Below are 238,867 nucleotides of genomic sequence, written 5' to 3' on the forward strand. Positions count from 1 at the left end.
CAGGATATGTCACCAGAGACATGATTAAGGAAGGTAAATGAAAGATATCATCAATCTTACTTAATGAAATAATTACATATTTCCACGATACAATGTGGAGTTGATATCACAACCCAGCTGTATAAGACAGTTAATAAATCCTTCCAGTAGGGGATTACTCCTTAAACTCGTCTGCTACAGTTCAAATCTCAAGCTGAAAATCGATTCTAAGTAACCAGTCCAAAACAAAACAATATTGACTCAATAAAGGTAATTAGGACGACGAGGAAAATAAAATCAGGCAAAGAAAACATGGAAAACCACCGTAACAAAGCTCTCAACAGAACGATAATTAGTGGTTAAGTAATACTTGGACATGAACTTATCCCTCAAAAGTGGAATGACACAGAACTACGAGTGGTTTCATACAAAGTGTTAACCCTCAGAACTGAGAGCCATATAATGGTTATGGGCCACCGGTAATTATTACAACAGGGTAAGATAATGGGATTTAGGAAAATGGCCAATTACGTGCTTGAAAAGGATTTTCCTTCTCAGATAGTACATACAATCTGACATACCAGATAGAAGAAAGGAATAAAATTCTGGAATAGTCGTTGAAGAACACAAACAGATTGTGAACTAAGTAGTGTAGAATTCAAAGTGATAGCCTTCATTACAGAGAGACTGTGATAAGATTACTGGCCACCGGGAATAATTAAACCGGAACAAGGAAGCATAATAGGTTTTAGAAAGAAGTCAGTAATGGTTAATAATCACTCCGTGTTACTAGCGAGGATGACGATAATACATGAGTAAGAAGAGAAGCCACGTGCCGACCACAATAATACTAAGTATACACGCACAAGGTCAATTTACCAGTGAAAAGAACACAACCACAACGAAGAAGAAGGTAAATAAAAGCACTTACAAAATTTCTCCCCTTAAAAAATGACGGGAAATCGGGAAAAACCCAGGTAACATAGAGCCTTACATCTCACACGTGTGTATAGCTCGAAATCTAGATGAAAACTGAATCTGGCTACCACAACAAAACTCAAGGACATCCAGTCCACCCGGGTGAAAGTCTAATTGGGCTTATGGTTCCAATCTGTAGCTAGCTTCAGGTAGTTTCAGTCTCTGATTTTAGATGGCGCTGGAGGTCATTCATAACGTGTAGATAGTTATATACAGGTTCTGTAGATAGAACACAAGTAAGTATGAAATGAGCGATGTTCATTTATTTTTGGGTTGGCAACTCTCTTTTTTCTTTCCGCCAGTTTTGAATCTGGCAAATCAAAAATTTCTGTAATTTTCAACCTATCACAGGCTTCTTGTTCGCTTCTGAGTGTAACTTTGAAATTAACCAATTAAATTGAGAGGGCGTGGCCAGTTTAGTCTTGAATGATCTCGAACCTTCCCAGAGATTTTATAAACTGCAGCTTTTCATGTTTCCTGGCCAATTGATCGTCGTCTATCTCAGTGTGTGTGTTTAAGCAGGAGGCGGGCGGCCTCTTTCGTCGGCAGCATAACATCTTTAAGGTAATGGCCACATAAATTACATCTTTCTTTTGGTAGCTACCTCCGCAGCTTAATCCGAGGGGAAAGGTCCGAATCTTTAGCCATGTAAGCTACTTTTCTAAAATCCAACTTTCTTCCGACTAATGAAAAAATTTCTTAAAATCTTTAACTGTAAACCGGGGATAGAGAGTGATGTACCCTCTCGAGCTCCCCTTCATCTTGGTTTCAGGTGACTACGTTTTGTAGCTGTGTTTCTTCCCTCCGTAATGCATTAATTGAATCTTTATTCGGGTCACCTCAGTAGTTTGGGATTAGCCCCTGTATCTGTGGGCCAAGAGCGCCGTTAGGATTTTATTCTTCATTATCTAGGAGTGCAAGTGTACGCCTCCATTCATTTTGTGTTCGGGACGTTTTTTTAAACCTGTTTTTTCGTAAAGGCCCTGTAGGTTGGGTACTAGATGCCCTTGTGTTAAACCTAGTTATTTGTAATTCTGAGTGTTAATTTTGAGGTCATATCGCCTTGAGCGGCCTGTAAGAAATGGACAGCCGGGTTGCTCTTCTCAAAGTTGGTAATTGTGAAGGGTGCCTTTGGGAGGCTTGATATAGTATTTAGGGAGCAAATGCTCTTGAATGAGGGGAATTCTGTCCTTGGAAAAATGATTCCTTAGTTTGAATCAAAGGTTTTGTAAACTGGATCCGGTATCTCTGACATTGTAAACTAGGGGCATGAAGCCCAAAATTGCTACATTTTTGAACTGTGGATTTTCCTAGTCTTGTTTCGATATTGTTTTTGAATACTCAATGAAAAACTGTTAAATTTGAAATTCTAAAAGGAAAATATAACCTTTAACATTTTAATTCAATTCTTGATATTGTAGATAGACCCATTCACCCCGCTAACTTCTTTAACCTCTTTCTGCTCCACGGGTATCCCCGTAACAATTATTATTATTATTATTATTATTATTATTATTATTATTATTATTATTATTTAGCCCATATAGTCTGTCATTTATTTATTTTGGAAATAAATCTCTGTGACCAATTTTTACTACAAAGATTTCGTAAAACTGACGAACCTTATCTGACATTGATTATTATTGTTATTATCTATATTTTTACGGTGGTAACTCTTATTCAAAAACTGCTATATTTACTCCGATAGGCATCGGATATCTCAGAATATTAGTGTTACCGTGATTGCGTGGAACAGAGGGGTGAAAGAAGGTGTGGGCGTGAAGGGGTCTAACTACAACAGTCAAAAGGTTAATTGAAAACTTTAAATTTTAAGGTTATATTTGTTTTGATTTCTTTTCAGATATTAAATTTTAACAAAACAACTCGCTTGGTGACAGAACAAGACATCAGGTACAAAAGTAGCTTGTTAGCTTAGATACAAGTTAGAAGAACCCAAAAAATCAGCAAATAGACTCTTTATAAGCTGAGCTTAAAGCCCTCAACTTTACCAGTTACTTGAGCGCTAGGGTTCTAAACCTCCCAATTTCTGTTACTGGATATTCAAGAATACACCATTTTCAAGAGCACCTTTTGCTCCAAATGTTACAAGTTACGGCCTTCGAAAGGCACCATCCCATGTTTACATACACATCTACTCTATGAATAGGGAGAGTGCCTTTGCTCTAGAATTTTACCTAGGAAACTGCGTTCCAAACCTTTGTAACCTTTAACTTTTACATTTGTGACCAGAGCATCTTTGCTCAATAAGATTTACACCTTCGGCCTCTCTAGGCACAACCTACAATTTACAGGACCGTATTAGTTGTATTTTAATTTTACATGGAAGAAATAACACAGGGGTATAGAGTACCCATTCTACCGGGCCTTTGTGGAAAACAAGACGTTCAATTATTGGCCCAAAAAATCAAATATGTATGGAGGCGGAAGCATGCGCTCCTTGAAATCAAAGATAAAACCCTACTAGGGCTTGTGGCCCGACGATACAGAGGCTAATCTCAAACTACTGAGGTGGCTAGATGGACACGTTTAGTTACACATTCAATAGTGAAGACACTTACAAAATCGTAGTCACCTCAAGATTAAATTGAAGGGGTATTCGAGAGGGTAACGCACTCTATATCCCCGGTTTTTAGTTAAGTGCAATAGATTTGTTGAACTTTTGCGTGAGAAGAAAGAAAAATTTATATATTCGGAATTTTACAGTTACATTTTTAAAGACTGGAAACCTTCGCCTAGAGTTCGCTTACAAGGACTCTAACTACGTTATAGAAACATGGTGGCCATACCTTAAACTGCCGTACTGCTCGCCGACGAGTGAGGCCCCGCCTCGTCAATAAACACACACACTCAGAAAGCTTGGCGATCAATAAGACAAGTTAGCTCGAAAAAGCTTCAGGTTTTATACCCGAGAGGGTTCTGGTTAGCCCAGACGCACCCCTCTCCTTATTGGTAGATAAAATAGGTACAAGCAAAATATAATTGGCTAAAAAGTAAATACACAAAATTTCTGATTGGCCAGACTGCAAAGCTGGCGGGATGAGTGCGAAGTGTTGAAAACTTTGAAGTATCAAAATAAAGCAAAATCAATTCAGTTCAGAAAAGCTGTAAATACAAAATTTCTTTAAATTTTTAGTCGTTCCACCTTATACCAGAGTGCATGACATGAGATTATTAATAGAGACATCTGTGGAGAAAAGTCCAAACTTCTTGAAATAATTGTTGCAAACTTTGCGTTCTTCAAGGCGGTGCATTTAAATGCACGGGGTTGAGGTGTACCTCCCGGTACAATTAGAACAATAGCAAACTGAGAATGACACACGGCATCTTAAGTCATCCATCAGGCTAGATTAAAACATTGAAATTCCAACCGTTATACCTGACAGCTCCAATCACCCATATGGACTATAATCATTATTATTTTTGTTATTATAATATTAGGTATGTGAACCCCATTTCTACTTTTTATAACTAATCACATAATCCTCCACGTGGTGATTCTATTTTATTCTAACCTACCAGGACATCGCTTTACTCACCGTCACATTGATTACAAATAGTAAATTGAACATTTTCTTTACCTTGCTGGATCATCGGTTGGTTACTGCATTCAGTCAGTCCTCGTGTTAATGAGGAACTTATCCCATGACGAAAGCCGTAAGCATGTTACTGGGACCGTGAAATACTCGACTAGAATACATTTTTATTTCACTGGTCACACGCATCAATTTACCACACGTTATTCTTGAAGCTTATTCTATATTACACACTAATTACTCAAATTTTACAATTAGATTATAAACCACATTTAACTCCGGAATAGATGATTCCTCTGCTGATCGCCTCCCGTTAACTGTTTGTCTCCTTGATCCTCTATGTGAATTGCTGGCTACCGTGCACCCTCCTGCTTGTACGAAACTGTGGCTTTAATGAGTCTCTCTTTAAAACTGCCTCCCTCTCTATTTATTTCTGTCAATCCCTAGAGTATTAGTCTATTACCAGACAATAAGCTTCCTTCAATTTCAGCACTTGAGCTTGTTAAATTTATTATACGACTTCATCCCAACTTAATCGTCTAACGATGCAAGTCTGATTAAAATTTATAAATTGCAACTTACAAATGTTTGTTGAGTCGGACACGCACTGGTCCGCGGAAATTTCTCCAATTCCCTTCCTACACAAAGGTGATACCAAATGAGAGTCGCACTCTTATCTGCGTGCTCGGATTGTTTTGTAAGTTAACAGGGCCTAACCTCACTGCTGCCATCTTAACGATGTAGAGGGCGCGAAATTTAAAATCCACGTGCTTTTGACAGCTGTAAAGCTGACAGCTGCTATCTTGACAAGTCGTAACCACGTGCACTTGTTGAAAAAGTGAACGTCGGTAACCTCACTGCTGACATCTTAACGACGTAGATGTCGCGGAATTTAAAAACCACGTGGTTTTGACAGCTGCCATTTTGACAGGTCCTAACCACGAGGGCGCGGATTTTTGAACGAGTGAACGTCACTAACCTTAATGCTACTATCTTAACAGGGGCTAACCTCACTGCTGCCGTCCTAACGACGTAGAGGTGCGAAATTTGAAAATGTAACAGCTGTCAAGATAACAGGTCCTAACCACGTGCACTTGTTTTGATGCGGAACAAGCGAACGCGGCGAACCTCACTGCTATCATCTTGTCAGACCCTAACATCACTGCTACCATCTTAACCACGTAAACCGCGGAATTTGAAAATGTAACAGCTGTTAAGATGACGGCTGCCATCTTGAACCATGTGCACTTGTTTTGCGAGGAATTTTGAAGAAGTGATTGATCTCTATAACCTCTCTGGTATAATTTGATGGGACTTCGTCACGTGCTTTTGTGTACTGCAGAATTCTTCGAAGGGATCCATCCTAACCTTACTGCTATTATCTTGACGGGTCATAGCCAGGGTTCAAACTATAGGGGAATATACTTTAAGGCTAGCTGCCCTTCTCAACATGTACCTTTCCCCGACACAGGGGCCTACCGATTCTAGATTTAAGGCTAGCTGTCCTTCTCCACAGCGTAACGTTACGGAAGTCAGCTCAATCCCTCCTCCTCCTCCTTACAGTTACAGAGATCAGCTCAATCCCTCCTCCTCCTCCTTACAGTTACAGAGATCAGCTCAATTCCTCCTCCTCCTCCTTACAGTTACAGAGATCAGCTCAATTCCTCCTCCTCCCTCCTCCTCCCTCCTCCTCCCCCTTACAGTTACAGAGGTCTGCACAATCCCTCCTCCTCCTCTTCTAGACAGCGTAATGTTACGGAGTTCAGCTCAATCCGTTCTCCTCTTCCTGACAGTTACAGAGATTAGCTCAATCCCTTCTCCTGACAGTTTTACGGACAGATGTTCTTCCCATGGGAGGAAGCCTAAATACACGTTGCTAAGCCTTTTACGCCACTATCCGACCCGTGAAGAAAGTCTCTAACACGTGCAACAACAATAAATCTGTATTACAGATATAGATTCGAACTCTGATCACTCTGATTTAGTCACCGTAACAGAAAAAATCATAGATTCGAACACCCGTTCTCTTTGTTTATCGATATAATAAACATATCTAATACATGGCATCGAACAATGATTACTCCGATTAATAGTAGAATAAAAATACCAACACATACGGTAACCATCTCTTTCTATTACTGTAATGGATTCGAACACTGATCACTCTGTTGAATGTTAGATTAGAAAAAGGAAATCTCTAGAAAATATCATGGATTCAAACCGCCGTTCTCTCTGTCATGGCAGTGAACCCTGGTCACTCTGAATAATAGTAGAATAAAAATACCAACACTTAACTACTATAAAAAATCTCTTTCTATTACTGTAACGGATTCGAACACTGAACATATACGTAGTCTCTTATGAGACGGTCAAGGGCCAATTGCGCAAATTAGCGACTGTATGCAACTTCCTAAAAGTTAGGAATTTTTCTAAGTAGTCTTCTCCTCTTGGCAAATGCTGGTGCAACTTCCTAGTGCTAGAAAAATTCCTAACGTTGTTTCCGTACTCTGGCAGGGTCAGCTTTTTCTTTTGTTTCATATAATATATAAAAACTTTATCTACTTCCTCAAATTCTGTAGATGTATCAGTTAATTGATTTATAAATTCTTTAATATTATTTTCATCATGGAATTGATATTAAAAAAGCTTCAATGATTCTTTTATATTCAATTATGTTTGTTGTAATTTTATGCTCCAAATCTTCTGTATTCATTTTAGTAATTTATATACATTAAAAAAAACTATACAGCATTATTTTCTAACTGACTCACAACATTCCTTAAATTATTTAGAATTTCCATAAACGGAGAAGATTTTTTCACAAAATTTATAACCAACATTGATAAATCGAATTTTCCTGCTTTTACTAACGAATTTGTAAACTCGTTGTACTCATATTCGGTCTTGTCTTTAAATATAGTGTATTTTTGGGTTTCGGGGAGTCGATTTTGGGTAATTTTTGTTGATTTTAGTAGATTTTCGGGTAATTTTAGTGCCATGTTTTGATTATAAAACTTTTTGGAAAATATAAGTAGTCAAAAATACGTAGAAAAAATCAAAATATAAAAAAATACGTAGAAAAATAAAAAAACACAAAATGCCTTCGTAATTTTTGAGTAAATTTAGTGATTTTTCGTGATTTTTGCGATTTTTTGGTGATTTTTCGTAATTTTTCGCGATTATTTGGTGATTGTTCGTGATTTTTAGCGATTTTTGTGTGATTTTTCGGTGCAAAAACACGGTGCAAAACTGGAAATGCACTGAATGTACCACTTAGTAGTGCGGCTATACACAGACTCTCATGAGACGGCCTAGGGGCGATTGCGCAAGATAGCGACTATATGCAACTTCCTAGTAGTTAGGAATTATAACGTAAGTATATCTGCACCAAAAGGTAATAACGACAAATATTTGACTAATCTTCTTATATTTTATTCATTGCAAACTAGACTGGGAGATAGACATTAGTTAGCTCTTTAACTTTATTAATAAAAAATTATGATTTCTAGCAAGATGAGGTTAGTTCCTCCCTGAAAGATGGTGTCGGAAAGGGCAGCTAGACTTTGAACTTTAATCCTCTGAGGTTAGGTGACCCCCTAAGATGGTGTCGGGGAGGGGATGTCGAGAAGGGCTGCTAGCGTTAAAATTATAATCCTCTGTAGTTAATCCATATGGCTACGTCAACAGCAATGCGGTTTAGCCACGTTAAAAAATTTCGCACCAAAAACAAGTGCCCGTCGTTACGACCTGTCAAGACAACAGCTGTCATCTTAACAGCTGTTCAAATCCCGCGTATCTAAGTACTTAAGATGACAGCAGTGAGGTTGGGACCTGTTAGGTAGCAGTAGTGAGGTTAGGTATGTTTACTTGTGTAAAATCCATAGCAAACAAGTGCACGTGTTTAGGACCTGTCACGATAGCACCTGTCATATTATCAGCTGCTCAAATTCCGCGCCCCCTCGTCGTTAAGATGGCTGCAGTGAGGTTAGCGACGTTCACCTGTTCAAAATTCCGCGCCCACGTGGTTAGCACCCGTCAAAATGGCATCTCTCAAAAGCACGTGGATTTTAAATTCCGCGCCCTCTACGTCGTTAAGATGGCTGCAGTGAGGTTAGCGACGTTCACTTCTTCAAACTTCCGCGCCGACGTGGTTAGTACCCGTCAAGATGACAGCTATCAAAAGCTCGTGGTTTTTAAATTCCGCGCGCTGTACGTGGTTAAGTTGGCAGAAGTGAGTTTAGGGTCTGTCAAGGTGTCAGCAGCGAGGTTAGCGACGTTCACTTGTTGAACAAGTGCACATGGTTAGGACCTGTCGAGATGGCAGCTTTCACCTTGAGAGCTGTCAAAACACGTGGATTTTAAATTCCGCGCTCCACGTAGTTAAGTTGGCAGCAGTGAGGTTAGGACCCGTCAAGATGGCAGCAGAGGGGTTAGTGACATTCTCTTGGCCGAAAAAGTGAGGTTAAGGGTCCGTCAAGATGACAGATGTCAAAATGCATGTGGCTTTGTTTATAAAAAAATAGCACGTGGTCCTGACGTCATGTGGTCAATTACCTTGGCCGGGGTCAATGACCTCAGCTGCTGACTCAGCAGGAGAAACGCTGACGCCATGTTTTAGATCATACGTTGCTCTACTACTGTCCATGACTCCAAGAATTGGTGCCATTGCACTGCTGCTAAGAATTATAAGAATCATTCGTGCACATTTTTACAAAATTACAAGCGTCATTGGTGTAATTTCTCCTTGCGGATTTGTAACGACTTACGGAAATTCGCCACTTTCTCTTGGATGAATCTCACACATTTTAACGACGTAGTTGCTTATAATTTGAGCCAGGATTTCCATGCAAATGCATGTTTTTAAATGGGCTGGCTATACTACAGAAAATTTGTAAATATTATTTTTATGGTTTAACGATTCCAAATAACCGATCTTTTTCCCTGCAAGTTTGCATGTTTTAGCCTTTTATTTGAGAAAAATCAAGAATATTGCAAATTTTTAAGATATTGGATTTGATTGCGAATATTTGGACGTTTAATATTGCATAATAAGATTTTTCTTCTTACTTTGGCGCATACATAATGTTAACTTCTATAATAGTGTCTTTGTTAGTGTACAGAATTTGGGACCATTTTTCCACGTAATACAGTATGTATGTTCCTGAGAGACGGAGAGAATGTATTCCTGGCATCCAATGCTACAAACAAATTTAGTACGTACGGTAGAGGTCCTATAATCCATTTAACCAAACACTTTCTTATTTGTTATTGACGTAAGCCGGAAGTCTAATTCTTAGGAATAAAGTGCCCCAGTTATACATTGCTATATATGGAACCTTAAACTGCGCATTACTCACTGACGGCTTAAAACTCGTATCACAGTTCTGTGACGCCGCATCAATGCGATAGCAGTTTACAAACCTCGGTTTTGCACTGCACTTTCCTCCGCTGTTATCCTGGAATTTCCTACCCGGAACTCCCACTCGTCACACGTCTTTGTTATCGCAGCAGGCAATCGTTACCACTTTTTGAGGACATTCAAAAGTGTCTGTAATCATCGCGCGGAGAAGTAGCTGCGGCAGCTAGAGATAGGTTGTAATATTTCGATGATAATAATAATTAAAATCATTAATAAACATATATAAATAAAATTACTCAAAAACTTAATAAAATTAATAAGCATAATTATCCGAAATGTCCGTAGTATGGGCGCCAGTGTTCACCACAATGGATCCCTCGAATTTAGATAAGAGCATGATAAACTGTATATCCCAGGGCGTGTACATAATGCTGCGTACTGGTACATCTGCTGCAGGCCTTACCTAACATAACAAGACTACGCTCCATGAACGTTTGAAGTCCAGTCCATTGCAGCCGTGTCACTCCAGTACCGTGTATCAGCACCACTTCCTTCCCGGACAGTGCGTCAGTTGTAGTTGTAGTTGTAGTTATCTTCCTTCTCGTTCCTTTACAATCACCTCTACAATCACCCTTACAATGTTCCTGGTTGCCGCCGTATGATCAACCTTTATAGACATCAACTCCCCCCTCCTCTCAGATGATACGTCTGGATTGGTGCTTGCCAGCCAATCATGGGTGGTCCTCTTCTCAAGCCCAAGCCCTGAACTACTTCTTCCTCCCAAGACAATAACAAACTCTGGGGTATATTCCATGAGTCACCAAATTTTCCTAATACAACAACAAGCTCATCTCATCAGGCTGGAATATATACATGACTCATGAATTTCCCGACACAAGTACATCACAACAAACACTGGGGTAGCCATATGACTCATTCAAATTACCAGAGTTATTAAAGCAATGTTTTCCCACTCGTGCAAAACAAATTACTCATACCTACATATGTGGATATCTTCCAGCTTACCAATATAAATGGCAAAATATATAAATGAAATACTGATAATAATAATAATAATAATAATAATAATAAATCGAATACTGACAATAATATCTCTAACTTCTACATATAATTCTGGGGTGTGATATATGTACTATCACAAGGTCGTTCAAAGTGATTCGTTCAAATCCTGACTTTGAATTCATCAAACTTATATAAGACACATTGTGGTGAAAATGCAAAAGACGTACAATTTGACCTTACTTTGTCTTAAAAATGTCTTCATTTAACACTCAAGTGGGCGCGCGGTTTGCCATATCGCGAGTGGCTGCGCGGAGGACAGGTGTTCTCCACTTTGATTTGCCATTTTACCCTAAAAAATGTATTTTACCGATCATTATTTTTGTTTTGGATTATTTAGGAATATATTTAACACATTTTTAATAAAAAGGACTGGATTCTACAAAATATTAAGTAAGAAATATACACTGACTGACAGAGCAAATGCAACACCAAGAAGGAGTGGTCAGAACTTTATGCCAATTGCAGGGTAGACTGACGTCACTGAGGTATGCTCATGATGTGAAATGCGCCGCTGTGCTGCGCACGTAGCGAACGATAAATGGGACACGGCGTTGGCGAATGGCCCACTTCGTACCGTGATTTCTCAGCCGACAGTCATTGTAGAACGTGTTGTCGTGTGCCACAGGACACGTGTATAGCTAAGAATGCCAGGCCGCCGTCAACGGAGGCATTTCCAGCAGACAGACGACTTTACGAGGGGTGTGGTGATCGGGCTGAGAAGGGCAGGTTGGTCGCTTCGTCAAATCGCAGCCGATACCCATAGGGATGTGTCCACGGTGCAGCGCCTGTGGCGAAGATGGTTGGCGCAGGGACATGTGGCACGTGCGAAGGGTCCAGGCGCAGCCCGAGTGACGTCAGCACGCGAGGATCGGCGCATCCGCCGCCAAGCGGTGGCAGCCCCGCACGCCACGTCAACCGCCATTCTTCAGCATGTGCAAGACACCCTGGCTGTTCCAATATCGACCAGAACAATTTCCTGTCGATTGGTTGAAGGAGGCCTGCACTCCCGACGTCCGCTCAGAAGACTACTATTGACTCCACAGCATAGACGTGCACGCCTGGCATGGTGCCGGGCTAGAGCGACTTGGATGAGGGAATGGCGGAACGTCGTGTTCTCCGATGAGTCACGCTTCTGTTCTGTCAGTGATAGTCACCGCAGACGAGTGTGGCGTCGGCGTGGAGAAAGGTCAAATCCGGCAGTAACTGTGGAGAGCCCTACCGCTAGACAACGCGGCATCATGGTTTGGGGCGCTATTGCGTATGATTCCGCGTCACCTCTGGTGCGTATTCAAGGCACGTTGAATGTCCACCGCTACGTGCAGCATGTGCTGCGGCCGGTGGCACTCCCGTAGCTTCAGGGGCTGCCCAATGCTCTGTTTCAGCAGGATAATGCCCGCCCACACACTGCTCGCATCTCCCAACAGGCTCTACGAGGTGTACAGATGCTTCCGTGGCCAGCGTACTCTCCGGATCTCTCACCAATCGAACACGTGTGGGATCTCTTTGGACGCCGTTTGCAAACTCTGCCCCAGCCTCGTACGGACGACCAACTGTGGCAAATGGTTGACAGAGAATGGAGAACCATCCCTCAGGACAACATCCACACTCTTATTGACTCTGTACCTCGACGTGTTTCTGCGTGCATCGCCGCTCGCGGTGGTCCTACATCCTACTGAGTCGATGCCGTGCGCATTGTGTAACCTGCATATCGGTTTGAAATAAACATCAATTATTCATCCGTGCCGTCTCTGTTTTTTCCCCAACTTTCATCTCTTTCGAACCACTCCTTCTTGGTGTTGCATTTGCTCTGTCAGTCAGTGTACAATCATGGTAAATCAAACAAAACGTGTATACGTTTGATATGTTATGTTACGAATGTGACAAAAATCTGTATATGTGTATGTTTTATGTTATAAATGACAAACTATAAAAATTAAATATTGTTATTACTTTCTAGTTTGAAAATAAAAATTGGTTTCGTAGTATAAAAAATTAAAGTACATACCTAATTTTCCATATTGGTGAAGCATAAAAAACACAAACGGAATGCTGACACTTTGTAAACTTTAGCTTATTCAATGCACCTTGCACAAACATTTCTCATATGATCAGCACACACCCACCCATGACACTTCACACACTTTTTCCTTGAAGCCTTATTCCTGGCTCTGCCGCAGAGGTAGCACCTTCCTTTCTCAGCCACTCCTCGGGATGCTGGTTGAGGTGGAACTTCTTCCCTGTCCAGTTTCAGCAGGATCCTTCCTCTTGTCTTTATTTCCTGTGGTATCGTCTCCAAACTGATTTGTTTGAAAAAATCACTGCGGATCACAAAGCCAAATTTTTGATTTGTTTTATAGATTACAAGAGCATTTACTCCTCCTACATTCAGAATATGAAAGAAGATTGTTAGTGGCCATCTTCTTGAGTTTCTCGCAGTGTCGTATTGACGACACATTTTCTCCAGAATGTTCACGCCATACTTGGTTTCGTTGTAGGAAGTAAAGACCACGGGTTTTCGCTCATCACCTGTATCTGGAGCGATTGCCACGTTTTCATGCGTAGTTAATATTGCCAACACAGCCTTATTCTTCTTCGGTACGTAAGATACCAATGTACAGCTTGTTTGAAAACCAAACAAACTGGTTTTGACTTATATTGACTTATCAGGTAGAAAGTTTGGGGGAACTCTGCTTTGTTCTTTCTCAGTGTAGCAATCATAGTTACTTTTTCTTCTTCCCGTAGCTCTATTGCGAAGGGCACAGATGCGAACCATATTCCTATTGGTTCCTGAAATAGGCTGCACCGGTCTAAGTCTGACGTGTTGTTGCTTCTTCTGAAAGGGCCGCTTGGTTGTTTCCCTACATACACTTCAAGGTTGTTGTCGAAACCATAGCAAAGATCTTTATCCCATACTTTGCAGGTTTACTAGGCATATACACCCGGAAGGGTGCAACTAGCTGTTCATCAATGGTAAGATAGTCGGCTGGTTTGTATGCATTCTTGCAATTGAGCAGGAACATCTCAAAGATTTCTCGAAAAGCAGCCAGTTTGTCAACAGATTTCCTTTGATCTCTGTTGTGTACGTTATCAAATCTCAGACAACGTAAAAGAAATCGAAAGCTCTTTGCGCTCATGGTTACATAAACAGCCTCTACTCCCGTGCCGTGTGAATTATCCCACATTTCAAATACGTTTCTTCTTCCAGCCTTCGAAACCCCAGCAATGCATAATATACCAATCAACGCAGGAATTTCTCGGGAATCAGTGGGCCTAGCATCCCTTTCTCTGACAAACTGAGGGCGAATTTTAGCTATGTAAATGTTAGTACAGTCAACTATTTTTTCACCATTTCGTCATCAATAATACACTGTAACGCAGCTTTTCTAGAGTGACAACATTTTTCGTAGACCCTTGAGGTCCTGGGCGATGAAAAACGGGTATAATGTTATGTCTGGGTGTACGAGAAGTCTGGGCAACTTGAGGTTCTAAGTACCACCTCGATGTGCGATCTTTTCCCAAATAAAACTCTGGGTTGACGAAAGGACCGGGCCAGGAGGAGGAACTGCTTCTTCTACTACTTCCATTTCCTCAGAGTCGTCAGGAACATCAGCTGGGCTATCGCCTGCATTGATTTCATCTTCTCTACTCTGTGTCGTATTCCAAGTGGTCTTCTTCTCGTTCATCTTCATCCTCTATACCTATCCTCTGTCTCATCTAGCCAACGGCGAACCTGTTCTCGTTCACTTTCACTGGTCATTATTGTTATCACGCATAAACTATTTCAATTAAACCGTTATGACGTTCAAAACTATGAAATTAAAAAATACCACAGCAATATCCGAAAAACCTGTAACGCCAGTGGGCGCGCGGAGGACAAGTGTCCCCCACTATTGCACAGCGCAAATAAACACGAGGTCACGGCGACAATTGGCGAGCATAAAAGCTGACAATGCACTGACGGGCGGGCGGAGGGTGAGTGGCCGCTCAAGATCACGAGTGTTGCCAACCCTTGTAGTCCGCGCGCCCACTGGAGTGTTTAGTAGGCACCTGTCACTTCTTGCGATGTAGAAATATTATTTTCTGTGTTTAAGCATATGCTGACAGATAAACTTATGAGCTTAAATCAAGACAATTTGCAGAAATTGCGGTAGTTGTTGTACAATGTTTCAAAAGTAACTGATTTTTGATAGTGCATGTTTTCCAGTTTATTGTGCATGTGTTACCATATGATAGTGCTTGAATGCATGAACATTTTGAGATTTGATATTGCATGGAATTCCGCGCTCTACTTAGAACTAATTATCAAGGTTATAATTTTGCACTTAAATTATCACCAAAAATATTGCTAATTACAGGAAGACAAGAGCACTGTATTTCGTCTTTAATTCACCTCCGAGTCGCAAAAACGAACTTATTGGAATTATACTCCAGTTGCGCGATTGAAATTTTCGATATTACGATTGGTTGATATTGCCTACGACGCTTTTGACGCAGTGCAAGTTGGACCAACCACTGTGACCAGGTGTTTACGGTATCTCTTTATCCTTATTTTAAATCTTCTATCCTCGTCTTTACTGCAGGTATGGCTGCTTTGTTCCGCTGCTCCGGTTTCCCGTGGGAAATTTTCAGTTCGAGTTGTCACCATGCGGCTCATTGATTTTTATTGGAGGCTTTTATGACTTACGTGCAGCGAACATGACTCACCAAGTACGAAGGATATTCTTGAGTACTGGGGGGTCCCTTTTTTACTTTTCAGCGACATGTCTGTACTGAATTCACTGTATGTAGTTTTCATATATCCAAACATACTAAATTGATAAAATTTTCCATGAGCTTACTCGCCTTATGGGTGCAATAGGCCCACATAATTATGGGAAAGTTAATATTTCTAGATTATTAAATGTTTGTCTGCATTCCGCTCTTTAATGTGTATGCGTCATTCGTTGAGCCCCATTCAAAATGCAAACGTAACGTAACGTAAACTTAAAATTAACGTTAACTTAGAAGTTAGCGGCCATGTTATCTAACAGAACCATTCACAATGGGCCGACGTAAACTTAACTGCTAGTACGTAAAATTAAGGGATTGCAAACTCCAAGCTCTTGCGGTTAATTTAACGTTATGTTTAAAAAAGCAGCCAATCAGAGCAGACGTAAACATTGTATTTTGTGCGCGATATAATGACTTCCTTCGACGAAACACTTGCAGTTCTCTTTCAAAACAATCTTTATGTGTATGTATGACAAAAGGAAAAAAGAGTTACAAAGAGGCTGTACTGAAAAAGAATACGTGGAATTAAATATGCTGTAGCAATGAAATCTGATGATAAATGGCGGGAGACAAGCTCGCAGCGCTGGCGACCGGACGGGAGACAATTCCTGTCATAAATAAAACAGTATCCCTGTATATATATTTCTTAACATTATGACAGACTACTAGATTACGAAAACGATGTCATCCAAACATCTCATCAGAGTGTGATAACTAGGCGCATAGATGTCGGTAAAGGAGACCTTACACTTCTTTTTATTAGGAGAGGGGAATCAAATCGCAAGATAGTGTCAAACAGTTCAGACATGTACCTACAAAACGAGCTGATGAGGGTCATTTCTTACAGTGCATTACCGAAATCGCTCTCAAATAACCTTCTTTGATTCAAGGGATAAACCCATTTTCTGCACGGTTGTTTAGTTCGCCTTTCCATGTACATAAAGTAGCTCTCAGGGGTAAAGCAAGAGATGTCTGAAGTAATATGAATTCCGCTACCACGTTATTTGATTCCATAGAGGTATTAAAATATAAAACTGCGAGATAGCTTAAAACTCGACTTCCGTACTAAATAACATGACAGTGTTTCTGATTGGCTGCTGTGTACACTTTACGTCCATGTTACGTTCCTCCATTATGAACACCACAGATTTTACGTTAATTTTACGGTTACGTTTGCATTGTGAATGGGACCTTATAGTTACATAAAATCTTCCCCTGCATTTGTCGACCTGGTCTGCTCGTTCGGAATGCAGAACTGTCCAGGCACGGCAGATTCTCTGTCCGCTCTTTACCTAGTCTGTATCAAACACCCCCTTCGTAAAGCATATCTCCTCTTCCTATAAACGAGTACCGGTATTTGCCCCGATTTGCAACTTTATCTTCATATTATGATCGTGCCTAAAGTACGGTACCAACCACGACAATTTCTCCAAATAAGTAAGTTGTTGCATTTTATTCAATATGAAACTTGTTGAAAACGGACGGAAAATTAAGTTTTTCTTCTTTGCCCTTGACTTCCCTTCAAACAGCAGATAATTTCGCATAGTTGGTAGCGGCTGGTGATAACAAAGGTTCACACAAGCCTTGTACGGTTATATTTCGAGACACATAGTGCTTTTTTTCAGAAACATCGCTTTCACTTCTTCTACAGTAGTTGCTCTGATTATCAGATGTGAGCACGGATGAGACTTTAGACAGCTCTGATTTATCCTGTCATTGATGTGGGTACACGACGAATGCTATGATCTACAAAGTCTGTCAAGAAAGATGACAGGAGTTCAGACACTTGGTTACACCAAATACAGTACAGAAAATACGCGACACGTCGGATTTAGCCTTGTTAAAATGGGAGAAAATTCACAAGTGGCGCTCCTAGTTGCTTGACCTGAAAATTCGCGCTAAATTCAAATATCAATGGAAATGTATATACGGAAAGGGATAAATAAATTACGTCTAGAAAGAAGATATTAACTTCAAAGTTGCTAAAGCAATTCTGGATAAATGAATTAAGAATTATTTAACAGGTTATTATTTAAAGACTGAAATTAGACATATAATAAAGATGAGAAATGAACTGCTGTGAATGAGCTTGATCTTTCATTTATGCATTACTTTTTTAGCATTAGAATTCCTACCTGAACATGCACGGCTAGATTTTTCTTTTGTCTCATTTAAAAAATATTGTATCATATTAAAAGACTTGTCAACAAAAATATCGGCACATTTCTTACACACATGATTCAATGAATTTACATTTAAGATCTGGACAATTTTCCTTTTAACTTAAAGCCTTCTAACAGAAAGAAAATATATAAATTTAGCTCAAAAACATTCAAACTTTCCCTATAAGCAATACTTTCCATTACATTATGGTAAAGCAAATTTGCATCATCATATTGTTTCAACAAAATATGTACATTTCTTGAATCACCCATATTTTCTTCAGTGCTAGACAACGCATTACGGCATTCCAAATGGGGAACTTGGAACACAACCAGCCACACTCATATGCATATGTATGTTACTGAATTAAATCAAACCCACAGATCACACCTACAACAACACATCGGTATTGAAGGTTAACTGCTGCACTATACAATAAAATATGCGTATTATATTTTAAGCCAATTAAAATATGGGTCGAACGGGTCAGAAGATTATGAAGTACTATAAAAATCTCTTTGTCACTGGAAGAATATATATGCAAACACAATATTACTTACATTTTCTTGTCACGAGGGAGACTGAAGAAAGACTGCGCATTCTTCTCTACTTCATAGTTACTTCAGCCAAACACAGCACACACCTTTCCCCTCATGTTGATAGCAAGGAATGACACACGCTACTATTTAATTATGTCAACTCACTGAAAACTCATAAATAATACCGGTACTAAAAACTTCACACACAAATACACGTGCTCTTATGACAGAATCAGTAGTTCTCAGGTCAATCCGCTAGAGAGAGCTCTCATAGCTGTCCCTCGATATCTGCCTGAGTGTCGCGTACCGTATTGTCTCTACTGTATTTGGTTACACGCTTTCATTATAAGTTGTGTAAAACCAAGAATTTCCGTCAATCAGTCACCAGTACGTTTTACCGGTACTTGAAGGGACGAATCTCTAACAACCTTCTGCAAAAATCAAAATGTGAGTTTATTATTAATATAAGTTACATTTGGTCCTATTGTTGGAACGTCAATTGTTTCTGGAAGACAAAAGTGGATATAGGGTTAGTGTGGACATGAGGAAAGGAGGTGTTGTGCTTTTACCCCCAAAACGAACATTTAAGAATACCGGTACTTCAGCTTATTCCAGATATTTTCAGGGTACGGTAGCTGCTTCATGACGCCACGTGATTCAACCCACGATCGACTGAGATTCGAAACTCGGCCGTCTGGGTCAGCTTTTGTAAGGTTGTATTTTAATGTGATTATAATGTTATTTGCTTTACGTCCCACCAACTACTTTTACGGTCTCGGAGACACCGAGGTGCCGGAATTTAGTTCCACAGGAGTTCTTTTTACGTGCCAGTAAATCTACCGACACGAGGCTGTCGTATTTGAGCACCTTCAAATATCACCGGACTGAGCCAGGATCGAACCTGCCAAGTTGGGGTCAGAAGGCCAGCACCTTAACCGTCTGAGCCACTCAGCCCAGCTTTAATGCGATTATTAAAACATTCTGAAATACATACAATAATGACAAAACTTCTTTGCTTCGAACGTGGTTAATTCCAAGTTGATGGAACAGACAAAGTAACTTAATCGAATTATTCAAGGTATCGAATTAGACACGTTTCACTTATTTTAAGCGTCACTGTAGTGAAATAGGCAAGAAGGGGCATGCAGTTTTACAGAAAAAGCAAAATAATAAACATTCGAAGATATTTTGCAGCGTCAAAGTAGCCTAGGTACAAGTGCGTTCAATAATTAAGCAGCATCATACCTTTTTTTTTTTTTTTTTTTTAAGCAGAATCCCTCATGCCCGCAAAACGCACATATGTACAGTAAGACAGAAATTGATGTACTGTATATTTAAACCAAACTCGCGGCTTTTGGTAAGTACAACACTGTACCTATGCACCATGGTTGATCTATGACAGCAGGTACAGCACTTGGTGAAAACAAATGTAATTCTGTTGCTTGATACGTCCCACCAACTACTTTTACGAGGTGCCGGAATTTCGTCCTGCAGAAGTTCTTTTTCGTGCCAGTAAATCTACCGACACGAGCCAAGATCGAACCTGCTAAGCTGGCTCTACCGTCAGCCACTCAGCACGGCCAAAACGAATGTTCTGACGGAGAAGGTAGAATAACAGGATGCGACAGTTCCCAGAATTTAACAAATAAGCCCAACTAACTTGCATTCCTTTCAAAAGTTTTATATTCGCAATATTCCGGTAACGCGGGCAAATAAAAAAGAAAAACAACAGTTATCTAATGGAGTTTTACTTCGAATTACATGAAAAATAATCGAATTACAAATTACTTTTAGCAAAAGTTGTCTAGGAATATCAAAGTGACCTACTGTAGCGGTAAGTTCAAATATTATTCCTGACATGATTTCTAATTTAAAACGTCAAACTAATGAAGTTCGACTGTAATATGGTCGGGGTCTTGTTTTAGTTATTTATTTCAAAATGTATTTAATAAAGTTAAATTAACATTTAATAATAGAGGAACCAACTCATAAATATTCTCAAGGCCTCGTAGGACGTAATAGACTACTCTCAGATAGAAGCTGCCTCAGAGTGGAAGGGAAATTTGTTGGCACCGTATTGGAAAGTTGTGTAAATTACACATACATTTTTGTGAAATCTCTGAAGGAAGACGCCTCGCTTGAACCGGAAGTTTCGGAATTAATTTTTTCGGAAAAGTGAGGAAGAATGAGCAAATTGCTAAGAACTGTGTAGACAGCAACTGACAAGCTTGTGATTGTGCTGTTATTTTACCAGCCGAGGTAGCTACAATTGAGTAAGAGCTATGTTGGCATACCATATAACATTTTGTCGAAGTTTCCCATATTTCTTCTTGATTTAATCATCACAATTATAATATACATAATTTATTTCGTTGAATGAATTCTCTTTCTAGGTGGGCGATAAGAAGTACACCTTCCTAAGCTTAGGGGAAACACTCGACGGAAGGCACTATGATGCATGAAATTCAAGATACGGAGGTAAGCAGAAAATATATTTCAAAGTTTATTCCTTGTGTACAGATCTGCTAGTATTTTGTATTCAGAATGATTGAACTGTTCGGGTTAGGTCACACCCGTTGCATAGTAGAGTGCTGCAGTCAACCTGGTGCATTGAGTCATTAGGATATCCACATTTGGGAAGTAATTGAGTAAAAGTAATCGAAATACTTGTAATTATTCCTTTTTATAAAATATAAGTTTTACTCGTAATTTACTTCGTTACATTCCTATAATAGATATACATCACAAGGAAGCAGAAACAGAAAATAATAATGTCATTGCCTTTACGTCCCGCTAACTACATTTACGGTTTTCGGAGACGCCGATGTGCCGGAATTTAATCCCGCGGGAGGTTTTTGCGTGTCAGTAAGTGTACCGACACGACTCTGACGTATCTGAGCACCTTCAAATACCACTGGACTGAGCTAGGATCGAATCTGCCTAGTTGGGGTCAGAAGACCCGTCGTAGCCACTCAGCCCGGCCAGAAACAGAAAATAATTTAGTGTGATAAAGATATTACAGCAGCCTACAGATATTCCCGTGTAGAGGTGAGACTTTAAGAGCCAGTAAATGACAAATTATTTGAAATGCTGGAAGTCGTCAATTGAAATAATAATTATTGGAAAAAATTATTTAAGGTGTTCCAAAGTATCATGCTCGGTCTCGCTTAGTGATGATAGCCACTTCTTGTTTCTGTGCTAAAAAAACATACAAAATGAAGTAATATCTTTTCCTTTTTTTTGTTTTTTTTTGCAAACTTTGTTATCATTGCACCGCCATGTGAAACAAGGTCAATGATCTTGTTAAGGCAGCCCTTCCGTGGAGTAATTTTATTGCTTACTTGTTGAAAAAGTAACGCAGCACAGTTACCGAAGGTAATTGCACACGTGCCGTTGTTTCACAGTGATTCTGAGCAGGAATCCTGCAGTTTTCTTGTTTTGTGCTAAAGAAAGGTATGAGTTTATGTACTGATGACCATACTGTCCTACTTCGTGATTTGTTCTTAGCGACTGCATCATTTCCTTCAATAATGCTACCACTTGTCTGCAAAAGGAAGCAAAATGTCTTTGCATTAAGCGACTGGTCATAGCTTTGCATTCTGTGCTTGAAAGTGGACAAAATTTGAAATGATTAATTGTTTTCCATGCCAAGATCATCAGCCTGCTGAGGTTAGGTCCAGTGAGTTGGTTAGCCCGTTAGTCTCGACAAAGGCATTGGTCTATACAGATCACGTTTGCATGGCAAGCAAACGGGTTCTAGAGGAATAAGACCCCAGGTTAGGCCCCAAAGTGGTGTACAGGTCCCTCAACCGTTGGTCTGCTTTGCTTAGGTCCACCGAGTGTTTAGGTATGCGTATATTAGTTTATCATGTTAGATTTAGAAATGGTTGGCAGTGACAATTGAAGACCTTGGTGTTAGAAGGGAATAAGCTCACAGTTTAACATTTTTTTAAGAAGGCACAAAAAAAAAAAATTTAAAAAATCTAGACAGGGTATTTCATTCTATCATTTATACGGGTTGGATAAGAATCTGAAGTTTTGCTTGTAGGCATAAAAGCAACAAAGGTAATTAATTAATTTTGAAAAAAATCAGCAAATTTTGAAATTTACTTATATAACTTTTGCGCCAAAGTATGAAAAAATAACTATATAACCTGTTTTGGTCTACTTTAATGGAACTGTTAGTAGAAAAGTATTATGTACACACATGCTGTAAGGTATATTTTATTAAAAATACATATTTATAATTATATCAAAACTTCTGAAAAAGATATTAATATAGTTTCTTCATTCATATGTAAATGTAAATAATATATAAGAAGGAATCACTCTCGAGTTAAATGAGTCACTCTTTAAGGAGAAGAATCATCACTTTTGGAACACAAACACAAAGATTCACTGCGATGGAAGTTTCATTGTATCCTTGAGTTCAGCATACTTGATGGGCTCAGCAGTGAGTGTTACTTGCTGTCCAGGCTTCATCACTGTAAGGCATCTGATGTGCTTTAATAGTAGAAAATATAATATGTAGATATTATTTTACTCATAACATTTTTTTTTAGGAACATTACCTTTAGATGAATGCGATAGTTTTGAACATGATTCTGTTAAACATCAATAACTCTGAAATTCAATGGTGATGTTTTCTTAACCTGTATTTTAAATTCGTCAGGTAAATAAATTTTTTCTCTTTTCCTGTTCTCAGTGCAACCAAAACATCGGTCACAGGAAGCTATGGCCTGGTTCTAGAAACCAGTGTACAACATTTTCAAATCTCCCCATCCTTATGCAAGCATGAAAATATATTGAGTCTCTATATAAGGATCAAGCACATTGTCAAAATAATAAGAAATCACTTATCCTTTCTATGCTGTGCATTCATCAGACATGTAAAAATGTGCAGTTTTATGTTTTGCAGAATAAATACGAAAGTTATACCTCAAGATGTGGTGAGAATAAAAGGCAAACAAGAGTGTGTGTATTTGTTTCATCTTCTTCTGTTTTGTTATTTAATGGTTCATGGTGTGGGTTACTGTAGTCACGTCCTAGTTCGTGAACCATGGGCAACGGTTGAGTAGCATAGTAAGTGGTCCTGAGAGTCGGGATACCAGTTGCTATGGAAAGGGAGTGGGCATCTCGGACATATTCTGAGTCATGGCCCGCCTTGTGCTCAGGCGGCTAGGACTATACAATCCACAAGTGGTCCATAACCCGTTGGAGGAGAGATCCACACTTGGACTATGTGTAAGTAGGGTAGCATCCTGCTTCATGAATTTACCGAGCTCAGAACATTTTAAGCAAACCTCAGACCTATGGGAGTAACGGAGTCCAACTCCCATTTGACAGGCGAGGGACTCCTTGGAATCAGCTTGGCAAACAAAATGGAATTCGATGGGGAGCTATCAATATTAATGGGGCTTATGGAAGAAAGAAAGTAGAACTGGCTGAGTCAGCAAAGAGGATGCATCTGGATGTGCTAGGAGTAAGTGATATTTGGGTAAGGGGCGATGACCAGGTAGAGATTATAAAGTGTACTTGACGGGTGTTAGAAAGGGAAGAGCAGAGTATAGGGTAGGGCTATTTATCAGGAATACCATTGCATGCAACATAATTTCTGTTAAGCACGTAAATGAGCGAATGATGTGAGTAGATTTAGCAGTTGGGGGAATTAGTACGAGAATTGTCTCAGTGTATTCACCATGCAAGGGTGCAGATGAGGATGAAGTTGACAAGTTTTATGAAGCATTGAGTGATTGTGCTCAGGGTCAACAATGAGGGTAGGATAGTGCTAATGGGCGATTTCAATGCAAGAGTTGGAAATAGAACTGAAGGATACAAAAGGGTGATTGGTAAGTGTGGGGAAGATGTGGAAGCTAATGGGAATGGGAAGCTTTTGCTGGACTTCTGTGCTAGTATGGGTTTAGTAGTTACAAATATATTCTTCAAGCATAAAGCTATTAACTGCTACACATGGGAGGCTAGGAGTACCAGGTCTATAATAGACTATATCTTAACCAACTTCAAATGCAGGAAATCTGTTAGGAATGTACGAGTTTTCCGGGGATTTTTCGATGATACAGACCACTATCTGATCTGTAGTCAACTAAGTATCTCTAGGCCTAGGATAAAGAAAATGAAATCTGTCTGCAAATGGATAGGGGTAGAAAATCTCCAGGCTAAGGAAATTAGACAGAAGTAGGCCTACATGGATACAATTAGTGAGAAGTTTCGAACAATAGACAGTAAGCAGGTTCAGGATATAGAAAGAGAATGGGTGGCATACAGGGATGCTATAGTAGAAACAGCAAGGGAATGCCTAGGAACAACTGTGTGTAAAAATGGGAAAAGGCGAACATCTTGCTGCAATGATGAAGTGAGAGCAGCTTGTAAATGTAAAAAGAAAGCTTATCAGAAATGCCTCAAAACAAGGGCCAAGGTAGACAGGGAATTGTATGCAGGTGAAAGAAACAGAGCGATAAAATAGTACCATCATGCAAAGAACACCGTAGGTTGCATCTACTTGTGCGTAGTACCACTATGTTAGGTGCGCAATAGTTTTGTGATTAGTAGCGATTGCGTGTGAATCAGGAGGTGGATCCTACAGTATCTGTGATTCGTACCCCTATATGAGTGACACCATGGTTCTGCCTTACCTATGCTCAGTTCCCACCATGTGAGGAATTACCGTGGGGTAGTACGAGTCCCTGTAGTTAGTCCACTTATGTGAGGAATGCCATAGGTTTGCATTGCCTTTAAATAGCGCTGCAATGTGCAAAACACCATAGGTCTGTGTTACATGTGCGCATTACACTAGCTGTGAATAGTACCATAATGTGTGGAATACCGGGAGTCTCCGTTGCTTTTGATTAGTACCACAGCATTACACATAGCATGGTTCTATTTTCCTAGTGATAAATACCATTATGAGGCGCTGATAACCTCGATTTTGGTTTCGTTTCGACTATAAGCATAATCGATTCAGCATCGTGCTATAGAAGCAGTCCCTTGGTCAGTAATACTATTGTTTTGTGCCAGCTTCTGTGCATGTGTGGCACTGTGGGTCGGATCCACTGAGCATTTTAAATTCATATCCATCCATCCTTTCATTCTTCGTCCTCACGCTTTGATTTCTGGTCAGTGGTGGATTTTGGTCTTTTAAATTGTAATTTCATTTCATCTCATTTCGTACCATTAGGGGCCGATGACCTCGATGTTAGACCCCTTTAAACAACAAACATCAATCAATCACATCAATCAACCTATAGAATTGTAAGCCATAATGCTAAGCACTGGGTATATTTAAGTTTTATGTGAATTTGTATATGATGATGCTGGATTTAGAATGTTAAACTAGTAGTATTTCTTGTAATATTTTCTTTCTATGGAACTGCTTCTTGTTGCTGTTTGGTAATTATGTTTACTTTGTTATCATACTACTGTAAGTGACGAATGCCACTGGGATATTTCACAACTGTGATGTATTCGTTAAGAATAATACCTATTACCTGAGATTGTGATAATCAGGCTTTACATAATTATGCATTAAAAAATGCAAAATATGCACTAAAATGTCAGAACATGCATTCTAAGAACATAAATCTGCTATCAGTTAGCAAAAGATTAATATTATTGAAATAAATGTTACAATTTAAACATGATGAAAATGAAAAAGTTACAAGCCATGTACCCCATCTTGTAAGAACTGGTGAAGACGGGAGCAGCACATTACCAACTGTATCCAGAAACATATTCTTGCGATATGGAGTCTTCAGATATATTATTTCCACTGTAGAGGTCAAAATGCTTACTTCAGGAAAGAAAGCCAGGACTGCTTCAGCAACTTGAAGTCCATGTGCTGCACATGAGATGTGTATCATCTTGGCATATAATATCCCAAGATCTCCCATAGCTTTGCATATGTAAGTGCAGGCAACGAGAACATGATGGTAAAAATGCATGGTGGCCACATAAAACTAATTACATTACTGAAGATTGCAGAAATTGTTGACTGATTCACCTTATTGTTAGGTAACACATCCATGGTTAGTAGATATGATTTGTATGTCTCTCTCTCTCTCTCCCTTCTTCCTTTTCTAAAATTGCAAGCTCAAAGTTAATTGCAGGTTTCTTATCCACATCTCTTGTTTCATCTAGCGAGACCCAAATAAATTTTCCAACAGCCTTTTCCTTAGTTTACTAAGTACCACTTTATAATGCTCAGAAACGTAATTCTTCCTAACTTGATTCATCTGGGAGTGTTTGTTTCGGATACTACTCCGCATTGTTCAGCTTAGCCACGAGAAACACTTAACACATATAAACTAAAGTTGCTTTACGTCACACCAACACAGATAGGACGAGGCATCCGTTTTTTGCATAAAAGTGCAAAATCGCAAAATTTTTGCTAAATTTTACAAATTTGGCTCAAAATGCAAAAGTATTTACATTTAAGCAAAATTGGAAAATAACTGACAACATTATGTGGAATTACTCTTTGATTCAAGAAGCATAACGAAATGTGAATTAGAAGTGTTTGTCTGTTAGGTCATCAGCCCAGAGGCTGGTTGGATCTTCATTTAGCACCACCAAAGGTTATGTGGTTATAAGGAAACCGCAAAAACCAATGGCAGCACCAAAATGAGGCGTACTAGGCAAGACGAGGAGTGAGATAGTTTGCCATTGCTTTCCTCACTGGGTCAGAAAGTGCTACTGCAGTATGACTGACCCTATGAGCAGCACTCTTCATAACACTCGGATGCACTAGTCATGCTCTGAATATTATTACTCAGCACCACCCATACCCCAGCAGCTTCCATATTGTCACAGCCATGGATGAGACTGGGACTTCAGTGGAAGCTACACTTTACTCTGGCCTGTGCCAAGAGATAGATACAAAAGTACTGTATCCATCATAAAATGGCAGCAGGCAAAGAATTAGAAGTATCTCATCTAATTAAGCAAATTCCCGTCCTACAAGAACCTTCAACCATACACAGTGTTTAAGTGATTTAGTTGGTCATTAATGTAGAGCAGGTAAAGGTATTGATGTGACAGCCATTCTTCTTTACTTGATATAAGAATAAATGGGCATTTTGTGCTAGCTGCAGTGAAGGCTTTGTGGATCCCAGTCCGTAATATGAGATGTCATTTTCAACATAATATACTATGATATCTGACAAAAGAACAGCCCTATCTCTGTCTTTTTCAGACTGATATGTAAATGTACATAGGCTGTTAAAGTGACAGCATAACTTTTTCTGAACATTCTTGCTTTTATATAATTATGCAATATGTGTTTTCAGCACAAGCATAAATCTCTTGTTTCTTGAACATATGTAAAAATAAAATATAATGTCAGGTTGAAAATATGCTATTAACTACTTTTTGGTTTAAGTTTTATTACTGAAATGTGGAAAAATTAGCAAAATTATTGATGAAATGAAATAAAAATAGCAAAACAGGATACCAAAATAACTTTTTAAATGACAAAATTAGGCAGAAAGAAATCACCAGAAACAGGGGCCTCTACAGATAGATCTTGAGAGACCTACGAGTGGGAAAGAAGTGTCTGTGTAAGGTACAGCCCCAGCATCTGCCTGGTGTGAAAATGGAAAACCAAGGAAAACCATCTTCACGGCTGAAAACAGTGGGGTTCGAACCCACTATTTCTCAAATGCAAGCTCACAGCTGCATGCCCTTAACCACACAGCACCCCTTTATTTGACACACGAGACATGATAGTTGTGTTTTCAGTGAGTTCAAAGAAGGTGAAAGAAACTTATTTATTCTTACTTTTAACAAATTCAGAAGGAATTTCTCTTCTGTTTTTCTTGATTGAATCTACATGATATGTGATGTGATGATTTTGATATTTAGCAAATGGAATCATCACGAAACATTTATCTAGAGTTAGATTTCTTCCCTGCTTTGTGTACAGATTCAGTTAGCCTAGTTACAATGGATGCCACCTGAATGTGTCATCAGGAAGCTTCCTCGAGTTGCGGTCTGTTATAAACTTTCATATTACAGTTACACATACTAGAACAAAAGTTTATATGTCACATTTTGCTGGTTTACTATCCATAACTACGTCATCCCCTGAATGACCTTAATTTTCTCGGACAAAGTAAAACATATGTTCGCATTGAACAGCTCAAAAATTTGTCTAATTTGTTCTTGCTGAATGTGTCTGAATATCATCAAACCTAACAAATCTCAGAAGAAATAAAAATGTCTCTTAATAAATATGTCTATTCCATTGCCGTTAGTTGATCACATGTGCAGCTCTCAGCATGTCAGCATGGTAAGGCAATGTGAAAAGAGCTTCGATTGGCTTGTAATGAAGGTAATGAGAATGTCAGGCTAAAATTAAAACTGTTTCTTGCCTGCATGCAATTGTTGATTTTATATTGACTTATATTTAATTGAGTTATTGTGAGAAACAAAAGAATCATATTGATCGAGCGGTATTGCCCTATTTGTTGTGCCATGTCACTGCTTTGAGTCATGTAGAGGTACTTCTCGACGAACGTATTGTGTTGTGGGGTAGAATAAGGGAACAACATGATAGATGACAATGAGTGGTAAATCACCTGGAACTTTAAATACAAGATGTTTCAAAAGTTGAGATACCTTGAAGAGAGGATACACTTCATATAAGCCCTATCACCTAGCCCCGAGAGGAGATACATTTCAATGGCCTGTCCAGTTTTCAAACACCGAAATGAACTCTTTACATTATGAAGAATGGTTTGAAAATGTTTTGATTATTTTATATGCAAAGCGTGCTACTGTGATCGATCAGGCACTGTATCATACAATGGTTGATCCTGACAAGAAAAACCCATCGATGTCTTGGAGGAAAAATCATAGATAGAGGCATTGAACTTCCTCCAGGAATCCAGAATTTTGCAAAAGTGTCTGAAGTCGAGCTCACTGTTCACGCCAAGCTGCACTTCCGGACACCCAAAAACGAAATTCGAGCAGCTTGTTCGTCCTGACGCTGAACTCATCTTGCTGCCGGTCGCTCATTTTGTGCATAACCCCAAAGAGTTGATACGGCATATGTAAAACATAAAAGAGCTAAAGTGGATATGTCTCAGCAGGCGGAGATGCAGGATCTATATCAAGATGCCTTGAGGCCTGTTACTTCTGAGCTATGGAAAAAATGCATTTCACACTCCAATAAAATTGAGAAACATTATTGGGAAGAAGATGCGCTCATGGAACACTACTGATCCTGTTTTAATAAATTTAAACAACAGTTCATCTGATTCAACAAACAGTGATGATGCCGACAACTGAAGAACGAGTATTGTAATCTTTCAAATATTTTATTTCATGATTAATGTTTAAAGTTTGCTCTGTAAATAGGCAGTGAATACTGTGTTACTGTATAATGACAACAGCTTTTCAACTGGCACACCTTTTTTAAACCTGCCACTGGAGGTCCAAAGTCCTCATAAGAAAAGGTGATGGGAAGTGGTATTTTTCTCTAAAAATTTTAGAAAACATGATTTTTAACTTTTACTGTATTGAATGACATGCACGCTATGAGAGTTTGCTGTGGACGGAATGCTACCGTGCTCAGCTGACTGGAGTTGATAGCAACAACATATTTTGTACCCACTTAATAAAATTCATATAGGTATGAGATATTTTGAAGAAACAATGACTTCTTCTCTACTTTCAAGGAAACTAAGTTTCCTAATATTTCTGTGAAGTGCACTGATGCATTAATCACTAAAGATATGAAGAGGTCTTTTTCATAAGCCGGAACTTGCAGCAAAATACAAGATATACTTTGTAAAATCATTGATATATCAAGCGCTAGTCCAAGAAAGGTTTTAAACAACCGACGAAACTACAAACAACTGCTTATTATGCAGCAGGGAAAGCCCAACTGATGTTCAATCCCGCAACACGCTAGGGTTTCGAGGCCCAAGTGCATTGTTCTTGGTGGCTAGTAGGCTGCTTTCTTCTCACACAACGAACCATTTAAATATGAATCAATATAAAATCAACAATTGCATGCAAGCAAAAAGCAGTTTTAATTTTAACCCAACATTCTCATGAGCTTTTTAACCAGCAAAGTTGGTTACGGCTATGATCACAATATTTACAACAACCTTTCTCACAAATATCAGATGAGGCGCTGGCCTTCTGACCCCAACTTGGCAGGTTCGATCCTGGCTCAGTCCGGTGGTATTTGAAGGTGCTCAAATACATCAGCCTCGTGTCGGTAGATTTACTGGCACGTAAATGAACTCCTGCAGGACTAAATTCCGGCACCTCGGCATCTCCAAAAACCGTAAAAGAGTCGTTAGTGGGACGTAAAGCAAATAACATTATTATTATTACAATATCAGATGAAGAGAAAACTTGGTATACAGATCAACAGTAAGGTACTTTAAGATGTATTTAGGTTTGGTAATGATCAGATCAATATTATATTATTATTTGCGGATATTAGGTCTGTAATAAAGTTGCATCAAAAATGAGTTGATGGTCATTATGTATGGCATGTTCTGCCACAGCAGACTTCTCTGATCGTCACCATAAGACCTATCTGTGTTGGTGCAACGTAAAGCCCCTAGCAAAAAGAAAAAAAAAAAGAAAAAAAGACTTCTCTGGCTGGCAAAGATGTAAGTGCCTACATGTAGGCCAAACATGTAGGACAGTAGCAACAAGAGTTTAAGAACATAGTAGGCACTTATGTCATTGCCAGCCAGGGAAGTCTACTGTGGCAGAACACGCCATACATAATGACCATCAAATCATTTTTGATGCAACTTCCATAATTTTTTAAAATTCTTAGAATCATTCGTGAGGCGATAGAAATTGCTAAATGCCCAAATCATTTTAACAAAGGCGATGGCTATATACTGAGTAGATCAGGGCTACCCTCCACAGTTAACTCGTCAACATCTTTCTCCGTGACTCTGGAGGCACTGGAATAAACTATATTTCTAACAGGGTCACTCTATCATGAGTCTGGTTACTATGGAGTGACAGTTGCCATAATGCTTCGTTACTGCTCTGAAGACGATCCTGGTCACAGGATCGAAACATGTCAGCTGATAATTAATATTACATGACCTTATATCCCCAAATAATTATTATAATGTCATTTAGTGGTCGTGAAAGTCTACATATTAAGATCGGGTCAATACTTCCAAAGTAATGAATTTTCAAAGTGAGCAGTACGTTGGAAAATAGAAAATGTACAGGCACTTTTTTTGTTCAACCTGCGTTAAAATTTTAACTGGGTATGATAAAAATGTCAGCTCTACATAATTAAACGTAGAATAAAATAAGGTAAATTTTGGTGCAGTTTGTTTCTATGTAGGACAAAGGACAAACTTATTATTCATGTATAAACTTGGGTGTCTATACTTTTTTCCATGACAGTGGTGTGTATTGTTAATTAATATATGATTAAATAAGAATTAAATTCTGCAATTTCAAATTAATTTAGTAACAGGAACCTTATGATCTCAATCATTTCAAAGAGCTTGATTTTGAAAAGATTTTACATAGACAAATTACAGACGTCCTGCACAGAACATGATAATTTGAAAAAGGATTTCTGTACATGGATGAATAAGTCACAAAATCAATAAGACTGCCATCGTACTGTAACAGTGCAGTTCATCAGCATAACGTGCAGAAAGTAGCAGTCAGCACTACTAGAAATATACTGACTGTTCTCTTTTAAAGTTATACACTTCACTTAAAATCAAACTGACATTTTTACAACAAGAATGGAATTCCATACTTCACAGACCTATTTAACTAAAATATGTGAGCTGTCTGTAAACAACATTGAAAGCACAGTTATTACCACCATATGTGGATCTGTAAACATTCCGAGATCTCACTTGTTTAAACCTCCATAATTGAAGTCATTCTACCACTATTCTTCTGTATGATAAAAATTTCTGTATTCTGATAATTCTATCAATTGTGGCAACCTGTAAATGCAGGAAGTCACTGATTTTCTTTTACTAGTGGCTTTACGTAGCTCCAATACAGTTAGGTCTTATGGCGACAATTGGATAGGAAAGGTCGAGGAGTTGGAAGGAAGCGGCTGTGGTCTTAATTAAGGTACAGCCCCAGCATTTGCCTGGTGTGAAAATGGAAAACCACAGAAATCCATATTCAGGGCTGCCGACAGTGGAATTTGAACCCACTATCTCCCGGATGCAAGCTCACAGCCACACGCCTCTTAACTGCACGGCCAACTCGCCCGGTGAAGTCACTGATTCATTGAGTAATTATATAAATACAAAATATGGTGTAAGTACTTCTGTACTCTCTCAGTCTGGCCTCAAGAAAGGGACTTTACTTTTAAAGCAAAGAAAAATTAATTAAATTATACATTGTGGAAAGTAGGCAGGTGAAGGAACAGTTCAACTGCCTGAGTTATTCAGTATGGTGTAACTCACATAGTATATTACATACATTACCTACATAATTGAAAACCTCTGTGCAAGAAAGGGATAACTCCATTTTTTTTAAAATGATTCTTATAATACCAATAAAGGGTAAAAAAAAAGTAACACAGACCTATGGTGTTTCGCACATTGCAGCGCTATTTACAGGGAACACAGACCTATAAAGGCAATACAAACCTATGGCGTTCCTCACATAAGCGGACTAACCACAGGGACCCGTACTATCCCGTGGAATTCCTCACATAGTGGGAACTGAGCATAGGTAAGGCAGAACTATGGTGTCGCTCGTATAGGGGTACGAATCACAGCTACTGTAGGACCCACCTCATGATTCACACGCAGTTGCTACGAATCACAAACCTATTGCGTACCTAACATAGTGGTGCTACGCGCAAGTAAATGCGACCCATGGTGTTCCCTGCGTGATGGTACTAATTACAAGTAGTCTCATGGTTCTAACTGGATCTTCCCTTGGTCGCCCCTTTTAGTTGCCTCTTATGACAGGCAGGGGATACCGTGGATGAATTCTTCGTCTGCATCCCCCACCCACACGGGGTTGTGTGTTTGGTCCCTCAAGTATACCGACAAGCCAGTTAGGACCCCCCTAGCAGGTTCGTGGTACTATAGGTTGAGCTTACTACTTGCTTAACGCGCCACCAGCGTAACAGGTTCGTGGTACTATAGGTTGAGCTTACTACTTGCTTAACGTTATGGGCTGGTTTACACGAGTAGAGTAGCGAGGCGAGTAGAGTGGATAGTAGAGCTACTAGCATCGTGTAAACGACCGGGATAGTAGCAAATAGAGTAGAGTAGTTAGTAGGCAGTAGAGTAGAGTGGGTTTCCACTGCGGTAAAGTAACTCTACCACTATCCTTCCCCCTCCACCGGAACCGAGCTCCGAGAGCTGGCGGAGAAGTCCGAGGACGCTTGATTTTTCAGCTGCCGCGTCATTCGACTGCTGTATTTGCATGTGTGTGCAGACGGTGGTATTACGTTGAGCGTTTATTTGGCGGTAAAATGAAGTGGACGGAAGAAGAAACTTGCAAATTTGTGGAGCTCTACAGCGAAAAAGAATGTTTATGGAACATAAACAGCGTTACTTATAGAAATAAGAATATGAGACGGGCGGCGGAAGAGGACTTGATTGCGAAAATGGGTAAAGAGGGTTTTGGGTTAACGGAACTGAAACAGAAAATAAAAAAATTACGATGTACATACAATCAAGAACGCATGAAAATACGAAGATCCAAGAAGTCTGGAGGTGGTGCCGCAGACATCTACACTCGAAAATGCAACATAAAATATAAACAAGTGTCAGCTGGATTTTCACTTAATATGAAGATTTCTCAAGTTTCAATGTTACACAGCGTGTTCATCATGTGTCTCGACATGTTTAAGTTAGGCAATACAATGGTGCAGGACTGTGTACATTAATCATATTAATAACATACATAGGGATCTTTTACATATCACTTGCCACTGCCGTTAATTTTCAGCAATAACAGTAATTTCCCCAACAAATTGAATAGTTTCCATATGTTGTTTGGAATATCCAAAATAATTATTGTTTACAGTACAGTGTCAGATCTAGAAGCTTAAGCTCTACACCTAGGCCGTACAAGCAACGAACAAAAAAAAAAAAATTAAATACATCAATAATTGGGATATTTATGGCGAAGAAGCTACTGCAAATTAGGCCTACGCCAGCGGGTGAGGTGCGCGGTGACTCACTCACCAGGCCTCTCCTGAGGCCACGATACCATTAACATTAAATTTATATCAAAAGGAAAAATACGTTATATTACCTTTAAGATCACAGAAAAATGTTTTGATAATAATAATAATAATAATAATAATAATAATAATGTTGCATCCGGGAGATAGTAGGTTCGAATCCCACTGTCGGCAGCCCTGAAGATGGTTTTCCGTAGTTTCCCATTTTCACACCAGGCAAATGCTGGGGCTGTACCTTAATTAAGGCCACGGCCGCTTCCTTCCAACTCTTAGACCTTTCCTATTCCATCGTCGCCATAAGACTTATATGTGTCGGTGCGACGTAAAGCCCCTAGCGAATAATAATAATACACCTCTGTGTCATTCACCGACCATTATTTACTCCTGTGTGTTGGGGTGGCAGAGTAACATCCACAGTATCCTCTGCCTTTCGTAAGAGGTGACTAAAAGGGGCCCCAGGGGTACTTACATTTTTTAGAAAAGGCCCTTGTCTTTCTTTGCCCGAAACCTTCATTTTCTCGAAGTATGGGCCACCTACCATTTTTTCCCTCTGATTAGTATTAATAAAGGATGGCTGCCCAGTTGCACTCCCTCTTAAAACAGTAATCACCACCACCACCTTTTCCTTCATTGTTTTCAACACTTATTGATTTTTAATGAACCTTTCCACATTTTCTTGGCTGGGGAAAGAACCACCATCATAAAATATCGTCAACATCAGCGCTGTGGAGTCTTTTTTAAGTCATATAGCAACAGAACGTCAAAGATAGCGATTGGCTACTTCGCTATATTTTAGATAGAATTCTGACACATTTTAATTTATGATTTTATAAATTTGGTGACCCAAGTAGTCAATACTACGAGTGTATAACATTGCGTTTCGTGTAATCGCGTGGGGGCGTGATGTAATATATTAATCTATGCTAAGTAAGGCATCTGGGAGTACATGACTCAGTCATACGTGTGGAGCATGAGTTCATATTATTTTCGGAAAGCGTATCAGAGACCGTTCATCATACTCGCCCACTTTCTGAAGGGAATGGAGATAAGTAATTTAATTTCCCTGCGATGAGATTCATGACCAAATTCGTCTCTAATGAAACTAAATGAGTGAATTAACAGTCGTAATATTTAATATCGGTAAAATAAAGTTTCTTATATAACTAAATGCCGTCTTCTGGCCTCATAATAGAACTAAGCTCCGGTAATTACTACCAACTGAAAATTTATTTTAACTAGCAGCAGGCAATATACCTACTTTAATTTTATGTCGTCCGGCTGCATGGATACATGGTTAGCATGCTGGCCTGTGGTCCAATGGGTCCAGGGAGTCCCAGGTTCGACTCCTGGCCGGGATTTTCACTTTCATTTGTTAATTCCTACGGCTCGGGAACTGAGTGTTTGTGCCGTCTTCAGCATTGGACTTCATGGATTGCAAAAAAAGAGGCGTATTTCTATTTTTCATCTATTCACATAATTCAATTGATTATCCATCCGACACACTTACACCGAAACATTTATTCATGATGCAACCGATTATTCTACTCGTGAGTTTTGAGACTCGTGTGTTCTGAGACGACACACTGATGGCCAATGGGTATTCTTTCTATAACTTTTGAAATGAATTCTATAAAATTTCATTCGGATAAGATTTAGGTTGGCTGAAATACAAAAAAATGGAAATAGAAACATCACTACAGTCTAACTGGGGAAAGGAGTACCTCACCCCTTCACCGTGGAACAAAAACCTTCGCCAGAATTATGATCTATAATTAGACTGGATCTCGTTCATATAGTTTTATCTTAGAAATCACCACTACAGTATTCACAGACGAAGACTAGTAAAATCCTGAGGGGATGATTACACTGTCGTTACTTTTTGTACAATAATTAATAAAGTCATAAAATTCAATCGTTTGTGTTCCTGGATTAAAATACATGCTTGTACTGCCAGAAAACTGCTCCTTCATTAACAAAATGATTCCTGAGACGAACCCTCATGTTCTTGGCCAACTGTGTCGAGTTTGTCCCCCCATATTTCTCCAAATTGCCAAGTTCTCTCAGAATTAATGCCGATGCCCCGAGTGTATCTCTCCTACTAAGCCAGCCTCTAACCCATTCCCTTTTTTCCTCATTTACTTCTTCTTCTAACGCAGTAATATGTTTGTAAATGTCTTTAAACACTTCCTTACGATGTGCTTACGTCTTGACATGGTGCTACTACTGTACTCTACTCTACTGTATGACTCTACCCCGTATGAACGATACGAGTGTCAACTCTACCAGACAGCGGTAGAGTAGAGTAACGTGGCTACTCTACTAACTACTCTACTCGCTTCGCTACTCTACCCGTGTAAACCAGCCCTATGAGTGATCATAAAGTAAAAGTTAACAACATAATTACCCGATCACAACAAGCAATTCCGTGGAAAGATATATTACAAGAAATACTACTAGTTAAATGTTCTAAATCCAGCAGTAAATCGCAAATTCATTGTCCATCATTTACAAATTTTAGTAAATTAGCCCTACTGATCTTCTCAAACATCTCAATACCAGAAGTGAATCTACCAAAGACTGCTGCAGGTAATTTATTCCTATCCCTTATGGTTCTGCTTACAAAGAATAACTTGCCTCATTCTCTGAAGCCTCTGAAGTTTTCCACAGTTTCATTCACTTTCATTTCAGACGACACTGCATGCGAAGTGCCATTTCTTATAGCATTGGTGAGCATTGGTGCTCCCAAAAAAAAAAAATAAAAGATGACTTTCGAGGACTAGCAGGTGGTGAGTAGCTTTTTTGCTTAGGCTTCAGAGTTACAAGTAAGTGTTTGCAGTCTCCTTCTATTGACAACAAAAGTATACTACCAATTATGGCCACAGTATGTCTCAAATAGTATGGAAAATCCTACCGCCTTAACTTCTGTATGGGAGGCTAACTTCATAGAGGGGTTGACTCCTCCATGGTATTTAAATCTAAGAATTTCATTTTTTGTCCGTATTGAACTGAGAACGTAAGATCTTATATCCTCCATGGTAGTCAGTGTGTTAAGGAGCTCAACTTCAATATTGTAATGTGATGGCAAGTTGGTAGATAAATACATGGCTGGTAGCTTCTATTCTAAGATTTATTAATTATTGTTACGGAGTTCTCCATGGTAGTTAGAGGTGAAAGAAGGTGCTGGGATGAACAGGTCTCAACTTACGAAATTAAAGTTAATTTAAAATTCAACAAGGTTATATTTTCTTTTCAAGATCAAGAAATAACAAGTACAACAGGAACTTGGTTATATAGCAACAAAATAAGAATGTACAATTACAGTTTATTAATGTATATTGGGCTTCGAGTTCCAGAAACACAATCCCTGAGCAATGAGCCCAACTTTACTTATACACAAGGTTCAACAAAGGGGCAGAAAACCCCAATCATGCCAAGGAGCATTTGCTCCCAATAACCCAGTTAAGCCTGCTTGAGGCACACAGAAAATACCATTTAAGAAAGAGCAACCCGCTCTCAAAGTTCAAGCCGATTCAAAGGCCACTCCAAACTCCACATTCAAGCTTCCCTACGGGCACACCAGAACAGGGGTAATAATACCCAACCTACTGAGGCCTATTCAATAAAGAAACAGGACAATTACATGGCCCCAAAATACCAACTAGAGTGGAGGCGTAACTTGCACTCCTAATACACCTTTTTTTAAAAACCTATTTGGCTCTAGGCCGCTTATGCAAGGGCTAATCCCATACTACGGAGGTGACACAGTAGGAAAACTTTATTACATTATGAAGAAATGGAAAACGGTTATGAAAACGTAGTCACCTCAAAACAAAGTGAGTGGGAGCTCGAGAGGGTTAGGCACTCTCTATCCCAATTTGTAGTTAAAGAGATAGAACTTTATACCAAGTGTCTTTTACATTTTAAAGGAAGGTTACATGGTAAAAGTTTCGAACCTTCCCCGAGGGTTAAACTGCTGAGCTAGCAAGCAAAGAAGTTATTAAAAGGCCATTACCTGATGGTTGAACTGCTGCCCGAAGAAAGAGGCGCTTCCCGCCCCCTGCTACATAATCACACAAAGAAAGATGTTACTGAAGTGGTGAGGAGACCAGAAAATCAGCAGTTTATATATCCTCGCGGAACATTCGAGACCTTTGATGAATGATAACACCCCTCCACAAGCCTTTTATTGGACGGCCAAAAGATTACATGTCAAAACTGGAGAAGAAAACCAGGATTGGTGGAAAATTAATTACAGAAATTTGCGATTGGTCAATTTCAAAACTGGCGGAAAAAAAGGATTGACATTGCCAACTTAAACAATAGCTGAAAGAAATTTAATAAAAAACAAACTTCTAAACACTAAATTTCTTCAAAAAAAAAAAAAAAAAAAAAAGTTTCCTTCACTTTGCACTAGGGTGCACAATAGTAGTTCTTAAGTAATGCCATCTAGAAGAGAATGTTCACACTTCTTACTACAGAGAAAACAAAAATAAATCGAAAAAGACACAGTTCAGAACTCTTCAAAATTTATAGTAATGACATCTTCTGAGAAATCTTAGAATTAATGTGGTTGTTAAAGTTCAAGCTTCCTCCAGTAGAGGAGTTTCAACTGGCGCAATGTTTGAATTAGCAGCGCGGAGGTGTACCGCCCGGTACAGACCTCCCCCCCAAAAGTCCCTCTAAGGGGTAACCTCTCATATTGAAAATGGATTTGAGAATCGGAAGATTAGTATGGCTGTGTTCTTAGACTTATCTGCAGCCTATGATACTGTTTGGTGAGAAGGGCTTCTGCTAAAACTTATCTCTGCCATCCCCTGTGTCAAGCTTACAAATCTCATTGGCGATATGATTAGCAACAGAAACTTTCAGATCTTCTCGGATGATGCAGTAAGCAAAACCTACAAACTGAATGATGGACTTCCACAAGGATCTGTTCTGGCACCCTTACTTTTCAACCGCTATACTGCTGACTTACCAGCAACTAAGTCCATGAAATTTATTTACGCAGATGATATACTACTGGTTAGCCAAACACCAAGTTTTCCAGAAGCTGAACAAATTCTTACAGCAGATCTAGAAAAGCTAGATACATACTTCCAAAAGTGGTGTCTCCGTCCAAATCTCCAAAAGACTGTTGTATCTGTGTTTCATCTCAGAAATAAATTTGCCAACTACAAACCTTCAATAACATTCAGAAATCAATCCTTACAACACTGCCCCTTCCCAAAATATTTAGGTGTCACATTAGACAGATCCCTAACATATAAACATCATATTAACAACACAGCCGCCAAGATTAAAAGTCGGAATAATATTCTTCAAAAATTAGCCGGCACATCTTGGGGCGCAAACAACCAAGTGTTGAGATCTACTGCTCTACCTCTTTGCTATTCAGTTGCCGAATACTGCGCTTCAACTTGGCTGAACAGTGCTCATACTGCGAAGATTGATGCTTAACTAAATCAAACAATGCGCATCATAACCGGTTGTATTTGCTCTACAAACGTGGCCTGGCTGCCTACACTCAGTAATATTCCTCCGCCTTGCTTAAGAAGGTCTGAAGCTCTTTTAAAACTGTGGAAGAAGACCAGCCAGGACTCCAACCTCCCCGTTCACCAGGATATTACTCAACCTGCCCCTCCTCGACTTAAGTCTAGATCTCCACCCTGGCGCACTGCACTTACACTGGAAGAATCTGGGTTCTCCATCACGAACACCTGGTTACACCAATGGCAGTAGTCTTCTGTTCCCAATCAACATCTTGTGATTCTACCTCATGTTCAACCTCCTGGATTCCATCTACCCAGACGTCAATGGAGGACTCTAAACAGGATAAGAGTCAATCAAGGAAGATGCGGCTATACGCTTTATAAATGGGGCTGGCAGAAGTCTTCTGGGTGTGATTGTGGAGCTACCTCACAGACCATCCACCACGTAATTGCCGAGTGTCCACGGAGAGCATTTCAAGGTCCTCTGGAGGACGTTCATAACGCAACTGAGGAGGCCTTGAAATGGATCAATGGACTTGATTTGGAACTATAGGCTTCTGCTTGTATATACTGTGTATATATTGTATACTTATTTGTATACTTATTTATATAATCTATCTGTGCACATCATACGATATATAAATAACCGAAGAACACCAAATTTTGTTTTAAAACAAGGTCCAAGTTATGATGTTGAAATAGAAATTAATTGCAGAGGGATTTACAAACAAGTTTTCTTAGATTGGTTTGATCCAGTTTCAAAAATTCTTTGTGGTAACTTTTGATGTAATGTCTTTATGTTTGTAGAAGTTGAATTCAGAAGGAAAACTTTTAATTCTTGAAAGGAGCAAAAAAAAAAATTTCTAAGTCCACCAAATATTGTAGTAGAATCCAAAAATGTAGTAATTGTTGATATGAAATGTCCATGTAGCTGATTAAGTACATTCAATGTTGATTAAGTTTGACGGCCAGACCAGGCGCTGCTGCATGTGTCCAGAGGAGACCGCTCGGACCCCTCAAGTACCCTGAGATACCGCTCGCCCGCACCATGAGAGGGATAGTGGTGCTGAAGCACGCCGCACCCGCGGCGAATGTTTACAGGCCGCGGGCAACTTGCCGGTTGTGCGCCGCACATCAGCCTTGGCCGGGAGGAGGGCTCCGGCTCGCCGCACACTGGTTGACCTCCCTGAAGTAGATCGGGCCCGTGCTCTACCCCAGGAGCGGCACTGAAACATTAAGATCTCGGCGGCAGAATTTGTTGGAGCATAATGATTTTCGGGTACAGTACTTGTGGTGGAGCTGAGGGGCCAGCGGGGTGGAAATATTTATTTCATTTCAATTAGCCACTTGTGGTGGTATAGCAGGAGACGGGAGCGTGGTAATGGCCATGGCAAGGACAGGATAGCAGTTTAGGTGGTCGGGGCAGGTTGTACAATGAACATTAGGAAACAAAGAACATAATTCCAAGGGCAGAAGGCCACAAACTGAAACCCAAAATATAACCTTCAGATTTCTTTCCAAATGTAACAAAAATAAAAACCAGCTAAGTTAGTGCGACAATTACACAGGTTTCACCTGGGACAGGTGAACCCTAAATATCCTCTCGGTGGCTGGATTGCTTAATAACAACGTAACCGGCGTAAGAAAATATAGGATTATGCACGGCCCATGAAATCTGGGGGCAAGCTTGCCCCCGGGAACAAAATTTTTGACCATCACCTGGTCACCTACCTTCAAATTGGTGGGTCTCCGTCCACGATCATATCTTTCCATAACCTTTTCATGAGACACTTTAAGATTGGCTTTAGCCTTCTTCCAAATATCTTTAATATTATCAGGATCTATTGTCTCGGGTAGAATGTCACTCAGAGACCAAAGGTTAGAGAGCAGCGTGTTTGGAACAAATTTGAACATCAACGAAGCTGGAGTAAACTTACGAGATTCATGAAGCGCCGAATTCAAAGCAAAAACTAACCAATGCAGGGACGTGTCCCACCTAGAATGATCTTCATGATGATGGGCAATCAACGCGGACCTCAGATTACGATTAACCCGTTCAGCCAGAGATGGTTGAGGATAATAAGCAGAAGTTGTCACATGAGATATGGACAGATCAAAACAGAATTTACGAAAGAGATTGGAGGTGAAAGCTTTAGCATTATCAGACACAATATATTGACACGGACCAAAAGAAGCGAAAATGGAATTTAAACAAGTGATGGTGGACTGGGCAGTAGCCAGCTTAGTTGGAAATAACCAAGAAAATCTAGTAAAACCATCTACACATACAAGAATGAACTTGTTGGCATTCCCCTTTGACTGGGGGAAGGGTCCTACATAATCGATGTAGAGACGTTCCATGGGGCGCGACGCTTGATGAGAAGACAAAAGGCCTACCTTGGTGGACATGGTTGGTTTACTAAGCAAACAAGATTTACAAGCTTTAACTAGTTCATGAATTTCACCGTCCATACCCTTCCAGATAAACATTTCACGAATCTTTTCCCGGGTTTTGAAGATGCCTAAATGCCCCCCTAATGGGGTCTCATGATAGTACTTGAAGATCATTGGCACAAGTACAGCTGGAACTACAACTTTCATTTTTTGATCATGCCTCGACGGGCAAGATAAAACACCATTCCTCAATACATAAGGGACGACATGTTCTCCAGAAGAAAGGGTTTCCATAATGGGAGCCAGCACTGGATCTTCACGCTGATATTTTTCAATATTCCTAAACAACATGGGAGCATCAGTCAGAATGGCATTAACCTCAGATCGTATAGACACGGGAGGTGATGAACTGTTGACCAGTTCGTGGGTCTCGACTTCATTGGAAAACATACGGCTAAGTCCATCTGCAACAACATTTTCAGTACCTCTGATGTGCCTAACGTCAAATTGGAAGGCAGAAATTCGGATGGCCCTCTGGGCTATACGACCAGTACAACGTGGCCTACCTAAGACCCAGCTTAAGGCTTGATTATCAGTCTCCAAGTCGAATCAGACATGTTCCAGATAGAGACGGAACTTTTCTAAGGCAAATAAGACTGCCAAACCTTCAAGCTCATAGATGGAATACTTGGCTTCTTGAGCCGATAGAGTCCTAGAGGCATAGGCGATGGGTCGCCTCCCTAGTTCCGTCTCTTGAAGAAGGACTGCAGCTACCGCCGACGACGACGCGTCGGTTTGGACGATGAATTTTTTGGAGAAATCGGGCATAGCCAGAACAGGGGCATTACACACAGCTAATTTAAGATCTTCAAAAGCGGCTTGTTGAGAAGGTCCCCACTCAAATTTGATGCCTTTCCTATGGAGTAAGTTCAAGGGCGCCACTCTATTGGCGAAATTTGGAATAAATTTCCTGAAGAAATTCACCATACCAATGAATCTGGCAATACCTTTGATGTCCTTGGGAGGTTTGAAATCACGGATGGCCTGTGTTCTAGAGTGATCGACAGCCACACCATCAGGCGACACAATATGCCCTAGGAATGACATGGAGGGCTTAGCGAAGGCAACCTTGGACAACTTCACAGTTAACCCAGCCTTACGAAGGCGATTGAGAACTTCTCGCAGATGATCTAGATGTTCATCGAAAGTCTCCGAAAATACGACATCATCCAGATAGTGGTACAAGTACTCAAATTTGATGTCGGAGAAGACCCTATCTAGCAGTCTAGTGAGTACAGCTGCTCCCGTGGGGAGCCCGAAAGGAACGCGGTTGTATTCATACAAATTCCAATCCGTGGCAAACGCTGTAAGATGTTTAGATTCTTCAGCCAGAGGAATTTGATTATAGGTCTGATTCAGATCCAAGATGGTAAAGAACTTAGCTTTACGAAACCATGAAAAACAAGAATGAAGGTCAGGAAGGGGCACAGATTGTAACACCACCTTCCGATTGAGAGCCCTATAATCAATGACAGGCCTGAAGCCACCTTGGGGTTTCGGACTAGGAAAATAGGCGAAGAATACGCCGACTTAGATGGCCGAATAATCCCATCTTTTAGCATCTGATCAATGATTTCTTTCAGCGCCTTCATTTTAGGTGGACATAGCCTATAAGGTGGAAAACGGACAGGAATCGAATCCGTGATCTCAATTTTGTATTCAATAAGGTCAGTAACACCAAGAGTATCTGAGAACACCTCTGGAAACGACTGACACAGCTTATGAATACTATCAGCCTGTTCCTCAGGTAGATGTCTAAGATCTAACATCATCTCATCCTGGGTAGGCGAAACAGATGAACACGACACAGAATTACATTTCAATAAGGAGATTTTACAATTAGAAGCGAATTTGAATGTGCACGACTTACTTTGAAGATCGAGCACTAGACCAGTATGGGACATGAAGTCGGCTCCCAATATAATGGGGCAAGACAAGTGCTTGGCCACCAACAGTTTAACTTTCCAAGTAAATTTAGAAATCCAAATTTTGGCATATAAAAGACCTAAAATTTCTAATGGAGAAGAATTAGCCGAAACATATTGAACTGAAGATGAGCAATAGTCAGGAAGTTTACAAACTGTTTTCAATTTGGAATACCATTCAGCTGAAATAATAAAACACACACTGCCTGAATCTAGTAAAGCTGTTACAGGTTCATTATTTAACTCAATTTTGAGAAAAGGCACAGGTTTGGGGGTATCCGCCGCAATCCTAAGACATTCTTTGGGACCTTCAAAGGATAAATTTGAAGACAGACTTTTCCCTGAAATTTCGACATGATTGCTTGGGGCTGAGCCTCGAGAAGAAGGGTTTGCCGACTCAGCCGAAGCCACTAGTCACTTTTGATTTTTGTTGGAGGTTGCACCCGAAGCTGAGCAGGAGGGGGTGCTGTTAGCATTAGGGCAGTTCTTGGCAATATGGGAGAACGCACCGCATTTAAAACAACCCTGGGATAAACTTGCTCAATTATTTGTCCTACTAGATTTGATCAGTGGACATTTATTGCGAAGATGGTCAGGCGACCCGCAAGCGTAACATTTACGGGGTGTGATGGGTCGGCGAGGTGGAGGCCGAAAACTACCAGAGGATGGAGGGGGATCTTTCGCTACACGCAAGGTATCGGCGTATCTGACTCCTTCGGCTGAGACAGCCATAGCCTCTCACTCAGCGAAAGTTTGCGGACGCGACGCAAAACACAAGTATGAGCAATATGATGGAGAAATACCTTCCACTATGGCCTGAACAATTTGATCTTCGGGAAAGTGAAGGGCAAATACCCTAGTATAGAATTTGATGTCTTGTATGAAATCTGCCAGGTTTTCATCAAGTCGCTGCACTCTATAATAATACTTCTGAATTAGAGATGACCTAGCTCAAGCTGGAATAAAATTGGCTAACAGATCGGCATGGAAGTCTTCTATGGATGACTGCTCAGCAACTGCCCTAACTATCTTGTCGGAGAGAACACCAATTGCATAGGGATAAATTATCTGCAAAATTTGACACTAGAAAGAGGAAAAACAAGAGCATGGTCCTGAAACTCAACTAAAAACCGTAAAAATGCAATTACGTCACTGGTAGAGTTAAACGAAAACTTAGAGATACCTCTAAGCAACATAGGTAATGGATGGGGCAAACTGCTGAAACCCGGAGACGTAGTAGGAAGGGGCCTAAGTGGCGGAGAAGCTGATTCGGAAGGAGCATTATTTAACACAAAGGGTGGAATGGACTTGCGACGATCTGACATATTTTCTGATGGGGCAGATGTACGTTGGGTTGTCGCCTCAGTACTACTTCCTTCCTCTTTCGAGGAATCCTCCCCACCGACAATATTTACTACCATAGGTTGGTCGACTTTAGGGATGGCAGATCCCGATAACAACTGACTAACTTTACTAGACATTTGGGACAAGTTTTCGGCAAGGGCGCTAGCTTCCTTACCCTGAAGGTCATTTAACTTCAGAGACAATAGATCACACACCCTATTATAAAAGTGGTACAACCTAGCCTGTACACTTTTGAGTTGATTAGGAGATGGATCACTTACTTCAAAAAAACTAACTACAGATGCTAGCTCAGTAGTATTATTATTGATCGTGGAGAGAGCGTCGTCAATCTCTTTCTCTCCCAAAGTTGGGATGGTAATAGGCAAATCAAGGGAATCTTTTAGCTTGTTGGAGTCGACTGCAACCGTGCCTCCAGATTGAACGTTTCTGAGAGATAGTTCGTAAATTAATTCCTCTTTACGCAAATAGAAAGGATGAAGAATCTCGCGAGGGCCGGACATGATGACAGAACAATTTTGACAAAGGAAAAATAAAAAAAATTCCAGCAACAGAGAAAATTGTTAGAGTTCGAAACAAAGCAATGTTTAGCCGTCAAAAGGGGCTAAATTGAGACCCATTCAACCACGCTCTGCTACCACTTGTTACAGAGTTCTCTGTGGTAGTTAGAGGTGAAAGAAGGTGCTGGGATGAACAGGTCTCAACTTACGAAATTAAAGTTAATTTAAAATTCAACAAGGTTATATTTTCTTTTCAAGATCAAGAAATAACAAGTACAACAGGAACTCGGTTTTATAGCAACAAAATATGAATGTACAATTACAGTTTATTAATGTATATTGGGCTTCGAGTTCCAGAAACACAATCCCTGAGCAATGAGCCCAACTTTACTTATACACAAGGTTCAGCAAAGGGGCAGAAAACCCCAATCATGCCAAGGAGCATTTGCTCCCAATAACCCAGTTAAGCCTGCTTGAGGCACACAGAAAATACCATTTAAGAAAGAGCAACCCGCTCTCAAAGTTCAAGCCGATTCAAAGGCCACTTCAAACTCCACTTTCAAGCTGCCCTACGGGCACACCAGAACAGGGGTAATAATACCCAACTTACTGAGGCCTATTCAATAAAGAAACAGGACAATTACATGGCCCCAAAATACCAACTAGAGTGGAGGCGTAACTTGCACTCCTAATACACCTTTTTTTAAAAACCTATTTGGCTCTAGGCCGCTTATGCAAGGGCTAATCCCATACTACGGAGGTGACACGGTAGGAAAACTTTATTACATTATGAAGAAATGGAAAACGGTTATGAAAACGTAGTCACCTCAAAACAAAGTGAGTGGGAGCTCGAGAGGGTTAGGCACTCTCTATCCCAATTTGTAGTTAAAGAGATAGAACTTTATACCAAGTGTCTTTTACATTTTAAAGGAAGGTTACATGGTAAAAGTTTCGAACCTGCCCCGAGGGTTAAACTGCTGAGCTAGCAAGCAAAGAAGTTATTAAAAGGCCATTACCTGATGGTTAAACTGCTGCCCGAAGAAAGAGGCGCTTCCCGCCCCCTGCTACATAATCACACAAAGAAAGATGTTACTGAAGTGGCGAGGAGACCAGAAAATCAGCAGTTTATATATCCTCGCGGAACATTCGAGACCTTTCATGAATGATAACACCCGCCCACAAGCCTTTTATTGGACGGCCAAAAGATTACATGTCAAAACTGGAGAAGAAAACCAGGATTGGTGGAAAATTAATTACAGAAATTTGCGATTGGTCAATTTCAAAACTGGCGGAAAGAAAGGATTGACATTGCCAACTTAAACAATAGCTGAAAGAAATTTAATAAAAAACAAACTTCTAAACACTAAATTTCTTCAAAAAAAAAAAAAAAAAAAAAAAGGTTCCTTCACTTTGCACTAGGGTGCACAATAGTAGTTCTTAAGTAGTGCCATCTAGAAGAGAATGTTCACACTTCTTACTACAGAGAAAACAAAAATAAATCGAAAAAGACACAGTTCAGAACTCTTCAAAATTTATAGTAATGACATCTTCTGAGAAATCTTAGAATTAAAGTGCTTGTTAAAGTACAAGCTTCCTCCAGTAGACGAGTTTCAACTGGCGCAATGTTTGAATTAGCGGCACGGAGTGTACCGCCCGGTACAATTATAACTACTGTACTTACACACCGTTCATAATTACACCAGTTAACACTCTCTGTCAGTTTACTCGATTTTCAGTCACACAAACTCAAGTCGTCTTTGGCTGACACTTACAGTCTATGCTACACACTCCTAAAACTGCCACTCGATCCCTAAGGCAATTCACAATACGCCTCGTAGAATAACTTTATGCAGCTGCAGAAACACATATGGCAATCTTCTTTGTGTTATCCCTCATCTTCCACACATAGTGCTCCATCGGCACTGTAGCACGCTGATCCAGAGTTCAGCGGTACACACCTCACAGCACCATCTCATTGATTGCACTCTTCACTTATTATCGCTGTCTGGCTGAATCCACCACTGAACTGAACTCCCATTTGTCAGTCGTTTTTTTTTATAGGGAGATTGACCCTTGCAGATTCTTCAGACAAGGAGAAGCTGCCGGAAGTCTTTGGAGATGGAAACCTCTCGGTTCAACACCAGTGAGGTATAAGTTGGCAGCAGTATCTAGGTCATCTCGTCTCCGATAGATTGTCTGTAGTGACGGATTATGGGCAACATGCACAGCTGGTAGCCGATTGGTGACTCATCCGCCGTTGGAATCAGGCTGACTTGCTCCAGTCAGGCATTATTACATAGTGGTGTTGGGAGGCCTTCTGTGCCACATTACCTCCTTGTCCTGTCTGCATCGTGATATGGCTCCAGGCGATCGAGATGCACAGCTATCATCTTCCCTCAGAGAGATGACGTCGTTGATCTTGGTGACGATGGTATATGGCCTTCCCATGGCAACTGGAACTTTGGTGACTTCCCCTTTGATACAGTCAAACTCGGTCGGCCTCCAGGAAACCCGCAGATTTTGTCAGCATGTTGTAGTGGGCTTTAATCCTGTTGCTGGCTACCCTCAGATGTTATTGGGCATAGTCGTTAATATATAAATTTTAAACAGAAAAGTTTTCCACCTATTCGAAACATAGTTATATTTACAATGCATGTATTTTCATTACGTGGGACTAGTTTGAACCCTACTCGGAGTCATCGTCAGCCATATTAAACAATACACAATATTTGACGAAATCCCAAAACATGTTTCTAAGCAGTAAGAACATTATGAATATATAATTAACACTATGATGTGTGGTTGAATTAGGCAAAGTGCCATGGTGCTCAAAATGTTGCAATGAAAGTGAAATATTACGAGTGACATAGGTGAGCAATGTATAATACAAGTACACTAAACACGTTAAAAAGTCTGGGTATAAAAGTACAAATGAGATGCTCTATATTGTAGATCAACTTGAGACGCATGGTGTTTCAGAAAGAATTCAGTGGACCGAGTGGTATGGTACTAAGACTGAACACAGTCAGTTCAATACGGACCAACAACATGAAGTTCATAACTCTTGATGTTGTTGAACTGATCTATGAACTCCTACATTTGGACCATCCCTGGCTGCTCCTGATAATACAGTGGAGCGAGTGCTATGGTACTAAGACTGAACTCGGTCAGTTCAGTACAGACCAACAACATGAAGTTCATAACCCTTGATGCCATTGAACTGATGTACCAACTCCTACATGTGGACCATCCCTGGCTGCTCCTGGTTGAGTGTCATTCCAAACATTGGGTAGCATGGCGGGTGGAACTCCCTTCCAGAGACCGTGTTGGCAGGTGTCGTGCATTTAGTCTCATGGGTGGACTCTTGACAGGGCATCAAGATGAACTGGACTCTCTCATCCCAGCCCATCTGTTGCAGTGAAACCACCTACCTGAGGAACTCCTCGACACCATGCCATCTGACTGAGGTTCGAGAGGCATCATACGGGTCTTCCGAGTGTTGCAGAACCTCTTGCATCAAGCCTCAACTCGCAGTTCCTGCCTTGTTCAATGTGCAGTTCTCTCGGAATGCTTGACTGGCAGAAATTCTTCACCAAGACGTCGGCTACTGTCAATGCCTCTTAATTAAGGATGGCATAGACATCGAGCCACTTGGTAAAGTGGTCCATAGCCAAGAGTAGGTAATGGTTCCCAGTGTTGGATGCAGGAAATGGCCCGGTAATATTGATGGCAATCCTTTCGATAGGTGCTCCTATATTGTACTGCATCATCTGGCCCCTACTCCTGGTATGTGGGCCTCAGCTCACCACGCACATCTGACACGTCCCCTCGACATTGTTCCTCAGGTGCACCCAGTAATACCACTGTTGGACATGGTCTATCATCTGATTCACTCCCTCGTGGCCGGCAGTGGTGCCCACATATAACTCAGTCAGAACTTATTTTCTTCTGGGAATTATCAGCTGGGCAATCTGTTTCTTCCTGTCAGTAGAGTAAGCACCCCATCACCAATTGTGACAGATGACCACTGGGTGTAGTACGCCTTATGGATTGGATTGAATTCAGTAATGTCCTTCCATTCTGGCTGCTCTCATGACTCAACATCCTGTAGGATCTGTTCGATGTCATCCTTCAACTGCTCCCTTCTAAGAGTAGCTTGATCCCAACCTTCAGTGTCAGCGGCCCTTCACCGCCTGGACGACCACGGTGCCTGCCTGCCGCTCCACCTTCTTGCAGTGTGCACAATTCTCAGGGCACTGTCTTCTGGACGGAGCATCAGCATTGCAGTGCCTCCTTCCTTGTCGGTGCTCGGTGGTGAATTCGTACTCCTGGAGGCAAGTTGTCTGTCCCACCAGGTTTCAGAAATTTAGGAACCACTTCAGGTTGAAGTGGTTGGTGCACAGAAGGAATGCTTATGGAAGTGCTCCAAGCTGTTCACAATGGCCAACAATTCCCAACGCATTATGAGTAATTCCTGTCAGCCTTTGACAGCATCTTGCTGAATTGAGCGATCACCTCCTCCTGGCCATCCTGTACCTGTGCCAGCACCCTACCAATTCCAAAGTCAGTGGCGTTGGTGTCCATGATGAAATTCTCCCCAGGCGCGGGGTATCCCAGGGCTGGTGTCGTACACAGGGGCTCCTTCAGTTTGCAGAAGGCATGTAACAGGCTTCGAAATGTCTGCATAGCCAGCTATAAACCTGCAGAAGTACCTGCAAAAGCCGAAAAAACTCCTGAGCTCTCGCTTGTCCATTCACACCGGCCAGTCCGTGGCAGCTTCTAACTTCTCCCAATCCGTGGTTTCTCCCTCTGACATGATGTGAACCAAGTAATGCACCTCCTCCTGGAACAGCTGGAATTTTCCAGGGTTTAGCTTCAGATTAACCCCTCAGTCTCTAGAACACCACCTTCAAGTTCTTGATATGCTCCCTGAACATGTGCCCCATGATAATGATGTCTTCCAAATACACGAGGCAGGTGACGTGAGTTAACCCTCTCAGTACAGACTCAGTTGGTTGCTCAAAGGGTGCCGGTGCATTGCAGAGGTTTGAGGACATCACAATGAACTTGTACAGCCCTTGGCCGGTAGAGAACACTGTCTCTTCTTTGTCTTCTGGGTGGTCGGGCTGAGTGGCTCAGACGGTTGGGGCGCTGGCCTTCTGACACCAGCTTGGCAGGTTATATCCTGGCACAGTCCAGTGGTATTTGAAGGTGTTAATACATTAGCCTCATGGTGGTAGATTTATTGGCACATGAAAGAAATCCTGTGGGACTAAATTCAAGCACCTTGGCATCCTCAAAAACCATAAAAGTTTCCCTCTGTTGACACAATGTGAACCAAGTAGTGCACCTCCTCCTGGAACAGCTGGCATTTTGCAGGGTTTAGCTTTAGGTGGGACTTAAAGCCAATAGCATTATTATTATTATTATTATTATTATTATTATTATTATTATTATTATTATTATTATTATTATTATTATTATTATTCCAGGTGAAGTGCCAGCACCCAGACTTCTGGGCTCCAGACAGTGTGTCCTGGGTGTCATCTATCCAGGGTACTGGGAAACAGTCCTTCTTGCACTCCTAAAACTGCCACACGAGCCCTGGGGCAGTTCACCATACGGCTCACAGAATAATTTTATGCGGCTGCCCTATTCACAATTTATGCATGTGCGCAACAATGGGTCACAAGTCTGTATACGGCACAGAGATCGCACGCGCACGGCAGTCTTCTTTCTGTTATTCCTGATTGTCCACACACAGTGTTCCACTGACACTGTAGCATGCCGTACTCACCTCACAGCATTGTCTCGCTGACTGCACTCCTTGCTCAGTATTGCTGTCTGGCCGAGTCCATCACTGAAATTCCTCGCACTCGTCCGTCACCTTTATGCCCTTCATGATCCTTGTGACAAGAAGAAGCCACTGTAATTCTCTGAGAATGGAAAGCTTGGGGTTTAGAATTCTTGTTGCTTCCATACCAACGGGTGGGGGATATTAGTTGTCACCAGTGGCTAGTTCCTCTCGTCTCCAATGGGTTGCAAAAACTTATAACAATAAAAATCTTCCACCTTTTTGATACTTATATTTGCATTTTAGCAAATTAATTAATTACACACAGTACATGTTTCGTTCTTTTTTAGAACATCTTCAGCAGTTTACATAGCTTAGGTGATTCGCTAAGTGTTATTGTAATCAGGTACCTTGTTCTTCTTAAATACTATGTAAATATAAATTGAATTAAAATGAATTAAAAACAATGTGGTGGTTAGTGAAATGAGATGGAATGGATATACTTAGCCTATTTTAAAAACTATTTCTATTCATTTGAACAGTTGTTGTTAAAAAGTTATTGTTATGTACCTTTGGTGCTTTGCTTTCTCGTATTTCCTTCAGTTGTTTTCCTTGTTCGCCTTTTCCTCCAGCTTAAAGGTAGTACCGGCTGGTGCATTTGTGCTGACCACTAGTGTGATCATGATTGGTATCACGCTAGCCAAGTAGCACGGATCGTTTCTGGATTGGCGACATCAGGAAAGAGATCATTAATGGACCATAGACCATAGACCATAGGGTGGCCTAGGGAGTGGTAGTAAGGAAACAGGGAACTGGAAATCAACTAGGGATGACATAAAACTGTTAGTGCTCAACTGTAGAAGTATTGAAAAGAAAGGAATAGAATTAAGTAATTTAATAGATATATACTTACCAGATATTGTAATAGGAGTTAAACCATGGCTGAGAAATGATATAATGGATGCAGAAATTTTCTCACAGAGCAGGAGGGTGTATCGTAGAGATAGTGTAGGAATGCTAGGAGGTGGAGTATTCATTCTCATGAAAGAAGAATTTGTAAGCTACAAAAAAGTTAAAGATGACAAACACGAAATTCTAGGGATAAGGCTCATCTCTAAAGATAATAGGCAACTTGATGTTTTTGGAGTCTACAGACCAGGAAAGGGTAGCGCAGATGCTGATTCAGAATTATTTGATAAGATAATCAGCTATGTGGGAAAGGAACGTGATTGTAGCAGGTGATCTCAATTTACCAAATGTTAATTGGAAAGGTATTGCGAACGATGTTTTGTGTAATTTATGACAACACGAGGATACGCAATTTCTATTCCTTCATTGCCCTTACTGGATTTTCATGATACCAAATCGGAAAAGAGAATACTACAGGGTTGGGCAATCGTCTAAAAGATGGTGGAAATTTAGTTTTTATTTCATGATGAATGTGTGCGTTGTGAACAGTTTCGTTCTGTAACTGACCAGCTCTCACAGCTCATGGAAAGAGACAGCTTAACTTCCGGCGCAACTTGGTGCAACAGCTGATCAGGAACTTCACTTCCCTCAAATGTATGGGCAGGAAAAGAAGTTTACTCATCGGCTGTCAATCCTATAAATTATTTCATTCTCTTGTGAAGATACCTGGTCATGCCAAAGTGTGTGCTTTGTGTTTAGAAGTGAAAAATAGGACAGCTTCTGGGAGGGGCAAACAAACATCATTCAAATGTAAGCAATGTGCAGGATGGGATACTTTGTGGAATACCATCAGGAGCAAATTGTGGATATTAAAAATAAGGGTGGGTACACATTTATACGCACTAATCATTTAGGAATGAAATGCAGAGGAAATTACATTCATATCTTTAATCGTTTGTCAAACTAGACCAATGAAGGAAAGTAAAGTTGTGTGTTGCACATAAAACTGAAGATTTTAAGCAATATGCATTATGTGGTTGTTAAAATAGAAATTAAGAAAATGTAACGGTTGTGACGCAGGTCACACAAATGTGCTGTACATTTGTGTAAAAATCGTGGTGAAATTGTTTTGATTTTTGCATGTAATTTGTCATTCTTTCCCAGCATAGACGAACATGGAATTCTTGTTTTTGAAAAAGATTGTACCATTTGGGCTGAAAGGGATCTAACAGTACTCGAGAGAGTGAAGTGAAATTACTTTCTTTCTTTTCTGCAGATTCCAGTAAGAATGGAGGAACCAACCTTCATCAAGTGTGAACCAGATATAATAAGTGATGAGGTAAGTTACTATAACTGGGCTTCTTTTAAAAGCAATCATAACCACAGCACAGCTCTCCAAACTGACCAACTTCATGAATAAGGCTGGGGTTTCTGTGATATCTAGTTCTCTTCCTACAAACTTAAATTAGCATATTTTTAGCCTTGGAGAAAACGGTTTTGATATGACATTTAAGTGCATATCAGAGCACTTTAATTGTTGCAGACAAACTCCCTAATAAACTGCAATCAAGTCATACTTAGAAACAGAGGAACACATTATCACTATAGATGGCAGATTATAACAGTTGTGCTAATCCTCACCCCTCCAAGTAAAGTTCTCCATGTTGTCTCTGCTACTCGTATTTTAAATGTGAACTTCTATCTTATATGACCTGTATTCGCTTTTCATGATGTTAGAGATAGCACTTTACAACAAGCTACGCTGAAGCAAATAACAGCAATGTGTATAATTTAAGACAAATTATTATTTATAAATGTTTTATTACTATCCTTATTGCATACCGATTGGTTTCATTAGTGGTTACAGTACAAAACCCAGTTCACTGGTAGGCACCATCAAATGTTATTAGATATATTCATAAGAGTACAAGGAAGGAGGAGAGGTGCGTAAATACTGGGCTTTTATCTGACATCGAACAGTACTGACCAAGAGAGCACATGGTGACCATGTTTGTTTACTATCGCCCGGGCCTTTGTGTGCATAAGTGGACTGGACACAGCTGACGGCTACACTGCCATCTAAATAACAGACTTTTGACCGACTTTCAAATAGTGTATTTCATTGGCTCACAGATGGCATAATATAAGAAATAGATTGACAAGAGGGTCCACCTTTTCAATACAATATTTACTTGATGGTATTGAAAAGGTGGACCCTCTTATCAATTTATTTCTTGTAATTGCACTTCAATACAGAACAAAAATGAAATTTATAGCTTATAAGAGATGGCAGTGGGTAAATACAGTGTCCTGTCGGGCCTCGTTGGAAATCTTCGGCCTCTCCTGACAGACGAGGGGTAAGGGTTAAATATGGCCAAATTCTTTTAAGTGTATTTCACATTTAAGACATTCTAACATTGTTAAAATGTTCTGTAACCTTTTATAAGGACAAAGATATTGATAGAATTATTGGTTATCATCTAGATCTCGCAGTGCCTGTGACCTAGATGTTAGGCTCCTTTGAACACCAGATCATAGAAAAGGAAGAAAATGGTATAAAAGTACATTTTTTGTCATATAATAATAATAATAATAATAATAATAATAATAATAATAATAATAATAATAATAATAATAGGTTTAGCAAGGTAAGTTTTATTCACATATTTTATGTCAATAATATCAAGTCATTTTTTATAATCACAGCAATAGAACCAGCTTTTGGGTGGTTAGGCTGTGTGCATTATGCAGAGTTTCGTCCAGACGTGCCATTTGGACTCATCAGCTGGAATGGCACGCCCCTCCAGGACTCTGCTTAGCAGTGGCAGACCAAACTGTGTGGCCTCGCCGTGTTAGCAAATCAAGTTTGCTAACCTGCTAAAGGAGAAATGATTTCTCCGTTTAAAAAATGCTCCCCCATTGGAGATACAATATCAAAAAAGGCTTTCACGGCCTTTTTTGATATAAGTCATTTTTTGTTTGTGGGTTTATTTTTGGATTTCCTTACCTGAGAAATGTTTTGTGATTAAATGAAGTGTAACTGTTTGCCATCCCTAATGCTTCAGAGTGCTAGAGTATTATCACTCGCCTGCCATGCTGATCGCTCAAAAGCATTCATCACACTCATTTTCATTGGAAGTGTATTGAGGGAAATACTGAAGGGTCTTGTGAAACCACACTGTATTCCTAGACTCATCAAGCTGTCAGGACCTTGTGTATTTCAGAAGCAGACCTACTTTATAGACATCGTCTTTAGTTAGAGATTATTCTTGTTCAAGTTCATATCATGCCATCTAATCACGAAGTTGTGTCAAACGGTATGAAAGAATGCAAAAGTGAAGATGTGTTATAAGTTAGTGGAGATAGCAAGCTTTCTAGTTGTGGTTCAGAATTGCATTATGCTGAATGCTGAATGTAGTAGTGATAATGATTCCGAGAATCATGAGTGTGAACAAATATTGTGTGAAGGTCAAGGACAGGGCTACAAAGAAAGTGATATCTGGAGTCACAATATTCGTTTTGATGAACTGAAAATATGGGAAAACAATGCCACTCCAAATCACGATTTACCTTCCGGGAGTTCAGAAAAATATTTTTTAGAATTATTTATGGGATCGGAATTTTATGAGCTAGTAGCAGAGCAGAGAAATATTCATGCCCAATATTTACAAAGAAGAACTGCCACTATTGTTACTACCTGCTAAGACACTAACGCTGTTGAAATAAGGGCATATGTAGCAGTTCTAATTTATATGGGATTGGTTGTTCCACCTGAAATTGACAATTAGTTCCTATGGGACTTTTACGTGTGCCCGTTAGTAAGGCAGGCAATGACACTGAAATGGTTTAGAAAACTTGGGAAATATTTACATCTAAGTAGCCATGTAAACAGGCCAACACCACAAGATGAACATTATGAATTTCTGTACAAAGCAACACTAGCTCTGCAACTTACCGAAAAATTCTGAATTTTGTATGCACCTGGCCGGGAACTCGCAGTAGATGAAGCTATGATAGCTTTCAAGGGAGGATTTATCTTGAAACAGTACCTCCCAAGAAAATCCACCAAATGGGGTATTAAAGCATGGGGTATTGCTGACAGTGGAAATGGCTGCCTTCTGAAATGTGAGATTTACAAGGGGGGAAGAAAGAAACATGGGATGCAGGTGGTTTTATACCTGACATGGGGAAAGTGGCATCACTTTTACTTGGATAACTTATTCAGTTCTGCAAAACTTAAATTATTGCCAACTCATAACACCTATAGTTGTGTGACAACAAGGGTAAGTAGAAAGGGTTGGCCTGATCAGTTTAGGAAACCTGCACAGTTAAAACTCAAGCAGGGAGAATGTAGGGAAATGCAAAATGATGGTGTAATAGCAACAGCCAGGCCAGTTAAACATACTGTCAACAAATTCAGATTTTGTGAATGATGATACAGCGAAACGACAGGAAGCATGACCAACAAATGGCAAATAAGTTAATATGGGAAGGGCACCTGATTCAGAAAGTGATGGAACCAACTAGAGGGAAGAATAATCTGGATGTGGTGCTGGTAAAACCAGATGAGCTCGATAGAGAAACCGAAGTAATAGAAGGTATAAGTGATCACAAAGCTGTTTTTGTCGTAGTTAAAAATAAATATGAAAGAAAGGAAGATATTAAAATTAGGCAGTACCATATGGATGATAAAAACAGGCATGAGGGAGTTTTTAAAAATTAATTATGATCGGTGGAAAACGGTAAATAAAAATGTAAACAGACTCTGGGATGGGTTTAAAGCAATTGTTGAGGAATGTGAAAATAGGTTTGTACCTTTAAAGGTGGTAAGAAAGTAAAGATGCACTATCTTATAACAGGGAAGTAAAGGGACTAAAAAGGAGGTGCAGGTTGGAAAGAAATAGAGTTAGAAATGGTTGTGGAAGTAAGGATAAATTGAAGGAACTTACTAGGAATTTGAATCTAGCAAAGAAGTCAGCTAAGGATAACATGATGGCAAGCATAATTGGTGGCCATACAAATTTTAGTGAAAAATGGGTAGTATATATAGGTACTTTAAGGCAGAAACAGGTTCCAAGAAGGACATTCCAGGAATCATTAATGAGCAAGGGGACTGTGTATGCGAGGATCTTCAAAAGGCAGGAGTATTCAGTCAGAAGTATGTAAAGATTGTTGGTTACAAAGATAATGTCCAGATAGAGAAGATGACTAATACTAAAAAAGTATTGAAATTTACCTATGACAGCAATGACGTTTACAGTAAGATACAAGAGTTGAAAACTAGAAAAGGAGCTTGAATTGATAAGGTTTCGGGGGATATACTAAAGACAATGGGTTGGGATATAGTACCAAATCTGAAGTACTTGTTTGATTATTGTTTGCATGAAGGAACTTTACCAAATCAGTGGAGAGTTGCTATAGTAGCAAAGGAAAGTGTGATAGACATAAAGCTGAAAGTTACAGGCCAGTTAGTTTGACCTGCATTGTATGTAAGCTTTGGGAAAGCATTCTTTCTGATTATATAAGACATGTTTGTAAAATTAATAACTGGTTTGATAGAAGGCAATTAGGGTTTAGGAAATGTTATTCCACTGAAGCCCAACTTGTAGGTTTCCAGCAAGATGTAGCAGATATCCTGGATTCAGGAGGTCAATTGGACTATATCGCGATTGACCTGTCTAAGGCATTTGATAGGGTAGATCATGGGAGACTTTTGGCAAAAATGAGTGCAATTGGACTTGACAAAAGAGTGACTGAATGGGTGGCTCTGTTTCTAGAAAATAGAACTCAGAGAGCTAGAGTAGGTGAAGCTTTATCTGTCCCTGTAATAATTAAGAGGGGAATTCCTTAAGGCAGTATTTTTGGACCTTTATGTTTTCTTATATATATATATATATATATATATATATATATATCAATGATATGTGTAAAGAAGTGCAATCAGGGATAAGGCTTTTCGCAGATGATGTTATTCTGTACAGAGTAATAAATAAGTTACAAGATTGTGAGCAACTGCAAAATGACCTCAATAATTTTGTGAGATGGGCGGTAGGCAATGGTATGATGATAAGACCTAGATGGGTATTAGGTGCAGGTTTATGAATGTTACAAGTTTTGCAGGATTTGACAAGAGTACAGATTTCACCATCTATGAATTTCCAAATGAAATGTTTATGGATTTTCTCTGTAGTTTTGAAGACACCAAGATGACTACCAACTGGGGATTCATGAAAATGTTTGAAAAGAGCAGTAACCAAGTTAGATGGAACAACAATTTTGGGGCCTCTTCTACCGCAAGCAGGACAACATAGAACACCATTCTTAAGAATGAAAGATTACGTTCACCAGATTTAATCCTGTCAATAATAGCCTTCAATTCAGGATCATATTCATGATGTTTGGAAATATCTTTGAAAAGAAAAGGCGAGTTAGTTAAAATTACATTCACAAAGCTCAAAACTTGGTTAGCAGAGGGGTCTGATAACTCTGATTGAGAATCATAACTCCCGGGATAGAACATTCTACTGAGGCTAGATGACCGGTACGTCTTGGTTTAGCCAATACCCAACTCGGTGCCTGATTATTAGTTTCAAGATCGAAAGGAAGATGTTCAAGATACATTCTGTACCATTCTAAAGAAAAAACATCAGCTAAAGCCTTTAATTCATAAAGAGTATAGTTCTGCTCAGCACTGTGCAGCACAAGAAATGGCACGGTGTCCACCAGCAAATTCCTGAAGAAGAACACCAGATATACCTGTCGAAGAGGCATCTGTTTGAAGAATGAAATGTTTAAAAAAATCTGGCATCACCAGAACAGGAGCGTTACACAAGGCAGATTTCAAATCATAAAAGGTTTCAATTTGGGCATCTCCGCACATAAATTTGGCATCCTTTCTTAAGGTGTTTCACGGAGCTGCTCTTTCAGCAAAATTAGGGATGAATTTACAAAGGGTATTGACCATTCCAATGAATCTGGCAACAGCTTTGGCATCTTAAGCGGGGGAAATTTTGGATGAGGGAAGTACGAGATTGATCAAAGGAGACAAATTTCTCTGACACAATTTGCCCCAAGAATGACAGTTTGGTTTGACGAAAGTAACCTTTGCTAGCCTTAAGGGTTAGGCCTGTTTTATGCAGTCTTTCAAGTACTTTATTGAGATGAATAAGGTGCTCTTCAAATGTTTCACTGAAAATGACCAAATCAACATGGTATTTGTAAACAAACTTGAATTTAACGTCTGATAGAATATTATCAAGTAGACGAGTAAGGACAGCTGTTCCAGGACTCATTATGAATGGAAGTCTTTCAGATTCATAGAGGTTCCAATCAGTCCAAAAGCAGTGAGGTGCTTGGATTCCTCAGCAAGAGGGATCTGATAATGTGTCTGATTCAAATCTTAAGTTGTAAAAGTTTTGGTGTTAGTAAAGAAAGAAAAACAAGAGTGAAGATCAGGGTGGGAAACAGATTGAAAGACAAGTTACTGTTTAACATCCGATAATCAACAACTAGGCGGAAACTGCCTTGCGGTTTAGGGACAAGAAACATGGGAGAAGAATAAGCAGATTTGGAGGGACGTATTACACCGTCAGCAAGCATTTGGTAAATAATGGCTTTAAGGGCTTTCATTTTAGGTGCAGACAGGTGATACGGAGGAGAACGAACAGGGATGTTATCAGTTACCCGTAACTTGTCAGTAATTATGTCTAGAAGTTTATCGCAGAGATTCTTGAGTTGGTTGGCCTGGTCATCCAGCAAATTATGAAAATCAAAAACTTTGGCTTCACCAGTATCTTGAGGAATAGCGTTGACATGATGAGGAAGAATAGGGGAGCGATTACACAACTTACATATTCTTATGGAAAATTTAGAATGGATTTCATTGAACTGCAGATCCAAAATCATACCAGTTTGAGCAATAAAATTTGCACCTAAAATGAATGGACGAGATATATCTTAGGAAACTAGTACAGGTATTTTCCATGTAAAAGCACGGATTCTGATTTTGACATTTAGAAATCCTACTTTATTCAGAGGTTTAGAATTAGCAGTGTGGCAAGTTAAAGATTCTGATTTCAGGGGAGGTTACTTACAAACAGTTTTATGGAATTATACCAATTCTCATGTATCATTGTGATGCTACTTCCTGAACCTACCAATGCACATACGGGTTCATTATTTACCTCTAGGCATATGTAAAGTAACTTACAAGGGGAATATCAGAATTGCTACAAGATTATGGAAAATTTACATAAGGTTCAGACTGAGACATAACATCAGCTTTAGAATGAGATGAATCATCATTTAACATGCAATTACAATAAACAAAATTTGGAGCGGCAGTTAGTCACCTTGAATTACTGTTGCCAGGTTATCCAGGTCCAGAAGAATTACTGTACGTGGGCACTTGGTGTACACATGTCTATTTGATCCACAGTTAACAGCACAGCGACCATGATTGTAGTGAACTTGAGAAAAGATAGGGGTACGGGATCCCTGGGAAGGAATTTTAACAGCATAGCAACCTTGATTGTAGTGAACTTGAGAAAAGATAGGGGTACAGTATACCTGGGAAGGAATTTTAACAGCATAGCGACCATGATTGTAGTGAACTTGAGAAAAGATAGGGGTACAGTATACCTGGGAAGGAATTTTAACAGCATAGCGACCATGATTGTAGTGAACTTGAGAAAAGATAGGGGTACAGTATACCTGGGAAGGAATTTTAACAGCATAGCGACCATGATTGTAGTGAACTTGAGTATACCTGGGAAGGAATTACGGCAGCATAGCGACCATGATTGTAGTGAACTTGAGAAAAGATAGGGGTACAGTATACCTGGGAGGGAATTTTAACTGCATAGCGACCATGATTGTAGTGAACTTGAGAAAAGATAGTTGTACGGGATCCCTGGGAAGGAATTTTAACAGCATAGCGACCATGATTGTAGTGAACTTGAGTAAAGATAGTTGTACGGGATCCCTGGGAAGGAATTTTAACAGCATAGCGACCATGATTGTAGTGAACTTGAGAAAAAATAGGGGTATGGGATCCCTGGGAAGGAATTTTAACAGCATAGCGACCATGATTGTAGTGAACTTGAGAAAAGATATGGGTACAGTATACCTGGGAAGGAATTTTAACAGCATAGCGACCTTGATTGTAGTGAACTTGAGTAAAGATAGGGGTACAGTATACCTGGAAAGGAATTACGGCAGCATAGCGACCATGATTGTAGTGAACTTGAGAAAAGATAGGGGTACAGTATACCTGGGAAGGAATTTTAACAGCATAGCGACCTTGATTGTAGTGAACTTGAGTAAAGATAGGGGTACAGTATACCTGGAAAGGAATTACGGCAGCATAGCGACCATGATTGTAGTGAACTTGAGAAAAGATAGGGGTACGGGATCCCTGGGAAGGAATTTTAACAGCATAGCGACCATGATTGTAGTGAACTTGAGAAAAGATAGGGGTACAGTATACCTGCGAAGGAATTTTAACAGCATAGCGACCATGATTGTAGTGAACTTGAGAAAAGATCGGGGTACAGTATACCTGGGAAGGAATTTTAACAGCATAGCGACCATGATTGTAGTGAACTTGAGAAAAGATAGCAGTAGAAGATACCTGGGAAAGAATTACAGCAACAAAATGACCATGATTCAAGCGAACTTGAGATAAGTATGCAGCTCATTAGATAGTAATGTAATAGGCGCATAAACTCTCATCTGCAAAATGTTTTCACAAATTTGAAAAACTATCGGGGCATTGACTGCTTGCTTAGGGGTTTTACATCCTAAAGGAACACTTGCAGGTGGCACTTGTATACGAGAGTAGTTTTACACTTGGCCATAAGGGAATTAAAAAGGGAGCTGCAAATTAAAACAGACAGTTTAGTGCAGTATCAAAGAAGACAGTGCTTGCGTGTGTTTGGTGTGGAAGAAACTGCATTGGAAAACACAGACAATATTGTCATTGACACTGCTCGTGAAATTGGGGTGGAACTCACAGTGGATGAAACAGACTGATCACATAGGGTTGAGAAAGGTCAAAATGGCTGTCCAAGACCCATAATTGTGAAGTTTGTTTTGTACCGGAAAAGAAATGCAATGTTTGTAAAGAAAAGGAAACTCAAAGTTACAAACAAAACAATTAGAGAGCACCTAACCCCAGAGAGACTGTGACTTCTGCAGAACGCTATAAGTAAATTCAGTGTACGGAACGTGTAGTCGAAGGATGACATAGTTTATGTTAAGCAGGGAACTCATAAAATACCTGTGTCAAAGCGCGAGGATCTCAATTGTATTCGCTAACCATGAGCCGACATTCTATAAACTAAACACCGCTGTATAGAACTTTAATCAGAATTTCAACTGTAGCTATACCCTACATTTTTATCATTAATTTCAATTTTTAGTTTTGTAATTTTATCTAGTGTAGTTTTTCCTTCTATATGTACAGTTAAATTTCAAGTTGGCAGCAACAAGCAACCAGGAAACAAATGCCTCAAGTTTCAGCCTCTCTAACCCACAGTCCCAAGCAGTTCACTACTTGTATCTCCCAGTCCCCACCCTAAGTACCGCTAATCAAATTCAAGACATTCTTTCGCCTTACCCTACCTCCTTACAAATAGCTCATGTAAACACTCAGAGCATTCTCCCACATTTCCCGGAATTCTCTGAAATATTCTCAACCTGCAACCTGCAACCTGCATGTGGTTCATGGTTGTGGGTTACTGTTGTCACGTCGTAGTTCGTGAACGATGGGCAACGGCTGAGTGGCCTAGTAGTGGTCCTGAGAGTCGGGATACCAGTTGCTATGGAATGGGAGTGGGCATCTCGGACATATTCTGAGTCATGGCCCTCCTTGTGCTCAGGCAGCTAGGACTGTACAATTCACCAGTGGTCCATAACTCGTTAGAGGAGAGATCCTCACTTGGACTATGTGCAAGTAGGGCAGCATCCTGCTTCATGAATTTACCGAGCTCAGAATGTTTTAACCTGGCCTCGGACTTATGGGAGTAAAGGAGTCCCACTCCCATTCGATAGGTGAGGGACTCCTTGGAAACAACTTGGCGAACGAAATGTAATTTGATGGGGAGCTATCAATATTAATGGGGCTTATGGAAGAAAGAAAGTAGAACTGGCTGAGTAAGCAAAGAGGATGCATCTGGATGTGCTAGGAGTAAGTGATATTCCAGTAAGGGGAGATAACGAGGAAGAGATAGGAGATTATAAAGTGTACTTGACGGGTGTTGGAAAGGGAAGGGCAGAGTCTGGGGTAGGGCTGTTTATCAGGAATACCATGCACACAGCATAGTTTCTGTTAGGCACGTAAAAAAGCGAATAATGTGGGTAGATTTGTCAGTTGGAGGAATTAGGGCTAGAATTGTGTCTGTGTATTCACCATGTGAGGGTGCAGATGAGGATGAAGTTGACAAGTTTCATGAAGCATTGAGTGACATCGTGGTCAGGGTCAACAGCAAGGATAGAATAGTGCTAATGGGCGATTTCAATGCGAGAGTTGGGAATAGAACTGAAGGATACGAAAGGGTGATTGGTAAATGTGGGGAAGATACGGAAGCTAATGGGAATGGGAAGCGTTTGCTGGACTTCTGTGCTAGTATGGGTTTAGCTGTTACGAATACATTCTTCAAGCATAAGGCTATTCACCGCTACACATGGGAGGCTAGGGGTACCAGATCCATAATAGACTATATCTTAACAGACTTCGAATTCAGGAAATCTGTTAGGAATGTATGAGTTTTCCGGGGATTTTTCGATGTTACAGACCACTCTCTGATCTGTAGTGAACTAAGTATCTCGAGGCCTAGGGTAGAGAAAGTGAAATCGGTCTGCAAACGAATAAGGGTAGAAAATCTCCAGGACGAGGAAATTAGACAGAAGTACATGGATATGATTAGTGAGAAGTTTCGAACAGTAAACCGTAAGCAGGTTCAGGATATAGAAAGTGAATGGGTGGCATACAGGGATGCTGTAGTAGAAACAGCAAGGGAATGCCGAGGAACAACTGTGTGTAAAGATGGGAAAAGGCGTACATCTTGGTGGAATGATGAAGTGAGAGCTTGTAAACGTAAAGAGAAGGCTTATCAGAAATGGCTCCAAACAAGGGCTGAGGCAGACAGGGATTTGTACGTAGATGAAAGAAACAGAGCGAAACAAATAGTTGTTGAATCCAAAAAGAAGTCATGGGAAGATTTTGGTAACAACCTGGAAAGGCTAGGTCAAGCAGCAGGGAAACATTTCTGGACAGTAATAAAGAATCTTAGGAAGGGAGGGAAAAAGGAAATGAACAGTGTTTTGAGTAATTCAGGTGAACTCATAATAGATCCCAGGGAATCACTGGACAGGTGGAGGGAATATTTTGAACATCTTCTCAATGTAAAAGGAAATCATCCTGGTGGTGTTGCGAACAGGCAAGCTCATGGGGAGGAGGAAAATGATATTGGTGAAATTATGCTTAATGAAGTGGAAAGGATGATAAATAAACTCCATTTTCATAAGGCAGCAGGAATAGATGAAATTAGACCTGAAATGGTGAAGTATAGTGGGAAGGCAGGGATGAAATGGCTTCATAGAGTAGTAAAATTAGCGTGGAGTGTTGGTAAGGTACCTTCAGATTGGACAAAAGCAGTAATTGCACCTATCTGTAAGCAAGGGAACAGGAAGGATTGTAACAACTATCGAGGTATCCCACTGATTAGTATACCAGGCAAAGTATTCACTGGCATCTTGTAACGGAGGGTGCGATCAGTCGTTGGGGGGAAGTTGGATGAAAACCAGTGTGGTTTTAGACCACAGAGAGGCTGTCAGGTTCAGATTTTCAGTATGCGCCAGGTAATTGAAAAATGCTACGAAAGGAATAGGCAGTTGTGTTTATGTTGTGTAGATCTAGAGAAAGCATATGTCAGGGTACCGAGGGAAAAGATGTTCGCTATACTGGGGGACTATGGAATTAAAGGTAGATTATTAAAATAAATCAAAGGCATTTATGTTGACAATTGGGCTTCAGTGAGAATTGATAGTAGAATGAGGGGTTCAGGGTACTTACAGGGGTTAGACAAGGCTGTAATCTTTCACCTTTGCTGTTCGTAGTGTACATGGATCATCTGCTGAAAGGTATAAAATGGCAGGGAGGGATTCAGTTGGGTGGAAATGTGATAAGCAGTCTGGCCTATGCTGGCGACTTGGTCTTAATGGCAGGTTGTGCCGAAAGCCTGCAGTCTAATATCTTGGTACTTGAAAATAGGTGCAATGAGTATGGTATGAAAATTAGCCTCTCGAAGACTAAATTGATGTCAGTAGGTAAGAAATTCAACAGAATTGAATGTCAGATTGGTGATACAAAGCTAGAACAGGTCGATAATTTCAAGTGTTTAGGTTGTGTGTTCTCCCAGGATGGTAATATAGTAAGTGAGATTGAATCGAGGTGTCGTAAAGGTAATGCAGTGAGCTCGCATTTGCGGTCAACATTATTGCGTAAGAAGGAAATCAGCTCCCAAACGAAGCTATCTTTACATCGGTTTGTGTTCAGACCAACTTTGCTTTACGGGAGTGGAAGCTCGGTGGACTCAGGAAATCTTATTCATAAGTTAGAATTAACAGACATGAAAGTAGCAAGAATGATTGCTGGTACAAACATGTGGGAACAATGGCAGGAGGGTAGTCGTAATGAGGAGATAAAGGCTAATTTAGGGATGAACTCAATGGATGAAGCTGTACGCATAAACCGGCTTCAGTTGTGGGTCATGTGTGGCAAATGGAGGAAAATAGGTTACCTAAGAGAATAATGGATTCTGCTCTGGAGGGTAAGAGAAGTAGAGGTAGACCAAGACGACGATGGTTAGACTCGGTTTCTAATGATTTAAAGATAAGAGGTATAGAACTAAATGAGGCCACAACACTAGTTGCAAATCGAGGATTGTGGTGACGTTTAGTGAATTCACAGAGGCTCGCAGACTGAATGCATAACAGTCTATAATGATAATGTATGTATGTAATATATTTTCTTTTCAGACATTCACCTCCAAATTAATTAAACAATAGATCACTACATTGATAATAAGGAAAACCTGTTCAAAGTACGAATGTTCCCCATAGAGCTACATAAGTCTTGACCCATATTACTATTGAACAAACATAAATATCAGTCAAGTTGCTCGTCTACACAGAAAATGATACCAACTCCCAGATCAACTCAAAAACATTAATGGCTGTAGAAACGACAAAATAGTTTGCCATCAACTACAACATTTTTGATGTGTTATTTAATTTAAAATGTAGATATGTTATTCAGACTTCATTAATGGTTTAAATTAAGACTATAAATTATGTCATATCAGTGGTTATATCATTATTGGTTATAGATGTTGCTTATGTCTTCCAATTGGAGTGTGGCTGAAGATGACCCAATATACACTGACTGACAGAGCAAATGTAACACCAAGAAGGAGTGGTTTGAAAGGGATGAAAGTTGGGGAACAAACAGAGACGGCACGGACGAATAATTGATGTTTATTTCAAACCGATATGCAGGTTACACAATGCGCACGGCATCGACTCAGTAGGATGTAGGACCACCGCGAGCGGCGATGCACGCAGAAACACGTCGAGGTACAGAGCCAATAAGAGTGCGGATGATGTCCTGAGGGATGGTTCTCCATTCTCTGTCAACCATTTGCCACAGTTGGTCGTCCGTATGAGGCTGGGGCAGAGTTTGCAAACGCGTCCAATGAGATCCCACACATGTTCGATTGGTGAGAGATCCGGAGAGTATGCTGGCCACGGAAGCATCTGTACACCTCGTAGAGCCTGTTGGGAGATGCGAGCAGTGTGTGGGCGGGCATTATCCTGCTGAAACAGAGCATTGGGCAGCCCCTGAAGGTACGGGAGTGCCACCGGCCGCAGCACATGCTGCACGTAGCGGTGGGCATTTAACGTGCCTTGAATACGCACTAGAGGTGACGTGGAATCATACGCAATAGCGCCCCAAACCATGATGCCGCGTTGTCTAGCGGTAGGGCGCTCCACAGTTACTGCCGGATTTGACCTTTCTCCACGCCGACGCCACATTCGTCTGCGGTGACTATCACTGACAGAACAGAAGCGTGACTCATCGGAGAATACGACGTTCCGCCATTTCCTCATTCAAGTCGCTCTAGCCCGGCACCATGCCAGGCGTGCACGTCTATGCTGTGGAGTCAATGGTAGTCTTCTGAGCGGACGTCGGGAGTGCAGGCCTCCTTCAACCAATCGACGGGAAATTGTTCTGGTCGATATTGGAACAGCCAGGGTGTCTTGCACATGCTGAAGAATGGCGGTTGACGTGGCGTGCGGGGCTGCCACAGCTTGGCGGCGGATGCGCCGATCCTCGCGTGCTGATGTCACTCGGGATGCGCCTGGACCCCTCGCACGTGCCACATGTCCCTGCGCCAACCATCTTCGCCACAGGCGCTGCACCGTGGACACATCCCTATGGGTATCGGCTGCGATTTGACGAAGCGACCAACCTGCCTTTCTCAGCCCGATCACCATACCCTCGTAAAGTCGTCTGTCTGCTGGAAATGCCTCCGTTGACGGCGGCCTGGCATTCTTAGCTATACACGTGTCCTGTGGCACACGACAACACGTTCTACAATGACTGTCGGCTGAGAAATCACGGTACGAAGTGGACCATTCGCCAACGCCGTGTCCCATTTATCGTTCGCTACGTGCGCAGCACAGCGGCGCATTTCACATCATGAGCATACCTCAGTGACGTCAGTCTACCCTACAATTGGCATACAGTTCTGACCACTCCTTCTTGGTGTTGCATTTGCTCTGTCAGTCAGTGTATATGGGGTCAAAACTAGTCCCAGTTTTATAAGACATTATACAAACTAATAGTATTGAATAAGTGGACCCTTCGTACCCTTTGATAGTGATCAATGAAATTCATAACTTACGATCACGAATTTTGACAAAAAATGAAAATATTAAAATTCACAGATAAATGATAATTTTGATAAAACACATAAATAAGAGTTTCTAAAACAGAATTATTTCAAGTCCAAAGGTCTAAACAGAACAAAATCTTATACAACAACAAATTTTTAGGACAATAAATTAAGAAATTTCTGTCGATTCCCACTGCCACAGGATTTATGTTGATGCTGCTGGTTCTAAAATGGTCTGATGTCAAGGGATGCTGCTAAATGCTGAGAAATGTCTGTTGGAAACAACTGAAACCTGAAGTGGTGAACTGGATGGTGAAAAACTGTCCTCAGTATACTCTAATGGGAAACAGAAGTCAGAGTGAATCAACTTTGGGCAGTTATTATTATTATAATTATTATTATTATAATTATTATTATTATAATTTTTATTATTATTATTATTATTATTATTATTATTATTATTATTATTATTATTATTATTATTATTATTATGACATTTACAAATATAATGTAAAAAATATACAATGAGCATATAATTTAAAATATAGAGGTAATTAAACTAGAATGTCCACTGCACTTGGTGTCAATTCATCCAGAGCCTGTAAACCATCCTTAAATGCTGACAGTAGACAGCTCACAACAACATGAAGCAGAGTCTGCTTCTCAACACCACACTCACACACAGCACTTTCACAATATCGCCACTTTTTCATCATATATCGGCACCTACCGTGGCCTGTTCTGAAATGGTTTTTACCACCCAAGATCGAAACCTGGCACTTTCTTTGTTGGATCTTTAATCAGAAAGGCGTTGATGGGTGGACATTGTTCCCATCACTGTCTCCATTCTGCTGTTACACTGAATTTTTCATAGGAGTGTAAATCAGTCCAGAGTGGACTCCGGGATTTTAACCTCATCACAGGTGGATCTCGTAAAGCATTGAACAAGAGTGAGTTCCTGTGTGCTAAGATCTTCTTGAACAACTGTACTTTCGTTGCTTTTCTCCTCAGATCTGGAGGAACAATGTTTGCAGCCACTGAGTAGGAGTGGACCTCACTGTACCAGTGGCAACTCTCATGGTTTCATTGAGCTGTACATCAATCTTCTCACACAGGAGCGCAGTATGCTAGAGAAAGTGAAGCAGTGCGAAGACTGCACCCCAGTTGCTGCCGAGTTACTCTTGTACTCAGCTTCTTTGACAGATTCAATCAATGCTGTTTGAACGACAAGGATCGATCCAGTATGGCACCCAGATATTTTGAGAAGAATTTGTGGGAGACTTCTGTTCCATTAAAAACAACATGTAGCTTCCGATTAGCTTCCGTGTTATGCAAGTGGAATGCTGTTACTTCCGTTTTACTAGGATTTGGCTTGAGTCTCCATTTGTGAAAATATTTACACATGGAAGGTAGGTCCTCTGCAAGTACATCCGCACAGTGTGCCAAATCCATACTGTGAGCTATTAAAGCTAGATCGTCTGCAAACTGTATGCTCTTGCGGGTCATAGATGTAAAGATTGAATAGAATGGGAGATAATACTGACCCTTGAGGTATTTAAAGATAAAAATTTCATAATGTTCTGTATTGAACTGTATCACAGTTAAATTGAAACAAGAAATAAAGTGACACTTGAGGTAGACCATTATTTAGAGATCTCCACCTGCTTCTTTCACCATTCAGAAATACAGCACGTCGACGGTTGGATAACATGTTGTTTAATAAGCATGCTAGCTTCTGACAAGGGATGACTTGAACAAACTTGAGCAACAGTCCCTCTCTCCAGATCGTGTCATAGGCTGATATAAGGTCGACAAAAGCTGCAGCAGTCTTCAGTCTTTTCTGGAATCCTGCTTCAATCTGTGTTGTCACTACGATTCTTTCTGAAACCCCTCTTTTCAACTGGGATGACTCTATTGCTTCCTGGATATGCTTAAGTATCATTCTTTCGAGCATCGTGTAGATTACGCTAAGGAGTGAAATTGGTCGATAATGTGAAGCATCAGTTCCTTCCTTTGCTGGTTTCAAGACTGCAATTACTTTGGCTTGTTTTAACAACTTAGGTAATTTACCAGTTCATAGAATTTCATTGAAGAATTTGACAAGCCAACGTTTTGTACCAGGGCCTATGGCCTTCAGAAACTCAGGATAGATTTTATCCAGACCAGCAGCCTTTATTTATCTTTATCTTGGATGGAGCCTTGTCCAGTTCTTCAGTACTGAAATCACAGGAATACTCCGGATGGGTTGTCAACTGTGATCTTCTCGTTCTTAGTTGCTTCTTAACACTCCTTGTGTGTACCTTATCCATCTTCGCTCTAGAGATTTGTGTCAGTCTGGAGGCAATGGTGTTCGAGTTCATTGCGTTTCATGGTAGGGTCACTACCAAGTTTTCTTATGAGGTTTCAAGCTTTATGACTAGAGCGTGTGAAGTCCATCCCTGCTGTACTTCTGTGCCACTTCTCTCTCCTAGATTTATTTAGAGCCCCTAGCAACTCATCAGCTAGATAAGGCATTCAGGTGGTACACCGGCTGATTTTTCCACGAAAGCGCTGTGACACAGCAACAAGCAGATGATAGCAAGTTCTTTGGTCAGTAAGAATGCTTGTTGAGTGAAGACACTTGTATGCTATATTGAAGTTCTGATGGAGTTTTAGTTGATCTTTATATGAGTCCTGCGTCCCTTTCTTCTCTGCCTCCAGCTTGCCAGCTTGGTCAGGAACTTGCGCTTCTAGATCTTGATGTGGAAATTGTAGGATAAGAAATGTTGATTATAAAAGAGAAAGAGGCAGAGCCTATAAGATGAAAACAGGTGGTAAATATTAAGGAACACAAAGAGAAAGTGAGCAAACGGGAAGGGAATGAACAAGTTACAAATCAAGGCATATATAGAAAAAATAGGAACACAGTCAGAGTAGGAAGAAGGAGCAACAGAAAGAAGAGACAGACACAATGTCAACATCTTCATCCACTCTCATTCTCTCTCTTTTTCATTCCCATTCCTTCTTGTCCTTTGGAAGAATCATATATGTTTCTCAGCTTCAGGGAGGCAGCATTGTCTTCTACAAATAAAGAGTGGGAAAATGTAAAAATGAAGATGAAAACAAGTGATTACATACTAGGAAGGGCATGCATGTGCAGAGAGAGAAAAAGATTTCAAAGAGTCAATATGCTCACTTGTATTCCCTTCTGTCTTCCCTTTCTGTCTTTTTTCCCTCATGCTACAGGTCTTCAGTTGAGTGTTAAAACCAGTCCGTTTGGTGTGGAGACTGTGCAGGTCCTTTTGTGGTTTCATATTTTGTTTTCTCTTCTTTCTGTTGCTCTCTTTACCCACATTTACTTGCCCTTATGCTTATCTTATTATGTTCATCTTGACTTGATTCGTAATTTTATTTATTGATATATTGTGAGCTATCGTATCAACCTTCACATCCAGGGCATGCCTTTAAAAGTGAAGTGGTTGTGACAAATGCATATTTAAATGTATCATGAAGCCCAGATAGCATTGTCAGTTCCCGCAAACACCTCTTGAGAACCTTTCAGATTGTATTTGGTATGAGACCTCTCGGTGTTGCTGCTTTCGAAAATAACATCATGTCAATGTTCATTGTTTACAACTTTCAAGACTTTGTTCACTGATTTTCAGGAGTCAAATTACTTGATGAAGGATGAACCAGAACCTTCATCTTTTGGCCGAATAGAAGACATGGTAGAAGTTTTAATCAAGGAGGAATCAGAAGTTGAGGTAATTCTGTTTTATTTTTCTAATAATAAAAGTATTTTTTGTGTTCAATCTTTACTTTGAGTAATTTGAAAGATTCCTCTGTGAATACAGTGCCTGAGTGTGTAAACCATTGAACAAATTTTAATGTGCATTTATTGTGAGGATAGAGGTATAGAAAACATTGAGTGTCCAGAAGTTAAGCAGAATCACTAAACGAGGCGATATCGCGTGATAGGAATGTCAGACGAATTGCTGAACAAATGGAAGCTGAATCACACACCATATGTCACACAATTCGTCCAAGAAAACAGTGTCAGAAAGGTTCTGACATCTAAGGCACTCCTTTGACAACAACTAACAAAACTTGGCAATATCTTCCACAACAAAATATGCTGTTAATGGAGTGTATGGTTACACCTAACAGCCACACATGCTTCGCAGCGACGTGGTATGCTCTCTATCAGATGGTCCAAGAGCTCTTGTGGCAGTTGATTTCATTCCTTCGAAAGGGCAATTCAAAAGGTCTTGGAGGGTCCTTGGTGGAGGCTGACGGGATGCAATTCGCCTCCCCAATGAATCCCAGGCATGTTCTGTAGGATTCAGATCTGCAGACCTCGCTGGCCAGTCCATACGATGAATGTCTTCCCCAGCCAGAAATTCATCCACCAGAGCAGCACAGTGCGGTCGGGCATTATTATCCATTAAGAGGAAGTCTGAACTATCCGCACCTCTGAAGAGTCGAACATGTGGTCTCAGTACCTCATCCCTGCATCTCCGACCGTTCACAGCGTTCCTCAGACCACCCACGAAGATGTGCAGGTCTGTGATGCCGCCCCACACCATGTCTCCACCACCACTATCCACAATGTTCCTGTGGTTCTCAATAATACCAATCTAAGTTTTCCAGCTAACTCCTTCCTGGTTGCCAGCATTTTGCCCCAGTGTGCTAAGTTGGGCTCTTCAGTTGGTAAATAGCACACCCACCAAGACGCATGGCTAGTGCATACCGTGCAGGCCACTGCGTAGGCTACTGGCCACCAGCAGTGCCAATGCACTTTGTCTCATAACCAAAAATTGATGCCTGCTTGGCCATCAGATGATATAGATGTTGATTCCCATAGGGAACCTGAAATATTTGTCCTGAATGAGTAAATTTATAAATTGATATGCACAAAATGAATCAAACCTGTAAATATTTTTAATACTTACCTCCATATTTTTAAAAATCTTTGAGTCGTACTGCTTGCACTTGTTGGAGTGAGTTCTGCACATACATTATCATTATAGACTGTTATGCCTCTCAGCGTTCAGTCTGCAAGCCTCTGCTAAAATTATTTCAAACTTTTCTTGCTGCTAAATCTATTTGAAAGTAAAATTCCTGGCTACTGTTATCCATTGCTGATCTTTATTCTTTTATCTACTTTCCTTCCAATCTGTTAGGCTTTCTCTAAATCTCTGTTCTCTTCCAGTTTTGCTCCATGAATTTGTTTCTCTCTTGCTTCACAGTCCACAAATAGATTTTCTATAGTTTTGTCATTTTTCTCGTATACTGCAGCAATATAGAGACAGTACTGAATAGTACAGAGTTTTCAAATTTAAAATCCCATTTATAAATTTTCTATTTCTCTCATAACCATGAATCAAATAGTTTTCGTATATTGCAGACTCAGTGTTGGAAAGCACATTCGTATAAAATTGCCGAATGCAAATTTCCAGGATTGCTATTCAATTTATGTTCTGTTTCCTCTGATTTAAGAATGAGTTTCAATTAAAGTGATATCATTTAGTCATATTTAGACTGTTATAGGGATTCATGGTGTTCACGAGCTGGAAAAGAAAAGTTTTCTTGCTCTGAAGCCTACAGTTAAAATCAGTGTACTGAGAAGGAGGAGGAAGAAATGTGGTTATGGTATATTTATGTTTGTTCCTAGAGGATGGGGTTTCTTTGGCCCATCTGGTTCTTAATTCTGGCCAGCTTTCTTGTTAGCTCACTATTTTGTCTTTTCGTTCCTGTGTCAGCTGTATTTCAGGACAGCATTCTGTACGTTTCTGTGTTGTAGATCTGATTCTAGTTGTTCTTGGTCCCCTCCACAGTGTTGAAGCTAACTGTATGACCGTTGCTGTTCGGCCCCATGATCATCTGATCTGTAAGTTTCTGAGTCACACCGCTCTCCAGCTTGGTGCACCAGACCCCCCTGGTTACCCACTGCAGTAGGATCATGTTGGGGATGCACTTTAGTGCTCTTAGTGACAGAGTCGCTGTGAGTGATCCTAAAAAAAAATGAACAAAACTTGCCAGTGTTGCTCCGAGAGACGCTTTTCTTTGATGCCTAATTTTGGCACGACCATTAATGAGAGATCAAGCTACCGTGTTCTGACAACATTCTTTTATTTTCTGTCTGTCGACAACCTCGAGCAATATTTGAAGTTTCTGGACTTGATGACGCACTACTCGTAAAAACATGGCATCGAAGCGTAAGAAGAGTGGTGCAAGAGAGGTGGAAATTAAAGAACGAATGAGTCCAGGAACTGCACAGCATAGTCCTGGTCAACATTCCAGTCAGTATCAGTTATCGACATTATCACTATCGCTTGCTTGCTTATGCACAGTCACGTTCTGCATCACCAACATCGGAATCACCGTCCATGAAATCCAAGAGGACACCACTTGACTCGTCGGTCATTAGCTATTTGGCTGTTTATTTTCACCGTCATCATTTAATTATGTTTACTTGCATGGATGCCATCGTTGGTGTATATGCTACATTTTAGAATTTCAGAATTGTGAATTCCCTGCAGATATTTTTAGAACAAACAAAATGCTTTTATGGTATGTATATGTGCCCTCTTGTGTTCATTTTTACTACATTTTTAAGCCTGTGGTAGTAGGAATAGTCAAATTTTCCATCTTGTATTTTCCTGAATAAATTATTTTAATTAATTAATGATAGATAGATAGATAGATAGATAAATGTCTTTATTGGCGTAGTTAAGGCCATTAGGCCTTCTCTTACACTAAACCAATTTGTACATAGAATCAAAGTTAACACTACTGTAATTAATACTCAGTATAGCACAGTTAAAGACAATCTAAATATTTTATAACAGAAATAAAATTCTACCCCAGTGACATAAACATACTTACAACAATAATAATAGGCCTAATAATAATAATAACAGCAATAATAATATTAATAATAATAATAATAGCTAGTAGTAATAATGTACTAACACCATCAGTAAAGGACTAGAAATGCACAGTTCATTCGTATCCTGCTGTACCTCTTAACGCTCTTTTAAATGACCTGGTGGTTGGTATTCCTCTGACGTCATCCGGTAAGTGATTCCATTCTCGGGCGGCAAACACAGAAAATGAGTTGTTATATGTTGCAGTTCGATGGTGAGGAATGACGAGCAGGTTTGATGTTTCAGCCCGTGTATCTCTGTTATGCACATTTGAGAAATAATGGAAACGCAAAGAAAGGTAAGTTGGGGAAGATGTAGTAAGGACTCGGTGGAGGAGAGACAGAGTATGATGATTACGACGAACGTGGAGTCGTGACCACTCTAGTTCTAGGAAAGATGATGACACGTGGTCATATTTTCTTAGATTGCATATATACCTCACACATGTGTTTTGAGCCCGTTGTAGCCTTAGGGACAGCAGTGGCCTCACATCATTGAAAACAACATCGCAATAGTCGAAATGTGGCATTACAAGAGCCTCGATTAATTTCTGCTTAAGTTTTATTGGAAATATGTATTTATATTTATATAAAGAATGAAGAGCAGAGAAAACCTTCTGGCAGATATGTGAGATATGTCCAGACCAAGTCATGCGTTCGTCCATGATAACGCCGAGGTTCTTCACTTGTGGTACAAAAGGAATTGCAACGTTCTGAAGGATTACTCTCGGCAATGGACGTTTATTGATACTTGCCATTTGATTTTGGTGGCCAAGAAGGATTACTTGTGACTTTGTAGGGTTCAATTGCAGGCCGTGGGCAGCAGACCACTCACTAACAGTCTGTAAGTCAATGTTTAGTAAGTCTATATTTTCCTGAAGGTCTTGTGCTGTAGAGTCTGTGTAGAGTTGAAGGTCGTCAGCGTACATGTGGTATTTGCAATGTCTTAAATTCGATGAGATGTCATTCACAAAGAGTACAAAAAGAAGTGGTCCAAGTACAGAGCCTTGAGGAACTCCTCTATTCACGTGACGCCACGATGAAACAATTCCATTATTACCTTTCACACATTGTTGACGTCCGTAAAGATAGGAATGCATCCAAGCAATCGTACTTTGAGAAAAATGTAGAGCCTTCAGTTTTACAAGTAATATGTCAATGTCTACGCTGTCAAAAGCTTTACTGTAATCTAGTAGTACTAGAACTGTGACTCGTCCTCTGTCTATTTCCTGTCGAACGTCCTCAGTCACTTTGAGTAAGGCTGTAGTTGTACTATGTCCTTGTCGGAAACCGGACTGGAAAGGATTAAGGAGATTGTGCGTTTGAAGGTAGTCTGACATTTGTTTATGGACTATATATTCTAAGATTTTAGATAAAGCTGATAAAATACATATTGGACGATAGTCTCCCTCGTTTGAAGGCGTTTGACTTTTCGGAAGAGGTAGCACAATAGCCTTCTTCCAGAGAGTTGGATATGTGGAGTATAGAAGAGAGAAATTGATTATATGGGTTAAGGTTGGTAAAATAAAATCAAGAATTAGTTTCACCATGTCAGTCCCAATATCATCAATTCCTTTCGCTTTTGTGCTTATCCTAAGGACTGCTTTCCTGACTTGGAGGGGTGTCACGTGACTGAAATAGAATTTATCTCTGTCAGGGGTGGGGTGTGTATCGTAATGGTTCATAAGTTTCTGTTTGTCGACAGGTCGTACTGCGGAGGAACTAGCAATAAAGTACTCGTTAAGAGCCTCGAGAGGTACTGTAATTTCGTCTTTGTTTTTGTTCTTCGTAAGTCCAAGGTTATTAATAGATTTCCACAATGTCGTCGCTGTTCTCCCGTTCGGCGTAATTAAACTGTAAGCGTGCCGCAGTTTAGCATTCCGTATTTGTTGTGTTGTCTTGTTTCTTAACTTCCTATATTCGTCAAAATTTTGTACAGTAGGGTCATTTTTGTATTGTCTGTGGGCGCAGTCTCTTTGTTTCGTTAGTTGTCTAATGTCGTCATTTAACCACGGAGAGGGTTCTTTAGATATTCTCGCTCACCGCTTTGGGGCATGCTTGTCAAATAATTCCGTTACTTTGCTGTTAAAGAAAGTGACTTTGTCGTCTAGTTTGTTATATGTCGTTATGTTATGCCAGGGTATGTTGCTTGCGTCCTGGAAGAGTCTATCTTTATTTATATTTTTCAATGGTCGATAGGTAATAAATTTCTGGGAGCGTTTCAGTGGCCGGAGGTCATACGAGATGTATATTGCTTCATGTGCAGAAATACCAGGTACAGAGGTTTGACCAACATTGAGAACTGTATCTGAATTGCTGGTAACTATAAGATCTAACAGAGTGTGCGAATGAGATGTGTGGTGAGTAGCAGAGAGAGGCAAGATGTCCATATTATAGGATTGAAACAATGTTTTAAGTCGCGTGGTTTCGGGAGAAGTTACGTCAATTATGTCTGTATTAAAATCTCCCATAATTATTGTGTGGGGGTAGTCTGGCAGCAGTTCAGTTAAGTCAGCTTCAAAGTCTTCTAAGTGGCCTATATTCGGAGGTTTGTAAACTACTCCTACAAGTGCTTTAATCCCGTTCGCTGTTATTTCTACGAACATGTATTCTGGTTTTCTCTCATACCTGCCTGGTGAATGACCTAACATTTCAGGTTTGAGGCTGGTTAAGAAATAGCCACATACCCCTCCACCTCGCTTGTGTGTGCGGTCATTTCTCAGAAGCGAGTAGCCTTCAAGTTGACACAAAGAAGACGGGCTCTTATCTGTCAACGTGACTCAGACACTAGTAGGACATGGAAAACAACTGGGGTGAATATTTCTGTAAGCTCATCCATTCGATTGGCAGCTAATAAGCTTTGGCCGTTTATATGACAGACGTGAAGAGCTCTAGGATGTTGCGAGACGAAGTTCTTAAGAATGTTAGCGGTACTTTGGTCAGGGTTGGAACTAGAGGGTGGGGGGAGCGGGGACAGCGGAAGGAAAGGAGAGGGTACATGGCCTGGTGGCTGCTGAGATAAACAGGTGACGTCAGAGGAATGTCCATTATGACTCGTGACAGTAACCAACTTGGTAGAATGTAAATCACCAAAATAGACAAATAAACACTAGGGGCTAGGAGAAAATTATCGTTAACTGAAGTACAAGGGTGCAGGTAATGAATTAACTGTGCATAAAATTACCTAATATTTTTAAAGGGCAACTAAACTAGGGGTGTCTTGTCTTAAATTAATGAAGTATATATTACTGGTAAAGTATTGAAACTATTTAAAAATATTACATTAATAGTAATCATAAGAAATAAGAACGCAAATATACGTATTTGGTTAAATTCAAAAGTTAATTAAAATTAAAAATGAAGTGTTACGAATAGGAAATGTATATACAAATATAGCAATACTGAAATTTCAAAGTTACAGTTCAGAATAGTGGGCAACGGAATTTCATAACTATGGAAAATAATGTTATCTTAATATTTACAATGTGATGTGTTCCATCCGTGTTGCTCGGATTTTGCTGCCGTCTGGTTTCCGAATGATGACCGGTGCAGTCTTTGGTCCACACGTTACGCAGTCCGTGGAGCTCCACTGCTGCACGAAGGATGCTCAGCCGGCAGGTCGTCAGATCTTCCCGGATGGTGACCCCACTCCCTTTAAGCTTCCTCTTATTATGAAACAGTCTGCTGCGATCTCTGTATGACACAAATTTAACTATTATCGGGCGAGGTTTCTGCCCCGCCTTCGGACCAACACGGTGGCTGCGCGAAATATTGGCTAACTGAATGTCAGCTCCTATTTTTCGTGCAACATCCAGTACAAGATGGTCAGTGTCTTCCCCTTCACTCTCAGGCACACCAAACACTCGCAGATTGTCTCTCCTCTGGTACTGCTCGAGGTCATCAGTCCGAGAGATAATTTCTTCTTTAGACGATGTCCTTAGCTCCTCCAAGCTTTGCCTCAATTGTTCAATTTCACTGTCCTTTAAACTCAGTTGTTTTCTAAGTTCCTCATTCAAAGTCTTGAACTCGGACAGTGCCTCCTCCACTCTATTTAAAATTTTAGTTTCTATGCTGGCTGCAATCGCATCGACTAGCACCTTCGCTACGTCCGGCTCCTGGAGTACGCGCCGAATGGTGTCCTCCACGCTAGGGTTGGCAGCACTTCCTCTGGGCTTGGATGCAGGCATGACGCTACTTCACAAAGCAATCAATAATTTAAAGATAATTATGAGACCGTAGCTTTTTCGTATGTGGTACTTAGCTATCAGTTAAACACGCTTTACACACAGAACACAAGCACAGTTTCAATGCACACTTCACTGTTTTACCCCTCCTATTTTTACATTCTCTGGGAGCCTCACAACTCACATGTTAGCTGCGCGCGAACATAGTCGGTTTAATGAATAAGGTAAGGAAATTTTTTTGTAATGATCTGGAAGTTATCCTGAATTTAGATGACTATATATTGCACTCCCTGATTAAGTTTTGCTTTGATGAATTTAAAAAGAGATGAGTTACATTAATTTAACTTGAAAGCCTACATTTTCCATTAAAACAGCCTGGCACTTTTCGACCTCAACTCTACATTTGTGCCTGGCAGCAAAAAGGTTAAGAGAGGACAGCTGGTGTATAGCTTCCTTCTTACTTGGTGCTAGGAGTATGAGGTCATCTATGAAGGCAAGGCAGTTGGCTGTTATTTTGTCCTTGCTGTAACCAATTCTCAGTGTGGAGCCTTTCTGTTATTGTGGTCGTCCATTACGAATACGTTTCCCCATTGGGCAGTTAGCGTAACACCTGTTCTCATCTTACAGTTCTGTTAGTTCCCCTCTGAATTTATACATTTATACAGAGTCACTTTAACAAGGTTCAAGTTCTTGTTTTCTAGCCCATTTCAGTGAGAGTATGGAAGTCTATCTACCGAATTTTGAGCCTCCTGCAAATTGGTGGAGGTTTTTAAATAGATTGAGGCACTTAGGTTGTTCTAGGTGAATCTGTACCTTATGTGACTTTGGCTTACTGTACCCGGCTTGCTACTCTGCTATTCAGTAGTGTAGTTGAGTTTCTAGAGAGGATCTTTCATTGCATGTTATAAATCTCATTCTGTATTCATGGTTATCACTTTACTCACTATTCCCTTTATTGACGCTCTCGCTATGCACAGTGTTCCACTTCTTAAAGTTTTATGTCAACCAAATGAGTTTTTAGACTAGAGATTTTCTACCTCAACATGTTTTTAATATATCAATCATGATCATTGCATTTTAATTCCACCACTTTATCAGTGTTTTTATTTGATTGCATAAATGTGATATTTGAGCTTCTACTGTGGATGGCCTTTAGATAGGCTGAAACATATATATATTGTTCCATCTAATATTGATGGTATTTTGTATTGAAAAAGAGGATTATACAACACTTTTTAATTTGTAAAGGATCATGCAGGATGCAGATATTTTTCGCACAAGTTGCTTTACGTTGCACCATCTCGGATAGGTCTTACGGCGGCGATGGAATAGGAAGGGTCTAGGAGTGGGAAGGAAGCAACCATTGTCTTAATTAAGGTGCAACTCCAATATTTGCCTGGTGTGAAAATGGGAAAGGATGGAAAACCATCTTCAGGGCTGCGACAGTAGAGTTCAAACCTCTTACCTCCCAACTGCAAGCTCACACAGATGTTCTATTTTTAAACTTGAGGAAATAAGAAAGCATGTTAATATTGTTTGACCAAGATAATGGGGTCCTGCGATAGCTGTTATCTGACTCACACTAGTGTCAAATGCGTTAAAAGTAACTCGAATCAAGTTGGCTCTCTCCTTTGTGACTATGTCACTTCTTGTGTTCTTGAGACTCTACCACATGTTACAACAGTTAGAATCTTGTTTGTTTTCTAAAATGTCTTTTTTCCCTGGAATGCATTGGCAGCTATAAGCCGTAGGCACAGAAAATGCACATTGAGTTCTTTGATGTTAAGATAAAACCATAATGCATAACCTAATTCATAATTTCTTTAACAGATTCAATAAACTGTAAAACAAGTAATAATTAACAAGTTTTTAATAAAAGTGACACAGCACATCCTATACTTGAACTGTCCTTTTCCACAGAGAATTCTACCACGTACTGGTTAAAATTAGGGATCTTGCTAACAAAAGCATGCCTTCATTCATTTCAGTGTTTCAGCATTGCCAAGCACATGAGATGTACGTGTTATCGCATCACAAAAACCAGTGATCATTACTAAGGCTACCTGCACTGCGAACTAAACGTACAGTCATACTTGACTCAGTGAAATGCATATCTGGGAAAGTGCATATAATAATGTTATAATTTTAAATTTACACCTTAAAATACAATCATTCTTTATTGCCAAATTACCATACAAAATAAAATATTATGTTGAAATATATAATATTTACTTTACCTTATAAACATCATGAATTGTCAAAATCAAGTACTGTATTTTTCTTGTGAATTGATGACATAAAGGAGGAAAACTTCATCCGGCTCTTTTCCAGTGTCCTACTCTGTAAAGCTACAATGATGAACTGAACTTTGTATCACCAAAAATATGAGCAATACATTGGCCAACCTCTGATAAAATCAAGGCCATCATTACCCCATGTCCTCTTTTTGACAGCATGAAAAGTGTCTGGCTGGATTTTCAAATAACTTGACAAATATCCTCTGTTTTGGCGATTAAAATAAGACACTTTGTGCAGTGTTTAGTTTTTTTTTGCTACGGGCTTTACGTCGCACCGACACAGATAGGTCTTATGACGATGATGGGATAGGAAAGGCCTAGGAGTTGGAAGGAAGCGGCCGTGGCCTTAATTAAGGTACAGCCCCAGCATTTGCCTGGTGTGAAAATGGGAAACCACGGAAAACCATTTTCAGGGCTGCCGATAGTGGGATTCGAACCTACTATCTCCCAGATGCAAGCTCACAGCCGCACGCCTCTACGCGCATGGCCAACTCGCCCGGTCAGTGTTTAGTTATCAACCTCACTGCCACATTTAAATAAGCACCACTTGTTATTTACAACTACTATTTGCTTCCATTTTGCATTGTTTAGAGCTTATGTCTGTGCATAAATTGAGTTCTGAAAGTTTTATCAAGTATTATTTTGCCGTAAATATGAACGAACGTGCTGAAACGAAAGTGCTTGTATAGGGATCTGTTGATCGAAAAGTACAAAGCATTTAAGAAAGGTCAGAGTGACTCAGAACCTGAAGATATCAAAAATCTATTTTCACCACTAGTAATTTGACCATAATTTACTTGCAGTCCTTTCCTAGAGAGTCAGTTTCTGTTACATACTGGTAATGGTATCAATTTGGTTCTTTTTAATTGAAATTGTACTATTATTTAGTTTGTTTTCCGGGTTGAATCGTGTTGTTGTTATCTGTACCTTACATACAGTTTGCTGATGTTTCGAATACATTGCAGTATTCTCTTTCAAGATGACTGAAATACCCCTACTTGATGTGAGGTCATCACTCTCCCAGGCAGCAATCGCATACTAGAGTGGTTCCTGACCTTGGTCTGATATATCCTAGCCTTTCTGGCTGACGTAAGCCCCTGTCTCTCTCGTGAGAATTTTGGAAAGTATGTGTCACAGCCAGGTAGTGGGGCTTGCCCATGCGCTTGTGTAATTGGAGGTTTGGCCTGCGTGTTAATGTTGTGTTAAACTATGAATGATAGGCATCCAAGAATTACTGATTTTATATCCTTCCTCTAAATTCATAATCCGATGTTTCTTGATTTCGATAGCCTCACAGATTTTTCTTTCCGTGGAGATCAGACGTATGTAATGTACAGATAACAACAACACAGTTCAATCCTGAAAATATACTAAATAATTCTACACACCATGGAAGCTTCACCTGTGAAATTTTACTGTTTTTAATAATAATAATGTTATTTGCTTTACGTCCCACTAACTACTTTTATGGTTTTTGGGGGGTGCCGAGGTGCCAGAATTTAGTCCTGCAGGAGTTCTTTTACATGCCAGCAAATCTATCGACACGAGGCTGACGTATTTGAGCACCTTCAATTACCACCGGACTGAGCCAGGATCGAACCTGCCAAGTTGGAGTCAGGAGGCCAGCGCCTCAACCGTCTGAGCCACTCAGCCCAGCATTTAAAAAAAATGCACATTGCATATTCAAGGATGTAGTTCTCATTAAAGTGAAATGTCTTCTAACATGCTCTATTTGCCGTCCATGGGGCCTCTTCAGAGGCATGCACGCCTTCATCTCACAGCTGTATATGTGTTCTCCTGCACTGTGATGATATTGTATAATATCACACTCATAGGAGAAGTGCCGTGTTTCCTCGGGAAGTACTTCTGGGATTGTGAAAATAATCGCACACCTGATTGTGCAATGTAGGTGTAGAGAACATTGCAGATCTATTTAAAAGTATTGAGTTAATACATAATATCAGGAGGTATTGACAGTTGTGAGCCCCTTAGTAATATTTGTACAGGGCGAGTTGGCCATACGGTTCGGGGGCACGCAGCCGTGGGCTTGTATCCGGGAGATAGTGGGTTCGAACCCCACTGTCTGCAGCCCTGAAGATGGTTTTCTGTGGTTTCCCATTTTTACACCTTGCTTCCTTCCCACTCCTTGATCTTTTTTATCCCACCGTCGCCATAAGACCTATCTGTGTCGGTGCAACATAAAGCAAATATATATATTAGAAAAATGAAACTAAAAACATATTTCAGTATCTTTGTCAAGTTATTTTAGATATCACCCTGTATAATCTGTGTGCTTCTGGAAAGCCTGTCAAAGTTAATTTACTGTAAATGGTTGTTGAACATTATGCTCAGGCTTGCACTCAGATTTGAAAATTATTACACAGAAGCCACAGTTATTGGTATAATAACAAAAATAACAGTTGTATAGTCTCAGTTGCCATCTGACCAGCCTGTGCATCAATTTTGGTGTTGTGTTATACTTTGCTAGACGAGATATTGAAGTATGTCATGGATCTCTTCCCATCCTTCAAAAATCCAACTACTTCCGCAATCTTGTTATCCGGAGCCACCTTCATTCTCTACTCACATGTTACATGAATTGTCAGTCCACTGTATGTCAGTCCAGAACAACCTAAACATGTGACCAAGTGCAGGAATGTTTGTTACTGTGTTGGTTGGGAAGTGTAAATTCTCCCTGGCTCTTCTGACATCTGCTCGTAATCTGTTCAAAGTCCTCCACGTTATAAATTTCTTCTTGTGACCAGAAGATAGAATTTCTTTTTTTCGTTCCGTTGGTCAAGGTGTCTCAAGCATTCTCTGTTGATCCCCAGAGGGAGCTAATTACTATAACTAGACACCAGGCTGCACATGACTATGACATTGGTGGAAGCTGTCAGCTCAATTACAGTCGAGCCGCTGGCTGTCCAGCCCAGATGTTTCTCAGACATTGTTGCCAATTTTGAACCATATGATATAAACAAAGACACACACCTAAAATATTTCATGTATACATCGATCAGATTCTGTGTTAATGCGGCAGAAATGCGTACGTAAATGTGCGAAAATTACCTCTAATATATTGAAAACCAACACTAGTGTAATCATAATAATAAATCATTCCAATTAAAATTAACTGCACTCCAAGAACACCATAAATATAATAACAAAACATTCCAGTCAAAATTAAGCACAATCAGAGAATAGAATAACTGTAACTAAAAAACAGTAGACTATAGACGTAATATAAAATATCATTAAAACCAAACTGTGTGAATAGTATTAAAATAAGTTGGAACGAAAATGAAACCCTGAAGATAGTATCAACATGGCAATAAAAACATCGCTGTTACAATAAAACTTCAACATGCTCATAGAATAGTAGTGCTGAAATAATTAAATATTGTAATAAAATGAAACAAATTATGTACTCACAGGGACTAATCCAAAGGGAATACGCTACACTCTCACAAAATATCGGTGTCTTTGTCCTTGTCACTAGTGTCACTGGAGTCACTGCCGTTATCCTTACCCAGGGAAATAATAAGTTCTTCCACTCGACATTCTACAATCCCATCAGCTTCTTTTGCCTTATATAGATCTTCCCAGGTGTGACTCACAACACTTTTCCACTTATCCGCTGAAACAAGTCTGACTGCCTCGTGCACTAAGCTTTCAACATCAGTGAGACAGAAAGATTTGTTATTTTTGGCAACATATCCTTTTTCATGTGCCCAAACTAACTTGATTTTGGTTTGAAGTGGCATTCATATGGCGGAACCTGAGCCAAAGCGATGGAGTCCACGTCGTAGGTGCAAAATCTAGGCTTAGGGAGTTTTACACTTTGTAGCAGCTCCGCCCTTGTCATTTCTGCAGATATCCCCGATACATTATGTCCCACCAACCACTGAAGAATGATATATTTTCTGTCTTTCATTATCGGTACTTTGTTTACTTGCACTGACTGATAGGGGGCATTGTCCATAACGATTACAGAATTGGGACTTATGTTTGGTAGCAAAGAATTTTTAAACCATGTTGTGAAAGTAATCCCATTCATTTCTTCGTGATACTCACGAGTGCTCTTTGATCTGGAAGATAGGAAACTTAAAAGGGTCCACCTTTTCAATACAAAATTGTTATAGTTTATTACAACATATATTTACATTTGGAACTAGTTTCGACGCTGTTTGGCGTCATCTTCAGCCAAAATGTGGGAAATAGCCTAGCATGTAGACATTTATATTACACAAGGCGTTATATTAAACAATACACATCTTGCAAGGAGATAAAAACAGGGACAAATATAGAAACAAATGAATCGTTGAGAAAGCAAAAGTTATACATATTAAAAATAACCTTAACCACACATCTTGTAGTGCGAAAATATTCGCCTTGAATGATTCCTGAATACAAAACGCACGCGCACACATTTCTGAAGAGCCAGCAGGCAGGAAAAAGTAAAGTGAAACCTTAAGAGTTCTTCTAAGAAGAGTTTATCATTTTTTTGTGTTCCGACTAACTAATGAAGTTTCCCTTGAGTTCCTGATAAATACACACAACAGGAAATTCTCCTTCACTCTCAACAATAGCTATAAAGACTAACGGTAAATTTCATTTTAAATATTGTGCAGAGACGTGAAGGCATGATCTTGAACATTTCACGTCTCTGCACAATATTTAAAATGAAATTTACCGTTAGTCTTTATAGCTATTGTTGAGAGTGAAGGAGAATTTCCTGTTGTGTGTATTTATCAGGAACTCAAGGGAAACTTCATTAGTTAGTCGGAACACAAAAAAATGATAAACTCTTCTCAGAAGAACTCTTAAGGTTTCACTTTACTTTTTCCTGCCTGCTGGCTCTTCAGAAATGTGTGCGCGTGCGTTTTGTATTCAGGAACCATTCAAGGCGAATATTTTCGCACTACAAGATGTGTGGTTAAGGTTATTTTTAATATGTATAACTTTTGCTTTCTCAACGATTCATTTGTTTCTATATTTGTCCCTGTTTTTATCTCCTTGCAAGATGTGTATTGTTTAATATAACGCCTTGTGTAATATAAATGTCTACATGCTAGGCTATTTCCCACATTTTGGCTGAAGATGACGCCAAACAGCGTCGAAACTAGTTCCAAATGTAAATATATGTTGTAATAAACTATAACAATTTTGTATTGAAAAGGTGGACCCTTTTAAGTTTCCTATCTTCCATTCTCAGTTCAATACGGACAAAAATGAAATTCTTAGATTTAAATGCTCTTTGATCTGGAAAGAAGCATAGCTCCCGGAACAAACACCACCTGCATGAAGCAAAATAAGCCTACTTCACTTCCCAATAGGTGTTTTGAAAGTCCCTGCTAGAGTTTCATCTGTCCAGGCTACCGTTTAGGAATGTCCGGCATTTACCCACGTTTCATCTAACCACACCACTCTATCGGGACTAATCTTCAGAATTTCCCTCAAAAATCTACCTTGCCATGCTACAATTTCACTTCTTTTCATCACAACTTTTCTCCCTGAAAATTTCTTCCAACGAAAGGCAAGTTCTCTCAGTATTTTATTAAACTGGTCTTCCCTCCAAGAGCCAAGTAAATGATCACGCGTGATCTAGTGATGTCTTGGTCTTTGCAGCACTTCAGAGGGTGTATTAAGATCCGCTTTTCACAGTTGTCCTACCTACTTTTAAAGCATCACAAACTCGATCCACCACTTTTATAACAAGAAGAAGAGGCCCACCATTATCACGCTATTTCTCAAAATATTCACGTAACCGGTATATAAATTCATGGCTTTGGCCTTTGTAACAACTGATTTTTTCTTAGTCGTTTTCCGATGATCCACTGGCCATGTCACAATAACAAAAACAAACGGCTTACACAGACCGTGAACGCATGCACTTCATGCAGGCTAGCGAGCAACTGAGGCCACGTGTTTCTCTTCAAAGAAGTGGCATCGCCGCACTAGCAGTACAGCCGGGCTGAGTGGCTTACACGGTTGAGGCGCTGGCCTTCTGACCCCAACGTGGCAGGTTCGATCCTGGCTCAGTCCGGTGGTATTTGAAGGTGCTCAAATACATCAGCCTCGTGTCGGTAGATTTACTGGCACATAAAAGAACTGCAGGACTAAATTCTGGCACCTTGGCATCTCCAAAAACCATAAAAGAGTAGTTAGTGGGATGTAAAGCAAATAGCATTATTACTAGCAGTACAAGAAAGTCGTGACAACTTGGACGGTGATTAGTGCTTGCTGTTAAATCTTAAATGTGGTGTACCAGCGATTTCAGACATTGCAAACCGTGATGATTATTCTACCACTAGCAGAACTCTTAGTATTTTTTGTGGTAAAATAACTTTAATTAAAACAATAATATCAAATCGATGAAGGGTGTAGGTTTCAATGATTTAATATTAAAATCAGTAGTTTCAAATCGCCACAGGTTGGCAATACTCTTCTCTATTCTTATTTTTTCTTTTCGTCACAATCTGTCAGGGACAGACAGTCAACAGCTGGACTATAAGTGCCTGATGAAGCCTCTTTTGGAACAAAGACCTTCCAGGTTCTTCTATTTTGGATGGTTGTCTTCCACAATGACCTCGCTATATCTGACCACCTACACATGCTACCACGCTTTTACTACCTTTGTGCATTTCTCACAGTTATCTTGCTCCACTTCTTGGATGATATCACGTCCTTTAGTCCACCTTTATGTCTCTTATGGAGACAATCCCGCAGAGAAATGCCCATTAAGTTTCTTTCCATCATTCGCTCCTGGACTGTTTTTTTATTTCAGGGCCATGTCTCAGCACTGTATGTGAGTGTCCCTTACCTCCCTCAAGTGACCAGGCAGTCACTGTTCTTCTCACAATATCTTTATGTAGCCTGCTCTGAAATGGATGTATTCTTCAACACATTCTTCTGTCCTTTCTTGCTTTTTCACATTAACAGGGTCAATAATCCCACTTAATTACCATACTCTTACACTGTCATGCAACATAAATTGAAGCTCTGAGTGATTTTCTGAAAACAGAATATCATCGTCCTGCAATCTCAAGTTGGAAAGGTTTTTGCCAATGATGTTATGATGCTTGTTGTTTTAAGGGGCCTAACATCGAAGGTCATCGGCCCCCAATGATATTAATGACATACTTTTCATCCTAGTCCGTGTCCTGAAACACATCTCCCGATAGACTGTTGAATAGCTTAGGCTAGTGTTTTTCAAACTACTTGAAATCGCACATTCTTTTTGCAAAGATATGAGTTGAGTAAATGTATGATATTTAAGAACCTTAAATGAACTTTAAAGCTTAGGATTCTACTCCGGAAATAATGCAGAAATACTCAAATATTGATACTGCTGTGGGTCACGTACTTGTAGGCCTACACTTGAAATGTTGAAATCTGAATTACCTATGTAATTTAATGTGCCAGCATCTGGTGTAGTATATGAGTTGGAAACATCACCAATACCCAGTCTTCAGGCCCAGGAATTGAACCCGGGGTCCTCTGACACTGACTGTTCAGCCAAGGAGCCGTATGCTTTAATGTTTTCTGTTTAATTTCGATAGTACGGAGCTTTGAATTCAAGAAGTCAAATAAAGTTTTAGATAACTCAGTACAAAAGTTATTTCTGAATTTACTTCTTATATTGCAAACCATGTGACCTTGTAGGATGCTAAAAAGTTTATTATGTCACCTATTCAATGCATTAGAAATTTTAAACATTTAGGAATTTATTATTATTTTCATATGAGACATGTTTCACCCTTCTTTGAGGGCATCATAATAAATTCCTAAGTGTTTGAATGAAATTTCCAATGTATTGAATAGGTGACATAATAAACATTTTAGCGTCCTACATATAGTATCTTCTATACGGATCAATAATGATATTTATCACTTGCCATGTGACCTTGCCTTGGTGGGGAAGCTTGTTTGTCCCAATGAAGCAGTTAGCCGAGTCGTAGGTGCAGCCATATCGGGTGGGTGTCTGTCGAGAGACCAGACTAACGAATATTTCATCGAAAGGGGGTTAGCAGCCTTTCGAAAGTTGCAAGGGTGGCAGTCTAGATGATTGACTGATATGGCCTTGTAATATTACTTAACGCGGCTTGCTGAAAGCAAGAGGAAACTGCACCGTAACTAACTCCCGAGGACATGCAGCTCTCTCTGTATGAATTATATACTGATGATGGCTTCCTTCCGAGTAAACTATTCCGGAGGTAAAATAGTCCCCCATTTGGATCTCCAGGTGGGGACTACACAAGAGGGGACCATCATCAGGAAGATGGATACTGACATTCTGCGAGTTGGAGCGTGGAATGTTGGAAGTTTGAATCGTTGTAGGTTAGAGAATCTGAAAAGAGAGATGGATAGACTAAAGTTAGATGTAGTAGGTATAAGTGAAGTATGTTGGCAGGAAGAGCAGAATTTTTGGTCAGGCAACTACAGAATTATGAACACAAAATCAAACAAGGGTGTTGGTTTATTAATGAATAAGAAAATAGGGCAATGGGTAAGCTACTACAACCAGCATAGCGAAAGGATTATTGTTGTCAAGTTAGACACCAAGCCAATGCCCACCACAATAGTGCAGGTATATGTGCCTACTAGCTCAGCGGATGATGAAGAAATCAAAGGTATATACAAATAGATAGAAGATTGAATACAATACGTAAAACTTGATGAGCATCTAATTGTGATGGGAAACTGGATTGAAGTGGTAGGCCAAGGAAGAGAAGGTAACGTAATAGGAAAATTCAAATTGGGACAAAGGAATGAAAGAGGAAGCCGGCTCGATAAAATTTGCACCGATCATAATTTAGTCCTTGCTAACACTTGGTTCAAATACCACAAACGACGGCTGTATATGTGGACGAGTTCTGGAGACACTGGAAAATATGAAATAGATTTGATTATGATTAGGCAGAGATTCAGAAACCAGGTGCTGGATTGCAAGACTTTTCCAGGAGCAGATGTGGACTCTGACCACAACCTGTTGGTCATGAAATGCCATCTGAAGCTGAAGAATTTGAAGAAAGGAAGGAATGCAAGGAGATGGGATCTAGAAAAGTTGAAAGAAAAGAGTGTGTGGGATTGTTTCAAGGAACATGTTGCACAAGGACTAAATGAAAAGGCTGAAGGAAATACAGTAGAGGAGGAATGGACAGTAGTGAAGAATGAGATCAATAAGGCTGCTGAAGAAATGTTCGGGAGAGAGGAAAAATGAGCTAAGAAACAATGGATAACTCAAGAGATACTATACCTGATTGACGAAGAAGGAAAGGACAAGAATGCAGAAAATGAGGAGGGCAGGAAAGAATACAGGCAAATAAAGAATGAAGAAGATAGAAATTACAAGACAGCTAAAGAAGAATGGCTGAAAGAGAAGTGCAGGGATGTTGAATGTTGTATGATCCTAGGAAAGGTAGATGCAACATACAGGAAAATCAAGGAAACCTTTCGAGGAAGGAAAACTAAATGTATGAATATTAAAAGCTCAGATGGAAAACCACATTTAGAGAAAGAACATATCCAACAGTTGTATCAAGGTAAAGAAGTAGATGATGGGGTTCTGGAACAAGAAAAGGCTGTTGATGCTGATGAAATGGGAAACCCAATTTTGAGGTCAGAATTTGACAGAGCTTTGAGAGACCTCAGTAGGAGCAAGGCACTGGGAATTGATGATTTACCCTCAGAATTATTGACTGCCTTAGGAGAAAGCAGCATGGAGAGGTCATTCCGGTTAGTGTATAAGATGTGTGATACAGGAGAAGTGCCATCCGATTTTTGGCAGAATGTTGTTATACCTATTCCCAAGAAAGCCGGTGCTGACAAGTATAAAAACTACCGCACCATTAGTTTAATATTTTGTGCCTCCAAAATTTTAACACATATTTTTTACAGAAGAGTGCAAAGACAAGTTGAAACTGAGTTGGGAGATCAGTTTGGCTTCAGGAGAAATGTGGGAACACGTGATGCGATCTTCACTTTACGTCTGTTCTCAGAGGACCGAATTAAGAAAGACTAGGTCACGTACATGGCCTTCGTAGATATATAAAAGGCATTCAATAATGTTGATTGGACCAAGCTGTTTGAGATTCTGAAGGTGATCGGGATCAGATACCGAGAAAGGAGGATTACCTACAGTCTATACAAAAATCATTGGTAAGAATCGAGGGCTTTGAAAAAGAGGCAGCAATCTAAAAAGGATCGTCCCCTCTCCTTTTCAATGTTTACATCAAACAGGCAATAAAGGAAATCAAAGAGGAAAGGGAATCAAAGTTCTAGGAGAGAAAATCAAAACCCTCAGATTTGCCGATGATAATGTTATTTTATCTGACTCTGCAAAAGATCTGCACAAATTGCTGAATGGTATGGACAGAGTCTTGGAGAAGGAATAGGGGATGAAAATAAATAAGTCCAAAACAAAAGTAATGGAGTGCAGTCGAAAAAAGTTTGGTGATGCAGGAAATATTAGGTTACAAAATGAAGTCTTAAGGGAAATAGATGAATATTTTTACTTGGGTAGTAATGATGGTGGAAGTAAGGAGGACATAAAATACAGACGAGCACAAGCAAGGAAGGCCTTCCTTAAGAAAAGAAATTTTTTCACCTCGAGCATTGACATAGGAATTAGAAGGATGTTTTTGAAGACTTTCTTTTGGAGCATGGCATTGTATGGAAGTGAAACATTGCTAGGTCAGAAAAAAGAGAATAGATGCTTTTGAAATGTGGTGTTACAGAAGAATGCTGAAGGTGAGATGGTTAGGTAGAATCATAGAATCACGAATGAAGAGATAGAAGGTTAGGGCACATCTTAAGACACCCAGGACTTGTACAGTTGGTTTTGGAGGGACGTGTAGACGAATATGACAAACAGATTAGAGCAGATGTAGGATGTAGTAGTTATGTAGAAATGAACAGTTAGCACAGGATAGGGTGGAATGAAGAGCTGTATCAAACCAGTCTAGGTACTGATGACTCAAACAACAACAACATAGGCATAAGAAGGAAATGACCCCTTGCACAAATATATGGGTGAAAAATATAACAGGTCTGTTATAGTTTTGCATTAATAGCCATTATATTGTTACCACCTGTCTGATAAGGTGCACTACCACTTAGAGAAGCATGGCCACTCAGTGAGGCATCGATCCACCATGGTAGCGGAGAGTGTCCAAAAGAGTCACATTATTATTATTATTATTATTATTATTATTATTATTATTATCTTTTTTTCTTGTGTTTAGGCCATCTGTGGACCGTGGTGCTTGTGTTCTAGCTGTGCCTTTGTCATCGTCTGCCCCTTTTAGCGTACTGGATTGTGTTCTTAGCGGCCTCTTGAGCCTTCCTGTTGGCCCAGTATTCCTTCATTTTCTTGCTGAATTCTTTCCTGCGCTCCTCTGACCAATTCCCAGCTCCTTTGTGGCTAGCTGATGTAAGGGATGTTAGGAAAGGTGTAGTTTTGACCATTGAACGATACGCATTCTTGTCAGTTATGGTGGCTTGATTAATATTAAGCTTTGCAAGATCTTTGTCCGCTTGCTTTGTCCAGGGGAATCCAGTAGCTTTGCCTTTGTTAGCAACCTTGAAGATCTTATGGGATAATCTATTAGGATCCATTCTGTATAGGTGTCCCTAGAAAGTCAGACATTTTCTTCTGATGGCATCTATGGGTTTGTACCACCACCTTCCTTCTGGTAGGATCCTTGGCCCTATTATTCCTGTCAGGAATTTCCGTTCTTGCATTTCCAGCGCTCTCAGTGGGGTCTGTTTACTTAGGGATAGGCATTCTGCTGCGTAGAAGACTGATGGTCTGACTACTGCATTATAGTGCTTCAGTTTTACATTCTTTGATAAATGCTTTGAGGCATACAGTTTTCTGCAGGCATGGTAGGCCTTGTCTAATTTGATTTTTCTTTGTTCAAGAGCCATCGTTTCACTTAGGTCCTCCGATATCCTCTCTCCGAGGTACTTCACGTTTTTAGCTCTCTTGATATGCTTTGTATAACTGACTCCCATTGTTGTAGGGGAAACTCGGTCTTTCCAATGTTGATCAAGAGACCCGCTTTAGCTGCTATAGAATGCAGTGTTTGAAGCTGCATAGTGGCCTCATGCATGTCGTTTGCTAATGAAGTAAGGTCATCAGCAAAGGTCAGGCTTGGAATCTTCAAGTTGTCTGCTTTAAACCCCATCCGTAATCCGGTGTTCTCAGGTAATGACCTGGTCCATTCTCTTATGATCTTTTCCAGGACACAGTTAAGTAATATGCATGAAATACCATCTCCTTGCCTTACCCCTGTTTTGATTGTGAAGCTCTTCGATAATTGACCTCTAAACTTAACTTTGGAGGTGGTGCTCTACAGGGTGGCTTGCACCAACCTGTTAATTTTTTCGTTTAGTCCCAGTTCTCTTAAGGTGTTGAAGAGTGTGATTCTATCCACAGAGTCATATGCCTTCTGAAATTTGACAAAGATAGCTACCCACTGTCGGCATCTTTTCTTTCTATATTGAAGGATGGTCTTCAGATTTTGTATCTGTTCAGCATAAGACCTTGCTGTTCTGAACCCTGCTTGATATTCTCCTAATTCTTTATCCAGTTGTCTTGTTATATGCCATTCCAGAATCTTGGAAAAGACTTTATACGATACTGAAAGGTGTGATATTCCTGTATAGTTGCCGGGATCTGTTTTGCTTGCCTTCTTGTGGATTGGGTAGATAACGGCTGATGTCCAATCATCTGGGAGCCTTTCCTTAGCCCATATGTCCAGGATTGTTTTGTGTATATGCCTGAATGTTTTCTCACCAGCTTCTTTCAACATTTCTGCTACTATTCCGTCTTCTCCAGGGGCTTTGTTGCTCTTGAGAAGTTGAGTGGTCTCTTTTACTTCTTCATAGGTGGGAGGAGGGATGTCTTTGGTGTCCGGGTTAGCTGGTTCTCTAACTGGGAGGTGTTGTGCAAGTTCTTCAGCATTCAAAAGTCCTTGGGAATAATCAGCTAGGTTCTTGATGCAGTCATCATCATTGAGGCTCAGTGATCTGTCTGTTCTCTGGAGGTGTAAAGTTTGGGGTGTGAACAGGGTCGTCTGTTGTTTTAGACCTTTGTATAAGTCTCTAGAGTTGTTTCTTCCAAAATCCTCCTCGGCTTGCTTAATCAGTTCTTTGTTGTATTTTCTTTTCGCCCCTCGTATGATGCTGGATGTGTTCTTTCTTTGTTTAATAAAGGCTTGTAGGTTGGCTTCGTTTTTATGATGGTTCCATGTGAGCCATGCTGGTCGCCTGGCTTCTATAACCTCATCGCATTTGTTAGACCACCATGGGTGCTTGGTTTCTTTAGGTCTGTAGGGGATCGTCTTCTGAGCAGCGTCTGTTATAATATCCCCAATTGGGTCCCATTTTGTAGTGGTGTTAATTCTATTGATATATTGGTTCAGATTCTCTTGGTAACTTGCATTGTCTTCTTTAAGTTTGGTGATATCAAACCTACAAATCTTCTTTTTCTTCATAAGCATAGCCTTGGTCTTATACAGTGGTTTCAGATTCATCTTAATCATGGACAGGTAATGATCGGAGTCTATGTTAGCTCCTCGTAAAACCTTCACGTTCATAATGTTGCAGTGGTGCTTCTTGTCTATTGCTACGTGGTCAACTGGGAACTCGCCCATCATGCTCTTTGGGCTGCGCCATGTCATGGCCTTCCTAGGTAGGCGTTTAAAAGCCGTAGACTTCAAGAGTAATCGATACTTGGTGCACATACTGATTACCCATTTCCCATTCTTGTTGGTTCTTCCGGTATTTCTGTTCTCTCCCAATCTGAGCGTTGAAATCTCCTAGCAATATTGTCGTATGATGATGTGGGATGTGGTCTAGGGTCTCCTCAAGGGTGTCCCAATACTGATCTGTAGTCTCTGGGTTTTTTTTGTTAGAGTTATTGGTAGGAGCATGGAAGTTAACCAGAGAGTATCCCCTATTGTTAGGCCTGAAGGATATTACTGAAGTTCTATCATTGGGCGAAGAGAAACCAAGTATGCTAGCAACTAGTTTGTGGTGTACTGCGAACCCGGTCCCCATGAAGGGTACATTCATCATGACTCTAATACCAGGCTTTCCCTTATATATTCTATATTCTTGAGACTCCATGGCATCTTCATCTGGGAACCTAGTCTCTTGTAAGGCTGCAGTGCTGATGTTCTTGTCCTTAAGTTTTCCGGTCTTGATCAGGGAGTTAATATTGATCTAGCTAGGTATGTGATGTTCCTTTTTCTTTTAGTTCTGACTGGGTCACATGAAGGTATAGGTCGCCCAGAATCCGATGACCTATATGCCCCATCATGAACAGGGGTGGATGGGTTACCACCTGGGGATCTGTCATTATTGTTTTCATACTTCATGTTTGATACAGTCTGTCACACAAATGTGTATAGTTGGTCTCCCAAAAGTGAAGAGTTGTTGACTATCAAGGTTGTAAGCCTTGAAGCCCCCAGCACTGATCAGTTCACTGACCCAGCTTCCCGCTGGGATTGGTTACCCAACCTTCCACTGCGTTGCTCAGCTTAACAGGGACACTTCTTGTAGGTTAGGTGCTGGAGTTGGAGTGAAAGAGGCTAGTTAGATTCTCTTGCTGAATCCAATATTTTATGTTGCAGATACACGGCAATGTCGTGATTTCAGTCTTTGAAGACTAGAAGAGGTAGCAGAGGATTCTTGCAGATATTGTTGTATTCTTGAACAAGAGCACTGGATCTTTATAAGTCAGCAAATTAGTGAGAGCCAGTGGCCTGGACTTGATATGATGGTACCAGATATATGACACATGCTGGTATTCAGTCGTGGGTCAGTATACTTTGTATATGGTCTATTAAGCCTCACTGGAGCACAATAGTCAGCAGTAGAGAAAACCAGTGCTAAGGCTGAAGAACAAAGGATGTTTGCTGCAGTACCAGTTACCTTCTGAATAATATTGTTTTGATTTTTCAGTTTCTTCGACAAGTTCGAAAGATGTTGCTTTGAATTATAAGGTCCGGTCCAAGGAAACGCCAAGATATTTTGGACTCGTATTGTGATTAGGTAATCTGTCAGTTGGCATGCACTACTGGGTGGTAGTGATGTACCGTGAACCCGCTTCCCCTAGTTCAATCAGAAATGTTCAATGAGGTGCATGACCAGGCGATTTGGCGTTAAAGCAAATGTACTTTTATGTTTCTCTGAGCAGTCATGATAGTGTGGAATGGTACATTGTCCTGTTGGATGTGGAACAATTTTGACATCCAATAACAACCAAGTATCGACAGCTTAATAGGCTCCAACACATCACACTTCCTCCACTGGCCTGTCTCCCCCCCCCACCAATGCACCTCCGATGATAATCGGTGTACATGTTTCTTTGTCAATGTAAAGAACCTGGAATCTGGGTTCATCACATCAGGCAACACTTCTCCAATCATCCACAGTCCATTGTTGATGATTTTGTGCCCACCTCATCCGCTGTTGTTGGTAGACTGTAGTCGTCATTGAGATATGGCTGGATCTTTGACACCACAGTCCAAAGTTTTTTTTTTTTTTTGCTAGGGGCTTTACGTCACACCGACACAGATAGGTCTTATGGCGACGATGGGATAGGAAAGGCCTAGGAGTTGGAAGGAAGCGGCCGTGGCCTTAATTAAGGTACAGCCCCAGCATTTGCCTGGTGTGAAAATGGGAAACCACGGAAAACCTTTTTCAGGGCTGCCGATAGTGGGATTCGAACCTACTATCTCCCGGATGCAAGCTCACAGCCGTGCGCCTCTACGCGCATGGCCAACTCGCCCGGTCAGTCCAAAGTTGATAATGTTCATGTTCCATATTGATGTCAGTATAATTATTGTAGAAAAGTGACATATAAAATTAGTACTTCAGTTTATTTTATTCATCATACTAGTTTTGGCCTATTGATATTAGGCCATCATCAACCATACGTATAACAAAAATAGATAGCATAACAATTGAAAAAAATAGTTTGTTCATGTATTTCTCTTTTTATTTAGATACTGGCCTTTTGCACAATATAGATAATATTATTGATGCGGAAGTTTGAAGATGATGTGAGTATGTTTATCCTAAACAGGACTACTCCCTTCTTCCAGTGCAGTGCATATTTTGTCTAATTAACATTTTTTTTTTCAACAGAATATGAAGGAGGAAACAGAGGACGATGGATCTCATTTAAATGAGTAAGTTGTGTTATTGTTCTCCTAATGCATGATTATCTTCATACTTCAAAGTAATACTTACTCTATAGTTGTTCTGACCTGCATCCTCGACTACTTTGATGTGTTGATGGAGGTATGTACTGGGTGGTCCAGTTAATTTTTTCTCCTCAAATATCTTCTTGACTAGTTGAAGATGGTGTTAGTCATTGTCAGGAGGTAGTCACTTTGTTTTAATGTCTCTGGGCAGCGTGAAAATACCACCATGAAAATGTGTACACGTTACTACTTCTTTTTGCCACTGGTGAAATTAGAAATATTTGCAGAATTAATTGCATCCCTGAATGTGGCTGCCTATGAACAACTATATATGTGACATATGGGTACAGTTCAGTCTGGAAAAGCATCTTTGCATCTATGTCTCTGTATTTATTAACACAAGAACTGCCAAACTTTCCTCATATCTATGAATGACAGAGAACCTCTCGACATGATTATGTTCTTCAAGTAATGCAAGGACTGGGGTTCCTCCCAGAGTGGCTCATCCAGAGCCACATCGGCTGGTCGCTGGAATATAGCGGTGAATTTCCATGGCAGTCCATCGGTGGGCTGAGTCTTCACATGTAGCTGAACACAGTTGGCATTTCAAACTCTGCAGTCCACAACCTCGGGTATTGCTTCTGACCGCTTCCTTACCACTTAGTCCTGCACATCACTTCTTCAACTCGGTTTCGAGAGAGCGCACTTCATGTGCTAACTTTAACTCTCACTGTCCTTGCTTATACTATCTATCTTTCGGTTCACTTTGTTCTGATATCGGTTGGTCCTCATTGATTTTCATTCAGATTTCAGTTCACTAATGAGTTGGCTATATACTAGACTTCATTTCATTCTTAACCCCTTAACTGGGTTTGACGTCTAAAGGCGTCAACAGCTGTCGCACGAGTATTGGGTTCTTACATAGGGTTCTTACATAGGGTTAGCAGCCTATAGGCATCTGCCTATTCTTAATCACTTCTGCCATCTACTATCGTAATTTTAAACTAATTCCATTCATATTAGATGTGATTATTGCTGTCCTATTCATTTTTATCCGGTCTCACACCAGTCCAGATTCTTCGTAAAGAATTTATTTGTGCATATGTACATTTAAATTACTAAATTTGTGAGTTGTTGTTGTTGTTGTTGTTGTTACGATACAGTTGTTCTGCGAACTCCATTGTCCATGTTCTGATAACTTTTTGTAAATTGGTCTGTGTATCGTAGTAAACTGTTCCATGTGACGTGAACATGGCTTGGTTAGGGGAGACGTTGAATTATGTGAGGACCCGCCAACCGGAAGTACGAATCACTCAAGAAAACGTTGTATTGTGTGCCTGTCAAACCAGAGGCGACGGGAAACTGTCTACTGCTGTGAGGAATGTGACGTGGCACTTTGTGCTTGCCCGTGCTTCTGTATTTACCACACTGTGCGCAGTTTCTGAATGACCTATGAACCAGAAAATATGTAGAATCTATTGATGCAAATCTGAAAACTTGAAAACTGTCATAATAATAATAATAATAATAATAATAATAATAATAATAATGAAAGGAACACTTTTTATATTCACTTTTGTATGAACACACTGTTTACAAGAAAAACACTAAAAACATAACATAACATGGAATTTCTACTGTATCACTAATAATTCAAGTAATTCAAGTAAAATATATTTTTTTCTGATGAGTATTTACATCTGCCGCACGCTACTGTAGGGACTACCCATTCCAAAAGTGCACGTTGCGCTGAATAATTACCCACTAGCGTTATGGAACTATTCCCCAGTTAAGTTGGTCTTTTACAGTAATATGTCCTCTTGTTCAGTTCATTATCTCATCCCTTAAGATGAAGACATGTTTCAACTACTTATGAGTCATCTTCAGTGACATATATTAATTAAAGTATTTTCAGATTAAAAGAGATGTATACACTGTAAAGTCCTTATTATTTGGAATATTTACAGTCCAGTAAAATCAGTATTAGTGTTAAAATACCTTACATTTTTGTCCACTTAACTGTCCTGGGTTTGTTGGTTTTTGAAGTCTGCCTTTCAGGTGCCGTGTTCCTAGCACTTTAATATGGTTACTGCTCTTGCAGGGAGAGGGAGGTCTTGCAGGAAGGTGTGGACTGAGTTGTGTGAATGTCGTATGGGAGGGTGTGGTTCTTGTATGTTGTGGGTGGGACTTATCTTTTTTGTAGTACTGTTCATAAATGATTGGCGTGAAAGTTTCCATTTGTATTTTTCCTTTATTTCATTTAAATTATATGCAGGATTCTTGTATTCATCATTGTTAATGAAGATGCCCTCTAAAATATTGAGTAAAGAGCCCTTTTGTTCATTACATAGTATTTATGACCAGAATCCTTATGATGGTCACTCATCGCAGAGAAACAGTTACATTTAATGGCATTAAGATTTCTGTATATCTTGTTATAAAATTTCTATCTATTTGTCCAATGTATGTAGGTTGAGATTCCTGACACTAAACTTTATATTCTGGATTTGGTTTGTTTATTATTATTATTATTATTATTATTTAGGGTGTGGGGGTTAAGGAATGATTGGGTATTAGTATGATTGGTCCTATATGCTCCTTTTATATTATGTTCTTTAGAAACATTAGTGACCTTATATGTATGTGTGTTCAGTCTTCAGCCCTAAGGCTGGTTGGATCCTCAACAGCTCCACCATCAGCTGTCATAAATTGCCTAGGCATCACTGAAGAGGCGTACTAGGGAAACGAGGAGTGAGGTAGTTTCCTGTTGCTTTCCTCACTGAGCCAGAAGTTGCTATTAATATCACTCTGCCAAGCCCACTGAAATGCATGCACCAACCGACCCTATGAGCAACATTTTCACACCATTCATAGCAGGGACTGGCTGCAGAAGGAATGGTGTTACTAGCATCGCTCATACCTCAGTCACTTTCATATCGTCAAAGCCAAGGATAAGACAGAGACAGATCAATGAAAGTGACAAAACTACTCTAGCCTATACCAGAAGACATAGTGCACTGTAAACACTAGGTCCTGCCAGCAAAGGCAATGACCTTATATATATTGCTGTTATTAACCCTTTCCCTTCCAAGCTAAAATCCTGTAGTACTGTTAAAACTACCAACCTAAATTAAGGCAAAATGTAAGTTCTTACTCAAAATCTTGTTCATGCCCCACTTTTGAAACTATATAGAAGTTTTTTTTTAAATGATTCATGATGTATTTATGAATATATCCTGTGATTTACTTTGTTGGAGCTTATTACTTCATGTTAAAAAAAATAATCAATTATAAATGTTCACTTTCTGTAATTAATTTTGCAAATTTGAATTAGTATTTGACACAGTAATAATTATTTCACATGCATGTTAATGTCATTGTTGGAATCGCTGAACTGTTTTAAATCTCCATGTTTAAAAATGTTCAAATGATTTTAATTTACAAAACTGAAAATTGAAAATCTTCATGTTGACTTTCGTTTAACTGGCTAACATTAAGATCATTGCCGTCTTTACTTTTGTCCTTCGTCAGTAGTAGTAGTAGTAGTAGTAGTAGTAGTAGTAGTAGTAGTAATTTGAGGAGGGATAACATTATTAGCCCTAATATCTGTCACACTGTTACTGTCTGACTCACTGGTGTAATCACTAGAAGATATACCACCGTCACTTTCTATAATATAGCCTGAATGTATTTTTGGTACAAGTGTTCCGACTAATATTTTACCATCTTACCCTATACAGATTTGCAGTATAATTGGCAAAAACACAATAAAAACAATGCCTCGCTTCAAACAAACTTGCTGTGTAAGTTTCGTGGTGCATACGACATGGCTAGCACGTGCCAACCTCTCAAAAAAATGGAACATAAGAATGTTTTATTACCGAGCTCGATAGCTGCAGTCGTTTAAGTGCAGCCAGTATTCAGTATTCGGGAGATAGTAGTTTCGAACCCCACTGTCGGCAGCCCTGAAAATGGTTTTCCATGGTTTCCCATTCTCACACCATGCAAATGCTGGGGCTGTACCTTAATTAAGATCACGGCTGCTTCCTTCGCATTCCTAGGCCTTTCCTGTCCCATCGTTGCCATAAGACCTATCTGTGTCGGTGCAACGTAAAGCAACTAGCAAAAAAAAAAGAAAAAAAAAAGAAGAAATTGTTTTATTCTTTTTGTCAAAGAGAAAATGGTATTTACTTGTAGTTAGAGATACCATGGATCAGCCAACATGCATATGTGAGTCATCTGTTGCGTTAAACCTGAACAAACTGTATTCCAAAACCGGCCTTAACAGGATCAGATATCATCGCATCATAGCAGCTTTAAGATTCACAGAGCATCGACTTACATCGAATTTTGGCAGCCATTGGGTTAAACGTAAATATTAAGCCCTTCCAGCATCCAGGGTGGGAACATTAAAGAAATCCAGGCTAGCTTAATCTCCGAGTTTGATGTTTATTATTTTTTTGAACGTTAGTTCCAAAAAGAAGATGGCATCTTATTAACGTTTTATTTGCTAGTGATGATGATGGACGTCTCCATCCTATGAATCGTTGACTATACAAGAATATGATCTATTTGATGCACTTCTGGTATACCTTAACCATAACCTGCCAATATTCTTTGGTTTCATTGCAATGGTATTTCATAACACACTCCGTAATTAGAATTGGTCTTAGGAAGAATACCTGTCTCCATGTATGTCGACACAAATGTATAACTATTGCGCAAGTAATTGAGTCATTTCGAAGATATCAACGATCTAACATCTTATAAACAACTAAAATGTCTACATTAGAATTTATATCGCAATCATTTACCTTAATTTAATGAATAACTCCTTCGGATCCGGGATTGGTTTATCTCTGCATCGTCATCTGCAGCTCTGGTTTGACATTTGCACTTCGCCGCTGGCCATCCAGATGTCCTTGGAGATGTGTCACTCTTTGCCATCATCTCAGCTTGGCCTCATCCAGACAACCTGCCCCATAGTCTTCTTAAAAATGGATGGCGGTCTTGTCTTGGTCAATAGGAAGATGAAAATACATATATGAAGTTAGCTACAACATTATGCTGTATTCAAGGCCTTCTAACATAACAATTTCAATGAGTATCTGTTTAGATTCAATTTTTTATCGTTTTAATCTTGCAGATCTTCAGTATGCCTGCTGTTGTTTCAGCTTTTTATATCGTATAATATTGTTTAAAGACTCAATATGTTATCATTGCAATACAAGGAGTTCTTTCTATTTTGATAGAATCAAGGCCTTGTCTTTGCCGTGATCAACTCTTGTATATCGATAATTTTTATAATTTGAAATATATTGAAAACCAACATATACCAGCAACACCATTCATCAAACTTGATTACACCCTGGTATACACAAGATGTCTGCCTACAACAGTATGGTAGATAGAACTCTAAAAATAACATTATCCCCCAAAAAATCAAGAAAAGAAACAAGAACCACTCGAAGAGTAGCCGACAATAATGGATTCAGTAGAACATTTATAAATAAAATTATCAAGAAACATAAAAACCTAACACTAAAGAAAAGTTCTGCATATTGTGCCATTTCACTGTTCTGAGAGTAGAATTCAGTGGAGTTAAGATGGTCGCAATTGCCAATAATGAATTTAAACAGAACACACAAACTCAATAATATATCAAGGAGATACAATATAGCGTGAAGTTGAAATAGTCAAAATCAACATGGCAGTGGATAAGACAAAACAAGACTTAGAATTGTTAAAGACAAGGTCACGTCTTGAAGCGACTCCTCTTTCATTGGAGAGCCACAAGGGTCGAGAGGCTTGGTCGTGGGGCATGGAAGCAAGAGAGGGAGGACAAAGCGAACACTCCAGAGCGTGAAGACATTCCCAATGACTTTGGAGCCACGCGGGACAAAGGGAAAAGTAATCACTTTATTATGGATATGGAAGAATAGAAGCCAGATAAAACATACATTCAAACACATACAAATTAAGATAAACAGTTGATAAACACAGCTTGCAAGCATAATACGAGAACGTCCAGGCCATATAAACAAGAAATGGGGAGGAGAAAGTTTTCCACGGGCACATCCACATTAATATCTCTTGTAGAGTCAAAGTACACATTACATATATAAAGCTTCCCGCTATTAAACATTGTGCACACTACTACTCTGTCAGCGGAACAGTATTGCTCAAACAGAATGACAGTAATCGCACTATACTGCACAAATATTTCACAGTAATAGAATGTACACACTATATTCTAATAAGGTACTATACTACACTACAATAATTTTAAACTACGCTCAGACGTATTCTAATTACAACAGGTTATTACTAAGCACAAACAGAAAAAGAAATTACATTTAAAGTTGGAAGTTCGCAAGACTACTCAGAATAATAAAATAAGCACTCTAATTTCTAATAAGTTACTATAAAACACTACAATAATTTTTAAACTACATTCAGACGTATCCTAATTACAATAGGTTATTACTAAGCACAAATAGAAATGAAATTTCCAATTAGACCTAAAGTTAGATATTCGAAGAACTACCGGTACTCAAGGATTACCAACAAAGTTGAAACATATAGACAGATTAATATTAGTACTACTTTATCAGACTATGCTGTAATAGAAATGAAACCTGCTGTTTGCACAAAAATACACACGAATACAACAGACGAGATACTATCTGATATACCGTATCTACACTTCAGTTCTCAACTGAAATGTGGTTATGTGATTATTACACATGGTGGATTACTATATTATTTTCCCTACTAAGCGGGCAGACAGTAAAAGTGTCCTTAAATGCTGAAACATTTGAGGTTATTTACAATAATTTCTCTAAAATATTTCTGTCTAATCTACGCCCGGAACGTGAATTGCAAATATCGGGATGTAGGAATTTGATTATTAGCTAACCGCTCATTAATACTTAAATACCGAGGGTGTGAAATATAAATTAGGATACTTTAACTGCCTAGTCAGAACTACTAATGATTGGAATACAAGAATCAGCTGATTTTTATTATATTTTCTTGATACACTACACACTTTGTTCACAACTGTAGCCAACAGCGCTAATATTTGATTACGAAGAGCGACAATAATCAAAAACAATATGACTGTTAAGTATTTCGCCAGTGAAATGCTGTGTATTGTGTTGAAATCCATTCTTCACACAAAATTTACAAAAGTATTGAGTTATTTAAAGTTATTTCGTGATAGCTGGAACCGTTGAAATGCTATTTGAAATAGCCTGGCAATGCCTGCACTAATACACATTGACCGCTGCCGAAGTTACGACACTTTTTAATATCCTGTCTTTGTAAGTATTTTATCAACAAACCTAGTGATATTTTAATAATAATAATATTAAAAGAAATACAGATTTCTTATTTCACCCAGTCCTAAATTACAGGTTGCAATCTAGCGAACGCCTATGGAACTACTCAGTGTGAAAATTGTAAATAAATTCCACTAATCTCAAATTATGAAGAACAATAAACGCCAATATGTGAGGAACTAAATGTATCACTCACACACAAAATTTGCTAAATTTCTATAGCTATTAACTACTTTATCACTGAGATAATACAGAGCTCACTAGCACATCCAAAAAATGTGAACCATTAATTTTCTATCCTGGGGACTGGTTGTTTGAGTTTGTCCTTATAAACGACTGCTTATATTCCCACATCACTATCACAGCCACAGGAGCACACAACAGTGAGTACATCCCTCACACAGGAAGGGCATGCCGCCATAAATCTAAACAAAAATTACCTGATGTGCCAACCTTAATAAACAGATAAGGAGCCAATAATAGTGTGGTCATAATTCACGAGTAGGTGTCAGATTATGTTTGGTGGAAGTATAGAAATACTGGAATGTGACTTTAAAATTTGGAGTTACGATGGGAAAGGGATTATGTATTGTCCTAAATTTGCACTGAAATCTAGTAGCTAACTGATCACTTCCAAAACACTTTTATCGTTTCCATTTTGTCAGTTCTCTGCTAGCAAAACCTGTTGCCTCCAAACTTCATTTTACCGAGCTCGATAGCTGCAGTCGCTTAAGTGCGGCCAGTATCCAGTATTCGGGAGATAGTAGTTTCGAATCCCACTGTCGGCAGCCCTGAAAATGGTTTTCCGTGGTTTCCCATTTTCACACCAGGCAAATGCTGGGGCTGTACCTTAATTAAGGCCACGGCCGCTTCCTTCCACTCCTAGCTCTTCCCTGTCCCATCGTCGCCATCAGACCTATCTGTGTCGGTGCGACGTAAAGCAACTAGCAAAAAAAAACTTCATTTAAGCAAAAAACAACTAAATACAAACAAAATTACTCAGCGTTTTCACCACAATACTTGGAAAATGGCTTGAACATACTTGTAAGCAAAAATAATCTTTTCTACAATTTTAAATTAAATATGACAATATTGTATAGTAAAACATGCATTTGGACGACCGAGAAAACAACAGTTTCGTTGTGTACTCAAAGCCAGAAATGTATTTAATTTAACTCTTGTTTGTAAAAAGGTATCCACTAAAAAGAGATGAGAATCTGGCTGACTCTTGCCATCAACAGTTTATTGCTGCTGTTACTGTCAGTAACTTGCGTTGCTCAACTAGTTGTATTTTTTGTTTGTATTTAAAGTTTTACATTATTCGCTTTACTTTCCAGATTGGAAACCTCGAGTAACCCCAGCGATGACGAGGATGACTATACATCAAAGGAAAGAAAGGAAAAGTCATTTCCTTGTACGGTTTGTTCAAAGACATTCAGCCACAAGGCAGGCCTCGTTCGACATCAATCAGCACATGATGATTATAGACCTTACCCTTGTTCCATATGTGGGAAGGCATTTAAGCACACTGCACACCTCAAGAAACATGCGTTAATACACGAGGATCGGAGCTGTTCTATTGACGGTATTACGTTCACGTGTGGTATCTGTTCAAAGTCATTTAATAGCAAAGGTTCACTAAAACGGCACGAGTTGGCACATGAAAATCATCGGCCGTTCGTTTGTCCCACATGTGGAATGGCTTTTAAACAAGGAGGGCACCTTCAGTCGCATCTCCTTACACACTCTGATCAAAGAGCTCACGCGTGTGAAACTTGTGGAAAAACATTCCGTCATCGTCGGGACGTAATGATGCATCAAGCCGTACACACACAGTTAAAACAATTTGTGTGTACTATCTGCGGCCGTGCTTTCAGATTTCCAGGATCATTGAGGGGTCACTTACTAAGCCATTCTGGTGAGAAACCCTACGTTTGCAATTTTTGTGGTCAAGCGTTTCGGCAGAGAGTGTGCTTGAGATCCCATTTGCTCAAGCATTCAGGGGTTCGACCTTTTGCCTGTTCTATCTGCGGGAAGACTTTCAGGCATAATAAGGGGCTCAAGTCTCACACTATGAGCCATACTGGGGAGAGACCGCACGTTTGTGATATATGTGGCAAAGGATTCACTCTGCGTGGTACAATGAAAACACATCGAGCTCTGCATTCTGCTGAACGTCCGCATCCCTGCACAATTTGTGGCAGAATATTTCTGAATGTGGAAGAGCTGAGACATCATGTGATCACTCATTCGGTGCAACATCCTTCGTAGAGTAGTAAGAATGACTATTCTACAATTTGATTAATGTTATACAGACAGAGAGGGATATTATGCGATAGATATGTCCAGCCTCTGTTGTGAAGGAAGAAACTTTTTCATTAAATTTGGTACAGATCCTGCATATGCTTGGTGGGAAATGCTGGATTACTATCTTGAGTGCTGCGCACACTGGGATTTGAACCTATCCACGAAATGCGTGTCCCAAATCCAGGTGCCACCTACACAGTAATCTTGAGTATTAATCCTTACACTCAAATAAGGAGAAACTTAGGTGAATATTAACTCTAATCCATGACAGCAGACTGTTCACCCTATAAATAATAGTGTAGGCATTTTTCCCAGTAATGCAAGAAAATGTACTGAACGGTCTTCACACTTTATATTAGAGTAAAATATTCCAATAAAAGAGAGAAAAATATCAAATGCCTGTCTGGCGATCACTGAATGCGTTTTGTTATTTAAACGGGATCATTGACTATTCAGAAATTGTACCTGTGAACAGCTAGGGTGGAGGTACTCTTTCTAATATCCTTTTCTTATTTTGATGATTTTCTTGTTACAAAATTACCTTCAAACAATGTGAAAGTAAAAAATATTTCTAAGGTAACTCAAAACTAAGTAGACACAAATAAAATCACTACACATTATTATTATTATTATTATTATTATTATTATTATTATTATTATTATCTGTTAAACACTGAAACAACTTCTATTATCTAAATCAACTTTCAATCTATTAGGTCATGTTACTTGCATGTTATGTGTTGAAGAGATGTTCAGTAAGGGACAAGAGTGGCCAACTGGACACCGGTGGGATCCAAACCTAAAACCTCTCAATTTCGCGTTGGTTACTCTACCAATTGTGCTATGGATGCCGAGGTCATCATTGTTCTGCTGGAGAGGATCTATGCTACAGGTCTGGCACTACTGCTTTCACACTGGAGTGCATGCAAAGTTTCTGTTAATGACCACATTGTAATAGAAATCGACATAGCAGGACCTAATAGGTTGAAAGTCGATTTTGATTACAATGCTAGTGGCTTTACATCGCATTGACACAGAGAAGTCTTATGGCAACGATGAGATAGGAAAGACTTAGGAGTGGGAAGGAAGCAGCCATGGCCTTACTTTAAGTACAGCCCCAGCATTTGCCTGGTGTGAAAATGGGATACCATGGAAAACAATTTTCAGGGCTGCTGACAGTGGGATTCGAACCCACTATCTCCCGGATGGAAGCTCACAGCCGCGCGCCCCTAACTGCATGGCCAACTCGCCCAGTTTGATTACAGTGCGGTCGTGAAAATCCAATATTCAACTTATATCATTGTATTCTCCGAAGTAAATCCTAATCACACAACTCTGTACACCTGTGATGTTTGGCAGTTCTGATTGTCAGTGCATGATTACTGAATGCTACTGTGCTTTACTGTACTGTATTTACGGTTGGATGTTTGGAAATGTTCATAGTATATAAGTAAATTTCTCTTGAGAATTCAATTAGCATTTGTGTGCTGTGTATACAGGTTTGCAAATAGGATGCAGAGAGTTGAACTTAATTTCTGTTTTCGTTGAACATTTTTGGGGCTGATGACCTAGATGTTAGGCCCTTTTAAACAACAGTCAAGCATACTTGATTTTCTACATGCTTATTTATATAGTATGGCTTGTAAAACTACTGACTTATAAGCTTAAAGTTTAGACAATTATGATATGACACCAAGGAAATGAACAGATACTGTAGACCTCTTAAGTTAAAATACATAAGCAGGCTTCCATTGAACTTGGACTGTGTTTTAGTCATTTCTAAGCTCCTTTCATGTAACTAGGCTAATGTGTAGATGTGTTGTATTTAGAGCTAAAAGTATAAGCACTCTTCATGAAATTACATGCCTGTTGATCTGATTTTCGCCTTTAAACTGTCATAAAATAAGAATTTTTTGTGCACAACAAAATATGCAAAGGGCATTGTCCCTGCCCATATGATGAAAACAAGTTTTGTGCCTGTCAGTTTACTTATTTCAACATTTGCTGTGAATTTTGTATGTTAAAAAGGACTCCTCATGCCATTACCATGCAGCATTGGACTGTTCGACCAATCTTTAATTATACATCTAGCCCACTATATACAATGTCACAATTCATTGAACAGCTTCTTAGAAAACAATATTCTTCAGATAAGTCAATCAAGAATACCATAGAACTAATCAGCCTCAGAAAGTTAGGTAACTTAAACTTAAGTTATTTCATTCTACACATTCCTTCGATATTGTTAACAAGTACCTGACTATCAATACTACCTTACTTTTTTAATTATCAACAGAAATTTATTTGCCAACAGTCAGCTTAGCAAACTGGAAATTCGAGACTTTATGACCATCTTAAGGTTTTTAATTAATAATAATTACTCCACATTCTACAATGAAATAAAATGTTATTTGTTTTACGTCCCACTGACTACTCTAACAGTTTTCGGAGACGCCGATGTGCCGGAATTTAGTCCCGCAGGAGTTCTTTTACGTGCCAGTAAATCTACCGACACGATGCTGACGTATTTGATCACCTTCAAATACCACCGGACTGAGCCAGGATCGAACCTGCCAAGTTGGGGTCAGAAGGCCAGCGGCTTAACCGTCTGAGCCACTCAGCCCGGCATTCTACAATGTTGTATACAAACAAAATGGTTTGACTATGGAGTCACCGGCCTCGGGAATTTTAGCTGAGGTTTGCCTCGATTATCTAGAGCATTCCATAATTGATAACGATGTTAAATTTGCTCATATTCAGTTATGGGCCAGATGTGGATGACACGTTTGTAATCATTGATGATGATTCTATTGATGCACATTTTACCCTAGAAAACCTTCATAATATAGATGAGCACATCAAATTCTCCCTGGAATCAGAAACTAATTGATCAATCAATTTTCTGGATTTAATAATTAACATCCCTCCTCTTTTACTTACAGTATTTACAGAAAACCAACTCAAATGACTACTACCATTAGATATGACTCATGTCACCCTCAAACGCACAAGAGCACCACGTATTATAGTTTGGTAAATTGTGCTTTACAGATTCCCATGTCCAAAACTGATTTGAATAGAGAATTAAAAATTATCTATTCTACAACTAAAGCTAATGGCTTAAAGGAGGCCTTTATTGAAATAATTATTAACAAATTTAGGTATCAGACTAAAACCACCATACCAAGAAACAAATAAAATTATGTTAAGTTTTCAACATTTACTTTTAACAAGGATGTATATAAGGTCACAAAATGTTTCAAAAACAAAATGTTATGATTTCTTTTTTTACTAACCCCTCCTCTATTAAAAAGGGAAACTTTTTTAAAATCAAGTCTATATATTGGCTCTAATTAATGTTCTTGCTCATATTGAAGTCAAACAGGTTGTTGCTTCAAAATCAGGTACGCGGAACATGATAAAGCAATAAAATATAACACGTTTTCAGTAATGGAGGATTCTAACCATACCTTTACTGAATTCAATAAAGATATTGAGATATTGGATGTCCTAAACGAATGTCCCAAGCTTGATGCTATGGAAAATTTTTATATTCACTTGGACCAATATTTAAATGCAGGCCTAAATTTCAATGACATCTCTGAGAACCAAGAATTTTGTTTGATTTTCTTATTTTACTTCTTACTAATAACAAAACTCCTAACTGCAGGTCTATTTTTCATATTATGCATAACACATTCTTACATTATGCATATCCTTCACCATACCCTCCATCGTTCCATTCTCTCTCTTGCCTGTTTCACCTCCACTTGTCCCCCTACCTTCTCTTTCCTTTTTAGCCTGACAATTTACTTACTTTTATTTTCAAATTTTACTTCAACTTATTTCTCTTTGCATTATTTATTTTTCTTTATTCTTGTTTTTGCTCCTTTGACCCTGCATTGAAGCGAGAAAAATTCCCATGTAGTTCTTATTAATATTACAACTTCCACATTTTTAAAAATATTTCAGTATTCAAATGAAAGGAAAGTATCCACAGCTGTAGTACAGTTCCCATAGAAACAATTTACATCTTTTAAAATGAGTGACTGTTCACAGCTTTTAATGTTTATAAAGGAACTTTATACATGTTTCATCCTTTGTACTTCTGATCAATTGTGAGAAGACCTTTTATTTAAATTGTGAATCTTCCTACTCTAAGTAGAACTCAGGATTTTCAAGATTCCATCTTGAGTTAAATAATTATATTAAAGTGTCATTCTAATTGTTAATGTCATATTTAGAGAGAAACTCTATATGTGGTTCAGCCTTTGTATAAAGTTTCAATTATGGCAAGACTATTTATTTGAGAATCTTACGGTTCTAAGTCTAACTCAGTACTTTGAAAGTTCTAACTTGAGTGAAAAGAATTATGTTGTGTTAAGTGTCGTTCTAATCGTGACATCATGATTTTGAAATTGTGATTATTATGTCTCCCTTAGTTTATGACAGGAAGAACGTGAACGTCTCGTATGTTTACGTTTCACGCGTGACGCTGCTGGATGGCTGATTTGCCACTAGGGATTAACCAACCATTTAAATCTCCACACTGTAGTATGCAGTGGTGTTCATTTTATAAGTAGGATAATATTTATCTAAACAAAAATCAGTGATAAATGTACAATTCTTGAGGACAAGTGGATTGTGTTTCTGAAGTCTGTGTAGTTTGCGAGTGCGTGCTTGTGCGTGGGGGTCCGCAGATCAAAGAACAAAGGCAGAAGGCTGCACAATAGATCCTCAAATTAAGAAGAAACTTTCGATAGTAATACTTGTCTCTGATAATAATTACTATCCTCTTTCCGTGCTCATGTCCGTAGTGCTGCTAGAACTTGTAGTTCGTCAGATTTAAAGCCACCTCTAGGATCTCTAAGTCATTTCTGACTGTGTTAATCACAATTCGACAATACTCCTTCGTACATCGATATCTAATTTCAAAACTTCCTTCATCTAAGAGAAATGGGTCACTCCGCATCTTAAAGTGTTTTATTTTACGAACATTTCCAGCCTCCATAACTTTAAAATGTTCTGTCTTCTACTGTACGTTAAAAATATTGTGGAGATCTTCAACGTTGCTTTCCGTTCTTTCAATGTGTGCTCAGTGGATACGTCGGGTATTTCACCACGATTATTACTGCAGACAATGAATGCCACTAAATAAACTGATCACTCGTTTCTTTTTCGTCACTCGCTGCTATACAAGTTTCCTGGTCTGTATAAGTAATTCAGTGAATAACTATGCCAGATGTAGGCCCTATATACACCGGGCGAGTTGGTCGTGCAGTTGGGGGCTGAGCTTGCATCCGGGAGACAGTTTGTTCGAACCCCACTGTCGGCAGCCCTGAAAATTGTTTTTTGTGGTTTCCCATTTTCACACCAGGCAAATGTACCTTAATTCAGGCCACGACCGATTCCTTCCAATCCTAGGCCTTTCCTGTCCCTTCGTCGCCGTAAGACCTATCTCTGTCGGTGCGACGTAAAACAAATAGCAAAAAATGTGTATACAGGAGGATTAATTAGTAACAAATTACACATAAACGGAGTATAAACCTCGTATAAAAGTTATACACCGTTTATTAGTAAGACTGCAAGCAGAAAAATAATGCGTACCGGTACCACATTTACCGGTACTCAAATTGAAACGATTCCCCGCCGACAATGTAAAGCAAACTTCTTACGAAAACCTGTTCAGAATTATTTACTGGCGATGTAATGCTTTAGTACATTCTGGGAGCTGTGGCCAGCAGCAACAAGGGAGGTGCTGGATCCCTGTGGTCAACTGTAATACTAACTCCAGGTGTGATCTGGAAAGGTGATAAATGAATGGATAAAATGGATATAACTCACGGTCTGGTCGTATCTGGAAACTTCTACAGTTTGAAGTAAACCTGCTTCCTGTTCCTCACTTTCTCCACGCAGTAGAGAAAATGTACATGTAAATAGAAGCCCATATGTGAATTATAAATTAGAATTGCAAGAAGGATGGGTGCAGTACAGTTGAATGTGTATGCGTGCGCGTGTGGGAATGAGTGCGTATAGAATAAACCAAGATAATTATTATTCTAAGAGTGCAGTGTTTGGAGAGTAAATATGTAAATTTAAAATTGTCTATATGTAAATGTTCAGGGGAGTTTATGTAAACATACATGTGGGGTTGGAGACACTTCCTTCGTGTATGTAGGGCTTGCTCTTTCTCCATCTACCACTCGTAAATCGTACAAGTACAACACAAGGAAAGTGCATAATAATAATAATAATATCTCTCGTTTGAGGGTTGCTGTAGACAAAAAGACCGAGCTCCTCGCTCATGGGGGTGCCTAAACCAAGACGTCATCTGCATGCTCTTGCGTATAGTCTTCAGGCTATTAGCACAGCCTCCAGTGTGTTTCCTGTATTGTACTGACATTGTCAGTATACTTCGATATAAGTCGAACGCTTGTGATTGATTAAATGAGGTTGGAACAAAGGAAACAGTTTTTAATTGTCCAAGAATGCTTGAATATGCATTAGAACTAGGGGTTCACATGCTTAAAACCTTTTCTGAACGTCTAACAGCGCAAAGAATACATGAAGTAAGGAGAACAACAATCAACAAACATCAAGAACTAGCACACTTTACGTCAAGCAGGACCTACTACAATTGTAGGCACTGAACAAAGAAGATCGCCGTCTCAGTTTCGATTTTTTCCGTAAAGAACGGATAAGGAGTGAAAGTGTGGGAACTGTGGGTGTGGCGAGGCACTGAGGGGTATGAGGGAGATAGGAAGGAAGGTAGGCCTCTTTCAAACACTGTACAGGTTACAGTAGGCGTACAAGAGGAATGGGAAGGAAAGTGGAGAATTGTAGAAGACAGGTGGTCAAATGCTCGTAGGGGAAGGAGATTGCAGGTGAAGGGCTCTATTCAGGATCAGAATTCAGAGCATGTGTCGTGAGAAATTGGTACTAGTCACTCTAAGACAACAACAGAAGGAAAATGAGGAACAGGGAACTGTTGTTGAGATGTGTGGAAGTAGGAGCAAGGAAAAAGCTAGGAAAGGGAAATCCAGAGTAGAGGATAGGAAAAGACAGGTGGAACAGGTTGTGGGAGGGAGAAAGGGAGGAGGAAGTAGCTTCTGCAGCTATCAGGAAAGATAGGGCTGGCCAGTAGGGGAGGGGATCAGTTGAGGTGGGTAGGGTTGAGACTCTGATCATGGGACGATTCCATCGTCAGACATGTGGGGAAAGTGTGTGGAGGAAAGGGAATCAGGGTGGAGAGTTATCCAGGAATTAGATTGAGACAAATGTTGAGGAAAGTAGAATAGAAGGAGGAGGGGAAGGAGAAGGCGGTAGTGTTTCACGTTGGTACTAACAACGGAAGGCAAGCTGGTATAAGTACCAACATGACCTTGATAATGTTGTGAGATGGACAGCAGGCAATGGTATGTTGATAAACGGGGTTAAAAGTCAGGTTGTGAGCTTCATGAATAGGAAAAGTCTTCTCAGTTTTAATTACTGCGTTGATGGGGTGAAAGTTTCTTTTGGGGATCATTGTAAGTAGGTGTTATTATAAGGAAATATCTTCATTGGGATAATCACATAAATGGGATTGTAAATAAAGGGTACAGATGTCTGCACGTGTTGTGAGGGTGTTTAGGGGTTGTAGTAAGGATGTAAAGGAGAGGTCATATAAGTCTCGAGTAAGACCCCATCTAGAGTATATTTCCAGTGTATGGGACCCTCACCAGGATTACTTGATTCAAGAAATAGAAAAAATCCAAAGAAAAGCAGCTCGATTTGTTTTGAGTGATTTCAGACAAAAGAGTAGCGTTATAAAGAAAAGTTGCATTGTTTGGGCTGGGAAGAACTGGGAGAAAGGAGACGAGCTGCTCGACTGAGTGGTATGTTCCAAGCTGTCAGCGGAGAGATGGCGTGGAATGACATTAGTAGACGAATAAATTTGAGCGGCGTCTTTAAATGTAGGAATTATCACAATATGAATATAAAGTTGGAATTCAAGAGGACAAATTGGGGCAAATATTCAATTATTAAAGAATTGGAGTAACTTAAGATGTTCAATACATTTCCTTTTTCTTTGAAATCGTTCAATAAAAGGCTAGGTAAACAACAGATAGGGAATATGAAGAGGAGAGTGTTGGGACGGACACAAACACCCAGTCCCCGAACAGAAGAATTAATCAGAAGCAATTAAAATCCCCGACCCCGCTGGGAATAGAAACCGGGACCCTCTGAACTGAAGGCGAGTACGCTGACCAATCATTCAACGAGTCGGACATCCATAATTAAGCTATCTCAAGACAAATATGCACCATGCTAGTCAACTTCATACAATGATGTCCCTAATCTAGACTTAGGCTGTCACGCGACAAATATTTGCCACCACTCAACACAAAATACATTTCTAACTTGTGAGTGGAATGTGAAATACTAGCACGAACAGGCTCACTGTGTTGTACAGCAATCTCACTGCTACCCGGCAAGCAAGACTGAGGCTAATGTTCAGCTTCTCGAAGTTGCAACTTATCCTGTGAAATTTAGGAATTCACGGCCCTTTCCTGTTATCACGGAACTGTGGCGAGGGAGTTGGAAATCATGTTTTTTTTCACAAGGGATGACAACGAACATTTTCAGGGCTAGGAAAAACGTGATGGTACTATGCAGCAATAGCAAAAATTCGTCATGCAATAAGTGAGGTATTTTTTTATTTAGATTTAATATGATGAGAATTGGGACTTTGAAGGTGGAAGGGTCTCGGAGACAAGGCCTGCCAGCATGGAGATGGATTGACTCCGTCAAATCCAACATGAACATGCTACTGAAGGATCTGACTTGAGTCTACGTCCACTTTACGGCACCTGATCATCATCAGCGGGAAAAGCACTAACAAGTATTTTCTTTCTTACTCAAACAACTTGAATGTTCAATTGTTTAAACCTTTAAAATAAAAGTGACCGGCTCCTTACGTGATACTCCCACGTCGCGCGTCCTAACCGGCTTGTTGGCGGACCTGAGGGATATATAATACCTCTCGCGGACCAAACACACACCCCATGTGGGTGGAAGAGGCAGACGAAGAATTCATCCCTGTATCCTCTGCCTATCGTAAGAGGCGACTAAAAGGGGCGACCAAGGGATGATCCAATTAGAACCATGAAACTACTTGTAATTAGTATTATCACGCAGGGAACACCATGGGTTGCGTTACTTGGGCGTAGTACCACTATGTTAGTTACGCAATAGGTTTGTGATTAGTAACGACAGTGTGTGAATCAGGAGATGGGTCTTACAGTACCTGTGATTCGTACCCCTATATGAGCGACACCATGGTTCTGCCTTACAGGCCAGTCAGTTTGACATGCTTTGTATGTAAGTTTTGGGAAAGCATTCTTTCTGATTATATTAAACATGTTTGCAAAATTAATAACGGGTTTGATAGAAGGCAGTTTGGATTTAGAAAAGGTTATTCCACCTGTAGGATTCCAGCAGGATATAGCAGATATCCTGGATTCAGAAGGTCAATTGGACTGTATCGCGATTGACCTATCTAAGGCATTTGATAGGGTAGATCATGGGAGACTACTGGCAAAAATGAGTGCAATTGGACTTGACAAAAGAGTGACTGAATGGGTGTCTCAGTTTCTAGGAAATAGGACTCAGAGAATTAGAGTAGGTGAAGCTTTATCTGTCCCTGTAAAAATTAAGAGGGGAATTCCTCAAAGCAGTATTATTGGACCTTTATATTTTCTTATATATATCAATGATATGTGTAAAGAAGTTGAATCAGAGATAAGGCTTTTCGCATGTGATGTTATTCTCTATAGAGTAATACTGATCCCACTACTGAATTGTTTGCACCGTGCACGCTATTTCCGACATGTACGAGACCTTTGACGATGAGCGTGAGAGTCATAGTATTTGAATAGTGATTCGACCCTTGGCTGGAGTTGAACTCATTGTGTTGCCGATACCGGCAATGTCTGGATGTTTGGGTGTGTGTTGACGAATGAGGGGAGTAAAAGGATCACGTATCGCTCAGCTCAATTTTCATTTTTGATCTTGTTTCTGCACCTTATATTTGGGGTGCGGTGATATTTATGTTGGCTTTGAAGCAATCTCGATCGCGACGCCGCCATGTTTGTTTTTCTTATATTTAGGCTATGAGCATGCCTTATTTTTCTCTTTGGGTTTTGATAATTGCTTCTTTGGTCCATAGATGTTCCCCCTCTGTGCCATGACGATACCTGCGTTCCTTTGTATTATTTGCTCGAAGTTTTTTCTTCTTCTCCATGATGCGTGGAGCTTACCGTTGTTGGGTATACTGTGATGATGGCAGAGTTTAAAGACGCGTATATGAAAAATGACTGTAATCTCGCGGAAGGAAGGATCTAATTGACCCTTGTGGATTACGTTTGTACTGTCAGAAAATGAAATGAGATTACCTTGAAAGCGGTGAGCTCGCCATAAATGTAATTTTATCTTGGAGTTGAAAAATGCCTTGCTCACGAAATGATATTACCACATCAACCCAACAGACTCTGCTCATGTATCCTTTGGTTATTTATATTTTTTAAATGTTTGCTTCTTTTCTTTCTTCTGATTTTAATTTCGTTATATCAATAAACCCCCATTAATCTTAATTTGAATTTCATTGCTAGTAGTATTAGTCCCATATTTATTTGCATTGGTAATGAGAGTCATGTCCAGTTCAAGGCTGTTTTACCTGGACATTCCTAGTCGCGATCTACGCCTCATAATCTCCCGATATGTATGTATATGCTGGAGTTTTTATTTTTTCAGGGGCTCCATCATGAGTAGCTCAGCAATCATAGCACAGTTACTGTCTAGCTTTTCGTGACATAGTTATAAAGATCTGCCCATTTTCCTTTCCTGAATTTACTGCGTGTCCTTAATTTGTTGAATTTCTTTCCTTAAATCCACCATTTATTTCCTTACCTCCTTCAGAATTGTTAACACTTCCTTAAGATTCTCTGTGTCTTCTCATCTCTACTAGGCGAACGTTCCGCACACCGACTGCTTTCTTCAAGCTTAGCATGCGATGTTATCTGATTTGTGTGGGAGTTTGAAATTACACCAACAGCAATCCTTCATTGTAATTTAAATTTATTGGATGCTCCTAAGTAATTCCTAACGTGCGTTCTTTTTATATAACTGAAATATTTACTGAAAAATAAAGCTTTAACGGCAACAAACACGTCTCATGCAACGTAGAGTAACTTCAGTAAAACGGACATCTCGCAGCAACTACTGAAACACTACCTTGTGAGAAAAGTGACGTTTGAAAGATGCTGTCGATAGCATTCCTTCACACAACCTCCAACATTTAGTTTGTTACTACATAAACCGAATTTTTGTTCGAATAACTTTAAATGTATAATTTAACTGCATGACCTGTTGTACTTACAGCAGCAGAAGAGCACTACCAACACTCAATAGCCATTGCTGCATTATGCTAAAATATCAGGAATTGATGAACGACGTCTTACAAGGCATAAAACAATTTTGTCACTTACGGACGGTGTTTCAATTAACCTTGAAAAACAATACTGTGCACCCTTTTAAGAATTGTAAAGGGCAGGTACGGAAGAAATGGCTGCAACTTAGTGACATCGTCTACATTGGCACTTTAGGAAACCTCAACTGTTTCTTGTAGGCGAACTATATATCGGGCTATGTGGGGAGTAACATAAACATGACAAAATACCGGTACTACTTGCTTAGTTAAAATACTGGTTTATTCGCCATCACAGGACATACCATATAAATGTACAAGTCCACTCTTTAAGTATACATCTTGTAACAACCCGACTGACTTCCAACTGATTCACACATCAACTGACACACACATGGAGAGACTGGGACACAGCTGACTGAGTCCACAGAGTAAACAACACCACACAGTTAAAAGCTCCTCAGTATGAGGGAATATTCATCCCTAGCGCTCCCTCCTCATTTTTAGGCTCATATTTACATTTACACAACCTGAATATTTCAACATTTTCCTTTGATACATTTGTAAGAATTACATAGCTAACATTTCAGCTAGTTGCTTGTCCACTTCAATATATGCTACATATACATGCTTCTTTTCCACTTAATGTTTTACAAATTTATACTTAATGTCTATGTGCTTCATTCGCTTCTGATTATTTAAACCTTTATTGTACTCTGATTATCTTCAAATGTGGTTATACTGTACACCCTATAACAATATTTAAGTCTACCAAAACTTTTTCAGGAACATTGCCTTTTCAGTGCTTCAATTAAGGGATTAATTCTGCTTCTGCAGTGCTTAATGCCACAACACTTTGCTTCTTAGATTTTCAAACTATCCTGTTATTAAACACCTTAAGTACATTTCCTGAAGTTGACATATGATCAACCCCTATAGCAAAGCCTGCATCTGTATATCCAGTTAACACATCACAGTTGTTTGATCTACAATACTGCTTCTAACGCTAACCATAGCTCATGAGATGGCTTGTATTGAAATCTACTTAGATAGGACACTGCAAAAGCTAAGTCAGGTCTTGAGCCATTTGTTGCATACATAAGTGAACCAATACGTGATCTAGGTAATTCTTGCTTATCAGGAGTAATTACATAATCTTCATTGATTATAGAACTCTTGTCCATAGGTGTTCGTACCGATGTTCCGTTACGTAGATGAACCCGAAACAAACTTCGACAATGGCAGTAACATTAAGAGACAACTAGCTGGTACACCGATGACCTAGTATACATAGGCAAACAGGAAGCGAAATTAGACACCCACAAACAAAATCGACCAAAATTAACAAGGAAGAAACTTACCTCAAGTAATAAAAGGGTGTGACATCAAAACACGTGGAAGGTCACTTTGTACCTGGTACCAAGTAATTAAAGGAAGAACAACAAATTCTTTGATAATATAAATAAATTGGATTCATTTAGTAAATGAAAATCTTTTTTCAAAAATATTAGGAATGAAGACCAACAACGCAGGAAAAATTAACAAGGTGAAGATAAGATTGAATTAACATACCACGGAAAAGGATAGTATATAATATATCGTGGTCGACCAACGGAAAGGAGAAAAAAAATATTTCATAACACGAATTAGGCCTCAAGATACCAGTGATAAGATGAAGTAAATAGTAACATCTGTTCACAATTAACCGTAGGAAAAAAAACTTTACGAACCACAGAGTTCTCACCAAGGGAAAAGATTACGGAACTTCAGATAAAATAAACACAACTACACTTCATACCGGAGTAAATAATAACTGGATATTTAAAATAAAATTGCCCCAAAGCGAGCGCAAGATTCCATAAATTAAAGGGAAAATCAAACAGTAGTAAAAATCATTACATCAAGACGGAAGAGTCAGAGAAATTAACCAACATCATCCACATCAGAAGAATCTCCCCTCTAACAATCCCAAAACAAGACCTGTTGTCATAGTGACACACCAACGTCATGTATAAAGCATGGCAAAAGAGTAACCACCAAAACCGAAGCCGGAACAAAACAAAGGGAAAGGAAAAAAATTACACGAAAGGAATCAAGAAAAAATCAAGGAAAATTAAAAACAAGACAGAGAAAGATTAATTTAAATTACTGTCCACTTGGTTAGAACTCAAATGGTTTAAAACTGATTCCACTTGGGGTGATTTGATAAGGTTGAATAATGTAGACATTACAAGATCTACCAAAAATTTTCCACATAAGAATTAGATATTCCAATTTCACCCCAGATACATTATTAAAATATTTTACCAACAACACGAAAAGTTGCAATATATAAGATAATAATAATACGGTTTTTTAAAGAGCCGAGATTTTTCTTTGACAGAAATTTAGAGTCCTCATTCACCACATGACAGATACTCAAATTGAATGAAGCTGAAGAAAATAAGATTCTTAAAACTGCCGAAAAGTTCCACTGGATTAAGATGACGCGATAACGCCATTTTGATACTCACATTCTTGATGAAGAAACCAAGGCAATAAATTACAATAGACATACAGACTAGTGCAGATCCCGCGTTGTTAGAAGAGTTTAAAACATAATGAGGGCAAGAGGAGAAGCCCTCTTACAATTTTCTTCATGTAACGTCCATGTCGGCCTGCGAAACCCACTTACACCAGAGAGACGCCAAGCATAGATCCATCCCAGTCCACGTTCCACTCAATAATGGCCGCTCTCACCCACCACAAGAATCGTTCGCAAGAGCAAGCTCTCATTGGTCAAGGGGCGGAGCATCGTAGTTCAAACTTTTAGGAGTAGGTTTCAGCACGTACAAGATCCATTACTTCCCTTAGTTTCTATGAAGTTTAATGGGCGCAATGCTTAAAGCACATGCGTTTTAAATAAAACTTGAAGTAGTAAGAAACAGAATAGAAGATAATACCACGAAGGTAGAGTTAATATGACACAATTTCCACGCCGTCTAGGCCACATCGAAAACGTTGAGAGGAGAAGTACACCTCGATGTAACCGATCTACACTCAGACATATTAAATCTGTGCAGGACACTCGTAACATAGCTTGTTTGATCAATGTAAAGTGAGTTGTTAACTTCATCATAAATATCAGGCTTACGAAATTTTTCAGTTTGTTAATTTCTCTCAAATCATCACTGGTACAACAAATTAACAAATCATCCACATAAACCAACACATACAATCTTTGATGTATAAGCAATAATCATTCTCTGACCTACGAAACTCGTACTCTTCCATTTTATCCTTAAATTTTTCACGCCAATATTTTGGTGTATTACAGAGTCCATATAGTGCCTTTTTCAATTTGAGTACAGGACCAGACTGAACTTCCACACCTGGTGGGGTTTCAAAAATACATTTTACTTCATCTCCCCATACAAAAATGCACTTTTTACATCCATTTGATGAAGTTCCAATTCATTTTGAACTGAATTTGATAACAATATTTCTAAAGTTTCTAATTTTGCAACAGGTGAATAATTATCTTCATTCATGTTACTCTGCAAAAAAGTACGTGCAACTAATCTTGCTTTGTTCACAATTTTAACCGCCCACATCTTTCTTAGTAAATACCCACTTAGTATCTATGAACGTTTCAACATTTGGTTTCTTTACTTCCACCCATGTTGGAGCATAGCCTACCATAACTAGCTTTTCACCTGTTGGGTCTAGTTTTCCCCTGAACTCTTTAGGCACATGTTTAAAGCAATACTACCAAAAACTCTTAGGTTACATAAATTGGATTTTCTACCTTCCTATATTTCACCAGGAGTTTTGTTACAAAGAACAATTGGATTTTTATTCGTTACATAAGTTGAACAATAAATTGCTTCTCCCCACATTACTTTGGGTAACTCAGATTCAATCAATGAAGTTCTAGCCTTTTTACTAAGGTTCTATTAATTCTTTCTGACACTGGATTCATTTCTGAATTGTATGGAACTGTATATTCTAGCTTTATACCATTACTTATGCAAAAACTTCTCATATTAATACTAGTACACTGACTGACAGAGCAAATGCAACACCAAGGAGGAGTGGTTCGAAAGGGATGAAAGTTGGGGAAAGAACAGAGTCGGCACGGAAGAATAATTGATGTTTATTTCAAACCGATATGTAGGTTACACAATGCGCACGGCATCGACTCAGTAGGATGTAGGACCACCGCGAGCGGCGATGCACGCAGAAACACGTCGAGATACAGAGTCAATAAGAGTGCGGATGGTGTCCTGAGGGATGGTTCTCCATTCTCTGTCAACCATTTGCCACAGTTGGTCGTCCGTACGAGGCTGGGGCAGAGTTTGCAAACGGCGTCCAATGAGATCCCACACGTGTTCGATTGCTGAGAGATCCGGAGAGTACGCTGGCCACGGAAGCATCTGTACACCTCGTAGAGCCTGTTGGGAGATGCGAGCAGTGTGTGGGCGGGCATTATCCTGCTGAAACAGAGCATTGGGCAGCCCCTGAAGGTACGGGAGTGCCACCGGCCGCAGCACATGCTGCACGTAGCGGTGGGCATTTAACGTGCATTGAATACGCACTAGAGGTGACGTGGAATCATACGCAATAGCGCCCCAAACCATGATGCCGCGTTGTCTAGCGGTAGGGCTCTCCACAGTTACTGCCGGATTTGACCTTTCTCCACGCCGACGCCACACTCGTCTGCGGTGACTATCACTGACAGAACAGAAGCGTGACTCATCGGAGAACACGACGTTCCACCATTCCCTCATCCAAGTCGCTCTAGCCCGGCACCATGCCAGGCGTGCACGTCTATGCTGTGGAGTCAATGGTAGTCTTCTGAGCGGACGCCGGGAGTGCAGGCCTCTTTCAACCAATCGACGGGAAATTGTTCTGGTCGATATTGGAACAGCCAGGGTGTCTTGCACATGCTGAAGAATGGCGGTTGACGTGGCGTGCGGGGCTGCCACCGCTTGGCGGCGGATGCGCCGATCCTCGCGTGCTGACGTCACTCGGGCTGCGCCTGGACCCCTCACACGTTCACATGTCCCTGCGCCAACCATCTTCGCCACAGGCGCTGCACCGTGGACACATCCCTATGGGTATCGGCTGCGATTTGACGAAGCGACCAACCTGCCCTTCTCAGCCCGATCACCATAGCCCTCGTAAAGTCGTCTGTCTGCTGGAAATGCCTCCGTTGACGGCGGCCTGGCATTCTTAGCTATACACGTGTCCTGTGGCACACGACAACACGTTCTACAATGACTGTCGGCTGAGAAATCACGGTACGAAGTGGGCCATTCGCCAACGCCGTGTCCCATTTATCGTTCGCTACGTGCGCAGCACAGCGGCGCATTTTACATCATGAGCATACCTCAGTGACGTCAGTCTACCCTGCAATTGGCATAAAGTTCTGACGACTCCTTCTTGGTGTTGCATTTGCTGTCAGTCAGTGTATATTCACCACCATTGTCTGCTCTTAACACCTTTTTAGAGAAATGATTTGTTGAAGCATTAAAATATTCAACAAATCTGTCATAGGCCTCATGCTTATGCCTTAATACATAAAACATAGTAAAATGTAAATGTAACAAAATATTCATAACCATCCCATGTTAGAGGTTTAATTTGACCACACAAATCAGGATGAACAAGCTCTTAAGGGCTTAATTAACTTTTCTCCTTTACCAATAAATGGTTGTCTAGTCATTTCCAAGAATGCAATTCTCGCAATTTTATTTTTCAAATCTAACATCTCTTAAGTTACGTAATCTGTTTACTGGACCTTTCTTTGCTTAAGGATTTATACGTTTATAACTCAAGTGACCTAGCTTTCTATGCCATAACTCTAATTCTTCATTAGCCTTGTAATTCTTCAAAGTTTTACGATAGCTAACATTAGAGTTTCAACTTTCATCTTAGCAGTGTACAGTGAAACGAGCTAAATTACCCCTTTGATAGGAATAATGCACAGATTAAGATACAGTAATATCTCTGATCAACAATTGAAGTGTATATATTATGCCATGATCCACCCGCATCTAATGTACATAAACTTCATTTGGGGAAGATGTAGGAAAGATTATGTTAATAATTTGGAAATCCTACAAAAAAGGGCGATCAAAATAATGTATGGATTCCCCTTACTCAAACTGTCAAATGAAGTTTTTTCAGAGTAAAATATTTTGCCATTCCATAAACAAATTGCATTTTCATCATCAGTCTTTATGTATAAGCTAGACAGGACATTAACCCACTCTATTGTTAACTCCCATTTTAGTGAAATTCATAGATATGAAACTGCAGGACCATTAAGGATATATCCCTCTCACGCTAATTCAGTAAAGTATGGACTGAAAGGCATACACATATCAATGTTTAGGGAATATAATGTGTTTCCTCCTGTTATAAAGAACTTTAAATCAGTTATATGTTTTAAGAAAACCTGAAGGAATATTACTCTTATACAGATATCTTAATATAATCTGTGTATAACCTGCTTTAATTAATACAATAATATATTGTCCATATTTAATACCCTACAGCCATGCGATATCTGAATATACTTCTGAAAAATATGACGCTGATATGTTAAAGAAGTATGTCTTATTTATCCAAAAATGTACTTGTCATTTTACAGACCTATTGTATATTATATGTAATTATTGTGTCACCTTAAGGAAAATATGTACTGTATTGTCCCTATCACGAGCCAGAGGCTCGTGGGACCTTTTGTCATCAATACATATTTGTCCTGAATGTATCAATCTATTACCTGTATTCAAGAAATCTTGGACACTACTCCTATGAAATATAAATTAGCAGCCAACCTGCTCCAACTTTGACACTGACAACAGATTTGTTCTGAGTTCTGGTACACAATATACATTTTAATAGTACAAGGAACAATTGTTCCATTAGCATGAATATTCCCCCTACCATTTGCCCCAATGTTTATGCACTTTTTGGCTACACTTACCCTCTTTGGAAGTCTGAATTTCACATAGGTATCAGAAACATCTAATTCAGGCACAAAACGATCAGAAAAATCTGAATCCACACACCAAACAAGATTATTATCAATATTAACTTGCTTATTTTCCTCTACATTACACCCAATTTTATCAGAGTTACATGAATTTAAACTTTGCCTTAACTCACTTTCATTATGAACTTAATTTTCATCTCTTGTATAAAATGTCACTTTGGCATTTTCTTTAGTAATTAAATTTTTTCCCCTGCTGTCTATTTTTCCATTAAGTATTTTCACGGCTCGTGGAAACTGGAGTAAAGGGGCAAGAAGTGGTTTATATCTGAGGAGACTACATGTGATGGTTGTAGTACATTAGCAGAACATGTTCTATTGACCTTGAAGATCCTCTTCCTCTGTAGAAGCTTCTAGATGAAGAATTAGAACGTTCTTTACAATGGCATTGTTAACGACCTGCTTTACCACATCGAAAGCAGAGAAGAATGTGATCATTTCTGATAACAGAAGTTTGAAGTTTCTTCTGTTTTTTCTTCTTCTTCTAACAGATGATTTTTCCAAAAGTCTAAGGTTAAGCCTGGTTTAGTTTCAAGAGCTGTCACCACTGAATCATAAATACGAGGCATTGAAACTAACAGATACCGGTAACTCACTATCAGTATCCTTCAATTGTGTGAAATAATCCTCCAATTTCATATGTTCTGCTAATGAACTACAACCATCATATGCATCTCCTCAGTTATAAACGACTTCTTGCCCCTTTCCTTTCAAGATTATCTTATAAACTCTTGAACATTGCGTAAGCTGACTTTTGCTGTTTCAGAATATTAAGATGATTATTACTTACACCAGCAATGAGCAACGCCCGGGCTTTTGCTTCCAAACCGGCATTTCCTGCTTTCGTAGCAAAATCAACAATTTCGATAGCTTCTAACACTTGAGCTTGACTTAATACACTCTTCATTCTAAACGACCAGTTCCCAACATCGGTACCCGAAAACTGCTGAATGTTATACATTTTATTAACTGTCATTGTTTCTATTGTCACCGCCATTGTCATTATTTATGCAAACACACCAAAAACAACTCACTGGAACTTTCTGAAACCTTGCAGATCTATCGATTTTCTGGACACTTCTGGATACTTCTGGAATACTCTGGATACTTCAGTAGCAGACTGGCGATCTGGGCCCATAACCTTGTAGGCGAACTTTCTATCGGGCTATGCGGAGAGTAACATAACCACGTTAAAGTACCATTTGTTTAGTTAAAATAATGGATTATTCAACATCACAGGACACAGCATAAAAATGCACAAGTCTACTCTTTAAGTACACCAGCTTATTACATCTTGAAACATCTACGACTGACTTCCAACTAGTGATGGGTCGTTCATGAACGAACTGACTCTTTTGAACGACTCTCTCTCAATGAGAGCCGACTCTTGTAAGAGCTAGCTCCCTCCTTGCTCCCTGAGAGCTAGTCGTTCATTTACGAGTCGACTCTTGTATGAGCTAGCTCCCTCCTTGCTCCCTGAGAGCTAACACGAGCCGACTCTTTTATCAACAGCGACTCCAAGAAAGAGCTAGCTCGTCACATCGACTCTCGTTCATTTCTAGCCAATACCATGCCTCAGATAAACACGTGACGTACAAAAGCCGCTTTCTTTTTTATAGGCTGCCCAGTCTAGCCTCTTCCCGCATTCAGTCAGTGGTCTGAGTGCAGTGGTTGTGGTCTGTTTGTTAGGTACGTTTTTGTGCCATAGTTCTGGCAACTTGCAACGTAACGAAACAATGAAATGAAATAAACGTGTTATTGAGCAATACTTACCTGTTCACTTCCTGTATGCACTCATAATCTATGAAGGATGTAGGGCCTAGTATAGATCCAGTAGATTAGGAACAAATAAACGAGACGAAGTTCGGGTTAACTAACCTCAACTAAGCACGAACAAACAGTCGCTATCCAGAATACTGAATAGACCACTCGGCAAGTAGAAACGGCGTAATTTTATTCTGTCTGAAATAATTAAGAAATACTCTGACAAATCCTCACCTGTTTCTTAAATGCGTTCGTAGTTATGAATTAACATATTGCCAAAATCTTTCGGTTTTACGGTACAGTGGATACAATAACATACCGTTGTTTTAAATCGAATTAAGGCAAATAGAAAATAACACTAGTTTCGGCTTTAAAATATAGGCTAAATAACTCATACCAACGTGTATACCACAGTACATTTTCAAATAATTATTTATTGACGTGTAAGAAGTCCGACTCCTTAGCTGGATGGTCAGCATTGAGGCCCTCGCTGCAGAGGGTCCCGGATTCGATTCTCGGCCAAGTCGGGAATGTAATTCTTCTGGCTCGGGAACTGGGTGTTTGTGTTTGTCCCAACACTTTCCTCTTCATATTCAGATAACACACCACAATACCAACCACCATAGAAATACGCAATATTGATTACATCCCTCCGCAGAGGGTTAGCGTCAAGAAGGACATCCGGTCATAAAACAGGGCCAGCCGGGCTGAGTGAATCAAACGGTTGAGGCGGTGGCCTACTGACACCAACTTGGCAGGTTCGATCCTGGCTCAGTTCGGTGGTATTTGAAGGTGCTCAAATACGTCAGCCATGTGTCGGTAGATTTACTGTCACGTAAAAGAACCCCTGCGGGGCTAAATTTTGGCACCTCGGCGTCTACGAAAACCGTAAATGTAGTTGGTGGGACGTAAAGCCAGTAACATTATTACTTATTATTAAACAGGGCCAAATCCACATTTGCGGAACAGTTCGCACCCGCGAACCCACAAGTGTGGGAAAAGTGGTCGAAGCGGAAGTAGAAGAATAAGTAAGTTTAGATAGTGTAAGGAATGCCAATATATCGAACATATACGACTCATACGGTTTGATCGTTCTTGAAAAAAATAGTAGAAGATAGTGTGACCATACTGTACACGGAAAATAGGCAAAATGCTATGCGTACTGTAGTATACTTGGTTATATGTACATTTGTGCTGATAGTAGTTTCCATTATTTTCGTTAAAGATCGCGTTTAATCAGCTATGTTTCTACGCTCCATTAATGAATGAAAGAATCTGTTGTCCCAACGCGGAGTGTCAAGTGAGAAACTTTCTGCAGCTCCAGTCGAAAGAGGATTTTCTGATGACATCTTTTGAGTGAAATGTAAACTACGTGCACAGGATAGAGATTCTTCTTATGCTTATCTGGATTGTCGGGGTCGAACGGAAGAATTGCCAACATCTCGAACATACGTCCCGTACGGTGCATTCAATCTTGAAAGACATCATTTTAAGGAGAATGGAACTTAGGCAAAGTTATATTAGATGTTATCAATCAACACTGTATATTTGTGACACGTTTCTTCGTTACTGTGTATAAAACTTTATCATTGGATTAATTGCGAATGTTGCCAGCATTATACATTTGTTTTATTCCAAGAGTAGCGTACCAAACTGTATATTGTTTTGCCATCTGTTGTGGGAAAGGTGAACTATCTCGCGCCATCTCGCTCCTTCAAATAAAATCGGAGTCATGATTAATCTAGAAAATGTAAAATCACGCTATTTTGGGCGTTTATGAATAAATAACTCATGGCTTAGTCTATACTATAGTAACTTACATCCCATTACATTCTTAAACAATTATTTATTAACGTGTAAGTATTGCCAATATCATGAACATACGTCTCGTCACGGTGCATTCAGTCTTGAAAAGCATCATTTTAAGAAGAAAGGAACATGGACGAAGTAGTAATATTAGATGTTACCGGTATCCATTAATACTGTATATTTGTTAAACATTTCCTCGTTACTGTATATAAAGCTTTATCGTTAGATTATTTGCCAATGTTGCCAGAAGTGCATACATTAGTTGTTTTATTTCAAGAGTAGCTTTCTAAACTGGACGTTGTGCTGCCATCTGTTGTGGAAAATATAAACTATTTGCGCTATATCATTCGTTCCCGGAAGTCATGAAGAGCGACCGGAAGTCATAAAGAGCCGTCTGCCCTAAACCGGATGAACGAATGAACGAACGAACCAGGAGCGGTGAGCGGCCTCTGACTTCCTGGCTCGCTCCTACCTTCCCGCTCCCAAGAGTCGACTCTTTTGAACGACTCTCAGTTAGGAGCGGGAGCGAATGAGCTAGCTCCCTCAAAAGAGCAAGTTCGACCCATCACTACTTCCAACTGAGACAGACATTGAGAGACTGGAACACAGTCCACAGACTTTATACAACACCAGAGAGTAAAAGCCTCTTCCAAAGAGTCCTCAATAAGACGGAACGCTGATCCCTAACATTTTCGGGAGAAAAGGCTGAAAGAGTTTTCTTACTCCTGAACCTAGAAATGAGAAGATTTCAACACAATCCCAGCAAATTATTTAACGTGGAAGTAACGCGATTGAGAGTAGTTCAGCACAAGGATAGAACATTAATGTGTCAGGCCCATCAGCGGTGTCTTCAATATCAGTATGGTACTGTTGCCACGCAAAAATATAACGTACGGAGGATCACCTGCTGGAATTCATCCCTCTGAATGGATTCAGCTGGATCATTTACAAGATGTTTCGATAATTTTTTCAGACGGTCAAATCTACAATAAAGCGTCCAGTGGAGTAGGCAGATATCATTCCAAACTTTGAATGTAAACATAATCGAACTAGGGATAGTCTGCCTAGTGCCCCATCGTACTGGTCCGATACAACGATTTGATGTGGCTTCGTAAGTGTCCAGGTTTCTGACGCAGATAAAGCAAAACTTCACGAATGATAACATTTTTGTGACAATGGCTTTGATGTTAAAAGGGATATTTTCATAAAAAATTGTTTCCCGAGCGCAATTTTTGCTGGTATAATCTGTTTCCGTGTCGGGTATTTCAAGGTAACAGCCTGAGTCTTCGTATTGCACGCCTCTTGTCATATCGATGTCGTCTGCAATTCTGATCATATTGAAAGCTATGAACGTCAACTTTTATCCCATGTTGGTTTGTCTCCTAGCATCTTGAATAGTGAGAGGAGAAACTCCACATCCTCACCTTACAAAGCCTCTCATCTTGATCTTTTCCTTCAAGAGCAGTCTGTCTTTAGATAAAATGCTATATTAGTGTCAATAATCGAGTTTCACATTTCATACACTTTGAAACACGATGTTCACATTATCGAAGGATTTCTCCATACTATGTATGCACCCATGGCCGTTTCATTTGGAGGAGCTTTCTTCAATGAACAGACGAAGACAAGCTTGAACCCTTTCCTTTTTTGAAACAAAATGATCATCTGGAATGCATTCCTGCTCTTTGCTTCCTGTACTACTTCTTTCCCTCATTCCATTCATGCACAAGGCTACTTCTTGTAGTTCTAAAGGCAACATAACAGCACTTCACAATTCACGGTGATGATGCATGTTAATGACGTTGTTGTAAAAAGAGGTGTATTTTACTTCCCGTAACATTATATTTTAAACAATACATTATATTGCCACATTAGACCAGGCACAAAATGTAGAAAACTACTAACCTTCAAATGCAATCACTACTTTTGTGTTGGTATGAAATTATGCTTTGATATCTAGCATGATGTAACGTGGATAAAAGCAATACATAGTCCGGCATGAATGAGAAAAACGTTCACCGGGGATAAAAAACAAGAGGAAGGAAACAATTATGCGGCGAAGGATCTGACCTTCGTGTGGAGTTCGCCGAAAACAACGACTGCAAATTACAAAATCTAATCCGGATCACCAGGTAAACAGTTACAATATTTATAAATTGTGGTTAAACATCTAATATTTTATTCACTTTCACATCATCGTTCAACATAACAAATGTGCGTTATATTAGGATGGACGGCAAACAAATCGAAAAATTCGTGCAATTTAACAAACAGTGGATGAAAAAATATTGGATCAGTAATCAAAAAGTATTCCTGAGCCACCAACTTTACGGGGAGTAACTGTACTTTTTACATACTTCTGAAAATATTTTTCGTTCTGAGGAATAGTATCAAAATTATGAAACTCGTTTTGAAATGTAGAGCATAAATAATAATAATAATAATAATAATAATAATAATAATAATAATAATAATAATAATAATAATAATAATAATAATAATAATAAGTAATGTTGTGCCAAATTATTTTTAAATTCAATTAGCGCTGATTTTGTCAACATGTTAGCAGCGCTTTCACCCCGAAATTCGCCCAAGAAACAAATACACGATGAACGTTTTAGGGAAAAATCTTGCACCAGAAGTGAGGATACTTGTGGCCGCAAATCAACTGTTGTTGAAGTACCAGACTGCACAACAATCAATCGCCGATTATGTTGCCACAGTAAGATCAGATATTGGAGATGGCAAGGCATCGACTCCAGAGCACAATTCATCCTCGGAATTCGGGGTAACACTTGATTACAATCTACATCGTACTGTATTCAAAGCCATATTTCTAGAAACTTATGTTTAGTATTTTCCCGAAATCTCAAAGCTACCTTGAAATTTCGAATGGATCCAGTCTTCTCTTCGAAAATATCTGAAGACATTGTAGTAATTTGATCCATGCTGTAAATTGAAACAGCCGATGCAGCTGTTCGTTGTTCTTGTTCATCAATTTCATTCAGGCCTGGGGACCCCACTCGTCGTTTTCCCAAAAGCGGTCGGAGGAGTGCGACTGTATCATAGATGCACTCGGCCCGATCCTCAAAATGGAAGAAATACGGAAGTCTATATATTTCCCGTTATATTTCCGATTAGATCGCAATAAAACTTATCTACTAGTTCCAGTCAATCGAAAGTCAAGCGAGAAACATACAGGATGAATCGACTTTCATTTGGCAAAAACTGCACCTTCAGAATTGACTAAATCCTCTGGGATAGACTACTAAAACAGGAAAAGCCTTCAATGAGATCTTACCGGGCGAGTTGGCCGTGCGCGTAGAGGCGCGCGGCTGTGAGCTTGCATCCGGGAGATAGTAGGTTCGAATCCCACTATCGGCAGCCCTGAAGATGGTTTTCCGTGGTTTCCCATTTTCACACCAGGCAAATGCTGGGGCTGTACCTTAATTAAGGCCACGGCCGCTTCCTTCCAACTCCTAGGCCTTTCCTATCCCATCGTCGCTATAAGACCTATCTGTGTCGGTGCGACGTAAAGCAACTAGCAATGAGATCTTTGTACATATAGCTGCAAAAGAGAATTGTCTGTCTCTGTCAGTTAGGAATATTCGATGTAACATTCTCCCAAAAGTCTACTGTACATGCTATCTCATTAACCTTTGCCATACTACCGCATGCCTCTCACCGCATCATCGTTACGTCATTTTTGCCAACTTTCTCGAATATGCCTAAAAACGTTTCACGCCCTATATATACTGAGACTTTGATCAGTCCAGTCTTGAGAGTGGTGTGTAGGGCTCAACATCTCGTCGTGCTGCGTACTGAGATTACTAACGTACTTTTTACTTGGGCCTCAGTTTCCCGCTTTTCGCCTCTACTCAAGCCATCATATATCCTCCTTACTTTGGTGCGAGTGCTGTGCCTGAAGCATCACGATGTCTCACCGTTGGAACATTAAGTCCAATATTCTCCGTCAATGCGTTACAGACTCTTCCTGATGTGGCGATACTTGTGAAAATAATCCGTATTTTTACTTTGCTTGGAGATGTCCTATCTCTTGTCCCTGCTTGTGATCTCTCTTTCCTTTCCCAGTATAGGCGATTCTTCTTTATATTGTGGAATTCTACTCGGGTATTTAATTGCATCTGAAATGTCTTTATTGTAATCAATGTTCACGTTATTGACATATTGTACTTTTCTCAAGTCTTAACTGAAGTTATTGCTACGCTTGTATATCAGTCATCTTACTTGCTGCTCTTAATTCAAAATACAATTGTTATTGAACTTGCGATCGATTCTTCTCACATCCTAATTTTGAATCCTTTGGGTTTTTACACGCTTCCCGAACTCTGCTTACTGGTTCTTCTTCTTATTATTGCTTAGTTTCTCATTGTTCTAAAACATGATGAATACTGCCTACTACACAAACCATTAGCCGAGAAAACTTCCACCACATCGATTTACACATGAATAACCAGAAATGTTCATTTTTCAAGAGCGTATCGACGTTTTGGTATTACCATAGAAGATTAAAGCTGTCACTGAAATTTCAAGGCAAAACTAATCAAGTGAGGTAAGAACATCTCGCGGAATGTTAACATTTCAACATTTAATGCTCAAGTTCTCAGGTCATATAATCCGGAAATGCCTGTTCAGCGTACATGTGATGCAAGACCCTACCGTTGCTGGCGCTATGTTTATTGGAAATGATCGACAACGATATTGAACGGATTGTTCACTCATGTTATGCATGTGAAAAATTCAAGAGAGTCCTTCAAAGGCATCCCTGCATCCTTGGGAGTAATCGGAGGGGAATTGTCATCCTTTTCAAGAATAAATAATATATTTTGTAGTCATCATCGATGCAAAATCAAAATGGGACAATAATGATGTTTGGCTATCAACACCATCTTCATCATCGGTCATCGAATTGTAATAGGATGTGGTTTTCCATCGTGGTTTCCATGGAGCACTGCGTCTAGACAATTTTCACTGGAACCGTTACTACAGCGGTTACACTAAACAAACACTAAACACAGTAAAGGAGGGAAATTAAATACAATTACACAGTACCAAAAGCTACTACACACTCAGTGAAACATCAGCAGAAACTAGGTGAGGTTAGGGCAGACTCCTATATGAAAAAGCCAACGAACATTACAGGAAATTTACGCTGGAACGGAAATCAAGAGTGCTTACCCACAAAGTGGCCCATCCCGGTAGCGAGACGGCGTCAAAACTTCGGACAACCGGATAGACTGCTGATAGACCACAGACAGACCAAGACAGACCATGAAGTGCTGCCTCGCTCTCATTATAAGGGGAACCCTGGCCTTGGAGTAGCCAATCAGAACGCATGAGCCCGCCTGTTGTCACCCAGATTCACCAATCACAACTCCTACTTCAGTCGCGAACTTTAAATAACTTTCTCGAATACGCACAATCGCGAATTTCCCATTTCCAGAACAGTCAGAACATACTTTCTAGAATACATAACCAACAAAAGCAACACACCCTGTTCAAAAATTCATGTAAAACCTTTCTGGATACTTCCAGTAAGTACAGAAATACCACGCGTTATCGAACATTACACAAATCACCACACTTCAGAACATACGGAAGGTTTAACAAATAAAGTCTTCAATAAACACTTTCCAATACATACTACACCTGTGACATTCACCATTAAAGAGTTGCAGAAATTTTGTAAACGCCCAGTGTTCCAGCCACTTCGCCACATGGGAGAACACTCTCAGGCGCGCTATTATGCGAATAACAAAAATATGTGGAAATCGAGAACAGCCATCAAAAAGTTGGACGTCTTCATCACTCAGCCAAACTTGATGACGGGTAACATTAACCAAATGCGTGTGTCCAAAATTCAACCCCCAACGTCAAAGAAACAAGTAACATTATGCCAGAATTCCACGAAGGCCAACGAGAATTAATTAAACGAACACCGATCGATGAAACACCAGAAGATGACGAAGCAGTTGTGGTGGTGATGATTATAGTTTTAAGTTATGCTGTGTTGGTATTTAATGGTGATGGTGTTAAGCAGGCGACGTTGAAATTTTGGAGCCTTTGCTGAACTAGGCAACCATCCTCTAATAACAATCAGAGAAATTTGGAAGGCATCGGTCACTTCGAAAAATCAAGATATCGGCCAAAGGAAGGTATGGGCCACGAAGGGCGTGAACATGAGACTCTCTAGGATTCGCGACCTAATAACTTCGGGGTCGAGAAAAACAGGAGTTGACACAAGTGAGGTTAGATAGGATATATAAACGTGAGGAGCATGGCGGACCAGGATTGAGGTAAGATCTACGTCGTCACCAACAAACGCTCCCAAGTTAAGAGCCATTGGGGCCCCTTTTAGTTGCATCTTATCACATGCAGTGATATCCTTAGTGTTATTGTACCAACGCCACCTACAGGCGCACCTAACAGTACCAGCAGTGCAGCAGGATCTAGATCCAGAGATAGGCATGCGTCGACGATTTAGAAGCTGGCATGCAGCAAGTTGTCTGCATTATTCAAGACGAATATCAATTACTTCAAACTTTACACCCAGATACTATTTGCCAAATGGGGGAGAACAGTAATAAACATGTATTCAGTAACACCATACTTGAATGCAATCAGTTCTTCCTTCTATTTGTGTGGGTGTGAATGCATGAATTTTCAGTCTTTTGTTATCTTTGTTGACTACAGGAAATACATTATTTATGAATTAATGGTCATTTTCGTCGCGATATATCAGTGAGCCACTTTATTTAAACTTAACTATCTCTGTAAAATGCACAATAAGGATAATAATAATATATATCACGCTTCCAGATGTACAAAAGTCTTTCAAATTGTTTAGTAAATTCCGTTTTACGCAATGCAAATACGAAACAGCGAAGAGAAACGCAAAGTGTTCAATCCTTCACGTGATGCTCTGGTAGGAGAAAATACATCCCCTGAAAATAATGACTAATCTCATTCCTGAAGAAGTACAGAAACAAAATGTCCAAACTCATCACAAAAAAACTTGTTAAATTATACACACAGGTTTTGTTGAAGCCACTCTACGTGATCTACCGTTAATGCTACGTGAAGCTCATTTTATAAAATGAATGTAACTCAAAATTTCATTTAGTTTGTTAAGTCGCCAAGTCAATTTTACACAAACTTCGAAATGAATTAAAGAAGAGAACGGTCTTCGAAGATAGTGATATGTTGAAAATTTCATAATTGGGAAATAAAATGAGGATGAACCTGGTCCAGCTCATCTTTTATGGTAAAAAGTTATGTTAAGTTACTTGATGGAGAGATAATTGAGTACTCGCAATAACTTGTTAAGTCATAAACATAGTGTTCTCTTCGTTTAAAGTGCAATAACATTCTCAAATTTATATTAAGCATTTTGTAAGCAATATATTTAAATAAAGAAATGGCTGTGAAATACTGTTGCACAATATGTGGTGAAGGCTAGTGAAGCTATTGAAATATTTTATAATAATAACAAGCACATTATGTTAGCCTCCATAGCTCAGCAGCTGCTCACCAGCCTTTCAACTCTGGGTTCTGTGGTTTATATTCCTGTCAATCCATGTGTGATTTGTGCTGGACAAAGCAAGGCAGGGCAGGTATTTCTGTGGTACTCTGGTTTGATCTTACATTCCAGCAACATTTTCTAATATCAGTTCATATATGTCATTCATCATTGTCCCAGAGGAGTGTGACAGGCTACCGTATTTGGCACAATTCCTATCATTACCGCTAGACGGGCCGTCATCCATTCCATTCCTGACTCAGCCGAATGATTATAAACAGGTTATGGAAGTTCTCTAGACACATTCCGTGTTTAGCCCATGCACTGCACGTGTAGCAGAATCAATACGTCTAAAGTACGGCAATATGAATTCTGTGATATCCTCTAAAAGCAGAAAATGAATACAAAACTATAGGCGTTTAATCATTTCTGTTTGAAGTAATTAAATCATATACCTACTTGGTATTATAGCATTAAAAGTAATCTTGAAAGCAACTGTTCGTGTTGCCACATAAGGAGATACCATAGCCTGCAAGTATCACTTTTGTTAAATGTTTGTTCTAATCAAATATGGTAGAATTTTCACTGCAATAAATTCTATGCAGTTAAGTCGGGAAGAGATTATATAATTTCCTAGACTGTACATATGGAAATATATTGAATTTCACCTACACTACAGTATATATTATTATTATTATTATTATTATTATTGAATATCCCATTACAAACCCTATTTTACAAGTAGTATATTAGGGCTATAGATAGTGAGACTAAGTTAATACATGAAAATTGAATAAAAATAAAGACGACTTATAAATTAGGTGGAGAAATTAAACAAATTCATTATAACAGCATCTTCTCTGAAATACCATAGTGGGAGGTGCTTGGTATTTTTATTACACATCTTTAAATGCATTAATAATTGATATCTACTCCTGTTAAAAATTGGACACTCAAATAAAAGATGAGGAACAGTTTGTGGCATTTTAAAGGTACAGCTGTGGGGTTTCTGAATACTAGTTCCAAACCTCTCGAAGTATGATCCAAACTTTCCATGTCCTGTCAGAAACTGAGTTATAATGTGTTCATGTTGCAATAAGCTACTTTGTAGTCTGTCTTGAATATTTGGAAAGAACAACTCCCTTGTTAGCCGGCCGTTTGTGCTGGTAATCCATTGCTTGCTCCACACGTCTTGTGTATACTCCCTCAGTTCCTTTAGTACATGAGAAATATCACCAAGGCGACAGTATATACTTCATTGTTGGTACCAATTACACGCAATATCATTCCACTGACATTTTTCTCTTTTACGTCGTAAATTCTTCCGGCCGATGATGAAACTTGCAATAAATGTGCAGTAGTGACATTCAATAAATAGCATGTAATGCATGAATTAATTTACACACAATCCAATTCTGGAAAATTGCCAACACAATAACAAAGTTGGTAATTTACAGGTCTAATCTTTAACAGTTAGTGAACAAGTTGAAAAATTGTTACAATAATAATGCTAAGTTGAAAATGTAAATATGTCATGCAAGAAGCGGGCAATTCGGCAACTTTTTGTCCCAAATTTATTCGTTTAATTAGGCACCTGTCAATTATTCTGAAGTAGAAACAGAATTTGCTGCATTCAAGAAAGTGCAGTCAGGTTAGTAACTTGAATGGAGAAAATTTAGAGAATTTAGTGGCCTGAGCCTTGCTCGAAAAGAAACGAAAATACAACACATTGCATTTTTACAGTGGATATAAATAGAAACGCTTACACTTGAACAGAGACAATTGGGAAGAACATCTTTTTGTATGTAGTTTGAAGGTATAATAATAAAAAAGAATATTTTACTGGTCTTTTACTTCATTGTGCACGTTTGTCAATTGAAAGTACAAGAATTCATGTTTTTTAAGTTTTAATAGTACATTCGGTATTCAAGACTTTTTGATGACAATGCAGGAAGAAAAGGCAGAATAAAGGAATATTTAAACTTGAATCCAATTAGGTCAGAAGTGTCAGGGTGGATAACTACTTTGTCTTGCGAGATTTAACAGCAAATTTTGAAAAGTGTTACGTGAATAAGAAAGTTTCAAAACCTCGTGTTTAAGAATACATTATATTCTGTGTATGGAAGAAGTATTAATTTGTTATTTAATTTTTATTTTATTTCATATGATCTTTTTTTTACTCTTGCCATAATTTTATAGAAGAGACTTTTGGCTCTCTATTCGTATATGATGAATGTTGATAGGGAAAGTTTTCTGCTGTCCAGTGTAATGTTATAGTTGGCAGTGACAACTGCAGCAGCTGTATGGTTACGAGCAATTCAAATACCGATCACTTGGACACGTTAAATCAGGTGATTCCTCGTACCCTTAGTATGAACATAATATAATTTATTATATCAAAAGGTATAGATAAAACTGGGACGCAGTTACATTTTACGTCGTGTGGACTGACATGTGAGCATCGAGATGCGACCTTTGAATGAACCCCTTACCACACCTACTACATAAGTAACGTCGTTTATCAGAGTGAATCAACATATGCCTATTGCGAACAGACGGTTGCATAAATGCTTTGCCACACGTTAGACAGGAATGAGGCTTTTGTCCTGTGTGCTTCAAGGCATGGTTGTTTAAATCGTTCAATTTGATGTACGCTTTGCCACACAGAGTGCATTTATACGGCCTCACCGCCGTGTGAGTCAAATTATGTGAGTTAAGAAGAGATTTCCGACCGAACGACTTGCTGCACAAGCTACAATTAAAAGGCTTCACTTGTGAAGTAGGAATACATTTGTGATTTCTGAGAAGGGAACTATGATTAAATTCTTGGCCGCAGTGTTCGCAGGTATATTGTCTCTTCCCTGCGTGAATTTGCATGTGCCTAGTCAAATTAGACTTCTGCACAAATACATTGCTACATATAGAACATTTATGAGGTTTCTCTCCAGTATGAGCCAGTATATGATTGTTGAGGTCCGCCTTCTTTGAGTAAGTCTTACCACATAAAGTACAAACAAACGGCCTCTGTCCTGTGTGTAGCGTCATATGGGTCCTGAGATGAGTACGGCGGGTAAATGTCCGAGAACAGACATCACAAGTAAACGGTTTCTTATCCTTTTGAGGTGAACTCTGTGCACTGTGCAGTGACATATGATCCCTCCACAGTGGTCCCGTCTTCAAGGTCTCTCCACAAACATGGCAGATCCAACGTTCTATTTTACGTCGTATGGTTGGACTTTTACAGCATCCTGTAGATTCCTGATGCTTAGTGTCATCATTCCTGTGCGTACAAGTTTCACCAACTGGCGGAAATTCATCACTGTAAAATCATAATGAAAAATTAATCTAGCAGTCATTAGCATTCAAATTCTAACAAGAGAAGTATCAAATCGTTCATGCCTGCCTGAAAGAGCTTGTGATATAACCGACGTCCTACAAGAAGACAACATGCACTGTACGACCTGGACTTTGTACTGACAGCGGCGTGTTCTCTTAGCATACAGGTTATGTCACTAAGTTTCAGGGTAGATTTCTTTACCAAGGGTGTAGGCACGTCAGGCGATCACATCTAGTTCCTACTTTAATGAATTTTCATGCTCTACTCCAACTGTATCACGTATGATAATAATTTGGTATGTTTCCTTTCTTAAACGGACGCCAGAGTTCGCGACGCTCGTAGAGAATAACTAGTTAAGCCTAGTGCTGGGGACGGAGCGGAGCAGTTGTTGCGACGTCATCACCCGGTAGTATCGAGTGAACTACCGAGTGAATGTCCTGACGCGGGACGTTTAAACACGTTATAGGTATGGCACTGCGAAGGTATTGCATCCCCCTATTAATACCCTTCTCTCACAACGTAACAACTGTAAATAACTGCATATATATTCACTATAATTGTTATATACGTAACTGCTAGGGAGTAGGAGGTAGGATGTGGAATAAATGTTAGTAACTCGTATAGTTAAATCATTCGAATAGTGAAACAATGTATGGCACATACCTACCGAAAGGGTTTGTATAGAAGGGGATTGGAAGTTAACAGAAAAGTAATGTATTAACAATTATTTCGTAAGTTCATGTGATACGGTACACTGTTAATGAGAAGAATAACCTGAATATAAAGAATCTTATCAGAATATAATGAAAAACACTGACATAATTTCATCTACATGATGACAAAAGTAATTACGTAAATGAACGTTGACTGGAATGTCCTTTGCAAATGTGATTACAAAACATATCTGACAACATACTACTACACGTCCCAATGCCAAACAGCTATCAGTAGATTGCTTCAATAAATACAGTTATTATATTATATTATATTATATTATATTATATTATATTATATTATATTATATTATATTATATTATATTTGATGTGCCACCACCCGTCGCATTTGTGCGGCCACAAAATTTGCATTTTGCGTGTTTCCTATTATCAGTGGTGTCAAAAAACTGCCAGGCATCCGACGGTTTTCGTGGCATTTGTGGAACAACGTTCTGTAAAAATTTCTTTAAATTCCTTTAAATGTTCTAAAAATATAACTACTGTCTACGAATATGTTTAAATATCACACTAACACCACAAATGTAATATAACAGACTTTACATTATCTACAAAACATAACAAGCTTAGGAAATAGATAAGTACATTCGAAACACACAGATTGAATACAGGTACTTTCGTACGTGTTGTGCGCTACACTGTGCTCAGGTCCTCCGCGAGTACTCGCAGTTGTAAGCGGAGGGGATCGGTGGTGCGCTCTACCGCTACAACCGGATTACTCATCGGTATTACTCGCTCCGTCCCCAACTCTAGTTAAGCCTATTTAGTTCCGTACTCCCTTTCCTGACACCATTCCCTTAAGCAATTAGCGATAACGTGCTGAGTTCTCTCTTCAGCTGGTTAAAATTGCAATTCCTTCAAAGTCAATTCCAATTTACGGAATAGAAATACACCTATACGTAAGTAGGATGGGTAGCGAAACACAGTTAAGTTCCTATTCGTGATTCTCGAATCAACACTGATGCGTGAGCTTGTGGCGGCACTCCTGACATTCTGTGGCAAACGTGTGAAGACTTCGACATAGTACCGCCATTACGTGCAATATGGTTAACGCTAAATATACCGTCAACATTACTCCACCACGAATCACCAGACTTCATCACTTAATACTACTCCCTCAACCTTCTGTCTCGTCCGAAGCAAAATGCTTTTAATTTTGAGATATTTCGACAATAGCCACACATACTGCTGAGCGGTAACTAAACCGCAAAGTATTTTAGAATTTAGAAAATATTATGCACAGACATCACAAGAATCATAATTCTTCATGAGAAGATGAGATGATGGAGGTGAATATTAAATGGGATCAGTAAGCAAGTCGAGAATACAATTTGTAGATCGTACCACATGTTTTAAGGAGGCTTGGAATATACCGTAAAACCGTGTTTTGATGAACCGGATATTTTGTATATTCCATTCCCTGACATTTGGTTTATTTATGCAGATTAAATTTTCTCTGTTGTAGTCGGAAAATGGCTGGCAGCTTTAGTTACCGTTGTGCGATTTGTTTGAATCACCAACTTTGTAAATGTTTATGTGTAAAATGGCAACTAGATCTTTATATTCTGCCAAACACACATACAGGGCGTATTAGAGGAATGAATTCCTCATATGGGGAGAACATGTATTTACTGACTGACGCGTCCTGATGTGATATATTATGGTGGCTATACCTACATTAAAACGAGTCCAAAGACTTGGGGTGACCTATATTTGTATTCTCTCCTTCCTTCTCTAAGATTATGTAACCCCCTTGTGGAATGTATTGTACCAGTAATGCGCGGTACATGTCGTATTTCTTAAGATAAATAATATTCAATCATTACGCAAAACATTTACTGCGAGCTTTGTCTGTCTACGCTCGGTGAAGCGACCCGGCTTGAGGCAGTTACAGCTGTACGTGTGACGTGGAGGCAGGAGCAAGATAGGCTACCCGTCTTTCCTGCCACGTGCTACCCAGCATGGATTGGCGTGTTCTAGAAGAAACGTCACACCTTCCCGAATGTTCGACTAGGAGATTTTCAGAATTCCTGCAATAATTATCGTATCAACTCAAGGGATACGTCATTTTGTAGAGAATCATGTATACATCCCTAATGACAAGTTTCAAGTAAATCCATTGAGAGATTCTCCAGTTATTCCACTTTATAGAAATGACGTAGACACACAAATCGTATGTAACACGAGCTCGACCCAACCAAGTCAGTCAGTTACAGCTGGAGTCCAGTCTGACTCACGACGCTACACCATTGCTCTGTTCGTCGAGACAAACTACTGCCCAAATTTATCTTCGAATTGTACAAGTCTTCCTGTGGACTAAGATTCTGTCAGTTGATTGAAACTTAGTGTTTGTGCGCGTAGAAACTCCGACAAGTCTTTACAGTCGACGTAGATTCTGTGCGCGTATGGAAACTCCGATATGTGGAAGTTAGTTTCTTACCACTTTACAATTGTGGAACTGAGTTACTGATCAACGAGTGTTGTATATTTCAAAGTGACACACTACTGCATTATATTATTAACTGTGGAATTTCTTAAAACTCAGTCAGCTTATTTTCTTTCATTTATTAAGTAGAAGTGATCATGCAAGTGTTCAAACTTTTCACTACCATGCATGCAAGTGATTACCTACTCGTGTGCTTCGTCACAAGTGATTAACTCTGGGTACCGGTACACGTGAACGATACCGAATGCGTGAATTGAATTTACAACTGTGTATAACAATTGCTAACTTTATTGTTTCTTCAAATTCTGGGTCGAAGTGGACGATGCTTAATTCAAACACTGTTGAATTTTGTTTTGTGCAGAATGATTGTCAACGTTATTATTTCCTCAAAGTGTGTTAATAGTTTATTAGTGCATTACTGACAGCAGTGTCCGTTGGATAAACTCTTGAGGAGTCATATATTTATTCTAATGTCAAGTGCGACCATATTTCAGTGGAGAGCAACCATGAACTGTGCATAATGTGTGAAGTGTTCAGTTTCGTTATTTCTAAAGCTTATGTTCACGAACTGTGATTTATTTCTTTTCTTAATTTAATTTGATGCTATCCGGATCTTCATCTGTAAATAACATTTAAATTCTATCTACAACGGACTAGTGAAGATCAAACTTCATATTATATCAAAATTAAATCAAACGCTCGTATCAAATAAGTGTCGGGGGACTGTGGACACTCCTGTGAGTAATAAAACGAGTGATTACCCCGCAAGATCGTCTCGAACTTCAGAGGTACGAGTTCGATCCCATGTCGGACCAACCTGGGTGTTCCAGGTCCATTCCATGGTGACGAAGGAGGCCTGCAGAAAGTTCCAGTCCAGTTCAGCATGGCGACCTGGGAGTACGGGTCACCTGATAGACGACGAAAATCTACACCAAGGTGATATGTAATTCAACATGCATTTAATTGAATAAACTTCATTCTTTAAAGAATTTTCAAGTTTTCTTGTAGATAGGACTCTTCCTCCTGTACCAAGCCCTAGCTATAATATACCTGGAACTTCCCTGAGACATAACTCGTGCGATTATAAATTAAATAGTAAATCCGGGCTATATTTATGTAGGTTTGTTTATATCTCGTTCTTAATTGAGTGTGGTGATGTGTTAACTATAAAGCATTGCTTTTTTATTCTTAAATAGCAATTTAAGAGCACAAGTAATCAAGTTGATGTGGGCGTAACCTACTTCCAGGGCCCGCATGTCCTATACTGTCTCCCGTGCTTGCTGGGAGCCTACGTTCCTACTGGACTCACATTTCTTGTACTAAACTGCTTGATTATTTTTAAGATATTTTATTTATTTAATCTGTTTACCCTCCAGGTCTTGTTTTTCCCTTGCATTCAGCGCCAAGAGCAGTATCCTGGCCGGCGGTACAACTGGAGAGGAGGAGCAGTACCTTCCCCAGTTGGCCTCACCTGCTGTGCTGAACAGAGGCCTTGTGGGTGAAGGGAAGTTTGGAAGGGAAAAAAGCGGCTGTAGCCTTAAGTTAGGTACAATCCCAGTATTTGCCTGGAGCAGAAGTAGGAATCCACAGTAAAGTACATCCGAGGATGGCTGAGGTTGGAATCAATCCCCTTCTACTTACTTGACTTCTGGAGGACAAGTGGACCCCATTCCAGTCCTCGTATCACTTTTTAAATTTCGTGCAAGAGCTGGGAATCTAACTCGGGCCTCCAGAGGTGGCAGATAATCACTCTAACCACTACACCACAGAGGCAGATATTTGGAAGATATACCAGAAGCAAACTCGTACACATTTCAGTCTTTCTGGTCGCAAGCACCCCAATGACACTGGACAGGTAGAAGTGGACTAACAACTTCCCTGACTTAAATCCCATTGCAAACTCGTAACGTCTGCTATATATTAAAATACTAGGCCTATTGATTATGGACCAAATAAAAGTTCAGATAATTCTGATATTATGCTGGTTTATACATATATGAAGTTCATTATATTTCCTCGTTCCGACCTAGGTTTACCAGACATCACCCCTGTTACTTCTCTGTCCATTACTTCCAACTTATGAATAAGATAAATCAAGTCCACTCAGCTTCCTTTGTACAGCAGCTGACTTGTTTCTTACAAAATACTGCTCATTGCATTAGCTTTGCTGCATTTCAATTAATACATTCTAACAATTTGAAATGTTACAGTTTGGTTTGTACTACAATGTTTCTTCCCTGCGGACATCTATTTCATTCTACACTCACTGCACCTCCTTTCAAGTTCCAAGCTTTCATAACATTCTGCCATTAAAACCAATTCTTCAGGTTAGGCCAAACAGCTTACCACATTTCAACCCAATTCAAACCTCCTTGCCATATTATATCCTTCAGCAAATGATCCATGTTCATTGAACAACAAACATGGCCTTGGCTCTGCCTGAAAGTATCAGGTTTACCCAAATGAAAGAGACACGTCAGTGAGAGTGTTACTTTTGGAAGAAAGAGAGCTCTGTGTATTTATCCAGGTCATGAAGAAATCTGCAATCAGTGGAAAGTGTTAGTGTGGTGTTTGTACATCAGGAAGTACCAATATTTCAGTTTATCATAGCGGATCCAACATTTGAGGAAGGACATGTGTGTGTATCATGCTGTTTAGTGTTCAGATGGTGTTCATCAGGGACGAGTAAGAACACACCAGAAGTCAATTGTACAGTGGGCAGTGTTTCACTCCAAACTCAAACTGTGTTCTTTATCCAATTCAAAAAATATTGTGTATTATTTCTTCTGAAGAGTGTGTAAATTATTTGTGTGTGACCGACAGCATTGTCTTTGATAAACTCTCAAACAGTCAACTATTTTATTTAATGTCAAGTGCGCCTAACAACGAACTGCGCTTTTCATTTCAACCTTATATATTTGTCAAAGTGTTGAGTATTATTTCATGACGACAGCAGTGTCTCGGATAAACTATAGAGCAGTCATACATTTCTTTCAATGTCAAGTGCTACTTTATTTAGTGGAAGATCACCACAAACAGTGCCAAGTGCATGAACAATTTTTCATTTCATTATTTCTATTTATGAACTGTGCTTTATTTTCTTCCAATCTCGATGCTACCCAATATCAAAGGCTGGAAGGGTAGAGGGTTGAATATATGTACACAAAATATAGTCTAGAATATGAAGGATGCAATGCAATAATAAAGTTACAGTATACCAGAACCCGGAGATGTAAACTTTTACAAACTCAAATTATTTCTTCCAATATATAACGCAAATAAACAGTAATGTTGAAACGGTTACAATTTGTTTTCCTAAATAAATATTGTACTTTCTGCACTCCCCCTTGGTATCATGTATACCTTCTCTGGCTTTGTTCAGGTCTCTGACATGCTGCGGCATGGGCATTCTTACGATCAGCACACTGGCTTCATCTTCCACCAGGGCAACTTTAATGATGTCTGGAAATGTTTGTGGTGGTTGAGGATGATAAGAATACAGATGTTTTCAATCTGTCCCAAGCATGCTCGACGCATTAGCTGGTCAATTCATATGGTTGAAACCCGTTCACTTCAATTGACGTAGAGGGAACATACTAATTGCTGAAGGATTGTACAAACATATCATTGTTGTACCACTGGGCAATTAACATCCCTCACGATGGCCATGCAGAATCCCAGCCCACACACGTCTTGAACATGCTGTTATCGTGTATCTGGCCTAAGAGATAACCATATTTCATCTGCAAACATGCATTATGCTATTTATCTAATTTGCAATTCATTCTCATGAAGTGTAGTCCATCATGATGTCAGTTCAATAGATGAACATGTCTCATCATTCAAAATGACCTTAATTGGGCACTATGTACCCGATGGCACACAGTTTGTTCAGATATATGAACCCTAGTCGCCTCCAAGAAATAAACTCTTGTTGAGCAATCGAAATTGATCTCCTCTGCACAGCACATATCATGACATGGCGTTATCACCATTGGTTCACTTCCCTCGGTCTCTCAGTCACACCATTGGCCTCACAATACCCTGTTCACATTTCCGAAATTGCACTTTGGATAACTGCTACGAGGCACAATACTGCTGACTGTGTATGTATACTATTGAATCAATGCCAAAATTTAGGCTTGGTCAAACTGGAAATACCCTTTGCACATGAAATGCAAAAACTAGCTAAGTTCATAATGCAATGTTTACACTAGTACCAGTCTTCACCTGAATTGGGATAGTTCACACCAGGCTCAACACGGACTGTAGGCAGTGACGTTTGTTTTATTGTAAGCAAGCAACTGAATAATGTGTGTGTATGCACTCGCAACAGGGCTACATATACCCTGCTCAACAATTTGCCAATCCGATGATATTCCAAACCTATTTTCAGTTGTATATGGCTTGCATCTGCAGACGACAATTTGTGCGAAGCAAAATGTGCATATTTAAGATGGACGCAATATGAAACAACTGTTCTTAATTTCCTACATTAAGGAATCTATGGTGTCAGATATGTTTGACTGTGTGATGATAGTACCAGGCAGGTGAAGGGATCAGACATATCTCATACCGACCTTTCAAGAAACCTGACTGTCCTATGTGGAAGGGATGAATATCTACAGACACAGGGAGCAATCAAGTCAGTTGGTTTCAATGGAAGGATGGGAGATGGAATAACAGTCAATTAATTTTTCTGGGTGGTGGTTTAGCCTTTGCTGTTACGGAATGTCAAGCAGGTGGACCACACATACCACGGAATTATAGCTACCACAGATTTTACTGTTACTACTCACGTCTGAGATGCTCTTGGCTTACAAGTCTCCCTGGTTTGGTGAACCCACTTACTCATAATCAGGAGCTGGGTTATACTTTGCTGACAAAATACACACCTTTAGAACATATGTTTCTGTATGAGAAGCTAGGCATGAATATAGCAGTATTTGTTGCAGGTTGTGCTGAACTGACAAGTCAAGTCATCTGTAGAAAGATGGGAAAACAAAGAAGACCACCATTATGATAAATATGTGTGGGAAGAGGAGATGAGGACTGTCATGGTCATCAGGACAAGCATCAACACTGATCGAGAGGCCATTGTGACACATCTTCAGCCTTCATATGAGAAGACTGCATACACATACAAATACAGATGGTAAGAGACTAGAAGCACATTGATCTAGTACCTGAAGAGAGATCACACTCTGTGTGAAAATGACAGTGCCCTTGCCCTCTCTTCTTTTCATGTTTGTGCTTGTCTGCTCTTCCGGTACTGACACAGAAGTGAAGCATGGATGTGGGAGGTATGTCATGTTATCAGTTGTACGAATAAAAAAGTGAACTTACTCATTCTCATGAAGTGTAGTCCCTGCTGGCTGCTCTTCCTACAACGAAAGAAGTTCATTTACATCATCACCAGTACAATATGGGACTCTAAAGGAGGATTTTTATTTTACAGTTGTGCAACTTTGTGCGGCCATATAAGTTGAGGGTGAGACCGATAAATGAAGCCACATTAGTAACAGTTCAGCTTTAAATAATACACTTATTTTGCCGGTGTACGTTCTGTATGGACCGTTGCTTAAAAAGGGAATGTGTTTTGATAGTGGAGCACTCTGTAAAGTAGTATAAGAATCAAAGAATTGTTTAACCACCCAATCATTAATAGTATGTTTCATATGGTTTGCAGACATCATCAGCTACATTCACTTATGCTCAGGTATTAAAAAAAAAGATGCAAGTGTATACAATATATTGTTCCCTTAACAGCCTTTATAAAATTGTTAAAGGCAAATAAAGGCATGGATTAGATGGTTAAACAATTCTATGGTTCTTAGATATGGACATGAAGTGGATAGACTGTAATGTAATATCGGTTTCAGTTCAACTGCAGATTTCATGATGTTTGTCTTCCAAATGGGAATTCAAAGATAAAATTCATAAAAAGAATTTAATATGAACGTTCCACCTGTTCAATACCTAACATCTATTATTTGACAATTAAATAGTGACACCTAAACTAAAAAAGGTTTCAGCCCTCTTGTGGCAACTTCAGCTAGATTCAACTAATGTCATTTAATCACATGGCAGCAAGAAGTTAAAAACAGGCCTTAAACACTTTTCTGTAAATGTTAAAATAAATGGACACATTATACTATAAAAATTGTGTACTGGTTTGTTTAAAAATTTCTTGATTCAAAACTTAGTAAAAAATTCACTGAAGAATTGAACACATACATTATGATGAACAGAGTCTAGGCAATCTGACAGTTGAAAAGTACTGGAAGAGGCAATCTCCATGATCTTTTGTACTTATAAAGTAATTTTTCTTTAATCTCAATATGGAACCTGATGTTTAAATGTATAAATTCAATAAATTAGCTCTTGCTAAAACTGGGTCTATGAAAAGGAAAGAGAGACCAGGAGGGGAGAGAAAGAATGCTGGCATTGGGCAAGTGAATAAGAACAAAATCTCACATCCCATCAAACAGCCTCAGATTATGGCACCATAAAAACTAAATAATTTATTTTCATGAATAGGTTTATGAATTTGTTAATGTCAATATGGAGCCATCTGTGAAATTCATAAGGAATACATTACTGTAACAAGAGGTAATTTTTCTTCCAGGGCGGATCTTTTGCACCATATCTCATAATGTTTTAGAGTGGCATGTACCTTCTTCAAAACCTTTTGCACCGAGCGAGTAGGCCGTGTGGTTAGGTGCGCGCAACAGGATATAGTGGGTTTGAACCCCAGTATCAGCAGCCCTGAAGATTGTTTTCCATGGTTTCCCATTTTCACAGCAGTACCTTAATTAAGGCCATGGCCGCTTCCTTCCCACTCCGAGGCCTTTCCAATTCCATCGTCACTATAAGATTTACCTGTGACGGTGCGATAAAACAAATTCCAAAAAAAAAGAAGTTTTGCTTGAATATTCCAGTTCTACAAGCTAACGATAATCTTGCTGTATACTTGAAATGTGCAACCTAGCAGACGTATGCACATTCAATTCTTAAAGTGAATGCTGACTTCCTTTTGCAGAATATTAAAAACTGTATAACAGTCTGAGATGTGTGAACACACATCAGGTAGACGAATTCATATGACTGTTCTATCAATCGAAATGTATTTTTCTATATAAATGGCAGAAAATATCAACGGAAAGCCAGTACGAGAAAATATCTAGATATCTTAATCAGGCAACGCCATGCAGTTCCATACGGTACCAGTGCACCTTACTTCAGATTTTCTCATTCTGATCGTTACTCACACCTTAAAACTGGCAACTCTGCTTCACATTATCAAGGTGATGATACTCCCTACAGTGAGTTTGTTGATGGCAACAACTTCTTGGAATTTGAGATCATGCAAGAGGAATAAATACGACTGCCCGTCTAAGTTGTTTTATTTTGTTTATAAACTTTGACAATACAATTTTGTATCACATGGTTTATTATCATCTATCAGTCCATGACTTGAAATAACAAGCAATTGGTCAGTATTTTTGTGTTCGCTGTTAGATACTAATTATCCCGCTGGTACCATACCTTCCTTTTCTCCCCTACCAGTCTGTGTGGCTCAGTGGCTCAGTCCGGTGCATCAGCCTCATGCTGGAAGATTTACTGCCATATAAAAGAACTCCTGCAGGACAAAATTTCAGCATCTCCACATCTTAAAAAACATACAGGTAGTTAGTTGGACGTAAAAACAATAATATTATTAGTACTTTTCTCTTCCATACTTCTATGGATGATTCTAAAGAGACAATTCAAACTGTAGTTGCAAATAATAATTTATATGTGTCATTGTACGAATAAGTAGATTTTTCTAAAAATATCCATGTCATAATGCAAGTGGAGAGGGTGATGTATTGCGTCTAATGATGTGTGAAATTCATTTCAGTGGCTTGACATTGGAGGGGGTTATAAATGTTCTTGGAGAAGAGGATACGTATTCAACCAACAGAATCTAATGTATTATCTGATGAAGATTTAGCCGAGGAACCTTACAAGCAGCAGCTGAAGTCCTACAGTAGAGAATCTATGTCTGATAACACAACCCAGCATTTTCAAACTTTTTTCTTGCGGCAAGAGGTGTTATAGGTGATCTTAACGAATTTTGGGTCACTAAACACAAATCTGTTGTCCGTCGATACATATCACGTCACGTTTTCTTGCAATAGGTATTCAAAATAAGAAATAAGAGATAGACCTGAATACTGCATTTAAAAAGTACTGAAAAATGTTGATAATTTTCAAAATATTTATATTTCTTTGAATTATTATATATTTTGAAATAGTTGAATACTGTCTTGAATTATTATATACAATGAATAATTATTGAGTATAAAATTACAATGAAATATTTAGGATTTATTGTAATATAGGCCTAATACTGATTTACATAAAAACACATAAACAGACAACTCTGAGCCAATGAAAGCATTTTATTTTGACAATTAAACATGATTTGCAAGCAAACAATGTAATTTTCATTCAGTATATTTATGAATTCATAAATGTAAACACAATTAACAGTCCTAGATGTCCGCTTAGAATGAACGCTTGGCTCCGCAGCATCTGACTGCATCAAGTTTGTCTTCTCTTTTCGAACACCAACAGTAGTCAGCCATCATTGGTTCCTTCCCTGGTATCTTCTTTCTGCCTCCTTGATGTCCTGATGGAACCTTCCCATTTCTTCAGCCCCAAGATTTTTCAGAAACTGATCGAGATGAGAATGAAGGAAGTGCAGTTTCAGATTCATTCTATGCAACTCTTTCAGATCACCCAACATCGTTTTCACTTTTGTTTCGTATTGTTCATCCTTTACATTTCCTAGGAACTTCATTATTTATTCAATTCCATGCATCAAGTTTCACGGCATTCATCATCTGTTCAAAGTTTCTGTATTTCAGAAGCTTACTAATTTGTGGTGAATTAAAATGCCTTCCTTGACTTTTGCATCAGATAAATGTGGAAATTTGCTTGCAATGTAGTTGAAACAGGGGCTACTTTTGTCCAAGGCCTTAACGAACTGCTTCATGATTCCCAGTTTGATGTGTAGCGGTGGCAAAATAACTTTATGTGGGTCAACTAATGAAGCATTTGTAGCATTTTTCACACCAGGTGTCAAAACTTGTCTCTTGGGCCAGGAAGGTGTAGACCAGTATTTGTCCCTAGCTCTGCTGACCCATTCACATAAATAACAAGGGAATTTACTGTAGCCTGCTTGTTGTCCTAGTACACCTTCAAGTCACTACACTCATGATACTTGGTTTTGTCTAAAACTGTTTGCATTGTGATATATTGTAATTTTCTTTTAGTGAAACCGAATATGCCACAGGAATCGGAGCTAGAAGGTTTCCGTCATGAAGTACAGCCTTTAAGCTCCTCTTGTAGGTATCCACAAACAGCAGATTTGCTGTTATCACAAAGCAGCACTGTGCCGCAATGACACATTTTCAGACAGTAAATGGCAAATAACACGAAAACTAGATGTGATACAGTAGAACCAATCACATTTCTGAAATCAGGAGACCTTATTTAGTTAAAATCAAGTATCAGATGCTTTGCCGCAAAAATCATGCTGGGTAGTGTAATCATTCATGGTCCAAAAAGAGATCGAAATCACCAGCTCATCCACCAGCTACCTAGATGGCAGATGACCTAGTTCCTACAACAGTCCACTTTCCTGGTGTGAATTTTTCTGCTTTTCAAAATATGACACCGGCAGAAATATTTCAGTTGATTTTTTATGATGAAATTGTGAATTTCTTGTGCTCTGAAGCCAGCAAGTATGCCTGTTTTAAAAATGAAGAAGATCCAAAAGTAACCCCCAAAGAAATGAAAATATTAATTGCCATTTTACTTCTAAGTGGCTATGTGCAAGTGCTTGGGAAAAGACGATATTGGGAGAATGCAGCTGACGTTCATAATGAGCTGGTCAGCAATATCCTGTCAAGATAGCTTTCTTCACATAATGAGATTCATTCATTTTTCAGATAATATCACTATGGCTGCAGATGACAAAATGTGGAAATTAAGACCATTGATAAATATCACAGAGAAAATATATCATCAGTAGTTTATAGCAGAACAGGACTTGGCCTACGAGAGATAAGGGTTTAAGCAGTTCTTAAGAGGGAAGCCAATCAGATTTTGCTTCAAATTGTGGTGTTTGATCACAGTTGTTGGACACTTAGTGTCTTTACAAGTTTATCACAAAAAAAGTTCCTTTGTGAATACACGGTATAAAACAGAATTTGGTAAAGCTGCAGCTATTTGATGTTGTTCAATATTTGTTCTATAGAATTTACTGCAACAATTCGTTCACTGGATTCAAATGAGCGAATCACCTTCGTTCACAACGATATCGGTTTACAGGGACCATTAGAGAAAACCGAGTCCCAAACGACTGTCCTTTGACTTCTTCCACAGAAAAGAATAAAAATAAATGAGGAACATTTAAATACGCTGCAAAAAAAGCAGAGGGGAAAATTGCTGTGCATAGTGGTGAGTCATAAAGAACATACGAACACCATACATCAAGCTAGATATTCAGCCATTTGTGAACATATGCACAATAATATTCATTCATAGCAATACTGAGTAAATTAATATATTATGCTAGTAAAGGAAAATGTATGTACATCCTAGAGAGATTAGAAATTTATCTGGCACATAAACAAAATGTTGACGATAATTTAAATGAAAACGTGAGTGAAGAACATCTGTTGTTCATGTAAAAGCTCCCTCGCCTTCTTTATTAAGGTCAGGTCTGCTGTTAGGTCGTGTCTAGCTGGAGAGCGAGAAGGCGTTCGCTGCCCCACTACATTATGTAAGTTCGGTCACATTATTTCACATAATGATATTTAGCATCAGGCTTCAACTTAACAGCATTATTCTAGTTTGATTTTCTTCTTAATTTAGAATAAGGGCCCTTCCAGCTTATCCCCAAAACTGTGACTCTTGTCCTCTGAGACTCCACCTCTACAGCTCTGAAATGGTGCAGTAATTATAATTTATAATTTTGAGTTTCTTCAATTAATAGAACTGTGTAGATAAAATTATATATGTTTTGCCTTGTTTTTAGTGGCAGCCCATAAATACAGGAGGTTGTTCCTAAATAATATCAGCCACTCATTTCAAGGGCGTGGCAGGATTGTTTGATCTGCTCTGTTTCCATTTGGACAAGAACCTTCTTAGGACGAGTTTGTTCAATAAGCTCTGTATTATGGGGTAACTCATTCTATATAAGTCCTAAGGGATAAAAAGGCCATAACTTTGTGGAGGATAAGATTTCCTTAGTAGGATTTTTAACAGGATTTTTAAATTTTTTTTAGTTCATCCAAGAGATCAATGGTGGTTTTTAATATGAACTTTTACGGTGCTTCCTCAAAATTAAGGACAAACATAACAGCTGTTAGTACAATCATTACAAAGGAAACATTTTAGTATGTGTGTTAATTTCTTCTTTACTTTTTTAACTATTTGTGTTTTTAGTGTAGATCTTAGAATAAAAGGAATTTTGGTTTATGAAGTCAACTTTGCTGATGAAGAAAGTGGGCATCTTTTGCAACATGTATGAATAATAATTATGTAAATTAATTTTACAATAAATATTATCGGATGGACCTAACAACTACCCGTGGAATTTTTCCATGGACCAATTGAGTCAACTTTGTTGATTCTGGGTTGACAACATGGTTGTTAATATTATGTCATCCTACCAGGGTGTTATTAATGTTATTGGTTTCTACATCCCAATAAATAGTTTGACTGTTTCCGGAGGCCATGGTATACAACCAATGTCAAACGTTAGTTGATACAGTCAAGCTGAGAAGAAGAAAACCTCAGTCCTATGTCCAAACAAATTTGTAAGTACAACAGCTGTATGGGTGGCACCGATCATGTGGACAAAAACTTAGCCCTATATAAGATTGGTATCCATGATAACAAGTGGTGGTCTCCAATATTTACATAGCTTGTAGACATTGTAGCAAACAATTCCCGAATGCTGTTGAGGAAATCAGGCACTGATATTCAGCAGCTGGAATTTACAAGAGAGACCATAATGAGTTACCTGATGTGTTGCATGCACCTTCATATGGAAGCACCATCAGAATAATGTAGGTGAAAAATATTTATTAAGATATATGTATTTGGGTGGTATTTTGAAGAGAAATAAATACAGTTGTTGTCACTTCTTTTCTCTTTCGAGTATCTGACACCTTGAGGTTCGATGGTCTATACACTACAGAATGTGTCAATCTAGTGTGTCCATGTAAACTGCTTTTCATCATTTCACATTAGTGAAAAGTGGGAAAAGGTGGAATTCCTAAACAGATGTCACAAATGAACCTATCAATAACATCTGATCTTTTATTTATTGGTAAAGAATTTGTAAGTGATATTCTGTAACAATATTAAGCACCAAATTTCATGATATTCTAATGAGGTAACAATTTGTATGTTTTACCCAAAAGCTACGTCAAACACCGTGCAATACCATGTGGTACCAGACCGTCGTTTAGAAACCAACCATCCAATTTTTACAAAAATGACTTCAATGTTCTCTAATATGTAACTGCTTGGAATATTAAATAAAAATAAAAAGTAGAAAACTCTGGCATTCGCAGGTTACAGGAAGTTAGAGAAGTGTTTAGAGTCCTGGCTGTACAGTTATCCACTAACAGCTTATTCACATTTAAGGGCCCTGGACATAAAATGTATCTACTTTTACTTTTCTACTGGTTAAAGGTTGCATTATTGATATATATATAACATATTTCATAAAGCAAGGAAGTGAAAGGCTTTGTACTGGGAAGATAGCACCCCTGGCCTTAATTAAGGTACAGCCCAGCATTTACATGTTGGGAAAAGGGAGACAACGGAGAGCCATCTTGAAAGCTGCTGATGGTTTGATGCGAACCCACCATCTCCTGAACACAAGATCACAGCCATGCGACCCAAACTGGACCGCCATGTCACTCTATTTTCTAAAAGTATTTGCTTCCTTACTGAGCCACTGTCATGTTATGTAGTCACTGATAATCTTAATCTTTTGAATGGTAAAGGAATTACTTCAATCTTTAAAGTTATTCCTGAGATTCCCACTGAAACACAAACCACATGATTTGTAGAGGATACGAGCCCGTATTAAAGTGTTCATTTTACTGCTGTGCTATCATTTATTGAGAGTATAGTGAACGTTCATTTTATTACCAAGTCTTCGTAACTGAGATGGACTAGGGCATACGTTTCAAAATTCGACAGGAAGTTTGGTCTATTGTCTGCAAGCTAAATTTAGGAAGAAGAGTTGCTACCTGATATGCGCATGACCTTCACATACATACTTTAGAACAAGGGAATGATGGAAGACAATGGCAGAGACCAACAGACCACATTTCAGAAGCCTGACACGAGGCTAGAATGTCATACGACATGAGTTTGAAGTAAGCATAGGTGACGTGAAGATTTGAACCAATGGAAAGGTAGCATCATTTCAATACTGGCAAGACAATGGCTAAAGCAAGAGAGAGAGCATAGGCCAGCAGTTCTGGAGGCACATTAATAAAAGTTACCAGTGCGTGGGTTAGCTGTCAATTTGGCAGGAGTCTTCGAAGTAGTCAAGTCATGAGAAGAAGTGTCTACTTACCATGTGATCAGAGTTAGAGAAGTCAGGTATTATAAGGCTGTTGGGACATTTTAACACTAGCTCAATATGCTCAGACTTTACTTAGTTATTCATCATTAGAAGCGAACTAAGAATATTTGTAACAATGTTATTTACTTTATGCCCCACTAACTACTTTCATAGTTTTTGGAGATGCCGAGGTGCCAGAACTGACTCCTGCAAGGTTCTTTTATGCACCTGTAAAGGTACTGACATCAGGCTTACATATTTGAGCACTATAGAATACCACCAGACTGAACCAGGATTGAACATGCAAGTTAGAGTCAGAAGGCCAGTGCCTCAACCGTCTGAACTACTCAGTCCAGCAAGAATATTTTGTACGCATGGGGAGCCTGCAAGAACAATGCGGAGATAACAACTTGATCATTACGCACTAGCATTTCTGGGTGGAAGTGAACTCTGATAAATTCGACATTTTAGTGTGCGTAAAATTTAGGTGGAAAGAACAATTCAATATGAACATTTAATGTATAGTTGCCTGCCTATTTCAAGTTTATGTCTAGGTGGAGTAAAGTAGATTTTCATGGGATATGAATGCCTGATAGATAGCACTGTGTACTGTGACCATTTGTAGAATTGTGACATAATACGGGTGAAGTTCGGAATGAAAGGGAAAACTGACACAAGCAATGAGTCATCACGAAGATGAATGAGAACTGGTCTTTATGGTCACAGGGAAGCTACAACCGAGTGTTGTAGATAGTAACTGACCTCACTGTAGTACCGTGAATGAACGGAACAAAGCAGCAGAAGCAGCAGCAAGACATTGGGAACATGATTTCTATGCCAGGGTGGAGATCCACGGACTGCAAGAGTTTCAATTTGAAGACATCACACTAAGAATGGCTGCTACCTAAAAAGAATAGGAGCTGGCTGACCAAAAGCAGGCGGTGTAATTGACTAAATGTGAGTATTCGATTTGCAATGTCATAATGTAATTGTGCACTTGTTTTAATGAAGCAACAGGGATAGATTCGGGTTTATTATGAAATTTCAGTAGGTTTAGCTGTTCTATCTCAGTAAACTGTTGGGAAGCTTGTATACTAAAATATAAATAACTGAACAGTACATGTGGGCTGATTGCATGAAGTCACCGCTTGCCTTTTTCTTTTATCAAGATTCTATAGCTGAGTGATTCTTATTTTTATAAGCCAGGTTATTGCTTTTAGCCATGTTTCATAATTTGTCCATCTTCGATGTTTGAGATGGAATGAACGTCTCTGGGCTTAAATATAAATGTAAAAGGGACGTGAAGTAAAGTCAGGAAAGATTAGATGTGATTTCAAAGTGGACGAGAACATGCTATAACATCTTTCCGATTTATTGCATGAAGTATGGACGAAAATGTGTGTGTTGTTGGAGCTTGGTTAGCATCATCTTCATGATTATTTCATTGTCAATATGAGTGCACTTTGTGGCATCAAGAGTTTGTTGTCATTATTGGTGTGAATTTGTGATTGGTTCATAATTTCCTCAATTTCATATTTCCGCAAATATTACAATCACATGTCTTTAAATATTATTACGGTATTATTATTGTTATTAACCCATTGAGCCCTGCATATTTGTTGGATTGAAACTGCATTGGCGCTGGGATTATTTTGGAGGAAATATAGTGTCGATCCATGTCGTGAGAAATTTCTTACTTACAAGACCATGAAAGATTTAAATATACATGAAAACAAAAGGCTTTAATACCACAAATTGCGGAACAAGGAATACAGTAAAACATTTTATTTTATTAGCATCATGGGTCTGTACTCAGTCCGCCTGCTGAGCTGTAAAACGGCCTTCTTTTTGCATTTCCTCTTCGATTTCCAGATCTATTTGTTCTTCAGGAGCATTGCTAACACTAATACTAATATTACTACTAAGTTCACTGAAAAAATTACATTCCTAATCATCATTACTTCCTAAAAGGGGTTATATATTGGTAAATATCAGTTCTATACTGGCAGCCATCTTGTTTACAAGCGAATCTCAAAGTCGAGAGATAGCCCACTTCAAACTAATATTACCAAGCACACTATCGATATATATTAGCAAAGAGCATATAACATTGCAAAGAAAGAATCCCTACACAAATCACAAATGCAACCCACTCTGCCATCTCTTGAGGAAAAGTTGAATTACGTAGTAAAATGAGACAACGGAACAGTTCCGTGGTTCGGCATTTGGTCCACCGAGATGAAGCACGGAACGGTTCTGTGGCTCGGGCCCAATGAGTTAATGTGATTTTCTTGAGTTGAACGTGTAAGATATTTCAGTAACTTTCAGATTTTCAACTAAGGTTAGGTTACAAGGAGATTCCCACCTTCCAATAGATGTCAGTTTTTTAAAGCTGGTTTATTATTTACATAACATAGTCCAGCTTAATCTCTGAGTTTAAAATTAAATAGAACACGTTTTGTTCCAATTATGGAACATCTTCAGCTAAAAGATTTAAAACCGATCTCGATAGCTGCAGTCGCTTAAGTGCGGCCAGTATCCAGTATTCGGGAGATAGTAGGTTCGAACCCCACTGTCGGCAGCCCTGAAGATGGTTTTCCGTGGTTTCCCATTTTCACACCAGGCAAATGCTGGGGCTGTCCCTTAATTAAGGCCACGGCCACTTCCGTCCCACTCCTAGCCCTTCCTTGTCCCAATTGTCGCCGTAAGACCTATCTGTGTCGGTGCGACGTAAAGCAAATAGCAAAAAAAAAAAAATTAATAAAAATTGACATGACATATAAAACACTTGTGATGATTATGATAATGGTGACGAGATGAAAGGTTCATTCACGTTGGGTTAAAATTTTCCAACAAGTCAATGTCCAAGTTAATGTATAAAATCGATGTAAGAGGTCTTCATTTTAGGCTGGAGAAGTATATACTTGTTGAATCTTCAAGGTAAAATTAAGAATATAAAAAGTCAGCTGATGACACAGCATAAGGGAGGACGCTAAACACAACGACTGACTATGAGACTTATTTCAACAGTTTAACTTTAAGTTCAACTACGGTTGTTTTCAAGAGTTCACCCAACAATCATATTTTAAGAAAATCTTTTATATTCTTAATTTTACCCTCAAGATTCAACAAGTACGTACTTCTCCAGCCTAAAAAGAAGACCACTTATGTTGATTTTATTCCTTAACATGGACATCGACTTGTTGGAAAATTTTAACCCAACATGAATGAACATTTTATCTCATCATCATCATAATCATCACGAGTGTTTTATTTATCGTGTCAATTTTTGTTAAATCTTTTAGCTGAAGATGTTCCATAATTGGAACGAAACATGTTCTATTTAGTATCATACTCAGAGATTAAGCTGGATTATGTTATGTATATAATAAACTAGCTGACAGGTATTGGAAGGTGGGAATCTCCTTGTAACATAACCTTGCTTGTGTTCAGCCAATACGTGACTAAATATGAGATTTATACGCTTCAGATTTTCAAACAATGATGTCTATGGTGGTAATTTCTCAGTCTTCTAGTTATTGTACAATATTATAGCAGAGATGGTTATTTTAATTAAAGTGTAACTTAATGAGCATGAGTGCTCTTATATGTGACCAGTGCGGTATTGTATTTTAGACAGAGAAAGTAAGATGATGCCATCTATATTTGTATCAGATTTGGCAACTTTAGGACATGTGTGTGATGATGAGTAAGGGAACATGTTCCTCATTCTTTAAGGCCTGCATTTTCATGCTTGAGTAACTTGCCTTGGGTAGACTTGTAAGCAGCGAGTGTTAAGCATTGGAACCCGGATTTTTTGGTATTTGCTGCAATTTGGGGAGACTGAATCTCTAATATTGAGTCATTTGGCTGTGTGGTATGTGAGGATGATATGCCTTTCTACTGAGGAGAGTTTTGTATAGCGCCTTATTTTATTGATTTTATTGGTATTTTGTCCATATTACTACAGTTGATGCTGTAGACGAGACTTTTCACTAGTCCTTTATCATATGACTGTGCTGAGACCAACACTGAACACTCTGTTTATTTTCTTGAATGTTGTGCCATGAATTTACTTCAGGAGGCCACGCTGACTTTTCTTTGATGTTGTAAGGTCCACCAGATGATTGGTTTTGTGTCATGTAACAATTTCAGGAACCTACACTGAATAGGAAGTGATTGCTGAAAGTGTAAAATGTATTTCATTAAATTTTCCACTGAGACTGTGTGGTTGACATTTGCCTGAATGCGGCATGCTCTTCTTGGTGATGCCAGAGATGATCTGACATATTTTTGCTCTTTGACTTGTGAATATTTGCCATTTATGTGATTTTTATTGTGTGGTTCCGATCTGCAGCTGATTTGTATTCAAGTGGATACTTGTTATTGAGGTAGATATTTTGGTAGGATGTTCTACAACTCAGCATATTTTTATGTGAACAGTTAGTGTGACAGGTTTTGTAGAAAGGAAAACAGAAATATGTGTTGTATTTGGACACGTAACTATTATTGAATATTTGTAAAGGGTTGTTATTGTTGAGTGAGATTTTGCAAGGTTCTGGAAATTTTCGTGACTTGGACTTTCGGAACAGGGGGGTGACAGCCCCTGTCAATTGTAGAAGCATATTCTAGTTGTGTACGAGTTTCGTAAGATGGAAGGTTCTAAATAAACATTAGAAGCATATTCTAGTTGTGTACTAGTTTCGTAAGATGGAAGGTTCTCGATAAACATTTACGTTGGAGAAAATAACAGGAGTTTTGATTGGTGAATCTGGGTAGCGAGAGTTAAGCTTTTGTGGCCTGAATAGTTACCTGGTGATCGGACTAGGGCCAGCCTCAGCCTTCTTAAGAGAGCGAGGCAAGTCAGTCTAGCGAGCAGACGCACTTCAGCGATCCTCCCACTGTTGGTTTTATTTCCATCTTGTTGTAAATTTAATGTTTACTTTTCTTTTCGCATAGGAGTTTACCCCTACCACCCGGATTCATCACTCAGTTATTAAGATGCGTTAGCTATTACAGCAGGGTAGCACTGTTTGGTTTTGGAGACACTTCCCATTTGCTTTGGTAAATGAGTAATTAATTGGTAAATTTCATTTACCTGGGGGTTGCATCACTTGTTCCTCTACCGCACACCAGAAGTGATTTTGGTTGAGATTAAGTTCCTGCGTCAAGTTTTTGTCTTTCTACTTTCCCTCTTGTTTCCATTATGTATAATTTTAATATCAAGTGGTTCGTATTACCTTTAAACATTGTACTCTGTATGTTACACTTTGTTCTGGTTAGCCTCTTTGACTTAAGGGAATAGCCCTTGGTAAATTACACTTAAACTAGTATGTTTTAGCCTACGGTAATCTGAATTGCAATTTGATTAATTTTGTCTGTAATGTTTTTTGGGAAAAATATCACAGTTCAAGGGATCACTGTTGATTTTTCTTGAAATCCTCAACCTACGTACCCTCATGGCCCAAGGTAAGGTTCACACGCCTGCTCCACATCCTTTCTGTCATCACGTCACTTTGCCCAACCTGAGTTTCATTTGTTTATATTTTTGATGCAGCTTATCTGGTGTTTTGGTTTGCATTAAAGGTGTTAAAATTTCGTATGATATAAGTTTTCCTATTCTTTACTATATGTCGTGTAACCAGCTGCCGGTTACAGTTAGATTAGTTCTTTTCATCCCGAAGCGCAATGAAATATGTTTTTCTTTTAGAGACCCCCACTGCAATATAAAGTGTGCAGAAAAGGGGAAATACTCATCCGAAGTGGAATAGAATAAACAAACCACCCAAGCGCATGGTGTGGGCACGCTAGCCATATAGTCTCTTAAGAAGTTAACCTGTTTCTTGTGTAAATGTTAAGTATGAGTGTCAGTGTACAAATGCTTATTTGTAAATGTATATTTCCTCAAGAGGAACTCTGAAACGCTGAGACAAGCTTTGTATAACTTAAAAAATGTTTTTGTCACATTATGATTGAGTGGTCTATTTCCATTTTTCTTGTTTCTTTTAACCTCAGCATGGAGCAACGTGTAGTACATGTCATACACTAGCCGTCTGCTGCTGTGGAATGACATGTCATACACACATCTAGATAAGATCTGCAATATCGTTCCATCTCGTGAGTTACTTTCGAACTATGTCCAAGGTCTATTCACAGCCACCTTAGATAAAACTTCATTCTTTCGTTTCACGTATCTACCCATCCATTTTAATGATTTTTTTGCCAAGTAATTTATGTGTAAAGTTCATCGACTATTGTCGTGTCCATTTCTCACAATGGCATCGGTAAACAAGGAAAATTTTTCTAGCAATGCTACACAAGACATGTTAAATGAGTGTTTTAGTGATTATGAGGATAGTAGTTATAGTTTTAGCGATGATTCTGATGACAGCGATATTGATATTGCCGAATTAGACTGTGATGAGTCTGAAATGATACAGAAGAGACTGCTGTTTCCGACACTATTCATGCTAGGTCTAGTTATGCGTATATTTTTTTACCGGGATGACATAGATAAATGGTAAGAAATAAACACTTAGTAAGGTGCTTTCACCCCAAGGTTTAGCTCTAAATATCCTTCAACCAGTAAATTCTTCCAAACGTTTCTTTTTCACTTGAACTTGTCCAGCTGAGTGTAACAGAAACAAATCACTACAAATAGCATTAAATCAAGTCCCAAGGAATGTCATTTCCATTTCGACCTAGGGTAAGGGAAATGATTCCAGTCAATGAAAATGAGATGTATGTTACCTTATTACCCTTCGTGTTGATGGGAATAGTACAGAAACTACATTTTAGGTCTTACTTCTCGATAAATTGAACCAATGTCGCGCCCTTATTTGATTCATATCTCTAGACAAACTTGAATCCATATGCAAATTACCTGACTTCAACGATAACAAAACTAAACGCACTATACATGGTGAACCAAAAAACTATTTGTAATGAAATCGAAATTGGTTAGAAATGAACAGAGATATGGTATCATAAAACAGTTTGGTGCACAGGTATGCTAGCCTTTAAATGCTCCTCCTGCATCCAGTGAAGGATAGATTTTTAACTGCTCCCACTCAGAAGGGTTAATAAACATGTTTTCCTCAAAACTGACATCATGCCACGACTTGAAGGCCTAGGAATGGGAAGGAATCAGCCGTGGCCTGAATTAAGGTACAGCCCCAGCATCTTCAGGGCTGCCAACAGTGGGGTTCGAACCCACTATCTCCCGGATGCAAGCTCACAGCTACACGCCCCTAACCGCATGGCCAACTCGCTCAGTAAACTGGTTGTTAGCATGGGATGAGAATCACTCATAGGTAGTTCAGGGGCTTAGAGAAACCTGAAGAAGGCTGGTTCCATGACAAGAGAATCCCTCATAGGTAGTTCACGAGCCAGGCTGAGTGACTCAGGTGGTTCAGGTGCTGGCCTTCTCATCCCAACCTGGCAGGTTCAATCCTGGCTCAGTCCGGTGGTATTTGAAGGTGCTCAAATACGTCAACCTTGTGTCGGTAGATTTACTAGCACGTAAAAGAACTCCTGCGGTGCTAAATTCCGGCACCTTGGCGTCTCAAATTGCTTTACGTCGCACCGACACAGATAGGTCTTTTGGCGATGATTGGACAGGACATTTGCCTGGTGTGAAAATGGAAAACCATCTTCAGGGCTGCCGACAGTGGAGCTCGAACCCACTATCTTCCGAATACTGGATACTGTGCGCACTTAAGTGACTGCAGCTATCAAGCTTGGTCCTTTGTGTATCCAAAACCGTAAAAGTAGTTAGTGGGACTTAAATAACAATGATTAGGTGTTCAGGGGCTTAGAGAAACCTGAACATTATACACTTCATTGGAAGTTTTGGTGCATATAATACACTCCTATTCTACATAACGAAATACTTCCCTCTGAATCACTGAAATGCAAAGGCACCTGATGCGTGAGAACACACCTTTCAGTATTCATTTCTGCCATAGCAATCATCATTTATCAACGAACTATCAGCCGAGCCATCGTTACAGTTCTTAAAAATAACAAAATAGTCTCATGAGAGGGTCGCACTGATCAGTTGTCAGAGGGCTAAAATTCATGACTTTCAAGTTGCTGAACGCAAAGGAAATAGTTGATAGGTCCGGTCAATATATCCATAGAAAAAGGTCGAGAAAACAGTATACACCATCCATACTTAGTTCACAATCCCTACGACAGATGGCAGCACAAAGTTGCACATGGCATGGCGTACCTATGCTCTTGGTTTAAAATGTCTGTAAGGAGACAGATTCACTTGATAGTTAGTCATTGGCTGACATTGTTAAGCTATTACACAGAGTGGATCGCAACAGGAAGAGCCGGTTCCCAGTTTCAACCGGGTCAGGAATGGACTAAAATTAAGCAAGGCGAGCTGCCGAAGCCTGTCACATACCTCTGGGCCAATGAGTGACAGATCAAATGAAATATTGGAGTGTGTTGCTGGAATGAAAGATGACAGGGAAAGCCAGAGTACTTGGAGAAAATCCTGTCCTGCCTTTGCTTGGGAATGGGATTTACACCACAGAACCCAGCAGCTTCATGGCTAAACGGTCAGCGTGTTGGCCTTTGGTCACAGGGGTCTCGGGTTTGATTCCTGGCAGGGTCAGGAATTTTAACCACAATTGGTTAATTCCTCTGGCAATGGGGCACGGTGTATGTGTTGTCTTCATCATCATCATCATCATGACACACAGGTCGTCTACGGCCGTCAAATGGAAAGACCTGCACCTGGCGAGCCGAACATGTCCTCGGACATTCCTGGCACTAAAAGCCATACGCCACTCATTTCAGTGGTGCATTGCCACCTGAACCACAAAAGCTCTAGACAAGAGGAAGGAAATATCTGAATATCTATGTGAACAGGAAAATGAATAAGGAAGGGTAGGAATGTGAGTCCCCTCCAGGTTGAGGGATCAGTGTTTGAACTGTTCCCTACATTCCTGTTATGCCCCATCACATTACCATGGCAAGTGTCTGACTGCTGTACAGAGACCACAGACTATTTCTTCCACCTCCTTCACTTCATCTTCATTGGTTCCTCAACTGAAGTTGGCACATGCCACCTCATGGAACTAAGGGGTATACGTCTCAGTCCGGGTGAAGGAAATTAGCCCAGCAACAGAAGGCTTGTGCTGCCTTGCATGCAACACTAAGCAGTTTGCTATACACAGCAAATGATCAGAGGATCTGTTTCAACACCCTAGCAACAACCATCCTATGTTAATGTTTCCTCCGTTTACAGTGATCCTGAACTAGGAGAAGGAAGCATTTTATTCCATAATGACTCCTTAAAACAGCAAAGATGGGGAAAAGAGGAGATGTCTGTCAGAGAGGAAGAAGATGATGACTTTACAGAAGGAGAATTAAATCACCTTAGTTAGAAGTTCTCTGAGAATGACCGCTTGGTTTGTTTCTGAAATGGCCTCTTCTACGGCTGTATCATGAAATATATAATCTTCTTCAACCTTTACCTCCACTAGTTCTGGCACCACCTATAAAAATGTCATTGAGTCCAAAGTAGTTACAATATCAAAATTTATCAACAAGAAAAGAGACATGTTTAGGTAACAAGTAAACTTTTTTTTGTACAATTAAGAGACACATTTGTTAATTATTAATTTCTGATATGAATCAAAAAGTAAGTTTCCCTGTTATCAGGTCAAAATGAAGAGCATAATTTAATTTGAGCAAAATTAGCGAGGTATTTTGAACACTGAACACTTTCAACTGTCCCTGATGGTAGTCCACTCTGTATCCTTCACAGGCATTCAATCCTTGGAAAATTCACAACACCACTTCTGAAACTGACATCACTTGGTTTTGTGCACTTGTCACATCACTCGTTCAGTTTATACAGCATGAGTCTTGTGCCCCCTTGAATTTTAAGTTTTCAACCATTCTTCAAATGCTAAGAACACTGAGGCCCGGTTTCATCAACACATGTTAGTACTTAACAAGGTGTTAAATCATTTTAACATACGATTTAAGAAAATTTGCGTTTCATCAACTGTTAACATTAACAAATGTTAAACTGCGTATTAAAGTTAACATCAGCCATTTCCAATGTTAAATGGCTAACATTAGCACTTAGCAACCTGTTCCAAAATGGCTGCTGTGAATCTCGCTTTTGATGCGGAATTGCTCTATTTAGATCTTTTACAAAACAATCCTGATCGAAGAAGAGTTCAGCGATGTAATGACTTTTGAAAATTTGGCGGATGCAGAATTTCTTCATAGATACAGGTTATTGAAAATAGTCGTTGCTAAGGTTGTTGACAAAATTCGAGTGAGGTTAGAATATCTTATGAAGAGAAACTTAACCTCTTTCTCCAATGTTGCAGGTACTGATAATATTACGATTTTTTGCTACTGGTTATTTTTACATAATGGTCGGAGACAATGCTGGAATTTCTAAAGCCACTGTTAGTAGAGTTGTTTGACGAGTGTCTGCAGCAATAGCATCCATGAGGAGGAGGCATATAACATTACATTCCCTTCAGTAGAAAAACGTCAGCAAATTATCCGCGACTTCTATGAAATAAGCCGTTTTCCTAGTGTTTGTTCTAGGTGCAATAGGTTACACACATGTAAGAATCCAATAACCTGGAGGCAATTGGGCCGAAATATATCCTAATTGGAAGGGATATTTCTCTGTTAATGTTCAGCTGATTAATGAGCCTAACCTCCAAATCAGGGATATACTTGCTAGGTGGTCTGGTTCTGCACACGACAATACAATATTTAATAACTCCCATATCGGAGCACAGTTTGAAGTTGGACAATTAACAAGGTTATTTTGTTAGGTGATAGTGGATACCCGCTAAAAAAGTATCTCTTAACCCCATTGAAACCATCGCGGACTTTCTCCCATGCCTCGTCCTTTTGTTTTATCGTCAAGCCATCCGTGCACTTGCACTGAATAACTTATATACATTTACTAACTAATTCAATTAACAACACTTTTTCGAAGGAGGAAAAATTAAAACTATGATTCCGTTTCACTTCTCGTGCCATATTTTACAGCTGTACGCAAACAAAAGCGCATCGGAGCACGCTGTAAAACAGCATGTTCGTACCACTGCCTCCTTGATTCGCACCAGTTCGCAATACTGGGAGAGTTAACAGTCGATTAGTTAACATTTCACAAGAAAAGTTTGATGAAACGCAAGAAACCTAGCAAGATGTTAAAATTTTAACTCCGTATTAACTAACTACTTGTTAGTATGTATTTAACATGTGTTGATGAAACCGGGCCTGAAGCTGTTAACAGATGGAAGATACTGAGAGACTAACATGCTCCAATAAGTCAGAGTCACAGTTAAACAGCGTGCCAAAATGTTCATTAATCAAAAAGCGCACACTGCATTAGCGAACGTGTGTCCCCGTACCCTATGTCCCTTCCACCAGCCATACTGTTTGCTTCCAGACCTTATCACCAAACCACATAAATATCCATTCAATGAAAACATTAAGTGAGATGACAAGCCCATGAAGCAAGGCAAAATATAAGGCAACACATCCAGTGATTCGAACCAGCTCGCACTTTATCCAGCGACTTATGAATTTGTTGTTGATAAACTTAACTAAAATAGGTATGTTACTTGATCCTGTACTGACTTGTCTAAATCTATCAAAGAAACTATTTAAAATACCATAGTTTACATAGGGTCCACCATGTCAATACACTTTAAATGACTGGAAATTACTTTATTAATTCATACAAGTTTCAGGAACAATATGCATTCCCTTCATCAGTGAACCCATTTGACCCAAAATAAACTAAAATAGTTTCTTTGATAGATTATAAATTCGTTGTGGTTCCAAATGAGCTGAGGTGGTCCCCAGAAGATCCCAATCTATCCTGTGTATTTGGCATTGACCTTATTCACTCTTCCACATGTATGACGGTTTAATTCATTATTGTGAATGGCTAATGAGTTCATTCAGGAGCACTACTACTTCCAAATCAATGGTATAAAATCATCTGAGCTCTACGCAGTATACTCAATAACGTCCATAGTATGTGCATGACCCTATGTTTGAAGTGTGGCCTGAAACTACATTCAAAGGGGAAGAAAACTCACACTTTATAATGAAGCCTGGTGCACGTCTTTTGAGTGGCCTCACATCTGTAAAGATGGAAATGAACACCCAGACCCTGAGCCAGAGGAATTAGCCAATACAAGATAAGAGCCTGCAATTGCTCCTGTTTTGACATCTATTGGTGTGACTACATACAAGTTGCAAAGAGTTCAGTTTAGCATTACTTTCTGACTCACCCTCATAAATGTGTGACATAAATTAAAACTTACAATGTTAGAGTCATTTTCTGTTTCCGATAAGCAGTGTAGCTCACATTTGACAAACACCAGTTCTTCCATAACTCAAAATTCTAGAAGACAAGAAGTGACAAAATTAGTAAAACAGCAGCTCAAAGTAGGAAGGAACAGGTAGACAGCAAAAGATACTGTGGATGTCCCAAAGTACAGGGAAATCTAAAGAATAAAAGATAATAGAAGAATTAGACCACAGGGATATACAACTCGTGTAACTCCCTTTATGAGATGTTCGGCTGGTTAAAAATTAAGCAAGTGAGATATTTACACAATGCTACCCATATTTTTGAACATTTGAATGAAGCAACATCCCAGCATCTTTATCTGATCTTAGCTACCGCTCCTCGAATAGTCAAACTCTTTGCTTACTATACACGTAAGTAAAACATCTATATACAAGCATTCATTACTTGCATCCAATGCTATGCTATGGAATTCTAGAAGTTAGGAACTGCACTACAATAAAATTTATTCCTGGGATTTCCTCCTATATGCAGAGCCAGCCTGAATGAATGATATACTTATTTATTTATTATCTGACCTAAAATATAGGTTTGCCTTAATGATACAGAATAGTCCACAATAAATTTTACAAATATTTCCTGAAGTCCAAAAAGGTTTAAACCTGGTCAGGAGTTCCTCCCAGGAACATAAGGCTAGGTGGATCTCGTTACTGTGTAGCCCCATGGATATGATGTCTTATTACAGCCAGGAAGTACTTTATTATGTGGGTGACAATTCTGTCTTGTAATTCCATTTCCAGTTTGTATTTCACCCTCTATTTCACAAGCCTCCTCAAAATGGTTCCCCTCATGCCCAGGAAGAGACCTGTCTGCAGGAGAACTAGGGACATCCTCTTCTCCTGGCCAAGATTCAAATTATTATAATGTTATTTTTACGTCTCACCAACTACTTTTTGAAAGTTTCTGGAGTTGAAAATCAATCTGATGGTAGGATCAATAATTTCGGCTTCATTCTTTTACCTGTTTACAGCAATTATATTGATTTTTCAATCGCCACCTTTGTGTGCAACACAGTGCACTTCCTCACATATGCCAAGGTTTCTTAGATGCAGTGATCTTGGCCAGAGAGTAAGTGTTCCCTACCACCTCCTCAGGGATGGAATGAAAGATTATTTAGACAGATGAAGTGCTTTAGCAATGATGGTTCTGACTGTATTATGGCACTTGATTCAAAGTACTTCACAGCACATGCTCAAACTCACTGCAGTGGCTTGAATTGTTCAAGTACCCTGGTAGAGTATGCATTGATGCCACTGTGGGCTAAGTGCTTTACGTTTTTGTCCATCATGCCAAAGTGGTCAATCAGCTGCCTAAACATGCAGCGAATGGTATGGCTGCCATATTCTTCAGACATGAACGGTGTTCACCATTCACCATAACTACAACAATTTTCCACCATCCTAATCCTCTGTTAATAAAATAGGAACAAAATAATACAATACAATATTAATTACAACCTTTATATATATTGCAAGTTGCTTTATGTCACACCAACAAAGATAGGTCTTATGGCGACGATGGGACAGGAAAGGGTTAGGAGTGGTATGGAAGCGGCCGTGGCCTTAACTCAAGTACATTTGCCTGGTGTGAAAATGGGAAACCACGGAAAACCATCTTCAGGGCTGCCAACAGTGGGGTTCGAACCTACTATCTCCCGAATACTGGATAATTGCTGCACTTAAGTGACTGCAGCTATCGAGCTCGGTAATTACAACATTTAGTTATTAAATGGAACCAGTTTCAATGCTTATTCTGCATCATCTTCAGCCAAAATAACTTTGAAAACAGACATGGACATATTTGTTCCATTTAATAATTAAATGTTGTAATTAACATTATAGCATTGTTTTGTATTGAATAGCTGGAGCCATTATTTTGTTCCTATTTTATTCTCAATACAATATGGATATATAATGAAGTTTTTAAACTTGAATAATCGTCTGCTACCATTGAGCAACTGGCCAAGCCAGTGGGACAGACGCTGGATTCTTTGGTGCTGAGTGTTTTGTTCTTCCAAGTAATTCAGTATGATGTTTGTGCTCTTTTAACTAACTGCATCTTGTGTGTTTCCTTCCTAATGAATGTGTACTTGCTCCATGCATTCCTTTTAAGTGTTATCAAACTATAAATCACCTTTCATGTTGATATGGACCCTGTGCAGAACCAATGTAATATCATGCGCTCATTCTCCTGTGTGTACACATAGCAAAATAACATGTGCTCTAAACTCACAACAAGCTGTTGAAAAGTCACTTCACTATGCGGCTGTGAGATTGCATTAGGGAGATAGTGCGTTCGAACATCACTGTTAGCAGCCCTGAAGATGGTTTTCCATTTTCCACCAGGCAAATGCTGGGGCTGCACCTCAATTAAGGCCACAGCCGCTTCCTTCCCATTCCTAGGCCCTCCCTATCCCATCGTCGCCATAAGACCTATTTGTGTCGGTGCCACGTAAAGCAAATAGCAAAACAAAAAAAGCTTATGTCCCACTAACTCCTTTTACGGTTGTTGGAGATGCCAAGGTGTTGGAATTTTGTCCCACAGGAGTTCTTTATTGGCCAGAGACTGATGTATATGAGCACCTTCAATATCATGAGAATGAGCCAGGATTGAACCCACCAGAGGGCCAGTGCTCTACTGCCTAAGGTAAACCTTTCAAAGAGTGAGGGTATCACTATAGGAAGGAACTGGCCTCGCAAACCTAATTCAGATGAGAACTAGTCAGAGTCAGGGAATATTCTACTGCACTGAGTTAAGTAATTTTGTTTTGAAAAGCACCACCAGTACACTTGTGACTTACATTGTTATTAATAATATTACTGACTGTTTGGAAATATGATACAATGCCCCGCCCAACGACGGCCCAGACTGATGTTGATCTGCCAGTTTGATTAGCTCGGATGGTGGAGCGTTGTACTCTGGACCACTTTTTGAACAGACTATAGCAGAAGTATCGTCATTGCTTTGTCACACTCACCTTGGTTGCCAAATGAACGGCGTGTAACTGAAAGGATTACTCGAAGACTAATACACAGGAGCTGCCAGTGGAGAGATGGCATGGAATGACATTAGTAGAGGAATAAGTCTGAGTGGTGTCCTTAAAAGTAGGAAAGATCACCATGTGAAATTAAAGTTGGAATTCAAGGAAACAAATTGGGGCAAATAATTCTTTATAGGAAGGGAAGTTGAGGATTGGAATAACTTACCGAGGGAGATATTCAATAAATTTCCAGTTTCTTTGCAAAAGCTAGGAAAACAGCAGACAGGGAAACTGCCACCCAGACGACTGCCCTAAATGCAGATCAGTAGTGACTGATTGATTGACAGCTCACCGGTTATAACTTGAGCACTTTTGAAAGAATTAATGCATTAACGTATTCACATTAAAACAGAAACAAGTATAGTTGGTCCGTTATTAAAAATTATAAATTTTCCAGCTAACTCATTCCTGATTGCAAGCGTTTCACTCCCGTGTCTAAGTTGGGCTCATCAATTGGTAAATAGTACACCTACCAAGACACATGGCTAGTGCATACCGTGGAGGCCACTGCGTAGTATTAGTGAAGTCCCACTCCTCCCCTATTGTTTCAAATGTAATATGATAGTGACTGCACCCACGGGATCAAGACATCTACCGCAGAAGTATGACAGCTCCGCATTGCGTACACCATTGCCGTAACTTGGCATAAAACACGCACACCCTTGTCTCTCTACTACCTCATGACAACACCGTAGGTGCAGCCCCTCTTACCCGTGTTTCTCCCCCTGGCCTATAAACCTTTCTTTTACTTTAGTCCACTCAAAAAGGTGGCCCGGAGAACAGTCTTCTCAGCCTAACTTTGCGGGTATGAATCAAGGTCAATCTGAATCTATTTAAAGGTGTTCATATACATCAGTCTTGTGTCAGTAGGTTTACTTACACATAAAATAACTCCTGCAGTACAAAATTCTGGCACGTCAACATATCTGAAAATATTAGAAATTCTTCTTTCATCAGAATGAATGCTCCCTACCCTACTGTTCCTATCCTTTCCCTACAACAAACACTCCAGTTCTGTGAGAAAATTTCCGAATTCATAATATCAGTTCTCAGCCATGTCTTAACTCTTATTACAATATCTGGTAAATATATATATAGTTAATTAATTCTATTCCTTTCTTTACAATACTTCTACACTTTAACATTTATAACTTTGTTACCCTTCCTGGGCTTCAACCCCCTATACTCTAAACACTGCTCCCAAAAACACCCTGTTTCTCTGAATGTACCTCCCTATAACTCTTGGAAACAAACTCCCTAACTTATACTTACCATAGCAGTTTAAGTAAAGGCCTTCTCACTACAGATCCCTATCTCCTACTCACGGGTTAGGATTTAAAAATCTCATTTCCATTTTCCCACATACCTACTTCATAGTAGTTCACTCTCCACCCCTCATCCCTGCTACACAGTATCCCAGTAATAAAAATCTCGTCTTCCTTAAATTTCTCCCGTGCTATAATAACCAGAACCCATACTTCCGCAAGTATGTCAGTAACCATTCCTGCTTGCCTTATGTTGTTGGAACCAACATGGAAAATTACCACCTTCTGCTTACACACCTTCTTCGTTTCTACTTTCTTCAACATCTGCCTCATTCAGCTCCAAGAATAAATGGTTAACGTGCTGTCCTTTGATATAATGGGTTCTCGTACGTTCCATAATGTCTTGTTGGTATATTTTTCTTTCTGCTGTGTAATTGTTTGGTGTTACTCCTAGCCTCTTGAGAACTACTTGTTGTTCTGTTTGCACTTCTTGTATTATATATAATTTTTATTTTTAAACAATTTAAAAGATGTCCACCAGATGAGTTTCGTCAATAAAATGTTAGACTTAGATAGATTTTTGACAAAAAGTTTTATCTTAAAGACATAATTTTATTGTTTGTGACTTAAAATGTTATAAGATTTGTCAATTAGTTTTATAGGAATAATCTTGATCCAAAAGAATTGTTTCATGATCTTATACAACCTTAAGTGAATGATAGTTGGTAGATGATGCTCACGAAAAGGGAGCGAAACATGTACCATATAAACATCTTAATAAATATGTAAGTTTGTACTATGTTTTTATTGTATTGAATAGGTGGTAATTAACAAAATTATAAGAATTTGTATCACAAGTAGACCTTCAATACAGACAAAGAAGATAAAATTTATAACCTGCAACACACCACTTAGTCGAGCAGCTCGTCTCCTTTCTCCCAGCCCAAAGTTTGCAACATTTCTGTAATGCTACTCTTTTGTCGGAAATCACCCAGAAAAAGTCGAGCTGCTTGCCTTTAGATTTTTTCACAGTTCTTGAATCGAGTAATCCTGGTGAGGGTCCCATACACTGGAACCATACTTTAGTCGAGGTCTTACCTGAGACTTATAAGCCCTCTCCTTTACATCTTTTTTTTTTTTTTTTTTGCTACTTGCTTTATTTCGCACCGACACAGATAGGTCTTATGGCGACGATGGGATATGAAAGGCCTAGGAATTGGAAGGAAGCGGCCATGGCCTTACTTACGGTACAGCCCCGGCATTTGCCTAGTGTGAAAATGGGAAACCAGGAAAACCATCTTCAGGGCTGCCGACAGTGGGGCTCGAACCCACTATCTCCCGATTACTGGATACTGGCTGCACTTAGGCGACTGCAGCTATCGAGCTCGGTCTTTACATCCTTACTACAACCCCTAAATACCCTCATAACCATGTGCAGAGATCTGTATCCTTTATTTACAATCCCATCTTTCCTTATATTAACACCCAGATACATACAATGATCCCCATAAGGAACTTTCACCCCATCAATGCAGTAATTAAAACTGAGAGGACTTTTCCTATTTGTTAAACTCACAACCTGACTTTTAACCCTATTCATCATCATACCATTGCCCACTGTACATCTCACAACATTATCGAGGTTATTTTGCAGTTGCTCACAATCTTGTAACTTGCTTATTACTCTATAGAGAATAAAATCATCCGCAACAAGTCTTACTGCTGATTCCACTCCTGTATTCAAATCATTTATATACATAAGAAAACACAAAAGGTCCAATAATACTGCCTTGAGGAATTCCCCTCTTATTTATTACAGGGTCAGATAAGGCTTCGTCTACTCTAATTCTCTGAGATCTATTTTCTAGAAATATAGCAACCCATTCAGTCACTCTTTTGTCTAGTCTAATTGCACTCATTTTTGCCAAAAGTCTCCCATGATCCACCCTATCAAATGCTTTAGACAGGTCAATCGCGATACAGTCCAATTGACCTCCTGAATCCAGGATATCTGCTATATCTTGATGGAATTCTACAAGTTGAGCTTCAGTGGAATAACCTTTCCTAAAACCGAATTGCCTTCTGTCGAACCAGTTATTAATTTTGCAGACATGTGTAATGTAATCAGAAAGATTGCCTTCCCAACGCTTACATGCAATGCATGTCAAACTGACTGGCCTGTAATTTTCAGTTTTATGTCTATCACCCTTTCCTTTATATACAGGGGCTACTATAGCAACTCTCCATTCATCAGGTATAGCTCCTGTCTTTGACCTGATAATAAATATGCAATAGTTCAAAGACAGTTTACAATGTATTTTCAATTGACCATCATTCCTAGATATTTCCTTGTCTATGAGCAATACCCTACTAATTTTTAAGGATTTTTTCTCATTTTTTTGTGCATTTCTTTTATTTTATTTTTTGCCTTTCTAGACATAAGCTACGCATTTACTGTCTTTGATCTCTTAACCCTCAAGCACACGCGCCAAATTTTAGGACGCAGACACACGCGTGGGGGTGCTTTCCACCCCGCATATAATTGTATTGTAAAATATGAATTACTGTATTATTTGGAGATTTTAAGATAGATTATGTAAGAATGACTCTGTCTGCAGGGATCCAGCCAGAAAGATATAAGAGCGGGGAGAGCACAGGAGAGTTATTTGTACATTTCACTAGGAAATAAAATGACCTGGGGTGGATTCCACCCCATACGCGTGTGTTTGAGGGTTAAGAAAAAAACTGTTGGGAGAAAAATCAAGCCTAGAATATATATTTACATTTTGTCCCACATTGTTTCGAACTGCTAATCTCCTTAAATAAGGTGAAGTTTGCAAGAGACCATCCGCGTAGGCTAAATGTTTAAAATTCCGTATGTCTCGTTACATGTAGCCTACTTGTACAGCCTTACAACGGTACGTGGTCAAGCAGTTTTATGTCGAAGAACGACTGGCCATTAGTAAGAATGTTTCTTTCATTCTAGGTTTCCTGCTTTTATATATTCATAACTGGTATACAGACAAAATGTTAAATATCTTTTCAATTACATTATACATTATTGAAAAAATATGCTAGTGCTTTGTCGAATATGCCCAGATGATATTTTTTGACGTAGTCCTTACCTAATTCCATATACAGTAGGCCTATACAGTATTTGAATTTGAACGGTTTGCCAGAAATGGAACCACTACTTATAACATTTCAGTACCGTAGTCAGTATAATCGGCGTTCCATTATTTATGACGTATTTCTTGCACGTTCGGTGTGACCTGTTTTTGACTTCTTACGATTTTGCTATTGTTCTCCAATACAACTGCAGAGGTACGTCATTGTTTACTGTGATTGCTATGTCCGTTTAGAACGTGTAATTTGTTCGCCCTGAAAAATGAACATATTGTTAATATCGTGTACAACAACATCTACAACAGAAGTTATCGGCAAGTGAGAAAGAAATTGTCTCTAGAGGTTATTTTTCGTGGGATTCCTTCATATGAGCGATGAAAGTTGACATAGGCCTACCTTACTAATTTCAGTAAGTCATGCATGAAGAAAACCATTCATATTTTATTCGCGAATAGAGACGAAATTTCATTGTATTTTATTAAATAGTATATAAACGTTAAGAATGGGTACCGGTATAGAGGATTAATTATCTTGAGATGTTAATATTTTAATAGTTCTGGTTTATACTGTGCGGCTTGTATGCGATTATTCCTGCATGGAGAAAATCGGCCTAAGTAAATTAATATGATATACAATCGATATTAAAGTAACAGGAATAGACAGGAAGGGTTGTCAGAAATATTAAGAAAACCTTACGTGTTTTGAAATATGACAATTGGCTTTACGTCGCACTGGCACAGATAGGTGCATGGCTATGATGGGATAGGAAAGGGCTAGGAGTTGAAAGGAAGCGGCCTTGCTCTTAATTAACGAACTCTACAGCCCCAGCATTTGCCTGGCATGAAAATGGGAAACCAAGGAAAATCATCTTCAGGGCTGGCGACACTGGGGGTTCGAACCCACAGTCTCCTGAATTCAAGCTGACAGCTGCGTGCTCCTAACCACACAGCCAACTAGCTCGGTGCTATGAAATATCTCCAAAGGATGATGTACTTATTTTGCCAAGGACGCTGACTGTAATGCATATTCATGGGTCCAGATTGTTGCACAGTAACTTATATAGCGTAGTCCTATGGTTTATTAACCCGCGAGTGATCGCTATATGAGATTTTCTCTCACATTATTTTTTATTTTGATATTACTTCACAGTGATGAAAGGGAGGTGACTGTTCCCTCTTCTAGCTGAGGTTTTAACTGTCGTGAGTAGAGCGATTCACATTTGAAGGGTAAGCACCCCCTCCCCTAGTCAGAACAAAGGTTGCTATGTGTGCGTGCGTGCGTGCGTGCTTGCTGCATGAGTGTTTCTCTCGCGCGACCAATGACATTCGTGTTGTTTTGAAGTGGAGCGGGAAACTTACTCCTGTTGTACGCGTTAGTATTTGTATTATGAGCACTTCTTGCTTTTGAAAATATTATTGCTTTGTACCTTGCTCTGTACGTAAATATTACTAGATATAATGCATGTGTGAGATTTTATTTTTTACAACTTCAGGACAGAAGTTTTTTTATGTACATTGCATATGTTTTTTTAAGTAGTAATTTTGTCTTTAATAAACAGCTAATCATGTCCGGCTCCATGGCTAAATGGTTAGCGTGCTGGCCTTTGGTCACAGAAGTTCCGGGTTTGATTCCCGGTGGGGTCAGGAATTTTAACCTTAATTGGTTAATTTTGCTGACATGGGGGCTGGGTGTATGTGTTATCATCATTTCATCCTCATCATGACGCGCAGGTCACATACAGGCATCATATCAAAAGACCTGCATCTGGCGAGCCGAACTTGTCCTCAGACACTCCCGGCGCTAAAAGCGGTATGCCATCCCTCTCTTTCACACAGCTAATCATTTCATTTTAATCTAAAATATATAACGTAGAACTTGCATTTATTTTCAGTAGTAAATTTCAGCCTTACGCCCCACAAAACTGTGAAAAATGTCATATTTATTTTAATGTGAGAGAAAGTCTCACACGCGACCACTCACGTTACATTTCGGCTAGTGACCACTCGCAGGATAATAGCAACTTTAAAATTCACATTGATTCATTAGGATGAAAACAATGAAGTTGTACATTTGAGAAGGTACTTCCATGAAATTATTCAATGAGTTACAAATTTTTGGAATTATATGTTTGTTTTCTGAATAAATTTCTTCAGCTTAATCCTCCAGTACTAACATCTGGTCTCCAAGACCGACCGCCCAATTATTTTCCTATAACTTTAGTGCGCATGCTTCGCTTATGCTTTGCTCATTGGTACCTTCAAATAGGTCAGTTTACTTATTGTTGCGTGAAGGTTAAGTGCCTGGCTCAAGTTCTTAACAAGAAGTCCTTTATTTTGGTCTCTCAGGCTGAAGTTAGTACCCGTGCTACTTTCTGCTGGAAATGAAACATAATGAATTACGAACGTGAACATGAGTACCTGCTGAAATTACTACTGGAATCTGAACGGAATGACGTGGCTGCAGAAGATTTTGTGTAAGAAAATTACCTTGAATGTCGGGAAGAAGATTCGGAGTCTGAACAGGTCGAGGAGGAGATATAGGATGAGCAAGATATTGATAATGGGACTTCTATACAACATAAACAACAACATAATGTTCCGCACTTCATTGGAACAGACAGTGTCACAAAATGAAAACTGCATATTCCTCCCGTGAACCTTATGACCAAGAATAATGAACTGCAAGACCTACTGACTTAGTGGAAATGGAGGCTTTGTTAGGTCTCTTGTACCTTTGTGGTGTACGTAAGACAAACCATTTGAACGCAACGGACTTGAACACTAACGGTACATCAATTGAGATGTTTCGGCTCACTATGTCACTGGAGAGGTATAGGTTTCCGCTGAGGCATATTAGATTTGACAATAAAGAAACATGATTGCACCGACAAGAAACAGATAAGTTGGCTGCAATTCGGGATGTATTTGATATTTTAATGGCAAATTGTCAAGCTAACTACACCCCATTTGATTATACGACTGTTAACGAAAAACTTGAGGCATTCAGGGGAAGATGTGGCTTCTGCCATTTTATCCAAAGCAAACCCAATATTTATGGGATTAATATCTATGCGTTAGTGTCTCTAAAATGTTTTATACATCAAACCTTGAGGTAAACAGCCCGATGGCCCATATTCTGTTGATACTAGCGCAAAAGCAGTAGTTGAAAGATTAGTGGAACCTATTGCGAATACAGGTAGGAATATGACCATGGACAATTGGTTCACCAGCATAGAATTACCTGAAAGTTTGTTGAAAAACCATAAATTGACTTTACTTGGTAGTATAAGAAAAAACAAAAGGCAGTTACCTCGTGAATTTCTGGAGTGCAAAAATAGAGCTGTCGGCTCCAGCATGTTTGGGTTGCAAGAGAATTCCACCCTAGTATCATGCATTCCTAGAAAAGGAAGAAATGTGCAGCTTTTACCTACAATGCATCGTGACGACAAAATTGACCCCAACACCGATAATCCTGTTGTATAATAACACAAAAGGGGGTGTTCATGTTGGTTGATAAGCTTAGTGCAGGGTATAACTGTGCCAGGTAAACTTGCCAGTAGTGTACCAGGAAAAGTTGTGGGCAAAGGGCATGAGTAGGACCTCAGGGAGTGGAACTTGGTTTTGGAGCTGATACAGAGTAGGATAGACTCGCAGAGCGAATAATAGATGGTTAAAAAATCTTTTTCAAACAATTTATTAATTCTTCACCCTGCGATATGATTTTTGATTCAAATCTGGCATTGAAATTAAAAGTTTGAAAGTAATCTTCCTGAATTCTGTTCATGAAAATGGCATAAATACTACTGATTTCAAAGTCTTTCATATGTGAGAATATGAGGTATTGAATTTCCACCTAAAGTCTTTCTAAACCTAAGCACACTTATAATTGTAAGTTGATATGAGAAATTAAATTTTGGTTAATAGTTTTCAGTTCTCAGTTCGTAACCCTTGATATATAGCACACTTGAAAAGCCTAAAGTCTTTCTACGAGATATGAAACTGAAATTTGAAATTAAATTAATCACTTCTGAGAAATTATGAGAACTCTGAAATATTTGTTCACACGTGGCACTGAAGTTTCCACTGTTCACAAATTAAAAAAAAAAAATTTTAGTCAGGTTGTTACTACTCACTTATGGCAAGAAATGTTACTACAAAGTCGAAGGATGGACATCTGGAATGTTCCGTGGAGAATCAGGATCGGCGATGTTCCCTTGACACACCATGTTGACGTTCCCGATGAGGTGATGACGGCTGGAACTGGATCATGTAGAATTGCAGCTCGTTAGGGTGAATTTTCACACACGAAAAATTTACTTAGTGCGAGTAGTTAACACTGACACTGTCATTGACTGTTGAACACTATTTATGGCGTAATTGAATTTCAAGACGTTAAATAAAGAATCACAGTCCTTCCTGTACGAAATATTATTTACAGTCGTTATTGAAACGTTCATAAATGCACAGTTCACACTTGAAAAGGCAAGTCGATAATCACAGTCTTTGAACACAGTCATTAAGTCACTAAGAATTATTTTCTGCTTATCCTGTTATTATAATGTTATATTACCTCAGAAAAGTTCTTAATTTTCACTCAAATTACTGTAAATCGTATACTGACGTGGCATGAATAAAGGAATACAGTTCAATACTCGGAAAGAAACGAGTTCTGGTGATTCTACACATTAGTTTCTGCAGAAGTTCAAAATCATAAGTCTACACGTAATGACATATTCTGTGAACGTAAAATAGTTAATGTTTGCACTACAATAAGTTCACTCGTATTACATTCTTAAATGTCTTTAGGTTTAGACTATAGTCGCGACGCGATATACTAAATATAGTGCGACGTCTTTTATAATTCTGTCGGCGATATAATTTCGCGTTCCGGAAATACGACGGAAAGTACTTTCACCGTGACTGCGCGAACATACTGTACGCGGGCCGGTCTCTCCTCTGTCTCACTCACACAGCTGTCTACTCGTCCTTGTACTGCTTGCTGGCGTTTGTTTTTTTTTCGGGGGGCCCCCGAAGCCCGCTCCCCCCGCGTGACCATCGACTCAATCTACATGGCCTCCGACATGCTATTAGTTCTAAGAAGAAAAAGATAGCAGGGAGGAGTGGAAGTGTGATACTACAGGAGTATCTGCCTGTCCCCATGCTCAGCATGCTACCAGGCCAGATGTGGTGGTGGGTATAAATAGTGGTGTAATCAGGTAGTAAGGGTCAGGACAAAACCACATAGGCGGAAATAGAAAGGTGCCTACATGTAAAACCTGACATTTTGTAGATGGCACATGCAAGGATGTGGTTCTGGAGAGGTCCAGGTAATTGTGTTAGTTGGGAATAGGTATCATGCACCGTCATAAGCCTATTCCTCGCCGTTCCAGTTATTCAGGGGATCAGTCCTTCTGGGCACTGCTGTGACTAGCGCGGGCTGTGCCGGTTGCCGAGCCATGCGGCAATAGCCACTAGTGCCTGCCGCACCGCCCGACCCCCTTGAGGTCCCTCGTACCCAGTCTCCAATCCCGGAGAATGAGGTCAAGCCCGCCGAGGCAGGGACCTGCTGGATGGTTGTGGGACATGGCGCCGGGCCTCCTTCCTCTCTGCCCGCGCCATGGCCCGGTATACAGGGCAACTGCGATGGGAGGCCGGGTGGCCCCCCGCGCAGTTGGCGCACACCGGCGCCTCCCTAAGTGTAGCGCAGGCCGTGTAATGGTGATCACCACCACAACGGTTGCACCTTACTTGGAGCCCACAGCTGACCTGTCGGTGGCCCCACCTCAAACAGCGGAAACACTGCAAGAGCTGTTGAGGGGGACGTTCTGTTCTCACCTGACTGCCGCTACCTGCTGAGGTCCTCTCCTGATTGGCTCCTCGGCTGACTGCTGTCCTGGGAGCAGTCCTGCGTTGCAGCTGGGCAGTCCTCTCGTGGTGGGCCGGCGTCGCCTTCTGCTTCCTGGTCCGGCGTCGTCGTCTTCTTCTTCCCTGGGGTTTCTTCTCGGCGGTGGAAGAGGCCTCGTCCTGGTGGCCCTCCTCCCGGCCTGGTGACCCCGGGGTGGCTGGTGGCTCCGCTGCGTCGCCGTCTTCTTCCTTCTCCTGGTTGGTGGCGGCGGCGTCGGTCAGTGCTACCACTCGACTGCGTTCCCGGTCCTGAAGGGCGCACATCGAGGTCTGCAGCTCGACAGACACGATGGCAGGCTGGGCCTGGGTAGCAGTCTCCGAACGCCATGGGGCGTCCTTTTCCACTGCTGTGCTGCCATCCGCCATCAGGGGCGCCTTCCTAGATTGCGCCCGGGTGACAGGCCCTTCCTGGTAGGCCCGGGTCTGTGACCACTTCGTGGAGGTGGCCCTTGGAGGAGCGGTCTGCGTCCACTTCGCAGTTCCGAGTCGCTCAGCCTGGGTCGCACAGTCGCGGCGCCAGGGGGCGGCATGCTCCACCTCCGTAGTGGCGGCGGTCGTCTCCGGCTGGGTGGCTTGGACTAGGTCGGTGTTAACCGCCCTATGCCTTAACCTCCTCGGCGTCTGGGTGATGGCCTCCTTGGTCTCCGTCTCAGCACTCCTCCTGAGGGGGCCGGCGTTCGTCCCTGGCACGCCGTCCCTCCCTGGTAGACGGACGACCTGAAACAGAGTAGAGAGCTCCATCTCCACGTCGTGCATCCGCTCCTGGTCGTGATGCCTTATGATGAGGCCTCCTGGTAGAAAGCTCTCCACGGACATGGTCGTCGGTAGCCTCCTGCCTCCCTGGAGGGGGCGCCGCACTCTGTCCAGGACTAGGGCCCGTTCGGAATGAACAGGGCGACCTGGCCTGTAGTAGACGAGCAGCGCCTCGTACTCCGGATCGGTGTAGCCCTCAGAGAAGAAAAAGCCTTCAGGGGGGTCGCACCCGTCCCTGTGCGGCTCCGTCCCCAACTCGGTCTGCGACGCGTCCTGCTCCCTCGGTGAGGACGGTGTCCTCGGTTCTGGGTGGTCCTCCATCCATTGCTGCGTTGTGCAGAGGCGACCTCCCCTGTAGTAGACTCCTCTCGCCAACGCCATGCCATTGGGACCGTCCCTGAAGTTCGTCGTGGCCATCCTGAAATAAAATCCTGAAAGAGAGAAGCGAGCACTGAGAAGTGCTCAGCTTAGACAAAGCTCCTTTCTGGCCTTGGCATATATAGATACCAGCGCTGGGAGGGGTAGCATCTCTCTTGGCCATGTGACCGTGATTACGTAATTTCGTTGAAACTTTAAATTATTATAACTCAACAACCATGGGATGAATTAATTCGAAATTCACAGGGATTAACTTTTATGACGTCCGCTATAATTCAGCGTTTGTCCCGTTGAAATTGGTTAATGTGTTAAAAAGCTGGTAAAAGAAAAATTCTTTCGAGAAACATCTCTAGGGGAGGTGAGCTCCAAGCGGCAGGTGACGTCACTTGACTCCGCCTAGTGCACTCGTAGGGTCTGGCACATACTGGAACATTCTTTACATAGATGTTCGTACGTCGGTCGGATCTTTTTATGCTGGAATAACGTTTCTTTCAATTAATATGGACCAGGACCTAGGCTTTCCTGGTACAGTAGCTATAAATGTTTTTGTGATCATGAACAGCAACAATCCTAAAGCTAATATGATGTGAAGAATTTTCTTAGAAAGGCTAGCATTCGATTTAATTGGATATCATCTAAAAAGAAGATCCACATTCAAGCAAGATCCAAGACTGACTCGAATAAGAATTCAAGAGATCTGTAACATTCCAGCTGAGAACATGCCGGTGCCTATACAGGAAGAAAAAGTGGATGGTCCGTGTGCATACTCTGACTCAAAGAAAAATCATAAAGCAAAATACAAGTGCTATTTGTGTGTGAAGTTCATGTGCTTGGAGCACATTGTGGTTGTTTGTCCAGTTTGTTCTGAAAAGAAGGAATGAACATGGTAATCGACTGTGACTGTGAATTGTTCATTGCATCTTCGTAACAACTCTCACTATCATAGTTTTCTAGTTAATCATTAGGAGTGTTTATTTCTGTGTGTGTGTTCTCCTGACAATGGTGAATTTATTTCTATTTCCTCTTTATTGTTAACAGTAACAATGTAAGGCTTAATAATCAATTTTTTTAGTGTGGTTTCTCTTTAATAAATTATTTACTTGCTTTAAAACGTAAGAAATATGCATGCTTATAATTTCGGACTTACAGACCGATGTAGCACTTGCACTATGATTTGTCATGTTTGTACTGGAGGGTTAAAATTTGTGTTTAATCTCTATAAATGTTGATATTTGAGGTGAAGAATTATTCCGAATGTTCAACATAAGAACAGTCCTGTAGGCAGCCAAGCAGCGGAGACTAGAAACTCCACAGTGTTCCTTTGGACATGATGCTGTTCATGGTAACTTGTCTGTCAGATGGTGGCATTGAGCCTTGGTGTTATTTGACAGGAGCTACACTCTCACAGACCTTCAAACCAGAATCGTCCTGATGATTAACCTTGTACCCTATGTGAAGAAATTTCAGTGAAGGGAACACATTAGGTTGGTGAGGGAGGATTCAAGCAGAAAATGGATAGGTGTCATGTAATTATACTGTAGGCCACTCCAACAGTGTGTCAGATGTCGACAGCAGAAATATCAACCAGGAGATTCCTGCATTGTGATGACTATAAACTTCTTTATGCTACAATTCAAGGTACTGTCTTCAATCCTTTGTTTAGCTCTTTTAAGGTGGTTAACTTGCATATCTGTAGGTTTATAATGTCTTATTGAAGTATGTACTTTTATATTCAGGATATTTCAAATTGTTCCAACATTGGCTTATTAGGTTGCTGTAGTACAAAGTGTAGCTCAGATGCCTTCAACTGAACAAATGGGGGTGCATGTTTATGAATGAGAAAAATACGATCAAAGGATGTGTAGCTGAGACGAGGGATCCTTCCTTTATGGTTACCAGGGACCCTCTGACCTGACTGTAGGTGTATATCTATGTCAGTCTGGGAAATGCATCCTTATTCTGTTTTCCTATTGTTTGGAGCAGTTTGTTCTGTCTCTTATCGAGCTCACATCATGTTTGGCCACATTCTATGAAGATAACTGTGAAGTTTGCAAGTGTCTGGCATGTGTTGGACGTATTTACGATGAGAATATACACGCACAGAACGAGTGAAATTCAGAGTTTTAAGCCAGACCAATTGTCTCCTCTCTAGCCAGTAACATCACAGGGGATACTAGAGGCTCGTGGGCTGCTTCATGGATCCAACATGGGGGCTTTCATCCACATACCCCCTTTTCTTGCCCCCTGACAAATGGTTAGAGCCCTGCGCGGATATAAAATATGTTATCCACAGCCGCTCCACATCCGCACTTCCTTCATCCCCACCTGTATCCACAGATGGAGATCCTTATCCGTGAATGATTATCCGCCGATATTGTAAATGTTTAACTACAGTACGTTACACCCAATAAATTGAAACGGAGAGTTCTGTTAACATAACACAATAGGCCTGGTACCTGGCACAATCACAGGTTTACGAGGGATTTTCTCTTGCAACAACTACCGATGTATTGACCTTTGTTCCTTGCTGGCAGGAGCCAGTTATGTTACAGTCAGATTTACGGCTTTATGGTCACTAGGCTCTCCACTGTCAACGGTCGCCTAACCACAAGCAAAAACAAGAGTGTGCCTGAGTGAACATTAATAAGCTTCATTACATAGAAATTATCAGAAAAATTATCTGCACTGTCATACAGTTTGCATCCGCCAATACATAAAATACAATAAATCCGCAGATATCCGCATCCGTGCAGGGCTCTACCAATGGTCTAACCAATACAAACCAGTGATTTTGTTACTAGCCAATTATCTTGCTAAACCAGACCAGTGGTCTTGTCATTAGCTCCACCTAAGTATAATGTGTTATGACGTCAGCCATGTCCACCTGCCATGTTGGATGCTTAACCTCTGATCGTACCCCTGTTAGTAAAGCTTTAACAAACAAATAACTCAATTGGTAGAGCATCTAACGTGAAGTCGAAGGTTGTGTATTTGGTTCAATCAGTGTGCAATTGACCATTCTTGTTCCATACTTAACCCTTTTGCTCTCAGGCTATTTTCACCAGTCAAGCCAAAAACACTCAGGCCATTTTTCATGATTATGCACGTTAAAAAGTAAAAAATTGCCGTATAAAGAAATACCCAGATACAAAATTGAAAAATATCACAATAGTACACTATTTAATATCGTTTTAGGAAAAAAATCCCAAAATTGTTCATGGCATATTTTACTGCAAAATAAATTTGAAAATATATTACAAAAAAATTGGTTTTCAAATACTAAAAAAAGTAATATGTTCTTTAGTGATATTGTTGTTCAGACATTCTGAAAATAAGAGCATTTAATTCTGTATAAGATGATATAATTTTGTTTTTTGTATTCTTATTTAGTCATGAGTTATAGCACTTGACGTAAGGAACTGTACACTTACCTTCCGGAATCGGCATCTGTGTTTTGGAAAACATTCTCCTATCATCACTACCTGCAAAATCCGAATCACTCTTCTTCTTCTTCTTCATCTACAGCTTTTCCCACACCTGTGGGGGTGCGGGTGCGAACTGTGTCGCACATGTGGATTTGGCTCGTGTTTTATGGCCAGATGCCCTTGCTGATGCCAACCCTATATGGGGGGAGGCAATCACTATCGGTGTTAGAGTGGTAGTTTGTAGTGTAGTGTGTTGTCTGAATATGAAGAAGAAAGTGTTGGGACAAACACAACCACACAGGCCCCGGGTCAGAAGAATTAATCAAAGGCAATTAAAATCCCCGACCTGGCAGCGAATCAAACCCGGGTCTTCTGAACCGAAGGCCTCAACACTGACCATTCAGCCAATGAGACGAACTGAAATCTGAATCACTACCGGCTATGAAGTCACTGTCATCATCCAAAGCATCGGAATTATTTAGCCTAGAACTTTGCCTTGCCATTTAAAAATATTGGCCTACTCATGGCACGAAAGTCTAATAACACGAAATGATAAACTAAAATTAACTTGAGAACACCGATAAATGTTGAATATAAACAAAATATAATAAACAATAATCTATTAAATAGTAAAAAAATAAACAAAGGAAAACGTAATTTGAAGCTTAAATGAGACTGACTCGCAAGCGGCACACTTCAGCTTGCCATGCGGTAAACACACCCGGTTTGATAACTTCATTTGTTCCAAACAGGTGAGCTTAATGTCTCTGTCTCTCAAGAAAAGTGTAAACTAAATCCAAAAGCAACTATTGCTGTCTTTTCCTGACATCTGGGAGTCCATTAAGGTACCAATACAGCCATCCGAACACAAAGCCGATAGATCGGCTCGCTGAGCGTATATGAGTTAATATGTATTCCATCATATACTATATCTAATAAGCTGAAGGTCTGTACCATGCAGTTGTGAATTTATTTTTATTGTCTTATTTTAGTTTTGTGAATACCATGGAAGAGCCACACTTTGTCAATTATGAGTCAGCAGTGCAGTCAAACGCAGAAGAATTCCCAAAATTTGTAAGTACACTTTGATATCATAAATGCTGAAAATCTTGGAAGGTTTTTTATTTTCTTAGTGCCAGCTTGATAAGTAGTCAGATGCTTGACAGTGAAAAAAGAGGCAAAACTTAACCAAAAGATGGCATGTTGTCTATCTGCCTGCCAATCTAAAATGCTATCGTTCTGCTTAAACTGCCAACATAAATTAAGCAGAATGTCAGGTTTTATTGAAATTGTTGTACTCAGCTTAGTTTTGAAGGTATATGCTGGGAGAGTCTGCTGCACTAGACTTCTTCTTTTATTTGGAATCCCAATGAATGTCAGTGTTCTGATGTTCAATTCTCCTTTGCCGTATACCATGCTACAGTCGCTTTTAAAGCACTTACTGCATCGCCTCAGCAAAGACTTTTGCAGAAACATGTATGTGACAGGTATTTGCACAATGCATCAAACTGTCATATGGTTACATAAGAAGTTTGTGCCAATTAAAAGTTTTCGATTGGATATGAAGTTAATGCTAAAAGCTATGGCTTACTGAAAAGAAATATGTGAGAGTTTGTGAAGTGGGGAGTAGTTGTACACCAAGTATGCTCTCTGATAAGTTTGAGGCAAGAGTCACAGTGGTGTGATTGGCTAAGCACAGACGTGCTCATGCATGGGCCGTTGGTAAGTGGATTTGAATCCCACAAGCGCTAAGTATTTTTATACACATTTGAGCTTTGAGGATCAAATACAAGGTCACTCGTGCCACATTCGACCAATAGCATGCGTGTTTAATGTGTACTGGCCTGACACTTGGTGTAGCCTAGCACTGTTCATCTTTTCTTCGCTAGATATTCAACAGATGAGTATGTTGACATGCCCTTATCTACAGTGAAGCAAGACAGAATGCAAAGGAAACACAGCGCTTGTACCACAGAAGATTTCCACACAGACGATAACCGATTGCAAGTACTTTTAGGAGGGGGGGAGCGATGTTTGCGTATAACTTCGTATCCAGGCAGTAGCACAACGGGCCAAAATTAGCCAGTTGCCTGTTGTAGGGATCTTACATTCCAGTTTGTTTCGTCCATATCACCTGCAGCTACATCAAGAGTTCCACAGATGAGATTTCAAAACTCCTGGTGATTTATGTGCTCGGATACTGACACAAGTGGCAAATGATCCCGCATTTCCTTTTCGGATGGGTCACGATTTCATAATAATGGCTCTGTGAATCATCATAATATGTACTACTGGATTATTGCATATCCCCACGGGGTAAGGCAGGCAGAATGTCAGGCATGATGGGGAGTAAATATCTGGTGTGCTATACTGCGTGATCACTTAATAGGGCCATATTTCTGTGAGGATCATTTGACAGGAGCCTTGTACCTACAGTTTCTTCAAGACCATTGCTGCTAGAGGATGTGCCCGTAGGTGAGTGTGTAAACATGTGGTATCAACACAAAGGAGGCCCCCCCCCACTCAGATGTTTGCAACTACCTGAATGTTATACATCCTGGTCGTTGGATAGGAAGAAGACCTGTCACCTGGCCTGCTAGATCGCCCAATTTGACGCCACTGGACTTCTTCCTATGGGACTATCTGAAGTGTACGCTCAGCAGCTGGGAAAATCCTGAAAACCGTTGAACCGTATTTCAGAAGTCTGTGAATCCGTAACATCTACAATGCTACAACAAGCATGAGTGTCAGTTCAATGGCATGCTGAAAAGTGCATTACTGCAGAAGGTTATCTACTCAAACACTTACTGCATTAACAGACTGTTGCTCAGTCAAGCAGATTCAAACCGACAACCATTCTGTCCTTGTCCAGCCCTGCTTATAAAACATCCACATAAGCAGCCCTAATGGTATAAAACATTGCAAAAATAAATAAATATCTGCTTCTGAGGTGTAGTAGTTAGTATAATTAGCTGCCACCCACAGGGGCCAGGTTTGATTCCTGGCTCTGCCACGAGATCTGAAAAGTAGTATGAGGGCTGGAATGGGGTCCATTCAGCTTTGGGAGGTCAAGGGGCATTCGATTCCCTCCTCAGCAATCCTTGAAGTGGTTTTCCATGGTTTTGCACTTCTTCTCCAGGCTACCCTTCCGATCTTTCCATCCTACTACAAGGCCTCTGTTGAACATAGCAGGTAAGGTACTGATCCTCCTCCCCTGTTGTATACCCAACCCAAGTCTCATGCTCCAGGACACTGCCTATGAGGCAGTAAAGGTGCGATCCCACGCTGAGTCTGAGGGGAAAACCAGCCCTGGAGGTTAAACAGATTAAAAAATAAATAAATGAATTACTTACATAGTAAATAAATAACCCATGATGTGGGGGCATTCCGATACATCGGCTTTGTGGATGATTCTCAAAGTACAAAATGCAAATAAAATTATCAGGCTACCAAACGCAGTTGTATTAACAGCACCCTACTTGACCTATGACGCTACGGTGACTTCAGAAAGTAGTTTACCCAAAAGCCTATTTGATGGACAACTACTTCCACCTCACAAATGCGTACTCGTTTTACCACCAGTACGTCATCATTTATAACGTTCATTTCATAATTATTACAACATGGTGCCCGGTAATGACGACGTATTGTTTTATCCTCCGAGTAAATTAATTGTAAAATGTGATGTAAAGTGCTGAAAATGTCGAAGATTAGTAAAAAACTGAATGCTGTGTGATTCATGTGATCGATGGTGACATTATAAGTGCAGAAATTGCCCTATAGACATAAAAACTAATAAAAAGGTTGACTGGATTTGTGAGCAGTGTGCTTGGAATGTTGTGATTGGCACATACTTGTTACATAACCGTATGGCAGTTAGATGCATTGTACCTGTCGCATACAGTACATGTTTTTTTCAAAGGTGATGATGCAGAAAGTGGTTGAAGGCGATTGTTGGTTTGTGTACGGCAAAGGAGAATCGGCCATCATGCCACCAGTGATATTTGTTGGGATGCCTAACAGCAGAAAATGTCAGGCACAACTGACTCACCTGCTATCTTCCTCTCCATTTTTTATGATTCATGATTTATCCATCTATATGTTCTGTGATTTGTTTTGTAGTCATTTATGTTTAAAACAAATTAATTCATTATAATTTACAGTTTCTCTAATTAATTTTGCAAATACAATTAATTGATTATTGGCATAGTAATAATTATTTCACATACACTCTAATCTCTCTGTTTGAATCACTAAACTATGAGGTCTTTTAATCTTAAAGATTTTATATTTCTATTTTTAAAATATCCGAGTGATTTTTGGTTTTGGAATTGAAAATTGTGCTTAGGTTTATCATCATGTTGATTTGTATCTTGCCACTTCTACTAAGATCACTGTCGTCTTCACATTTGTTATTGGTAGTAGTAGTAGTAGTAGTAGTAGTAGTAGTACATTGAGGAGGTATGACACTATTACACTTAATGCCTGTTTCATGTGAACTGTCACTGCCTGTCCCACTTTTTTCATCTCCACTAGAAGAAATATCCCATTTCACTGTTAATTCCTAACTATGTGGCCTGCATGTCTTTATCACAAGAGTGTTCCAAATATTTTGCCAACTTACCCTACACAAATTCCCAGTACAACATTTTGATATGCCTTATAACATTAGTTAGCAAAATGAAAAGGAGGATTTTAAATTAATATCTGAAATGAATTAATTATTGACTGGCTTGTTACCCCTCTGCAGTGGACTATACAGCCAGTGTCTCAACACCGAGTGTTGGGCGATCGTAAATCCCCTTTGAGCAGAAGAGTTTCCGTATTTGGAGTGATGGTCCCCTCAGTGTAGGAAATGACACTGAAACCCTGCACGGTTAGGGATGGCTGCGAAAGGTGTCTGTACTCCATGTTAGGTGCAGCCTCATCACCTGCTGGTAGTAGCTTTGGGAGCGGTGACCCCATTATAACAACACTCTAGACTACGGTGATGTGTAGTTGTGTGAGTACGTTATGAACCTTGAGTCACTGACTGGAAAGTCAGAAGAAGTGATTGATTTCATGGAGAAGGAGAGTACATCATGGTGCCTGATAGTGTTTTATCCTCTGAGTAAATTAATCGTAAAATGTGATGAAAAGTGTGGAAAATGTCAAAGATCGTGAAAAACGGAATAGTGTGATTCATGTGATCAATGGTAGCATTATAAGTGCAGAAATTGCCCTAGGGACGTAAAAACTAATGAAAATGTTGACTGGATTTGTGAGCAGTATGTTTGGAATGTTATAACTGGAGACTGCATTGACAATGATGCATCAAAAATAAACAGTGAGGAATACAAAACTGCATTAGAAATTATAAACTTACTACAAAAGGACAATGAAGCTCTTAAAGTAGAATGTCAACAATTAAAAGGAAGACTGTGATCGCTAGAATTTGGGACTGATATACCGGTACCATTTACAACTCGGCATGTGGTGTCAAGTAGTTCAGTGTTGGCCGGCTAAGAAGAAAACTACAGCTGAATATCCAGAAATAAACATCAGAAATAGGTTTTCAGCATGAAATAATTTAATTCAGGAGGAAATTGATTGCGCGTGTGAAAACAAAATGTCGCAAACCGCTGCCGTTGCCATGCCAAGGTTAAAATTTATGCCTAGATTTCGGAATCAAGACCCAGCTAGGCCTAAATCAGCAAAGGTAGCTGTGTTTGGTGATGGGTAAGGAAGGGGAACTGCAGGAGTGATAAACGATGATAACGTAGCAGCAACCGGAGAAGTATATCTGGGAGCTTCTATCAGCAATGTCCTGGAAAATGTAGATGAAGCAAGTAGGAACTTCGGGAGTCGCAACGCAGTGCTTACCATCGGTGGTATGAATGACGTAGCTCACAGCGACGCCAAGAATGTAAGGTAACAACTTAAATATATATTAGGGAAGCTTACTCACACTAACATCTTTGTAGTGAACGTGCCCCAGTCGCCTAAGTGCGGCCAGTATCCAGTATTCGGGAGATAGTAGGTTCGAACCCCACTGTCGACAGCCTTGAAAATGGTTTTCCGTGTTTTTTCAGTTACCTGGCACATACTGTAAACCTGATCCTGACAGTCCCTCTGTGGTCTGAATCCACACTGGTGTTCATCCAACTTCCTCTCAACCACTGATTGCACCCTCCCTTCCAAGATGCCAGTGTATACTTTGCCTGGTATACTAATCAGTAAGATACCTCGATAGTTGTTGCAATCCTTCCTGTTCCCTTGCTTATAGATAGGTGCAATTACTGCTTTTGACCAATCTGAGGGTACCTTACTAACACTCCATGTTAATTTTACTACTCTATGAAGCCATTTCATCCCTGCCTTCCCACTATATTTCACCGTTTCAGGTCTAATTTCATCTATTCTTGCTGCTTTATGACAATGGAATTTATTTACCATCCTATCCACTTCCTCAAGCGTAAATTCACCAACTTTATTTTCCTCCTCCTCATGAACTTGGCTGTTTGCAACACGACAAGCAAGATTTCCTATTATGTTGAGAAGATGTTCAAAATATTCCCTCAATCTCTCCAGTGATTCCCTCGGATCTATTATGAATTTACCCGAATTACTCAGAACACTGTTTATTTCCTTTTTCTCTCCTTTCCTAAGATTCTTTATTACTGTCGAGGAAGGTTTCCCTGCTGCTTGACCTAGCCTTTCCAGGTTATTACTACAATCTTCCCACGACTTCTTTTTGAATTCAACAACTATTTGTTTCGCTCTATTTCTTTCATCCAGGTACACTCCCTGTCTGCCTCAGTACTTCTTTGGAGCCATTTCTGTTAAGCATTCTTTTTACATTTACAAGCTGCTCTCACTTCATCATTCCACCAAGATGTTTACCTTTTCCCATCTTTACACACAGTTGTTCCTAGGCATTCCCTTGCTGTTTCTACTACAGCATCTCCGTATGCCACACATTCTCTTTCCATATCCTGAACCTGCTTATTGTCTACTGTTTGAAACTTCTCACTAATCATATCCAGGTACTTCTGTCTAATATCCTCATTGTGAAGATTTTCTGCCCTTATTCGTTTGCAGACAGATTTCACTTTCCCTATCCTAGGCCTAGAGATACTTAGTTCACTACAGATCAGATAGTGGTCTGTACCATCGAAAAATCCCTGGAAAACTCGTACATTCCTACCAGATTTCCTGAATTCAAAGATGTTTAAGATATAGTCTATAATGGATCTGGTACCCTTGGCCTCCCATGTTCAGGGGTGAATAGCCTCATGCTTGAAGAATGTATTTGTAACAACTAAACCCATACTAGCACAGAAGTCCAGCAAACGCTTCCCATTCGCATTAGCATCCATACCTTCCCCACATTTACCAATCACCCTTTCGTTTCCTTCAGTTCTATTTCCAACTCTCGCATTGAAATCTCGCATGATGTCACTCAATGCTTCATAAAACTTGTCAACTTCATCCTCATATGCACCCCCACATGGTGAATACACTAAGACAATTCTCATCCTAATTCCTCCAACTGCCAAATTGACCCACATCATTCGCTCATTTACATGCCTAACAGAAACTATGTTGTGTGCCTAGCTCTTCCTCGTTATCTCTCCCTTATCCAAATATCACTTACTCCTAGCACATCCAAATGCATCCTCTTTACTGACTCAGCTAGTTCTACTTCATTTCTTCCATAAGCCCCATTAATATTGATGGATCCCCATTGAATTCCATTTCATTCGCCAAGTTGTTTCTGAGAAGTCCCTCGCCTGTCAAATGGGAGTGGGACTCCGTTACTCCCATAGGTCCGAGGCTTGCTTAAAGTGTTCTGAGCTCGGTAAATTCATGAAGTAGGATGCTACCCTACTGATACATAGTCAAGGTGAGGATCTCTCCTGTAACAGGTTATAGATCACCGGTTGTTTTTTTAGTCCCAGCCATCTGAGCACAAGGAGGGGCATGACTCAGAATATGTCCGAGATGCCCATTCCCATTCCATGGCAACTGGTATCCCGACTCTCAGGACCACTTACTAGGCCACTCTGCTGTTGCCCACGGTTCACAAACTAGGACATGACTACAGTAACCCACACCATGAACGATCGTGTTATGATAGGGGCGCTAAAATTTTCTTCTTCTTCAGCTGCTTAAATTCAAACAGAGCTCCAAGAGTATTCGAGCAGTTAGATCAATACTTTAGGCGATAGGTGGTACAAATTGATGCATGAACACCGTCCAATTATATGATTTTGAGAATTAATTACATCATTGTATGATACCTCCACTACAAGTAGTCATATTCATAATGATTATATAACCACCTGATCAATACACCACACTACCCACTGCATTCTTCTAGGTGAGATTATCACGTGATGCCCTTCAAGTGTGAAATTCTCCTTTATGTTCTTCTTTGATGTCTTTGAACTTTGTAATATATATTCGACCATCTTGTGGTGATTCTACTAACTTTTCATTAATGAACTCCTGTATTTTGTTTTGATTTCTGTTAAATATCATACTGCTTCCATGCATCTTTCAATGAATTGTATTAATGTTAAAATCGCCTTTTAATGTTCATATGTTTGTAATGTTTATGTACTGACATTGTCTCCCAGAGCTGAAACGTGTCGTGGTTAATAAATACAAGTCTTCTTGCTTTTCAGGAGTTCTGTGCGAGTAATTTTGTAGAGGTGAAGGTCGAACCAGATGATGTCCCAGAGGATTCAAGTGTGAAAGAAGAAACGGGGTCTCAGGTAAAAAGTTTTCTTATTGTAATTCCTTAATGGGAAATGATAGAGAATATTTTGAAATCAGTATATCTCAGTGCACTTCTATAACTCTTAATAATACGTGAAGTTCTCGTCCTGTTTCTGTGCATAAATCGTACTGCCAATCATCAGCTTACCTTAAATTCTAAACCTGAGATCGTTTCATGTATGACAGTGTGACCTTGTCAGAACGCTAACACTTTTCCATCGACTCTCTTATACTTTCCTTACGATGTTCTGCAAATAAAACTTACAAACCTTCACTAAATTTAGTTGGTCATTCTGATTACATGAATACCAAATCATTGTAGGCTGTGTGTCAAATTCATAAGGTGCAGGTCTTATTTCAATACACACTCACCAGCACTTAATTTAAGAGAGGCTGCAATTACCAATACTCTTCTGTGAAGTTTTTGCAATAGTCACCTACGATAAAGAGTTAACGCTGAAAGAAAGGGACGGTAGGAGCAAAGAAGCCAAACAAGTGAGTGGTTGTGAGGGAGGAAGCGTGGAGCCAAGGCCACATGCTGGAGCTGTTGTCACCATACCATGGGTTCCTACAAACGATGTCACTGAAGCTCAGAAAAGGCAATGTTACCAGATTTGGTATGGTAGTAGTTAGGAATTTGTCAGTTTCCAATAATATTACCAGTAATAATAATAATAATAATAATAATAATAATAATAATAATAATAATAATAATAATAATTGTATTGCCTCAGCTACCGTATCCAGACATTTTAATCTGATGCCAGCTGGCTGTCCGATCATCAGTTTCAATGTACCGTTTTACTCTAGGCCTACTAGACAGCAGAGTAAATCAAATCTGTCTTTGGTGACTGTGCCTGAGTTTTAATGAAATTTTCTGAAAATAGCGGAGATCTTTTTCATGCGAACATTGTATGACATGGAGTGTTGAATTGCCTTTTTTTCCGTCCTTCAAAAATCTGGCTATCTCTTCCTGGGTTGAACCTGCTGTCTTCAGCACTCTACCACTAATCCACAGAGGCAGCTGGTTTCAGGAATTTCGTACTTTGTTTCTGAGAAATTACAGAGGGTATTATAAAAGTTAACAAATCCATCACATTGGAGAGTTTGGTGTCACCTCACGTAGTATTTAGTCATCCATAGTAGTGTATATCCCCTGAATTAAATGAATATTTCAAGACACAAGACAAATAGTCATCCCAAGTGTACATTTTAATTTGCTTTGTGAACTTACACCAGACACACGTATGGTTGCAAGCTTTTTGAGTGTGGTGTTAGGTCCCTTCAAAAAACAACAAGCATCATCATCATTTTAAGTATTTAATATTTTGTCTGTTTTTGACATGTCAGTGTCTGTACATTTCAATCATGTGTTCAAATATGGCCTGCTCTATCCAGTATGACAAACTATAACATACTGTAGAGAAATAATTTCTCAAAATAAAGCACTTACATAACAAAATTTTGTGAATCCCTAAAGAATGAAATTAACAAAGGAGGGACCGAGCTTTGGAGTGGGAATTTTTTAAATAATGGACAATTTGATGGTCTAAATATCATTTACAACCCCTTGTGTGGGGTACCCTGGGCCTGAAATGGTGGTATATATGATGCATATCATCACATACTATAATTGTTGTTGGCTACTTGTTTATTAAAATATATTGAACTGACTCTCTAATTGCAGAATGTTGTCACAGACAAGTCATTTGTCCCCACTTATATCTTTTTTTTTTTCCCATTTCTTTGAAAGTTAGTAACTAGCTGGGAAACTGCACCTGTACAGTGATGATGATCATGTGAAAGTGACTTTTGGTGAAAAGTGTCTGCTAATATTTTATACATATATACATCTTCATTATAAACTGTTTTGTCTTTCAGCATTCCGTCTGCAAGCCTCTGTGAATTAGCTAAATGCTATATCCTGCTAGCTCTAAGACCTTGTTTATTTCCAGACCCTTTTCATAAAATCATAAAAAATCGAGTCTAACTTCCATCGCTTGGTCTCCCTCTATCTTTCTTATCACCCATCCTCCTAGGTAATGTATCGCCTTTCATTTGCCCCACATGACCCCACCACCTACTTCATCCATCAAGTTTAGACATGATCGCCCCATTCCAAATACCCTCCTCCTGTTTTTTAAAGCAATTATTCTCTCTTTTTCACTCCCATACATCATGTGTAGGTAGTGTCATCAGAGAACTTACATCTTTCTTAGAGATTACTGTTGATTACATTTGTGAGCTTACTGCATTAGCCTTGCTACTCCTTGATCCAGTTTCACTTACGATACTGCCATTCTGGGAAATGATCTGCTGTTCCAGTTTTGCATTCTCTACCTTCTGATATCACTTTAGTCATGTCATACTCACTGCCTCTTTTGTGATGTCTGAAGAAATTAGCACAGGCGTCAGCGTAGGTCATATTTATTACTGCATTCATCTCTGCGTTTTTATATCCTTCAGCTAATACTCCTTGTATACTATGAACAACAACATCCTTGTCTAACTCCTGCAACTAGTTTGAACGAAGAACTCATTCTGCATGAATTCGGAGACTCTGACCCGATTGTCAACTTAACTATCAATCCCTAATCCCATAACCCTGCAGTACTGCTAATGTTATGTACTCTGTCATATGCCTTCTCTAGATCTACAAAGCATACCATTTTCAATTACTTGCATTTGTCTGCTATCTAGTGCCTTCTGTGCATATCTTACATTACGACTTTCTTTCCTCTTGACGAAGAACAAGACTGTCAGCATAATCATAAATTCTGTCTATTCACGGCTCTCTTGAGACAGACTTCCCCTCAGCTTCTTCCGTATCGTCCACTGTCTCGCATTCTTTCTGTCATGAGTGGAGATGGCTTCTACAATCACGTGCAGGTTATCGAGAGTTGAGTAGGAGAACAGTTGAGTGATTCTCATGAAAGCTTATGATATTAGTACACACAGAGTCTTTGGTTCAGAATCAGACATGAGTGATTGTTCACAAAATGGCAAAGTGCATGTCATGACTAAGGGGAAAATGTTTTATCACCTGGGTTAAGTAGAACAGTTTATAGGGAACCCAGCACCTCAGAACAAAGCAGTTGGGGAATGTGATGGTGTGAAGGTTTGTAGTATGTTCTTTACAGATGAGTTAGTGGAAATAATAGTTAGTGAAACAAATATATATGCTGAAAAAAAAAAAGAATCCAAGCTAGGGACTTATTCTTAACACATTGTTCCAGAATGCAAAATGGGAAACCAGTCACCAAGGACAAGATATACGTTATAATTGCTCTTTTTATGCTTATGTGAATAATGCAAAAGTCTGAACTATGAAGCTATTTTGCTAAAAATTCTATTTTGTCAATGCAAGTTATTGGGTATGTTATCGGAGTGGATAGATTTGAACAAATAAGTAATTTTATGCATTTCAACAGGAATCAGGAGTTGATACAGATCAGGACCTTCCAAACTTTAACAATTTCTTTATCAATTGTTTATAAACATTGTCTGCATGTTACGCAGGTGTGTGTGTCATCTCAGAAATATACAGTTGCTGAATCATCCTCCTCCTTCTACCATTCCTCTTCCATCATTTTGTCCCAGTCCACGTTTCTAGGTCTCCATCTCACTCGAACTTCATCTCCATCACCTGGTCTCCATCCTGTTTACATGTCCAGACAATCTTAGTTTACTCCTACCAGTTCTCTGATTTAGGTTTTCCACTCCCTTCGATTGCTAGCCCAAACACAAAAGAGACAAGAGGCCATCCCAGTGCGAAATCACGCCAACTAAGCGTAGGCCTCGACAAAAACACAGACACAGGACTGGGAAGCGATGGAATCTTGGCAGAACCAAAGGTCAAAAATGAAACTCAACAGAGAGAGAATTCAGGGGAATAGGATAAAACAATTCATGTGAAATACCCTAAAACACTAAATCATTTTAACTACATCAAAATGAAACAAATTATATTTTTAAAAGGAGAGTAACACCAATAAATAATCCATAACATTTTAAAAGAAACAACAACATTCAACTAAATAAATAAGAATAGTAAGAAATTAATTCCATTCACTGAAACCATATTAAATCACAAATATACTTTACTCGCCAACTGCAGATCTCTTAGATCAGTGGTGATATGATTGTATTGGGTTCAGAGCTCTCAGTTAAAAAAGAATGGGGTACACCTTTTCGTAGACCAAATTTTTCTACTACCGTATTGAAGAGCATTATAAACACCACCATTTAAAGGTCACACAAGAAATAAAATTAAGAAGATAAACCGGAGGGGAATAAACACATCCCAACAAACTAATTCAAAATAACACAAGTGGTTGTAGGCGAAGTAGAGACTAGAAAAATTCACAAGTCGGCGACATGTCAAAACATGACACATTTACATACATTATCATTATAGACTGTTATGCCTTTCAGCGTTCAGTCTGCAAGCCTCTGTGAATTTACTAAACGTCACCACAATCCTCGATTTGCAACTAGTGTTGTGGCCACATTTAGTTCTATACCACTTATCTTTAAATCATTAGAAACAGAGTCTAACCATCATCGTCTTGGTCTACCTCTACTTCTCTTACCCTCCAGAGCAGAGTCCATTATTCTCCTAGGTAACCTATCCTCCTCCATTTGCCTCACATGACCCCACCACCGAAGCCGGTTTATGCGTACAGCTTCATCCATCGAGTTCATTCCTAAATTAGCCTTTATCTCCTCATTCTGAGTACCCTCCTGCCATTGTTCCCACCTGTTTGTACCAGCAATCATTCTTGCTACTTTCATGTCTGTTACTTCTAACTTATGAATAAGATATCCTGAGCCCACCCAGCTTTTGCTTCCGTAAAGCAAAGTTGGTCTGAAAACAGACCGAAGTTTCGTCTGGGAGCTCACTTCATTCTTATAGAATACTGTTGATCGCAACTGCGAGCTCACTGCATTAGCTTTACGACACCATGATTCAATCTCACTTACTATATTACCATCCAGGGAGAACACACAACCTAAATACTTGAAATTATCGACCTGTTCTAGCTTTGTATCACCAATCTGACATTCAGTTCTGTTGAATTTCTTACCTACTGGCATGAATTTAGTCTTCGAGAGGCTAATTTTCATACCATACTCATTGCACCTATTTTCAAGTTCCAAGATATTAGAGTGCAGGCTTTCGGCACAATCTGCCAAGACCAAGTCGTCAGCATAGGTCAGACTGCTTACTACATTTCCACCTAACTGAATCCCTCCTTGCCATTTTATACCTTTAAGCAGATGATCCTTGTAAACTACAAACAGCAAAGGTGAAAGATTACAGCCTTGCCTAACCCCTGTAAGTACCCTGAACCAAGAACTCATTTTACCATCAATTCTCACTGAAGCTCAATTGTCAGCACAAATGCCTTTGATTGATTTTAATAATCTACCTTTAATTCCATAGTCCCCCAGTATGGCGAACATCTTTTCCCTCGGTACCCTGTCATATGCTTTCTCTAGATCTACGAAACATAAACACAACTGCCTATTCCTCTCGTAGCATTTTTCAGTTACCTGGCGCATACTGAAAATATGATCCTGACAGTCTCTCTGTGGTCTGAAGCCACACTGGTGTTCATCCAACTTCCTCTCAACAACTGACCGCACCCTCCCTTCCAAGATGCCAGGGAATACCTTGCCTGGTATACTAATCAATGAGATACCTCGATAGTTGTTGCAATCCTTACTGTTCCCTTGCTTATAGATAGGTGCATTTACTCCTTTTGCCCAATCTGAAGGTACCTTACCAACCACTCCATGCTAATTTTACTACTCTATGAAGCCATTTCATCCCATTCTTCCCACTATACTTCACCATTCCAGGTCTAATTTCATCTATTCCTGCTGCCTTATGGCAATGGAGATTATTTACCATCCTTTCCACTTCCTCAAGCATAATTTCACCAACATCATTTTCCTCCTGCCCAAGAGCTTGGCTATTCACAGCACCACCAGGATGATTTCCTTTTACATTGAGAAGATGTTCAAAATATTCCCTCCACCTCTCCAGTGATTCCCTGGGATCTATTATGAGTTCACCTGAATTACTCAAAACACTGTTCATTTCCTTTTTCCCTCCCTTCCTAAGATTCTTTATTACTGTCCAGAAAGGTTTCCCTGCTGCTTGACCTAGCCTTTCCAGGTTGTTACCAAAATCTTCTCATGACTTCTTTTTGGATTCAACAGCTGTTTGTTTTGCTCTGTTTCTTTCATCTACATACAAATCCCTGTCTGCCTCGGCCCTTGCTTGGAGCCATTTCTGATAGGCCTTCTTTTTACATTTACAAGCTGCTCTCACTTCATCATTCCACCAAGTTGTTCGCCTTTTCCCATCTTTACACACAGTTGTTTCTAGGCATTCACTTGCTGTATGCCACCCATTCACTTTCCATATCCTGAACCTGCTTACTGTCTACTGTTCGAAACTTCTCACTAATCATATCCAGGTACTTCTGTCTAATTTCCTCATCCTGAAGATTTTCTACCCTTATTCGTTTGCAGACAGATTTCACTTTCTCTACCCTAGGCCTAGAGATACTTAATTCACTACAGATCAGATAGTGGTCTTTATCTTCGAAAACTCCCCGGAAAACTTGTACATTCCTAACAGCTTTCCTGAATTCGAAGTCTGTTGAGATATAGCCTATTGTGGATCTAGTACCCCTAGCCTCCCATGTGTAGCGGTGAATAGCCTTATGCTTGAAGAATGTATTCGTAACAGCTAAACCCATACCAGCACAGAAGAACGCTTCCTATTCCCATTAGCTTCCATATCTTCCCCACATTTACCAATCACCCTTTCGTATCCTTCAGGTCTGTTTCCAACTCTCACATTGAAATCGCCCATTTGCACTCTTCTGTCCTTGCCATTGACCCTGACCACGATGTCAGTCAATGGTTCATAAAACTTGTCAACTTTATCCTCATCTGCACCCTCACATGTTGAATACACGGACACAATTCTAGCCCTAATTCCCCCAACTTATGAATCTACCCACATCATTCCCTCATTTACATGCCTAACAGAAACTATGTTGCGTGCAATGGTATTCCTGATGAAGAGCCCTACCCCAGACTCTGCCCTTCCCTTTTAAATACCCGTCAAGTACACTTTATAATCTCCTATCTCTTCCTTGTTATCTCTCATTACCCGAATATCACTTACTCCTAGCACATCCAGATGCATCCTGCTCACTGACTCAGCCAGTTCTACTTTCTTCCTTCCATATAAGCCCCATTAATATTGATGGCTCTCCACCGAATTCCATTTCGTTCGCCAAGTTGTTTCCAAGTAGTCCCTCGCCTGTCAAATGGGAGTGGGACTCCGTCACTCCCATACGTCCGAGGCTTGCTTAAAATGTTCTGAGCCTGGTAGATTCATGAAGCAGGATGCTACCCTACTTGCACATAGTCCAGATGAGGATCTCTCCTCTAACGGGTCATGGACCACCGGTGGATTGTATAGTCCTAGCCGCCTGAGCACAATGAGGACCAGGAATCAGAATATGTCCGAGATGCCCACTCCCATTCCATAGTAACTGGTATCTGGACTCTCAGGACCACTTACTAAGCCACTCAGCCGTTGCCCATGGTTCACGAACTTGGACGTGACTACAGTAACCCACAAGCATGAACCAAACATGACACATTTACATAAAAAATAATTAATTTCACCAAATCTCATCACACATTAAATGGTAGAAGTATCATAGCGATCACATTCCTGAAATCACATCACCAATGTTATTTAATATGAGGTACAATAAACCACAGTCATCATCAATCAGCTCTTGTCCTCTACACATCACAAGCGTCTGATCCATAACGCTTCTCGAAAGGCAATCCATTCGTAACGGTGATGTATTGCTTATCAAATTATGTCATATCTTATCAGTACCCACTATCCTGACAGAACAGTGACATGACCGTTGTAGGATGGAGCAACAACAACAAAATAAGGTTACCAGGCATGGAATAAAAAGCAAATTAAGTTCCAAACGGATAATAGCACCTTCAATATTATATAGAATATAAATGAGTTCCAAGAAAACCAATGAGTAATATTAACAACCCAAGAAAATTAAGTAGAACACATCTGAGAACGACAAATTTAAATATTAACAATGGTAATAATATGCTACTAGGCCTCAAATTTAAGGGGAACTCTTTTAAACTGCTTCAAATATTATTTCAGCCGATGAAGACCAAACTTGAGGCATTTTCATACAATACCACAGGAATTATCCACGCTGTGTATAGCAGTTATATTTCAGCCAGACATGTGGAAACTCCTTGTACAAACACAGTGATGGTAGACAAGTTACCTTGTCCAAAGTATGAAGTTACCAAGCTTAGAAACGAAGAAGTCTGTAAATAATCCTTTTACAGAAGGAATTGATATTACACAACACTAATCAGCCAATTTAAGAGTAAATTAAAATATCCAGATGTCTCAGCAAGGCTCCATAGCCTATTCCGTCTCCTAACTAGGGTCATTTAGCCGCAATGGCTAGACAGAGTGTCCCTTCAAACACAGCCATCCTGGAGACAATCTGATGGTGACTCCCTGTTCACATAGTTGGACCACAAGTCAACGCACGTTGACAGTTGACACACACACAGCGGAGTCAAGGAATAAAAGCTGTAGAAATTACTCCATGCAGCCAATTGCTGTCTAGAAGTTCATGGGGCATTGTTAGATGATACATTTTAAATTCCTACATAAACAGTCATAGATGATGTCAGTCCCCTTTAAATTAAACCGCCACAGCCTCACCCTCCGATAGAACATACGAGGGTAGGGCGATAGGCACAGTTTGTGTAGACCAGTAAATACAGTTAGTAACTGGCGAACATGACAGTTCACGCAGATTGTCCAGATTGAATTAATGTGACACAAGGCAAATACGCATAGAGATGGAAGTTATCACAATCTTTTAGCCTTATTACATAATGGCAGCAGCACCAAGCCAGTGTCGTCAGCAGAATTGTTAATGGGACCGAGATGATTAATACGTTGCGGTCAGTACCATGTTCATATTGCCAATTAAATGTTGTCCATACATAGTTGATGCGAGCCCAGGCAATGGCAGTTGTCACAGACCATAATAGGAGGATAACCTAGCCCACATTTCAGCATAGATGATGGAAACCTACGTAATTAAATCCTGTGCGCACGTACCTAAAGGGGTGGACACACCAAGGGTATTGTGTGTACATAGCATCTGGGAAACTTCAATCTGTCACAGGATTTGCGTGCCATACGGATACTGTTCATAAATTGCAATTCACCACTGTAGTATTAAAACCTTGGAGAAGTGAGTCTTTGAAAACACTGTGGTCACGATAATCCGTGACACACAATCGGAAATTTTAACATGACAAGTTACTAAGTACTATGTATGTAGATACATACATACATGCATGCATGCATATCTTTATTGCCCATCCTAGTGTACACCATCGGCTTACATGTAATAAAGACAGAGTGAAACAAAAACAAACTAACAATAGCCACTACATCTCTCTTAAAACTACTTAACTAAATTAACTACCTCTACATCTACTCAGTATCATCCCACACGTACGCAGAAAGCCAGCACACATGCAGGATGCCACCGCATTACAAACTACCCTAATCACCTACTCCTACCTACCACCTGAAAAATTTAGTAGACTGGTCGCTGCGCCACCTCTGGTATGGAACACATGCCCACCAACCCGCTGACAGCAGCCACCGGCCTCGCCACATGAGAACAGATATCATATCTCAGCGAGACTTGCTGACACTGCGTTCCTTCCCTACCATGTGTGACAAGCCACCTTCGCGGAAACCAGACCAACATGTGGCCTGCCACACACTTCTGCTATGTACGTCACACCTACTCTGTTCCATTGTCAGCGCACTATCTTCCCTCTCCTTTTTCTTCCAGTGCATACATGCTAAAGCCTAACCTCTTTGGAGTCGGTCAAGTCCGCACCCCTCCCTCTTCCCTTGATACATCACCCTCTCCTCTCTCTTGCATTATTCCCGCGAACTACGTCTCACCTTATTAAAGTTAAGACTTAAACATCAACTAAGAACCATTTTACATCCCTCATCAACGGACCTAAAACAATTTAACAATTTTTTTCCACACCTCACTCGCACACAGACAAACAGTTACCATTCCAAGTCCATTTGTTCACTCAGTCTTCTCAACCTGCAGCACGACACTTACACACATCAAACCATTAGACTTACCCCAATTCTTCCATCTTAATAAACCTGAGACTTATACATCAACAATCCATCATTTTACAACCCCACATCAAGGCACCTAAAGCAATTTAACTTTTGTTTAAACACTATGGCATACTTTCATAGTTTCCAAACTGCCAACATTTTTTCCTTAACGACAGTCCCACTTAATCTACCTTAATTACTATTACATACGCCTTCCTTTATCCTCCCTCCTCATACAAATACACTTGAACAAACCAAATTTTTTTCCCTTTTTTTTTCCACACCTCATTTACACACAGATGTTTCTCCATTCCAAGTCCATTAGTTCACTCAGTCTTCTCACTACTTTTTTACTAGCTTTCAACTAAGCATCCTTTCAACCATCAACGATAAACTTGAACTATATACCAACTTCTTAAATTTACACTACCCTCAGAGTCTAATCAACCTTCCCTTTTCTCAACTTCTACCTTATTTTCTCAGGCTTTCCATTGTTATCATCTCTTCTCATAAACACATCTACTCTCGTATTCCTCAAGTCTTCAATCTACTACATCCTCCCATCGTACCACTCCTCGATGTACTTCCCAACAACTTGCCCCGGGCGGATCACCTTTCCACAGGGCAAGGTGCTCTCCCCCTTGCCCTAACACTACAGCCCCTCTTATGATATCATGGTCACCATTATACCCTTCCCGCATCTGTTCAGGGTGGATATCCATTTTTCTGATCAGAATTCCTTCCCCCTTCCTTCCTCGGCATGAACAACATTATCTTTACAACCCCTGTTATTCCCTCAGTTTCTTTATAAATCTAGCTCTAGCCACATTTAAGAATTTTGCTATATTCGTTCATTTCACCCACTCTCTACATAACCAAGATGTCATCTTACAGCTTTCCCCTACCTTACCCAGTTCCTTCTTACTTAGTAGTTTAATCTTTATCTCCTCCAAAGCTCGGCATTGATTCAAAATATGCAGGTCCGCCCACCTCTCTCCACATAACACACATCTACCATTATTCTCACTACTTACCCTTCCCCTGTTCCTCGGAACTCCCAATACCACCAATACAAACCTCTCTCATCCCTTCTACCCTCAAACTCAGTTTTTGGGTTTATTACTTCCACCAAATTATTTAATACTGATAAAGATTCCCTTATTAAACTCTTTCTTTCAATATCTAGTAGTCTTCCCTTTATCCTTTCCCGTGCCCATTTATTCCTACCTCTCCCAAACATCTCCATATACCCCCAATCCAATCTGTTGCAACTATTTTTTGCGCGTATTCACCCAGTAACCTTCATCCGTCATACCTCCCTGAAAACTAAATGTTTCTTGTACTAAAGCCCCACCCTTCCCTTCCTCCAATCTAATCCAGTACTCGAACACCCTCTTAGCTATTTCAAGCTCCATCGATTCTTTACAGACTAATTTGGCACTGGCATTGGCTGTACAGATCGGGAGGTCCATCATGATTGTACTAAATTTTGCCACCACCTGGTTTAGTTCACCCCTCCCTCCTCCATTCCCCATACTTCTGCCCCAAATAGAATTTTGCCCTTTACCAGTGATTTAAGCACCGTTTTCTGAATTTTGTAATTAACATCTGGAAATTTCTTTTCTAATACCACACCTCTTCCTTTAAATTTAGCCCACCTACACTGATCTTTCCAAGAACTATTCTTACTAATTATTACACCTAGATACTCAGTGTTTCCCGTGATCTAGCCTCTAGACTCCCATATTCTTTCTCCCACCCCTTTTCCTACACACCATTATCTGAGTCTTACTTACATTTACTCTGAGAGACCACTTCCTAGTATACTCAACTACCTCGTCCAATCCTTTTTGCAACCCACTTGCCGTCAAATCCAAAATCAACAGGTCATTCGCAAATAGCAACCCCGGAACCTCCATTTTCCCTGTCCAAGGGCAATGCCATGCCTCTCCTCCATGGCCCTCTAAAACATTATTTATAAATCATATAAATAACTAGCACTTTGCCCGCAGCTTTGCTCGCATCATACTTGAGTTTAGTTCCATTATATTTTTTATTTAAAATTTTTTTTTGAAGGCCACCGAACCAATCCCATGCGTTCATCGATTTCCGTAAGAAATGTAAGACGTAAATGATGTGTTTTCCCGTCCCGGGTTCGGCCAGAATTGAAAAGTTTCACGTGTATTCCGAGTTTGCTATTAAATGACATTTAAAATTCCCTGTGATCTCGAAATATAAATATATTAATATTTTACATACTTCATTTGTAACAATTTCTTTGCCTTCTTAATGAATGGGATGAAACAAAAATGAAATATTAAAGATATGAGTGAGCTTATTTAAATTGTCTTAATCTTAAAAGTTAACTTTGAATTATGAAATAAAAATACAGAGTTAAAATACAAATATTTGCTATCGAACTAAATTATAATTTTAAATATTTAAAGAAATGAAATATAATTAACTATATCTAAAATCTAAGCATCAAATAACTTAAAAATCTTTAGAAAACATGAACTTAAATATACTTAATCAACGAGTAAGTGACGTAAAATCATACGTATCACATAAAAAGAAAAGAAGGATTTTAAATATAAATATTCAGTTTAGAACTTCTTTATATACGATATTGGCAGTTCTTCCGCCTGGTGCCAAAAGGATTAAGCTACTTGGAGAACTTACTCTGGAACAGTCAACATAAAATTGTCCGTGAGAAAAACAGTCTTCGCGCAGTTCGATTTTATGGATCATTGTACCAATGATTGTCAGGCTTTTGTCTTCGTAATTCTTTTCAGGATCGTAAGACATCCCGGAACGAAACTTAATTTTCTATGGACGCAATCGTCTTTCTTTTCGGACCCCCGGGTGATGTTGCTCATATCGCGTTTGAATTGTCCTCTGATTTTCGCGATTATTTTGCTGATATGCAGCTGCCACTGCTCTATGTACATTGGGATTACTTTTCTGGTACGTCGATGCTGCTGCTTCGCCTAGACTGTTTTACCAGTTGTACGGATGAAATAATTCCTTTCAACGGTAAGCGGCTGCATAACTTACTAACAAAGGGGTAGTAATTCTCCTTGATAAAACAATACCCCTGTGTTAAAAAAATCCGCCAAGGGTCAGATTCGAACCTGCAGTCTTGCAGTATGTAACACGTTGACTTAACCGTTGCGCTAACAGCGATGCGTAGAACAGCTACTCATTAATTCACTCACAAACATTCTTATATGTAAGTAGGCCTATATACCCTAAATTGTATTTTATTTTCATTAAGGACTTGGTTGATTACCGTCTTGAAATACACGGAAGCGACTGAATTAGCGCGTACACTTATATGTTGGAAAGTGCCGCGGCCATTTTGGATTGGCAAAAGCCAAAGATTCATATGGATAAGGGAATTATTTCATGTGTAAAATCTTGAAAAGAAATATATTTCCATGCTACTAGGCCTTGGCAGAGCCTAGTATAGTCTTTAAATATAATACTGAAAGAACACCCAATTACAGAGACCACAGTTGTTTTAGTTTTAAGGCCGTCAAAGTACACACCGGATATCACCTCAAATTTAAGGGGAACTCTTTTAAACTGCTTCAAATATTATTTGAGCCGATGAAGACCAAATTTGAGGCATTTTCATACAATAACACAGGAATTATCCACGCAGTGTATAGCAATTATATTTCAGCCAGACATGTGGAAACTCCTTGTACAAACACAGTGATGGTAGACAAGTTACCTTGTCCAAAGTATGAAGTTACCAAACTTAGCAACGAAGAAGTCCGTAAATAATCCTTTTTACAGAAGGAATTAAAATTACAAGACACTAATCAGCCACTTTAAGAGTAAATTAAAATATCCAGATGACTTAGCAAGGTAGGTTCAGATAAATAAAGGCTCCACAGCTTTTTCCGTCCCTTAGCCGTAATGGCTAGACAGAGTGTCTCTTCAAACACAGCCATCTTGGAGTCAATCAGATGGCGACTCCCTGTTCACATAGTTGGACCACAGGTAAACGCACGTCGACAGTTGACAAACACACAGCTGAGTCAAGGAATGAAAGCTATAGAAGTTACTCCACGTCGTCTAATCAAGATATTTGAGGGACCGCAATAAACAGGTTGCAGCCAATTGCTGTCTAGCAGTTCATGGGGCATTGTTAGGTGATACATTTTAAATTCTACACATAAACAGTCATAGATGGCAGTAGTTACACCAGTCCCCTTTAAATTATACAACCACAGCTGGCGTGACTCAGTGAATGCTGATATGAAGATTCTTGACTTAAGACCACATGATGCCCATGACCGTTTAAAATGGTGAGCCAAGATTAGAACAGCAGACCCTGCACCAGCAGGAAAATGCTAGGACGAAGAAGAAGATTGTCATAAGTAATAAATTTACTGAATAGCATCCCTGAAGACTTATCATGTATCATAACTAATTTATTAGCTGAGAGGTAATGGTTAGAGCTTACAGAAAAATTCAGTGTTTAACATAACAACTTGCACACTCCTGTAGTGCTTTCATCTCTGCAGCTCTTATTTATGCTTTCTCTCACATTTACATTGTGGCTGTGGATGACAATCTGTTTTATCACCCCTTATATCTGATCCAGAATCTTCAATCAGATTAACAGATTTCTTTCCTCCATGCCACAGGGCTTTCAAATAGGGTTCATATTGTTGTTAATTCTAAAAATTGGGCAATAACAAACACAAAGGTAGGACAGACACATTCCTTAGTTATTCATAAAACCTGGGAGGGACGGAACATGTGGCTATGGAGTTAAGCTTGCATATGGGATATAGTGGGTTTGATCCTCTTTGTCTGCAGCCTTGAAGATGGTTTTCCATACCAGACAAATGCTGGAGCTCTACCTCCCCTTTTCTGGTCCATTCCTATCTCACCATTGCTATAAGATCTGTCGGTATCGGTTTGACATAAAAAAGAAGTAGTAAAAGATAACTTGGCAAGGCTGACAAGAGCCATCATGCAAATTGACAGAGGTGACAGGCCTGGCTCGTCTTCCGATGTGAATATGTTAATAAAATATCTACGAGAAGAATAAATTATTTACATTTAATGACGATACCTTGCTTTCTTTTAGGATGTAAATGAAGAAGATGCCTTTGCTGATCAAATCATCAGTCAACAACATGGAAAGCAGTAAGTACTCATCTCGATTATGTTATCATAGGTATCATAGTGGTGATGGTAGATTCTTGGCTTATAAGAAACTCTTCGCTTCTAGTGCCACAGATTCTTCATAATTTACAAGCTGGGAAGTATTGCACCTATCTGTAAGTATGGTAACAGGAAGGAATCCAACAGCAATTGCAATATTTAATTCATCAGTATAGCATGCAACGTGTTCTCAGGCATTTACGAAAGGAGGGTGGGATCAATAGTCAGCATTGCATTGCTTGTAAACCAGTGTGGTTTCTGACCGCACGGACTTGTGAGGATCAGATACCAGTATGCATCAAATAATTGAAAAGTGTTTTGACAGGAGTGGACAGTTATGTCTGTGTTTCGTACATCTAGTTAGGGGATGTGACAGAGTACCCAAAGAGAACATGTTAGTCATACTGAGAAAGGGTAAGTTACCCATTGCAAGCAAACAAAGGTGTATTTTGGCCTGCATTGAGGATTGATGGTAGAATGAGTTCTTGATTCAAAGCAATTAAGTGATTATGCACACGTTGTTCATAACATACTTGGATCATCTACTGAAAGGCCTAAAATGGCAGGGAGGGTAAAAGTATGTGGATAACTTCTTCCTAATGGTAAGCTGCAATGTAATATTGTGGAGCTTGAAAAGAAGTGTAATGAGTCAAGTAATGTTGGTTGGGAAAGGAACCTTCATCTTGGGAATATAGAAATTAAACAGGTGGATGTGTATTCTCCCAAGGTGGTTATATGCTAATTACTGTGTAATCAAACTGTGTCAAAGCTAACGCAGTAAGCTTATAGTTGTAATCAGTGATAATCTGTAGTAAAGAAGAAAGTTCTCAAATGTGACCATCTTCATATAGATCTGTTTTCAGACCATCTTTACTGTACAGCAGAATAAACTGGGTGGTCTCATAAGTAGCAAGTAGTGATAATGATTGCTGGTATTCGAATGAGGAGATTAAGGCTAAGTTGAAGGATGAAGTGATATGTATAAACCTTCTTAAGATAAAGTGCTCGTATTGATATACATTTGATTTCTACTGCCTGCTCTTTGTTCACATTTGTGTAAAAAGTTGTACTGCTCAGAGAACACAATGTTCCTACATCTTCGTCATTATTATGAAGTCACTCTTAGAAGGTTTAAGTAAATCAAGTAAGTCAAGATTCCTAAATGTTTTCTGAGAGTACTATTTTTATAAATTGGCTATATTTTAAGTTTCTGGTCATACTGTAAATTTATAAGTGATGTCGCTACTGACACTTAGATGGAGTTATGCATCAGTAGACTAAGCGCCATTAGATGCAAATTGAGATTTTAGCACCGTCTCGTAGAAGAAAGCTTGAACTACCTATAATAATTTCCTCACTGCGTTACAAAAGAGCATTAGTTGTAAGTGAATGGAAATCTTAAGTGACATAGCAGGGATCAGTTAAATTGTAAATTGCATCAGTAGACTATGCGACATCATAAGACCTCGCATTGCGTCATGGATGACAATGAGGGAGCCCGCGTTTTTGATAGTGATATGTTATTGAGGTGGTGATACATTGATTGGTTTATAAAGTTCAGTGACATATGGAGTACTTCTGAAAGTAATGCTACTAATGCAGCTTGCTCAAAAGGTTACGTCAGAGAATCATTCTCTAGGAGAACTTTCTAAGATTAGTATCAAAATGAGATTGTTGAACGGTATCTAATACGGTAGAGTGCAGTATTTCTGTATTGATGTATTTGTTTGAAAAGCTGCGAAGGCTTCACTGTAACAGGTTTTAAGATTTTATGTGAGGTAATACGCGCCAAATCAGTGAATTCCAGATCAGAATAATGAAAGCAGTGACATTGAAGATTTTGTGCCTGCCCTAAAATTTTACCTGCATTTATACACAGTAGAGGACTTTGAAATTGTAATAAGAAACTGCAGGCGGAAAAACGCCATTGTTGTTCATCAGATGGAAAACACGTCGTTGTTCAGTTCAGTGGGACTTGAAAAACATGATTGTGAATCGGATAACGGACGTCCATGGTTCCAATATAAACTGGCTAAAAGTGAAAGAAATCCAACTCCTGAAATTACAGCCGCTCACTCTGCATGTCATAACTAAATTTGATGCTGAATCTCTGGAAGTAAATCTAAATTAGTCAAGATTGAGACGACTAGACTTCCATTTCATCAGGCATTAATACCTTTGTAGCCAAATGGGAAACCTATCTCTGAAGCCAATCTTGAATATCTTGAGTTGCTGATGCACTTAATACCTGCAGATGCCAAACAATTTTAGCAGAAACTCAAGGACATTGTGACGTCGTGGACGACATAGATGGATTCAATGGAGAACCTGATTTCGAGATTGAATGAACTGAGATTAACAATCGTGTTATCTGTCCAGTGTTTTGTGTGAATTTCTGGGACCAAATATTGTAATCACATTTTGCGCTCCTATTATGAGAAAAATAATTAAAGAATAACCATAAAATAAATAATGAGATAAATAATTAAAAGTGCAATACTTTCCATCAGAATCACTTTATTTTTCTTGGAATAAGGTAATTTTGATCACATGTAATGACCTTCATATCCTTTGCTTAGTTTAAGGGCCTGCCATTCTGATGATAATTATGTTTGCTTAAAAAGGCCTAACATCTAGTTCATTGACCCGTAATGGTATGAGAGACTACCATTCCACTTAGCACCTAATGTGTGTCTAAAGCGGAAAACTCTGAGAACATAATAGACATATCATGAAGGAAAATCCATAAGGAAATATCCATTGCATTGTATATACTACAATGGCCCACTTCTTAACATTTATTTTTGACTCAGGTCAGTTGAAATTCGTCAAATCAGTAAGTGGTTATAGCAGTGGCTGTAGTGAATAGCTCCCCTTGTAGAGTTTCTCCATATAAAACTTGAATAATATGACAGAGTTGTGGCATGGCTCACGGTGGTTCAAGCACTTGGTGTGCCTTTCCGGGCATTAGAATATTCAGGTTTTAACCACAACTGCAGTTATGTTAAATTTTTTGAAGTCTTACTCAGTTGCGATGCATTATTCACACATAAGAAATACCTTAAATTGCATCCGTACACTAAGCGCCATTTTTTCAAGGAAACCTATGACTGTGAGTGTAAAAATGTTGAAATTTGGTGAGAAGGTACAATCTGTTATCCTACAACACCAGGAATACCATATTTAGCAAAATTATGTTTGCTAGAATTTACACATAAACCTAAACACAAATATCTGGAAACAAACGTTTGGCACTTGGTCTGATGATGACTGATGGCATCCAATTAAAATTCCACAATCTAAGTGTTTTTTAAGCCACTGTATGGAGTGTATTAGAACTTTGTGTTGTCTTGTTGATCCTCAAGTCAGTACATATTTCTTAACCTTCCATTGCTAGCTGTAATTGTACAGACTCTGCTAAAATTGTCAAGTTCATTTTCAAGAATAGTCTCTAAGATGGATTCACTTGATTCTTTTTATTGGCAGCTGCGTAACAGTCTTTCTTCTACGTTATTATCCCACAAATAGAATTAGTGACAAGTAAGTAAAAACATGTGTTAACTTCCTCTTCTGAAGTCCACTTTTCTGTTTACTGATTCAAAGATGACACTAAACTGAAAATTCCAATCAGTTCCAACTACCCAGTGTTGCTTTGGCAGTGTGTGGGAGCACAGTTACAATTCTCCCAATCAAAGCACCTTTTATCCACAAGAATTTAATCATGCCATGTTGTATTTATTTTTATGTAACAATCAAATATGGATTTTGCTTTAACCCATAGCATATGGGTGTCTCAGACTGACTATGTTCTACAACAGGTCATGCAGTGCTGCCTCCTTGCCTCCTCTAGGATAGGTATCTGTGGAAAAACCCATGTCTGTGATATTCCAATTAGCAATGATCATTCTTTTTGTAATGTGAGATTTTGCTTCTCTTCAAGTAAGTGACAATTCAGTGGTGTAGTTTCAGTTTGATGTTATATTTCTATATGATCAAAAATTATGATCGACTTTAGTGTACATTCCTAAATACTTGTAAACAGACATGTCATTATAAGACATCTACTCAGTCTTGGAACAAACACGTGAAAAATTCTGGCACAGTGTGTACATCAACTTCTGAGGTTCCGGGACCACCTTGCAAGTAAGCATCAGAGTTGTAAATGTCAGTTCGGATGCAGAATAGAAAGCATGTTTTGCTAAAGTTTTAGAACTAGTAGAAATTCATAAAGATGGAAAATCATGTTCTGAGATTTTCATAACTGATATGAATTTGATGTTTATATATCAAAATGTCATGAGATTGAACAAGATTGGAACCAAGGCAGGTATCACTGCACACCTGAGGACAAGCAGTGGTGGCTTACATTCGGTTAAGTCCTCTTGGAAGGCTGTCTGTTATGAATATTTAGAATATATTCGATGGAATACTAGAGGATGCACTAAATTCAGAATTAATGAAAAATAAGTAATTAAGTTTATTTTTAATTTTCTGCTTGAAAATAATAATAATTATTGTCTCCAAAAATTGTAAATATAGTTCCTGGAATATAAAACCAATAACATTATTATTTCTATTATCCTAGTTTTTGATGGCTAGATCATTTTGAAAATTGCTTCCAAAATTTTTGACATTTTGAAGTGATTTCTCTTTATTTTTGTAAGTCAAATGTGAACCTCTGTGAACGGAAGAAAAATATTTTCTTGTTATTTTGACATATTTCATCAGATGATGTTTTATAACAAACTTCCTTTTAAGTAAATGCTGGAAATTGAGATTCAGGAAGGTCAGTCTTCCAAAATATTGTGCAGTTATCATGAAAGCTTTTTAAGCTATTTTAAAAATACTGTGTTGAGAAAATATAAATTGTATGCAAGGCTAACTGGAGATTGTTTAAATGTCTCCCAGCTCTGATCACAAGGAAGTCCATTTAAACTCTGAAACAGATTTGTGGTTCATTTTTGTTCAACATGACAAAAGTAATTTTTTATTCTTGGATGCCAAGGGCCGTAACCATGTTGAAACACCGGATCCCGTAAGATCTCCAAAGTTGCGCGTGGTCAAGATTTGTATGGGTTGCCACGCGCTGTTGAGCCGGCCCCGTGGTGTAGCGGTGGCGTGCCTGCCTCTTACCCGGAGGCCCCGGGTTCGATTCCCGGCCAGGTCAGGCATTTTTACCTACACCTGTGGGCTGGTTTGAGGTCCACTCAGCCTACATGATTAGAATTGAGGAGCTATCTGACGGTGAGATGGCAGCCCCGGTCTTGGAAGCCAAAAATAACCGCCGAGAGGATTCGTCGTGCTGACCACACGACACCTCGTAATCTGCAGGCCTTTGGGATAAGCAGCGGTCGCTTGGTAGGCCAAGGCCCTTCAAGGGCTGTAGTGCCTTGGGGAGGCACGCGCTGTTGGTGGGGGTAAGGGAATGGAGGAGCGGAAAGGAACTGGCCACCCTACCGCACGTAAACTCCGGCTCGGGCACACCTCTGCGGAGGTTCGGTCGTACCTTCAGGCAGAACACACCCTTACCCTTACCCTTACCCTTACCCTTATGTTACCTTACCTTACCTTTGTCTTGGATGGTGTAAGTCCACTTAAGTAATATATACATACCTCTTGAGTCTTATGAAATTAGTTTATTTCTGGATGCTCCTGACTGAAACAGTTTCTCTTTCTCTTGCAGTATTCAGCCTCCCTTATCTGCTTCACAGAGCACACAGCCAGAAGAAACCAGGGCATATTCAACAGACGAGGGTGATCAAACTACAATCATCAGAACAGAGTCTGCTTCTGTAGGAGAGGCTGAGCAACTCATGTTATTCCATTTCAAATCATGTGGTGATGAAGATGACGAAACATCAGAACTCTTCAGTTGTAATAGGTGTGGTACGACATATACAGGTGATCACTGTCTTTGCCTTCAAGAAGAGGAGGACATGGAGGAGTATTCTCATTCCAATATGACATATGATGCAGCCGTAAGTAAATGTTTAAGTGTGAATCATGATGTGTTGGAAGATTCAGAGGAGCATGTTCATGTATGCAAGGTGTGTGGTGAGGGATTTGTAGAGCAATCTGCGTTGCAAACTCACAAACTCAAGCACACTGCCAACAGATCCTTTGACTGTACGTTCTGTGGAAAAGTGTATTCTCGAAAGTTTGACCTTCAAAGGCACATTTTGTCTCATACAGGCGAGAAACGGTATGAATGCACATTATGCAGTAAAGCTTATTCACGTAAAGCCTTACTTCAAACGCACATACTAACTCATACTGGTGAAAAGCCTCATATTTGTACTTATTGTAATAAGGCGTTTACTCAGTTAGGCCATCTTCAAACGCATGTTCTAACACATACTGGCCATAAGCCACATACCTGTTCTACGTGTGGTAAAGGTTTTTGTCGGCGAAGTGCACTTAAAATGCATGTGTTGACACATACTAAAACAAAAGCATTTTGTTGTACGTTGTGTGGCAAGGCGTTCTCTGTCCGCTTCAGTCTTCGCAGACACATGTCAATGCATACTGGTTCGTGAACGTGCACATTTCGCTAGACTCTCCTTTTTAATCTTCTTAGTTGTATAATTTCATTTTCTAATAAAGTGTGGTCCCTTGTAGGGTAGAAAGATTTGTATAATTCTTCTAAAAGCATTTAACTATGATTTCTATTGTCATATTTATACACGTGAAAGTATAGCATACGATACCATAGCCATCATTCATTCTCTTAAGCCGATATGTTATAGAAAGTAAGACGTATTCATAATCATTGTGTTGTAGCTATGCGCTGGCAAGGCAGTAAACAACTACATGGTGCGGAAAAAGGGACATTGGTTAGATTCCTTCAGCAGGTTAATGGTTACACAAGGTGAGCAAATGGCCACTCACTTTGGGTCACGTAGCTAACAGCTTGCATTTGGAAGATGGTGGGTTTGAACGCAACTGTTGGCAGGCCATTTGCACACGTGACAAATGCTTTGGGTGTACCATAATTAAGGCCACCGGTGCCTCTTTCTTCATTCCCATTCCATTGTTGCCATAAAACCTACTTTTGTCTGTGCAAATAATACAAATATTTTTATGATCATTTACTTTCTCCGTTTTCTGATAAATGGTGTTTTGTTACTAAAGGCATAAGCTATTGAGACAAAGTGTTTGTAAGTACTCAGAAGTCCTGTGTTCATTTCAGTCGGACTGTATATCTTCCCCTTTTTACTGACGTTCACTGCCAAATATTATACATATCTATGAATATTTTTTCCTTTGTAATTGTAACAAATTTAACATAAGTCTTAACGTTATTCAAAGATATGAGTTTCATTGTTGTTTCCATATTGAACTCAGATCAAACAGATGAGTTCAACCTATTCAATACTAATTACGTGTTGTATAGATGTTATTCACAACATTTATTTAACATGGGACCGGTTTCGACATTTAAATGTCATCATCAGCCATAAAACAAATCACAAACAAATTACCAAGGACATATTAATTAAAACTGGTGTAGTTACACATTGAAATATGTACACTAAATTTCTTTATACATCATGTCAGGAGGGGAAGAGGGGAAGGATCATGTTGGAGGAGTAGTGGGTTCAAGGTGGGTCTTGTGAACAGTGTGGTGAGGGTTTTGTAGCGTGATAAGGTATTCTGTATCGCACTAAATATTGACCGCCTACTCGAAAGATCAACATACCCAAAGACCTACCGCACATAACAGTCTGTACCACCTTCTCACAAGGTTAAAATCTCAATATGCTGTTTCAAAGTTTATAAAATTCTTGAAATAAAATAATAAAAAATATAATAAAATAATTGAACTGAGAAACATTTTTGTTCATCTGTACTGTAAGAAAAACACTGAAAGACAACCTACTACCACTGACTGTTTCTTATAATTTCATATACATCAGTTAAAATTTTTTTATACCAAGTGATTCCGGTAAGTTCTTGACGTTTTGTTTGACACATAGCGTGTATGGGCATTTTAATGACTTTTAACTCTGGAAGTGTGAGATGTTGTTAGACCTTAGACATCTACCTGAGGAACAGGCTGGTAGTATTCGTAAGTTGTGTCAGTCGTTTCCAGAGGTTTTCTCCGATGCTCTTGGCATTACTAACCTTATCGAATACAAGATTGAGGTTACGGATTCGATTCCTGTCCAATTTCCTCCTTATAGGTTATCTCCACCTAAAATGAAGGCTCTGAAAGAGATCATTGATCAGATGTTAAATGATGGTATTATTCGACCCTTAAAGTCGGCGTATTCATCACCTATTTTTCTAGTTCCGAAATCCAAAGGTGGCTTCGGGCCTGTGGTTGACTACAGGGATTTAAATCGGAAGGTGGTTTTACAATCTGTGCCCCTTCCAGACCTTCACTCTTGTTTCTCATGGTTTTGGAAAGCTAAATTCTTCACCATCTTAGACCTCAATCAGGCATATAATTAGATCCCTCTAGCTGAAGAATCTAAACATCTGACAGCTTTTACCACGGATTGGAACTTGTATGAATACAACCGCGTGCCTTTCGTGCTCCTCACGGGAGCAGCTGTGCTTACGCGATTGCTAGATAGGGTCTTCTCCAACATCAAATTTGAGTACTTATACCATTATCTTGATGATGTCGTATTTTCTGAGACCTTTGAAGAACATCTAGAACATCTGAAAGAGGTCCTGAGTTGCCTTCGTAAGGCTGGGTTAACAGTGAAGTTGTCCAAAGTCGCTTTCGCTAAGCCTTCCATGTAATTTCTAGGGCATATTGTGTCGCCTGATGGTGTCACTGTAGATCATTCTAGAACACAGGCCATCCGTGATTTCAAAACTCCCAAGGACATCAAAGGTATTGCCAGATTCATTGGCAAGGTGAATTTCTTCTGCAAATTTTTTCCTAACTTTTATAATAGAGCGGCGCCCTTGAACTTACTCCGTAGGAAAGGCGTCAAATTTGAGTGGGGACCTTCTCAACAAGCCGCTTTTGAAGACCTCAAATTAGCGCTGTGTAATGCCCCTGTTCTTGCTATGCCTGATTTCTCGAAGAAATTCATCGTCCAAACCAACGCGTCGTCGGCGGCAGTGGCTGCAGTCCTTCTTCAAGAGACTGAACTCGGAAGGCGACCCATCGCCTATGCAGCTAGGACAATATCGGCTCAAGAAGCCAAGTATTCCATTAATGATCTTGAAGGTTTAGCAGTCTTATTTACCGGGCGAGTTTGGCCGTGCACGTAGAGGCACACGGCTGTGAGCTTGCATCCGTGAGATAGTAGGTTCAAATCCCACTATCGGCAGCCCTGAAGATGGTTTTCCATGGCTTCCTATTTTCACACCAGGCAAATGCTGGGGCTGTACTTTAATTAAGGCCATGGCCACTTCCTTCCAACTCCTAGGCCTTTCCTATCCCATCGTCGCCATAAGACCTGTCTGTGTCGGTGCGACGTAAAGCCCCTAGCAAAAAAAAAGCAGTCTTATTTGCGCTAGAAATGTTCCGCCTCTATCTGGAACATGTCAAGTTCGACTTGGAGACAGATAACCAAGCCTTAAGTTCGGTCTTAGGCCGCGTCACACTGATCGCATAGCCCGCTGGGCCATCAGAATTTCTGCAATCCTATTTGATGTTAGGCATGTAAGAGGAACTGAAAATGTTGTAGCTGACAGACTAAGTCGTATGTTTTCCAGTGATGTAGAGCCCCTTGAACAAGAACGCATTTCTTCACTTCCCGAGTCCATATCTCCTGGTGTAAATGCCATACTAACGGATGCTCCCATGTTTTTAGGGATCTTGAAAAATACCAACGTGAAGATCCAGTGCTGGCTCCTATTATGGAAACCCTTTCTTCTGGGGAACATGTTGTCCCTTACGTTTGACGAATGGTGTTTTATGTTGCCCGTCGGGGCATGATAAGATGAAAGTTGTGGTTCCAGCTGTCCTTGTACCTATGATCTTCAAGTACAACCATGAGACCCCATTAGGGGGTCGTTTAGGCAGTTTTAAAACCCGAGAAAAGATGCGAGAAATGTTCATTTGGAAAGGTATAGACGGTGAAATTCGTGACTTGGTAAAAGCTTGTAAAACTTGTTGGCATTGTAAACCTACCATGTCCACTAAGCAAGGGCTATTGTCTTCTCATCAAGCGTTGCGCCCCCATGGAACACCTCTATATCGACTACGTAGGACCCTTCCCCCAATCAAAGGGGAACGCCAACAAATTCATTCTTGTGTGTGTGGATGGTTTCACAAGATTTTCCTGGTTATTTCCAACTAAGCTGTCTACCGCTCAGTCTACTATTTTGTGTTTAAATTCCATCTTTGCTCATTTTGGTCCATGTCAATATTTAGTGTCTGATGATGCTAAAGACTTTACCTCCAATCTCTTCCATAAATTCTGTTTTGATCTATCCATCTCACATATAACAACTTCTGCATACCATCCTCAACCATCTCTAGCTGAACGGGTCAATCATAATCAGAGGTCGGCTCTAATTGCCTATCATCATGATGATCATTCTAGGTGGGACACGTCCTCGCATTGGTTAGCTTTCGCTTTGAATTCGGCGGTTCATGAATCTTATAAGTTTACTCTGGCTTCCCTAATGTTTAAGTTTGTACCCAACACGCCGCTCTCTAACCTGTGGTCTCTTAATGATATTCTACCCGAGACAATAGATCCAAATAATATTAGAGATCTTTGGAAGAAGGCTAAGGCCAATCTTAAAGTTTCTATTGAAAAGGTTAGGGAATGGTATGATCGTGGACGGAGGCCCACCAATTTAACAATAGGAGATCAGGTAATGGTCAAAATCTTTGTTCCCGCGGGCAAGTTTGCCCCCAGATTTCATGGGCCGTGTATCATTTTAGATATTCTAACTCCAGTAACTTTATTAGTGAGCAATTCAGCCACCGAGAGGATCTTTAGTGTTCACCTGTCTCAGCTGAAACCTGTGTAATTTAGTTGTTAACTTGCCATCTGTGTCTTGCAACGGTGTAAAGGTTATATTTTCTATAAATGTTTGGCCTTCTGTCCTTTGTTTTTTCATCTGCTCTGTATAAATATGTACGACCTTCCTCTCCGGTTACTCTGCTGTCCTTTCCCTTACGGCCATTACCAAGCTCCCGTCTCCTGCTAAACCATACTAGTGGCTTTAAAAGAAAGTCCATGCCGCTGGCCCCTCAGCCTCACCAACAAGATCGTACCCTAAAGCACAAGTTACAAACATCAATTCTGCCGCCGAGATTTTATTGCTTCAGTGCCCTGCAGCCGTTCGTCGCAGTACAGCTGCCGAAGTGGCGTAGGGCCTACTAAACTCCCGTGATGTCTTCCTGTGTATGGCGAGCCGGAGTCCATCTCCCGGCAAAGGCTAATATGCGGCGCACCAACCGCCAGCTTATCTGGGGACTGTAAATAAACTCTGCATCTGCGGTGTCCTTCACCACGACTAACCTTCTCATAGTGCGGGAGAGAGGTATTTCAGGGTACTTGAGGGGTCCGGAGGACCTCGACTGGACATCGGCAGTGGAGGCTGGTCTTGCCGTCAAAATTATCGTCATGTAGTTGGCATTCTACGGCAACAAAGACACTCTAAATCTGTAGCTTAACTAGCTATCCACAAAAAGGCCTTTGGAATTAATTTTTTTCTGCTTTGGTCAAAATTCTTCTACCAATCAGCGTTATGGACTTGGCAAATTTCTCTTCAGTTATAAATGTTTCTTCCATGTTCTTCCACCAATCTATTTATAAGGAAATAGAAATTTTCTTCTATTGTTGATTAATTTTTGGTAAAACACCAAACTTCTTCTGTGTCACCCCTTGGAAGGACATTTGGGGGGGAGGACTGTACCGGGCGGTACACCCCTATGCCGCGGTTTTAAATTTTGCGCTAATAAATCCTCCTCTACAGGAGAAACTCCGAACTTTAAAAACTGGATCAACTCATAAGTTTATCAGAAAATGTCACTACCGAAAATTTAGTGATTATGTAGTTGTCAATACTGTGTGGATTTCAACTTGTTTTGTTTTCCATTGATCAAGACGTGTGGACATTCTCTTATAGATGTCTCTACTAAAAAACTATGATCATGCTCCCTGGTGTGAAGTGAAGGAACACTCTTGAAGAAATTTTGTATTCATAAGTTTTCTCTTTACTAAATTTCGTTCATTCATTTGTGGGTTGGCAATATTAATCTTTTCTTTCCGCCAGTTTTGAATTGAGCCAGTCCAGAATTTCTGTAATTAATTTTTGACCAATCGTGTCTTTCTTCTTCAATTTTGATGTGTAACTTTTAGCTAGCCAATAAATGCCTGTGGGTGTGGCTGTTTTATTCATGAAAGATCTCGAATTTTCCTCGAGGGTATAAAAACTGCTGATTTTGTTGTCTCTCGGCCACATCATCAACAGTTAACTTAGTGCCTGGACGTGTAGCAGGAGACGGGAAGTGCCTCTTTCCTCAGGCAGCAGATCTCCAGTAACGTAATGGCCACTTAACATCTTTATTTCTTGCTATCTCAGCAGTTTAACCCGCGGGGAAGGTCCGAAACGTTTACCATGTAACCTATCTGTTAAACATGTAGAATTCTGTAAAACATCATATATCTTTAACTGTAAATCGGGGATAGAGAGTGCTTTACCCTCTCGAGCTCCCCTTCATTTTGGATTTGAGGTGACTACGTTTTCGTAACCGTTTTTCTACTCTTCCTTACTGTGTTAAATTTATTCTGTATACAAGTCACCTCCATAGCTTGGGAATAGCCCCTGTTTCATCGGCCTAGTGCCTTTTAGGTTTTGAAATTTGTGTTTAGGAGTGCAAGTTCACGCCTCCATTCATTTTGCATTTTGGGCCATTAACTTAACGTGTTATTTTTCTACTAAGGCCCAGTTGGTAGGGTACAAGATACTTCTGTTTCTTTGTAAGTGTGCCTTGAGGGCAGTTAATGGTAAAGTTTATTGTGGCCTTTGATAGGCTCAGAAAATTGAGAGCGGGTCAACTCTTTTATATGTGGCAAAAGTGCCTCTAGGAGGCCTGATATGTTTTTTGGAGCAAAGGCTCCTTGAATAAAGGGCTTTTCTGCCCTTTGGACAAGAATGTACCCTGGTAAAGTTGAGCTGAGAGCTCAGAAATTGTAAAAATTAGGGCTTGGGCCCAGATTGTTAAATTGTCTCTAAATATTGGCTTTTCTGGTCTTGTACATGATTTGACTTGTTATTTGTTAAAGTTTGAAATTTTATGTGCAAATTGTTAAGTTTTGCTATTTTCGAAAATATAACCTTTAATGCAATTTTAATTCATATCTCGGCCTTGTAATTAGACGCATTCCAGCCCGCACACTCTTTCACCTCTGCATTCCACGGGTATCCCCATAATAATAATAATAATAATAATAATAATAATAATAATGGGCCATTGACCTTGATGTTAGGCCCCTTTAAACAACAAGCAATAATAATAATAATAATAATAGATAGGACAAGGTTAAATATCACCGTTACCTCAATAACTCAATTCCATATTCATGGACGAAGATTGAGGCAGTGATGGTGTATGAGTGGAGGCTCTCGTATTGCTTTGTACAGTTGATAGATGTCTAGTATGCCGTGTTTCTTTTCTTTTCATAAGGTGGCTTGGAAACTCAAAAATTGTAGGTATGGCTCTGGACAGCAAGCGTCCCCTCTCATTGTTGAATACGTTGTAGGTACTTTTTTTTTTCAAAACGTTGTGAACAGAGGAAATTCTCTTCTGTAGGATTCCATTAATCATGATTTATTATCCATTTTTTCGTCAGTTCCTTATTTTTCAAGGGAAACCTACAAGAAAAGAAAAACAGGCCGACTGTACACATGCTGTACAAATACAGCCAACAAAAGTTCATATTTACGGTATGGTACCTGAAATCTTACTATATATAAAAATGGATGTATGTGTGAAAGTGACACATCTCCTCCTAAACCACTCGAGCAGTTACAACCAAACTTGGTACACTTATGATTTACTATCCGGAGACGAGCACTGTGGGGGTAAGCCATCCGTAGCTCCCTTAGGAGTGGGGGTCAGGGGTGGAAAGGTATAAAAAAATTGAAAATGGTATCGAATCCATACTTTTCGGGGTCACTGAGATAAATAGTGACGTTCCCGATTTTTTAAAAGTCAAAGTTCAGCCCTCTCTGGGGTGGGGGTAAGGGGGAGTGATATATAAAATGAAATGAAAATAGTGTCGAATACATAGTTTTCGGGGTCGCCGAGGTTGAATTGTACACTCTGAATTTTTAGTATCAGGAGACAAACCACGTGGAGGTAAGACAACCCAGGAACCCTTATGGATGGGGGCAAGGGAGGCAGATATACAAATTAACGAAAATAGTGTCAAATCCATACTTTTCGGGGTCGCTGAGATGAATAGTGACACTCCGGATTTTTTTAAAGTCCATGTTCAGCCCCCTTTGGGGTGGGGGCAAGTGTAGAGTGATATATAAAATTAAACGAAAATAGTGTCGAATACATAGTTTTCGGGGTCGCTGAGGTGAATTGTACACTCCGGATTTTTAGTATCACGAGACAAACCACGAGGGGGTAAGGCAGCCCAGGAACCGTTAGGGGCAGGGAGGCGAGGGGGTGAGATATTAAAATAATCGAACGTAGTGTCAAATTCATACTTTTTGGGCTCGCTGAAATAAATAGTGACACTCTGGAATTTTTTGATTTCCGAGTTCAGCCCCCTTCGGGGTGGGCGCGATGGGGGTAATATATAAAAATAATAGAAAATAGTTTTGAATCCATAGTTTTCTGGGACGCTGTGATGAATAGTGACACAACAGATTTTTAGTATCAGGAGACAAACCATGTGGGGGTAATACACCCCAGGAACCCTTAGGGTCAGGCGGGGCGAGGAGGCTGAGATATAAAAATCATCGAATGTAGTGTTGAATCCATACTTTTCGGGCTCGCTGAAATGAATAGTGACACTCCGAAATTTTTTAACGTCCAAGTTCAGCCCCCTCGGTGTGGGGGCGATGGGGGGTACTATATAAAAATAATAGAAAATAGTGTTGAATCCATAGTTTTCGGGGTCGCTGAGATGAATAGGGACACTCTGGAATTTTTTAAAGTCTCAGATCAGCCCCCTTCTTGGTAGGGGGTTGATGGGAGAATGATACATTAAAATAATCTAAAATAATTTTGAATCCTTAGTTGTCAGCGTCGCTGAGTTGAATATTCAGAAACCTGATATTTTATAAGTCCAAGTTCATCCCCCTTTCGGGTGGAGGGCGAGGGGGAGTGATATATAAAGTTAATCAAATATAGTATTGAATACATAGTTTTAGGAATCGCCGAGGTGAATTGTACATTTCGGATTTTTAGTATGAGGAGACAAACCACTTGGGGGTATAACACCCCAGGAATGCTTAAGGGCGGGGGTCTAGGGGATATACTGTAAAAATTATTGAAAGTAGTGTCGAATGCATACTTCCTGGGGTCGATGAGACGAATAGCGGCACTCCGGAAATTTTTAAAGTCCAAGATCAGCCCCCTTCGTGGTGGGGGCGATGGGAGAATGATATATATACAAATAATCAAAAATAGTAACGAATCCATAGTTGTCGGGTCGCTGAGATGAATAGTGAGAATCGGGATATATTATAAGTCCAAGTTCATCCCCCTTTGGGGAAATAGTGTCGAAGACATAGTATTCGGGGTCGCCGGGGATAATTGTACGCTTTGAATTTTTAGTATCAAGAGACAAACCACGTGGGTGTAGGACACCCCCGGAATTCTTAGGGGCTGAGATATAAAAATAATCGAAAGTAGTGTCGAACCCATACTTTTCGGGGTCGCTGAGATGAATAATGATACTCCGGAATTTTTTCAAGTTCAGTCCCCTTCGTGATGGGGGGACAATGGGAGAGTGGTATATAAAAATAATCAAAAATAGTGTCGACTCCATATTTGTCGGGGTCGCCGAGATGAATAGTGAGACTCCAGATATTTTATAAGTGCAAGTTCATCCCCCTTTGTGGTGGGGGCGAGGGGATTGAACTTAAAAATAATCGAAAATAGTGTCACTGAGATGAATACTAACACACCTGATTTCTTAAAAATCAATGTTTAGCCCCATTTAGGGTGCGGGAGGGTGAGTGAGATATAAAAATAATCGAATATACTGCCGAGTCCATGGTTTTCCGGGTCGTTGAGATGAATAGTAACATTCCGGATTTTTAAAGTCCAACTTCAGCCCCCTTCGGCATAGGGGGTGAGAAGGTTAGAAAATAAATTGTCAAAAATGACTGAGATAGTGGACGTGTGTATGTTCCAGTGTGACTTTCAAGTATGACTTACTACCTGGAAAACATACTTTGCGAGTAAGACGCTCCTAGAACCACTAGGAAAGCGGGTGAAATATAATCTGTATTAATGAATGCAAGTCAGTTTGGAGCGATCTATGTATACTGTACTACATATATATATAAAAAATTAAGGCATCAAAATGAAAACAGACGTGATTTAATGAGACCATTCTAGGCATCTTAGAAACTTAAAACTTGGTGCCAGACAAGCTGATGACTTCGGGTTGCCTAGAAAAATCTAAAATTCTCATAATTCTCTGAGGGGGACACGCTGGGAGTTTCAAATCTGCTTAAGAACACAATGGTGATATTTATCCAGAACGATAACTTGTAGGTTTCATGGGCTTAAAAGTTTCCTGAAAATCCTCATTTTTAACCCCCTCTTCCATATGAAAATGGCGGCACAATCTCCCAGACAAGTTAGAAAATTGAAATTTGGCAAAATTATAGCTATTTTGTGCGTTAAATTTGGCTGTATTTCTGGATTTACCTAAATTTTCCACTTTGTACACGTGTAATTGATGGTTTGATTCACTTATAGGAAAGATGGGATCATCAACTTCTACACAAATATTGGCCCACCCAGTAACCATATGTGAGCCAAATTCTGTTTGAAGCTGTATGAAAAGTAATTCACTGTGTGAAAATCTTACACAAATTTCACCCTATTCAACGTTTCTGCTCAATCATACCTTTAAATAGATGAGATACGAGGAAATATGAGGCCAGAGGTGTCTCACCGTACAATCAACTTTTCGATATCATGCACCGTTTAGCAGCAGATATTCTGCAAATGTAGGTGAACATGCATACACTTCCGTATGTCGATCTACGATTATTCATTGAAGTCGATTTGTAGCAATCTAGAAGGGGGTGTGTCTGACATTGTAATTAATACGTTACAAATCAATAGTGAATGTCAGCTGGAGGGCGTCTGCTGTTGTAATCAGTACTCCCCACATCGACTTTAACTGGCAGTAGGAATGGGGACCTGCTCCAACGCCTGCGTACAATTGTAATGTATAATTCCCTTTTCGATTTGACTAGCAGACAGCAAGGGAGCGTGCATTTTTCAAAACTCTTTTAGCTGATTCTCTTTATCGTTAGGAATAGATGCCCCCTTGCAAGGGTGCCACCATTTATAAAAAAAATTACCTAACAAAATGTGACTGATGTTACGTATAGTGAATTGCGGTAGAGAAGTGGACCTGTCATTGTCATCACAACTCCTCAACTTGCACTGTACATTGGAAACAATGTCTGCGTACCTTCCTATGCCGTTTCTCGGATAACATCAAGAGACATGCAGTTTAAAATTTTTTATTCACTTCATGTACAGTAATTTACTTCGATATCCGTATACAATGTAGAATACCGTAGCGAAGCATGGGTACATTTGCTAGTATATGATATATCCTTTGAACAGTTTCTGCTATTTGGGCAGTTGTATGTTGTACATGTAGCCGGCATAATGTATGCGGGTAATTTCTTCTACTCTAATAATCTAAGAAAATCACCACACCATAAGCAGATGACTCTGTTGGGTACTGGAGACTCAAGTCCCTTAAAATATGGCACTAATATATCAACACCCAGAGCACTGTAGCGGACACGCTAGCAACTTCTTTCTATCTCGTTAGTTTTGATACAGTTTAGTTTTCAGCTTTGATTACACACTCCTTTCTAAAATTCATATCAATAGCTTGGCAGATGTACCTCCTTATATAGGCCTATGTGCATTTACTGTTTCAGCCATTCCAAAGGTAGGTCTACCGGTACCCTATTTACCTTTCGAACGCTTATTTCCCTCTATTAGGATACTTTCATTAGCATACATTTTTCTTTCTACTTCACTTCTAGTTTGGACCATTTTTGATTCGCCTTCCCTTTTACGTCAAATAGCCAGAAATATTCATTATTCTACAAAGATGTCTCTTTTTGTACCCATAAATAGGACTTCACTTTCTCTATCCCAGCCCTAATAATATTTCATTGCAAATCAAAAATGGACTATATCATCGAAAAATCCTCGGAACACCTGTACCTATGTTCCTAACAGATTCTCTGAATCCAAAGTCAGTTTTGGTTGATATAGTCTATTGTAGATCTAATGCCCCTATCCTATAATGTGTATCTTTATTAAGTTTTAAATGTTTCCTTCTCTATATATTCATCCATCACAGTGGCGTATGCTGGGATCAAGATGTGGGCTAGGTACCACTAGACTTAGGTTACCCCTTTACATAGGTTGGTTTAGTGAACGTCAAGCCTTCAGGATTTTGAGCTACAGGCAATAGAGAATAGAGAAGCCTGCTGTGTTGTCAAGGCTGCTTCACAAGCTACTGCCCTGGCCTCTGCTACTGCCTATGCTCAACCCCTCATCAGTGGAGATGGTTAGCTTGAGGTTTAGCAAATTAAAGTCCGGCTTTGTGTCTTGCGTTTGGTCCAATGAGCCCGGTTCAATTTTCAGAATCAATCCCCTCATACTGTTAATTCCCCTGGCTTAGGAACTGGGTGTTTATGACGTCTTCACCATTAATTTCATCCCCTTTAGGACACCACCCAGCCGATACAGATGCCATGCAACATTATTATTATTATTATTGAATAAAAATGAATTTTACAGTTGTCGTAACCATCATTCACTGGTTAATTAGCTTCTTTGGGAGATCAGTGGTGGTGTCCGACCCATGATCATGGCTTCGAATCCAACCAGCAGAAGAGAACACTATACCTGAAAGATTTCATTTCATTTTAACAGATCGAGCCATCAGTCCATAGACTGGTTTAATGCAGTCTCCATGCCACCCTATCCTGTGCTAATATTTTCATTTCTACATAACTATTGCATCCAACATCTGCTCTAATCTGCTTGTCATATTCATACCTTGGTCTACCCCTACCATTCTTACCACCTACACTTCCTTCAAAAACCAACTGAACAAGTCCTGAGTGTCATAAAATGTGTCCTATCATTATATCTCTTTTTCTCATCAAATTTAGCCAAATTGATCTCCTCTCACCAATTCGATTCAGTATCTCTTCATTCGTGATTCGATCTATCCATCTCACCTTCAGCATTATTCCGTCACACCACATTTCAAAAGCTTCTATTGTCTTCCTTTCTGAGCTAGTTATCGTTCATATTTCACTTCCATACAATGCCGCGCTCCACACAAAAGTCTTCAAAAACATCTTTCTAATTCCGATATCAATATCTGAAGTGAGCAAATTTCTTTTTTTAAGAAAGCTCTTCCTTGCTTGTGCTAATCTGCATTTTATGTCCTCCTTACTTTTGCCATTGTTAGTTATTTTACTACCCAAGTAACAATATTCATCTACTTCCTTTAAGACTTCATTTCCTAATCTAATATTTCCTACATCACCCGCCTTCGTTCGACTGCACTCCATTACTTTTGTTTTGGACTTATTTGTTTTCATCTTGTACTCCTTACCCAAGACTACATCCATACCATTCAGCAACTTCTCGAGATCTTCTGCGGTCTCAGATATAATAACAATATCATCGGCAAATCTCAAGGTTTTGATTTCCTCTCCTTGGACTGTGATTCCCTTTCCAAATGTCTCTTTGATTTCCTTCACTGCCTGTTCTATGTAAACATTGAAAAGGAGAGGGGACAAACTGCAACATTGCCTCACTCCTATCTGGATTGCTGCTTCTTTTTCAAAGCCCTCGATTCTTACCACTGCAGACTGATTTTTATACAGATTATAGATAATTCTCCGTTTTTGGTATCTGATCCCTATCATCTTCAGAATCATTAATAGCTTGGTCCAATCAACATTATCGAATGCCTTTTCTAGATCTACGAATGCAATGTACGTGGGCTTGTCCTTCTTGATTTGATCCTCTAAGATCAGACGTAAAGTCAGGATTGCTTCACGTGTTCCTACATTTCTTCTGAAGCCAAATTGATCTTCTCCCAACTCAGCCTCAACTTGTTTTTCCATTCTTCTGTAAATAATACGTGTCAAAAATTTTGCAGACATGAGATACTAAACTAATGGTGCGGTAGTTTTCACACCCGTCAGCACCGGCTTTCTTGGCAATAGGTATAACAACGTTCTTCCGAAAATCGGATGGGACTTCTCCTGTCTCATACATCTTGCACACTATATGAAATAACCTTGCCATGCTGGTTTCTCCTAAGGCAGTCAGTAATTCAGAGGGAATGTCATCAATTCCAGGTGCCTTGTTCCTATTGAGGTAACTCACAGCTCTGTCAAACTCTGACCTCAAAATTGGGTCTCCCATTTCATCAGCATCAACAGCCTCTTCATGTTCCAGAACCAAATTATCTACATCTTTACCTTGATACAACTGTTGGATATGTTCCTGCCATCTTTCTGCTTTGTCTTCTTTCCCTAGAAGTAGCTTTCCATCTGAGCTCTTAATATTCATACACTTAGATTTCCTTTCTCCAATGGTTTCCTTGATTTTCCTGTATGCAGCATCTACCTTTCCTAGGACCATACAACCTTCGACATCCTTGCACTTCTCCTTCAGCCATTCTTCCTTAGCTACCTTGCACTTTCTATCCACTTGATTCTTTAATCGCCTGTATTCTTTTCTGCCCTCTTCATTTCTAGCATTCTTGTATTTTCGTCGTTCATCAATCAGGCCTAGTATATCCTGAGTTATCAACTGATTCTTAGTTGATCTTATCTTCCTTCCTAACATTTCTTCACCAGCGCTACTGACTTCATTTTTCATGACTATCCACTCTTCCTCTATTGTGTTTCCTTCAGCCTTTTCATTCAGTCCTTGTGCAACATTTTTCTTGCAACAATCTCTCACACTCTTCTTTCAACTTGTCTAGATCCCATCTTTTTGCATTCTTTTATTTTCTTCAATTTCTTCAATTTGAGATGGCATTTAATAACCAACAAGTTGTGGTCAGAGTCCACGTCTGCTCCTGGGAAAGTTTTGCAATCCAACACCTGGTTTCTGAATCTCTGCCTAATAATAATGAATTCTATTTGATACCTTCCAGTGTCTCCAGGTCTCGTCCACGTATACAGCCGTCGTTTGTGGTGTTTGAACCAAGTATTGGCAAGGACTAAATTATGATCAGTGCAGAATTCAACCAGCCGACTTCCTCTTTCCTTCCTCTCTCCCAATCTAAATTTTCCTACTGTACTACCTTCTCTTCCTTGGCCTACCACTGCATTCCAGTCTCCCATCACAATTAGATTCTTGTCACCTTTTACATATTGTATTAAATCTTCTATCTCCTCATACACTGACTGACAGAGCAAATGCAACACCAAGGAGGAGTGGTTCGAAAGTGATGAAAGTTGGGGAAAATACAGAGACGGCACGGATGAATAATTGATGTTTATTTCAAACCGATATGCAGGTTACACAATGCGCACGGCATCGACTCAGTAGGATGTAGGACCACCGCGAGCGGCGATGCACGCAGAAACACGTCGAGGTACAGAGTCAATAAGAGTGCGGATGGTGTCCTGAGGGATGGTTCTCCATTCTCTGTCAACCATTTGCCACAGTTGGTCGTCCGTACGAGGCTGGGGCAGAGTTTGCAAACGGCGTCCAATGAGATCCCACACGTGTTCGATTGGTGAGAGATCCGGAGAGTACGCTGGCCACGGAAGCATCTGTACACCTCGTAGAGCCTGTTGGGAGATGCGAGCAGTGTGTGGGCGGGCATTATCCTGCTGAAACAGAGCATTGGGCAGCCCCTGAAGGTACGGTAGTGCCACCGGCCGCAGCACATGCTGCACGTAGCGGTGGGCATTTAACGTGCCTTGAATACGCACTAGAGGTGACGTGGAATCATACGCAATAGCGCCCCAAACCATGATGCCGCGTTGTCTAGCGGTAGAGCGCTCCACAGTTACGGCCGGATTTGACCTTTCTCCACGCCGACGCCACACGCGTCTGCGGTGACTATCACTGACAGAAGAGAAGCGTGACTCATCGGAGAACACGACGTTCCGCCATTCCCTCATCCAAGTCGCTCTAGCCCGGCACCATGCCAGGCGTGCACGTCTATGCTGTGGAGTCAATGGTAGTCTTCTGAGCGGACGCCGGGAGTGCAGACCTCCTTCAACCAATCGACGGGAAATTGTTCTGGTCGATATTGGAACAGCCAGGGTGTCTTTCACATGCTGAAGAATGGCGGTTGACGTGGCGTGCGGGGCTGCCACCGCTTGGCGGCGGATGCGCCGATCCTCGCGTGCTGACGTCACTCGGGCTGCGCCTGGACCCCTCGCACGTGCCACATGTCCCTGCGCCAACCATCTTCGCCACAGGCGCTGCACCGTGGACACATCCCTTTGGGTATCGGCTGCGATTTGACGAAGCGACCAACCTGCCCTTCTCAGCCCGATCACCATACCCCTCGTAAAGTCGTCTGTCTGCTGGAAATGCCTCCGTTGACGGCGGCCTGTCATTCTTAGCTATACACGTGTCCTGTGGCACACGACAACACGTTCTACAATGACTGTCGGCTGAGAAATCACGGTACGAAGTGGTCCATTCGCCAACGCCGTGTCCCATTTATCGTTCGCTACGTGCGCAGCACAGCGGCGCATTTCACATCATGAGCATACCTCAGTGACGTCAGTCTACCTTGCAATTGGCATAAAGTTCTGACCACTCCTTCTTGGTGTTGCATTTGCTCTGTCAGTCAGTGTATATTGTTTCGATTTCTTCATCATCCGCTGAACTAGTAGGCATATAGACCTGCACTATATTGCTCCTATAAGAGCAGCTCTGCAGTGTTTTCCTACATGGATGTACAAGTAAACGGGAGTGAAGTGTCAGCACTATGTAATTAAGTGAGAAGTATGAGGTGAGGAAGTAACGCATGGTTGACACTTAGCAGTGGCGATGTGATGGTCCGAAGTCTTGCACACATATCATCCCAGTGCCCGCTCCCAGCAAGCCGCGTGGGGCGAGTTGAGGGGAGAGGGACGAGAGTCTGGGCTGCAATATCAGCCTCCGATGCTTTGGTCTCAGAAATACATGTGACGTTTTTTCTCATTGCTTTCAAGTTTTGTAAATGGAGGTATGTGTCAAAAGCTTACATTAAAATGAGCTTTAGCTTTCCATCATCCACAATTGAGATTTGGGCTTCACTGATAGCCTTGGTAGCCCTCAGTATACGCCACTGATCCTTCACTTGTCATATCTATCTGTGCTCTTTTAATTATTATTATTATTATTATTATTATTATTATTATTATTATTATTATTATTTTTATTATTATATAATTCGCTGGGGCCATCAAGGACCACATTAAGTCTTGTTGCATTTGACACTGAACTTGGCCTTCTTTAGAGACCAAGTTTCCCTCATTCTTTGTGATTGAGCTTGCTTACGCTCCTCTGTCCAAGGGGCACCGTGTCTTCTCTTCGGTTGCTCGTCTCGGTTTAGCCCGTTCTTCAGTATTTTCTTGCAGAAGAGATCTCTGTTAAGGGTGTCTTCAGCTGAGATATGTAGCATTTGCAGGTCTTCTTTGGTATTTCAAAACCAGGGAATTGTGGTTTTGGGGTTTGAATCAAAAAAGTGAAAGATTTCTTTAGTTAACTTTCTTCCGTCCATTCTTTTCAGATGACCGTAAAATCGTGCCCATCTTTTTCTGATTGTGTCGGTAATTTTCTCTATTTTGCTGTAGACTTCCTTGTTGGATCTCTTTTGATGGATTCCATTTCTGTACTTTGATCCCAAGATTCCTCTCACAATTTTGCGTTCCTTTTTCTCCAGTTCTTCAAGGAGTCATTTGTTGGCATTTAGAGACAGGGTTGCAGCTGCATATAGAACTACTGGCTTCAGAACTGTTTCATAGTGACGTATCTTAGTGTTTTGGGAAAGGCATTTTTTTGTTGTAGATTGTGCGGGATGTTTGGTAGGCTATTTCCAGTTTGCATACTCGCTCCTGAAGTGCTTCTTTGTCCAGTCCATTTTTCATGATGATCTCACCCAGGTATTTGAATTTGTCTACTCGGTGATGTCCCCGTATTTTGTATGGAGTTTTGGTGGAGCCTCTTTGATGTTAGTCATCACTTCTGTTTTCTCAAACGATATCTGCAAACCAGTTTGTTCGACAATTTCCTTTAAAATTTCAACTTGCGCTCTAGTGGTGTCTATGTCGTTTGAGAGAACAGCAATGTCATCGGCAAATGCTAAGCAGTCTGTTGCGATCCCCTTGGATTTGGTTCCTATTCTCAATGGACTGTAGTTCGTTTCCTGTAATCTCACCCGCCAGGTTCTGATGATCTTTTCAAGAACACAGTTGAAGAGTATCGGGGATAGCCCATCACCTTGTCGGACTTCTGTTTTGATATCAAAAGAATGCGAGAGATATCCGTGGAACTTCACCTTGGATTTTGTAACGGTCAGGGTGGCTCTAATTAATGCCAGCAGTTTCAAATCAACTCCAAATTCATTTAAGATGTTTAGCAGGACTTCCCGGTCAATGGAGTCATACGCTTTCTTAAAGTCCACAAAGACAGACACATACTGCTTGGACCTTAGTGTACAATATCTGATGATCGTTTTGAGATTTTGGATCTGTTCAGCTGTTGAGCGACCTTTTCTGAACCCTCCTTGGTATTCACCTATTTGATGTTCGACTTGTGCTTCCAAACGCTCCAGGATTGCAAGTGATAGAATTTTGTAAGTCACGGGTAGCAAAGATATTCCTCTGTAGTTGTTGATGTTCTTCATGCTGCCTTTTTTGTGTAATGGATGGATCAAAGCTATTTTCCAATCTTCGCGTAGGGTCTGCTTGTTACAAATTTCTTCTATTTCCTTTTGCAAGATATCAAGTGATTCCTCTGGGGCATATTTCCATAGTTCTGCTACTACTGAGTCTTCCCCCGGCGCTTTATTATTTTTGAGACGGGCAATGTGGCGTTTGATTTCATCTCTGTCGGGTGGTCTGTATTCTGGGTACCTGAGTAAGGGTTCTTTGGTCTCAATGGCGCTTTGCGGTTTAGAGCAATTAAGTAAATTCTTAAAGTAATCTGCCAGAATGCTGCAATTTTCTTCATTTGACGTCGCCAGTGTGCCGTCTTTTCGCTCAAAGCATAGAGATGGTGGTTTATAGCCAGTGAGTTTGCGATTGAAGGCTCTGTAATACTCTCTGCTTTCATTCTTCCTGAAGTTTTGTTCTATCTTTTCAATGAGTGATTTTTCGTATTTACGTTTCTCAGTTCTGAACACCCTAGTCGCTTCGGCACGTTGGGTTTTGTAGGTTTCCCAATCATTTTCTGATTTCATAGAGTAGTACTGTTTCCACGCATTGAGTCTTTCTTGGAGGACTGATTCGCAGGTACTATTCCACCAGGTATGCTTTTTGCTTCTCTTGATTTCTGCAACGTCTTTGGCGGCCTTAACAAGGAGACTTTTGGCGTTGTTAAAGTCACAGTCATTTGGTCTAGCCTTCTCCTGGAACTCCTCGACCCTTTGCCGAAGTTTATCATTGTCGAAGCGTGTGATCTGTTTGGTTGCCTTCCTTATGTTTGCGGGAATTGTTTTGAATTTGATAAGAGACATATAATGATCTGAGGCCACATTGATGCCTTTCTTTGCCTTGATATTCATAATCTCAGGGCTGTTTCTCCTGGAGATTGCAACATGATCAATTTGGAACTCTCCGAGAGCTTGGACGGGAGAACGCCAAGTCATTTGCTTTCTCGGTAGATGGCGAAAGTGGGTCGACATGACCTGCAGGTTGTGATTTTCGCAAATGGACACCAGTCTTTTGCCGTTGGGATTGGTCCTTTTGTGAGCAGGGTAATTTCCTATAACTTTCTTGTACTTCTGTTCACGACCTAGTTGGGCATTGAAGTCACCCAAAAGAAGCCTGACATGGTGTTTGGGGATTTTGTTTAATTTTTCATCCAGTAGGTCCCAGAAATTAACAACTTCGTCTGCATCAGACTTGTTCTTATCGTTTGTAGGAGCATGTGCGTTAGCTAGGGCGTAGGTTTTGTTCGCGCATTTAATTG

At 39.7% G+C, this 238,867-nt stretch overlaps 1 protein-coding gene across 4 annotated transcripts; it reads left to right on the forward strand.

Annotated features, from left to right (window-relative positions):
* The first annotated feature begins 20,449 nt into the window (after positions 1-20,449).
* LOC136885264 (zinc finger protein OZF) lies at positions 20,450-220,351 on the forward strand. 4 transcript variants are annotated; one of them, XM_067157746.2, is made up of 9 exons: positions 20,450-20,698; positions 20,819-20,903; positions 54,324-54,386; positions 72,651-72,749; positions 98,556-98,599; positions 189,305-189,386; positions 196,982-197,071; positions 212,453-212,511; positions 218,213-220,351. In XM_067157746.2, the coding sequence occupies exons 2-9, from the start codon at positions 20,877-20,879 to the stop codon at positions 219,063-219,065; spliced, it is 1,317 nt and encodes a 438-aa protein (XP_067013847.2). In that variant the 5' UTR covers positions 20,450-20,698; positions 20,819-20,876; the 3' UTR covers positions 219,066-220,351. The 4 variants fall into 4 exon arrangements, with proteins under 4 accessions (XP_067013847.2, XP_067013849.2, XP_067013848.2 ...); XM_067157748.2 differs by lacking the exons at positions 189,305-189,386; positions 196,982-197,071; positions 212,453-212,511; positions 218,213-220,351 and adding an exon at positions 107,295-110,090 and having other exon boundaries at positions 20,450-20,684; XM_067157747.2 differs by lacking the exons at positions 20,450-20,698; positions 20,819-20,903; positions 54,324-54,386; positions 72,651-72,749; positions 98,556-98,599 and adding an exon at positions 149,440-149,553.
* The last annotated feature ends 18,516 nt before the right edge of the window (positions 220,352-238,867 follow it).

The sequence above is a fragment of the Anabrus simplex genome, chromosome 14 (assembly GCF_040414725.1).
Source record: "Anabrus simplex isolate iqAnaSimp1 chromosome 14, ASM4041472v1, whole genome shotgun sequence".
Lineage (NCBI taxonomy): Eukaryota > Metazoa > Arthropoda > Insecta > Orthoptera > Tettigoniidae > Anabrus > Anabrus simplex.

Coding starts and splice junctions, on each gene's coding strand:
- LOC136885264 (XM_067157746.2), top strand. CDS start 20,877: ATGATGCATGAAATTCAAGATACGGAG. Junction 54,387..72,650: donor CAGATATAATAAGTGATGAG/GTAAGTTACTAT, acceptor ACTGATTTTCAG/GAGTCAAATTACTTGATGAA. Junction 189,387..196,981: donor CAGAAGAATTCCCAAAATTT/GTAAGTACACTT, acceptor CTTGCTTTTCAG/GAGTTCTGTGCGAGTAATTT.